Below are 288,358 nucleotides of genomic sequence, written 5' to 3' on the forward strand. Positions count from 1 at the left end.
AGTGTTTGCCTAAATACCAGATCCTTTCAGAATATCCTGCCAGAAAACATAACATTTTAGTTTGGACCATGAATAACCTACCAAGAATATAAAGCAAGAAGGGAGCAGATTCCTCAAAGAATCATGAAAGGATCAAAGTAGGAGCCTTTTGATGGAGACTTCATAAAGGAGTATGGAGCCTGGAGGGAGAGACAAAAAAATCACGATTCATAAAAAGCTCATAAAAAGGTCTCATTTGTGGGGAGACTTTATATGATGTAGTATCAAAAACAGAAATTTCTGTAGCAGTTTTAGTCTTTTCCTAAATGGAAATGGAAATATCTATAGTGATGAAGAAAGTGCAGATATCTTTCTGAAATGAGCAGGATGGTGTATTTTTGTCCTGTAAGGATTACATGTATTGTCGTGATACATCTATAACTCTGGAAAGAGACAAAATGTTTATCCCTGATGGGTATTTGGGAATTATGGGTAGCTTGTTCCTCAGACTTTCATGCAAGTTGGTTAAGCAGCTTTGTGGTCTCTTGAGGAAACACTTTAATACTTTCATAAATCTTAAAATAATTGGTATACTCTGAAAGACTGGGGGAAAAAAAAAAAGCTACAAAAAAGCTACACTTGTGTTTATGCCAAACAACAGCAGGAAAATGGTAAAATGATTTAAAAGTTGTCACCAGTTCAGGCAAAAGACATTTCATAAAAAATTAAGGAATCAAGCTGTAGCTAATACTAGCATAACTAATGTTGTGGAAAATAGGTCTCCTCAGACAAACCTTCCTTTATTCTTACAGTTTGGTTGATAAATGTACCTACATGCAGACTTTAATAAAGCACTCAAACTATAAATTCTGAATAGAGTGCTGACTCTGAGGACTTGTGTAAGTACTAATGAAGCATGTTTCTGATCTACCTAAGAAGGTGTGCATGCTACCTGAGTTTCTTCTCTCTTTTATGTATTTTCTGATGCCTACTAAAATGTGAGCTCACATCAAAACTTTTTTTTTTTTCTTTGTCAAACCTTTCAAATAAAGTGTCTATCTTGCCACCAGGGAACCTGTTTCTACAAAACAGTAGGAGGTTAATAGTCTTTGAGCATTTCAACCCAGACAAAGTTAAAATTGGTTAAATATTCCAAAATTACTACATATTGTGGGCACAAAGGCAGAGAAACAACACAATGATTACAGAAGCTTTGTTTGCCAAAACCATGATAAAGAAAAACATAGTAATAAGGAAGCACATTTTGGTGAGTTTAAGAACAGACCAAATAAGAGCACCCATGGAGTTCCCATTCCTGAACGAGATACAAGATGGCAAATGGAGTCGTTATAATGATAACTCATAATAAATCTTTATAAACCAATGATTGATTTTTTCTTCAGATACTACTTTCAATTCTATGAATATGCTTGGTATGGTGGACTCTCTGGTATTAGCAATAGGAATAATTAGATATTACTGAAGATTCAACATGCTCATATTTCATGCACATGCAAGTATTCATGCATATTTTAAACTAAAAGGGGATAGGTTTAGACTGGACATTAGGAAGATATTCTTTACCCAGAAGGTGGTAAGACACTAGAACAGATTGCCCAGAGAAGTTGTGGATGCCCCACCCCTGGAAGTGTTTAAGGCCAGGGTGGATGGTTCTTTGACCTGATCTAGTGGGAGGTGTCCCTGCCCATAGCAGGGGCGTTGGAAGTGGATGATCTTTAAGGTCCCTCCAACTCAGACCATTCTAGGTTTCTATGTGGTATTGCTGTTTAAATCTGTGCCTGCATGTAAATACTTGCAGGATGAGTGTTTAGTTACCGAACAAGGTGAAGATAACAAATTCTCCTGAGGTTTGTTATGCTTTGATATGTGAAGGTGTTGATGATGTGGTTTCACATGCACATTGACTTCAAGAAGACAAGAGATTTTTGTTTTGTCACCTTTGGTCTTAGGGCCATTTTATTGATCACTGTGTTACAGAGGGTCTTGGGATATTCATCTTTACACTGCTATAGCTCTTCCAGAGGATTGCATTATCTACTTTGCCCAGATAAAATGAAAAGGTGTTAGGTTGTGATCTATTACTGAAAATGTGTAAAGCTTTCTGAAAAGAAATCTTTTAAAGACTGATTCTGTCACTGAAATTGTACTTCAAGACCCTGTGAAACAAACACAAGTTTTGATACACATATAAATATAAAATATATGTGTACGTTTATCCTTTACCAATCTTCTTTTCATGTCTGTGACATCATTATACATCATGCTGCCAAAAAGAATATCTGTGACATGCTTTTTCATGTGGTAAAAGCTCAGTGTAGTTTTGTATAGGGTTAACATATCTGTCTTTCTTGAGGCTCCTGTTTTCTGGTTTGAATTATCTAAGTTTTCTGAATAACTTGAAAGAAACACAGGGCTCTAATTTACATGGGATTACCTGTTCAAACTCATGTTGTCAGCCAGAAATATCTAGGATTCAAAGTTTGTGCTTTCTTACCCTGCTAAACTCTTCATGCTCTATGACACAAAGTAAGAGGAAGAATATGGTTTGATCCTGCTGCTTAGAGAATTCTCTTTTTGTTATCTAATGAAGTCAGCAAAGCCAACTTTCTCTCTATTTTGTGTTATTTCAGCTTTAAAGCAGATGAATCAGGGAGAAGACAGCATTTGGTCCACTGTCTTCTGGATCTCTCCATACTGTGTGTTTTTTAAGCAGATGGCTCCTAGATATATTTTATTAGTGGGCAGTAGTGCTCTGAAGAACCTGTGTGTATCCAGTCTGTAAAGTACAGCTGCTAATCAGGAGTTAATGTAGTATTGCAGTCATGGTCCCAGCTGGTTCTTTCATGATTGTCACTAATGACAGTCATTCCTACACCAAGCACACATGTTGGAATGTATTATGCCTGTTACTGGAAAAATGCTTTGTGTATAATAAACCTTGTTTTCCCCACTGCAGGTTGAGAGAAAGGTATTTAGTATTCAAAATAAAATACATGTTAGTGATATTTCAACTTTATTAACTATGCTGTGCAAAAAGGAAGAGAAATACTTAATACTTTGCTATATAGAATTTCCCTTCTTACATTTTCTTCCTCTATTCTTTCCATAACCACTTTTCTGAGTGTTTTTGAGTGGATAAGTATTGTCAATGTCTTCTTGGCTTGCGCTGTCACAATAGATTAGGAATGTAAGTGAACTTGACTGGTTGTTTTTTTCCTTCTACTGAAGCATATGCTGAATACAAGGATGCAAGACCTGTATCCTGGGGAAATAGGTAGGACATTGAAGAACTGAGCTTTGCTAGATGATTCTGCATGTTGGACTGCGTCAAGTATACTTCCAAACTGAGAGAAAAATGCCACATAGTTTCTCCAAACATTGAGAGTCATACAAAGAATCAGAAAACTGGGAAATCAGATGAGGTGCAGTAGAGAGTCTGTCTTTAATTACAGGGGAATTGTGCGGCAGTAAAAGTTGCCAGTAAGTGACCCTTCAGCAAAAATTTTTATCTAGACAGTTACCACAGAAATTGTCTGAGATTTTGTTCTAGCCAATGTCTGCAACTTTTGTGTGGTTTATGTACGGCGTCATGTGTTTACTAGCAAAACATCTCATACTTCTTAAAAGCCCATCCCTAAAAGGAAACCTCAGAGCTAAACTTCCTCAGACCTTCCCTTCAACTTCTTTTCCTCTCTTTCCCAAAGAATAGCAAGGATTTCTCTCAGTGTTTTGACAGTCCATCCTAACCCCACTTTCAAAATGAATCATCCTTTTTTTTTTTTAATTATTATTATTTTTTATTTCATTGTTTTTTGGTAACTATTTCTTTCTTCATTGATATTTTAACCTGTAAGTAAAGTGCTTCCCTGACTTTTCCTTTTATCATTTTTTTCTAACTCTCTAAAGATACTATGAGCAAGACTGAGATCTCCTATCCCATCTCAATCCCATCTCATATATCTCTTGTCACTGATTTTGTGCAGGGGAACATTACTGTCCTGTTGGCTCTTGTCAAAAACACATTCTTCATACTGTGAAGCTTGCAGTTCAGGCACACTTCTCCATATTTTACGTGTGATAGACTGTCATCTTATATATTATGTTTCTGAAGAAATGAGGATGATATGTTATCTTCACTATGAAATTAGATTAAAACCTTTCCTGGTAGTTTTCTTTATTGTTAAAGCTATCTTTAAGTGAAAAATACCAAAAACAAACAAACAAAAACATAAGGATGTAGAGAAAATCAACAGCACAACTTCTGCTGCTCTCTTCCTCTCTCTCTCTTTCTCTCTCTCCTGAAATGGCAAGTGCACTGCCTCCTAAAGTCATGGAAGTTCCCAAAGGAACTACCTGGAGGGTTAGGAAATGAAATACTCTTCAGCTTATATCAGACTGAAGGAAAAAAAAAAAAAAAAAAGGCAGGGGGGAGAGAGGGGAGGGAGGAGCCACTATGAATTTGCTGTTGAAGGCGGCCATCAATTTCCAGAAGAGAACATTTTCAAGTGACCTTGTGATTTTCTGATCATCCATTTTAAAGGTCAGTTATATTTTACTGGTCTCTCCCAACCTGACAGTCAACTCCACATCACCATATGAAGTGGTGTAGCTCCATCTCATTAGGGCCACCACCAACACCTGTAGCTATGTCAGCAGGCTGTTAACTGAAATCTTGAGCAGAGCTATCTGTTGTTGCTTCAGTCTGTGTATAAATATTCCAGAAACAGAACAAGATGTGTATCCCTGCTCCAATGAAATAGGCTGGGCAAAATGGGCACCTTTGTAAGATGCAAAAGTTGCAGTTTTTATGAATGAAAACAAAGAGAAATGAGGACAGCAGTTGTGACATCCAAATCTATATTGTAATAAATTGGCTCTCCCTTGATATCAGTTACTCATTTTAAAGATCAATTTGCTTGATTTCATACAAGATAAACTATTGTAAGGATCATAACATTTGGAATGTATTTCACTTTTATTCACTCACTTTAGCAACTATAAGGGAGAGGCTGTGCCAGATTTTTTCTGCATGGATATGTGCCAGCCAGTGAAAATGTATGAATTATGTATACATGTTAGTAAGTTAAAAAGGTCATTGCTATATAATTTTTACTGTATGCGCTGTAACCCCAGGAGCTGCAGCTTGGAAAGTTACTTTCAGTACTATGGGCAAGTTAGTCTGTTGATTTTCTTCCGGTAGGAAATCTTACTGCTGATTGTAATATTCCTTCTTTCTCAAACATGTTCAGGTTTAGCACATTTCAGTTTCAGGTTAGATAACATCTCATTTGTCAGTTTTGCTATGTGCTAATATATTAGCCAGTTAAGTGTTTGTTTGTTTGTTTGTTTTTCTGGTTTGGCTTTACCTTCTTAAGGGAAGTTTCTAAGGAAGAGAGTCTGAGTACAGAACTGTGGTAATCTTGGCAGATGGCAGAAGTCTGTTGAACTTCAGCAAGAACAACAGAACACTCCTGAGGAGGCAGACCTTCAGAACACCATCAAAGAACTTCATTCTTCCTTCACCAGCCAGGAAGGAGGTTGTGTGTAGGGGAGGAAGGAAAGGGAGATGGAAGAAAAAATGGTTTGCTGAATGATGTTGATCTTAAAAGACATCATAAGTAGAGGGGGAGAAGACTTTTAGAGGGGAATATAAGCTTTTCTTTTTGTTGTCTTTGCCAACAGACATGGAGATGAAAGCTGTCAGTCTTTCATATTTTGATAAATTCACATAGAAAAATCCAATCAATATGTCAGCTCATAATTATATAATGCATCCAGTTACAGGGGAAAAAAAAGGTATAATGAAAATGTTTTGCCAAAGGAAAAAAGCTGCTGTTCTGAAGGCAGACTGTTTTATTGTCTGAAGTCTTGGAGATGAACCAAAATAATAGACATGGACACATACCTGTTGATAATTTTCATGTAGTTATGTGTATGTATACACACAAAAGATAATAAAACAAACAAAAAAGAACCATCTCCTTACTGCAGGTAGTAAATATCAATGAATGCATTTTAAGAGTTGTCATTATGTAACAGTCAAATAAGTGGCCAAGGATTAATAGACTTATTTTTTTTCTGCCTTTTGCTGGAGAGCTCATAGTACATTTGTGAAAGCAGAGAGTAAAAGGAGTAAAGGTAGCATAAATCATATAAATCATAAAGCTATTAAATCATATCTCAAATATAATGATAATTATTTTAAGTTTCAAATTATTTTAAGTATCAAATATAAACATAGTTTCAAGATTGTTGCTTCTGGCAAAGGTATGGGTACGTATGAATTAATAGAAATAGAATGGGATTTTGCAAGCTATGAAAGTGAGATTGAACTAGATGAAAGCTGAGATGTGGGGGTTACAGTCTGTTGCAGCAGTATGAAATTATGTTTTTATGTTGCAGAAATAGAATGAAAGTTTAGGCAGTGGCCAGCCACTTCCTGTGGAATCAAAGATTAAATTAAATACTCCTGTCCCTATATCCAAAACTTAAATTTAAGTTAATTATTTCCTCGATATAGATTAAAGAAAGACTTTCTCTCTGTCAAGTGACTTGAGGGATAGGATTGCAAGGTTACTTTTATTCACAGGTTTTCCAACATTTACCAGGTTCTAGGGGGAATGTCACTCCACCTCACAATGTCTTAGTTTATTTATATTAGGAAAGGATTTGTTTACTTTTCAAAACACTATATTCTTGTAAGAATCTTTTTTTTTTCTTTTTTTTTTTTTTTTCTTCCCAGTTTGTCCCCATCTTCTTAAGGGGAGTTTCTAAGGAAGAATGTCCAAGTGCAAAATCATGGCAATTATAAGGATAAGAAATTATTCAATCATAAGTATAAGGTGCAAAGAAGTAGTATTAATAGTGTTTCTAAAAACTGCTGCACTTTTTAAAGTTTCCTGTATGCCCTCCTCTTTCTTCAGTGCTTGAAAAAATCATGTTCTATAAATCTCTTTCTTCAGTCATGTTGCAATCAACTGTAATGAAACTAGACCTTGCTAGAAAAATTGCTAGAAAATATTAACAGTGTTAAGTTTGTATGGTAAAAGTCACTCTTGCTTGCTTAGTCATTCTAGCCCATGTTCTGAATCAATTTTACCTTTGGTACTTCACTCAAACATCACAGGTATGGAAAAAAAGAAAGGTAGATCAACTGAAATATCTTTCCCTTTAGTTCAAAAAAACAGTATCCTAACTAAACATCCTAAAGTGTGTATGACCTAAGCCTGCTGTAACCTATTGCACACATTCTTTATGTTCTTGCTTTTCATTATATGTGACAAGACTTACAGACCCTGCCTGCTTCCATTAGGCTTTGGAGCACTGTTTTACTAGCTATAACACAAATAGCATGTTTTATGCTTATTTTTTTTATTTTTATTTTTTTCCCCCTTCATAGTCTATTACTTTGTGGCAACACATTTTGCAAAGGAAAGTAAATATATATGCTTGGGGCCCCACCCAGTCTCCACTATCTGCAATTCAATGAAAACTCAGTGCACTCGATTATGATTTATAACTGCTAACTTCCATCTTTTTCTTTTCTCTTTTTTTTTTTTTTGAAAAGAAATGTCTTTTTGAAAAAAATGTCTTTTAAGGCAGTTGCCTTAAATAATAAAGTTTCTGATTGTGCTTTAGTACTTGGAAAACTTAAAATAATTATCATTAATAGGTTAACTTCTTTTAGCAAATACGACCAAATCTTTCTGAATATTACTCAGACCTTTCCTGTTTGTTTTCTGTATTTATTACCTCTGTAATTTCAATGTTTCCTATTCTTTTGAAGTCCAAACCTAGTAATTTTTAAAAGAATGATGCATACCTTCATGACTGTGAGATATCAATTGGTTACACCTATTTCTATGACAGTGGTGCCTTCACACCTGCAATACAGATGGCATGCTGTAGGAAGAAGCAAGAAAAAGCACCAATATACATCAGCTGTTAGCAAATGATGATTGGGCATATCAAGTAGCCTTTGAGAGTGATTTTTATTTTTTTTTGCTTCAGTCCGCAAGTGAACCTTTAGTCCAAGGCAAGCTGCCTGTCTTTTTCTTGAGCTGGTGAGAAAAGTTTGTTGGAAGTTTCTGTTTATAAGTTAAAGAAGAAGATCCTGATATGAGGTTTCTGAGTGAACAGGAAAGGCAATTCAGTCAGCCATAACAACTCAGCTCCTTGATTTTGACCAGGTTACCCTCTTGCAACAGAAATGAAGTTAGTGTGAAGGTAATAGAGCAACTAAAAGGCTAGATTTTTTTTTTTCCTGAAGTTGTGAAGAGAAAACCCAAGGTATTTGCTGTGACAACAAGCAGAATTTTTAAAGTAAGTCTTTACTTATATCTTTGCAGGAAATGCAAATGGCATGTCTGGGAATTTGGCACAAAAGAGACCTTTTTCTCCCTGTTCCTTTGAATACCACCATTTAGGGTTCAGCAGTCATGCCTCAGTGTTGCTCTTAGTCTAGCTAAAGTGTATTTTAGTTTAAAATAAATAAATAAATGTCATGAAAAGACTTTCAGTGATGGGGCTTTTTGAAGAAGTTTGGTTCTGTGTATATATACAAACAGTTCCAAAAGCCAGAGTATGTGCCCTGCTGGGCTAAAGTAAAGAGCATGATGAAATGTTGCATCTGTGATCAAGAAGTGCAAACATTCTGTTGTGTATAGAACACTAACACATGGCACAAATAACATCCTCCAGTCAGTCTATACAATTTTTTGTACTATAGTAAAGCTCCTTTCTCTTCCTTTTCCTTTTTTTTTTTTTTTTTTGTGTGTCTTTAGAATCATCTCTCACAATTATATCCAGTGAGTTTGTTTATCGTGGGTATTTCCTCTGACGCATACTAAGGAACTTCCAATTATAGAACTATAGAAACTTTCCATTTTCAATGTAAAAACAAATGAAAAATCCAGTTAATTAAATTTATAGGCTGAAAGTCAGCAGTTGCCTATCTTTGATTCTTGTTCAATGACTTCACAAATTTTTGAGAAGTTCAACACTCACTTTTCTTTTTTTGTTTAAAATTGTTGTGTTTTCTGCAGTACTTTTTTCCTCCTTCACTTTCAAATCAATTCTTTTCCCAACTGAGAGCGTTTTTCCAATGATTTCCAATTGTTAATTGTGCTTTTTGTATCTTCCAAAACTTCTTAGACTGCACATGTACACTCTGAAATGTTGAAACCTTTTGGTTATCTTCTTATCAATCTTCCTTCTGTTCCAGATTAATTTGAGAAGGTATCAGCCTGAAAGTTTCTGATCCAAAGCTGTTATACTGAAATCACTGAATCAAACCATTGAACAGATTTCTAAAGATCATGTTCTTCCCAGGGCTTGATTTTTTTTCAGCTTCATTAAAGTTCAAATTTTATATAAATTCTGCGTGTACTAAAATATTCAGGATTGTTGCCCACCTGTGTTTTAAACTGTGTTGATTTATGGTTTGTTAGTACTGTAAAACTTGACATTGAGAAAAGCTGTTTGTTTGTTTTTGTTTTGTTTTGTTTTATTTTGTAGCTTGTTGATGAAGTTGCCTGTTGCTCAAAGGATGAGGACCTTGCACTTCTCTCTTGTGGTGCCTGGAGCACCTCCTGCCCTCCTTCTGCACTGAGTTTGGTGTCTGCGGGATTGTTTCCTCACTCCTTTATCTCCCATCTGCTGTTGCACAGCTTTTTTCCTTTCTTAAGTCTGCTGTCCTAGAGGCCCAACTAGCGTTGCTCACTGGCTCAGCTGGCCAGCAGTAGGTCCCTCTTGGAGCCAGCTGGAGCTGGCTCTCATCTGAAATGAGGACGTTTCTGGACTCTTCTCACAGACCAAGCCCTTGCCATGTAAAACTGATACACTATAACAAGAAGCATTTTTTTCATGTATATTATTCTGTGTAAAGTTGGCAGACCAACAGATATAAACCTCGGAGGTGGGAAGTTATGCGCAGCTGTAGATGACAAATTCAGTGGATTCCTGCAAGACAAGTGTGTCAGCACAGCTATTGCTGTCCCCATGGTTATTGAACTAGTGCTGAAAGTCCTTCAGCCCAAATGCTACTGAAATGTTAATCTTAAATGGAAGAGCTAACCTTTAAGATAAAAAAAAAAAAAGAAGTGCTTTTAACCGCATATCAGTTATGTCAACAAGGAAGGATCTTTCTCTTGCAAAATAATACAGATTAACTAGATATTTAAAAAAAAAAAAAAGTTATATGGGTTAGGGATAAATGTTGAGGAGATAAGCAATATTAGAATATATTCCAAATAACTTTTAACTGGCTGTATAGATTAGGCTTGGTGAAAACTGAACAGGAATAAAGAGATTAAAAAAAAAATAAAAATAAAATCAGACCACTTTCAGTTAGCTTGAATTTTGCTTATATGGACTTTAAAATATTAACTTTGGGAATTCATCATGCTGCTTAAGTACCAAGTGCACTGCTATCTATGTAAGTTGCTGCACTTCTTCCTTTATGTTTATTAACCATTTGCAGTTAGCTGAAAAACAGTATTTTGAGATGAAGCGTAACCTAACATAGTGATATGAGCAAGAAAGCTATATGCAACTCCTAACTCAGCCATTACTTTTTCCACTATCTTGTGGTGGTGTCGTTAGTCTGTACAGTAGTTTGTCAAGACAACGTTTCCCCAATAGAAGTTGAGTGGTCATCTATGTAGTCTTCCAAGACACTATTCATGTGAACAAGTAAAAGTATGCTAGTTGAAAATATGTGGTTAAATAAGTTGGTAATAAGATCAAATTTGAGGGTTAAAGAAAGAGGAAAAAAAAAAAAAAAGCCAGTGACCACAGAATCACAGAATTGTAGGGGTTGGAAGGGACCTCGAAAGATCATTGGGTCCAATCCCCCTGCCAAAGCAGGTCGCCTAGAGCAGGTTGCCCAGGTAGGCATCCAGACGGGTCTTGAATATTTCCATAGAAGGAGACTCCCCAACCTCCCCGGGCAGCCCATTCCAGTGCTCTGTCACCCTTACCATGAAGAAGTTCTTTTGCATGTTGGTGCGGAACTTTCTGTGCTGCATTTTGTGGTCATTGCCCCTTGTCCTGTCCCCACAAACCACTGAAAAGAGGTTGGACAAATCCCTCTGTGTCCCACACTTAAGGTATTTATAAACATTAATAATATCCCCCCTCAGTCTTCTTTTCTCAAGGCTGAACAAATCCAGGTCTCTCAGCCTTTCCTCATTGGGGAGAAATTCGATTTGCTATGTGGTGGGTAGTTTGCATGTCATGCTCACCAAGACAGAGGGAGCATTTATCTAGCAAGTAATGTGACAGAATTATAGCTTGTACTGGAAGGAAAGTGATGATATCATAGAATTATATAATCATAGAATATTCCAAGTTGGAAGGGATCCACAAAAATGATCCTGAACCCAAAATCAAACCATATATCTGAAAGCATTGTCCAAATACTTTTTGAATTCTGACAGACTTGGTGCTGTGACCACTTCCCTGGGGAGCCTGTTCCAGTGCCCCTCCATCCCTCTCAGTGAAGAACCTTTTCCTAACATTCAGTCTGAACCTCCCGCGATGCAGCTTCATGCTGTTCTCTTAGGTCTTATCACTGTACGCAAGAGAGAATAGATCAGAGCCTTCCCTTCCACTGCCCCTCATGAGCAAGCTGTAGACCATGATGAGGTCTCCCTTTGTCTCTCCTCTTCTCTAGGCTGAACAAACCAAGTGACCACAGCCAATCCACATACATGCCTTCTAGACCCTTCACCATATTTGTAGCCCTCCTTTGGATATTTTGTATAACACAGCTGATATTCTTCAGTTCACTTGTTAAGGACCATGTAAGAAATTGCTGAGATGGAGAATTTTATTTTATTTTATTTTTGTCAGTAAAAGAATCAGAAAACTGACTTTGGATCTTGTATTTATTATCCCCTGTATCTTCCATGGTCTCCTTTGGTACTCTGTTTTTTTGACTACAAACTCTTCAGTAAGGGGATTTTTGTGTAATTTAGTTTTACAGAATTTTTCACAACTATATTTTAAACCTGCTTATAGTATTATTTTGAGTATTATTACAGTACAGGTAATTCCTCCTAAATAGTAATAACTGCAGTAATGACATAGTTTAATGCTAACATTTTATACAATAAATAAACAACATTCTAAGTATTTTTTTTTCCCAAGATTGACAATGTAAAGTTAATTATTGCTGAATTTGGTACTTCACATAATTTCTAAGAGGCTTCAACTTTTTGTCATTCTTTTATTTCATTATTTGAAGATGCTGAAGCAAAAGGTTCACTACCTTGAACTACTTGCTTATTCCCATGAGTCCTATATGTATTTTAAATAGATAGCCATCAGAACATCTTAATGTGGATCATGGAAAGGACTATACACTTCCACCTGCCTTAGAAAATCTACAAATGAACACACAAATTAGCGTAAGAAACAAAATAGCCAAGTGGAAGTTTAATGGGCCATTAAAATAAGCCTTTAGGCCCAAAACACAGTTACAAGAAACAGATGCACATTTCAGTGATTCACAAATGATAAGCACGATGCCACTTAGCAACCACATCAAATATAAATAAGGTTGTTCCTCTAACAAAAGTTCCTGACAGACTATTCTAACTCTCTGCAGGAGACAGCAATGACACCAGAACAATTGGAAAAACCGAAAAGAAAAGAAAAAAAAAAGTGTTTTGCTTCATTTATTGACGTGTTATGTCTTTGTGATTGAAAACAGTTTTTTAGTTGCTGTCTAAGGCAACATTAGGAGTTGGGTGTCCAGGAGATGGAGTCACCCAAAAAGGTAAAGGAAATGCTCCACAACTCAGATTTTCTATTCTTGTCTCAGGAAAAAAAATATATTTTACAGTTAATCTAGCTAGATGAAGTTTACAAATACAAGAAATAAGGAAGACTTCTAATACTGAACACTGCTTTTGGATGAGTAGAAAAAGAAGACTTCTTGGATCAGCCTACTTGACCCAGTGTTTCTACACACATTTTACGCTTCTCTCTGCAGCATTCTACCATGATGCCATATCCCAGGTATGCCCGTTGTTTTTCTTACCCTTAGATGCAGGGTACTGAATTTAATCTTATTTTGTCTTTGCTAATTAGAATTATTAGCTGTATCTTGACTGCAGTCTCCCAGGAGTATGGCATGCATTCTCACTTAAACCCTGACTATACTGTGGGATGGAAACTGTTTAAGGACTAAAAGTGATTAAGCTGATCTAATCAAATTATGTTACAAAGGCAGTGAATAAAAGGCATTGTAGGTTTTGATTCCAATTATCTCTAAACTTGAGTTTAACCTATTAACTCAAAGTACAGTCAAGTTCCTCATCTCAACTGCAGTTTTAACCAAGTGTATCTAAATGAAGATCTAGCTTTTTTTTTTTTTAAATGACTGTAGTAGAATACCTCTAACCTACATTGTAGGTGTTCAAGCTCTTAAATATTTATGAAAATAATACCAGCTGAACTGCTTTGTATTATGACAGACATAATAACTTGTACTCATTACCATAAATGTATGCATAATATTCCTTGTTAAAAAGAAAGAAAAAGAAAAAAATTCCCCTTCAAGATAAATGGGTCTTGAAAATCCATTCAAAAGCTAAGCTGATCTATGTCAAATACTGAATTTTTAGAAGGGTACTGTGTGTGTAATTGAAATACTATATAAGTGAGAAGAAACATGGTATGTAAAAGGGTGTGTGAAGGGTTTCACTGAAGTCACAAGGACACAGTAATATGAGACACAAACAAGGATTCTACTGAACCAAAACAAATGCCATTCAGATACTGTGGCTGAAGAGTATCTTATGCTGTTCACATTTCATTTCTTTTAATTGTTTTATTAATTTAATCATATAAATGATTGAAGATGAAAACAAATTTTTCAAATCAGTGAATTCCATAAGTTACAATATATTTTAAAAGAGGAAAAAAAATACTTTGCGCAAAATGCAAAGGCTATAAAATCATATCATTGCACATGATAACTTTTGAAAATCATGCTATGAAATCATTTCCAGACAGAATATTTCAAAGTTTGTGAAGAAGGTCACCTGGGAATGCAGTCACTTCTTTTATTTCTCCACTTTTGCACACAAATTTTCACACTCTGGGTCAGATCCCATGAGTGATCTAGGCAACCAACTAAGAATTTGAACAAAAATTACAGTCCTCAAATCTTGTATCAAACTGCTGCATAATTCTGGAGTGCCAAGATAACATTTTGCTGTGGTTTAACCCAGCAAGCAGGTAAGTACGACACTGCTGCTTGCTCATTTTCCCATGTGGGATGGGGGACATAAACAGAAAGGTAAATGTGTGAGAACACATGGGCTGAGAAAGACAGTTTACCAGGTAAAATAAAAGGTAAAAAAGGTAAAATAAAAGCTTCGCGCACAAAGAAAGTAAAACAAGGAACTTATTCACTTAGTCATCACGCGGCACTTGCAGGGCAACCAGGCGATCAGGCCCAGTCAGCATGGGTTTATGAAAGGTAGGTCCTGCTTGACGAACCTGATCTCCTTCTATGACAAAATGACACATTTAGTGGATGAGGGAAAGGCTGTGGATGTGGTCTACCTTGACTTCAGTAAGGCTTTTGACACCGTTTCCCACAACATTCTCCTCAAGAAACTGGCTGCTCGTGGCTCGGACTGGCGTACGCTTTGTTGGGTTAAAAACTGGCTGGATGGCTGGGCCCAAAGAGTTGTGGAGAATGGAGCCAAATCCAGTTGGAGGCCAGTTAATAGTGAAGTCCCCCAGGGCTCAGTGCTGGGGCCAGTCCTCTTTAATATCTTTATCGATGACCTGGATGAGGGGATCGAGTGCACCCTCAGTAAGTTTGCAGATGACACCAAGTTAGGTGCATGTGTTGATCTGCTCGAGGGAAGGAAGGCTCTGCAGGAGGATCTGGATAGGCTGGACCGATGGGCTGAGGTCAACTGCATGAAGTTCAACAAGGCCAAGTGCCGGGTCCTGCATCTGGGGCGTAACAACCCCAAGCAGAGCTACAGGCTGGGAGATGAGTGGTTGGAAAGCTGCCTGGCAGAGAAGGACCTGGGAGTACTGGTTGATAGGCAACTGAATATGAGCCAGCAGTGTGCTCAGGTGGCCAAGAAGGCCAACAGCATCCTGGCTTGCATAAGAAGCAGTGTGGCCAGCAGGTCTAAGGAGGTGATTGTCCCCCTGTACTCAGCTCTGGTGAGGCCACACCTCGAGTACTGTGTTCTGTTTTGGGCCCCTCACTACAAGAAGGACATGGAGGTGCTCGAGAGAGTCCAGAGAAGGGCAACGAGGCTGGTGAGGGGTCTGGAGAACAAGTCTTACGAGGAGCGGCTGAGGGAGCTGGGGTTGTTCAGTCTGGAAAAGAGGACGCTCAGGGGAGACCTCATCACTCTCTATAGGTACCTTAAAGGAGGCTGTAGCGAGGTGGGGGTTGGTCTATTCTCCCATGTGCCTGGTGACAGGACGAGGGGGAATGCACTAAAGTTGCGCCAGGGGAGGTTTAGGTTGGATATTAGGAAGAACTTCTTTACTGAAAGGGTTGTTAGGTATTGGAATGGGCTGCCCAGGGAAGTGGTTGAGTCACCATCCCTGGAGGTCTTTAAAAGATGTTTAGATGGAGAGCTTAGTGATATGGTTTAGTGTAGGACTTGTTAGTGTTAGGTCAGAGGTTGGACTAGATGATCTTGGAGGTCTCTTCCAACCTAGACAATTCTGTGATTCTGTGATTCAATACTTCCCATTGGCAGGCAGTTCAGCTACTTCCAGGAAAGCTGGACTTATCATGCATAATGAATTCTTGGGAAGATGAACACCATTGGTCGAAACATCTCCCCTCTTTTCTTCTTTATCCCAGCTTTTATTGCTGAACATGATATCATATAGTATGAAATATGTCTTTGGTCAGTCTGAGCCAGCTGTCCTGGCTGTATCCCCTCCCAGCTTCTTGTGCATCCCCAGCCTCCTCACTGCCAGGGCAGCACAAGTAGAAAAGTTCTTGACTCTGTGTAAGCACTACTCTGCAACAAGTAAAACCATTGGTGTGTTATCACCACTATTTTCATCAAAAATCTGAAACAACATTATAGAAGCCTCTACAAAGAAAATTGACTCTATCCCAGCCAAAACCATGACACATTTCCATGCTTTTTTTTTCTTTTTCTTTTTTTTTTTTTTTTCAGTGTATTTTCTAGGGACCTGAGGTTCTCACTAGTTTTCTCAGCACTACCCCAGTTTTGACAGAGTTGGGAATTTTTCCCTGTCACCCAAGTTGTTTGTGTGCCCAGGTAGCACGTCTTAAGTAATTGTTCCTTCAACTGTTCTGCAACTCCATCAAAAGCATGTAATATCGCTAATCCCTACAGGCTCAAATGTATTATAAACTGCAGCTAAAACTTCATAATTTGGAGTCATTAGACACATTTCTTAGGGCAGATCTTGTATTGCCCAACCCGCTTTTTCTTTGTCAACCAAATTTTTTTGAACAAAACAAAAAAGGCAACATAGCATAGGAAATGGAGGAGACAGTTCCTGCACATAAGATAGCATGTCACACGAAATGGGGTTGCACTAGAGTAGTTTGCAGTGCTTTTCCACTCAGATATATCAAGGATGGTGTTTGAGCTTCCTGCATCCTAAGAAAGAGATCTCATCTTTTTTTGGATTATTGCTGCCACCTCTTCCTATGGGGTCCTCAAAGAAAGTCATCTCCGGATCCTGAGGAAGGAAAATAATAATGGCTGCCTACAGGTGAGTATTTTGGGTGCTTAGTCAGCAGGCCATTTGTTTTTAAGTATTCAGTAGCTGGTGTTCAAGTATAAACACATTGCACGCACTGATCTCAGGAAGCACTTTGCTGACTGCAGGTGCTGATGAGAATCTCTCTCAAGAGGTACATCAGTCACATGCATATCTAGAATGTGAAGGTCCAAAAGTTACAAGCCAGACATAAAACCCCAGTAAAGCCATCAGACAATATCCAGTCAACTTCCCTTCTCCCTGAACTCAGCCCAGTAGGAATAGTTTGTACTGAAATCAGGGGCCCTTTTTTCAGCAGTGCAATGATCAGAGTTGACCTTTTTGAGACAAGATTCGTCATTGGGTGTCATGGAGCAATATGTGGAGCTAAAGGGTGTAGAAGGTCCCCTGGATTTTGGTGAGTTTGGTGTAGGGCCAAAAGAACATCTCAGTGCTGGACAAAGATACAAAACCTACTTGCAAAAATGGACACAGGTGGCATCACTATGATGGTCGTTGAATATTCCTACAGATTTTTTATTTAAATGTTAGTGTTGCCTTTCCTTCCCTAACATCTTTTGTATATCCTTTAGGCAGTCCTTTAGGAAAATGCATTCATCCTCTAGCATCACCTGGTACCTTTGTAGCAATCTTGCAGTGACCTTTCTCCCACTTAACTGGAATATTTAAACTTCCCAGACTACTGCAGTTGTCAGCCTAAACAGGATTAGGGGAAGAAAAATAGCACTTAACCTTGTTTAAAGAAGTGAGATATATTTCAGACTAGTGGATAAGACCTAATCTATAATAGATGTAGTCAGGCTTGTATATACTCAGTCTGGAGTTAAAAACAACAGTAAGCTCTCCTTAGAGTAATGTGCCTCTGTGCCATGAAGTGGTATCAGTGCTGAGGAGAGGAAGCATTCTCAAGGATTAACTGCTAAGGTGTTATAAAAATAGCTGTTCCAAATATACAATTATTTTTTAGGCATGTGGACCTATATTTAAGCTACTGTATTTCTGATTTTTGAAAACAAAATTTGTGAGAAAAAAAATACATATTTTTAAATAAAATCTGAGCATGATTTTTAATGTTTTAAAAAATTTGATTTTCAATTTCACCTGTAGTTGTAATTTCTAAGGAAACAACCTAATTTTCAAATATAAACTTGACTGAAAAGCAAACAGGTTTTTGAGCAAGCAAATGAAAACATGAACACACACATTGAAAAAGAAAAAAAAAAAGAGAAAAAAAAGAAAAAAAAAGGAAGATTGTGCATGAAAGATATGAGGTGTAATATTACCACCTGACTGCATAGCTCTCAACTTCTGTCACATAAAGAAAAATGTAAAATATTTCCCTCTCTTGTTTTTAAAAATAAAATTAAAAAAAAAAAAGAGTTTCTTTCTCTAAATTTGCAAAAGTGCACATGCAAACACACAAATACACACATATATTTACAGGAAAACCTGTAATATTAGGGGGTGCTCTTAAGGCTACTACTTTGGCATCAACTCAGAAGATTTTTTTTTCCACTAAATAACACTTCTTTCTTAAAATTTTTTTGAGTATACAATCTCTCTTTCACGTCTTCATGCACACAAACACATGCATAGAGTGTAAGCAAGAAGAAAGAATGAGACAAGAAAAGAATTAAGTTGCTTTTCTAAGCCGAATTTCCAGTTCATCCATTTATAGTAACAGTAGAGCATAAGCTAAGTAGCATTATGCAGGTTTATGTAAATTGTTTAGGATGAAGGGGGAGTACAAGTGACAAGAAAATAAATATAACATTGAAGGCCACTGTAAATATGTCTTAATGTTGAATGTGACTAAAAAAATAGTAAACACAGCACATCATAAAGTTGTCTTTTTACTTTTAACATCCAACATTCGTAACCATAAAGAGGAGTGTAGCTCCATCTTGGGGGGTTAAATTCAAAATAGATCCAGTAACATCTGTGCTGTTAATTTGACCTAATTAGTTGTTACTACTTGCAGGACTTACGTGAAGAATCTCATTACACAGATAAGATATAAAATAGATGGAGCTTGGGCCTCAGTAGTGATCAAGTGGAACACAGTCTAATATCTGAAACATCCTGTTTCTGGGTGCTCTGCAGTTTGCAAGGGGGTGTTGGAGGAGGTGAATCTCTAGTAAGTGTCTCCTCTGACTTAGTCTTTAACAAGATTATCTTTCTATTTGAAAAGCATCACTAGGATTTTTATTTAAATGTCCTACTATATTTGGGGATTGTTTCCTTGGTGTTTTTCTTTTCTTAAAAAAAAAAAAAAAAAAGCAAAGGACTGTTTTTGTTTACAGTTCAGTGATGAAATACAAGTAGTAATTAGTAGGGAACATACTGTTTTTCTGTAGCATACTATGTGTTGAAAGTATTACCAGTTTTGTAGATATCAACAAAAAACACTAAAATTAGTAGAAAAAAAGCATTTTTTCCCCTCCAGTGTGAACTGACTACAATTATTTTGCTTTTGTTGTTGTTGCTAAATTCACTGTCAGTGTACTTTTCCCTCTTTGACAGAAGGCATTGCAAATGAAAGTATGCAGACTTTTATAGTCCTTACTCAAGAAAAACCACCAAATGAAATCGATATGGAGTTCTGCCCAAATCAGAAGTCCAGAAAGAAGCCTCAGGTCTGATACCTGAAGGAGCTATTTACAGAACTGCTAATGAGTGCACTGTGATGGAAAGTCATAGCAGAGCACTCTGTGAATAACACCAAGGGTGAAAACCTGACATAAGGAGAACATAGACAGGTTAAAAAATAAAATAATAATAATAAAACCGTTAAGCAAACAATAACACTCATTTAAAAAATGAAGAATTAAAAAGAAAAAAAAAACAGTTTGCTAAACTACCAGTTCATAAATAATAATACCATGCTTTAGTGTCACTTACCCAATAATACATACGGAGTATAAATTAGAGATGAGTAAAATGGGAGGAGACTAAATCTGGTAAATATGAATTACTTTTTTTTTTTATAGAAAGAGATGCATGAAAATAGAGCTAGCAATGAACTGCAGAATTCAGCTATAATTCTTGTCTTTGTTTTTGCTTACATCTTGTCTTTTCCTTTTAAAGATTCAAAGGGTTACACCAAGAAAAATGCTTGTCCTTACACACTTACAGCTGCAGTGTCACAACTTCCCTTGATTTTATGGAACAGAATCAGAGACATATAATATTGTCACACACTGCCAGAATCCTGATGTTAGCCATTTGCAGAACTCCTAAAAGAGAATGGAATGCCTAACATGAAAACAAGGAGAATTAAAAATACTTTATCCTGGGTGGAATTAATTTTAATGGGTATGATTTCACCTCTCAGGGATTTTTAAGGATGTATTGATTGACAAGATTACCTCCATGATAGAAACTGTTTCCAGTTCTGCTATCTAGCTGGGAAAATCTTCATTGTTCTATTGCATGGACAAGTACTAAGTCATTAGGTGAGGAGGGTTGAGTTAGCCTCTCCTCTCTTCTGCGTACTGGTCTTGGATGAAAATCAGGTTCTGAAGATACCAGTGTGTTGAAATATCTGCCTTACTGAAAGGAAAGTAGGGAAAAAGTCACCGGCTGTTGCAGGATAGTGTGATATTTCTAGTTTCCAGACTGCAGTTCAAAGATCCCAACTCAGCCCTGAATAAGCTGTCTTCAGACCTGGTTACTGCACAACTGCACTAATATAGTATGAACCTTTAGCTGGTAAGCTCTGACACAAATGCAAGGCAAAGTAACAGGCAGCTGCATGGTTTTCAGTAATTTATCTGGCACCTCTGCATAGAGTTGCATTGGACCACAGAGGTGTACCAGAATATACATAGCCAACTGAGAGTAGCTTCATCATACCCTCTTGCTTTCTGTTCTCCACTGAAAAAGACTAAGGTCTAACTTACACATATAAAATGAAATGATGAAAGGATGTGGTGTGTGTGCTGTGTAGATCTTGCAAGATGCTTTATGATTTCTCATTTTACTCTTAGCATTTTTTAATCAGTATATATCACTGTTGTATACATCTCAGCAGAGTATGCAGCAACTGTTTTGAAGAAGCCTTGAAACCTTTCCTATGTTATTTCCGTGCTGTTGCCATCCAGATGTTCATGAAGTAAAAATCCCAAAATTTCCCTGAGGTAACAGGGAGGATGCAGTGGGGAGCAGCAAGACAGAAGCATGGCCAGATGGAGTGTGGTATTTGGAGAAGCTCGTAAGAACTGTGGTTTACTAGATACCATGAAAGAAACTGTCAAGGAATTCCTCATCAAAATGCACCAACCCTCGTTCCTGATTTTTTTGCTATATAATAGTCTTTGGGTGGCTCTAATTTTAGATGAAGAATAGATAAATCAGAGTTGATGCAGTACAGACAGAGGAAATGAATGAGTTGTCACAAGATGGAAAGATCCAGCTGACCTGCTATAAATCCATGCTGGCTGAAAAGCATGTTGCTTGCTCACTGGAAAGAATCATTAGTATTAATATAGAAGTTCAGTAGGTCACAGAAGTCTCATGCATCCTGGAAGGCCTAGAATAGAAGAGAGAGGTAAAGGACTCAAATGGTCTTAATGCCTGTACTCTCTGCTCAGCAGAGGACTGCAGAAAACTCATCCCCATTTTCTGCTGGTAAATTAGCCACTTTAACCCTATTATTTTCAGCTAAATCACCTAATTATTTCACCAGCAGTCCTATCTGACAAATGACTTGAGATCAAGCCCTTAGTGTAATTCTCTTCTCATCTGATTTTATTTATTTATTTATTTTTGTTTCCAATAGACAATTAGAATTTTGGAAAAATTCCAAAATTTGGAAAATTGGAACAATTAACTAGACTTCAGATAAAATTGTGAATAAAATAGTTTGAGTGCAAAAACCCTGGCTGGTCCAAAGGAAATCGAGTGAGCAAAGGTGCTGATTTTAGACCTGGGCAGAAGCTAAGATACAAGTTTGTCCTTGAGAGATTAGTGTTATACCCTAAATTTATCCTTGAATGTAATTGTTTGTCTCTTAAAATGAATTCTTTTATAAAGAAGCACAGAATGAAACATTTAAAACAGTAATTTATTTGGAGTACGCTGTTCGGGTCGAGCACTGTTTCCTAAATGCGAAACATGTAGGCATTTTAAGTTTTTCACTTATTGTCACTGGGGAAAGTATATTTCAACTCTATGGTAGAAACACTCTATTGATATAAATTCAAACTTGCAGCTCAAGTTGTGTATCTGTAGAAGTGGTGTGTATCTGTAGAAGTGGTATGTATCAGAAATACCTGGTTCATTTGTTTTCCATCAGAATGCATAAAAAGGAAATCAAACTTTAAAATCATAAAAAAAAAAAGGAATAGTTATTATGATGCTCATGAAATCCATTCAAACAGTATTTCAGTAGCCATATGGAAATCTAGTCTATATTTCTTGAATTTGGAATGAGAGTGGGGATGCTGATTCAAAAAAAAAAAATCTCTTAATGATTTGGAAAAATAAACTTTCACTTGTTTTTTCCCAAACTTTCCTCAAAATCTAGAAAGAGCAATCAATATATTTCAAAAATCCATGAGAGGAGGAAAAAACTATGTTGAATCTCCACATTTAAGCCTGGCCTTTCCTACCATTTTCTGCAGGACCTCTTCTGTCCTGCCCATATCACTGCTTTTCTCTTGCTAGGCACATCTCTCTGTTTTTGTGGTGGCATTAACAAGCTGTGCCTGCTAGAATGAGTCTGCAGAAATTTCTCTATAGCTTTATGCAGAGTCCTTACTTTTACTGTCAGAGGGGATGAGAAAGAAAATATATATATATGTATATATCCCTGCCTTAGATGATAGATCATGCCATTCTATTACAAGTAGGCAGTACTAACTGTGGATAAAAGATGAAGATCTTTGCAATCCTTATACAGACAAAAATTAACACAAGACAAAAATTCTAATGATGCTAAACATTGACCTTAATTCTAAACTTGCCATGAATCTGAAAAGCTCTAGGTCTATAAAAAATATTGCTTCCAAAGATGACCTCCAGCCAATGCATCAAGCAGTGACTGCCTGAAACTGTGGGATGTGAGAAGAAAAAAAAAAAAAAAAAAGAAAAAAAAAGAAAAAAAAAAGCACAAGGTTTAATAAAGTAAAACAGAATAGACAGTGAAAAAAAAATCATTATTAAATGGATAAGCTACATGTACAAAATAAATAAAAATAGACATTCTGAAATTCTGAGCAGCCCTTTAATTCAAGACTGCTCCTAAGCTCCAGCGAAACATAGAGACTTCTGCTCAGTCTGATCTAGATCCATTCACTGCCCAATCTCCATGAAGAAAAGATTTCTACTTCCATTGACTCAAATAACCAAGTCAGCTTGCTTCTCAGGAAAAAGCTGAACAGATAGGTTTTGCAATGCAAGAGGTGATAAATCTGGGCTTTAATCACCCTTTCCTGTCAATACTACATTGTGGTCTCTGGTTACAAATACAAGGATGTTCAACAGGAAGAGCTGGCTTGGATCTGGCCAATATCCTGAACTTTGAGGGCATTATGTATCAAAACCAACTACATATCATCCTTAGAAATGAACTAGAAGTGCAGTATAGCCCAAAAAGTGTTGTTCATAGTTCACAAAACCTGAACCAGGCTACTGTTATCTGCAGCAGATAAGTTTAGTTGGAAAACGTAGCACTGTGTCAAGTGCACTCCAGCAGTTTTATAGGTGGTTATTTGCTGTAATTATATTCTTGTTTCAGACACAGGTTCCAAGGTTCCTTCTTTATATTTGTGCCATAAGGTGGTAAAAAAAAAATGGTTCTTCACTATGCAGGGTAAGGTGAAGTATTTGCCCTGTGATGTGAAACATCGTATAAAGGATGAAAGAGTTTAATTAATCACTGTGTGACATTTCCATATTCCTGCAATATCTAAGGTAGACAAATCTTCAACAGTTCACTGCTTCCCCCTGACCTAATAAGAATGGAGATATGTATATCTCATACATATGAGCCTTCTCTTCTTGATGTATGTACTAACTAACCCAATCTGAGGTTGTAATAAGCACGAAACTAATCTAAATCACATTGTGCCTTGTAGGGAATTACTCCTTTTTTCTGTTTTCCCAACAGCAAGCTGAGAACCAGAAGAAAGCATGGCAACTCTTTCAGTTCCTTGGGCTGGGCAGCTAGGTGCCACCTCTAATGCAGTGTAAGATGTAAAATACCATTTATCCCTTGGGATACATGAGTTCAGAAGGAACTAGAGGACAGGTGAAAAGATAACAGTATCTGCCTAATAATACATGTGTGACTGAAGTGAATTTATGCATCAAAATGAAGAAAGAAATATATTTTAGTAACTTTCCAAACGCACTGGAGACACTGCAAAACAAAGAAAGCTTTATTTTTTACATTTCATTTCAGTTAAACATCTCTTCCTGTCTCCAGCATTTAGGCCAGGAAACCCGGTCCCTTTACTTTCTTCTTGAAGTGAGTTACAGAAATATAAATACTAGCATTTTTTTTTCCCCTGTTCTGCAGAGCTTAAGGGAATAATTCACAGTGTGAAACTATCTTGAGCAGTGTTGCATGAGCACAAAATGACAATCACTGCCCCAAACGTGAAATATTTTTAATCTGTAACACATGAACTCCAGCAATGTTGATTTGTCCCCTTTTCCTGGTGAGGTCTATACAGTTTCAAAAGAACAACTGAATACTGAGTCTGGAAGGCTCAGACTAACACAAAATACTAAAATAATAGTGTAAAAACTATTTTAATTTATCTCATGTATCAGAGATATTATTTAATGTTACTTTACTTTCCAGAAATAAAATATCATCAACCTTCATAGCTGTAACAAATCTTAAAGAAATCTGTATACTGTTGATCTTAAGGCTCTTTGGCTTAAATCAGGAACCAGAATATGACACTACTGACACAGACCCAGCAATTAGAACTTCAACGTATCTGTGATGGTAGGATTCTGCTTCGGTTCTAGAAAGTATTCCTACAGTACCTTGGAAAAGCCATATGTTAATCATCTATAGAAATTTTCAATTTTGATGTTTTCCTTACCCTGTTTCTTAGAAATGCTTAATCCAAAGCCAACACAAACATTGGAATCCTTTCTCCAGTCTTTGATGACCATGGAGTCAGCCTCTTGATCCCCAAATTAGATGCAATGATATTCTTTGCTGGCAATTTGCTAACAGTGATATATGGTAGTGGTGTTATAGGCAGCACTGAAGGTTTTTTTCAAAACAACATACAGATTCACAGCTCAAGTTCTTGATGAAGCACAGAGTGCAATTCTGTGCAGGATGATAATTAACTCCTGTCACAAGAGTAGCCCTCAACAACCACTGACTGATTTGTACTTCCAGACAGGCAAAAGTGCTCACAGAAATGTGCTTTCTTGAAAATTTTATTATTCACTGCACTTTTCCAAGTATTTCAGAGTCTAGGAGGCAAAAATCATAAAATCAGCATGTTTATTCAGGCAGATAAGTATTCATTTCTCACAGGAAGAAGGACTCACCCATCTTTTTATCTAGTATATTTATATCCAATATATTTATATATTTATATCTAATATATTTTTATATATTCGTGCATATTTCTATTTTTGTCGATCGATTTTCTATATTTGCACGTATTTCAGTAGATGTGAAGGTGGGCGGGAAACACGAGGCCGTAAGACAGCAAGCCGCAGCTCCAAGGCTCAGCGCCCCGCGGGTGCGGGTGCTCGGCGCTGCGCAGGGCGCGGGCGGTCCCTCCGCAGCTTCCCTGCCGCGGGTGCCCGGCGGGGACCGTGCCCGGCTTCCCAGGCGAGCGGCGCGCAGGCGCCTCTCGCTCCCCAGCTCCTGTGAGATGCTCTCGGACGTGCGAAGGGGATCGCCCTGCCTTTCCCTCCTGCCTTCTGCTTTCTCTCCGGCACCGCTGCCCCACTTTTCCAGCGTTTAGCCCGGTCTACAAGGCTGGGCTTCATTTTTAATCCGCATTTTTTTTTTTTTTTTTTTTAGTGTTGCCCACCCCCGGGAGCCCGTTTAGCACCCACTCTCCGCAGCTCTTGCTCCTCCACGTAGCTGTATCTAAAGGGAGACCCGCCTGTTGATTATTCCACGCACCCTCTGCCCTTCCCCCCCTCTGCCACCCCTCCCCCTGCTTGATTTCAAACCTTTGGATGGTATTTTTGTGTCATTAGGAGATTAACATCCCTGGAACACCAGGGGAGGAAAGAGGAGGTGGTGGATGAGGAGGAGGGTGGAGGGGGAGAGAGAGAGAGAGAGACAGCAGGCAGGAAGGTTGTCGTATTGACACGAGTGAGGCTCTCCTCCCGCCGTCCCAGCCACCCTCGGCTTCTCGGTGGCAGCGGAGGGGGGCGTTTGCAGGCGCCGCCGGTTGCGGACGGCGGCAGGCAGGCGGGCTGTGCCCGGTGCCCGGTGCCCGCGTCCGCGAAGCTGCGGCGGCGGGGGCCGCCGGCGGGCGTGCGGCCGCGGCTCTTGCTCGCGGCCCCCCTCTCTTTTATGAGCAGCGAGGCGGAGGAGCGGCAGCCAGGGACGCCAGGAGGAGCATTTTTCACGGGTGTTTATGAATGGCACTGATATGGAGGAAATACCGTTTCAGAAAGTCAAGACCAAGAGGAAGAAGTGCTGCCACTGCTGCTGCTCCCCGCCTGCTGCCGCGGCGGCGGGAGCGGGAGCCGGGCTGGGGGACCCCCCTCCCTTGCTGCTGCTGGATGCCATCGCCTGCGAGGACGAGTTCGACTGCAAGGAGCTGGAGGCTCTCTTCCAGAGCTATAACCTGAAGCTGGAGCAGACGTCTACCCTCAAGGCGCTGGCCGTCCTCATCGTGCTCACGGCCAGCCTGGCCCTTGTGGAGCTGCTCTCCGGACCCAGCCTGACCATCTCCAAAGGCTCGCACCCGGTGCACTGCATCATCTTCCTCTCCCTCTTCATCGTCACCAATGTCAAGTACCTGCAGGTCACCCAGCTGCAGCAGATCGTCAAACTCACCTTGCTCTTCAGCTTCACCTTCTCCTTCCTCTGCTGCCCCTTCTCACTCGGCGCCTATGGCATGGAGCCCCCCAGCGCCCCCGAGCAGGGCATGTGGCAGCTCATGCTGGTCACCTTCGTCTCGTACTCCCTGCTACCCGTCCGGACCCTGCTGGCTATCGTCTTCGGGCTGGTGGTATCCGTCTCCCACCTCATCGTCACCGCCACCTCCGTCAGCACCAAGAGGCAGCGGCTCTGGAGGACGGTGAGAGAGGCCGGGCCGGGCCGGGCACTGCAGCACAGCCCAGCCGCGTGGTGCGTGCCCGGCGGGCGGGAGGGGAGGCGCGGAGCAGCACGGTGACCTCCGCGGTGCCCTCCCGGCACGGCCAGCCGGGGCGGCGGCAGCGCCCGGCGTGTCCCTGGCGGGGAAGGGGGGCGTACGCAGCTCGGCATCGGCGGTGCCTGTAGTTCCCAAAAGTTTCCGGGAGGCCGGGGGGATAGGGTGACTCCCGGGGGAACAGGACTCTCGGCTTTGTCGCTTGAAGGTAAACGGGAGCCTTAAGGAAGGGGAGCCATCCAAGCGTTTCCACGCTGGGGAAGGTCCAGGGGCACCGGATGCACAGTCAGTGCAAATCCAGCACGTATAAAACCGCTTGACTCAGTACGAATTTGGCATAGACAATAAGCTGCGTGTACTAACAATGCTTTGTGTTGATTCGTATTCTTGCTGTCTGTCTCAGCCTTGGACCCTTCATGCCCATAGCCCATCTCAGGAAGGCTCTGCAGAAAAACTCAAAGGGGAAGCCCACCTCGTTGCTCTCCCAGGGAGCAGGGCATTCCCACGTAAGTTTCCCCATGGCATTTGCTGCCCCCTCTCCACAGGCATTACCTAGTATGCCAGTGAACTTCCTAGCAGTTCCTTTTCCTCTCTGCATTAATCCAGCAAAACCTCCCTCTGCAGCAAGCATCGTTGGAAACGTGCTGCTGCACTCCTCCCCCTCCCCCAAATAGCTATTTATAGCCCTGCAGGGCTTTCTCCGGCTCTCAAGGCCTGATGGGCCACACTGGCAGAAGGAGGAGGATGAGGGGATGAGTGTATGGGAAACACTAGGGCTGGGAGTCAGGATTTGCTGCTTCAGGCTCCATTATATAGTGCCTGTAAACCACTGGGAAAGAGGAATATAGAATTTTTGTGTCCGCCCTGGTATCGCATCAATCGTGTTTGCCCTCAGGGGAAGCACATGGGTTCTGGGGTCTAAACTGGTGTTAACTAACAATTTAATGAATAATTTAAGTACTTAGTACATTGCTTCTGATGAATTCTGGCATTTTTCTCCATGGCCTTGTAAGGCTGTGCTGTGATGCGAAGACACACAGTTGGTGCAGGCATAAACATAAGCAGACTTGTACACCTTTGTGCCCAGAAGTGTAAATTTCTTCTCCCTCCTTACATGCACACATGCCCCATAGTGACATACATACGCATACTGGACATATATAAGGACAATTAAAAGACTGGGATACTGAGACATACAAGATTATTCATGGCTTCATGCTGCTGAGCTGGTAGACAAAATAAATTGTATATTTTGAAGGGGAAGAGAGAGATAAGCTGAGCTTTATGATTTACCCAGATAATCTGATGGTCTATTTTTAAATGCGTGATTTAGAGTTTCCACGAAAGGGAGAGCTGGTGAAATGCAGAACACTAAGAGGAGCCTTCTCTAAAAGCATCCAAAAGGATACTAAAAATGTTAGAATATCTCTCTTCAGGTAGGGCTGGAGATAGCTCTTTTTGCTAGAGTACCAATTAGTTCTTGTGGGATTCCAGGCTGTCCTGTCTGCCGTGACACAGAGACATATTTTACTTGATGCCAAGTAAAGCTCAGTGTGGCTGTTCTAGATGAACAATGTAAAGAAGCTGACAATAATGTCACTAAGATATCTGACCAAGGGCTTGAAGATGAACAATTTTAAGGAGAGGAAATTTGCTGTCTTTCTTCACACTAGTTTAATTCAGTTATTCAACAGGCAAGTCACTGGCTTAGAAATACATAGAATCATTTGACTAGCAGCTGATGTAACGCATGTACATTTCTTCTTCAGCATCCTCTCCCCCCGGCCAAAGTAATTTCAGTAATTTGTGTGCGGTTCCCTGAACAAGTATGCTTTGCTGATAACAGGAGGCAAAAACCTGCTCTGAGTCAAGGGAAATAACTGGTCTGTGAACTTCCATTGCACAGAAATGTATGTTGATATGTTGCATGTTTGCAAGCAAAATGTCTTCTGATTTGAAGACTAACCCTGTGTGTAGAAGGGACCCTTCTCTTATATAAAAGTTGTTCTTTCTTTTCCAAAGAACAATTTTAAAATTGAGAAAAATAAAGCCTTGTAAAAGCCACATCATCTGAATTTTATTTCCCCAGTCTGACTGTAGCCTAGTCTATTTTGTGAAGGGTAGAATGGATGCTGTCTCTCAGTCTGAATCTTCTTACTATCATTGGATTTTATCCTGAACATCCTGGTGCACAAAGACACTGCATGCAGTCAGCCTGTCAAGGAGACAGGATTGCTCTACGCAGAGCTGCACCAGTGTGAATCTATGTGCTTTTTCTCCCAGCCCCCAAACTTAAATGAAAGGGTGAATTTCAATTGTTGAATTGGAATGAACTGTATCCAAAGGGCGGAAGGACCAGCACCAGCCACTGAGACCAGTTTTCTCTTAAAGGAGTCAGAGAATCATGGAACATCCTGCGTTGGAAGGGACCCACAAGGTTCATTGAGTCCAACTCCTGGCACGGCACAGGTCTACTCAAAATTCGGACCATATGACTAAGAACATAGTCCAAACCCTTCTTAAACTCTGACAGGCTTGGTGCCGTGGCCAAGGAGCTTTTGATTTTTGGATAGTTCAGGCAGGGAATGAATTTAAATGTCATTTAACCTGAGGTTTGAAAAATGCAGATCTAGTAACATCCATTGAAGCTTAACTGGCAAATTGTTAGCAAGACCAGGTGCTTCATGGTGTTTCAAGCTATTAAAAAATGGACATACATTATATTCTGAAGCAGGTTTTGGGATGAGTCTCTATATGCAAATCTTTGAATTCCAAAAGCCTCACTGACTTCAGTAGTGCTGAATCAGACCCTGAGTGGGTCCCATGGCATGCTTAAAATTTGCATTCATATAAATGTACAAACACTTCAGCATATTATAATCAATAGCTCAGCTCATTGCAGGAGTAGTTTGTTATGAGGTCTACACCATAAAGCACATTTACTTCAAGTGTGATAGTTTTCTGACAGCGTAGTGTTGTCTCCTGATGGTCTGTGTAGATCACAGGCTCATTTCTTCTAGCACTTGCCACCATGTCACATCAGAGCTGAGACACAGGAATGTGGAGAAGTGAGAGGAGAGGAGCAACACAAGTGTAGGAAGGCAAAGGAAGTTGGAGGGGCAACATGGCAGAGCCCGAGCTTCATCTTTCCAGTCAGTGGCTGGATTTTACCCAAATTGAAGATTCCAGTCTGCCAATCTGTCCTTCTGATTACCTAAGGGAAATGTAATAATGGATAACATATATATATATATGCATATATATATATATAAAAGTAGAATATTAATCACATATGAAGTATTACGGGCAACCTTGACCACATTCATGGCAAAAGGCATGCTGACTTCACAGCTGGTTTTATATATATTGTTTGACATTGTGATAAGGATTTAAATAGCGTATATGAATGATAGCATTTTGATTATGTTAGTTGGACTCTTTCACTTGCTTTGGAGTCATGGAACAAGATTATTCATGCCATATCTTGTCTTGAAGAAAAATGTGAGGAAGCATCCATAGGAGGCTGAACCTAGAGATGAAGGTTTAATGACTTGTCACCTAGTTTTTTTTTCGGTTGATTTTTTTTTTCCCCTGCAGCTGGCAGATGTACATTAGGTGCCTCAGAGCAGTTAGAGAAATACAAAACCCTGCACCAAGGAGTTTAGTCCATTTTTTGTTGTGATACAGTGAGTGGGTGTTAGAGAGATTAAGGGCAGATAGGGTGAGGAAGGCAGAGGCTGCTCACAGAAACTACTCAGCTGTGGCATGTGCACAGTTTCATGACTTATTGTTAAATAACTGCTTTTTATTACTAAATATTTTGTTCCTTCCTCTTTAAAAATAAAACCTATGCTTGTTTCCAGAAAATTCAGAAGCAAATCATATACCAACAAAGTGCCCTCACACATCACCATATTCATGAAAGAGCAAATCTTTTGAGAAAACCAAAGTTGCAACTTAAGTAATAAAGAGCAGAAGAAAGAAAAGTGCTATCATAAATTAGTGAAATTATATTGTTTTCAGCAGTGTGGAGAAATCAAAGTTGTAGTATTTTTGTCTGTATTTAAAACTGGTTTCATGCTTTCATTTATCTATTTTTATGATTAGAGATTTTATTGATTTCAGCAAGTAACAAATTAATAATGGGGAATGGACAAACTATGAAAAGTGTGAAGGAAACTGGGAGCTGTTATTTAAAATAATTAAAATACTGAAAATTTCATTTGGTATCTTAACTCTTTGCAGGTTGGTGTGATAGTAATGTGGAATATCATGAGGAATTATCATTATCTTATCACTGTATAGTTAATCATTTTAGATAGTATTTAAAATGTAATTAAGGAACACATAACTGACAGAACCGTTAATCTCCACACCTCTGTTTCTCACACAGAAGGCTGAGGCTCGCAGCCTAATAAAAAGGGCTGCAAATCTAAGACAGCTCAGCTCTATTTCATTGCCTTTGTTATTCTGTGCAAAGCTCAGGTTTTCTGCTGCATGCATAAGAAGTGTTGCTGAGGCACTGTATGAGTTCATTGTATGGTGCTTTCCGAATATGAGTATCAAGACTATCTCTAATTTTGCAAATATATCTATGCACTAGTAATCTGTTTAAAGTCACTGTTTTCCTGTCTTTCCAAAGATTCGGACCACTGTTCTCAGAGACTGTTAAAAGGACTTAATCTGTCCTGTCAGTTTGTGAGTCTACACTCATGAAGTTTAGCCCTAAATCTCCATTTGCAAAAGCCGTATTCTCTGGCACAATCATATACTGAAGAATTGAGCTTGGTTACTGTTAATGATGATTTTTCCTTCTCTTGCGCAAAAGGTATCATACCTAAGCTAGGGAGAAATTGTCCTTCTCACAAAATGTTTTACATGCCCCTGAAGTTGTCTTTTGAAGTTGACTTAGTGTCACTGATCCTCTGTAAATGTAACATTACTTACAGTTCTCAAAGAAATTCTTATCATAGGAAAATATCATGTGCTCTCCTGCTTTTTTGTTTGTTTTTTCCCTTGTGTATGATAGTTGCTGCCATTCCACTTGTAAAAAATTTCAAACACTAAAAAATTATAGTTACAACTACTTTGTACAAGACAGTTGTAAACCCTTTTTTGTAGGGTTTTGAATTAAAAAAAATCTAAACCTGATATATAATGCACTACTGTGTTACAGTAAACTTACTGTAGGACTGTTCCTAAATGAAATTATTTTATTGAATTATTACAAACCTAGAAACATATAAGGATATATTTTTTGTTATTGTAGCTAAGGGGTTCAAGAATGAAGCTGAAGCTGTATGAGGGAAAGGCCTTTTCTTCTTTAGAGTCATAGTTCAAATGTAGGTTGTAAAAGTTCAAGTTTCTTTACCGTTTGAAAGCATTTTGATGGCCTAACAGAGCGCATAATACAGATTGATTACAATAGTCCGGTTTCTGAGGTGTAACCATGAAGTTTTTTTTATATAACATCACTGTTGGTAACACATAACTCAGTAGCAAACTTAAAAGTTTTTCTCGTAGTTTGTGGGCAAACACAAGTGCTGTATTAAGATTGCTTATAAGGTAACGTGTATGACTTTTGTGGAATTATAATGAAAGTTCATAGGGCCTCTGCATCAATGGTATTAACATGTATAACAACAGAATGGGAGGAAAACCTACATCGAGAGTATGACACAGTTTGCTGCCATGTTTGAATTTCAACATGATGGGTAAGTACTGTGATTTATGCTGCGGCAAAAATCACACTGAGCTTAAATCAGTCCCAAGGGAGAAAAAAGGACTTTGACTTGTTGGCAAAAGACAGCAGTGCTACATATAAGTAGACACTGGCAATAGTATAATTTCATTCTGTGCATATTGCAATGAATGCAAAGTATTTTGAGGGTCTTTCTTTCTTTAGTAAAAGGGGGGTAAGTCTTCTGGAAACTGCTGTGTTTGGTGGTTTAAAAGCTGACATGCAGCAACCTATCTTGGAGTAGCTGAAGAAGAGAAAGCCCTAGTAGTCAACTTATTTTTTCTCAGCAGAAATATATCTCCCTTTAATATCTGGAGATCTCACTGTTGTTTTCAGGATCAGTTAAACAATCTTGTTATGGAAAATTTCTTGGGATCAGTGTAGATATCAAGGTCAATCTGTGGCTTTGGCATATCGCTGTGATGTTGTTTGGTATTACCAGAGTTTAGACTGAGCAGTTTTTGAGTTTACTTCTTTTGAAGACTTTCATGTGGCAAAGGAATACCATATGAAAAATCGTCTCTAGTTAACTTCATCTAATTCATTAATCTAATCTAAATCATTAATCTATTCTTCATCTTCATTCAGAAGATACACTGCTTCATGTCAATGCATCATCTCTTCAATGGTGAATTTCTGGACTGGCACATGATTCCCTGAGCACGGTGAAGAATGTAGAAATGCTTTTTAAAGGCTACATTACTGAGATGATAAATAATCAGATGCTAGACTTCCTTTTAACAAGGAAAGAACCAAAGGATTGGTTCCACCTTCTACTTTATGGATTAATTTAGTTCATATTAAACTGTCAGAAACATATGACTGTCAGTGTCAGTCAAACATAATTCTAAACACAGGAAGAAAGAGCATACTCTTTGCACCAACCTGTTGATGTCCTTGGGGTCTGAAGCACATTGTTACTGCGTGGGGTGCTTCATGTACAAGTGCTACATCATGTTTCTGCCACAAGTATAACGTGTGCAAACATAGCAGGAAATCGAGCTAGCACATTTTCTCCTCTGACTCAGGGAAACTAACACAAGGCTTTGCATACAGAAGAGGAGATCCTCGAAGGTGACAAGCTTTGGTGTACCATGTTCTGGTACATTCGCTTTGTGTACTATGGAGTCACTCCCTCCATTTTAGATTAATTGTGCCTGTGCCATTAGTAAAGGTGTGTAGCTCTGTACTGTCCCATCTGAGGCATGCTTTTGGGAATCTGTTGATCAAGCTTAGTTGCCTAAGTGTGCAAACTCTATCAAGTAGCCAGGATCATTTTAGCAATACAGCCTTTTACCTTCTCTGTTGTAATCTCATTTTTGGGTGGATCATACAGTGACAAGAGACATAGATCTGCACTGCAGCTGAGAAAGACTGGGAGATGTTTTGGCAACCAAAACACCAGGCAGAGGTCTGGTGGAACCTGGTTTAGGAGACCATCTCACTGGCAGCTTCAAAAGCCAAAACCAGAAATTGAGCCTCATAGCCATCTTCAGTTCTTTCCTTTGAGGAAAGACTGTATCAGGAATCCAGGAAAACAGCAGGAAAGACTGCACAAGGCTTATCTGTTTCCTGGAAAGTAATCCTCGAAGGAAAATTTGGATAAGTTTCTCTATTTAGTTTTTCTTAAATGCAATGTCATTGTGTAAAGCAATCTTATCTAAGGACAGATAACAGAGAGTTAGCAAAGCCTGGTGATAACTGGTAATTTATCATAACATCTGCCATCTATGTCCAGAATAGTAAACCTGGAAAACATTAGCAGACATGATGATGTGTGATGATATGTGGTGCTTGAGTAAAGCCCTCTGAACAGGAATCAGAAATCTCTAGTGTTCAAGGGCAGATATACAGAATCTAGTAGGAAAACAGGCTCCTAGGTGAGTGATTAAGGTTAAACAAATAATCATAAGTCCAGCTATTTATTTCTGGATTTCTAAAGTAGCAATCAATGGTCCAGTTTTACTCTCAGGTCATAGTTTAAGTTAGCATTACCACTGAAAATGTAGTCTGTTGACATGGATACACATCCCTGTTCACCCATTTTCAACACACAAACACTGCTGAAACCCTGCACTGAACGGATCAGGGAGCTAATGCAGATTAGAATGAGCCTAGCAACGTGGGCTCTCATCCTGTTTGTGCATGTATGGTTTTTTTTGCAGGCACAAATAGGCTGGGATCAGGAACAAGAAACCAGTGAAACAGAGAAGACAGAACATTTTTTTTTTTGAGTGGTCTGTCAGTTTATGTCCTTTTCACTATTGTAACAACAGCTGTATGGACTTCACTGATATATGAACTTAAGTGGGAATAGTGTTAGCCCTAATAACATCTTTTGTAAAATGCAGTCTAACTTTACACTTTATAGTTAGTCACATTTGCATTAATTTAAATAAGGAAGTCTGGAAAATAAGTAAATCAGATGATATAATTAAAGGTTGGTTTGGTTTGGTATATCTGCTAAAAAAACTGATCCTGGAAAATCTTTCAACATGGGTGCCAAACATTTGTAACCAGTTCGCAAACAGAAATTATTGTTAAGGAACAACAAGTATATTTTCTTATGTTGCAAAGACCCCTTAAAAGTAATCCAAGGATCCCCACTTTAACCATTAATATAGAGGATCTAGTTCTTCACATGGTACCAAAAGAAGGAATTGACTTTTAAATGTGGCGAGTAGCAAATACAATTTGTTTAAAGATTTTGAATTTGTGAAGATTTTGAATACCATTTGAGGCACCTTGAAATGGCCCAAAACTTTAAAAACTGCTTCAGCTTGCATAAAGATATTTTATGTTAATATCCGCTATGGTGGACTGAAAAGAGTGAATCACTAGAACCCGTTATTTCTGCAGTAGTTAGAGACAATGGTGTCACTGATACCTGTTATAGAAGACGCTGTATTTTTGAGACTGAAATTCAATAGGTTTTGAATGTTATTGTGGATATGTTATTTGAATAAGTTATTTCTTTCAGAATGGACAGAAGCTAGTTCTTCTTCATACAGAATAGTCAGTTTCTACCTTGTGCTATTACTTTGGCTATATTTGGCTTTAAATACCTAAGTTACAAGGCAGATGCTCAAATATATATATATTTTGATATCAAAATTGGTATCCTGCAATAATCTGTGGATCTCAGTGCTGACGCATCCAGTCATGGTCAAGAGCAGAAGTAGACATACAATATATTTAAATACATCTTGCAATATCTTTAAGGTCTTGAATAATTCTGAAGTTGCATGCATTCAAACAAAAATGTCATGCAGAAAATTCTGGAAGACAACAGACAGCTTTCTGAAAATTAATGATTCAGTGCTTTAAAATGCATTACCTGTATATCCTGAAATCAGTTTCTTTTTTCTGTAATGTCTTAGGAAAGCTCTGTCTGCTTAAGATAAATGTTTAATACTTTTTTTTTTTTCTCATTGCAACTGAAAAAAATATTAACACAGTGCAAACAAGGGATTGCTCAAGAACCTTACACATCAAATTATAGACTGAAATTCAGCTTGTCTTATTCTTATTTACCACTGATGTTAAGGAAATGCCTAAAGTGTCAACTTTTATTAGCTTCTCAACTTATTGCTTGCTGTACCAGTGCACAAATAACAGGCAGTCCTTTGTCATCTGCTAGATGTGCAAAAGAAAAGGAAAAAAGACTAGAGAAGAGAACCAAGATAATTTTTCAAAACTGAGAGGTCAGTCAGAATAGATTGCAAACCTGACTCCAGCTGCAGTTGTGTGGGACAAGAATTTCATAAAGACAAGACTTCATCCTAAGCATCAGAAATCCCCAGGGAATAGTTTAAAATGTTTCCATTTGCTCTAGGCTAAGCCATACTGCTATGTTTTCTTCTTTTCAACTACTCTGAGATGAGACTTTCCTCTGGTCTCTCTGAGTTGGAGAAGGATGTTCATAAAAGAGTGAGGTGTTTCATGTTAGAGTTAAACGGAGCATGTTTATGAGCCACTTAAACTTTTTTTCAATGTATTTGCCTCAGTAACTTTGTTATTAGCTGCATAAGATGTAGATGAAAGGTAAATTTTGTCTACCCAAAGCAATGGAATGAATTTACAGAATAAAGCTGTTCACCTATACATTTTCCAATATCAGTTGGAATTGTTTCACTTCTTCATGGGCAAAATGAAGCTACAATTTTGTTTTTGAGTAATTTTCCATCACTTTATAGAAGAAACCATCTATAGTTTATACATTTTAATAGCTATTTATTATAATTATATATCCCAGATATATTGCTGAGATACGTATGAATGGACTTATGCCAGAGCATATTGTATTTTAATTCTGATATTGCCAAGTAGATGTAACACTGAGCAATGTGAAATCTGGAAAGAAAAAAAAAGAGAGAGAAAAAAAGAAAAAAGAAAAAAAAAAGGCGTGGTCCCTAAACGCTGTTTTCTAAAACAGTTATCTTAATTTCTGTTTGACATTTTAAAAGAAATATTCACAGGCTTTTTAGAGGCAATACACTGGTTTACTTGCAGAGGGTTTTTGCTTATTTTTGCTGCATGACGTGAAAGAGATATAAGATTTCTGTACCTGGACAGGTTGAGAGAGAGCTTGAGTGAGTCAGTAATTATTTAAAACAAAAAGAAGAGGGGAAGCTGTCCTTTAACCCCATGTTAACTGATGGTAATTTTGAGGAGCTGCTTTACAGAATTCTGAGTTAGAGGAATCTTACACGTTACAGCCTTTACCTGTAGCTTTATGTTTGGCAGCACATGCTTGAAGCATACCTTAAAAGAACAAATTAAAATAATGAAAGAATAGACAAAAAAAAAGAGTGAGGAATTTGAGTATTTTTTTTTATATAAAATACCATGCAAAATTACCATTTCCCTTCTCTTATCTGCTGTCATTTGTGAAACTTCCACTGTGCTTGTTTTTGCTATTTGAATATTGCAAATGCTAATGTAAAAGATACAAGTGCCTACACAAAGATAGAACAGATTTATTCTGAAAGTTATTGAAAGAAGTATGCTGCCTATTTTCTATTTTTTCTCTTTCCTCATTCAGTTTTTCCCTCCCAAAGGAAATGGGTCAGAGGCCTCTTCTGCATTCTGTCTGTCTCCTTTCCTCATTAGTGTTCTTGCACAGACTTCTCACAGATTTCACCTCTACTTATCTCTAGGTGTCTCCCTGACTAGAGGAATGTCTCTTTTTGACATCTTTTCTGGATTAGTTTATTACATAGAGCATAAATATTTCTGCATCTTGTCTGCAACTCCTGCTTGTGCAAGACTCTCAAAAGAGGAATTCATTTTGGTGCAGCTTTTATTCCTTATGCTTTTCAAGAGTAGAAATTAATGAAGAAATGAGAAAAACCAGAGTGTTCTGCTTTATCCTGGAATAAGCACTTCACCTAGTGACTTCAGGTGTGGGTTTGCTTGTGAATGAACTTCAAGATTCTTCTTTAGACCATTTTGCAGTATCTGAGTCCAGAAAAGAGTAGGAAGTAAAATGACTGTTTCTGCACAGTGTTTTGTACAACTGAAATTTATGAAATAGTAGCTAAAGGTTTGGTTTTCAGTGTTGAAAGATTTTTTCTAAAAATAAAGCTAACTGTGCTCCTAACATTATGAGCATTTTGTCAGTTAAGTATTAGAACTAAGTTCAAGTTTTTCTGCCTTCTTAACTTTATCTTTATGAACTTCATGCTTTTTGTAAGGTGGTCTCTCTCTCTCTCTCTCTCCCTCTTATTTTTTTTTTTTTTTTTAAGATTACACTGTAAGCCCTAAGCTCACTGAGGTTTATGGATGCAGCCTTAGGGTCATTATTGAACAGTACTAAATGGATATGTTGACAGTACTTAAACAGCTAGTGTTCCTTTTATTTCTTTTACTATTTAGTTGGAAGTTCTTGAAGCAATCCTGATGAAGAAATGTAACATCATAAATATGCTGCTCTTGACTTTCTGTAAACACATCACAGATGTATAACTTTACAGTTCTTTTGATTGATTGTTTGTTTTGCTTCTTGAAAGATCATTTATCCTTAGCGAAGGGAAACACATGCACAAAAGGAGCAAACAAACAAACAAACAAACAAACAAACAAAAAATCCCACACCACTCAACCTCCTTAAAGTGAAGTTTTTTGTTTGTTTGTCTTTTGTTTTTGTGAATATATACTGGCAGTTCTCATCTTCTGGAGCTTTGATGCAAATCTTAAAAGCCTCTGGAACAATATAAAATGAGGCCCTTTACAAATATAGTTTCCAGGGCAACTAAAGGGCCTGCAGTTTCATAAACACTGTGTTCTCAAGGAGAAATGTTTGTCTGTCTGTTGGAAGATTATTTTACATTTAAGTACATTCATTTCAAAATCATATCTCCTCATGAAAAAATACCTCTAGCATACTAATTCAGGTCTGGATTATTTGGAAGTAAAGCAAGGAGATATACTGTACAACTGCACTTGTAAGTGAGGGCTGCAAATAGTGTGATATAGGAAGGCTGTCAGATTCCTCGGATCCTGTATCTATTCTCTAAAGCCCAACACGGGAATGACATGCAGCCCCTTCTCAGTGCCCCCTCTCTGTTGAAAGATCACTGTTAAATCACAAGTGATGTTTTTATTGCTGTTAATTTGTAAAAAGGTATATTTTTCATGTTAACAGAATATATTGGGTTGGTAGCTGTACTACAAAAAAGTTTATACTTTGATATGATATCAATGTGTACCTTCCATTTGAAAAAAGTGATTGTGTTTATGAGTTTGGTTCAGAAACTCTGTATGCACTCACGTAACACTTGAATAACATACTTTTTTAACAGTTTAATCATTTTCTGTGACCAATGACATTTCTGACCTTTAGGCTTTAAATAAAATTCTTTGTTCTGCTCTGTGATGATCTACTTCTCCACATGATCACAGAATTACAAGTTTTCTTCTTCCATATCCTCTTTAAGTATTAAAGCAGGACCAGGAGAGAGCATATACACCCTACCCTTCTTATATGATGTAATCAATGTAGTATCTGAACAGTTAATTAAATGATTTGGCTGGACTTAAATGACTTGTCAGTAGATTGAAAGCCAAGTCCAAATCAAAGATGCAGAAAATGGTTTGAATATCTTTATAACTGTGCCTGGGGTGATGTATTTTCAGTATATGCACTGTAATTAGTCTTGGTGAGATTTAGAGAACAGAGTAAATACAGTGGTAGTATTATTTGGTTTTCTTGTGCAGCTGAAGAGGTGTTTTTAGGTACAGTAATCTTGGAAAATGAACCAGATCTTTTGCTCAGCTTTGCATAATTCTTCCTGATTTATGCACCAAATGCGTTCATGCATATTTGAGTGCTATACAAAACAATGACCTAGATTACAAGCTTAATTATGTGTACTCAATTTAATACATTTTGAAGAGTTACTCCAGATTTTCACTAATTTTAAGTAACATGACAACTTGTGCTTTTTTTGCTAGACAACTGTATCCAGTGAAGTTAGTTCACACAGGATTAGAGGCTCTGTTATTTCCTATTTTTTAATCTATTTGTTTGACCATATATCCATTCCTCTTTCTTTCTTTCCTTGCTCCCCTCCTCCCTTCCTGTCTCTTTTTCTCTCTCTTTCTAACATGTTGGGGAAATAAAACAAACACTATGTTGTGTTTTGTTTGTTTGTTTGTTTGTTTGTTTTAGTTCATTTATTTTCTTCCCTCATATACAAATGTTGACTTCACTCTGTTCGTGAGGGCTTCTCAGATGATGAGTAACACAAGACTAACACACTGGAAAATCTGTAAAGAACTGTACAGGGATGGAACGTGTGACTTTCTGTAGGAATGTGTTCTACGTCTGACTTCACTGGGGATTTTGAATAGAAATGCTAAAGGAAAAGTAAAGTACAGATTTCAAGATTTGCTCTTCTGCAGGGTTTTGTGGATTAAAGTATTTTAACTTCTGAGACTTGAAGCAAATATATATTTTTTCCCACAGAAATTTGTGTTTTTATTTATTTATTTGTTTATTTACGTATTTATTATTTTCACAGAGAAGCAGTGACCTACTCAGGTCTCATCAGCAAACTGTTCAGTAAATGTAACAATATTTAGGTAAAGATATGTAAAGGTATCTTCTGTTCCCTCTTCCCTTTAGAAATAATTTAAGACATGGTGATGACTATATTATTTATTGAAAATTACATTGTCCATATATTCAATCAGACTGGAACTGTGAAGCACAGGTTCTTACAAGTATTTATGTCTCTGAGCACATAGGTTGGGTTTAGAGACAATAAGGCATCTACATACGTGCGTGGATCTACTCCTAATTCAACCCATGGATAGGCTGTTTTCAGCTGCTTCATAGGATTCTGCATGACCAGGGTTTTACTAGAAGACACCTTGAAAACCTTGGATACCAGCGGAAGCTCTGGTTCACACAGAAGCAAGTTCTAAAAATAGGCAGGAAATCATATTTTGTCTGTTTATTTGTTTGGTTTTTAACCAGTAGGGCTTAGTTTGATGAACATCAACTCACAAATTGCTTACTATTTGTCAGACCTCAAATCAGGAGGGCCACATACAACCTGTGAAGTACAAACACATGTAGATGGAAATGGTTCAGTGCGTCCCTGTTGCCTTGGACGTTTACTGGGTACAGCAAAGCAAAGATGATAAAACTTTGAGAAACTGCTTTAACTACTTTTCCTCTGCACTTGTTTCTAGGGAGACCTGACTCTCCCTGTTCCTTGATGGAGGACCTTGGGCTTCTAGCTTGGGCCTGAAGTGGAAGACTTAATGATTCTGTGCTGTAGAGGCTGTCTTAGGATAATGCTTCAGCTGTGCCAGGTGTACTTGTCTGAACACCTCTGAGGACTGCATACAACCTATTCTAGAAATGTCTTAGACATCAAATTCAGTTTGGACTGAAACATCTGAATGGTACCTAGTCATGCAACTCTCCATGATCCCAGCAGAACTAATCCTCTGAGACTAGGTGTTCTTGCAATGCTGAACAGACAAATGCAGAAAGAACTTTTAAAGCCAGAACTTTTGTATTGTGTAGGAAGGTTGTGGAAGCCTCACAGGATTGAGTTCCTGCCACATAGCCATTTGAGTGAGGACCACAGGCTGGTGATTCCCTAAATGTGTATGTGAACACTGTGCATCTGTTAATTATTAGCAAGATTTTGTGTTTCAAAGGTCAATATAAGAATCACTGGTACCAAACAATCAAAAGTGCATACTGAAATGGTACCAGTGTAATTGTGCAATTACTTGCTCAGACATGGTAGTAAAAACTTATTGATAGGTGCTTCATTAATTATGGGAGCCTATCCAAACAAGAGAGGTTTATTTATAAATTCAACAATTAAGAATTGAACTTTTTCCTGTTCCAGAATATAATTACCACCATAGCTCTAGTGACTTATATAAACTTAAATTCTACTGTGTACTGTTTTTCACTTTGTTAATACTGTCTGGTTATAAGTATTTATTTAATAACCCCAGAATACATTTACCATCATTGAATTAGTACTGAATCAGTACTGAAAATATTAAATAAGAGACTTTCCTTGTGGCCATATGTTCAGAAACAGGAGTAATATAGCTTGCTATGCTGAGATCTTACCCAGAAGAGGAAGAAAGATATGATCAGACAGAAGCACACAGATAAGTGCTATTTGTGTTACCAGGAGGGATCATGGCTGGGCTATCATGTGGTTGTAACTGTACAGCCTTATGTTTTTGTTCTTAATTACATTGATGAGCACAAACAATACAGCAATGGCACTGGGGATTTCCAAAGCATTAGTAATCACTGAAGACAGAGCATATGAGAAGAACATGCTAAGTTTTCATGCTAAGAAGTCTACTGAATATGTAGGTGTGGCTGAATTAAACTGGTATGAAGATGTCTTAAAGAATAAAAGTTTTTTTAGAATTTTCTTTGGCTGTGCTGAAAAGTAACATTAAGCCCCTTGTACACGTGAAAGGGTAAGGTTTCTCAAGCTGTGATACAGGAAAGACGCAATGGTCTGTAGTTTCTCTTAAAATAGAGGCTGTTCCTTATTTGCCTCCTACTCAACTGACAGAGTATATAACACCACCCCTCATATTAATAACCCTTACAAAATTTAATGTCAAGAAGAGAAATATAAGGAGAAGTAAGGGACAAGCAGAGTTTAATCGGAGAAGCAAATCAACCCTGAAAAGACTTCTACTTGCCTCTCCCTAATACCTTTTTAGCACTTTGGCCCAGAAAAGTAAATTTTAAACAAAAGAAAACAAAGCAGAACTGAAACAAAACAAAACAAAACAAAAACAAACAAACAAGCAAACAACAACAACAACAACAAACAGCAAAGACGTGGCCAGGGATTTTACTGATCTGGGCAGTCTGTTAGTGAAGAAGAGAAAGGTGGTCTCTGCCTCCTTCCAAATAAATCTTTTATTTTTCTGCTTGATAGTAAACAGTAAATATTAAGACTGCTGTATAACAGTAATCAATGATAGTAATCATATCATTAATACATTCACATTGCCTTAAGGTATATGTCTGTACCTTTAGAAAAAAGTTGATTTCAGGGAAAGTAAGGAACTGTCGCTTCTGTTTGAAAGCTTTCTGTATCTTCTTATATAATATAAGAAATAATTCTTACTGTCTTTACTGCCAGTCATTGTGATACCATGTCCTTTTACCTACATTTGAAGGTATGCTTCTGGTCAGCTGGTACTGAGCTCTTCTGCAGAGCACTTACAGTTGTCTTGAATAGTTTGCTATGTGTATGTGTCTCAGGCACTGATTTTTTTCAAGAAAAGGGTTTCTCATCATAGCTTAAGGAATGGTCACAGCTACCTGTAATAAATAGAGGTTTATACAGCAGAAAGTGATGCCAAATGAAAGACTGTAGTGGAGAGAAGGAAAGGTGAGCTCAAACTGAGAGCAGTGTAAGGGAAGCACCCAAGAAGCCTGCTGAATGTTAGAGGATTGTAGCGCTCTGCTGTTTTTCTGTTTGGGATGAAGTGAGCCTCATCTCAGTTATTTGCTGTGTGTACAATGGTTGTAGGAGATATCTACTCATCTTTTAGAGAAGGGGAATCTGTCTGTGCTTTGTCTGTGTGACTATGGAGTTACTTACTGTGTCTGTGTCTGAATATCTAGACTTTTATATCTTGTTTACCTTCATGGAGATTATGATCAAGAACATGATATTTTCAATTATCAAATAAAGTTTTTATTTTATGACCTATTACCTACTTATAATTTTATGTTTCCTCCACTATGCTCAGGGCCTGGGGCATGTTCAGTGATGCAGTTAGAACAGTTGTTTTTTTGTAGAGATTTTACTGGTGCCTATGCTGTAGGCAGCAGGCTTTGGAAATTGCCCCTTACTCTCTCATCTCTCTGTTTTCCTTTTCTCTATATCAGAGTTGGATGATCTCTAAGTAACGTTAACTCAGCTCCTTGAATTATGTTAGGCTGTGGGAAACCATGCTCTGTGATCTACAAAGGTAACACAAATTCCAAAGAATTATCAAACTTGCACAAAACTATGAGTCAGCTAAAAGCCAACTCAAATATTTCGTGTCCATAATCAATTCTAGTATGAAAAATATTTTCCAGGGAACCATTCCATACGCTTAATCAGCATCAGTTGTAAAAAATCCTGAATAGTAAAAAAGGCAACATCTAAAAGGCAAAGCATAGTAGTAATAGATAAAAATCAAAAGCACACCCAGAGGAAGGAATGTTCTTCATGTTCTTTTTTTTTTTCTTTTTTTTTTTTAAATAATTATACCTGGTGTCACAAATTGCATAAGGCTGAGTAACAGTAGATTCTAAATTATTTTACAGGACATACTTAATGTTTCATTATATTTTCTACTTTCCTTATTTACCCCATTACTCACGTTTACACAAGGAAAATCTCAAAAAAATGGGAAGTGGTGTAGGAACTCTTCAATATTTACACCTCGTAACCTTCCTCTCTGTCTGTTACACCTGCTCACAGCCAGCACACACAGTGTTGCATGCTGGCTTCCCTTGTTTCTCATTCTGAGGCTTATGTGAAGGTAAGGATGGAGAAAGAAGAAAACATTGCAAAGTGCAAAGAGGTATATAAACTCAGAAAATGAGAACATTCATAGACATTTTTCTGGTTCTCACTGACACTTTCCTGATATGCATTGATTATCTCTTTTCCCCAACTTGTTCTCTGCCTTCTCACAGTCTCTAAGGACCATTCACACCCTGATTTCTTCCCCTCACTTCCTCTTTTGTTCCCCCGTCAGTCACCTTCTTTCCCTTTAATGCATGTTGAGATATAGCATCCCATTTACCCCTATTCTTCCTTCCCCTCCAAAAAGAAAAGAAAAGGCCTGGAAAAATCATGCTATTTACTACTTTTACATGATTTGCTTTGTTAATGTATTATATTTCCTCCCCTATTCTGTATTTGTGCTGAGTAGATTAAAAGACAAACAACTGTATCTTGATCAGTCATTCTATATTAGTTGGTCCATTGGGGTTGAAATTTGCTCTGGCTTAGATGCAGTTATAATTCTGCATAACTAATAAGAACAAATGACTGGTTTAGAGTTAATCTTGTCCATAATCGCCACACAGTTACCACTTAGAAGGATATGAAACTACTGTAGCTTGTCCAAAGGTGGGCAACAAAGATGGTGAAGTGTCTAGAGGGAAAGCTGTATGAAGAGCAGCTGAGGTCACTTGGTTTGTTCAGCCTAGTGAAGAGGAGACTAAGGGGTGATCTCATGGCATCCTACAGCTTCCTCATGAGGGGCAGTGAAGGGGAAGGCACTGATCTCTTCTCTGGTGAACAGTGATAAGACACAAGGGAACAGCCTGAAACTGCATCCGGGGAGGTTCAGGTTCAATATCAGGAAGGGGTTTTTCACTGAGGAGGTTGGAGAGATAGTGGAACAGGCTCCCCAGGGAAGTGGTCATGGCATCAAGCATGCCAGAGTTCAAGAAGCATTTGGATAACACTCAAACTAATGGTTTGAATTTTGGGTAGTCCTGTGTGGAACCAGGAGTTGTACTTGATGATCCTTGTGGGTCCCTTTCAACACAAGTTATTCTACAATTCACAGAATTACTGCTGGCCATTCAGTCCAATAACTAAAATGGTGTTCCCTTTGCAGTCTGGCCACACTAGTGCTCATACCAGTAAGATACATGGGGCAGTGTGACTATCAGACCTGCAATGCCAGGTTGCTTGCCATGGTTGTTGCTGCCTGTCAGATGGATGTTTATGGTGGGAATGATACCGTCCACATCCTGTGGTGACTGAACTTCAAGGAAAACCAAACCAACTCGTACCTTTTGATGTGCCATGAACTTCACTCTTCTACACTGTGATTTGTATTCTGTTCAAATTCACAACCAATAATTAGAAGGGCTAACACCTAGAGCAACAAACTTAAAGCCAAGTATTCACAGATGACATTGTAATGCTGATGTCTTCACCCTTAGTAGAAATCCTCTGGGTTCCAATATTAGAAGCAAGGGTAGACATTAGTGTCATGGTTTATTTGAGTGTGTGGACAGTCACTGTACAAAAATTGGACCTTTTTAATGATAAGTACATAGTTAATCATTTGGCAATGGGTTTATGGGTTTACCTTTGAGTAACTGTTTAAAGCAGAGTTGCATGAAAACTGGAAATTCACAATTTTTACAGATCACAGTAAATATTGCTTCTGAATTTAGTTTGTCAAACACTGTCCTTATTCCACTTTTTTTTTTTTTTTAATTAACACTTACCGAAGAAGCATGTTGATCAAAATATTAAATCTTGATTGTAAACATTTAGGTCCTCTCTGATAATTAGTACCATCTGCATTTGGGAGGTTGCATGTGTGTTTCCAGGAAGCTGGGAGTCATTTGCAGGAGTGGAGAAGCGTTATGTACATTTACACAGAGTTACATGAGTGGGAAGGCTGAGTACTTAATTTAAAAACAAATAAAGCACGTCAAAGGCTATTTTGTATTGCATGACATCAGAGTGTTAGTATCTCTCGCTTACTTGTAAAACTGTGAAAAACTGGCCACATGAAGTGAAAGTGGTTATTATGGCATGGCAGTATGAAAATTCAGTTTGAGTTGTAATTTGAAGTAATCAAGGACTGATGCAACCATGTTTTACATTTTGTATGTTTTGATTTTACAGTAATATTAGAGGTTAAATATATATATAGATAACACAAATATATCTATTTGTATCTTTTCGCAATGGATAATTTTGGAAATAAGTTTATGTTTAAACTTCTTTAAGTAGGCTAAGATATTCCAGTTATCTGATAATTGAAATGCAGTCAGTGACCTACATTCATGAGGAAACAATTTTTTTTAATTGAAAATTCTGTTCTAACTTTAAAAGAATCATTAATGGAACATATCTGGCAGTCCAATTTACATTTTAGATAACTCAGAATTATTAATTATCATGTTATGCCCAGGCAGACTCCTAATTTCTGCAGAGAAGTATCTAGGCCTTCCCAGCTTGAAAGGAGAAGCCAAAAAAAAAAAAAAAAAAAAAAAAGCCTCCCCAAAAGCCTTTGCAGCCAAAAACAACTATGGATAACAACTAGGGATAACTATATGGTCTGAAAGGGATTTACTCTCCTATGGATTTCCTACTGTGTTCTTTTGAAACTCTTGACTGGTTTACAGGGCTAGCTTCATTTCCTCCAGATCTATTTTTAGTCTTGGAGCTTTGCCATGTTGCATCTCACTGTGGAGTTTCTGGTATATTGGTATACATATATCCGCAATGAAAACATCAGGTTGGCTAGACAAAATGCTGTGAAACCAAATCTGTTTTTCTGTGGTTTTATTTTATTTTATCTTATTTATTTATTTTTTTCCTCAGAGCTAGAGCATCACACCTCTTTATTGCCGTGCTGTGTGCCTGGTGTGCATCAGCCTCATCTCGTGCCACAAGATCAGACAAGTTGCAGGCACATTTCCCCTGACAGGAGCATGTAGCCCCAGTACTGGCCAACCACTTCCTCAGGTCCAAGTATTGCAATTTGGCAACTGAAACCAGTATTTGGCAGGAAAGAAGAATTCACATTCAAAGGCAATGTGACACCTTCAGCCTTGATAATTGTCTGCAGTGCAGTCTGAAAGAGTGTTTCCCTTAACTAGAGCAAGTCCTGCCTGCCTGCATTCCCATTCATCAGTGCAGGGTGGCACTGGGGTCCTGGGTTTGGTCCTCGAAACAGTTACAGATACTTTGGAGCACAGCTGAACGCAGTGGCACTGAATATTTAGCCTCTGCTCCTCTCCACCAAATCCTTCAGTAGAAAAAATAATAATAATAACAATTATAAAAAAACCAACACAGCAGAAAAGCTAATTCCATGGTACTATCACCACTTCTAGAGCAAGTTTGGATGTTCCTTTGCCATGTCTGATTGCTCTGTGAATAGCGTCCCTTTTAGGTCATGAAAAGAGAAGAGAACCTGTATTTTTCCACAAATTGTTCTTCCAGCTGTATTATTATGTAGAATCACTGTGAGAACCTGGCTGTTTGGCCTAGTCTGTCCCACTGGTAGTTTGATTTGGTTTGATTTTTCATACCTAAAAAAATTGCCAAGCAGGAACAACAGTGCAACAGAGCAAACCAAAGGGGATGACCTATTGTTTAAGTTGCTAGATCTATTTAGTTGTTTTTGTCATCACTGCTGTGATGACTGTCTCTCTCTTGGAGACCATTATGCAGAAACTTTCTCACCGCATTGGAATTCAAATCCATAATTTGTGTTTTGGATCAAGGCAAAGCTACAAAGTTCTTGCATGTATTCCTGGTCATATTTTGTCATAGGCTCCATTAATGATTTTTTAACTGGGCAGTACAAAACAATACCTTGTGAAGTAACTTTAATGCCACAGCTAGTCAGCTTTGCATTAACTTTCTTTAGTGGTTCCAAGCTGAACTCTGTCTCACAGCACAACTTTATTCCTTGCCATGTTTTCCAGAGTGCCACTGCAGGGTAAAAATTTCCAGAACAAACAAAGTATTGTTTGACAAAGAAAAACAGGGGTGCTTAAGAAGATTTGTTTGCTTGTGTGTTTGTTTGTTGTTGTTTTAAGTAAAAGGATTTGTGCAACAGTTGTATTCAATATTGCTGAATCAGAACTGTATAACTCATCCTTGCAAGAAAGGTTAGATTTGTACTCATTTTCTGGGGTGCCTACTTAAATAAATAAAAAAAAAGGTTATCAAAATACTTGCATGATACACAGTAACCTTGAGCAATTGCTGAAAACATTATTTTTGAGCTTTAAGTTTTTATTTATTTATTTATTTGTTTTTCTGAAGATATATTTCTTCTGGGTACTGCGGGTTTAGCTGTTTCACTTTCTAACTCTTCATGTGATTTCTGTGTTCATTGGGCATCTCTTCACTATGTAGTGCAGTAAGCTGGTTAGTTACTTCTGACCAGTTCTGGTAGTCCTAGGAAAGGATGGCTCACTTGTTTTTATTTTTTTTTCTTATCTGGCTGTACAAATATCTCTTCCACCACGAACATTGGATGGTTGATTTGTTGTTTTTAGTTTTTGGATACTTGAATGGATTTTTCCAGTGAACACTGTCAGTATTAGTCTCTCCTATCTGGCTTTCTGTCTTTAGGGCCTTAAAGCTGACCTGAGCATTTCTTTGTTTGTAACTGTTTCTTTTAAATTTTTTTATTATTTTATTATTATTGTTTTACTTACAGCTTGAAGGTAGTTGCTGTAGCTTTCCAACACTTGTCTCCACAATGTATGCACCTTCAATATTTTGTCTCACTGTACCTGGAAAAATTCTGAATTTTATCATTTGGCCCACATTCTTTTATCAGAATGGAACTTCATGCACATATACTTTATAATAATGGTGTGAAATATATATATATATATATTACCTTTTAGCTTTGTTTCTATCCTAGACCCAGTTGTATTGACCCTTATAATCTATCCAGTGCTTTCATCTGGAGGGGAAAAAGCAGTTTGAAACCTAACATCCTCTTACTGATTTTTTTTTCCCTGAAACATCTACAACTTTAATGGAAATGTTTTTCAGGTTTTTCTCCCTTGTGCTCCAATTTTGTGCAGTTTCCCAAAGCACTCTGCTGTAGCCTTTGGCACTTTCAGGATTCACCTCTGCTTGCCTAAGTAGTTGTCAACTATGATACAAACTGTTCTTTCTCTTTATAGTGAACTATTTTACTGCATATTTAATATCTTTCAGAAGAGCCTTTAGCAGCTCTCAGAACCACCAAGAACAGAGGATCTCTAATGCAGAGGATCCCAAACTTTCCCTATCCACAGACAAGACTGGTAGTGGGCAAGTGTTGCATTTGGTCCATAGTTGGCCTCAGTTTGGGGTTTGGAGGTATTTCCCCCACACACCTCTTTCTACATGGGCACCTGGGATGAGCGTTGTGTGGCTGGGGGACCAGATCTCTAAGGGATTGCTGTAGAGTTCAAAATACAGGTATTACTATTAATCCAAAAAAGAACCTGGACTATTCTCCTGAAGTGGATGTTCTTGTCAGAGCTGATGCTTAGTAATGAATATTGGTTTCATCTTGCTGTTTCGTACCCATGGTGTTAAATAGCCTTGATATTTGAAATCCCTTTCCATGTTCTTCTGTCATTGTGACAAAGCCCTTTGTACCTTCAAAGTCAACACCTTTATACTTGTTGCCAACTTCCCAGTCAAAATAACCATGGCCAACATTTTATGACATTACAAATGTTTTTCGTATCTTGCTTTATTAATTTTAGTTGGCTGGAACAGGTTTCTACACGGTGGCAATTCTCACGTTGCTTCCTGTTGAAAAAAATTGTGATTTCTCAAAGGCACAGTTCTGAAAGAAAAAATATTATTTTATATATTAAATAATAACATTATTTGTAAAGGTGTGCCATTTTTGGCCAGGTGAGTTCCCAGAGCCAGTTCAATGTGTGACTGCCCTGCTCATCAGCTATTGCAGTAGAGCAGGAAGAATCAGCAGAAGGGAAAGCATGGCCAGAGCAGTCTCTGCTTCAGCTGGCTCAAGCTACCTTACTAACAAAGAGTGCAGAGTTTACAGAATCTATTTAAGTGATGAAAACAGAAGCAACATGGCCACAACAGCCCAGCACTGCACCTGGAAGGATAAACTCTTTTTAAGGGACTGTTTCAAGTCTCTCATGCACAGAGACTGTACTGTTGTGGTGTACTGGGTCTGGCTGAGATGTTAACTTTCCCTGCAGCAGCCCATACAGTGCTGTGCTCTGCACTTGTAGCTAGAACAGCAGTGGTATCACACCAGTGTTGTGTCTGCTGCTGAGCAGTGCTGTCACAGCATCAGGACTCTCTCTAACTCTCCTAGGGGGTGGGCAAAAAAGCGAGAAAGAAACATCACCAGGGCAGCTGACCTAAACCAACCAAAGGGATATTCCATACCATATGATGTCACACTCAGTAATAAAAGGTGGAAAAAGGAAGAAGAGGGGAGGAGTGGGCTCTCGTTGCAAAAACGTCTGTCCTCCTGAACACCAGCTACGTGTGTTGAGGCCCTGCTTCTAGGACATGGTCAAGCATCGCTCATTTGTGGGAAGTAGAGAGTAATTTCTTTCCTCTGCACTTCCACATAGCCTTTACTTATTTTGTTGTTGTTGTTGTTGTTGTTGTTTTGTTTTTCCTTTCCCCCCTCTTTCCCCTTTCCCTTTTTTCCCTTTAGTTAAATTGTTTGATTAATAATAATCTTTCCTTAATAATATATTTTTTTCTTTAATTAAATTATCCTTATCTCAACCTGTGAGTTGTTCTTTCCTTTACTTCTTCCCCTCCTCATTTAAGGAGGGGGAGTGAGAGAGCAGTTGTGGTGTTCAGCTGCCTAGCACGGTAAAACCACCACATGTGGATACACAGTTTACAGAGTTCTGTTGGTAAAGAGCTAAAACGACCCAGAGAACCACTGGTGTTCCTTACCAGTAACTCAAAGGACTGCACTGCTGAGTTTTAACACAGAGTTGTTGCTGCATAGTGTATTAGTGGAGACAGCAACAGATACGTTTCATTAATTGAGCAATTATACAGATAAGTTATATTTTACCTATATTGGTCATTTCAAAAGCATAGTGAGACTTTATAGACTTAGAGGAACTATTTTGTCTGCTACATTGTTGAAAAGCCACAACCTGAGGTAAAACACAGTAGCAGCTTAACAGCTGGCAGATTCCTATAATCATCTGAACCTACAGAGTCTTTAAGGTAGGCAAAAATATAATTATTTTGTATATTTTCTACACTGAACTAATTATGCAGTGCCTTACACTGGAAAAATAGTCTCATTTGGCATCCCTATTAACATAAGTCTCTAAGGGTAGAACGGTATATAATTTCTGTAATCGCAACACAATTACAAACATATATTAGCGTGTATAAAGTTATTTAGATTTCTTTCTAAAACTTTAATCTCAGTCCTTGCCTCAGTTCTTGTACTTTGGTAATTCTGTCTGTAAAAACAGACCCTTTAGTTTTTCAATATGAAAATCTTTTTTATTTTTTATTTATTTATTTTTTTTTCCCAAGATGCCAAAGCAAGGCAATATAGCATATGCAACAGAACTCAACAGAGATGTTAAAATCAATTTCAAAATATTAGAGGTTGGATTAGGCTGGCAAAAGTGACATAACTGCAATAACTAAGACTTTAAACTATTAAGGCAGAAAGCATTCTAACAGTCTGACTTTCATGGAGATACTTAAATCAAACAGATTGTGTGAAAGTGACTGCTGGCAGTGTTTAGGTCACAGACTGTAGACTGACTACGCATTTGAGATTTTAGAGGTAATCAAAATAATTGCACTGGGTCAATCATTGTTTCATTGTAAAGAGTAGGATAGCCTCTCTTCAAAGTTTCAGAACTTTGGATGATGGTCCTGGATTTGATCTCTTGCTAGTGTTTTAGTTGGCATTTGGACCTGCTGAGAAATACTGTTAAAGTTGCCGGAGACCCCTAAAAAAGAATGGAAGTAGTGTTCTTGTGGTCAGTGCTTGTGTTAGTTCAAATTAATTTTCAAATAGCAATGACATACGGAGATAGACTGCAAGTTCACAGACTTAGGAGGCATGGCTTTCTTCTAAATGCACTATATTTACTTTTCCCTGACTATGCCATGTGTCTGTTTTCTACAGATTCTGTTGTTTTTCATAGTTTTGACCACTTTGTCCAACATAAAATCAATAGCTCAGTAGCGTCATCCTGGAGTTTTGTAGGAATTGCTGGCCAAAGATGGGCTGTTTCTGGCAATCTGGTTCCCTTTATTTGGGGATTCAGTTTAAAACCTCTTTTACAGATAATTCAGCCTAAGACAGATTGTGTGGTATGTTCCTTGTAAAAAACAATAGTTTTTCCTTCTGAAATTAAACAGTACCATAGGGTTTGTCTCTCTTTATCTCTCTCTTTTTATTTTTTTATTTTTTCTCCTTTTTCTTGCTCTTTAAGTGCTTTGTGCTTCCGTGTATTTGGATAATTACATTTTGAACCAGGTACTAGAAAAGAGCTCAAAAAGACAGTCAGGAGTGCTTCTTTTCCTCTTAGTTTCCTGGTAGGCTGCTTCAAGAAACAGTCATTTATGGAATTTAAAATTTGCCTTAGTTTCGTATCCCTGTGTAATAGTTACTGAGTCTGCATGTGAGTGACAGGAGCTTCCTTTTGGTGTGTATTCTGCAAGGACAGCCTCTTTGAAATCTCAGATGCACCATCCCCCCTCTATCCATCCTCCTCAGTCTGTGACAGTATAGTACCATTAATATACTTTTCCCACATCAGTATCACGTTTTAACCAATGGAAATTCTGCTTCAACTTAATACAGCTAACTTATTCAGCTTATGCACAGCACCACTCATGTGGCCTTACCTCTTGCAGGTTGCACCTTGAAAATGCAGTGTCCCACTAATTATTTTCATTTTAGTATACTTCTGAGATGATATTGCTATGTTCTAATTCAGTATACAGAATTAGAAATAGTTCATGAATCTTAGTTCATTCCAGTTCCCTTTTCTTACATTTGCACAGAAACACATATCCATTTGGTCCATCTGCCTACTTTCTACACTCTGTTTAGATGGGATTTGATTGATGCAAGCTGTTCTTCATCGTTTCTCCCTACAGCTGTCCTTAGTCCTTTTTATTACTTTACCTGAAAAGGATATGTGCTTTTGAACTGTGTCATCCTCCACCTTGTTAAAACCTTCCCAGTTCTTAGTTTGACCCATTTTTTGGATTTATATGAAGTTCATTCTGCATACATAAGCTCATCCTATTTAAATAGTCTCTGCAGTTGCTACTAATTCAACACCTCCATTTTTAAGGGTCTTTGTTAAACTTCTGCTACCAGCTGAACTTTCAAGTACCCCATGACACGGTGTTCGAAGCCATGTTCTTTTAAGTTAGTATTTCAGATGACTTCACTGAGGGAATTAGGATCAGATCAATGATATTTAGTTCTGAAGGCAGAAGAACTATCCCTAATGAATCTGTTTGTGTAGCTTGGGATTTCTTAAAAAGGGTTTGTGAACAGATGGTGTGGATATTTTATCAAAGGATTTGGGGCAGTCACCCAAGATATACTCAGTGCCTCAGAATCTGGCCAAGAATATTTTTGAAAGATTTGATGTAAAAGATTTTCTTTAGTCATTGTTCATATCAGAAACTTAATCAGAAAAGAGTGTTAATAACAATAACAGTAAAGCAGACTTAACTAGTATAATCTTATATGTACAATTTTGTTTTTTAGTCTTAAAGATAACAAGAATTATGCTGTTGTTGCAAGAATGTTTCACATCTAATTTTTCTTTCTTTCTTTCTTTCTTTCTTTCTTTCTTTCTTTCTTTCTTTCTTTCTTTTCTTTTCTTTTCTTTTCTTTTCTTTTCTTTTCTTTTCTCTTCTTTTTTTTATTTTTCCTAAGCACAGAGAGGTGGAAAGAAAGGAGAAAATGGGAAAGTTGTAGTATACTATGATGTTATATTTTGATCCTTACATTTTTGATCTAGGCATGTTAAATCCTAACTATCTGCACACTTATTATGAAACTTTAATCCAATACCACATATTCTCATTTTTAAATCCCCTTTTACAGACTTGTAATTTCCATGATTGTTTCTGGCAACATCTTATAATGACTGAGGAAATATTTAGTTACTTTTTTCTAGACCATTCAGGAGATAGTAGAAAAGTATTTAAACAACTGAAAAATCACTGAATAAATTGGTCATTAATACTTCAATCTTTCTGTATGTAGCAAAGCTTTTCCCTGGGATAGTAAGGATGTTACAGATTTTGTCTCATATACATATAGCATAATCAACAGTGCAATATTCATTTTTACTATAAACCCCTTTTTTCCCCAAGTATGTTTATAGTTAGCATAATTCAGCATGTTTTGGTCATGTAGGTGCTTACTTTTCCCTTACCTGTGCAGTCGTTGTGATACAAGTCCTTTGAGACTGAAGGAATAGTGGATCCTTTCAAAAAAGGTAATCTCTATTTTTTGCTGTACTAAAGAAAAAAAAAACAGGTCTTCTTATCTGTTCTGATAAGGCATCTTTTGTCTTTACGAACAGAAACCTCAGTGGAAAGTGGGCTAACTGGTGTGCAGTACAGAAGAACAAACTAGAGCTAACTTTACCCCAAATGCACATGGTGTGGCGTAGGCTCCTCAGCAGCACCTCTTTCTGGCTGCAAGATCACACCTGTTGGGTACTTTTCTTGCTGCTGTAAGCAGAGCCAAATTGCGTCTTTGACTTTCCTTGTGTCTTCAGATTCAGACAATGAACACATGGAACCCACACCCGGAGAAAGCAAAAATAAAGCAGTGCTAGAGAGTACACGTCCTGTTCTATTCCTTAGTTTCTCTGAGCACAAAAAGTATGGTTAGCAAATCCTTGAGGGGATTTGTGAATAGTTAAGAAAGATTTAGCAGGGCTTATTGATAAGGTTTTAAACTAGATTTGAAGGGGGAAAGGGATAAAACCAGGCTTGACAGAGACAAGCCTGGGGTTGGTATGACAGTAGTTAAAGTCATAGTAACCATAACTAGCGAGGTGCTAGCAAGGTTCACTGCAGAGCCACGCGGCAGCAAATGTACTAGGGACACTGACAGGTTAAAAATCACCAAAGTGCCTGGGAATGGTCATGCAGGCTTAAGGGCTTCTACACCAAAAAGGTAATGCGATTGCTAGCCCTTGTTCTCATGAGAGATTTCAGCTTTCCAGATGTCTGCTGGAAATACAGCACAGCAGAGAGGAAATAGTCTAGGAAGTTTCTAGAGTGTGTGGAAGATAAATTCCTGACACAGCTGGTGAGTGAGCAACTAGGGACGGCACCCTGTTGGACCTTTGTTTGTGAACAGACAAGGACTTGTGGGTGATGTGAAAGTTAGAGGCTGTTTTGGGCATAGTGATCATGAATTAACAGAGTTTTCAATTCTTGGAAAAGTAAGGAGGGGGGTTAGCAGAACTGCTACCCTGGACTTCCAGAGGGCAGACTTTGGCCTATTAAGGAGATGAGTTGGCAGATTCCCTTGGGATGCAGTCCTGAAGGACAAAGGAGTCCAAGAAGGGTGGACACTCTTCAAGAAAGAAATACTAAAGGCAGCAGCAGGCCATCCCCACGTGCCTAAAGACGAGCCGGCATGGAAGAAGACCAGCCTAGCTGAACAGAGAGCTATAGCTAGAGGAAGAAAAAGAGGGTTTATGACCTTTGGAAGAAGGTGCAGGCCACTCAGGAAGACTATAAATATACCATGAGGCTGTGCAGGGAGAAAAATAGAAGGGCCAAAGCCCAGCTTGAGCTCAATCTGTCTACTGCTGTTAAAGACATTAAAAATATTTTCATAAATACATAAACAAGAAAAGGAGGACTAAGGAGAATCTCCATCCTTTATTGGATGTATGGGGAAACATAGTGACAAGAGATGAGGAAGAGGCTGAGGTACTTAATGCCTTCTTTGTCTCAGTCTTTAGTAGCAAGACCAGTTGTTCTCTGGGTATGCAGTCCCCTAAGCTGGTAGATAGGGACGGGGAGCAGAATGAAGCCCTCATAATCCAAGAGGAAATGGTTAGCAACCTGCTAAACCACTTAGCTGTATGCAAATCTATGGGGCCAGATGGGATCCACCAGAGGGTGCTGAGGGAGCTGGCCAAAGGGCTCACCAAACCCTTTTCCTTCATTTACCAGCAGTCCTGGCTATCAGGGGAGGTCCCAGTCAACTGGCAGCTAGCAAATGTGACAACCATCTACAAGAAAGACTGGACGGAGGATCCAGAAAACTACAGGCCTATCAGTCTGACCTCAGTGCTGGGGAAGCTCATGGAGCAGATTATTTTGAGTACCACCACGTGGCACTTACAGGACAACCAGGTGATCAGGCCCAGTCAGCATGGGTTTATGAAAGGCAGGTCCTGCTTGACAAACCTGATCTCCTTCTATGGCAAGGTGTATCTCATTTGTAGTCAGAGTAACAGTCCTTGTTCCTTACCTGTCATTCTCATCGATTAAAAAAAAAAAAAAGAAGTCTGAAACAATATGCTATTTTTTTCTCTGAATTTGGCATCATATCAGTAATTCTGAGCACCATATTATTCTTTAGCTTGTTTCCTGAGCTGAGAAGTCGTGTTTCAGCTCCACTGTTTAGAATTATTTTCCTACTTTCCTGTTTTATTTCTCCTTTTACCCCCATTTATTCCTCCTCTTCTAAAAACATATTTGCTTTACTTCTTGTTTTCTTTTATCATCCTTCATTTTTTTAAAAAAATATTATTTCAAGATTTTATTTATTTCTGCAGTTCACCTTAGTGTTTTTAAGTGTTTGGCATTCATAATATTGTGAATTTTTGCAAAAAAAAAAAATATATATATATATTTACATTCAAATGATGTTGCATTAAAATAGAACCAAACTTACACAGGCCAAAAGATCATATAACCCAAGAAATTATTTATCATGTTCTCTCATGATATTTCTTCTAAAATATCCTGTTGCTCACAAATTATTCATATTGTTCTTTCTCTAAGGTCCTGATCCTGCAATGAAGTGTGTATGAATCATTTAGGAATGACTCCCAACCATAGAATCACACCTGCATTTTTTGGTGCACTCAGATTATTTTTAGTCATACATCATAGGGATTTTCTAACAATAAATTTGATTTTTTCAGGAATGTTAACTGAAAATCAGGATAGTTTGGTTCTTTAGAATTCCTTTGACTTGAAATCATTGACTGATCAATTCAATTCTTAAGTAGAAGAACAGCCTCTTATTTTCCTAGTAAGTTTATCAAGTGCAGATGGAACTGGAAATATGTATATATTTTAAATCTTCAATCAACTTATTGATTATAGATGACATAGTGTATTGCTGGTTTCTCTTTGCAAAAATATACTTTCATAGTTGAACAAGAAAATGGCTAACTTTCTCTGTATTTTCTGCTTAAATTGCTGTTTTTCAACTTTGTGAGTATTAAAGCTCTCAAGTGCCAACACTGAGAGAAGATACCATAGATTAAACGACCATGCAGAGTGGAAATCTCATTATCTGAAGAGACAGCTTTTTGTAAAGCTTGCCTTGCAAGTTGTAAAGCGTAACAGGAGAAAAGTAAACAGGCTCAGTGTAGTAGTTTCCTCAAGGCAAACACTTTCATCTTTTCAGGACATTTGACCAGAAGTGACATCATTCACCAGCTGCTTCAAATATCTGCATGAAGAGGAAAAAAAAAAAAGCAGAGACACAAGAGGACATTTGTCAGGTCTAGCAGGCAATCTATCTGGCAGAAAGGGAAGCTGATTGAGATCAGTTTCATCTTAATGAAGTTATGTTTTCACTTAGCACTACACAGGCAGCCAGATCAACAGCATATGCACTTTATCCTCTCTTTATCTCTGTCTGCCTTCATTTATCAGGAAAAGGACCAGGTGTTTCTGCAGTAAGAACCAAGGCTTCACAGTATAGTAAATCATTTAATTTGCAGGTGAGTTGTTAGAAGACTTCTGTATACTTCTAGACATTTTTGAGGTGAATATTTTTAGTGACAAAAATAAATGTGAGACCCATTGCTTAATATGAAAAATGTGTACCTGACAGTGCCTGAGTCACAAAAAATGACTCAGATTTGCTCGACAGGTCCATTAATAACCCATTTCAATGTCATTTCCCAATAATAGATTAATTACAGTGTAATATTTGGACAGCTGCTTGAATTTACTCTGTGATGATTTTTCTCAGCCTGTAATCATACCTAACTGATTTATTACTGACTTCGGAACCTGGTTGTAGCCATGGCCCTCTCCCAGATACTCAGTGAAATCTTGAGAAAGCCCTGAAGCTAAATTAAAATAACAACAATAACAACAACAACAAAACAGCAACAGCAAAACAAGAACAACAACAAGAACAAGAACAACAAAAAACACTTTGAGGTTTTAATGCTGGGTGTTACATTTCCCAGGTTTTATGCATCTGACTTTCCAGGAGAAAAAATAAATCCCTCTTTGGAAGTATCCTGTGTACAGCACAGGAGAACACCATTGCAGTACCAAACAGATGGTGTTTGTGCAGCATTTGTAATATGCCCTGGGATAGTATTTCATCCCCAGTGGCACAGCTTCTAGGCTTGACAAGAATGAATGTGAACTACTGGAGAGCAGGGCTGGGACATGGAAGATCCATGTTTTGTAATCAGCTCTGTCACTGGCCGGCAGAATTACTCCCCCTTTCTGACTAAGGTTCAGTTTCCCAGCACTGTATATTGGCAAGGCTTTGTAGAGCACGTCTGAGTGCCCCTTGAAAACTAAACTAAAGCTAACTAATGAAAGATCCTGAGTGAAAAGCTGGAAATGCGCATCAGCTGCCAGAGCATGCAGAAGCCTGATGAGTACTTATCAATATTCAGTAAACCAGATTCTGTTAGAGGGACACTATGGAGTATATTTTACAGATAGTAAGATAACCAAATCATGCCATTGGAACATAAGACTGTGCTGAGTTCACTTTGCCAATGACACAAACATTCAGCTGTGAAATGATCGTGGCAGGGAGACTCAGAAGGAGGCTGTTGCACTCTTCCTTCTGGGTTGTTACTAAAGCAATCTGAAAACATAGTGCTCTTTGCTGAACTGAAGTCATGGCCTTGTTTTATGCCTTTAACAGCTATACACTAGATAAGAAATGTGTCCTATCTACAGCAGCCAGGTGCCAGAATGAAGCTGCTACGTACCATTTCTCAGCCATTCACAGGACTCCAATGAAGAAAAATTGCATTTAAGATCTGAAGGTCCAGTCACCTAGCAACTCTAGTTCCAAAGAACGTCTCAAACTAGCTTGGACTGTATAGTCCCACAAGTCATTATTTTTGTGTATAGTTATTACAACTTTTAAAGAAAATCATATATATTAAGATGTTCAGATGAATCTTTGCACGGGAACAAGTCTTGAAAAGGAACCAGATATTGCATATAACAAATACAAACAAATGTTGGACAATAGTTTTCTGTACTATGCTGTAATTCCATAACATAACATTGTACTGACAAATGCAGAAAGGGGAGAAAGCTGTAGATTTTTGTTTGATGCAGAACAACTTCAGGGACTGATCTCCTGGCCTTTGTCAAACAAGTGCAAATTACATGCTCAAGTTAATAAAAATATGCAGAATGTAATTTCTACAGAAATTATTTCAAACAGCTTTGGCAATGTATTCTTTTGTGATAGCTAACAGCTATTTACAATGCTTGAGAACAATTGCATTATCAAAACAACAACAACAACAACCACCACCCACAAAACCAACCGTAACAAACCACCCCGAAGCACTAAGCCTTATTTGTTCTATGGTGATTTACCAGTTACTATAGAAGAGTGTAAGGGCAAACTCAGGAAAGAAGCATAGGAAACACATGCATCTCTTCTCTCAGCACAGAGAAATTTGTGGAATATGACATAGTCCAGTTTGCAAGAATATTTTTACTTTTTTTGTGGGCAGCTCATCGTGTCAGATTTTCTCAGATGGAAGTGACTGAGACCATATAATTAGATTTAAGTTATATGAACCTGCAGTGGACCTGATGCATACTCTAGACTTCAATACCATAATATAACAGCAAGAGAAAGCTACGCTGTGATATCATCATATCATATCTGACAGCCTTTCATAGCCTCTCTCATAGTGAAAAACCATGGAGATCATCCAGTTCTCGTGTGCACCTATGCTTGACAGATCTGTCTGGATGAGTGGGAAATTGTTTTGGCTTCATATATAATATTCTTCAGATATTCTTTTCTGTCCCCAGTAGCCCCAGTAGTTATGTTGGCTTTGGAGAGAATTTGTTGATGTGCGTACATGTAACCTGCAATTATTTATCTGCAAGATCTGCATTGATATATGAAAATATTGCTAATTTAACTGGATTTAAAGATAGAAACATGAAACCAAGAGAAATAAATTAAATTAAAAATGTTCTTCACATGCTGTCAGGAATCAACTCACAAAAGAATATTAATATTCACATGTTGTGTATAACAACAGAGACAAATCAGATCATTTTCTTGTTGTTTTTTGAAATTTCTGAAATGCAACAGCTTAGTGCTATATACTTGGCAAGCTTCAGATGTTAAAGCTATAAATAGTTGGGCCAACCATTTCTAAAAGAGTATTTTTGTGTTTAGAACTTTTTTTTCTGGACTCAGTTTGCCCTTCAGTGCTAGCCCTGACATGCACACACTAGACAGTTATGATGCAGAACAATTTTCACCCATCATTGGATGATTGGTAACTTCCATGTTTGCTGCTGCATGCTCATCTATAAAACAGGGTTTGACCACACGAATGAGAAAACTAATGGCTAGGAAGGCTGAGGCTGATGCTTGTCCAGGCTTACTTGTCACTAATCCCCTCTTAGCGTATGCTATAGATTCTGGAGGGGGTGCAAATTAAGAGGTGAACCATGGAGAATAGCACAGCAGAACACGTTTTCTTAGTATGTTATATAAAGAAACTAGGACAAAAACTAATAGAAGTAAGAGAGGACTGTTTATTCAGAAAGGGAATACATTTGTTTAATCTGGAGATTTGTTTGGCTGACTTCTTTGGTACCAGGGCATAGTTTCTGGGACACAGCAAGAGCTAAGGAGCAATTCTCTGCTCCTGTGATATGCCACTTCAGCAAAAGGAGGAAGCAGAAGTAGTAACTAAGTGTTCTCAAAAGGTTGCAAAGTGAGTTAAGTAAATGATTTAACAAAGCCATGTCAAGACCAAGAAGCAATTGCACTTTCTCTTCTACGCATTCTTGTTCTGTAAATAAAACACTGCTGTAATTTTCCATAACTGGAAAAAGAGAAATTATTTTTATTTAAACTTTTGAAGGGTCTTGTTCACGATATCAACAATTTCAATGAACAACACAGTATTGCTTTGCTCTTCAACCATTGTAATGGACGAAGCACTGACTCATTTTGGTAATCTTTTTATGATCTTTTTATGACTCCTTAGAGGCATGCCTCACAATAGACATTTATATCTTAGAATAACTCATTTCATTGCTATGTCTAAGTGTTTTGACAGAATGAGTAAATGTTACATTATCTGCATAATAGAAACAACTGTGGCACAGAAATTACTTGTAGTTGAACTCAATCAACACAAAGAACTGGAAGTAGAATTCAGGCCCTCCATACCTTTATTTTTTTTCAGATCTCTGAGGGTTAAGACATGTAAGAATCATCTTGATCTTCTGTTTTTTCAGCAGATTTCAGCCTTCACCTGGAGCAGCTCTCCACGTATACTACCTATTCCAGTCTCCTTTATTTTTTGGGACACTATGTTAAACCATGATGCTGATAAATTAAATATTGATTTTAGCTACTGAGTTATGATTTGGGAGTGGTTACTATAGAAATTCATTTTCAGTCCCACTCAAATCACAAACCCAGAAAGCAGAATGAAGTTCCTTAAGTTTTCTTCTCTAATAATTTATACTTCTCATTTAGTCTACTTCAGTTGGGTATTTTAATATCCATTCATATGAATGTCACCTTGTAAAAAAGTATTCAGATGATCCAGAAGCCATTTACACCTTAGTGAAGTAGCCTTATTTTTCTGTGAGGCAATTTTGTGAGACAAACAGAAAGCAACTCCATAGTGGAAACCAGCCTCAGGTTTGAACTGTCTACTATGCTACTGTTCATCTCATAGCAAAATTAGACTGTTGAGAAAACAGAGTCTTCTTAAAAGGTAATTAATAGGTCATTTGCAGACAGAGTTCTCAACGTTTAAGAGAGAGAAAGAACATGAATGAACATACACATAAGTTCGTTGCTTTGAAGGAAAAAAAAAGTGGAGATAGAATATATCTAGAGTAGCAGAGAGAGAGAAAAAAATTTTGAGAGACACTTTGAAGAGTCTCTCAGCTAAACCCAAGGGACATTCAAGAAGTGGGAGATGACTATGAAAATAATGATAATTATTAATAATAATAATAATAATAGCAGCTTATTAACTGAACTCTTTGATCCCTGTGCATGTGTATGTGTATCTCCAGAATTACTTGCCCACTCCTTGATGGGAATTGCTCCACTGCATATTCGGAATTCCCTACCAAATTCCTTACTAAAACTAACTTTAGACCCAAGTAAGTCAATGAAGAAAATACAGGAAGAATAGAAATTAGGTTAAAGTATCTGCTGGAGCTGTCAGTCCCTCTTCAGTGACTAGACAGCTTATAAGAACTACCTTTCCGTGTCAGAAGTGTCAGAAGTCTGCCTTTGATAACAACCACTAGAGTGAGCACAAGGAACCATGGCAGACAGTCTATCCAGAGATGGAGGTAGTACCCTGCTAAGATATAGAGAAGCTTAAAGCTCAAGGTGCTCAGTGCTGCTAAGTGCAGCATACTTCTTGCAGAGGATAAGACAGCAATCAAAACTGGAAATTGTCTTTCATGTCTCTGAAGCATTTTTGTTATTCTGGCTGGCCAATTATCGCAGTATGGGTAACAGTTTGAAAGAAGTCGTAGAATAAAAATATCTTTAAATTACTGTGTGTTACATTAAGTAAATTATTCCTTCTGTAGTTATGTAAATAGGAGATGGTGGTGAAATCTGAAGAGCACTCTTTTTGATACTAAGCAGCAATATAATGAATAATGTAGAAAGGTTTTAAAATGAAACTCCTTGATATTTCAGCAGTTTCAGATGCTTCAATAAATCTTAAAATCGATTTGTGTTAAAAGTATGTCTCTCGGTCTTTCCTTGATTTATGTCAGATAATGTGTGTAAGTTATGTTTATATAGAGAGCAATATACGTGCTTACATATTGAAATGAAAGGGACTATGGGAGTGACATATATTTGAGAAACCTACAGAGAAGAATGTATGTAGTTTGCAATTGAGGAAAAAGTAGTAAATACGCAGAAAGATTGTGGAGGGGAAGAACTCCTACCTCAGGAGACAATCTGCCCTACTTTCTTTTCTCACATTTTGAAATCTATGAATCTTTTACTTGCTTTATCACTTTTCATGATTCCCCACAGGCCAGAACTGACAGCTAAGCTGTTTTATCTTAAAGTATCCAAAGCATGTTGGAAAATTTCTGACCCTGCTGAGTCTGAAAGTGGTTGCATGATTGCAGGAATCCACCTATTGGTTACCTCAAGTCCAGGTGATCATCATTGCTTGAGTGAAATCATAATAGCAATCACAGAACATCTGATAGGTTGTTAAAATATATTTTACTGCTTTCAGTTGAAGACCAGAAACCAAGTTGACACTTTTTTTTTTTCTGAAAATAATTATTTATGTTTTAAGTCACTCCAATATCAGTACCTAAAGATAGTATTAATTTTGCAGCATTATTAACAGCTATTTTCTATATATACAGGGTCAAGCAGTTGCTTTGCCTGTAACACTTGATTGTTTATTTTTTTTATCTCTGTCTACTGCCTCCAAATATGGCCTTTACAAATCCTTTCTGTTTTTATTCCACTGAGCTTCTAAGAATTAGCTTTACAGCGTACTGTTGTCGTTACATTCAAGCATGACAAAATGCAGGGGTAAGGTGAGTATAGCAGCATTGGTGTGTCTAAAAATAGGGTTATACTGGAATTTCTACAGAAATTTTAATTTACTGGTACTTAATTTCTGCTGAAAACTGTTATATCTCAAACAGGCTTGTGTGATGAAGCAAAATAAAGCATGATAGGAACTGCTGACTATGCTCATCTCTTTCATGAAATAATGTTTGTGTGCTGCTTTTCATCTTCAAAATTTTACATTTCTATTACTACTTATAAGAATTGGCATACAAGTAACCAGTACATGAGATTATTAGATTGAATTTCATCTGACTGATAACATTTGAATCCACATTTTGCACTTCTCAAGAGGAAGCCACAACACCATTCTTTAATCATATTATCTCTTGGGAGATAAGTGTTTCTTTTTGGATATCTGAGGAGAAAGGAAACACTAATGCTAGGGACAGATCCCTTTTGTTGTTGCAGGTTATCATTTGATTTTGTGCTAGTGAGAATTTTTGAAGGAAAATGGTTGGTGTTGTCCTCTTAGTTCATCACAACCAGATATTAAGGAAAAAAGTTGGAGGAATTATGAATCCATGAAGGTCTGGAAAACCCACCAAATGGATCTTTCAGTTCACCCTATTATACTGAGATCACAGGAGATGTAGATGTATTATTACCATCATTTACACATGAGAAACATATTTCTTATTTTTGTGAGATAAAACGTTTTCCAAGGGCTCTCAAAAGTCAGCAGGAAGTTTCTGGATATCATTCTGAATCTTTGCTTACCCTATTGGCTGAGTTCTAGCTTTCAGCCCTACACCCATGAAAGCTGGTAAGCATTCTCTACAATGCACCATTTTTTTCCACTAGTTTTATTATTTATTTTTTTAATTTGATTGTGTTGTTGGCACAGCTGGCCTCACCATGCAGTGCAAACGTGGGCAGTGGGCTTCTCTTTGGTTTACAGTAGCACAGCATGCAACATTAGAGATGTACTAGCTAGAAATATATACCGTGAAATGAGAAATAAACATCAGTTATATGGTCTTTACGAACAATTTTAGATGCATAGGAATTTTACATGATTCATGTTATTTACTGTAATGTCTTTCTTTGTTCTTGTTGTAACCCATCTTGGCAAATTTAACTGCCAACTGAAATTTTGGAATTCCTGAGTTCCATGAATCCTCATCAAGACTTTTTGGTAATTAAGGTTAATATGAAGAATGAGACTCAAAAGGTAGTAGGTAAATAGGACTCTTTGCCTTCTTTCTAAACAAACATTGCATTGCAAAATTTACTATCTAAAGACACTTAGATAATGCAAGTTTTCATTAACATCCTTACTCTGTAACTGTATCATGGCTTCAGATATCAGAGATGCAGTGAGAAACTTGGATGAACTTGGATTGGGTTGTTTTGGGTAGGGAAGTGGTATGCAAGCCAGTGTTGAGTTACTTACATTAGTTTAATTAACTTTACTCACATATCATAAAAAGAAATAAAAATAATCAGAAGGTCAGTTGGATCTTTTATGTGTTGTTCATCAAAGCACCATTCATGGAAGTAATTCCAAGGTAATTCATTGCTCCTGCTATTAGCATTTCCATGTGTCTTGGCTTGTGTAGATGGTACAAGCATTTTGTGCACCATTTGAAAGCCCTTGGCATCTTCTGGCAGGTACACTGAATAATTGCATCAACAATATTTTGGGGAGACTTCTCAAAAAAAAAAAAAAAGCTCAGTAACAATATGGATGTGGGGAGAGATTTTCCAAGTGCAAACTTAACAATGTGAAAGCTTGGGGTACCAAGCAATAAGTTTTGATTTAGCATTACCAAGTAATACATTTTATATTTCATTGTTTTACTAAGTAATACATTTTGATTTAGTTACAGATTTTGACAGTGCCTCACTTCTCAACTGAAAAAAAAGGAACAATAATTTTCCTAAATTACTGGGGTATAGGATACAATTTCTGTCTTATGAGCATCATGCAATTAATTAAATGCTGAAGGTACTAGTCTCCTTACTAGATAGATAGATCTTCCAATGAACTGATGAAAGAACTGGTGCTGCATGAAAGTGATAAGCTATAGATCATCATAGGAGAAATTCACTTCAGCAGATGTAAAGTTCTGTATCATGCAATATTGCCTGCTTGGATTTGTGGTAGCTGCTATTATTGTTTCTCTACAATTGGGCTACGAGAAAGGGTTTCAGTGACATGACTAGCAAGGCAGAATGTTTTGAAGAACATGCTTTTCTTTTCAATTTATTTTGCTGAGCAGAAATGTAAAATAAAATAACTGAATAAAAAAAAAAAACACAACAACTGTATTTTAAAATATTCATTTATTTTTCTTTCTTCCTTACAGCTTGTGGCCAATGCAATCCTTTTTGTCAGTGTAAATTTGTATGGGGTCTTTGTGAGGATTTTGACAGAAAGGGCTCAGAGGAAGGCATTCCTTCAGGCCAGGAACTGCATAGAGGACAGGCTGAGGCTGGAGGATGAAAATGAAAAACAGGTCAGTTTCTAAGACTTTTTTCTTTTTCTCTGTTTCTTCTGAGATCATTATAGTTACATGAACTGGAGGTCAGGACATTGCTGCTGAGTGTATGGTAGGAAGTGTGTGCATTTCTACCGTGAAGGAAGAATGCTTCCTCCCCCGCCTGCCTTAGTTCTTTCTTCTCAATGCATGCAAGTGTTTCACGCTTCATCATACATAAAAGGTACAGTCTTACCACACAGCTACCATAAGCTCCAACACCAGAGTGAATGTTTTTTAGTGCTGAGGAAAAACTAACAGACTACTGCATACTACTATATATGTATGTATATTTCCCCCCCCCCCCCCCCACGGTTAATATTGGGTAGGTGTTAGATATGCTGTAAAAATTTCTCTCCTGTGTGCTATATCCTGTTTACATTCATGACACATAAGAACAAAAGATGTCCTTACATTTTGGGGAGAAGGAACTACATTGATATATATATGGATAAGAATCATAACATTCTATTCCTTTTCTTAAAGCCACATTAATTAATCTGATGTTTTATTTCACACAGTTGAATCAGTCTTCCGAGTAGTTTTGGAAATGATGAGAAAAACTGCTATATTGCAGAGCTTTCTGTTCAGATAATACTCAGAGGTTTGAATCTTAAACCCACTAACAGATGTTGATTCTGTAAACTTTGAATCAGTCTGATTTTTTCTGTCTACGTGATAATAGAGGTACATGCTTTGCAGCTCTGAAGCTCTTTAGCTTCATTGACTTCTGTGGAATTATGGTAACTTATGCCAATAGAGGAGTTAAGTGGTATTCAACTATAGAAGATGTTGGTGTTCTCAAAGCATGAGTGCTTCACACACTTCGCTTCCAATTTCCTATATTGAAATAATGTAGGTGCTTAAGAACTGTCCTGATATGGATTTAGTGAATACATTTTTATGACCTAAACGTACATAAGTAGATGTCTTCTTTGAACAAGTTTATGTCTTTGGTGGCCACGTAAGAATGGCATTAACATTAAAGACTTTAGGTTTGATTCTGGGCTTTTGTAATCTCAAGCTGAGGATTTTCAAAGGCATAAATGTGCCAGAAGTGAAATTTCATGGGGTTTAGGCAACTGTTTGCCATTTATGCATCTGAAAACCTGCTTCTGGGATCCAACATGAAAATCATACTTGACTTCTTTGTTTCTGTATTTAGAACGTTAACATTATATCTTATTTTATATTTTATCCATGCATATATAAACATAAGAAAGGAAAAAAAGCCTTATACATAACTACCATTATTGTTTATATTATAACCCAAGAATCCTGTAAATCACTTTCCAATGCAGTGTAAAGGTCAATGAAGAGAATTCACTTTTCTCCTATGTGTGTGAAACTAACTTTATGCAATATGCATAAAACTCAATGCAGTTGTGAAATAGGCTAACGAGATGACAAAGTATCATTGAAATACTTTCTATGGCTGCTTTTACACTACACTAGAATACTTCTAAAATCAAGGTAAGATTTATCTGATTTCAAGCTACAACCTCAATCCATAGTTTCTGTGGAATAACATAGCCCAAGTTTCCAGTTACTTGCAAATATTCAAGGTTTTTTTGAGGATAAAAAGACTTTCTGACCTAGTTCAATAGTTGTGATCATCCGTGTGCTTTTGTTTTCTGAGCTACAAACAATAAAATTTAAAAAGGATTAAAATTTATTATCAGACTTTCTTGTCTCATTTAAATGCTCTGACCTAAATAGCATAGCCCTTCTACATTGAGAATTGTAATCAAAACCACTAAAACCTTTCCCTGGTATTTCTGTGCAAGTCTCTAATGGGAAAAGAAAGAACAAACTCTCGGCTTTTGATCATAAAGGGCATTTTGGAGTTAAAGTGTTGAGTGTGTGAGACAGATACTACAGCTGCATCTGTAAATGAGATTTCTTCCTTTGTGTCCTACTTACAGTGATTCTCTTCATATGGAATGCATTTGTAGTAATAGTACCATGTGATAATTTTGCTAAATCTATTTTTAGGAGCAAGAGATCATCACGTATACCTCATGTTGTAGTGTTTTTAGAGTCATTGTGAAGGAGTTTGTAGAAAGGCTTTGAAAGAGGAGTGTTGCTGGGGAGAAGGAAGCAGACTAACTCTTTGTTGTGTGTGTTTTTTTATGTTTGTTTTTGTTTTTAATTCAGTTTAATGTTCATTATGTTATCTGTTCTCCATGGTCATGAAAAATAACTGCCCTCCATTGTGGAATCATCCATTTGTTATGTTGATAAATGATAGTTTGCAAGTCAAGAGTAAGACCTGAAGCCAATGCCATAGACCAAGTAAGCTTTAGAACATGAGTGACTAATTATAATCATTCTGCTGAAATAGTTGTCTTCTCTTGTTTTCTATAAATTTCAGCAGCAACACTATTCCCTGCAGAGCAGGCAGTTGAATAAATATTGTGAGGTAGGTCCTTTTCCCTCTAACTGGAACTGTGTTTCATTGTTCCTATTCAATTAGAGCACCTGGGTACTTCCCTTTTATTCCCACTGCACTGTATCTTTGTGTTCACTTCTTAATTTAAGATAACCCCTTAACTATATGCTAAGCAAGGTGTTATCACCCTGCTCCCTTGAAGACTCTGTGTAAACATCCAATATATATACCAATCCTGAAAGCAGTTTCCACACACTGCTTCATCTTTTTTTAAGTGAGCAATCAGGAATGGAGAATGGGTGAAATGTTCAGCATAGAGAGAGTAGTGATCTGCTACTGATGTGGGGTGCTTGCTGCTTCATTCAGAGGGGAAAACAGAAAGGAAGCTGCAACTCATCATGTCACACTCATTCCCAGTGTGGTGGCTCCACAGTGTGCCATAACTCCAAGCAAGTGATAATACTGTAATTCTGAAGGCCCTTTTAAACTGAAGTGCAACTTGACCACTGTATTTAAAGGATGGTAGCATGCCCATTTTCCATTTTTCTAGTGTCTCTTTCAGTGTATTGAAAGAGAGTTTTGTCATCCACAAGAATTTAGACCTGAAAAGACCAGAGTAATACCTGAAAATGCAAAGACAGTTTTGTCCTCTACACAATTTTGTGATAGTGAACTTCACTCTAATTCTGCATTGTGAAACAGAACTTAATTTTATTTGCTAGAGGCTAGTTATCTAATGACTTGTACTCTGGGTACTTCTCCACTCTTCTTTTGTGATAAATTATGAGTAGTCATTCTATAATAACCTTCTGTGTGACTGTCATGGTACTGTAGACTCCTCTCATAGCCCTGCTCATCTCTCTTTCCAAGCTGAACTGTAGCCTGTTTAGTCTCTCCAGGTATGAAAGTTATTTCCTACTCCTAACCTAGCTGATTTTTTAAAGAATATTGCTCTTTTTTTTGTTTGCTTGTTTTCCCTGATAATAAGAATATTTTTATGCATATTCATCCACTGGATTTGGGGAAAAAGCATATAATTTCCATCAGTTAAATGCACTTGCTGCAGCACAGGCTGATGTGAAAAGTTCTTGTTGTTTCCATATGAGGAATACTGAAAAAAAAAATAAAAATTTGAGTTTACGCAAACCTCCCAACCCCACAAAATAGCTTTGATGTCTTTGCTGATTTGGTACTGCAGAAGTACATGTAAATATGTTTAGAAAAGAAGGCCATTTTTCAAGCAACTTGTGCAGATCATTTGTTTTATTTTCCATCCTAAAACTTACTTTTGTGTTTGCTCCTAATCAGAATGTGATGATGGGGGAAAAAAATGAAGGGGAAAAAATGAAGGGGAAAAAAAATCATCTTGTCATGAAATAGTTCTATACTCCACTACAATGCATGAAACAAATTTATTTCAGCCTCTAGCATAAGAAGCTGAAAAAAGGACCAAACCCCAAGTGCAAGGTCCTGTACCTGGGTCAGGGCAATCCCAAGCATGAATACAGGCTGGGTGGAGAATGTAATAAGAGCAGCTCTGAGGAGAAGGACTCAAGGGTTTTGTTTGACAAGAAGCTGAAAATGAGCCAGCAATGTTCACTTGCAGTCCATAAAGCCAACAGTATCCTGGGCTGTTTCAAAAGAAGCATGATCAGCAGGGCGAGGGAGGTGATTGTCCCCCTCTACTCTGCTCTCACAAGACCCTGCCAGGAGTACTGCATTCAGTTGTGGGGCCCCCAGCACAAGAAGGACATGGACGTATTAGAATCATAGAATCATAGAATATCCCAAGTTGGAAGGGACCCATAAGGATCATCAAGTCCAACTCCTGGCACCGCACAGGTCTGCCCAAAAAGAGCAAGTCCAGTATTGGAGCAAGTCCAAGTATTAGAGCAAGTCCAGAGGAGGGCCACAAAGATGATCACAGGGCTGGAGCACCACTCCTACAAAGACAGGCTGAGGGAGTTGGCGTCGTTCAGCCTGGAGAAGAGAAGACTCCAGGGAGACCTTATAGCGGCCTTCCAGTACCAAAAAGAGGTCCTACAAGAAAGCAGGAGAGGCACCGTTTATCAGTGAGTATAGTGATAGGATGAGTTTTGGTTTTAAACCAAAAGAGGGTAAATTTAAACTAGACATAAGAAAGAAATTCTTTACTCAGAGTTTGATGAGGCATTGGATCAGATTGCCCATAGAAGTTGTGGATGCCCCATCTCCGGAATTGTTCAAGGCCAGGCTGGATGGAGCTTTGAGCAACCTGGTCTAGTGGAAAGGTGTTCCTGCCAATGGAAGGGGGGTTAGAAAAAAGTGATCTTCAGAGATTCTTCCAACCCAAAGCACTCTATGACTCTAAACTACAGGGAGTTAGGATGCACCGGGCAGACACAGCCAGTTGTGTTTTACCCTCAGGGACAGAAGCATAGCACTCCAGCTAGTCTATTTAATTTTGCTGAGCGGTAGGGCTGTTTGCTTTGTTAGTATAACACCGCAGTACTTCCTAGTACTTGAACAGTGCTAGTTCTGGGAGACAGACTAGCATCTCTGTGTTGCTCTGCAGTGCTGTGTACATTTACAAGATCATTTGAAGCTAGCTAGCTAAATTCTCTTTATGCAATGCTGAATTGTGCATACAAATGTCTGTGAATGAAAGTGTATGTTTTAAAGTGTCTGCTGCATTTTAGAGCAATATGTTTAGCATTCCATATAGTAACTGGGACACCACTAAGTCACAGATCTGATCAGTAACTATTCATAGAAAATGAAACTGTGTTGAAAAAAACACAATGAGTCTCATTGCAGCATACTTTGAGTTGCTGTTTAGGGCATTTTGGATTTAAAATCCCTGCTGGGTTCAGATCCCCCCTTCAAAATAACTTGATCTAGATCTTCCACATTTTGTATGTTTCTACTGCCTCCTGTATCTCTGGATAAAAGTATGAAACCCATAGCAACCCTCCAGTCATTTTGTCTGTTATATTTAATTTCAAACATTTATGAAAAAAAAAGAAATAAAATACATTGTTTGAACAAAGCATGCTGTGTTGGACTTTCATTTTGGTGACAGATATCAGGTTGCTGTTTGTGTGTGCGTGTGGTTTTTCTTTTGTTTTTCTCAGGTCAGCAAAAGGAACTGAAAAAAAAATATATTTGCACAGCTTCAGACAGAATTAATTTCTAGGGTACATGACAGCGTGCTTGTCGATGCATAATCAGGTTCTTCTTGTTTCCCACCTTTTTGTTCTCAGAATCTTGCAACTTTCTGCACAGCAGTTCAGAACAAAATATGAAATTTATCATTAAAATACAGGCCCTGTTTCCATAATCATTCATATTGGCTCTGCACGTTATCTGTAGGTTCGTGCCCAGTGCGCCCTGCCAGTAAGAACATAGAGTCAGAATTAAGTTCCCCAGCTTAAGACCACACATATCAGCAAATCTTCCTGCTGCAAAAATTTGGAACATGTGTGGGCACAAAAACATGTTCTTGTTAAATTATCCAATATGCGACAGGGAGGTGATACTGGTGTTACACAAATTGCAGGGCAAGATGATATCTGATCCTCTGTGAAAGCTAGCCAATGCAATCTCTGAAAAATGTGGGTGGATTAACTAATTTTAGCTGACAAGTGAGCCTGTACTACATTAACACTGTTGTGTTCTATGCTATGAGGAGGCTTAAAATTGATTTTTTTTTTGTGTCACCAAACTACAACCTTACAAACGGTAATCCACTTTTAAAAATCTATTTGTCCTGTTCTAGGATGAGGGCAAAGAGAAAACGAGTGTTACCATTTCAGATTCTAAATGTGAAGTGGTGGGCTTCAGGCCCACTTGTACAGGCTGGTCAGCAATGCCTCTTAGCCAAATAGCAGTAGCAGCAGAGATGCAGACTCCCAGCCTCTGCTTTGTTCATTGCCTTTGGCTACTTAGATGCTTATGCGGAACTGAGTCAGACTGTTGTCTACCTTTACTTTGTTGGGTGGTAATCCTGGCCCATCTCCCACCTTTCTCAGATGGATGGAGTTGCAAAGAGGCACATCACTCTCTCCCACACAACAGTAAAAAGAAAAAATTGCTCAGAAGCTTTCCACTGACTAACATCTGATAGTCTCTAGTCCTGTAGTAGTCATATACGTACCTATCCTTAATACAGCAAATAATAAAACTGAGGGCTACTCAGGCTACAAGCAAACATTCAGGTGGAAGGTTTCAACTTCAACCTGAAGCTATTATGAACTGCTTGGTACCCCTTGCAAGGCAGAATATAACAACCAAATAAATGTGTATCAATTTTTCAGCTCTATTGCACTTGTGTTTATGCAGATTAAACCTCTCATCGGAATGCACATAGTGCGAGAAGCTGCATTGTTTGGCATACCATTAGAATTCTTACCTAACTTTGGCCAAGTAAAAGTGAGGTTTGTAACCTGACCTTCTAATCTATAAACAGTAATCCTTGGTAGTAATAGACACATGTGAGGGCACTTCATCCCTTCTATTCTGAACACCTTGCTGCTGAGGTTTTCCCAGGGAGTGGTTATAGGAGGACACCTAAGCTTAGGGCTACATGGCTGTATAGCAAGAGACAGACATTCCTTGCAACTAGAAAATCAATAACACGCAAGAAAGAACATACAGCTGTAAATCATACAAAGTACATATATTTTAATTACATCGTAATTATATTACTCCATCCACATGCCTTTAATTTGCAAAATGTAACATATGGTATCATATGAAAAACTATGAAAGCCTTTAAAAAGCCACACTTATAGCAGCAGGTCACACCAGTACTGTAACTGGGCGCAGCTTTAATTCATCTCCTGAAAGCTTCCTTATGTTAGCAAGTATGTAAATTAAAGCAGTTATCAGCCATTTAATTTTTGATACTGGGTACCAACTAAACAGATTTCTAAAGCCTGAAAATTTGGCATATGAACTTAACTTTTTGCTATAAGTCTATATACTCACTGTTACTCAGTCTAACAGGGGGATGAGTCAGATTGCTGTTTGTTGAGGCTTGTTTTTCCTCATAGATATATAGACATATAGTCATGCAACTACATTAAGCTTTTACATGTTGTAATGAATGCTGGCTTACAATGAGTACAATAGACAAATGTAAATAGAGAAATTAAAAAATACTAGTTGTATCATTCTAAAACCTATTGATACTTTGGTTGTTAGGAGTTTTGAAAGAAATACTGGGAAATTTTGAATATGTTCTGCTTCAAACAATAGTCAATTAAATATGTTGGAGGAGTTTGGCTCTTCGTGAATTGTTTTCAATTTCTTTTTCCAGTTGCTCCTTGTGTTTTCCATTAAAGAGAACAGAGGATGAGAGACAAATAAGAACACACAAAACTGTAATTGAATTATTAAAATTACAGTACCATACAATTTTCAATAGATAACATCATGAATATGATTGAAAACAATTATAGATAATAACCCTAGATATAGTACATCAGATCTTTAGTTAAATACTAAAACAAGTACTTCAAAAGTACTTTCTTATGAATGATTTCTAAATGTCAGTATTCATAACAGCAGTGCTGTGTGGACACTCATTCAAAGATGCACACAGAATCTTCTCAACATTTGTGCAAGATGTAATGTTTCTCCTGCTGCAGTTTCTATCCTGGGAAGGGGAGGACCAGGTGAAAGACACCAAGCTAAAATGAAGAGTGCAGCAGAGCTCAGCTTTATTGTTCTGCTAGAGTGAGAGGGAGAGTGATAGAGACGGGTGGCAGCATTTTCTCTGGGAAAGATGAAATGTGCCTTGCACCACCTTCAGTAGCTGTCATTCAGTCTTTTCTTTATTAGCAGCCTCTGATATGGAGAAGGATGACAAGAGCCATGGCTGCTTTTCTGTCCTCAGGAGTCTGCTCCTCCTTGGGTACAGCCTACTTGTACTTACACCTAGCCTTATGTACAGTATATACTACAAGTGCATTGCAGAATGGAAATACAGGAAGACATTTTCAAATCAACTAAATGTTTTATGTCTTCTAGTAGGATGGCACAGTATAAAGTAATGCAAGCTCATGAATAACTTGTTTTTCTTCCCTCAGCAACAGGAATTCATAAGGAGCTTTAAAATGTCATTAGAAAAGTTGTTACATGTGTTTTTATTGTTTCCCACAGAATTGTTTTCACTTCTAGAACTGTATCAACTGTTTTGAAAGCTAGCTAACACTTTAACAGAAGCTTAGCATAATTTTCCTATGCTACTTCTCAGATTGAAGGTGGTTATATCACAGACTAGTAGGTCTGCCACAGACATGTTGCACATTACACCTAGTGGCACGTGCAGTTTTAAAATACTACACAAGTTATTGTGTTACTCCTTAATCACAGATTATCTCCATGAAAAGGATACTGAACAGGGCTTTTGTGTGTGTGTGTGTGTGTGTGTTTGGTTGTTGTTATTGTTGTGTTTTTGGTTTGGTTTGGTTTGTTTGTTGTTGTTCTGGCTTGTTTTGCTTTTTGTTTGTTTGTTTTTGTCGTCCAAACTTCTTTTTGTAGAGTGAAGAGCTTCTGTTTGTCATATAATTTAATCTCTTTCCAAGGTTTCTGGTCCATATTACCTCCTTGATACAAACTGATGTAGGATTTTACTTCTTTTCAAGCACATCTGGCTAGGAATTTCCCAGTTTGACAAGGTAATTGTGGGTTAAACCTGAGTACAATTTAGCTCCATGACGTTTGTTTTATGAGGAATGCATGCATGTCTATCCCAAAAACTCATTATTATGTGGTGGAACAATCCAGACATGGCTGTGGACTGGAAAGAAGGAAAATCTGTAATTGCAGAGGAAATGGCACACCAGTGGTTAGCCAGTGAAGTGCTCTCTGCTCTTCAATTTAACCTAGAAGGGAGCAGTATCAATGAAGATGATCCTGTTTGTGACGCCACCTTCCTAACATCTTCAAAAGAAAGGAACTTGGTGAAACAACAAGATGACAAGGACTGGATCTGGTGGAAACTTCTTGCAGTGGTGTGTTTTGATTTTCCTGTTCTCTGTAAACTTTGTTTAGGCAGGGTTAGCTCCTGAAGGAGAGGGGAAGCAGCCTTTGCTCACAGTGAGCCTTTCTTGCTGTGAAATTAAAAAACTGGCACTAGCAGCTAGCCAGGAAAGAACCTCTTGCTTAGTTTACCAAAATGCTATCTAATCTTCCTACTTTTTCTCTCCTTTCCTTTCAGTGTTCACTGCAGAAAGGCGAAGAGTTTTTCTGTTTGTTTTTTTTTTTCTCCCTCCACCCTCACCCCCCGCCTTATTTTGTTTTCCTCCATCTGTTTCTGCTTTCTGCAGAAAAGAAAATCAGTGCTGAAATGCGTATCATCTTTTTTCCTGTAATGTTCACTGTAATGCTTATATGGAGACAATGCTTATATGTAGACATTGAATTTTGCATTAGGTTTCAGAGAAAGTGAATATTAAGGATATGCGGTGAAAGTATAAAGATTATTGATATGCCGATGCTGGTCACATATTCATTGCCAGTTTATACTGTGTATTAATCCTTACTGTTATATTTCTAGACAATTCTGATTTAATAGATATGAAGGCAACCAGGAAAACAGACTATGCTTTCTAGTCTTCTTGTTTCATTGCTTGTCCTCGTAGCCCTTCTCTGCTTTCATTCCTGTTCAAAAATGATTCATGGAGCTGATCTAAATGTTACCCTACTAGCAGTCTTTCAGTCCATCCTAGCATCACACTTACCTTTATAGGGTATTATCTCATAAAGACTTCATAGTCATTCAATGGTCAGTGGTATCTGGGGCTTTTTCCTTTGCAGAGGTTTCCAAATCATCCTATCTCATGTGTTTTTGTGGATTGTGCTATTGAAGTTTACTCATTCTTCTCATTCTACTTCTCATATGCTGTCCTGTACCTTCAAACAGGTGTATGGTATCTTTATATACCTATCTATATACATCTATCTATCTGTATCTATATACAATGTTATATACTTTATATACTGCCATCACGGAAACGTGGTGGAACCACTCTCATGACTGGAGTGCTGGAATGTCTGGCTATAGGCTCTTCAGAAGGGACAGGCAGCACAGAAGGGGTGGTGGTGTGGCTCTCTATATTAGAGAGTGTTTTGATGTTGTGGAACTTGAGGCTGGGAATGACAAGGTTGAGTCCCTGTGGGTTAGGATCAGCGGGAAGGCCAATGAGGCAAGCATCCTGGTGGGGGTCTGTTATAGACCACCAAACCAGGATGAGGAGACGGATAAGGAGTTCTACAGGCAGCTGGCAGAAGTTGTGAAATCATCCGCGCTTGTTCTCATGGGGGACTTCAACTTCCCAGACATATCCTGGAAGCACAACACAGCCCAGAGAAAGCAGTCTAGGAGGTTTCTGGAGAGCGTGGGATATAGCTTCCTTACACAGCTGGTTAGTGAGCCTACCAGGGGAGGTGCCCCGCTAGACCTTCTGTTCATAAACACTGACGGACTGGTGGGAGATGTGGTGGTCGGGAGCTGTCTTGGGCAGAGTGACCACGAAATAGTAGAGTTTTCTGTTCTCGGCAAAGTCAGGAAGGGGATCAGTAAAACCACTGTCTTGGACTTCCAGAGGGCTGACTGAGCTGTTCAGGACACTGGTTGGCAGAGTCCCTTGGGAGGTGGTTCTGAAGGGCAGAGGAGTCCAGGAAGGCTGGGCACTCTTCAAGAAGGAAATCTTAATGGCTCAGGAATGGTTTGTCCCCACATGCCCAAAGACAAGCTGGCGCGGAAGAAGACCGGCCTGGCTGAACAAGAGAGTTGTGGCTCGAGCTTAGGAGAAAAAAAGAGGGTTTAAAATCTTTGGAAAAGAGGGCGGACCACTCAGGAGGACTATAAGGACATTGCAAGGCTGTGCAGGGACAAAATTAGAAAGGCCAAAGCTCATCTGGAGCTCAATCTGGCTACTGCCGTTAAAGATAACAAAAAATGTTTTTATAAATACATCAACACAAAAAGGAGGACTAAGGAGAATCTCCATCCTTTACTAGATGTGGGGGGAAACTTAGTTACAAGGGATGAGGAAAAGGCTGAGGTGCTTAATGCCTTCTTTGCCTCAGTCTTTAGCGGCAAAACCAGTTGTTCTCTGGATACCCAGTGCCCTGAGCTGGTGGAAGGGGATGGGGAGCAGAATGAAGCCCTCATAATCCATGAGGAAATGGTTGGCGACCTGCTACAGCACTTGGATGTACACAAGTCGATGGGGCCGGATGGGATCCACCCAAGGGTACTGAGAGAACTGGCGGAGGAGCTGGCCAAGCCACTTTCCATCATTTATCAGCAGTCCTGGCTATCAGGGGAGGTCCCAGTCGACTGGCAGCTAGCAAATGTGACGCCCATCTACAAGAAGGGCCAGAGGGTAGACCCGGGGAACTACAGGCCTATTAGTTTGACCTCAGTGCCAGGGAATCTCATGGAGCAGATTATCTTGAGTGTCATCACGTGGCACTTGCAGGGCAACCAGGCGATCAGGCCCAGTCAGCATGGGTTTATGAAAGGTAGGTCCTGCTTGACGAACCTGATCTCCTTCTATGACAAAATGACACATTTAGTGGATGAGGGAAAGGCTGTGGATGTGGTCTACCTTGATTTCACTAAGGCTTCTGACACCGTTTCCCACAACATTCTCCTCAAGAAACTGGCTGCTCATGGCTTGGACTGGCGTACGCTTCGTTGAGTTAAAAACTGGCTGGATAACTGGGCCCAAAGAGTTGTGGAGAATGGAGCCAAATCCAGTTGGAGGCCAGTTAATAGTGAAGTCCCCCAGGGCTCAGTGCTGGGGCCAGTCCTCTTTAATATCTTTATCGATGACCTGGATGAGGGGATCGAGTGCACCCTCAGTAAGTTTGCAGATGACACCAAGTTAGGTGCATGTGTTGATCTGCTCGAGGGAAGGAAGGCTCTGCAGGAGGATCTGGATAGGCTGGACCGATGGGCTGAGGTCAACTGCATGAAGTTCAACAAGGCCAAGTGCCGGGTCCTGCACCTGGGGCACAACAACCCCAAGCAGAGCTACAGGCTGGGAGATGAGTGGTTGGAAAGCTGCCTGGCAGAGAAGGACCTGGGAGTATTGATTGATAGTCGGCTGAATATGAGCCAGCAGTGTGCTCAGGTGGCCAAGAAGGCCAACAGCATCCTGGCTTGTATAAGAAGCAGTGTGGCCAGCAGGGCTAGGGAAGTGATTGTCCCCCTGTACTCAGCTCTGGTGAGGCCACACCTCGAGTACTGTGTTCTGTTTTGGGCCCCTCACTACAAGAAGGACATGGAGGTGCTCGAGAGAGTCCAGAGAAGGGCAACGAAGCTGGTGAGGGGTCTGGAGAACAAGTCTTATGAGGAGCGGCTGAGGGAGCTGGGGTTGTTTAGCCTGGAGAAGAGGAGGCTCAGGGGCGACCTCATCGCTCTCTATAGGTACCTTAAAGGAGGCTGTAGCGAGGTGGGGGTTGGTCTATTCTCCCACGTGCCTGGTGACAGGATGAGGGGGAATGGACTAAAGTTGCGCCAGGGGAGGTTTAGGTTGGATATTAGGAAGAACTTCTTTACTGAAAGGGTTGTTAGGCATTGGAAAGGGCTGCCCGGGGAAGTGGTTGAGTCACCATCCCTGGAGGTCTTTAAAAGACGTTTAGAGGTAGAGCTTAGTGATATGGTTTAGTGAAGGACTTGTTAGTGTTAGGTCAGAGGTTGGACTAGGTGTTCTTGGAGGTCTCTTCCAACCTAGACGATTCTGTGATTCTGTGATTCTGTGATACTCTCCAGCCCAGTACTTCTACAGTCAATGCTGTGCATTGCTCTCTATTTTAGCCAAGATTTCACTCTCCCTTATTTCCTTCAGTAAGTCTTACCTTCTTCGTTTTATTCTTGTAAATAGTCATCTTCCATGCGGAGTCTATCAATACCTTATTAAACACTATGCTGATGACATATCGGCCTTCCACTTGTTTAAACAAAAACAAATAGGTTAACCATAGCCATCTTGCATTGTGTGATCATGTGCCATAATAGTATGCTGTTAGCCATCCTCTTACCATTTCAAAATTAGTGCACTAGACTGCAATTTTATGGAAGGTCTGTTTTGTTTATGATTGTAACAAGGATTTACCGATAGAAATTTTCAAGTAATCTCATGAATGTTCTGAAACATTGCCACCTTGTGGCTTCCAAAAAATCACCATCTTTAACGGTGCTTTTTTTTTCATACTTAGTTGGAAGACAAAGCAGTCCATTTTTCAAAGTATAGTTTAATTTAAAATAATGTATGAAGGAAATATACTGCCTTCATTTTCCAGCTTACAGGTAGTATAAAAGAATCCCAGTAGTTTTACACAAAGTTGTTCTTCAGTGCACTAGGCTTCTTTTCCCTCTCTCTTTTTTCTTTTCTTTTCTTTTCTTTTCTTTTCTTTTTTTTTTTTTCTTACAGTTTCTGTAAGGAAACTGTAAAATGAATATACAGTTTAATATAGGTATGACAGAGACCATAAACACACTAAGCAATATCTTTTAAAATTATGCAAGAGTAATCAATCTATCAAGGTATAATTAGGTAGCAGGAGGTAATATTTAGGATGTACTTTGTAGTCTCTGATGACAAAGTAGAAGCCAAATCTCAAAATTACATACATGAGCTGACTTTGAAACAGTCTCTAGAACATTTTTTATGAGTGCCTGAAGCTTGTCTTCTCCAGAAAAATAAATAAATAAATAAATATGGTGGCACTTCCCATTTAAGAATTGTAATAGTAGAAGATCTTTTGTTGACTGCATAATCTAGTAGATTAGATTTCATTTTTGTATTATAATAATCCTTTTAAGTGTAGATGATCAAAATGTTTTTTTTAAGTGAGCTCCTTTTCCGTGTTTGCCATTGTAACTGGACAGTCACTATATAAAATAATAATAATAATAAATAAATAAATAAATCACATCAGTCAGAAAGCAAAGGTGCTAAACATGTTACATGCTTCTTTTTTTATTTTTGTTTTTGCTTGTTTTTAAAGTCCTTATGAAAATGTAGAAAGCAACAGACCATGGGTATGCAATCTTTCCTAAGTAATATGGGTTAGTACCAGGGGTCAGGGAGTGTGAGGGTGGACCATCCAGAGCTACTGCTTTCCCCAGCACAAGCTTGGAAACCACTGAGTCCCATTTTGAGTAATCTCTCTTCCAAGCCAGACATTGGGCCTGAATCCCCTGGTGGATGAAGGCAGCAGGATCAGCAGTTTGGCTGTAAGCAGAAGTTCAGAAGAAACATGACAAAGATGGATAAGATGGACTGGCTTGCATCCATTACAGGCCCATTCTCATGGGGTTGCAAGACATAATGAGCAAAAATTTTCTTCATGGCCCCTCAGCAGGTCCAGACTGTAACTTAGTTCTCAGAATGAATTCTACTAGACATGCATATACAGTGACATGAGTGAACAGGGCTCTTGCAAGCAATAAGGTTCAACAAACCAAGGAAACACAAGAAGCCACAGCTCCACTTCCTCTGGTTGCTTTTCTCCTGTATCTCAGAAACAGTGGAGACTACTGTTTCCTTCAATGAAATGATTTACACTGACTGTAAGGAAGATTTCCATTTTGTTTTCTATTTATCTCATGTGATAATCTACAAGAAAAATAATTCAGCATGGAAAAGCCCAGCAAGTACATCTAGTTCATGGGCCACCCAACTACACAGCAGGCAATGAGGAAGATAAGAGAAGATGCTGGCTGTGAACATTAAGACATTTTACTGTACTGAAGCCTGTTTTTCTGACGAAGGGAGAATGGGTTTGTAAATGATTTACAGCTTTTTAAAGGGTTTTGAAAAATCTATCAGTCATTTCCCATACAGATGTCAAAATAAATCATTTTGTGCAATAGGAATGGAATGTGGTATTAGGCTGGGTAGTATTGTTTGTGAAGCTGAATAAAATGATTATAAATCCAGATGAAATTTTCAAAAGGACATTAAGAAAGTCACAAGTGTTTGGAAGAAACAGTAAAATAAGAATGGTGATGGTTTTCAAAATAGGCAGGATGTTCTTCATTTGGAGAAAGGGGAAAAAAAATATATTAAGAACACATGCTGGGGGATCCAGTAAAAGTAGAGCCAGAGTGTGGGTGGGAGAAACCATCCAGTACAGTGACAGGGATGGGAGAGGGAACTGTGCTGAGAGGCATGTCTTGGCTTCGCTGTATTGGAGAAAGTTGAAGAAAGTGTTTGGACAGAATAGAGCCTGCAGATGATGGAAACTGTTCCTTCAGCATTCTCCCTGCTGTCTGCTTGCTTCTTTCCACTTGCCCTCTCAGGGAAGAGAAATCACAGGAAGGCAGTACTGCAGTACACAGCCCTCCTCTCTCCCTCCCTCCCTCCTTTCTTCTCTCCTTCCCTCCTTTATAAAGGGCTTTTAAACAACTCCAAACTTGTGTGGGATTTGCTGCTCCAGCTGGATGCATATGTCTGTGGGGGCTGATAGGATTCATCCCAGGGTGCTCAAAAAGCTGGCTGATGCAAGACCTCTCTCAATTAATTTTCAACAGGTTTGGGAACCTGGAGAGGTCCCAGTTGGCTGGAAACTGCCAAACATTGTTCCAATTTCCAAGAAGGGCAAGAAAGAAGACCCTAATAATTATAGGCCTTTCAATCTCACTTAAGAACCTGGTAAAATTATGGAGAAGATTATTCTGGGAGTTACTCAAAAACACCTGGAGGACAACACAGTCATTGGTCACCGCCAACATGAGTTCATGAGGGGAAGGTCTTGTTTAACAAACTTAATATCCTTTTATGATAAGGTTACTTACCTACTTGACCAAGGAAATCCAGTTGATATGATTTTTTGGGGGATTTCAGCAAGGCTCTTGATATTGTTTCTCACAGTTTCTTACAGTATCTGTCTGGACAAAATGTCCAGCATACTACTAGTTAAAAATATAATATGAGGGGTGAACAATTGGCTGACGAGTTGGACACAAACAGTTGTAGTAAATGGGGTTGCATCAGGTTGGCAGCCCATCACTAGTGGCATTTTGCAAGTCCCCATTTTAGGGCCATTTCTCTTTAATGTTTTAATAAATGGTTTGGATGCAGGACTTGAATGTAAGTTTGCAGATGACATTAAATTAGGAGGAGCTGTTGAATGCCCTGATGGTAGAGAGGCCTAGCAAATTAGAGGGCTGGGTGCTCACCTATCATGTGAAGTTCAACAAGAGTAAGTGTTGGATTCTGTACCTGGGATGGGGCAACCCTGGATTTATGTACCAACTCAAGGAGAAGAGGCTAGAGAGCAGCCCCGTGGAAAGGGATCTGGGGGTTCTGGCTGATGGAAAGTTGTATATGACTCAACAGTGTTCCCTGGCAGTCAAAAAGGCCAACTGTATCCTGGGTTGCATCAGGCACACCATTGCTAGCTGATTGAGGGGAGTGATTGCCCCACTCTGCTCTGCACTGGTGCAGCTTCACCTCAAGTGCAGTTCTGTGTGCCACCATATAAGAAGGGTATAAAACCACTACAGAGTGTCCAAAGGAGGGCTGCAAAGATGGTGAAGGGTCTAGAGGGGAAGACATTTGAGGAGTGGCTGAGGTCACTTGATTTGTTCTGATTAGAAAAGAGACTAAAGGTGCTGATCTCTCTCATGACCAGCAACAGGGGAACAGTGTGAAACTGAATCAGGAGAGGTTCAGATTGGATATTAGAAAAAGGTTCTTCATTGAGATGCTCATTGGGCACTGGAAGAGGCTCCCCAGGGAAGTGGTCACAGCACCAACCAGAGTTCAAGAAGCATTTGACAGCGCTCTTAGATGTATAGTTTGATTTTTGGGTGGTCTTGTGTGTAGCCATGAGTGGGACTCAATGATCCTTGTGGGTGTCTTCTAACTCAGGATATTCTTTACTTGTTGAATTGTGCCAAGGTATCACTGAGCAATTCCTGATTGGTTTAGTATGCACATTTTGACTTGACTTGAAGTCAGAGGAATGGATTTATTCCTTCTTATTTTCAACAATGCTTTATTGCTGTGGAAGAATGAAATTTTTTAAGTTGTGTTCTATTCAAATTTAACTAAGTCTTCATTAGTGGTACATAAATTCTCATTAATAGGGATAGGACAATTGGCAGAGGCAGACCAGTTTGGCATTACAAATCCCAGGCTACATCTGACAGTTTAAAATAAAAATTTAATGAAAAACACAGTGAATGAAGGGGTTGTAGGTCCTAATCTGTTAGTGTCTTTTCTTAGTGGGATTTCTGCAGGGAACGCAAAATCATTTTCAGATAATTACAATCTCATAAAAGATTTTTTTTTTTTGTGATTTCACCTTAGATCATATTAATGCTGAGTGAAGATTTATATCAGGAAGAGAGAGTACAAATTCCTAAGATAGCAGATGTTGTTCACAGTGTCAAGATTTAATTTTCTGATTAGAAACTAGCTGTTGAAAGCTTAAGCTGTATTGTAGATCAATGAGAAAGATGAAAATGTGGAAACATTTTTCTCTCTACTAGCCCCTGTATTTTGGAATATGCCACATGTTGAGGCTTCCACAATACAACTTCAGTTGTCACTAAAAAGAAGTTCTGCCACATGAGTGTTGGTTTATTCTAGTCAAAGCTGTTGCTAATTGATTAGTGATCCCTGTCTGACTCTTGCTTTTTTTTTCTGTCACCACCCATCTCCATCAGAGGTGACAGCCACCCAGGCATGAATGTCACTACAAGTGTAACTGGCCTTGCTTCAGTACTGTCACTTGTTCCATTCAATTCACTATGCAGCCATGCACATCTAGTTTTCCTTTTGGTCTGGTGTTCAGATTATTTTTTCAATCAGATCAGCCATATAGGAGCAAATGAAAAATCAGTCAATGATGGTAGGACTTGCTGAACAGAGATCCAGACAAGAGCAATTTCCCAAGCCTTCCAACAGCAGTATTTGGTATTCACAAAGTCAGTTTTACATTTCCAAACCTCTGAGATCTAATCATCCCTTATGGTGACCTGGAAGACAATGCCACTTTGCTTGACAGATGAGATATTGCCCAAAATAAAAGAGTTTTGTTTGTTTGTTTGTTTTTTTTAAATAAAATTAGATGTTGTCTTTCATTTATATTCAGTGCTTTGATACTTTCCAGTCTGGGTTTCTTTCTTATCTTTTCCAGTCTGTTCTGTAGTGACTATTCTTTAGAGCCACACTGCTGATTCCTTTCTTGGCCTGAAAGGACAGCAGTAGCTGTCCTTTCAAAATGCCATGGCTGAGTCTTTCCTTGCTTGTTGAGTTTGAGGCTGCTAACCCTCTTTGTAAAGACTCTACAATTATTCCACAGTAAAGATTCCACAAGTCTTCCTCAGTAATTCATTACTTTTTTTCTTTTCCTTCTATAATGAAAAAAAAAAAAAAAGCAAATCATCACAATTTCATGTTTAGGATTTTTGTAAAGCTCCCTTCAGGTATTGTAATATTCAAACCAAAATGTATAGGAACCACCATTTTTGTAGCCTTCCTTAGCAGGTCTGGCAGCAACAGGTTTCAAAGGTGTGAAGTGCTTCATCCTGCAGCGCTGCAGTGCTGCCTTAACAGCAATGATTATTACTTCCTTGTCTTGTGTTGTTCGCCATGTACTGCAGAAGTTATCTGTGATTTTTTATTCATCTCCTGTACTGTAATTGTGTTGACAGGCCGTAGAAGTGCTATTCAGTGAGCATTAGTCGCTAAGGGTCTGTCAATATAATTTTTGTTTGTTGCTTTGTTTTAGTGTGACTTAGGAAACAGAAATTGAAACCCCACGTTTTCTATAACAGTTCAGGAATTTACGTAGCCATTTCAAGATCTTATTTAAGACCCTCACTTAAAAAGAAGCTGCAGTGAATAAATTGTCCTTTTCAGACATCAGAAAATTGGCACCCAGGATAATATTTCTGAGATTCCAGTATCCTTTGGAGTTTCTACTATGTCAAGCACCACAGAATTTGTCAGTCCAAATGTCTTTCTTTTGTGGATTCTCTATTTTCTAATAAGCCATCAGCTTATTTTACAGCGACAGTATAATTCAGTTAAAACAGTAAATATGTGAGCAACAGAACCTCGTAAGATCTACTTCTGACCATTTTGCTGTTGTTGTTTTGGATTTTAACCTGCATTATATAATTCTTCTGCAGAGGTGTAAGAATATTTAATTAAATTAACATAAAAATTGTAGTAATTTATCATTTCTTACCAAGATCTATTGGTAAGACTATTTGGTTAACTTGAAATTCACAAATATTTAATTTCAACATATTCTGCAATATTCGTTATATATGAGTGAAAACAATAGGAAATAGGCTTAATTAGTGATCTCTAGCCTCAAGTCTATATGCACTGCCACAAATACAGGAAGGATCATTAGTCTAAAATAAGAACTGTGGCAGTTCTGCAAAGTTTATCTTATCCCTTAGTGACATAAATAATCAATTTGTCATCTTTCAGATGAAACTGTAAAATTAAAAACCCTTTGTGTATTATTTGGAGTTTCTATCTGGTAAATGTGTGCATGTGAGCAATATAGCATATTTGCCTGTGCAGATACCCTCTTCTGAGTGTTAATTATTGCTCCTTACTTAATGTGATTCAAATAACAGGATGATGTAATTCAAACAAGTTCTACACTTATGTGATGTGATATCTCACTGTTGCCATTCCTGTGGCTTCTGATCATCAGATAAGATACAGTTATGTGAATTCCTTCAGTATGTTTCCAGAACTGAAGCTAGCAGGTCTGATGCGTACACTTGTAACTACTCACTGCAAAACAAAAACAAAACAAAAAAAAAAAAACAGGTCTATTGCATTTTGAATTGTGTTTTCTGTGTGAATAGAAAAATTCAACAGGTATCTAAGTACACCTTACAACACCTAAGAACACCTGCTGCAGGTTCTACAGGTCCCTGTGACAGGGCCAGAATATTTGGAATAACTACATAGGCCTTTATATTCAATACTGATGAGATCCAAAATATAGAGATCCTTTCTATGCAGGTCAGTGACACATGCTAAAATATCTATGCAGATACAGCAAGCAGAGATGTGTTTTAACAGGGGTTTGTACCAATGTGTTCTGTTAACAAGATGGCTGTAACAGACATTGCCATACTCAATAAGATGCCATTAAAACTGTGCCTTTATTACGGTTATGCTGATTCATACTGTGTGGATAGTTCTGTCATCCGTTCTCTCTGCTTAATAACCAGCTGTCATAGTCCTTGTAATGTAACATTTTCATTAGATTCAGAAGTAGGACACACAAAAGGATAAGCAAATGATCCTGGAAATTCTTTCTCAGATAGATAAAAGCTACTAGAGATAAAGAAAGTTGCTACTACTAACATTGTGACGTTAATGAAAATTTTGGAAAATTATCTATTTTTGAAGCTGCCTCTTCCATTTCTGTGTAGCTTGTTTATTTATTTATTTATTTATTTTGTGCAGAATATTTAAAAAGAATTCGCAGGCTGCAGAAGTCTGAAAAAAATGGTTTATACTATTTATGCAGAGAACGTTTTCAGGAAGCAGACTAGAGTAGGAAAAGGTTGTCTAGTTTACTAGTTTAAAACAGTTGAATAATAGACAACATACTATAGCACAAAACTGATGTTGTTTACATTTTTTTCAGGAACGTCTCTTGATGAGTCTTTTGCCCAGGAATGTTGCAATGGAAATGAAGGAAGATTTCCTGAAGCCTCCTGAAAGGATTTTCCACAAGATTTACATTCAAAGGCATGATAATGTTAGGTAGGATTGATATAGTCCATGAAATAATTTAAAGCAGAGAATGTTTAGTAAATATACAGCGACATGCAGTTGTGATCAGGTCTTGGAACATAATAAACAATCAGTATAGTAAAGATTTGTCATTTATGGGAAAGGGGAGAATGGGGCTGCTAGGAAGACTTAATAGTCTCAGGAGAAAATGATGACTTAATAAATGGCTTTCAATAGTAATGCTGGGAGGCAGGAAACTTTTCAAATGAGTAGTCATTCTTTTTGTACCATCTTTCATTTTGGGTGAATAGAATTGTTTATTTTGCATGGTAACAATAACTCATTTGTATTTATTTTCCTGATAGTAAGGTGAACTACTTTTAGTACTATAGTTTTTCTGAGTAACACCACGGAAAGTGTGAGGTAAACTTAAGAAAATATGTTTGTCCCCATCACACAAACATTCCTCTTCAGAAGATGTTATTGACTGAGGCCCAGTTTGACTTCTTGTTCTTGTTCAGTAACAGACTACTGTGCAAGTGGCCTCATTCATGATGGTTGTTGTCGAAGTGCATTATAATTTTCTATTCTCTTTGCCATTCCAAACAAATTCCCTAAAGGATTTGTCTGAATGGTGTTGTTTTACGATAATTCCTCTAGTTACATTTTCTCCGAGTGCCTCCACACTGAAAACAGTTTCAAAGAGGTAACTTCCTTGCACTAAGCAAGGTGCAACTCCAATAGGAGATGTCATAGAACTGTCTTCTCATATGATTTTCACTGTCTGCTCATGTGGCAAAGGAGTAAACTCCATAAACTCCCCTCTCACCTATCCAGAAGTAGTAACCTCCTCTTGGGGTTCAGCCTGTCTCCCATTGAGCTGGCTGTAATATTTGCAAAGACCACTTCCTAGTGACTAAGCTGCTGCAACTAAAATTATCTATGTCAGGGAATCACAGATTACTATAAAGGGATTATTTAGAAGACTCACAAATCAGGTCAGATTTGTAAACTGTAAAATAAGCATTATTGAATTTATTCATTAAAAACACATTTTTTTTCAGTGATTAAATCTTACATTATATTATTCATCATCACTACATATAAAAATCTCTTGGTCTTTAACCATCAACTTAAAGTTAGCTGTAAGTGTACAATACCCCAGAGATGATGCTGCACAGTTGGCATAGTTGGTTATGGGCTTTGGTAGTTCTCAGTTGCCAAAGTCAAGGTTATCAGGCTTGTGAATTCAAGACCAGAAAGTGAGCTGTCTTCTTTTCATCTATTTTTCCTTGTTTATGTCTCATGCTTTCATACTACTGTCACCCCACCAACACTATTTGTCTCTTTTTCTATTTCTTGCCGATCTTCTTTCTTTGGTTTGCAATGGCCTGCCTATTTGCAGTAACTTGTGCTAATCTTGTCTGCTCTCTGCCAGGTTTTTGTTGCTCAGGTGCCTCCTACTGCCTTTGTTTGTCTCTTTGGTGATCAGATTGCTCATATACCTATAAAAAATTGTGTCTGGTTATGCCATCACAGTGTTACAAAATATGTTCATACCACTGTTTGTTGCATTTATATTCAGGCTTAATGCAAGCCAATGTTGTCCTGGTTAGTACATTTATAATTTACATGCATAATAGGTCCTTACATTGACTACAGTGTGGATAGTCTTCTTGAACTCCATTATTTTGCAACTGAACTGCTTGATTATAATGCTTCTGAGTTCCTTGTTGTGCTGAAGTCTGTTTTGAAACATAACCTCAGGAGTTGTCCTTTTCTGCATGACATGGTATTTCACATAACCTGTAAAGCTGCTGTGGCTCACATACTGCTTCTATGTAGAGTTCATCAGACTTTGAACTTGAATACTTCCTCTAGGGAGATGAATTCATTCTCTGGCATTAGAAAGACATTTTTGAGGGAAATGGAGAAAAAGTGATATGGTCTCATTTTAATGTGAAAGATCCTTGGGGAAGAGACCTGAAAACAGGAAATCTCTCATCAAGTATACAGTAAGAAACTATATAACTGTCCTGGTTTCAGTTAGGATAGAGTTAATTTTCCTCCTAGTAGCTAGTAGGGTGCTATGTTTTGGATTAGGATGAGAAGAGGGTTGATAGCATGCTGATGTTTTAATTGTTGCAAAGCAGTGCTTATACTAAGCCAAGGACTTTCCTGCTTCTCTCTCTGTCCTGACAGCAGGCAGGCTAGGGGTGCAGCAGGAGCTGGGAGGGGACAGACCCAGGACAGCTGACCCAAACTGTCCAAAGGGGTATTCCATACCATCTGACGTCATGCTAAACAATATATAGGGGTGGCTAGCCGGGGTGGGGGGCCGGCTGCTCAGGGATAGGCTGGGCATCGGTCAGTGGGTGGTGAGCAATTGCATTGTGCATCACTTGTTCCGTACACATTATTATTAGTAGTACTATTATCATTATTATTATTATTTTCCTGTCTTAATAAACTGTCTTTATCCCAACCCACAGGCTTCACTTTCCCGTTTCTCTCCGCCATCCCAGAGAGGGAGGGGGGAGGGTGAGCGAACGGCTGTGTGGTGTTCAGCTGCTGGCCAGGTTAAACCACAACAATAACTTATGTTTGTAATGCAACTATTGAATTCAAAAAAAAGATAAAGGGGGGAATACTGCCCTAGTAAATACTTAGCAAGCCGTTGCTAGCATGTCCCAATATACCAGTTTCGCCCTCAGAGCTGTGTGACTCCACAGATTAGAACAAGGAAGGGGAACTCTCTGCACATTTCACCCTGACACCAGTGTATAGGACAGTCCTACAGAATCCCTTCAGGAAGTGCAACTGGGGATCAGTGCCAACAATAAGATGTGGACCTTACCTTTTTAAGGAGACGAAAGCAACTTTTCTTCTTAGTAGTGGCAGTTCAGTCCTGTACTGGGCACATCTAAGACACCATCCCTGTATTCTCATAACTTGCCCTTTCCACACCAGGCATTCTATATTTCTAAATTCCTGGAGTTTCAAACCCCAAGGCTAGGCAGTAGAAAAGAGAAAGTATGCTGTATATTTATGCTTTTTTATTGCAACCCTTTTTTTTTTTTTCCTGGCAAATATCTGGGATTGTCAGAGCGTCATCTTCCAGAATGGATAGACTGAAGGATATAGGAATGAAATGAGTAAACTGCATGATTTTTCCACTCTGCATCTATTAAAAAGGAGAAGGAGAAGGAGAAGGAGAAGGAGAAGGAGAAGGAGAAGGAGAAGGAGAAGGAGAAGGAGAAGGAGAAGGAGAAGGAGAAGGAGAAGGAGAAGGAGAAGGAGAAGGAGAAGGAGAAGGAGAAGGAGAAGGAGAAGGAGAAGGAGAAGGAGAAGGAGAAGGAGAAGGAGAAGGAGAAGGAGAAGGAGGAGGAGAAGGAGGAGGAGAAGGAGAAGGAGAAGGAGAAGGAGAAGGAGAAGGAGAAGGAGGAGGAGGAAAAAAGGAAAAGGAAAAAAAGGAAAAGGAGAAAAAGGAAAAGGAGAAGAAAGGAGAAAGGAGAAAGGAGAAAGGAGAAAGGAGAAAGGAGAAAGGAGAAAGGAATCATGACCAACAAAAACTATTTACCTGAAAAAAAAAAAATGAGGATTCATCTAGGGTTTTATTTTTCTTTCTGCAGTAGAAACATTAAAATCCTTTAACATCAATTGAAGATTTCTGTGTAGAGAGGGAGCCTTACGTACTTTATATTTCCATTTGAGATGGTTCTAAGGTAATCAGTGAATACAGCCCATAAAAAAGCACTAAATATATGGCTCTATATATGGATGACAGTGTCATCAAAAGAACTTGGAAGGGCCATAGGAACAGTAGTAGTTTGTGGGAAAAATTCTTTTCTTCTCTAAATCACACACATTTTGATAATGAAAAATACCTGCTGGGGAAGATACGTATAAACTCATAACCCGAGGAATGTCTGTTACTGAAAGTGCCAGAAGTGAAGAGGGTGAAAACTTGAACCCTCCATGCTCCTCCAGTTCCAATGCTTGAACTTTCACAATTTAGTTCTAATACAAGCAGATCCTTGTTTGCACTGTGTTCACACTTACTGCTTGAGCTTTGCAGAAAGACATACTGATGGCCCACAATCTAAAATGTCATTTGACCACTTGAGATATTTATTTTCTTACACTGTAATTGTTTATTTTTCTTCAAGATTTTTCATTTTTAAAAGAATTGCTCCAATCTTAGAATTTTGTTTAAATGAACTCGATAACTTTTACTTGTATATTTTCCCTTCCTGACATTTGGTTTCTCATATGAAGTTTGTGGTAGTTTTGTCATGTTTTTCTTTATTTGTAAATTAAGTACAACATACAGAAAAAAAATATATTTTTTTTCCCTCTCTCACAATCCATTAACTTTGGAAGAGCATGGAAGCTCTCTGTTCAGCAGCAGTTTCATGTCAAAAGAGAAAGATCAGTAGGCCCAAATTTACATCTGGAAGCAAGACAATGGCACAAGAAAAAGTTTTTATTCGTATCAATGTGTGTGTGTGTGCAGAAAGGAACAAGAAATATTTCCCAGATAAGCTAATCCCCCATGTTCACTTTTTAAAGGGTAGGGCTTAAATCAGAAACTATGTATCTATGGAACCCTCCCAAAGAAGAGGTCAAAAAGAACTGTGATAATCTGGTGAAAATCAGTCCTTTCCCAACACATTCTTCACTTTACATACATCTCTGTTTCTTCTACTTTTTGTGTGGAATACCTGAACATTATTCAACAATCTTGAAGATGTGATGTTTTTTCTGTCAGCCAAAGAGGAAGAAGTGAGGCTTTTGTACATCTGTTACCTTGTAAAGTTTTTGGACAGAATCGTTATACAGTAGGAAATTAATGCATATTCTTTAAATGGAAAAAAAAGGAAAAAAAAACTGTAATGTAAAATGAAACATAAATACACTTTCAGAATTATAGTGTGAACCACAAGAGAACATTAGATTCAAGCCTTAGGATGGAAAAATAATCACAATCAAAATAACTTCTGATCCTCGTAAGAAAAAAAAAAAAGAAAAAGAAAAAAAAGTAGTTCATATGCAGTTGAAGAGCCATTTCAGCATAGCACAAGTACTATCTTACAGGGGTAACCCAAGCCAAGGTCACCATGAAGGATGTGAGGACCATATGTCAGCTTACATGTGAAGACTCCCCAATATACCTGCTCTTCTGTGATACTCAGGAATAAACATAAAAAGATACATCTCTTCTTTAAAATCAGGTTAAGTAACATAGGGTTTATATTTCCTTTTAATACCCCTTCTCTGGCCCTATAGGGCTGAGGAGTTTAGAGATATATATACATATATATATATATATATATATATATGCACAGTGGCTACTGTAAAAGCACCCTAGTTCTGACTGAATCTTTCCATGTAGCTATAATTCAACTAAATAATTTCAAGTAGTGGTTCAGCTCAAATAGATGCCCTGTGTAGAGTCCCCAAAATGTTTTATTGTTTTCGTATTTTGAAAAGGACTTTTCCCACTCCATTAGATATTAATAGAACCATTTCAACACATGCATGGATGACATCGTATCTGAACAGACAATTCACTCTGCTCTGTAATTAATAGTTCAAGAAAGAAACAAAGTGAGCATTGATCTGTTAGTGATTTCTTGGGCCTTTGGTACAGCAAATTCATTTAACCTAATTTTTACAAGTGAGAAATAGAACTGTCTCAGTGCAACAAGAATAATTTCAGGCAATGCACTGTTTCAAAGCTACCAGTAAAATTATTCCTTGTAGCCATTTAGATGTGGTTGTGACCCAGTATGAGGCCAGAGGACAGTCTACAGCTACTTACATGCAAATATTTCTGATCTGTGCTGTATTCTAGAAAGCATCAAAACACAGAAGAAAATTTAATTTGAATTATCCATTCCAATGCTAAAAAGCTGTGATCATGAAGACTATAGACAGGGTTTTATATATATATATAAAAATATAAAAATATATAAATATAAAAATATATAAATATATAAATATATATATATAGCTTGTAAGGCTTCACAGTGAATTTTTTTACATAAAAACAAATCCCCCTCCCCTTTTCTTCTTTTTTAGCTTTAATAATCCTCTGTTGTTGTGTTTTGTTTTTTTTTTTTTTTTTTTGGGGGGGGAGCACTTGTTTCTTAATCATTGCAGTGAATTACAGATAAAATTTTCTAATAATTTTCACTTATGATTGATTTTCAGGGGAAAATATAGGAAAAAAAATCCTACAGATGCTTTCTGATGCAACATGTGCCATTAAAATATCACTCTTACTTTAATATGTATTCTAATTAAATAAAAGACACAAGCAGAAAATAAAAACAAACCATCAAAAAAACCCAAGCCATATCACTTCTCCCTATTTCACTGAGTTTATACAAGTGGCTCCAGTGAAGCCAGCAGGACTGTTCAAGCACAAAGGGCACATTAAAGAGCACCGTTAACAATGAACATTTACCACCTACAAGCTCTTAAATCTATTCTGGAACTTGGCAGGATTTCTTTTTTGGTACATGCCATAAGGAGACACAGAAAAGTATTGCTCCGTCAGTAATCTCAGTGGGAAAGTGGCTTAAATCTCTTACACCAAGACACAGGCTTTCAATGCTCCATTTTAGCAAGGTGCAGCATCTTCTCGGAGTGCCGCAGTAGGGCTGCCAGGTCACTGTGCTGGCTACACATGCTCATGGAGATCAGGGGAGCAGATGAGAGAAAGCAGGAACACATAAGGTTCTGGTGGAATTACTCAGCGCTTATTGACACAGAGATGCTCCAGATAGTCACAGAGCATGAGAAAATGATGTGAACAAGCTCAGCTCCTTGTTTGTGATAGAGAGATGAGAAATGACTGTTCATAGTGATTCTTTAATTCCTGAAGTTGCTCAGTGCAGTGTTGCCTTGCTTTTATTCAGGTTTTCTATAGAAGAAGAAGTTAGAAATTAATAGTTGTGGGGGAAGGGAGAGCTGTTTATCAATCAAATTCACCAGGAAACTTTTTTTAAAAGTCCTTAGGATACCTCTACTAAAAAGTCGGAGTAAAAAACTAGATCGTAAAAACCAGAAAACTGCTAGTAAAGAACTAGCAGTTTGAAAAAAAAAAAATCTTCACTGATTACAAATTTGTTCCACAAATTACACATAAAGATACAGTTATCTATCATCTAGGCTTTGTTGTGGTATTGCATGGGATTTGTAGTTTTATGGTAAATTTATGTGAGTATTAGGGATTACGAGTGTTGTCTGTGTGTCTACTAGAAACTGTTCATAAGTAAATGTAGATTCAGCTACTTTACACAGTAATTGGAGAAGGAAGTTATCTTTTCAGAAAGGTGAGTTTCATTAAGAAAGAAGGAAATATTCTAAGATCAGAAGGAAAGAGGCGAATCATAGCATCTATAGTGGTGGGAAATGAGACAAACTCTTGAAGAACTTTGTTTGCAAAGTTGGTAACTGAAAGAAACCATTTATGTATAAAAAGTATTAATGAAAAATCAGGTATCTTTCTGTTGGAAAAAAAAAAAAAAAAAAGCTAATTTTCCTATCAAAAGTTACAAAGATAGCCAGTGTTTTCACTGGGGAGTATTTAGGCTCTATCTATTAATACATTAAAAAATCTTAAAACTAATATATTATTATAGGGGAAAAAAAAAAAAAAAGTTAATTTTAGGCTCATTTTACAAAGTGTAATCAAGATGGGTGGAAAGTTTCAGGAAATAGCCACAGAAAATCTACAGTCAAAACTACAAATGCTTCAAGAACAAAGGAAATACTAACCCAATTCCAACTGTACCAACAAGTGGTAATTAGTTATGAGCAGAAGGTGTTAATGGAATGATGAGGGTTTTAAGTCATTGAAAGGGTAGCCACAGCTGTTACTTTGAGATAGACAACCGGTAATAAAAGTATGCCTTGCATCTCAAATAAAACCATCAGAAGAAAATATTTTAAACTTCTCTCCTGCTGCTTCTGTCTTGCACTTTAGTAGTACTCAGTATATGCTCCTCTGATCTTTTGTAAACAAGCAGACAGTGTTAGGATTAAGCAAACCTCCAACCCCGAACAGCACTGCTCCTTCAACACATCAGCATCACGCAGACATTAAAATCAAGAGCAGGGCAAAAGTTTGAGAAAGCACTGCTCAAAAATTGATTATTTCCCATATAAGATTTAAGTAGAATTTATGATGCTAATAACTCGTCTTTCTAAAATCCAAAACAATTTAAGATTTTACTGGAATAGCCAGTCTTCCTGACTGATCCTTTGAATTTAGTGGTAAAAACTTGGTATGACAGAAAACTACAGGACAAATAATAAGCACCTGGGATATGGGATTGCAGAGGTTTTGGTACAGTCCACAAGCAAAAGAGAATGATAGCTCCTCAGGGTCCATTCTCTCAGATGTGGGATGGAGGAATAAGAGCATTGCTTAGCCCCTGGGTAATGAGGCAACACCAGACTTAGCACTATAACTATTTAGCTTTGCTAACCATCAAAGTTACACCACTTGTAAAGGAGAACTGCACTTGACTCATGTGCAGGCCACCTCATTAGACAGTAAGAAGTAACTTTTATCTGTTGTTTTCACTTTCTTTCCACTTTCATTTCTCTTCTTTCTTTAATAGTCACAGTTTAATTGAGATTGTTTTGCTGATTTTTCACCAGAGTGTCCTAATGCCATTGTTAAGTTTTCTGTGGAATTAAGGCAGGGAGAGTCATATCCCTGAATGGTTGTTAAGAGAAGTTATTGCTAACATGTAGCTTCTCGTTTCTTGTTTCTATATATGTTAACACTTTTTTAAAACAAAGAAACAAAAAACAATTATTTGGCAATCGCTATGGAGCATCTCTTTGTATTAGCATAACATTATATGTATTCTTATATGCATAAATAAGGTAGACATAGGTCACTCTATTTTAATCCTCACTGAGAATGTGAAACTCCATGGTGATTAACAATTAAATTACAGTGAACCAAGACTGCTTTACTCTTGAATGAGAGCATCTACAGGAATAATTAACGTGCCTTAACATTGATGTCACTCCTGCAGTTGATTTGTCTTTTCTTAGTATATCAATGTTAGGCATGGCCTCCATTTAAGACTCACATTATTTTCATGTGAATAATATATCCAAATCAAAGGAAAGGTAATTTCATTGTTACTTTGTCTTCTGCTAAGAAATAGAAATTTAAATATATTTGAAAATATGGTTTTGCTATGGAAACACTTCAGGCATATCACTGTAACTCTGGCACTGTATATCTTATCATTTCTCTCTGTAGTACCCTTATGTGTTCCATGACCATAAAAAGCATTATAATTTTTCTTCTGTTCTTGCTCCCTGTGTAAGATCTTCCCACACCTCAATAAATGCCTTCCATGTTCTTTGTGTTCTAAATACCTGAGCAGGATATAACAGGAAGAAAAAATAAAAATAAAAATAAAATAAAATAAAATAAAATAAATAAAATAAATAAAATAAAATAAAATAAATAAAATAAAATAAAATAAAATAAAATAAAATAAAATAAAATAAAATAAAATGCATCAGATAGGTATTTACTTCCAAAGTCAAAACCCCATGTTACAAACCAAGATACCCTGTTCCATTTTTTAGGCATTGTACAATAAAGGGTAAGTGTTGGTACTGCCCCAGAACACTTGTAGTCCAAGTAGTAAGGGAAGAAGCAATCGATGGACACAAACTGGTGAAGAAATGCAAGAGATAATGGTCAGCATGCTAGCTAAAATAAAATAAGCCAACTAATAAATCTGAATTCCAGTTTTAAACTATCAGGGCTCCATGTGTTTGTCAGGGGTTCACTCTTCCCAGCACTGCCACTCCTGATTGGCAACAGACCATGGAAGCAGCAGGTTCACAGTCACAGTTGCACTTTGGCTCTGTAAAACCTCTGCTCAGCAACTGTTTCCTACTACCCCTGCTGAAAAATGAGGGTTGATCATGTGTATTTCTGCTTCCATTAAAAAGAAATGCAGCAGTTGCTATGGTTGTAACATTTCATGGCAGAATTTGCTCTAAAAAAGGGCAGGGCTTGTACTCACACTCTTGCCTCCACCCACTGTACCTTGTCCAGACACAGGAAACATATTTTACATTTTTAAATAATATTATATTAAAGCAGTGACACAAGTTTTTTTTTTTTAAAAAAAGTTACATATTTTAAAACCCTTATGCCAAAAATGTTTAACAGTAATCGTATAACTGAGCCTATTACATTACCTTCAAAATGTATGTATGTAGTTAACTGCAGTATTAATTAGTTCACAACCATAACTGAACTATGACTATGTGTCTTAGTAAACAATAATTCCGTATTTTATCTTAGCTTGCATATAATATGTTCTTTACGTATTGTGGGTTATTTCATTGGACTTCACTTTTGTGTAGAATTACCAGTGTTTTAAATCAAATATTGATTGAGAAGGATTAATAAATAATCTTTTAAATGTTTAAAAGATTATCAAGAAACCCATACTGAATTATTAAGGTAGTTGTATGTAAAACAACCTTCCTCTTAACTGAAAAATGATGCATGAATGTACTGTCAGTGCTGAATGATTAAAAAGTTGAGCTTTTGATGTAATTGTACATGCCAAGAGTGTAATGGTTGCTCTGTTACCTGTTCGCACACAATTATCAGTACCAACTTGTGTATAGTTCTCTGCTTCAGATCATTGCTGGCTTTATTCTAAGTAGCATTTTTGATAGCATTTCATGGTTTGCTTGAGTCTGTGCTTTGGGTCCCTATCATGCTATAAAAGAGGAAAATGAGAACGTGAGGATGTCTTCTGTACTGATATCTCTGCGTCTTCTTCCTTTTTTACAGCATTTTGTTTGCAGACATTGTGGGGTTCACTAGTTTGGCATCACAGTGTACTGCCCAAGAGCTGGTGAAGCTGCTGAATGAGCTCTTTGGCAAATTTGATGAGTTAGCTACAGTAAGTACAACATTCTTCTTTCAATGTACTTGAAATTCCTTTCTGAATAACAATACATGAGTTAAATATGTTAGAAATCTGTAATAGATGGGTTTAGCCCTGTGTGTTATGAGTTTCTAAAGCTTACATTTTTAAATTAATATTCTGGAGAAAAAATAGCCTATACTAACTGTTTAGGAAAGGAGTTAAAATTGCTTTATTTAAATATATTTTTCTTGTGCTACTTTGGAGGCCATTGGTGTTCTTCATTGGTCATGTTTACACAAAATGAGGAGAATATTTCAGTATTTAAATGTCTATCCTGCATGTAAAAAAACAGATTAATGGAAAATATGCATTTTTTGAGGTACAATATAAAACTACTTTCTGTGATGATAAGAAGCTAGAGAATCAAATTCACAGACAACACTCGTGACAGAAATGATGGTAACTTTTCAGAGGTTGTTGTAGGCATAAAGAGATTTATATCATTACCAATACGTGTGATTTGGTCATTGCACTAACTTTATGCAGATTCCCCAAGGAAAAAGAGAAAGAAAGGTCCCTTGCCTGTACCTCCTAGCACTCTAGTAGTACTACAAGCATTTGACAAGAAATGAGAGGCATGGACATTCCTAAAAAAGTTCACACAGCTGGTTTCAAATTACACTTAACAATATGCTAAAAATGTGTTTTCTCCATGAACAAAGCAAAACTTCATCAAATCTCTCTTGTTTGCTAACCTTGTCCTCAGAGCCTTCGTTGTTGAGAAGTATCACCTCTACATAAGTGATGCTTCTCCACTGTATGCAGCAGCCTAGAAGAACATATTTATTCAGGTCCCCAACATAAATAGCATCTGAGTCCAAACTCACTTTTTCTCAATATAGTCTTCTACATAAGAGATCTGAAGTCTATGGACAATCTGTGGCTCTGTCTTGATAAAAGGCTCTCAGGGACACCAAGTAGAAAGATGCTTTCTGCTTCATAAGATACTGGGGTTGAGGAAGACCTATTCTCTCCCATAGTTAAGTGGGGTATCTTTTGAAAAAGTGCTGTGTCCTGATTTGCACTCTGTTCAAGTCAGAACAGAAAGGAACTAATGTTATTTTTTTTTTTACAAGAAAAATGTGTCCTTTTTACAAGAAAAACAGAAGACTAACAGAAGATTAATTTAGATGCTGAGTAGAGAAGCAATTAATGTGGATTTTTATTGGGGGGGAGGGGAGGTGTATGAATTTGTAACATACTCATTTGGCAATGCCTCATGGGGAGCACAGGTTTCCTGCCCAGAGTACTTCAGAGACATATAGATTTGAAATAAAAGGGACTTCCATGTAGCTGACCATCGTCAGGAGCTTAAATGTCTTAAATAGCTGTTTAAATAGCTGCTCTCCCTACTTTCATTTCATTACTGAATTTCTCCTCTATATGGCAACAAGACATCTAATAAGGTCTTTAAAATTTACAGTGCTGTCATTTGTAGAGTCATCCTAGCCATGAAACACAAGGCAGTGTAATAACACATCAGTATTGTGACGTAACAAATGTGCACATAAAAACGCCCATGCCTGTTATGTGTTATGACAGTGAAGCAAGGGATTGCTTCATTCTTGCTCCTTTAGTTCTGGCCAGGTACAGACAACTGGAGGTGTTAGTGACACCTGAAGCAAGGATAACAAGCAGATACTGGCTCATGGTGTGAGGTCAGTTGTTTCGTGGGGAAGAAGCAGATCAGAGACAGCAGAGAAGCTAAAAAACTTCACTTTTCTGTTCAGCCTGCATACGTTCTCTTTCCAAATCTGAAAATAAATTTATCTTCTTTCAGCTATGTGGGGAAGAATTGTTGTTTACATGTCCTTCTAGTTCTTACTGTACTGCATCGGGTTGTGATTAAGGACGTAATGTTTTCCTGTTTCTCTGTTGCCTCCTGATGTGGTAAAGGGAGACTTGTTGTCCCCTGAAGTCAGAAGAAATGTGCTGAGAACCATATTTTTTCAGAATGATTCTAATTTCCCAGTTAAAGCAACTTCTAGATATTATTTTTTTGGTGTAATGAGAGTACTATGTTTATTTTAAAACAGTGCCGTGGTGTATTCAGAATGATGAGGGAGGAAACTGCAGGGAACCTCAAGAAAAGTGTAATGGTGATAGGTATGATCCCTGAGACTTCTAATGTGTGATCTGTGAGCATGCACACCATGTGCTGCTCCTTCTTAGGAAGCAGTGATGACTCGAAGGACTGTTTGTGACAACCCTTTGTACAGCAATTGTCCTGTCTTACAACTGTAATGCTTTAAAAATTGCTGTCACCATTGTGGGAAGTCAACAGAAGTCAGAAAGTGTAACACTGCATGTATTTGCTGAAAGTCTCATGAAGACTCTTGTCACTTTGGACACATTGTAAGAACAGTGAGTCTTTGCTTTTTTGACAACATTGTTCTGAAGCTGGCTGGTACCAGGTGTTTCAGAGAAACATTAAAAACAAAAACAAAAACAAAAACAAAACAAAAAAAAACCACCCAACTTGTTGAGAGTTCTGGGACAATTTAATCCTAAAGTTTATCCTTCCAGTGTTTAGAAGCTAATTTGTGGATTGTGGCATTAGATTCTTCCGTCTTCCTGTATGCTGTTTGTTATTATTTTGTAAGGTGATTAGTTTTGCTCTTTTTGAAATGCAGCTATAACTATTCTATTTATTTATTTATTTTTTGAATCATATTAGCTTCAACTCTAGTTACAGCTTGTGACAGGGAGTTCTGAAGGCAAACCTTAGATTTCAATTTATTGTCTTTCAACTCATTTGAAAGTTTGCTTGTACATTCTGTTAATAGAGAGGGAAGAGAATTCCTAATCTTCTTCACCGTAGAAATTATTTTGTGTACTTTTATCATGTAATTTCTTTTTGGTTTATTCAGGCAATCATCTTGTACAGGCTATTTTACCTTGTAAATCATTCAGTCTTTGAACTCTGTCAGAAGAAAAAGAAAAATAAGAAAAAACTCACTGTAATTGACTTGCGGAAAATGGACTCCACAATCAGTAAGATTGTAAAGTAGGTATGTTTATTCAGCGCTTGGCAGCACGGGGTGTAGTCCCGCCAAAGTCATGCGCGCCTGACGCGGCAACTTGCCTTGATTATATGCAGTAAAGAGTTACATATGCATGAAGTTTCATAATACACCTATACATGTTCATAACCTGTCCCCGCTTCGTATTAAAATTAGTTCCAAGGAGTCATTTCCATAAACTCCTCCCATCTGCGCTTGCGCAGTGTATTCTGGTGGTGGTCATCGGGGGTCGTGGGGATGAAGATTGATGACTCTTCCTCGTCACCGCTAGTTGACCTCTTGTCTTTGCACAGACTCAGTTGCTCCTTGGCTCTTGTCCATCTGCAGGACCAGTTTCTACCAGTTTCTTAAGATAGGCTCACTCTCTTATTAGGAGATTGACCTTGGTAAGGGGCCCAAGGCTTCTTGCTTCAGTTAATTTGCACAATGCACCATAGTTAGCAAAGACACTAAGTAGCATCCTAGTTTAATGCCATCAGCGCTCTATCTCTACTTGATAAGATTCTCCTAACTCCCTCTTTCATAATGATGGCACATTTTATGTTTTCACAATAGCATTGTTGAATGAATGCCTCTGGATTCACTGATATGTCTGGTTACTGAAATACTTGTAATGTCACAGTCTCTAGGCACCTTGATTTTAAAATCATAAGACAGCACAGGTTGGATGGGACCAGAAACATCAGGTCTGACGTTTCATTGGAAAATGGAACCTAGAAAATATTAGCCAGTACACTGTCCAAACGCTTCTTGAAAACTTCCAGTGATGGGGATTCTACCATGTCTCTGGGGAGGTTGTTCCAATAATTGTTTGTTTTAACTGTAAAAAAAAATTCTTATATCAAGATGAAGCTTCTCCCAGTGCAGCGTATACCCATTTCCCCTTGAATTTTCCATGTGGCTCCTTGTGAAGAGAGAGCGTCCATACTCTTTGTAGTTGCACTTTAAGTACCAGAATACTGTTATGAGATCCACCCTGTGCCTTCTATTCTCCAGGGTGAAAAAAGCTAATTCCTTCAGTCTTTCCTTGCAGGACAGGTTCTCTAGATATTGGATCATCTTCATAGCCCTCCTTTGGACCCTCTCCAGTCTGTCTGCATCTTTTAGAATTGTGGGGACCAGAACTGGACAACCTGACAAGCACTAAGTAACATGGGATGATCATATCTCTGTTTCTTTTAGTTATGTCCCTGTGAGTGGAGCTCAGGATTTGATTTTCCTTCATTGCTGGAGTGATGCACTGCTGACTCGTGTTCAGCTTGTTGTCCACTGAGAAAACAGGTCCCTTTTAGCAACTGTGGTGGTTTTATTCAGGTGAGCAGCTGAGCTCCACCACAACCACTCTCACACTCCCCCTCCTCAAAGGGAAAGGGCGAGAAAATACCATGCAAAGGCCTCAAGGGTTGAGATAAGGACGGGAAGATCACTCAACAATTATTGTGACAGGCAAAACAGACTCAGAGTAGGGAGATTAGTAAAATGTATTGCCTACAAACTAGAGAAGTGAGAAACAAAGGAAAGAAACCAAAAAACTCTTCCCCCCGTCCACCCTCTTCCACCTCCTCCCCCTGAGCAGCATGGGGGAACTGGGGAATGGGAGTTGCGGTCAGTCCATAACACTTCGTCTCCACCACTCCTTCTCAGTCACTCTATTCCCCTGCTCCATGTGGGGTCCCTCCCACGGGATGCCATCCTTCCCGAACTGATCCTGTGGGAGCTGCCCACAGGCAGCAGCTCTTCAAGAACTGCTCCAAATATGGGTCTATACCATGGGGTCCATCTGTCAAGAGCAAACTGCTCCAGCATGGATCCCCCATGGGCAGCAGATCCTGCCAGGTCACCTGCTCCTGTGTGGGCTCCTCTCCACAGGCTGCAGCCTCCTTCAGGGGAACTTCTGCTCCAGTGCCTGAAGCACCTCCTCCCCCTCCTTCCTCACTGACCTTGGTGTCTGCAAGGCTGTTTTTCCCTCCTCACTCTCCCAGCTGTTGTTGTTCAGCAGGTTTTTTTGTTTGTTTGTTTGTTTGTTTTCCCCTTTCTTAAATCTGCTTTCACAGAGGTGCAAACAACATCGCTTATTGGCTCAGCTCTGGGCAGTGGCGGGTCTCTTTGGAGCCTGCTGAAACTGTCTTTTATCTAACATGGGGCAGCTTCTGGATTCTTCTCACAGAAGCCACCCCTGCAGCTCCCTGCTACCAAACCTTGCCACATAAACCCACTACAGCAAGTCTGCTCCCCAGCCACACAGATCCTAGCCTGTAGTGGGCTCTTTGGCTATACTGTCCCAGGTGCAGAACTGCATTTCTCTCTGATATGCTTGCTCGCTCTTCCATCCTGTCCAGGTCTCTCTAAGATGGCTCTCCCTTCTGACATGTCTACCTCACCACCCAGTTTAGTGTCATCTGCAAACTTGGTGAGAGTGCTTTCAATACCATCATCTAGATCATTTATGATGTTGAACAGCAAAGGGCCTGGTACTGATCCCTGGGGGACCCCACGTGTGACAGGCTGCCAGCCTCAGTAAAATCTCCTGTAACCATTTTGGATAAGTTTGCCCAATCTGCAGAGGTTTCCTTGGGACCATACACAACAATAGGAAGTCATCTTTCTGAATGTATGCAGTTAGTTAAGGTTCTCATAAGGCTTATGAGTAGGTCAAATAGTGTACAATAGAAAAACTGATTTTGCATTAGTTTCTGTTGGATTTTATATGCTGTTCAGGCTTAGTTTATTTAGCTCAGGCTGCTGCTTCTGAAGTTTCTCAGTTTCTTCCAATTTTGGCTAACCAGAGTAGCTTTGTGCAATCTCAGATTTTGCCTTAGTGATGGTCATTCTGTGTTACAAATTATCAATAATTGCTTTAAGCAACTGATCTTTGCATGAGGTCTTCAGATGTTTTGTAACAATGCTTCAACAGTATGGCTAAAGACAATGATGGGTAGTGGGCATTCATTTTCTGTGCTTTGTGCCATACTTCTCTCATAGGAAGGTTGAGAGCCTTCTGTTTGAGACTTTTCAGAAAGGTGTCTTAAAAGGCCAAATAGTTTATAACAAACACATATGCCTTTGTTTATTGTCTCTATTGAAGTTTTAAAGAATGTACATAGGTAAATGAAGCTTGGATTTTTCTTGTTAAAAATGTGTTTGAATAAATCTGTTTATATCTTAGGAACATTTTAATTTTAATTAGAACTTCAATGGTGTTTCTGTGCAAGGAAGAAACATATAGTTATGTGTAGATTCTAGATTACTCTTAGGTCCCAATGAATAGCTCACAGTTTGTCATTCATCTGTTTAGTTGTTTGTGGTTTTTTTTTTAGTAATTTTAATAAGAGATGCAATCATTTCATTTTGTTGGTTTTACTTTCCCAAGGAACTCTTGGATATGACCGCTAGGCTGGGTGACTTGCTGCTTTAATACACTGCTGCTTTATATATTTCAGTGCATTTTCTCTTGGTGGTTTAGTTGTGGCATGGATTTGATATGAATGAGCTAGGCTTTCAAGGCTTCAGTTTCCCATTTGGCTTCATTTAGAGTTACACATGCTCCTGCAAGGCTATTGTCATGCTCACAGCTTGTATCTCTTGTACTTTGTGATATAAGAGATAAGATACATTTCAAGTATTTTCATCATGTCATCTTATTAATAAAGAGGAAGCATTTCTTTAGCATCCTGTGTGATAAAGAAGCATATTTGCTTTCAGGTAGCTGAAGAGAGCAATAAGGTCTCCCCTGATCCTCCTCTTCTCCAGACTAAACAACCCCGGTCCCCTTAGCTGCTCCTCACAGGACTTGTGTTCCAGGCACTTCAGCAGCTTCGTAGCCCTTCTCTGGACATGTTCCAGGGACTCAATTTCTTTCGTGTGGTGAGGGGCCCAAAACTGAACACAGTACTCGAGGTGTGGCCTCACCGGAGCAGAGTACAAGAGGACAATCACCTCCCTGGTCCTGCTGGCTATACTATTCTTGATATAAGCGAGGATTCCGTTGGCCTTTTTGGCCACCTGGGCATACTGCTGGCACACATTCAGGCAAGTGTTAACCAACACCCCCAGGTCCTTTTCCTCTGCACAGCTTTCCAGCCATTTTGACCCAAGCCTGTAGTGTTGCATGGGGTTGTTTTGGCCAAAGTGCAGGACCCAGCACTTAGCCATGTTGAACCTCATCCCATTGGCCTATGCCCATTGATCCAACCTGTCCAGGTCCCTCTGCAGGGCCTTCCTACTCTCCGGCAGATCGACACTTCCCCCCAACTTGGTGTCGTCTGCAAACTTACTGAGGGTGCACTCAATTCCCTCATCCAAATCATCAATAAAGATATGAAAGAGGATGAGCCCCAACACCGACCCCTGGAGGACACTACTGGTGACCGGTCGCCAGCTGGATTTCACTCCATTCACCATCACGCTCTGGGCCCCATCATCAAGACAGTTTTTAACCCAGCTAAGAGTGTACCGGTCCAAGCCATGGGCTGCCATCTTCTCCAGGCAAATACGATGGGAGACCATGTCAAAGGCCTTGCTAACATCTAAGCAGACTACATCAACACCCTTTCCCTCATCCACCACGTGGGTTATCTGGTCACCACCAGGTGGGTTACCTGGTCATAGAAGGAGATGAGGTTGGTCAGACAGGAGTTGCCTTTCATGAACCCTTGCTGGCTGGGCCTGATCCCCTTGTTGTCCCACACATGCTGTGCATTCAAGATGTCCTTTTCCATCACCTTTCCTGGCACCGAGGCCAGGCTTCCCCAGATCCTCCTTATGACCGTTCTTACAGACGGGCATCACATTAGCAATTCTCCAGTCACGTGACCTCTCTGGTTGACCATGACCACTGAGAGATGATGGAAAGTGGCTCAGCAATCACACAGTTCAGGTGGAGTAGCAGGTCTCTAACTGTTTCCACCTGAATTGTGAGGGGTTTCTTCTGCTCCTCGTCCCAGACTTCCAGGTTGGGAGGCTGAGTACCCTGAGGATAAGTGGTCTGAAAAAAATAGGCATTAAGAACCTCAGCCTTTTCCTTCTCATCAGTAGTCATGTTCCCCCCTGTGTTCAGTAAAGGATGGAGATTCTTCAGTAATTTCCCTTTCAACTTCTGTCTTACTGCACCTCAGACTTCTAAGAATTTCCTTTTACAAAGAGATAAGGATAGAAGAAATTTGTCCCTTTCAGGATATCAATATTCTGAATGAAAGAATTTATTTGTTCTTGCCACTTATGGCATCTCATCTGTTAGCCAGATGGACACACTGAAGTTTTCTTTGTTCTTTGCTTTTGCAGTTATGTATGCCATCAGACTTTGCCAATATTTGTAGGTTAAATCTATTTCTTTCCATTTTAATTTACTATATTTTCCTGATTACCTTCTTTGCTTCTAAGGATCTTTACTTTCCAAATTTCAGTGTTGTTGTACCTGTTCACCTTCAAAGATGAACCTAAGGAAGTTGCTGCTGAGCCTTAAGCAAAGGGCCAGTAAGTTACTTTTTTGATCAGATTGTGTGTGGGTATTTTTTTGGAATTGTGTCTAGAACTGTCAGTCCTTCTCTGTGCTTTAGAGACAGCTAGTCCTAGAAACAATCACTTTAAAAAGTTGATTCTACTGAATCTATAGAATGTTTTTAGTTTATATAACTATGTTATATTTTAAACAAATAAAAATATATAAAGTTTTGTGGGCTGGTGTAGATGGGAACGTTAGTGTTGGAAAGCATAGGTATGAACATACAGGATGTGACCTTGTTTGTGGAAATTGGTAAGTGTGCACTAGGGGGGGATATTTGCAAAGGATAAGTTTAAGGAGATTTGTCTCCCAAAGTTCCCTTAAGAGTCAATGCAGAGACAGAAGCCCACTGAGGCAGATTGTGCTTGGAAGCTTGAATCCTCCTCTTAACTACCATTTGGAGAGTCTCCTTGAGAGACCTAAGAAAGCTTCCCTAGACTGAAGTTGTGTTAATGAATATGCTTTTGACTATATAGGATCTGGGATTAATGATGTGTATGATGTTAAGCTGAAGTAAGTGTCTGTGGGACAATTTTCCAGGGAGGAAGCTAACATCACACACTTAGTAGGAACATACAAATGGGCAGGTACTACAGAAGAGGTACCTCCTCTGACCTCCTTAGTACTTTTTAGGTGTGCTTCCTATGTCAGTTCTATGTCATATCTCTTGTCATGATTTGTATGCTTGTTATGAATTATCAATTTCTTCCTGAGCTTGTATTCCGCAAATCTGAGATTTGCTTCTTTGCATTGGACCATGATGGATTTTTCTGATCAGTTCCAGATGCCTGCAGTGTGTGGGCATTTGTACTGAAACTCCTGCAGCCAGCATGGAGAAAGGTATTTCTGGAGTTCAACAGGTGTCATCCAAATGTGATGCCTAATTGCAATCCAAAAATGCCAATTTAATTTCATTATTAGAAGGGCAGTTTGGTTGATAACCCAGGTGCACACTTTAGTTGTCTAATGCACCCTGCATACACACACTCCTATATGGAGTCTTTTGTGACTAGAGGGGCTGTGTCTCCTGTGCTGGAGGCCAGCAGCACTATCCTCACAGCAGTCAGCTTTGCTCATCTTAAAACTGACTTTTTATCTCCTTGAAATTTCTCTCTGGAAACTACTTTCTTTATAGCCAGGTGAATACACTGTCTTGCTAGTTCTTTTCATGCAATCATTTTTCAGTAATTCTTGCAGGCCAAGGGAAATGGACATTTCCAGTGATTAGGTCTTGAATATTTTCCATGAATTTTTGTTTAGAGCATGACTTAATTTCATGTTTTGGTTGGTGCACAAAAATGACAGCTTTTTTAATCCTCTCTATTGTGGTAGAAGAAACCAGAAAAAATATCAGTTTCCTGAAATTTAGAGCTTAGTTTTTCAACTTTTTGTAGTACATTTGTTTCAGACTTGTTTCTCCTTGGATGCTGATTAGAAAACAACATCTTACAGGATTCTTAATGAAAGTGAAGCAGGAGACAAACATGCATATCTGTCATGATGATTGTGTAAAATATTCTTGTTAATATCTTTTTTCATTTCCAAGTATGCAAATTAATATATATGACTGTTAAATGGGTTCTCACTCTCAAGGACTGAAACAATATAAGTATTGTTAAATAAGTTTCCATTCAAAGTAGGGAGGAGCTTTACAGTAAGAATGGAAATTTGTGTATGAGGTGGGCCAAGAGATGTAGGTTATTGCAGGTCAACATATATAATTGCCCATAAAACTGAGAGAAAGCACTTGAAGCAAAATGTCTTCCTTTTTATTTTTATCCTGAATAATTCTACATATTTCACATACATATTGATATGGCTCCTGTGACGGTAGATAAAGTGTCATGACTTCACAAATACATTATTAAATTACAAGCTTACATATGCTTATCTGGAGATGTTTCCTCCCAGTTTTCCTCAATCAGAACCTAACAACCACTTGCCATGGTGCTTCCAACACTGAAACCAGATTTGTTTTCTTTTCCTACTGTTTTTGTCACTCTGTAGAAGCTCTTCTTGTTCAGCCTATACTCACTGTTATAGCTCTGAATATGTCCCCATTATGCTGCCAAATCAAACATGATGGAGTGTTGCGGTTAAGTTAGCTCATTCTCAATTTTTTTTTCTTTGTTTGTTTGTTTTATGCTGAAACAAATAGATGTGTGAGAACTTGTCACTTTTACCTACAGGTTGACAAAGTTACTGTATATTTGCAGGCATTATTCCATTAAAAGGTTATCAGAATGATTATATGATATTTTAAATCCACAGATCAAATGTAGTTGAAAGAAATATTAAAATATGCATGCAGTAATTGAGAGGATTCATAGAATCATAGAATGGCCTGAGTTGGAAGGGACCTCAAGGATTGTCTAGTTCCAAATACCCTGTCATAGGCAGGGATGTCACCCACTAGATCAGGTTGCCCAGGGCCTCACCTAACCTGGTCTCGAACACTTCCAGGGATGGGGCATCCACAACCTCTCTGGGCAACCTGTTCCAGTGCCTCACCACCCTCTGAGTGAAGAATTTCCTTCTAACCTCTAATTTAAATCTCCTCTCTTTTAGTTTGAAACCTTTCCCCCTTTTCCTATTGTTACTTACCCGAGTAAAGAGTCCTTCTCCATCCTTTTTATAAGACCCCTTTAAGTACAGAAAGGCTGTGATGAGGTCACCCCAGAGCCTTCTCTTCTGTAGGCTGAACAGCCCCAGCTCTCTCAGCCTATCTTCATAGGAAAGGTGCTTCATCCCCTTAGATTCAGTGAAATTTTGTAACTGGTGGAACAGTTTTCAAAAATGCATTACCACTATTAGCACACTGAAGTGTAATGGAGCTGGTGGTAATTTTCATGTCACTTCACTACACTTAGGATGTGACTACAAACTTTACCTGATAAAACAGATTCAATTCTCTCTCCCATAGGGTGGCTCACATCCAACACAATTATTAAAATAGATTTGAATACTACACAGAGAAAGCATGTTGGTAAATCTTTCTATTTTACTGAAGAAAAACAAAAAGTAAAAAAAGGATATGTGACATTACTGTTTACTGTTAATGAAAGCATGAGTAAACTGCAGGATTTTCACGTCTTTAGCTATAAGGAGTTAGATGAAGTAGGCTTGCATTTTATTTTTTTTATTTTTTTTTTGACAGAGAAAGAGTGCCCTTTCAAAGGGGATTCAAAGAAGGGTTCTGAGGACTGTTTCACATTTGAATCTAAAACTATTTCTTCATCATTTTATGAATTTACCTACCTGCATTTTTTGTGAATACTGCTGCACTGTAAGAGATTTTCACTGGGTTGTCCTTCCCATGGAATGTTTTGGGCCTTGTTTTTCTCTAACGTCTTTTGATACACAGAACAGAGTTATTGAGCTGGGAGGGGGGACAAGATCAATGTCTCATTCTCACCATTAACTGAAATTAATAACTTGGTATGATATTGTTCAGTTGCACCCTAAAGCCTTCTGACTAACCCTAACCAATTCACTGCCTTTTCTTCTAAGTTCCTGAAGGAGGGTGGCCATTTCTTTAACAGCATAACACTGTACATGCCCTTCCGAAGGCACTTGGAACAGTAAGTCATTTACTATGCCTCTGTGCAAAGGAAGGAGTAGACTATCAATGAAGGGAACAGGTATCAACACCCAGATATCTTCTCCCAGGCTAGGCTCAAATGCCTTGAAAGAGAGGACTCAAAACTTACATCTTGCCCAACTGGACTTTCAGGTTGAACCACATTTATTAGTATATTAAGAGTTCACAAGATCAATATTCTAATTTGCATTATTGCATATGTTGTGTGTATGCTTGGGATAGTATAGGTAAATTTTTAATCTGTGGGTCTATGAATGTATACATGCATATATGTACAAATGCCTATATTTGTGCTGCATGGTATATATGTCCAGCATGTTAACTGAAATATTGTGGGTTTTTTTTCCTACTTTTGTTCCAATCTAATAAAAAAGTAAAATAAAATTGAATAGAGACTTGAAAATACTAATCTTTCTGCAAGTCTCTCTAGTGTCTTTATACACATCTGTAATATAGATAAATTTATGTTAATTTCTAGAGTGATTCAAAGCTTCCTAAGACAAATTTCTATTGAGATTAACAGCACTTTGGCCTAGAGTGCTATACATTTTAAATATGCTGTATGTATAAATACACTGAAAATAAGTTACAGTGCTAACAGTGGTTACTTCTGTCTTGTTCTTACTCAAATTTCTGTATGTTTCTTTGATCTCTTTGAAAGCAGAATGAAGTTCTAGGTTTGTGAAGAGAGATAAATACTAAATGCAATTTATTGCCACTTTACATCTTTAGGGAGTTTTAGAGGTGTGTTTTTTTGTTTTTCCCTCCTCCCCCAATAGTCATTTCATACTGTATTCACTAAGAAAGGGCGGTAACTGTGATACATTTGGCCTGTGTCATTGAATTAGGCTTCGGTCCCTGAGGATTAGAGGGACAGCTGGTGTAAATTAATGCAGTTCCCCTGAAACACATGATACCATGCTCATTAATATGAACTGAAAATTTGATGCCTTTTGTCTACCTGATACAAATGGTGACATCAATCTTTCTGCAAAACACATTTAAAACAAAACAAACAAACAACAACAACAAACACCTAAAACAACAACAAAACCCTCTTCTTTGTAATGGACAGATAGAATAAACTGTTGTATGTCAGTACTTGTCTAAAAGAAAGCTCTTAGCAACTTTGAAGGATCCTTTGCCTTCCATGCTGGGCTTCTACTTCACTCTGACAAACGCTGTGAATGTTGGTTATGCCAGAGGGAATTCTGCAGATCTGCTCAGGAATACCTTGGTAAGGAACAACAGGTGGGCAAGCTGCCTGGATAATGCTGTGCTAGTAATCTCTGGTGCTTTTTGTCATGTTCATAAAACCAAATTATCAGCTGTTTCTAACAGGCATTGCTTGTATCATCTGTAACTAGAATTTATACCTATCACACTTGAATTTGTCACTGTTGCAAATGTGAAAAATATTGTTGAGTCAAGGGCTTTTTTTGGAAGGTGCTGAGGAAACAAAACAAGGAGAGGAAAAGAGTTTGTTTTGATAATTTGCATATCAATGCTTATAATGAATGCTCTTATAAAGCTGCTCTGCATCTCCTTCCTGGAATTTTGTCTCACATAGAGAGAAAAAGAAAACAAGTGATTTTGCTAGAGATTACTGTATACTAATTGATGATTATAAATAAGAAAAGTGGAGATAATATCTGATAAGGAACAGAGTGGTGTTTTCAGAAACACCAGTTGATTTAGCCATATGTCTTCCATCAAAATTAATATGTCTCTAGAAAATGCTGTAGTTTTATTTTCTTTTATTTTTCATTTGCATGAGTAATGAACCGACATGGGAAAGTGGAAATGGATCGAGCTCTGTGCTGTCTTTTCCTTTCTCAAACTATCTACCAGTCTGCTAGACTGTGCTGTGCCAGTCTGATAGAGTAATTTCGTGTATCCCACTATAAAATGTGAAATACTGGTCTATAGCACAGTAAACTCTCTAAGAAAAACAAGTAATTTGAAATGAGCCATTTTGGACATAGACACTGAAGCAGAGAGAACACTGATCAATTAACACATACGTATTATCCAGCCCAGATTACTGAAATGGCTTTTCTGAATATCTTTTGGTTGGGTCAAATAGTCACTGACTGTCCACAGACCACGCATACCAAATTTGAAGATGAAAAGAGCTTTATGGAGAACTGTAAGCTGTGGGCCAAAACTGCATTTATTTTGGAAAGACAGTGTCAGCCTGAACTATTGAGTACCCTCTACTCCTTCAAGATTTGCCCACAATTTTTAAAAAATGGCTTATTTTGGCAGTATAATTTAGTGGTTTCTACTTAAAATGAGTGGTTTCTATTAAAAAACTTAGTGGTTTCTGTCCAAAAACCTTGAGTTGGAAGGTGTGTTTTGTGTCAGGATGGATTTTGAGGTTTGCATATTACTTTGTATCAATAATTCTTTTACTTTTATAATACCAGTTAGCCAGGGATCTCAAAATACCCTATTAAAACTTCAAGTAAAATTCATGAGACATTTTGTGGCTAGAGGGTACAAGGATACTTTAAGGTCCCAGTGACAATGCTTCCAGAATAATTATGCTCACATTCATTAAAATATATACGAGGAATGATAAATAACAGTATATTTTAAATTCTGTTGTACAGCAGAAGCCATTTTAAGTAGCCTCTCTTAGAAAAGCTTTTTCTACTAGTTAGGCATACCCAAAAACATGACTTGCTTCTTTGACTGAAGATATGAATTTACTTCTAAATTAATATGCACATAAAAAGAAGTAGGCAAACCAATATTCCCGAAGTGTTAACGTGCCTTCTTCTATGCCTGAACTGAGGTAAATCTTAATGTATAATACTTGCTCAATATTCAGAAACATATACAGGCTTGGGAATGACAGCAGCTGGAAGAGTGTGTAATAATAAGCCCTGAATACTACGTATGACATGTTAGACAGGACAGGATCACTGTAGGTATAACCATCACTTCTGAGCTGGAATATGGCTAGTGAAATGGAGGCTGTGGTCAAATAAGGAAGGCTACAATTCTTGTAGGCAGAAGATTGAATGAGGATATGTGCTGTTTGAAAAGCTAAACCAGTATAAATAGGCCATTTTTTCCAGTTTTATATTACCACCAATCCCCGCACCCCCCCACCCCCCGCCTTTTGTCACTAAAGACAGAAGTGTAAATTGGATTTCTTTAGTCAGATTATTTACTTTTTTGTGCCATATCCTAAACAGTTAGAAGTTGCCATGGTCCAGCTGGAAGGTATACCATCATCTCCTCATGTTTCTTCATACTTTATTAGTTAAAGTCATGGCTTTTTTAAAAGGTACTTTGTTATGCATTCTCTGTTCAGGAATGAACTTTCTGCTCAGAGTGATGTAGTAATTATCATATCCTATCATCGCTTTTTCAAAATGGAAGAGGCTTAGCCTGATTTCTATGGTTGTAGAACTTGCGTTGTATGCAAGCAGTAGATAAATTCAATGGCAATGAAAAGTGACTGTATCTTCTGATGTGCAGGTACGTCATGTTTATGCTGAGAGTGCTATACTTTAAGTTGTGATTTATGTATTGGTAATGCACAGGTGTGCGTACATTTACAAATAAATGCATTGTCTTTCCTAGTAACTGGAACTGGATTTGAACAAAAGCTACTCAAAATACATTTTTTTTCTAACATTCAGTAGCTCTTTGACTTCAGTCCTTTCATTTGGATTCATAAAGAATGAAGTGTCCTTGCAAATCTTGAATTCAAATTGACCTAACATGAGGGTAAGGGAATAACTTTTGTTCAGAACTATAATGTTAAACAATGCTATCCTATGTGTGTTAAGCAATATGGGGCTGACTGCTATTTTAAACGTATATATTTATAAATAAATAAATAAATAAATGTGCATACGTCAGCTGTACTGTACAGGGAACCCAGATTTCATGAACTGTGACTTATTTCACATGAACACAAAAGGTTTCCCTGATTGACTGCATATTGTTGGAGAATATTTTCTCATTTAAATATTACAATATCTATATAAACAGTAAAGCTTTTCCAATTCTGTTTTTATTAAAGGAAAACCACTGCAGAAGAATAAAAATCCTAGGTGACTGTTATTACTGTGTATCAGGATTGACCCAGCCCAAAACGGATCATGCCCATTGCTGTGTTGAAATGGGACTGGACATGATTGACACTATCACGTAAGTATTGCATGTGGTATACCTGGACAGGAGTGCTGCAGCAGCTTCTGTGTGGCATTCATAAGAGGTATTTTCAGAGGAACAGTGCCTGCTACCATTCATACCATCACAGAATCATAGCATCATAAAATGGCCTGAGTTGTAAGGGACCTCAAGGATTGTCTAGTTCCAAGCCCCCTGCCATAGGCAGGGATGTCACCCACTAGATCAAGTTGCCCAGGGCCTCATCCAACCTGGTCTCAAACACCTCCAGGGATGGGGCATCCACAACCTCTCTGGGCAACCTGTTCCAGTGCCTCACCACCCTCTGAGTGAAGAATTTCCTTCTAACCTCTAATTTAAATCTCCTCTCTTTTAGTTTGAAACCTTTCCCCCTTTTCCTATTGTTACTTACCCGAGTAAAGAGTCCTTCTCCATCCTTTTTATAAGACCCCTTTAAGTACAGAAAGGCTGTGATGAGGTCACCCCAGAGCCTTCTCTTCTGTAGGCTGAACAGCCCCAGCTCTCTTAGCCTATCTTCATAGGAAAGGTGTTCCAGCCCTCGAACTGCTGGCCATGCCTCTGGTGATGCAGCCCAGGATGCAGTTGGCCTTCTGGGCTGCAAACACACACTGTTGGCTCATGTCAAGCTTTTCATCCATCAAAACCCCCAAGTCCTTCTCTGCAGGGCTGGTCTCAATGAGTTCTTCTCCCAGTGTGTACTCATGTCCCAGATTGCCCCAACCCAGGTGAAGCACCCTGCACTTGGACTTGTTGAACCTCATTAGGTTCACATAGGCCCACTTCTCAAGCTTGTCCAGGTCCCTTTGGATGGCATCCCTTCCTTCTGGTGTATTGACTGCACCACTCAGCTTGGTGTCATCTGCAGACTTGCTGAGGGTGTACTTGGTCCCACTGTCTATGTCACTTATGAAGATATTAAACAGCACTGGTCTGAGGACTGACCCCTGAGGTACACCACTTATCACCGGCCTCCACGTGGACATAGATCCATTGATCACCACTCGTTGGTTGTGACTTTCAAGCCAATTCCTTACCCACTGAATGGTCCACTCACCAAATCTACCTCTTGCCCATCTGGAGATCAGGATGTCGTGTGGGACTGTGTCAAAGGCCTTGCAGAAGTCCAGGTAGATGACATTGATCAGTCTTCCTTTGTCAAAAGATGCAGTCGTTCCATCGTAGAAAGCCACCAGGTTGGTCAGGCACGATTTGCCCTTGGTGAAGCCATGCTAATTGTCTGGGATCACATCCTTGTCTTGCATGTGCCTCGACATTGCTTCCAGGAGGACCTTTTCCATAATTTATCCAGGCACAGAGGTGCCTGGTGCTCACCAGTCTGTAGTTCCCCGTGTCTTCCTTTCTACTCTTTATAAAAAGAGGAATGATATTTCCCTTTTCCCAGTCACCAGGGACTTCACCTGACTGCCAGACCTTTTCAGATGTGATGGAGAGAGGCTTGGCAACTACATCAGCCAATTCCTTCAGGACCCTGGGGTGCATGTCATCAGGCCCCATAGACTTGTACATATTTATTTTCATCAGGTGGTCTCGAACCTGATCTTTGCTTACAGTGGGTGGGACTTTGTTCGCCTAGCCTCCATCTACAGGTTCAGGGAAATGAAAGACTTGGGAAGCCTGACTATCAGTGAAGACTGAGGCAAAAAAGTTGTTGAGTACCTCAGCCTTCTCCATGTCTGTTGTTAACAGTTCACCCTTCTCATCCATCAGAGGCGGGACACTCTCCTTGGCCTTTCTTTTCTGAGCAACGTACCTATAGAATTCCTTCCTGTTATTCTTTAGCATTCCTTGCCAAGCTCAGTTCCATCTGTGCTTTGGCTTTCTTTATCCCATCCCTGCACATCTGGACCGCAACCCTGTACACTTCCCAGGCTAAAAGTCCCTACTTCCAGTGCCCGTGCATTTCCTTCTTGCACTTCAGTTTGACCAGCAGGTCCTTGCTCAGCCATCCCGGTTGTCTGCCCTCCCTGCCTGCTTTTTTATGCAGGGGGATGGAGAGTTCTTGCGCTCTAAGGAAAACATCCTTAAAGTGTCTCCAACTCTGCTCACCTCCTTTGTCCCTGAGGATAGTGTTCCAGGGGATCTCAGCTACTAGGTCTTTAAATAGCTTGAATTTTGCTCTTCAGAAGTTCAGGGTCCTGACTTTGCTCTTTGCCAGGCCCGTATTCCTCAAGATCTCAAACTCAACCAGGACATGGTTACTGCAACCCAGACTGCCTCCAATCTTGACCTCTTTAATGAGCTCTTCCATGCTGGTGAGCACCAGATCAAGTAATGCTTCTCCTCTGGTTGGTTTGCCTAATACCTGGACCAGGAAATTATCCTCAGTGCACTCTAGAAATCTTATGGATTGCTTACAGACTGCTGTATAGTTTTCCCAACAGACATCCAGGTGGTTGAAGTCCCCCATCAGGATGAGAGCGTGCGAGTGTGACACTTCTTGTAGTTGAAGCAAGACTGCCTCACCCACAGGCTCCCCTTGCTCAGGCGGCCTGTAGTAGACTCCAACCACAAGGCGTCATTTATTGTTGCGGTCTTTAACTCTGACTCGTAAGCTCTCAACTTGTCCGCGGCTGTTTCTCAAAGCTAACTCATCACAATCAATTCCTTCCCTAATGCAGAGGTCAATACCACCTCCCTTCCTTCCCTGGCTATCTCTTCTGAAGAGTTTGTAGCCCCCTATTCTGATATTCCAGTTATGTGATCCATCCCACCACATTTCCATGATAGCAATCAGGTCATATTTGTCTCATTGCACCATGGTTTCTAATTCTTCTTGCTTGTTTCCCATGCTGTGTGCATTGGTGTAGAGGCATTTCAGTTGGGCAATCAGTCATACTGCATTTCTAGAGCCCTTCCTGATTGCATTGGTACAGTTCGAAAGTATTTCCCTGCCATTACTTAGAGTGATAGTGTTCTCAGGCATGCTTTCTTCACTCAGAAGTGCATCCCCTTCCCCCACCACGTCTTCCCCCCTAACAATTAGTACTGTTGCATTCAGGTCACAGGTATAAAAATCAGATATACTGATTTTTAGGAAGGGTAATTCTAGACAACAATTTTCCACTACATTTAATCACTGTGACAAAAAAGTGCACAAGTACAAGTATGTACTTATACTTATACATACATGTACTTATTAGAAGTTGGAAAGATCATGGGAAATCATGAAATATTCCAGTTGTTATTTTCCACAAAGAAAGAAATCTGAATTATTGTTTTTAAACTGCTCATTTCACCCACCAGTATGCAAACTTAAAACCAGTCTTGATATATGCCGGTTGTGTGTTTCTATTCCCAAAATGATAGCTTTAAGATTTCTCATTTCCATATGTCATGTTTAAACCTTCAATTTAGACTACCTTTCAGAAATGTAATGTGAAATTTACTTTGCTGATAAGAAAGATTTTTTGATGTTCGAGAGCTCTGCATGGATTGTTGTTTTACCAAGAAGAAAAATGTGAATGTGAGAGAACTGTGAATGAGCTTTTAGCAAGAGCTGGAGATCTATTTCATTACACAGGAGGGAAGGGAAAAAGGGATTGAGATTTCTTCACTATTACCTTATTCTATATCTATGTGAGTACATGTACTTTTGTTTTATAGAGATGCTATAGGAGGGAGTGCACACCTGTATTAACTCTATATCTAAATAAATAATGGTCATCGCATCTGGGATGAGATTGCTGTTCCAGTATATCATGTGCGACGGGCACTGTAAAAGTGTGTCACACCAGACAGAGCCTTCACCTTTTCTGAAATGGAGAGTGTTTGGTCACTGTATCCAATAGTCAGTTATTCCTTTTCTCTGGTGTTAGCTGGGCTGCTGGAAATACGGAGCTGATTCAAGGTTCTGCTTCCCCTCATTTAATCCCCAAGTTTTTTTGTTGCACAAAAAGAAGACCTACCTTCTCTGCAAAGGTGAATAGACCACAGGGTAATCTCATTTTAAAAATAGTTAACTATTAAATACAGAATATATATATCTATATAACAAACATAAGCCTTTTGAATTAAAATTATGTGTTTTACAATTCCAGTTACTCCTCAGTTATACTTCAATGCTGTATTAAACAAAAAATCTATTAAATCCATACGATGATGCTGGCTGCTATATGTTTCTTTATTTCAGTCTGTCTTCCAGTCTTTACCTTATGTATGTTCATGTGATGTCACAGAATCATATTCTAAAGCCAATTTGACAAAAGAATCACATGATTCATTCTTCCCATCAGTCTCTTTCCCAGGGACTTCTCCAAATATTTCTAATTTTTGAGCAGATTTTTAAAGCAGAATTTTAAAGTCATTTTTACCTGTTTGTGGCAACAGAAATACTTTCTCTTCAACTCAGAGATGAAATTTTCAGCTCCCTACCCAATTTATTCAATAAGTATAAATATTATTTATTGAATATTCATTATTCCTCAGGTAATTGGAATAACAAGTTGAGGAATTTGGTCAATCGGAAAGAGACTTAAAAGAAAATTTGTCACAAATTTCCGTGCCTGGCATTTGGAACATTCTACCTTCTTTATTATTTCTAATAAATCTTTGACCACTTCATATTTTTCATGTCAGCCATTTGTATGTGAGGATGAATATGCACATATATACAGGTGAACACACGATGCAATTGTTTTTCCAAATTTAGATCATGCTTCTTTGTGCAAAGGCTTGATTTTGTAGGAGAGTGTATTATGATCCTCTCACTAAGTTCACTGTATGCTTTTCTCAAGAGAGTTGGTTTGTCTCAATGGAACTAATGGCTGGTTCTTCAAACCCTGTTAATGACTTAGGGGAACATGGGCATTACCACACATGCTGTTCTTTCATACCAACCTGAACTTTTTATATGAACTTTTATATGAACTTTTTCATTGATATTTCTTTGCAGAAGACTTTAAAGAACTAAAAATAGGAGAGAAGTATGTAAAACACATGAAGGCTGATTCCCATTTCTAGTTTAGTCCATGTGATTTATTGTAATATTAATTTATAAAATCTCTCACAATGTTAAGGGTTGGGTAAATGAGTCCATATTCTCCCTCTGGTTCAAAACATGAATACTTAAATACTTCCTGTTATCTTTGTAAAAGTTGTAAAACTGACAAAAGACTTTGTAATCTATGATAATATATGATCATCTGTGTTAACATAAAATCCTAAAAGAATCACTGTATGGTACTTTTCTTCCCTACAAACACACTGGAAGGGAGTACTTAACAACATAGCGCACAAAGGAACAATCCTGAAATATAAAAGAGATCCAAAAGTTATTTATATGTGTGTTCTTCCATACTATGTTTATAAGGAAGCATTGGGCTTTAGAAGACACATAGTTAAATATACAAGCCTTTTACACATTTTCAAAAGTCTATTTTTTTATTTTTTTTATTTTTTAAACCCTGGAAAACGGTACCTATTGCTCTGATCTCTTTTAAGCCCAGTGTTAATCATTATTTCATTAGTTATGCTATCTTTCATGTATACAAATAATAATAATGATATAACTGTCTTAACTTTTCTTTTTTGAATTCTCAATTTGACCAATATTATAAATTAATTATTTTCCCTTTGTATGTTATTATTTATTGGCTGCTGTCACAACAATGTAAATTTGAAAAAGGAATTGAATTAAAAGGGTAGTGTGTTCTGGGACTGTTCAGCCTGGAGAAGAAAAGACTCAGGGAGATCTTACCAGTGCATACAAATACCTGATGGGAGGGTGCAAAAAGGATGAAACCAAACTTTTCTCAGTGGTATCTAGTGATAGGACAAGAGGCAATAGGCAAAAACTGAAATACAAGAATTCCCATTTAAACATAAGAGAAAAACCTTTTGCCATGGAGGTGTTCAAATACTGGAGAGTTTGCAGAAGGAGGCAGTGAAGTCTGCATCTTTAGAGATATTAAAAACATATCTGGGCACAGTTCTAGGCTACCTGCTGTATCCGAACCTGCTTAGAGATGGGAGGTTTATCCACATGATTTCCAGAGACCCCTTTTAGCTTCAGTGATTCTGTGATTCTAAGCAGATGGGCAGATTCTAAGCAGTGTGTTATCTAGAAACATCTAGTCAGAAATTGTAGTAGAATATAATTAAATGACAATTTCAACATTTTATTTTTAGCAGGATTTATAAATTTGGAAGACTTCAGAGTGTGTAGTCAGTAACCAGATAATGGGGAGAGAGGGCAAGATGGAGAAGAGGCAAGGTTATCCTTTTCCTTTGTATATATGCAAAATGAATTCTCTCTTTTTTTTTTTTTTTTTTTTTTTGAGGAATTAATGTGAGTAAGGATCCAAGCTCAGTGCATATTTCTTTTCTCAGTTAAATGAATGTGCCGGTTGTGCTTATGAGGAAAACCAGGAAAATTATTCATTCCATGAACTCTTGCCCTTGATGGCAGTATTATTATTTTTCTTTTACTTCAAGTGGAGCAGCATCTCCACTTGTTCAAATATTGTTGGGTTCCGGGTCCAGTTCTCTTGGTGACAGAAGCACATGGATAAGCAAAGTGCACAAATAGCTCCAAAGCAGGAAAACAGGTTCTTCTGAAGATTAGGAAAATGTCTTCAGTCTTTCCTAAAGACTGAAGCCAGAGTATAGCTTGCCCAGGCTAATTTGTTTGAAAATATGATGAGCAAATGAAAAGGAGAAGTGTAGAACTTATGACAGTAAAGTTGGAATGAAACATTTTATTTTTTAATGCTATGACTCCTAGCTGTAGCAGCTTATCAGTCCCATGAGAAGCAGTCATTTTTGTTTTTAAACTCCTGTTATCCAGTGTCAGAGCTGGATGCCAGCTGGTACTGTTCTAAATGTCTATTAACTTTGCTTTAGAAACCAGGCCCTGGCATTGTAAACTTATGTTTTGAAGACATTATGCCTTGTGACAGCTTTGTCATGTTACCTAGGATAAATAAATATATAAAAGCACGATAATACCATCCAGTAAAGATGGATCTGTCAAAAGTGCCTATCCCAGAGATATATACCACCACCATTTCCTTTTTCCAGGAAATCAAGGAATAGAAATTTCTAGTGGTTGTTTGAGAGATCTGTGATTTCACTGAGTTGAATGTTGAGTTCATGTAAATTGATACTTTCTGTTCTCTTAGTGCTCTCTGTAGCTCTTGTTTAGGTGTCCTAGAACATGGTGCTGCATGCAAGTATCATCAGAGAACGTTGCCTCATTACATTTAGATTGAGAGTTTCAAATAAAATTATAATTTTTCACAGAAAATCATAAAACAACAACAACAAACTTTAAATTGTCACAATTTCGTCTGCCTTCTACAAAGCAGTTTTTTCAAGGGCACAGTTAAAGTCAGACTAGAATCATGATGGAAGGTTCTTTTTCTCTTTTTCTTAAAACAAACAAACAAGGAAACAAAGCAGATAGTGTTATATTCTCATACTACTCCAAAGGAACCTGTGTTGTCAATGTGTTTTGTGTCAGTGCCTCGGTAGAAGCTAGCTGTTCTACTTCAGAGTCACTTAAGCCATCACAGCAATATTTAAGTGGGGGTTAAGTGTTGCATATGACCAGTGTTGCTTTCAAGTTTGGACTGTCAGATTTTCTTAGGAATATCATTTAAATGGCCATGTTCGTTAGCATCTCTAATGTGGAAGATACTGTCCTCACCTCAGTTTTGAAGTCAGTTAGGCCAAGTATGCTCTTCACCTTATTTAAACTGCTACAATTGAATGTTCCAGTCTATTTGCTACAGTATTTTATTTTCTCAATAGATATTTACTAGCTATTCGCTGTGTGAAGTTTTGCTCAGCTAACCATGCTCTTCTCCCTCTTCCCCATATAATGACTAGATTTCTGATTTAAGATAGTGTGAGGCAGGGAAATTTTATACATTTTAAATAACAGTTTGCCCTTCCTTATGGAGCTCTTCATCAACTGATATAAATTGTATTAAACAATCCTTTGGCTCAATTAACAACTGTAACTCTTAGGATATAAAATGTGTGAGTTGTTTAAATGTGCTTACTTAATCCACAGGGCAAGAAGTGAACAATAATGTTTCTAATTGGAAATGAGGAGGGAATGTGTGAGCAGGATATTTATATTATAGCAGGATATATTATACTAGATTTGAGACAGGAACAGAATATTTGGGATAACATTCATAAACTTCTTAGAAGTGTAATGGGATCATGTAACCATTCATATTGTCACATAAATGGTACATTTTCACAATACTCCTTCCCTTGACATCTTACTGGGAGGCAATTTTAGTACTGACTCAGAGAAAATTGCAACACTGGCTGGATCAGTGGCTATGTCTACATTAGCAGGTAGCATGGAACAGTGGCAGCACATTTGTAGATCACAGCAGCTGGTCCTGAATACTTCACTTTAACCTATATGTATTATAGGGGAGGAGGGTTGGTTTTTTTTTTTTTTTTTTTTTTTTGTAACAGGACTTGTCTTGTCCTCTATATTGAATGTTCCTACTACATGTGGAGTTTGAAGAGGTCTGAAGGAAAGAATCCATGAACCCTTGCTTCTTGAAATCCAGGCACCTCAGTGGGGTCTAGCAGGAGATAAATCAACTTTTCTCTGTGTCGCATAGGTGAGTGTATCAGAAATGGATGACTCCACCTTATATGGATGACTCCATCAGTCATCCATGTAAAGCCTAACAGATGGAAGTTGGGCTTGTTTTCCACTTGCACGTTCTGTGGCTGTTTGTTTGGGCATTGTGGAGGCTGATGCTTGAACAGTCTCCTGCCTCTGGTCTTGGTCATTGGCTGAACTGTGGAAGGAAGGGGACAACAACGGCCCCTTTAAGAAAGCCCAAGTGAAATGGCTGGAGTCGTCCTGGAGTCTTCCTTTGTCTGAGGAAGAAGAGAGGCGCTATGTTACCTGGCGTAAACATTGCTGCTTCTTCAGAAGTCCTGGGCTCGGGAAAGTCTGGACAGGTGGGAGTGCATTCACCTTGAATTCTGGGAGAATCAGCAACAGGTGCATAAATTTTCAGATGAGGAAAAAGTTGTCTATCATGAGCTGACTTCACCATCATTGCTGAAATTTTTGTCAGCTTGTACTTCTGTCAAAGTGAACCTCTTGTTTCCTGAAGCAGTCAGTCCTTCACAGCCCAGGCTGTCTTGCTCCAGGTCTCTGTTGTCTTACTCCAGATGAACAACATACTGGGAAAGTATGTAGCTCTAGCCAATACTGTTTCTGAGACAAGGAAGGGGTGTGGAACATGCTCAGCAGCACAGATAGGTCCTGGAGCGTGGCTGTGGACTAGCAGAATTGACAGATTCCTGGTGGGTGGCCATGGTGGAGACAGGAGAAGCCTCCACAGCAACCAATGGCTCCCTCTGCAACTGTGCCATGTCCTCCCAGGCCGAATTAGGTGCCCCAAGAGAGGTATTGGGGACTGGGAATAAGCAGCATCCATCACTTGGTGTGGCAGTCCATCCTGGGCTCTGCTTACTTTTCTTTTTCCTCCTCTCTCATCCGAGCCCTTAGTCAGTGCCCAGGAGCATGGAGTAGGGACCCTGGGGAGAAGAACCCTGCAATCCTCCCAAGAATCCACTCCCCTACCTGGTGTCCCACGGGCACAAGGACAGCTGCTAGCTCTGTGCTGCATCTGGGATGATCCTGCTCATGGCCATTCCCAGTGCTAACTTTTTTTTCTCATTTCTCTGTACTGCCACCACCCTTCAGTGCTGCAGCCTCTCCTCCAAACTGCACACTGGGGACCTGTACTGCCTCCTGTCCACAGCTACGCAGGCACAACGTGTCCCTTGAGGGACTGACAGGGGGAAGGTCACTGTTGCCATCTTTGTATTTCTCTTTTCTTCAGAGAAACCTGTAGATAACAGAAAAGTGAGGCTGTGAGCTCCAAGCTGGTGCTAGGTCATGATAACAGGTAGGGTAAGGAAGAGCTTCTGCAATAGTGATGCTCCCTCATTTGGGTTTTCCCCTGAGGGCATGGAAATCCCTGTTTCCTTCTCCTGAGATGGTGTTTGGCAGTCCCACAGGCTTTTGCTGCAGGTCTGCTCCACACCATTTCTGTCTGTCCATCCTGATGGGTGGGCTGCAGGGTGGAGTAGGAACTGCAGAGAAGGTTGTGGGCTGCCCAGACCCAGGCCAGGATCTGACTGCCATTAAGGGTTGAAATACTATTTTCTTGGTATCTGAAATATTATTTCAGTGCTTTCAGGTGTCTGCCTTCCAAAGATGGGTGTGTAAGGTAATATCAATCTGCTCAATTGTTTATTTATTTTTTTTGTTTTGTTTTGTACCTTCTATGAGAACGTTCATTTTAAGTGTCCTCCTCCTCACGGCTTCTGTAGCAGTAACTAGCAAATTAGTTCAAATTTTTCCAATCTGAAGTTAGTTCACAGAAAGACATTCTTTGTTGTTAATATCCAAGAACTAACCAATTCCAAATTATGTTAAAGTGGAAATGACTCAGATATAGTTAGGGAGACATGCAAAATTCCTTGTGGTTAAAGGGCACTGTTATCTTAGAACTGTGCATACATAAAAATCAAACATATATAACTGAACCAACAATCTTGACTATGCCACCTTTAACCAGGAAACATCTATTTCTACGCAGGTATTTTTGGACCTCAGAAAGGATCTAAATAACTTAAAGGAAATTGGGTAGAGAGATTCTATTTTTTTTCCTCTGTTGCTTCAAATTCAGCATGGGTGTGGTATTTACTTCACAGAGCAATTCTGCAGATTATCTAAATGACTTTGACCATATGTAGCAGGATATGAAATATTTATAGCTAAGTAGAGAACTAAAATGTAGAGGATTAGTAGGAGACAAGCTGTCAGAGTAGATGAATATCTTCTAAGTGAATAGACTACATGCCTACAGCTTAATATATATATATACATATATATATATATTTATTCCCATTTTTTTCTGAACTTCCTTTTGTATTAACATTTGGAAAATTTTTGAGAACATTTTTTCCAAACCTAGGAAAAATAAGTTATAATGAATAATTTATTTGCTAAAATTCTTTTAGTTTGCCAGTTCATGGCTTGTCTATGAAGTACTGGTATTTTTGCAGAAATGTATTATTAATTTAAAATGTATCATTAGGTGTTCTTGTGATACTTTATTACAAAAAAGTTGATGCTGTTTGGAAATATGATTGTGGTACTTTTCTGATGATGAAGGGTCTAGAGGGCAAGACATATGTGGAGTGTCTGAGGTCACTTGGATTGTTCAGCCTAGAGAAGAGGAAACTGAGGGGAGACCTCATGATGGCCTGCAGCTTCCTCATGAAGGGGAGCAGAGTGGTAGGTGATGATCTTTGCTCTCTGGTGACCAGCAAAAGGACCCAAGGGAACAGCATGGTGCTGTGACAGGCGAGGTTCAGGCTGGACTTTAGGAAAAGGTTCTTCACTGAGAAGGTGGATGGGCACTGGAACAGCTTCCCCAGGGCAGTGGTCACAGCACCAAGCCTGACAGAGTTCAAGAAGCATTTGGACAATGATTTCAGACATATGGTTTGATTTTGGGGTGGTCCTGTGTGGAGCCAGAAGCTGAACCTGATAATCTTTGCGGGTCCCTTCCAACTCAGAATATTCTATGATTCTGATTTTATATTTGAAGCCTCTTCTTTACACATTACTTAATTCCTCATTTTTGATATTTCACTGGAGTATGTTCATGAAAATTAACTGCATAAGGGACACAGGGACACAGAGGTCTTCAAAGTAAATTCAAAAAGTTTAATAAACTGCCCATGAAGTTTTTTTTGTGTGTGTGTGTGTGATTTTGTTTTGTTTTGTTTTGTTTTGTTTTTCTGACTCAAATTTAATGATGAAAGCACCCCTGAAACATATTGTGGTTTCTTGGAAAAATGAGAAAAGTTGTTCTTGATTTAGATTTTTTACTAAGTGACTACTTCTGGAAATCTTTTGTGCAAAACCAAATATTTTCAGATTCTGCTTTATGGTTCATTGGTACACTATACAGTCCAGATTTTTTAACAAGGAATACAGTCATCCATGTTGTATTTCTTTGCTCATTTTTTTTTCATTTAATTTGTTATGATATTCAAATTTCTACAAGCAGATGAGTTTTACCCCTTTCTCCTGAGCCAGCTGAGACAAAGAAAAGCATACATTTGACATGGTTTTAAATACATTTGGTTTTAAATACTGTTTTAAATGAAAAGTTTTTTAACAGTAATGTACAAATAGAGAAATACACACTTACAGGTATGCTGATGAAGATATTTATACAGGTACGCAAGAGAACATAGATAGGCGAGCAAACCATAATCCTAAAGTACTTTGGCTTGCATGCTATCAGGTCTTGGTATAAAGTCAGTCATTTACTACACATGTACAGGTGAGGTTAAGTTATCATTAACAAAGGTTAAGTTATCATTAATTGGCTTATATTGTTAGCTCCTTTCATTTCCTCGGTGCTTTGTCAAGTTCGCAGCAAGCCCTATAAGAGTGGGATCCTTTTAGGACTCCTTGGAGTCATTTTTAAGGCTTGACTGGGAACAGATACTGAAAAAAAAAAAAAAAAAAAAAAGAATCAAAAGAATCCTAACTTGCAGTGATAGAAATAAGATAATAAGATAAGGAAGTACTTTCTTAGAAAGTGGTGCATAAGCCTTTCTCTGCTGTTGTATAAAATATGACTGAAAACTGTGGTAGGCCTGAATTCCCTGTGGGGACAAAACATCTCCACATTACTCACATTAGTGGTGGCTGACATGGTACATACTTTAGCACTTCATGGCTACGGAGCTCCTTGCTTAAATTGAGGCCAGGTATATTGTGCTGCTCACCCCACATCTTGTCCTATGCTGCATGTCCCATGCAGTGCTACAGGCTTAGGGGAGAGTGGCTAGAAAGCTGTGCAGAGGAAAAGGATCTGGGGGTGCTAATTGATGCTTGCCTGAACATGAGCCAGCACTGTGCCCCCGTGGTGGCCAAGAAGGCCAATGGCATTCTGGCTTACCAGGGAGGTGATTGTCCCCCTGCTCTGGTGAGGCCACACCTCTAGTACTGTGTTCATTTTTGGGCCCCTCACCACAAGAAAGACACTGAGGTGCTGGAATATGTCCAGAGAAGGGCTACAAAACTGGTGAAGGGTCTGGAACACAAGTCCTATGAGGAGTAGCTGAGGGGACTGGGGTTGTTTAGTCTGGAGAAGAGGAGGCTCAGGGGAGGCCTTATTGCACTCTACAACTAGCTGAAAGGAAGTTGTGGGGAGCTGGGTGTCAGCCTCTTCTCGCAAATAACTAGTGATAGGACTAGAGGGAATGGCCTCAAGTTGCACCAGGGGAGGTTTAGGTTGGAAACTGGGAGTCATTTCTTTTCAGAAAGAGTACTCAGGAATTGGAACAGGTTGCCCAGGGTGACAGTGGAGTCATCATCCCTGGGGGTGTTTAAGGAAATGTTGGACTTGGTACTTAGGGACATGGTTTAGTGGGTGACATTGGTAGTAGGGTAATGGTTGGACCAGATGATCTTGGAGTTCTTTTCCAACCTTAATGATTCTTTGATTCTATTTGCCCTTTCAATTAATTGTATTTTAAAAGTACAACAAGACAAAAATGCAATAGCTATTCCTGGAATAGCTAAAAAGTCCTTCTAAAGACCTCTCCAACAAATCCATGATGATATTTAAAAAAATACATAGGTTATTGAAAGCCGAAAGAAAATTGTAACCAGAGCATCATCCTTTTGGAAAGTTTAATTTGAAATCCTAAAGAAAATTAAATATTACACTGATTAGGTAGCTTTTTTATTCTCCCATTTTATATCTTTTTGGACTGCAACTTAACTGTGGAATGCCAGGTGCCACTGTAACGAGAAAAGCTGCAAAGATTTATGCATAGCATTTCCTCTGCATTACTGTGTAAGTTTATTAGCTTCAAGGTTCCTTTTCAATGTTCACAAGTCAGGGTAGGTTGAAAGTATACTCCATTCACAGAGATGAAGAATCCTTCCTCAAAAGTGGCATCAAAATTAAAAATGCTTTTAATAACGACTTCAACAATTAATTCCTCCTTTCCCAAGTATACAATGAAAATCTCTGAAGATTAGATTTAATTTATGGATTGAAGTCCATAGTTAGAGGTGATTTCTCTGCCACTCTTGCAGCAGCTTTGGAAAGATATTAGTATTTATAATTTCTCTTTATCTACTGTTCTTGCACTGATTTAGTGGTTTCACCATTTTCTTTGTCCTGCACTCCTATAAGAGAGTGGAGTCATTGCTTCATAGTACCTCCTCATACCCCTTCTCCTGCAGAAACAAGAATTTTTAAATATGTCTGTGGCCTTTCAGACTCACCATAGGAAGTTATGCTTAGTTAAGCATACCATAAAGGTAGAAGCACAGCACAAGTCTTTGTGATTACTGGTAGTTGCAACAGTTCCCTAGCAGTAGCAGAGGGATCAGATGAAAAATATGAATTATTAAATAAGTACCATCCAAGATGATTGACAATCTGAGACACTTGGAAAAAAAAAAAAAAGGTTAATTTTTAACTGAGTATATTTTCATCAAAGTGTAAATTTAATTAAAGGGCGAGTTTAGAGAACACCATAAATCAAAACTGTGGAGACATAACTAAGACAATAACATTTTAAAAATCTATTTTTCAACCTTTCACAGAGGAACTGGAGGGATCCATACCATCTCTTTATCCAGATTATGTTGTATTATTTTAATGACAAATTTAATGTTTCACACTATTACTTTGAAACCAACCCACCACAAAAAAAAAAAAAAAAAAAAAAAGGAATAAGGAAAAGAAAGTATTGTTCTTATATTGCAGATGTAGAACTGAAAACAGAGGATAAAATTACTTTGAGTGACAACAAATTGTGGTAAAAAAAGAGAAATTTAATGATTTAATGCAAGTTTTCTTGACTCAAGTGTATATTCTACTAGCAAGCAAAACGTTTTCCTTAGTGTTTAATATTAAACTCCTTCATGATGAAAGAGTTTGCCCATCTAGGATTAAGTATGATTTTTATATGAATGATGAGTGGGGAGTAAAAAAAGAATTAGAGACAAAACACTAACCAGTAAAGTGAGGCTTTAAAAAAAAAGCCAGGTATTGCATTTTAATACTGAGTTGAAAGTAGTCTGGAGTAGTGGTAGGATTGAAACATGTTTGTTCGTTTGCAAGTCAGGTTAAAATTAAGCCCAGTAAGATAGTTTCAACAATCTTCTTTTCATTCCAACAATCACCTTGTGTTTGCTTGTCATCCTGATGAAATAAGTACACATTGGGAAAAAGGAACATTTATGAGAGTAAAAAAAGAAGTAAGTAAATGTGAGATGCAAGATAAACAGGAAAGTGCAAGAGTTAAGCTGTCTTTGAGTTATTTGAGTTACAGCTAGAAAGTTCTTTGTTTCAGCAAAATCAGCAAAATACCTAAGCTTCTGTATAAGTGTGATAGCAAATACTGAAAATGAGACAATGAAACATAAAAGTTTTAGGGAAGTTTCATGACAAAACCATTTACTATGCTTTGCTTTTTTTTTTTTTTTCCTGTATTAAATGTAATGAAATGTAACCTTTACTGTGTTTCATTGAAATTTGGAAAATCAATTTCTTGTTCAAGAAATTTAGAAATACTGAGAAATTGATTCAAGACTAATTAAAATATGAGCAAGAGAATAATTCATTTACAATTACAATTGAGGCTTTGAAACTAGCCTAGGAGTGAAGGGAAAGAACAGTACCTGAATACATCATCTGAGATTTTGAAAAGTTCCTGCCTTTTCAGTTATGTACATATTTGTTAACTTTGGGGGAAGGAGTGAAAAAGAAAATCAAGAGCAATGCTATTGTCTAAAGACTAATATCATGATGCTATATATTCCAGATCTGTTGCAGAAGCCACAGAGGTTGATCTCAACATGAGAGTTGGATTACATACAGGAAGGGTACTTTGTGGGGTCCTGGGTCTACGAAAATGGCAATACGATGTCTGGTCAAATGATGTGACTTTAGCCAATGTAATGGAAGCTGGAGGGTTGCCTGGGTAAGTATGAGGAACAAAAAGCAAACAAACAAACAAACAAACAAAACATATAAAAAGAATCAGATACCTGTATAGGTGAGGAATTTATTTCCTTCTTTGCAGAATTTGCAATGTAATGGCTATTGATAAAAAGGATTAAGGGTTTTGTACAGTAGGAGTAATCATTGCATTATATGATGTCTCCTGTGGAAGTGTCCAAATGATCTTAAGATTCATGTTAGTAATAGATTAGATTAGAAGTAAAATGTTAAGAAGAAAAAGAAGAAGAAAAAAGGATTTTTCTTAAACATGCACATACACCTGCAGCCATTCCATGAAGCACATCTTAGAATTTGAAGTACTCCTTGGGTGTCCTTGGACTCAATTTAAATGGACACTGTTCATTTTCACAAATGTGCTTAGATGTGCTTCTGTATGCAACTTGCATTTGGACTGGGATCTACCAACTTCTGCTGGATATTTGTAAGATTATGATTTGCTGAACAGGAGGTCAATGGAACCTCTTAATTTTTTGGTTAAGTGAATTTCTATTTGCTGCATATGTCTCTCTAAGACAATTTTGGCAGTGTGTTTTTGTATGTTCTTTACCTTGAGGGTTCCCAATGGAAAAAAAAAAAAAATAAAATCTGAACATATTTAATAGAGAAGAGCAGTAATAGCTTTGCAGATATCTTCTGGGAAGGCATTTCAAATATAAGGGTTCCTTCAGGAGGAAATGTGAAGATAGTTTTGGGGATAAGCAAACTCAAAAATAGAATCACAGAATCATAGAATCATTAAAGTTGGAAAAGACCTCCAAGACCATCTGGTCCAACCATCTCCCTACCACCAATATCACCCACTAAACAATGTTCCTAATAGTGTCAAAGATGGCTGTGCCGCCAAAACAAAGTGGATTAGAAAGCTGCCTTAAAACAGAGTAAGTAAATGGAACATGTCAAAGCTGTGAAGAGAAACAGAAAGAGAAGAACAAGGAGTTTCTTCATGTACATGAGAGACTTGGAGTGTGGAGCCACAAGTTTCAAACAGCAGGCTGTTTTTCCAAGCAGGCAGTGAGATAAACACTTAAATCCATGCAATGTGAAAGATGATGCGCAGACTTCCACTTTCTACAAATCATTAAGTCTGCAAGGATTTGGACAATCTGCAGTTACTGTTTTGCTCATTCAGCTCATGTTTAGAAAAAGCATTTAACAGAAATATTTTTGTGATTTTTTTGGCTGCAAAGACAGAGCCCATTATGATCTTTTGCATGAGTCTATTACACTAGCGACTACCTGGTAATATACCTTAGCTTTGAAGAACAATGTCATTTTTCTCTCCAGGAAAGTTCACATTACAAAGACCACCTTAGAGTGCCTAAATGGGGACTACGAAGTAGAACCAGGATATGGACATGAAAGGAATAGTTTCCTGAAGAAGCATAATATTGAAACCTATTTCATTGTGCCATCCCATCGGAGGAAGGTAGGCTCCACAAATTCTAGCTTGTTTGTGGCATGTTTTTTGGTAGTTTAACAACTGTTCTATGATAGTCTGAAACAGAGGCAATACCAGTATTTATTGTTTCTAAAAGCTTTTAAACTCTTGTAATTAGATGTTTTGGTTTTGATTGAGCCAGGAATACGAAAAAAGCTAACCTTGTACATTACTTAGAAAAGATGATCACTATACTTTTGAAGTTTAAAATTAAAATAACTTTTCACTTAACCCACAAATAAAAGACAGCTTTTGGTTTATTCAGATTCTGTAATCATTGTATTAGAAATGATATCGTATGTTAGTCTAAAATGTAATTCATTCCTATCTTCCACCTCCATTCAAAAGGATATTTCTGAACATTAATGCTGGCAGCCTGGCTATTTTTTCTTGCTCTTTAACTCCCATATTTCCATGACATTTTACTCACACCCTCCTAACTCTTTCTACAACCGCTCGTGATAGTGATGACTCTTTTGTTAGGCCTTGAGGAGTCCCTACTGAATAGATGCAGAAAAAAAAAACTAGTATTTACAGACTTGTCATGCCCATAGCAGAAGAGACAGTGAAATGAATTCAGCAGTAACTGAATTAACATTCCCTGGAAGTCTGGAAGAGTTGCCATGTTGCCAAGCTGTACAACACAAGCCTTTTTATCTAGGTCAGGAGAAGAGGCTGGAGTCAGTCATCCTGCTTTCAAATGTATATATCAATCTACTGTAGATCAGATATTTATGCTCAAGCCGAGTAAATTTTCTAAGATTACTTCAACAAAGAATATATTCTCTGTCCAAAACAGACAAATCGCTGCAGTGTTTTCTCCTGCTAAGCTGAGCTGCTCATGACAAATTCAACATCATTTCCCTTCCTTGCTCTGCCACCTCAGACTCCCACGATGATTTTGGTGATCTCTTTCCTATCCTAGCTGCCCTTCCTCCCAGATTTTGTCAGGTTCCCCTCTCTTTTCAGTACATTCCTTTTGTCAGACACTCGGAGAAGTACTGGGAAAAGAGAAGTAAGTCAGTGATGTTGGAAGGGTCTGCTCTTTTCTTTCTTTTGGTGGAGAACAGAAAATGGAAAGTGTGGAAAGAGTAAGATTTTAGCTCATCTGAGCAGGAACTTCACTTCTTAGACGTTGCTCAGGATTTAGCCACGCCTGGTAGAGATGGATGTGACGCCTCATTCTAGCCAGATTTTCAGAATAAGGAGAGAGTCCCATCAGTGCAATGGTAATTTCTTGAGTCGCAGTGAAGTTGGTGATAGTGACCTTCAAGCAGGTTCATTCACAGTCACACCTTTCTTCCTCAACCAGTTACTGAGTGCACCTCAAAAGTAAATGCTGAAAAACTGTAAGTTTCATCCAATTGGTATGTCCCAACAAAAACAACTAATCAATGGTCCTATTTAGGACAATCTGTTTTTATACTACAAAATAACTTTTGTGACATCAGTAGGACTCTTGAAAGTCCCTAATCATAATTTAAGCATGTTCAGTTTGTTCCAAACTTCTCCATATCAAATGATGCTTATCTTAAAAGTTATCTGCCCTAACATATTTATTACTCTTTATCTCAGCCGGACAACTCAGAATACAGACTTTTGCACATATATTTTCCGAGACTCTGCCCAAATAAGTTTAATTCAGGGATTTGACCTTTAGAGAGAAATTTTAAAATACAAGTCTCAAAGTAAGTACAGAAACAAAAAAGATGAGGTTTTGAAGTGAATTCAAAGCTCCATGCTTGAGGATGTTAGCTAATTTTCCGTTAACATGTGTTTGACAAAAATGTAACCAGGGAAAAATAGATCATCTTGAATTCCGGGTCAGCAGTCAGGTTCCTGGTCTGAATTTGATGATCTGGGGAGTTTTTCTGGAAAGTCTGGGAGTCAAGTCACCAGAGAATTCTGATTCTGATGATGAAAGCTACTGCTGCTTTATACCAGAAGGGTTGCTGCAAGGGTGTTTTGTTATGTGCTTCCTCTAAAGCGTCTTGTTACTGGAGAGATAGAATATCCCTGACTGCTCTGATAATCACACGATCTCATGTTTTGTTCTTCTGCTGGTATATATGATTAGACTCCTTTTTGCATAGTATGAAATAAAATAGGTCGAAAATCAGTGGGCTAAATTCTGTTTCCATTTTCAGTAAGAGGTTTTTGTTGGCTTTCTTGAACCCAGAATTAGTTTCTAAATTAACCAATCTCTCCTACTGACAAAAAAAATAAAAAAAAAAGTATGTTGCTTATTGCTGCTACGTTTTTTGTCTTTTCTGCTGTTTTGACTCCTAGAGCATTATGTATCATTTCATAATACATAAAAAAGGGAGAAAAGGCAGTAAATGCATCTATTACATGTAGACACTGTATTCTCTCAACTGCACCGATTGAAGAATTTCTAAGAATAGAATCTTGACATTCACATATTAAAGTAAATGAAGCCAATGCATGTTTAATGAGCAAAGATGAGAGCTTACATGTGAGCACCCATTCCTTTTTGTTTGCAAGGCTGCAGAGAAACTGCTGGTGACTGCTGAGAAACAACTGATCGGTTTGTCATCAGCTACATTAACTGAATGCCATGTTACCCTGGGTGTCACTGATGGATTTGTAGAAGTGACAGATGCTGCAGTACAGCTTGGCTGACATCAGCTCTGGCGTTCATCAGTGCAGTGTCAGCCAAACTGGCAGAAAGAAATACTTCACGAATTTTACAGATACAGACAGTCTTCTCCACTGGACTCAGAACAATCAGTGCATCACTTTGCTGTTTGTCACAGTATACTACAGCCATCCCCAGTCTTTGTACACTTGCATTGAACCACTAGATACTAATAAGTACATTTGTAATAGACTATTTAGCTGTAAGATAAACACCTAACATATCCCCTCCTACCTTGATTCAGTCATTAAGCCTTCAGAGATGTACAATCAGAGGACTGGCCCTGAAGCACAGACAAGATCTAGTACCTGTAGGTGAATTCATGTATCTGATGGTTTAGTATTGTATTCCTTCCTCTGGAGCCTCATTAGCTGAAATGCAAAGACATTTTTCGTTCGTTATGCATCATCTCTGAGATTAATATGAACTGACTGTAGCAGGGATGATTCCAAGAAGAATTAAAATCAATATTATCAGCAACAGATGGCCAAGAATCTGTTGAACTTGAAAGATAAATAGACTTTTTTATTATTAATATTTATTTAGAAGACACATACCCCACATTTTCCCTTATTTGATGTGCCGGAAAGACAGATCAACTAAGCCAAGAACGAGAACAGTATATAAAGACTCATTCATGTACCAATTACATTTAAAATGTGAACAAATTATAAAATGTTCCCAATTATTTTAATCATTTATTCAGTCAACTGACAACCAAAATTTTGTGATCTGATATGATTACTAGAATGGTGTATAAGCTAAAACATGAGAGGGAACTTAGAAAAGACCACTGAGGGTATTCCTTTCTTTTTGTTGTATTCAAGTCTTTTATTTTGGTAGAGATTATATTAGTCTATTATTATTACTGTTATTTACTATTTGCTATTATTACTATTATTTATTGTTTATTTTTATTATTTAGCAACAATTATGCGTGTTTGACTGGATAACATTCAGCTTCTAAACTCACTTAGATAGTTTATCAGATTTCCAAAGACATAATTTTTTTTTCAGTGAAATTCAAACTTTTGGTCACCTTTATTTAAAATCTTACATAAATATGTTTTTTAAATATATACAAATGCAAAATTATATAACCCAACTAGAAACAAAGTTTCTAGTTCTGAAAAAGCTAACACATTTATTTTAAATGACGTCTATTATTTCTTTATATTATATATAGTTTCTAAGCCATATAGTGATATGACCAAAATATTGCACTGAGACAAGATTTGAAAAATTTGATTTAAGTAACTAGCCACAAGCCTCAACACATATATGAAAATCTTCATCTGATCTAGTTAGAAAAATTGATCTCTTTCTGATACATTAAATATTCACAAATATATACTCTATGCTTTAGATACATGGACATTCTTAGTATCATCAAATGTCCTAGCTTTCTGAAGTATAGTAAATATTACTCTGTATATGGATGTTATTAGAGGGGAAACAAAACAAAACAAAACAAAACAAAACAAAACAAAACAAAACAAAATGACTAGGCCAGATCCTGTCAATCTCAGAGCCCCTTCTGGGAACTTTATATTCCTGCTTAGACCCAGCTAAATAATTTTCACTGTTGATTCCTCAGTAATCTCTCTCACTAATCCTGTTCCAGCTTTCAAATTGTGTGCTTGAAATTCAGTTTAAATTTCTTTTAACAGAACGGGTCTGTTTTTCAATAGAATTCTTTCTTTTTCATTGGCAGCACCAGCATTAGGCAAAGTATCTTTGCACCAGTTTTATTGCTGGCATAGTAGGCTCACAGATGCTCAGCTCAGTAGCAAGCTTAACCTAATCTACTTCACTAGAACTATTATTTTCCTGCAGTGTAACACCTCTTAAGATTTGGCTATGTCTGCAGTGATAGCCAGGTGGATTTTTCTTGGGCTTACTTACTTATATTTTCTACATTAATTCACTCTCTACCTGTGTCTCTCCAATTTGGAGAAAGCACATTATTTCCACTAGATGAGAAACCAGCCCAGCCCAGACAATTAAGCACATTTTCTGAGGTATTTCTCTGGATAGCCAAGCAGTGGTAAGAAATTACGAAGTTTTTCTAAGGAGAAAGATTTCTCAGAATGTGTAATTGTTTCCATTTACAGAAGTGGGCCTGCCATGACTGTTAGTCATTGCCAGCTTAAGGGAACCTGCTTCACTTGAATAACTTTGCCAGGTCAATATGACCTTTGCCAGGTCATATTTGCAAATACAAATAATGCCACAGACCATTAATGGTAGGCAATAGAGATGTTTCCAAAAAAAAAAAAAAAAAGGGGGACTATAAAAATTATGAAAATCATAGATAAAGTCTATAGATACATTTTATAAATGATTCCTATATATTCATAAATGTATCATGGATTCTACAGCATACCTTGACTGTAATGACTAATTAGCTTGATAGGTTGCTAAACACCACCTGCAACATTTCTACTAATGTGTTAGTGAGTTATGCACCAACTAACTGTGTATTCAAATACATTTGTTATGTTTTATTTGTGGCAATGTAAATCACACATTGTCTGCATCTACTATCTGAATAGTGCATGTGATGGTTGTTCATGAAAAGTGAGTACAACATCTGTTCACATTTTGGAAACTAGCTGTACAATGAATGTAATGAAAAATAAGTTTGAAATATTAAAAGAGAGAGAGAGAGAGACATTATATTTACAACTTCTCTGTTCAAATATTTCTCTGAAGGGGCTGACATTTATCCTTCCTACCTTACCTTGTACATACAAAGACATGCCAGGCAGTCTCAGAAAATCCCTTCTTTAGCTTGGACAGCCATAACATATTATCTGAAGTCTCTGAGTAATGCTATGACCACTCTGAAAACCACAAGTAAAATGGTTCACAACCTTTCTGAATACTTGTCTAGTTATTCAGCTGGAAGTAGATGACAGAGAGGAAGGGTGTTCTGTCTCCCACCTATTTTGCTGCAGCGAATCTGCAGTAAAATGATCTAAAGACGGTGCTAAAATTTCTATTTTATTTTTGTCCAAAAAATAATTATGACCAAACCCAAATACCAGTAGTTTATTTGAAAAGAGAACTTAATGCAATAGTTGAAGAAGAGATCACTTTTGTCAGTCTTAAGATTTTAGGAAAACTTTACCGAAAACCTAAAAGTTAAAGAATCCTCTTAATAAGCAAACACGGCTCAGGAGAATTCTTTGGAAAGTACTGTTTAGAATGTAAAAATTCTTGTAAACATTAGAAATCTATAGTGCAGTTATCTACAGCACATACTTGTGGCATAATTTATTGTGAAATACAGATGGATTTGACAGCTCAAAGGTTGATCATTTAATTTCTTTGACTCATGATCTGCCTATTAAGGCAGAAACTCTTTCTGCACACCTGAGATTCATTCTGCATGACAACAGGTGCAAGAAAAGTGGCAAAGACTGTCATATCATTGTCATATCTACCATAAACAGATGTGATTTTACATTTCCTATATTGCAGTCCTCTCACCAAGGAGTGGCTGGAAAGTAAACAAATTTTCTATCACTTTGTTGCTTGAAAAGGCAGTATATTTGACTTGGAGCCCAACAGCTTCCTTTACTATTAATCAACATAACTTTGTTCCATGAAACAAATGATCTGCCTTCAATATTAAAATAAATCACTAGGCCCCATACTTTTCCACCACAAGCAACAGGTTTTGTCTGCTTATGTCTTTCTTCTAGCTGATTTGACATTTTTCCCCAGTCTTGAATTATTTTCATGTAATAGCACAGAGCAGACAAAACAGATTGCTTCATGATTGCTTTTGTGCTTTGTATAGATGAAATACTTAGTAACTACATGTGCTTACCTTCTGACTTAATCTGTAAATCACTTTCTTTCATGTATTAATAATATTTTCTTCTTAAGTGAAGTAGTTTGATGTGTATGATCGATGCATTACTACAGCATTTCACAGCAGGTTGTTAGACTTTGTCTGACTTGTTTTAAAAAGTTCATCTTAGCAAGGAAAGATTCTCAATAGCCTGTAAAGTAGATGCTGAAAATTTTCTAATCATCATCATGTGAACAATAAAAAAAAAAAAAAGCTAAAGGACTAAATTGAGTGAAATGATGGGTCTAAAATTACTGCATTTATTTATTTTTATTATTTTAATTCAAACTGAAGTTCCATTTATATTTGTAGGACATTTCCTTCTCTGTAAATTTGATTGAATAAGTCTGTTTAGGTCTACATGGACATGCCATAATTTTTCTTTTTTTTTTTTTTATTTTCCAACAGTATTATATTTGTGTTTTCCACAGAGCACTTATGGCCCAAGAAATCCATCCATATGTCTAGAAGTTCCCTTGGACTTTTTTGCATCTGTCTCTACTTAAAATGTCCTGTCCACATTGTCTCAAGAAAGTCTTTGTGATCATTATGCTTTGCCAGCTTTCTGAACTAATTCATTCTGAGGATATTTTGACATTAGTGGCATATGTTTACTATCCCTTTTGGAGTGCTAGAGTTTCGATTCCTGCTCTAAGTAGTAAAAGAATAAGAGATCTTTACAGCTAACGCAGGGCATGTGAAAACTCCAGCTACTCAAACTCTCTCCTTTGATAGCATACAACACGCGAAAATATGTTTGGCAAAAGTGGTCTAACTTTAAATGCACCTGAGTGCCCAATTTGGGGTACACACTAGGCACACATTGAGGATTTCTGTTTTCAAAGTGATGCTTGCCTGCAGCTGCCATTGCTGTCATGCCTAGGAGAGTCCAGCCTGGTCTGTACTTTGAATGGCTGACAACTCCTGCTGAGGAACTTAACTAAGAGATTTAAATGCCTAACTTGGACATTTTAAGTTTTAACACCCCAGTTATACCTTAGCAGAATTGTTTTAAAAGATAGACACAGCCTTTTGATGGAAGCTCTAGCTTATTTCTAGTTGTTGGAATATACACACCCCAACACTGGAAGTAGACAACATGTGCTACCACCCAGCAAACAGTGTGCTACTGTAGATCTTCAGGACTGTTCCTGCAGTTGCCATGAAGCTGCTACAGCATTTATGATTTCTGTGAATGTATTTTGAATGTCATTGGTATCTTTTTTCCAGTGCTGTTTAAGCACTGTAGCTGAATATAGTCAGGGGAACAGTGGTCTGCTGCTGTTTCTGAGAATCCCAGATAAGCACCAGTGAATCCCTTACTGGAGTATCACATGAGATTTAAACGCTGGGGTGTTTTCCCAGAATTTTAATCAGTAATTTTTTGTTTCCTGTGTACTTAAAAATGCTCACAAAGCTGTAGACAGTCAGGCTGCTTTCAGAGTGCTGTTAATCCCAGCTCTTAACCTTGTTTGCTGACTGCTTTGCAGCACATAACCAGCCTTTCTAAAATTATGAAGCAAAGAAACAGTGAACAAAACAAAAGATGATGCCAAGGGTTAAAAAAAGGAGTGTGAAAGTAAAATGCATTGACAACATGAGCTAGAACAAGAATGCTGCATTCCAACTTTCCTGTAATACTGTCCTGGAGCAAGTTCAAGGAAAAGGCAGAGTGAAAGATGTTTTGTTTGTTTGTTTCATTTTTATATGTTTTGTTTGCTTGTTTATCTTAAGTCTGTTTTAACAGACTGCACTGCATTTCTTGCCATTATCAGAGGCTTACAGCAGAAGGTGACCTTACTGAAATGCTCCACTCAAAAGTTCAGTGTAAAAAGTGTTGTTCTGCAGTAAAAAGAATAATAATTTAAAATAAGGGACAAGATTTGTGAGATGAAAGTGAGAGAGTTCCTTTGTTTGTGTTTTTTATGTTGCATATATAAGAGCAGAATGGAAAATCTCCAGGCCCAGTGCAGAATCCATAGGTCCTGCAACTACCAGACAAAAAAAAAAAAAAAAAAGTATAAAATTATCCATGATCTAGGAACTGCCATTGTACCCTTCTTGTGTGTATTGCAATGTCTTTTGCATGTTTAGGGTCTTGACTAGCCATGAAGAACAGAAGATATATGTGTTCCACACATTTTCATAGCATTGCACAGTACCTGGATTTGGAAGGGGCCTCTGGAAGTTGTGTGGTCAACCCCCCTGCTCAAATCAGGGTCACCTTCACAGCTAGATCCGCTTTTGAAATTACAACAGGTTGCTCAGGACAGAAGTATCCAAAAGATGCAGCAGTTTGTGCAGTAGTTCACTCAGAATGACATGAAGAAGGGGGCCCACAGTTGACTTCAGATGATTTTAACTGTCACAGATATGGTGGTGACACACCATAGAGATGTTTTGCCAGCAGTTTTTGGAGCGGCTATCCCTGCTAGAGTGGAGACTCTGAGGCAGACAAAGCTTCAGACGGCAAATGTAGTCTTCCACTCCCAGCTTGCAGAAAGTGCCTAAGGCTTCATTCTGATGCCATGAGAGATGCTCCTCTGTCCTGCAAATGTGCTGTGTTGGAGGAGCTGTGCCATCAAGCAGAAGGAGTTCCTGGAAGAAGTGAGCAGGTTGTACAACATCAGAGAAGATGAAAGGGGGATTGATGGGATCCTCTCTGTGATGCAACAACTTGAAGACTCTCAGACCCCAACTGCAGGAGAGAAGCTGGCAGTATCCATCCCCCACTGCTGAGGTACATGTAATCTCTATATGAAGGGAAGGATGGGAGCTGATTACCTGTGGTGCCAAGAGAAAGGCTCCTGCCCCACCTAAAGGCTTATATCTACAAAATAGGTTCACTGCCCTCAGTGTTGAAGAGGTCAGATATACCTACAAGCAAAGAATCTCGTTCCCCTAACCCATGCAAGATCACCAGGAAGAAATGGCAAGTCATTGTAATGGGTGACTCCCTATTGCAGGGGAGAGAGACACCCATTTGACTTATCAACTAGAGAGATTTGTTGCTTACCAGGAGTCCAGTTCCAGGATATTGTGGAGGTACTGCTGAATCTCACCTACCCCTCTGAATGCTACCCCTTCCTGTTATTCCATGTAAGCACAAATGATACTTCCAGGGGAAACCTCTGGCAGAGAGCTGGGGAAAGTAGTCAAGGGCATGGGGTCCAGGTGGTTTTCTCTTCAATCCTGCCAGTGACAGGAAAGGTTGTGAGGAGGAGGAAACTGATAGTACAAGTCAATAATTGACTATAGAACTGGTGTTGGTGACAGGGTTTGAGAGCATGGGACCCTGCTTGCAGATCAGCATCTGTTTGGGAGAGATGGGATCCAGCTCATGAACTGGGGCAAAGTTGTTTGTTTGTTTGTTTGTTTTTTCCAATAGGATGGCTAACCTCATAAGGAGGGCTTTAAACTAAGAATGAGAAGGGAGGGAGAAAGTAACCAGCCTGTGATGGACAGGGTTGTCAAGAAAAGGGCATGGGGTGATATGACCATGAGGGATCACAAAATCAACAAAATGGGGCTTAAGCAGGATCAGCTATAGCTTTGCATATAAGCAAGGAACTGACTACAAGGCACTAATATGGAGAAAAGCCCTAAACCCATTCTGGGATTCCAGCATTCCAGGGAGCCTCTCTGAAGTGCCTATGTACTAATGCAAGTACCATAGTGAATAAACATGATGAGTAAGAGATGTGTGAAGTTGCAGGGCTATGATCATGTTGGGATCACAGATATGTGGTGGATTGGGTCCCATGACTAGAGTGATACAATGGAGGGATACAGGCTCTTTAAGAAAGACAGGATGGGAAAATGAGGAGGGGATGTAGTCACTTATGTGAGAGAGAAGCTGGAATGCATGGAGCTCTGCATGAGGATAGATGAGGAGCCAACTGAGAGCTTATGTTAAGGTGAGGGTTAAGGGGAGGACAGGTAAAGGTGACATTATAATGGATGTCTGCTGCAGGCTACCTGACCAGGAAAAACAAGAAGATGAGGCCCTCAACAGACATACAGGAGCAGCCTCATGTTCACAGGCCATGATCTTCATGGGGAACTTTAACCACCCTGATATCTACTGGAGAAACAACACAGCAGGACAGAAACAATCCAAGAGGTTCCTGGAGTGTGTTGGCAATAACTTCCTCCGCCAAGTGATAGACAAGCCAACAAGGAGAGGTGATCTGCTGGACCTCATACTCACCAAAAATGAGGGCTTTGTTGGGAATGTGAAGGTCACAAGCAGCCTTGGCTGCAGTAACTCTAAGATGGTGGTTCAGGATCCTGAGGGCAAGGGAGGAGGGTGTGAGCAAACCCTGGACTTCAGGAGAGCAGACTTTGGCCTCCTCAAAGATCTGTTTGGAAGAATCACATAGGTTAAGGACCTGTAGGGAAGAGGGGCCTAAGAAGGCTGGTTAAAATTCAAGACTCACTTCCTCAAGAGTAGTCCATCCCAATGAATGAGAAGTCAGGCAAAAATGCCAGGAGGCTCAAACACATAAAGGAAACACACAGAGGATGGAAGAAAGGACAGGTAACCTGGGAGGCATACAGAGATGTTGTCCAAGCATCCAGGGATGAAGTTAGGAAAGCTAAAGACTAAATAGAATTGAATCTGGCCAGGGATATCAAAGACAGCAAGAAGGGTTTCTCTAACTACATCAGCAACAAAAGGAAAATTAGGGAAAATGTTGGCCCACTGCTGAATGACATGGGAGACCTGGTTACACATGAAATGGAAAAGGCTGAGGTACTGAATGCCTTCTTTGCCTCAGCTTTTACCAACAAAACTGTTCTTTGGGAATCCCAGGTCCCAGAAGCCAGGAGGAAAGACTAGAGCAAGGAAAATGTACCCTTAGTGGAAGAGGATCGTGTCCTCATGCAATACATAAGCAAACTGTGCATACGTAAGGCCCTGATGGGATGCATGCAAGAGTGCTGAGGTAACTGGCTGTCATTGTGAGGCCACTCCCAATAATCTTTGAATGATCTGGGCAACTGGAAGAGGTGACCAAGGACTGGAGGAAAGCAAATGTCACTCCTGACTTCAAGAAGGGCAAGAAGGAGGACCCAGGGAACTACAGGCTGGTCAGCCTCACCTCCTTCTCTGTGAAGTTGATGAACAGATTATCCTGGAAACCATTTCCAGACACATGAAGGACAAGAAAATCATCAGTAGTAGTCAACATGGATTCACCATGGGAAAGTCATGCTTGACAAACTTGATAACCTTCTAAAATGAAATGACTGGCCTGGTAGGTGAGCATAGAGCAGTGAATATTGTCTTCTGGACTTCAGTAAGGCCTTTGACACTGTCTCCCACAAGATCCTCATAGACAAGCTGTTGCTGGATAGGCAGCGAGGTATGAAGACTGGGTGAATGACCAAACCCAGAGGGTTGTGAGCAGTGTTGCAAAGTCTAGTTGGAGGATAGTAACTAGCAGTGTAGCCCAGGGGTCAATAGTTTTTCAGAACATTTTTGGGACAACTCTGGTTCTGCCTTCTCCCTAATTACTATATAGGTGGTTGAAGCCTTCTCTTCTTCCAGCTAAACAAAATGAATTTTCTCAAGCTCTTCTCATATGTCATATATGTTTTGACACTCTTACCATGTTTGTGAACCTTTACTGAACTTGCTCATTCCAGTTTGTCTTTCTTGTACAGGAGAGCCCAGAAGCAGAAACAGTACTCCAGTTTATTTAGTGACTTGTACAGAAAAACTTCCATTTGAATCAGAGAAGCTGGAAAACAGCTGTATTTTTCAACATCCCAAGATTGTATGCTATTGAATTACCTGCTGATAAGCTTCAGAAAGGAAAAAAAATGTAGTTGATGGTATGAGATAAAATGTTTGTTCTACCTACTTCTTTGAAGATATGATCATGAAAACAAATGTGTTTGAGGAAGTCACGTTGGTGGCACAGGCACACTGCCTCAGCTGAGTTTTCAAGCTTCACATTGTTCTTGGAAATGCCTACTGTAAGAGGTTTGCATTGGGGAAGGTTTAAATTCTGCTTTCTTCACAGGACTTCAGATTCTTATACATCCATGCCTTACATGTTTCTTTGTCGTGCCTTCTTGAATCTTTTTCTAGCAAGATGTTCTACCTATTCTTTACCCCTCTTGCATCTTTACTGAGGCATTTCCTTAATGAAGGCTTTCAGGCACCTCCTGTAGCTCTCTGTACTGACTCTCAGTCTTCTCTTCTCCAAGATAAACAGGCCCAGCTCCCTTAGCCTCTCCTTGTATGAGAGATGCTCCAGTCCCTTAATCATCTTTGTAGCACTCCGCTGGACTTGCTCCAGGAGCTCTCTCTTGTCCCGGGGAGCCCAGAACTGGACACAGTACCCCAGGTGTGGCCTCACCAGGGCTGAGTAGAGGGAGAAGATCACCTCCCTTGACCTGCTGGCAACACTGTTCCAAATGCAGCCCAGGATACCGTTGGCCCTCTCAGCGTAGATTCATTAAGGTTGGAAGAGACCTCTAAGACCATCAAGTCTAACCATTAACCTAGCACTGCTAAGTCTACCACTAGGTTATGTCTCTACTATGTCTCTAAACACCACATCTACATGTTTTCTGAAGACCTCCAGGGATGGTGACTCAGCTAGTTCCCTGGGCAGCCTGTCCCAATGCTTCACAAGCGTTTCAGTGAAGACATTTTTCCTAGTATCCAACCTAAACTGCCCCTAGTGCAATTTGAGGACATTTCACTTGTCTGATCACTTAGTGGTTGGGAGAAGAGAGTGATCCCCACATCACTATAGCCTCCTTTAGAGGCTAATTGTAGGCTCTATTGTAGGCTCTAATTGTAGGCTAATTTAGAGGTTAACTGTAGAGCATGACAAGGTCTCCCCTGAGCCTCCTTTTCTCAAGGCTAAATAACCCCAGTTCCCTCAGCTGCTCCTCATAACACTTGTTCTCTAGACCCTTCACCAGCTTCATTGCCCTTCTTTGGACATACTACAGCACCTCAGTTTTGGGGCTCAAAACTGAACACAGTATTTGAGGTGTGGCCTCACGAGAGCTGAGTATGGAGGGACAATCACTTCCCTAGTCCTGCTGGCCACACTATTTCTGATACAAGCCAGGAGGCTGTTGGCCTTCTTGGCCACCTGAGCACATTGCTGGCTCATATTCAACTGCCTTTCAACCAATATACCCAGGCCGTTTTCCGCCAGGTAGCTTCTCAGCCACTCTTCCCCAAGCCTGGAGCATTGTATGGGATTGTTGTGACCCAAGTGCAGGGCCCAGTACTTAGTCTTGTTGAACCTCATGCAGTTGGCCTCTGCCCATCAACACATCCTATCTAGATCCCTCTGTACAGCCTTTCTACCCTCAAGCAGATCAACACTCCCACACAACTTGGTGTCATCTGAAACTTACTGAGGGTAAACTCAATCCCCTCGTTCAGATCATTGATAAAGATACTGAAGAGAATACTGCTTGTGACTGGCTGCAAATTGCATTTAAATCCATTCACCACAACTCTTTGGGCCCAGCCACCCAGTCAGTTCTTTACCCAGCAAAGTGTATGGCCTGTCCAAGCCATGAGCAGCCAGTTTCTCCAAGAGAATGCTGTGGGAAACAATGTCAAAAACTTTACTAAAATCTAGGTAGATAACATCCACTGCCTTTCCCTCATCCACTAAATGCATCGCCTTGTCATAGAACGAGATCAGGTTAGTCAGGTGGGACCCACATTTCATAAATCAACTAGGACTGATCACCTGGTTGTCTTGTATGTGTCACAGGACGACACTCAAGATGATCTGCTCCATAACCTTCCCTGGCACCAAGGTCAGATTGACAAGGCCTGTAGTTCCCTGGGTCCTCCTTCCATGAGCCTCACAACATCTTCATAGTCCCTTTGAATGGCCTGCCCCTTCTTCTAAAGATAAGAAGCAAGATAAGAAAAGATAAGAAGCTCTCTCTCTTTTTTTTAGCCATAGCTCTCTGTTAAGCCAGGCCAGTCTTCTTCCTCACTGCCTTGTCTTTCAGCACATGTGGACGGCCTGCTCCTGCACCTTTAATATTTCCTTCTTGAAGAGTGTCGAGCCTTCCTGGACTCCTTTGCCCTTCAGGACTGCCTCCCAAGGTATTCAGCCAACAAGTCCCCTAAACAAGCCAAAGTCTGCCCTCTGGAAGTCTAGGGTGGCAATTCAGCTACTCCCCCCTCCCCCCTTACTTTTCCAAGAATCAAAAACTCTGTTATTTTGTGTTTGCTATGTCCAAGACTGTCTCCAACCTTCACATCACCCACAAGTCCTTCTCTGTTTGCAACCAAAAGGTCCACATGGATAACTTCCCTAGTTGGCCCAGTCACCAGCTGTGTTAGGAAGTTATCTTCCACACACTCCAGGAACATCCTAGACTGTTTCCTCTCTGCAGTATTGTATTTCCAACAGACATCTGGTACGTTCTAGTCCCTCATGAAAACAGGGGCCAATTGTTAGATTTCTCCCAGCTGCTTATAGAATATTTTCATCTGCCTGTTCACCCTGGTTGGGCATTCTATAACAGAATTCCACCATGATATCAGCCTTGTTGGCCTTCCCCCTGATTCTTACCCATAAACACTCAACCCTATCATCAACATCATTAAGCTCAAGACAATCAAAACACTCCCTTACATATAGGGCTACCCCACTGCCTCTCCTTCCTAGCCTAGTCCTTCTGAAGAGTTTGTATCCATCCATTCCAGCACTCCAGTTGTGTGAGTCATCCCACCATGTTTCTGTGATGGCAACTCTATCATAGTTTTTTCCAGCCTCAAAATGGCTTCCAGCTCCTCCTGTTGCCCATGCTGCATGCATTAGTTAGTGTAGGTGCACTTCAGCTGAGCTAGTGATTCTCTCACCTTTTTAGAGGCTGAAGCCCTAATTCCTGTGTGACCATTCTCTGGCACTTCTGTAATTTCTAACCCATCAATATCCCTAGTGTCATTGCTGTCACATGGCTCTCTATCCCCTACCTCCACTGGGATGGGAGAGCAAAGGAACCTTGTATGGTGGTCTTAGAAAGAAAAAAAAAAAAAAAAAAAAAAAAAGGCTGTGCAGAAGTAAAGACAGAGGGAAAAAATAAAAAATAAAAATTATTCTCTACTTCCCATCCATCAACGAGCAATGTTTGGCCCAAGCAGGGCCTCAATACACAAAGCAGTTGTTCAGAAGGGCAAACATCCGCATTACAAGAGCCCTCCCTATCTTTCTTCCCCTTTCCCAGCTCTTATTGCTGACACACTCACCCAGTACACCTACTAGCATACTGTACCAATAACATTGATGTGCCACTCCCAGGCTTATCTCTAGTGAACTTGGTTTTATCCCTTCCCCCTTTCAAATCTAGTTTAAATCTCTTTCAGTGAGTCTTGCTAACTCCTGTGCAAAAATCCTTTTTTCCCTTTGAGAGCGATGTAATGCATCTGTTGCTAGCATGCCTAGTGTAATGCAAAATGACCCATGGTCAAAAAAAAAAAAAAAAAAGTCCTGCCAGTGACACCAGGCTCGGAGACAGGTATTGATCTGCTGTTTCTTCCTGTTTCTCTCCTAACCATTCCCTGCAACCAAAGGGATAGAGGAAAACACTACTTGTGCTCCTGATATCTTAACCATTTGTCCGAAGGCCCTGAAGTGTCACTTGATTGCCTTTGGACTTCTTGTTGGAGCTTCATTGCTGCCTACATGAAAAATCAATAATGGATAACAATCTGAGGGTTGCACCAGGGTACAAAACTTTCTCTTCACATCTTTAACGTGGGCCCCAGGGAGGCAGCAGACTTCCTAAGAAGTGGGTCTGGTCTGTATACTGTGCCTTCTGTTGCATTCAGAAGGGAGATTCCAAACAAAATGACTCATATTTTTCTTAGTGGAAGCAGTTCTGATGCAGGGCATAGGCCAGCTTAACCCCAGTGACACCTTAAAGCTAGATGAACTGTCATCCTTATTATTATTTGGTTACGCTTGCAGAGCCTCATACCTATTACACAAGGACACCTGGGAAGTGGGGGGTAATCACTGCGGAGATGTGCCTGCTATGCCAGCCAGGAACTTGTTGCCATTGCCGTTTATCCTTTAAGTCACTGTGTTCAGCCAGGCGGAGAGAGGATAAGGAATCCTCAATATTCCACCAGAGCTCTGTCTGGGAAGCTGCATTAGTTGTGGTGGGTGCAGAGCTTAGAGAGGCAGTGGCCTTCTTGTGGGTGGATACCATCACTCCCTGGGTGAGCTGGCAAAACTTCAGCACCCTCCAATGCAAACTGATGAGTCCTGTTTGCCTGCCCTATTCGCTGCACTCCTGGTTACTTTCTCTCCCTAGGGGCTGCCTTTGTATGTGGCGGGTGGCTACTGCTACTCCTGGCCCTGCCCAAGCCTCTCCAGTCACTCTCACAAGGGCTGCCAGCTCCTGGCAGCTCTCTCTGGTCCCTGGAGTTTATTCAGTGCAAGAATTTCCCTTGAATGCTGCAGTCCTCTGCTCTGCTGCAGAACATGGCTGCACCAGAGCTAGTCATGTCAGCTACATTATTATTGCTACATTAGGAAAATTTGTAAATAGAGTGCCTGTCCAAAAAGTATGTTTTAGCTGTTGAGAATGTTAGCTCAACAGCTGATCACATCTGCCATACTCAAGTGTACCAATTATTTACTTGGTGTCCTGAGGAATACTTAGTGTCCTGAGGAATACCTAAATTATATTTACTATATGAACAACCTTGTAGATCATCTTCTGTGTGATCACTGCAACACAGCAGAGAGTCTTCTGGCAGGATGTCCTGAAAAGAGTTCATACTAGGAACCTCTTAACAGAGACTTATGTTAAACTATATTTGATCAAGTGACTCACTAGTTTTCTTCTAGATTGCAGTTGGTGACTGTGCACTACAGTGCTGGTAATACTAGCTGGTTTTAATCAGATTTTCAGTGTACAATAAAGTATATAGGCACACATAAGAACCTTTCCACATTTGAAACAGACCATATGTATCTATATATCCATGTATATATATAAACATGTATAACATATCCATCTGCTAATAAAAATGTGCAAGTATTTACACACAATTCATTTTTGTATTTCATGAACAGTGTAACTTACTAAACAGGGTATTGGTAGGCCAATAGGATATACTCTTGATTCTCTAGAAAGTGCAAGTGCTTAACTGTGTGTTAAACAGCATAGCAAAATAATATCTGAGATGCCATTCACAATATAAGCATAGCGTCATTTACTTCCATCTCTCTAAATTTAGATATCCTTGAAAATATGCATTAAACACATGCTTACAGTTTATATATCCTTCTTCATTCCTTGATAATTAAGTAATGATGTAAACTGTTCAGTAAATCATAACATTGTGAGGACCGGACAGCAAACCTGCAGTGTCATTTGTGAGGTTTAGAGCATTTAAATAAGACTTTTGTAGTATGATTTGCTCTGTCTTCTGTATTTAGGAGCGCTAGAGACCAAATCCTCTGCTACTTCTTTATTTTGCTGTTCCAGAATAGGTTAATCTTACAAGCTTAAATTCCCATTCTGTCGTGGCATGGGGTCTTTCCACATTTCCCACGAAGCTGCTTTACATATTCTACATGCCAGAAGCATGAATAACATTGGTATAAATGCTAAGGGCAGAATAAAGGATCACTCTTTTTCTATGTGTGAAAGCATCTGAATGCATACTAGAGGTTTACTAAAGTCAGCAAGAGTTAAATACATGCTGAAAAGTTAAGCAAGAAAATATTTGTCTTTGCTGAACTGTGAGCTCTGTTGTAAAATGGAAAAAAATATACCCAACCCTTTGAGAATAATTCTCTGTGGTATATAATCCTTCATACTTTGAAGAAATGAGTTTTAAGGTATTATTTCAGTGTGTCACAATCTCTTTCTGGGGCATGTATGTATCTTTTAAGCGCAAGCAATCCTTTTCTGATTTTAATGTTTACCAGTGTCTGAATTAACAAAATGAGGAAACAAGAATGAGACAATTATATTTTTAACATAATTTACTAAAAATGTTAATTTCCTCCAAATATTTCTTCTATTTCCAGATTTTTTTAAGTTTAAAGAAATAAAAATATAGCTTCTTTTATGAATTTGTCATTAATATTTTTAATGGTCTACATTTCTATGTAGAAAACTATTCCCAAAATGTTAACTGTGTTCAAATATTCTGTATAATAAATTTTATGTACCAGATTTAAAAAAAAAAAAAAGTAATAGTCTTCATATGTAAATATATAATGTTTATCAAAATTCATTGCTTCTTGATCAGATTACTGCTTTGTTCTAACCACTAGATGATATAGATATCTGCAGGTATGTATCGGAATGTTAATGACAGTTATAAATATTATTTTTTGATCAACAGATATTTCCTGGACTGATTCTGTCAGACATTAAGCCTGCTAAAAGAATGAAGTTCAAGACAGTCTGCTATCTGCTTGTTCAGCTCATGCACTGTCGTAAGATGTTCAAAGCAGAGATCCCTTTCTCCAATGTCATGACGTGTGAGGATGATGATAAGGTAATTCATGTGGGCTCTTTAAGTATCGGTTTCAGGGTCACATCAAGCAGACCTGCTCTGAATATTTGTGGGATGGCCTGGCCAGCTGCTTCATGTGTTCCTGCTGCGGCTAGAGCTATCTAATGCCCACAGTAATGGGAAATACATGCAGCCATCTCACACTAAAGACAAAGCTTAATTATACCACGTCTTACATTTGGAGCTCCTCTTGAATAAACCAGCACAGGTGTCTTACATTGTTTTTATTAAGGGTTTCTTTCAAAGGAATTAGAGATTCTGAGGATATTTATGCAATTACCAAGAGCTGCTCTTTTGCATCATGAGTCCACCACGGTCTGAAGCTGATAGCAGCAAATGCAAAATAAGAACAGGATTTTATATCTCTAGGTGGTTCTCTAAAAAGCAAAAGACAACTGCTTAGTAAACAAAAACCTTTTAAGTCCCTAATACAAATATCTAAGTCACTAATTATCAAATACAGTTTTCTTACTTTTGAATAGCTTTTAATGCTATAACTCATGATTGCTTTATATGCTAGTAGACCCTGGTTTACTTCCTTTTCTGTGTATGGCTCTACCCAGAAATTTATGGAGAAAAAACATTTGAAGACTTGCTCTTTCTATTTTCTTTGCCGGCAGGTGGCAATATTGTATATGCTGCTCTACCAGTGCTCCAAAGCAAGAAATGTGTGCATTGGAATCAGTAATTCATTTTGTATTTGACTGCTCCACTTCTTGTTTAAATTTTTTTTATTATTATTATTTGAATTATGTGCAGTTACTGAAGATTCAGTCTAAATCTTACTTAAAGAAAGAATTATAACTTTTCTAGTTTGTATTTTACATGTGCATGTGTTTCTTCTGAGGGAAAAAGAGAAAAAATTCTGTTAGTTCCTTTAAAACACAATTTCTGTGAAGAATTTCAGAAACTCCAGATTCACTTTTGAAACAGGCCAACACAGGGGCTTCAGTATGGCTTTTCAGTTGTAAATTAGTACTTTTCTTTGCGTATTTTAAAAAAGGCAACACACATAGTCTTTTAAACATATGCAGTTCTTTACAATGATTCTAATGTGTATATATGTATAAATACTGTAGTATACACAGAAAATCGAGATATGGTTTTGCCAGGGTTCTGATGTGTTGATCTTGTTGTATTTTTGTTTTGTTTTGTTTTGTTTGTTTGTTTGTTTGTTTCATGTGAGAACATATACAGTGAAGTTCTGAAATGCTTTCTTTATCTGAACCGGTTATTCCATATTCCAACCTTTTGTACCTGATACAGCACTTTTAACATGGAGTATGATACATGTTTTTAATATAAATGCACTGTGTTGCAATCCAGGGTTTCTTCAGAGATATCAATTCTCTAATCAGTTAAAGCAAGGTATGTCTATAAAGGCTTTGAAGTCAACACACTACTGCAGTATATATTTATTTAATTATTTCTGAGTAATATAAATAGAATCATAGAATCATAAAATATTCTGAGTTGGAAGGGACCCACAAGGTCCAACTCCTGGCTCCACCCAAAAATCAGACCATGTGTAGTGCTGTGACCATATCCTTGGGAAGACTGTTTGAGTGCCCAACCACCCTCTCAGCGAAGAACATTTTCCTGATATCCAACCTGAATTGTGAGAGAAGAGCAGCTCCGCTTGCATAAGAGGGCACAGCTGTGGTTACACAACCCCACGCCACGCACAAGGCATTCCCACCTACTCCCAGCCTGCCCCAGAGGCCTCCTCCACCATCTAAATAGGAGAAGACCAGGCAGTGTGCTCAGGCACTGTTGTCCGGACTGTTCACACTGCTGAAGTGCTAGCTTGCACCTTGCTCTGTTTTGAACTATCCTGTGTAGATGTCTCCAAGGCAGACTCATGGCCTGGTCCGTGGCTCTCTTTTATTTAGGATTTATAGATAAAAGTATTGTCATTAACAGCCTGGGCAAACATAGATACACACATACACACCAGCCCAGGAGACAGGATGATTCTTGATCATGGATAATACGTCATATTACTTTACTGTATGAAATAATAACAGAGGAAAAAATAAGAGACCTAGTGGAAGTAATTATCTGTGAGCAACACCTAATTTGACTTAGCACGGTAACTTTGACCCTATTTTAGAGTAATAGCTAACAGTGTTTATTTCATTGTCTACTCCCATTCCAGATTTTAAAGCAAAGAAGCATTTTTTAAATTATTTTTATTTTTTTAAAGAAAGTTGTTTTGCTCATCCCTATGTGCTCATCCCTGTGGTTTAAATTCAGATTATTAAAAATTCCAGAAGATATATTTTTTGCCTCACCTTAAGCAATGCATATGTTAACTTTTTACCTTCATGAACAGCAAAACTGTTAATTCCTGGCAATATTCCCTGACAGCACATAGTTTCCATATAAACTTGTGGGAGAGCTGGTAGATTTTGGCCTGTTTGAAAGGTCTTCTGCAACAGAACAAATTTATGGTTAGAAATATTTAGAATAGTTGTATGACTCTCAAATTAAGATTTCTATTACGGTTAACTAAAAGCAGAGGATTGGATTTGAATGCTCCAATCCACATATGTCCATAAGGTTATTTTTCATGATGAAATAGCTAGTTCTTACACCACATTCAATTTCACAAGTAATAAGATCTGATAGTTTGAAGAAAAATGTGTCAATTTGTTATTATATAAAATATTTTTCAATTTTCATAATTGTTTAATAAACTGCTCTCTACATACGAAGACAACAAAACAGGACTACAGCTGTAGTCCACTGTTTGTTCAATGATGAGGATCTTACAAGAACTACTTTTTGTGGAGTAAGACAAGAAAATGCCATTCCTACAGAATTACTTAAATAATGAGCACCACCTCTTTTTACCGTCTGGTTTAGAAGGATTTATTTTTGTAATATATCCTTTAAAGAGTGGGCTATTTAGTATTGACTGCTCTGAAGAGAGAAATTTATAATAGCTTGCTGACAGACCCAATTGATTATAAACTGAGCCAATGGAGTCCTTTTCCCTGAGCAGACTCATCATTTCCTAACGTGTTGAATAGTCTTCCTGAACTCTGCAGATGTTAGATAATACATATATATATAAATATTATATATTTATATATATAATGTAATATAATGTGTTATATTACATTATATATTATATATATATATTAATTGTATTTAAAAAGTTCAACTTTACTGAGCTGGGCTGTCAAAACCCATTTGGGAAGTGAGGCTTGACCCCTTTTAAGCTGAAAAGAATGTTCAATATCTTATTCTTCTTGTTCAACATGCTAATTGTTATATGACTGGGTTGTGGTTTTTTTTGTTTGTTTGTTTGTTTGTTTTGAAAGATTGGCCTACATCTTTATCACTCCATGTTAAAAAATGATGAAGTTACAAGTCTGTTTTGTGAAAGCCCTGATCCTTTCAGTGTGTGCTGACACATGGACAGTCATACTAGTGCAGATCTAACCATAGTGGTGTGAATTACAATGCCTTCAGCTGAAGGTTACCACCATTGTAGCTGAGATGCTGCTCACCATTTCTGTGAGTGTTCTAAACTCTCCCTGTGAGACACATTGTCTAAAATTCCTTTCAGATATGCTCTGCAATAAAGCTTTTGCACTGACAAGGACTTTGAGGGATCATCTTTCCTGTTGTGCTATGTCAGCCTTGAAGGTATTAACCCCAGTGAGGAGCAGTTTAGCTCTGATAATTTATTAGACTGCTCCATCCAGTTGTGCAAGTGGCCTAAAAGTGCGTACTAAAGAGATCTTAACAAGAGAGCACTTGGGTGAGTTAGAAATAGGAAAATCTGAGATTTCTGATCCTCTGAAGTCACATATGGTCATCATGCAAGAAGTAATGGAAAATTTTATTTCCAAATATATATTGACACCTGGATGGTCTGGGCCAGTAGGACTTTGCTTGTGTCATGAAGAGCATGGCTGACATGTCTTCAAGATGTGCAGGGCTCTGTGTCTTTCATTAAGATAAAACTTCTAATGATTTTGCTAGGTAAAGTGACTTTGGGATCAAACTGTTTATTTCTTCAGTAGAAAAGAAGTCTCAGGGGAGTATGTAAAGAACATTTCTCTGATGAGGATTGAAATCCTGGAACACAGTGGGAATTTTGTCATCAATTCTAAAGAGATCAGGATTTCACCTAAGGAGTTTTTAAAAGACGGTAATCATATTGAGAAAGATCTTTTGTAGTTGCTTTTCTTAATGAATTCCTCATACTGACTGTGACCTTGGGATAATATGAACACAATAAATGTCAATGTTAATAAAAGTCTGCACTTTTTTCTTAATTTCTGCTACAGAGGAGAGCTTTAAGGACAGCCTCTGAAAAACTCAGGAATCGTTCCTCTTTTTCTACCAATGTTGTATACAACACTCCTGGAACTCGAGTAAACAGATACATCAGCCGTTTGATAGAGGCCCGGCAAACTGAGTCTGAGATGGCTGATTTGAACTTCATTACCCTGAAATATAAACAAATTGAGCGTGAAAATAAAGTAAGGGTTTTTTAAATTATTTTTACTGATTTCACTGACTGTGAGCCATCTAGCATTGTTTTGGTGGTTTTTTTTAGACAATATTTAAATTCTACTCACTATCTTTAAATAATCTGATGGATTATCTTTTAGCTAAGAAGGCCAAATTATCTTCACCTGCTATGGAAGCACTTGGAAGGGATAAAAAGAAAGATCAGTATCTTTCTACTCATCAAGCTCCTTATGCTGTCTTATGGTGATGTGGCTGCTTACTGATTCAGTGGCTATGGGAAGGCATTAATGGAAGGCAGGATGCTTCCCTCTGCATATGTAGCCTGATGTGGATTGATCAAATCCATCCTATAAAACAAAGAAATGCTTAAATCTCTGGGCAAGGTTATGACCTCATACCAGTATAACTGTGCTGAAAGTGGTGGATTTCCTCCAGAAGCACATAAATACATATAGAGGAAGAGCTATCAAAGTAGAACTGTTTGTTCCTACCTTGTATTTTTTTATTATTATTATTATTATTATAGTTTTGTTTCAAAAAACAGAAACATTTGGTTTATTTGTTTAAAAAAAAAAAAGCAAAAGTAATACAGTTTTGGATTAGTTTGGTGGTAACATTTAATTCATTTTTCCACTGCAAGTCACATCATAGTCTAAGATACCTTGTGAGTAGTATTTCAAGACAGACGTCTGTGTGCCCCATTGGACCCATTTTTTATTTTTTTAATGTCTTGAGCTTTATCTTTGATTTCAGGTTCCCATAGTGCTTTGTTATTTGATTTTGTTTGCTTTTGAAGTAAGAATTTTATTTTGCATATGGCAGGTGAAGTTTACTGAAGGAAGGGAATGTTTCAATTCAACTGTATGGTATCTTTTGGGAATATTTAGAACTTTAAAATTATCTTGCATATGTTTAGCTTTGCTCTTGATTGTTTGTTTGTTTTTTCCTTTAAATTGCAACACAAGGTTTAAAAAATGCAAAACTTCCTGGAAGTGACTTTTTATTTGTTTGTCTGTATTTTGTTAAATGCAATTAATGTGTTTTTCCAGGCTGCTCTGTATTTCACACTTGTATATGTTTCAAATTAGACATGAGGATAACTAGTATGACAGTAATATGTATATTTTATAATCTTGAACTAAATGCTGTAAACTCTGTTCCCTGAGAAAATACTGTAGCTTGCAAGATGCAGTATATTATTCCTATACTAGCATTACAGGGTTAGAGTATGTGGAATCTTGGCTTTGATTTCCTTTGATTTGAACTGGCATGTGTGTATCTCTACTGAACTGCTTGCTTTCTGAGGTTATAATCACATCCTAGTCAGGAGTGTTTTGGTGTAAATTTAGTGTTACTCTGTTTAACTGACAGAAGTGAATTCTAGCTTTTTATGGTGTATATAAGGTTGAAATTTTGATCTTTCTGACAAGACTTTTCTGTTGTAAGGAACTGTAGCTGGAATCAGGGACAATAATTGCTGAAAACTGAACTTAGTCTCCCAGTAGCACCTGCCTCCAGCCTACCCATCATTGTCCTATCCTGAGTGTTTGAGGTGACAATGTTCCTTGAAGGCAGCACCAATGAGTGGAGGAAGGATTTCCTCCTCCTGCTTCAAAATGACTGGCTCATTTTTGTACCAGAAAATAAACTTATGCTGGGTCTAATGCAGGTTTGACTAATTCCAGGTTGAAAACTAAACAGCTAGGCCAACAAACAACTGAAAGAAGGGTATCAAGCAAGATCTTGCGTAGACCTGCCTCATCCATTTTTTGTGAGAATTAAACAATGATTATTTGTATGTTTGCAAAGTGGGAAGAGACTTGTCCTATTTTAGGTTATAGCTCTTTCTTGCTGAGAATGGTTAAGTGTGGGTGGCAGAGTTTGTATAAAATGCTCACTGTCTTTGTTTCCTCCTTTTTCTAACAGTACCACCAGCTTCAGGATGAATACTTCACCAGTGCTGTAGTCCTCTCACTAATTCTAGCTGCCTTATTTGGCCTTGTCTACCTTTTAATAATACCACAGTAAGTTTCTGTCTTCTGCTATTATAATTCAAAGTTGAACATCTTCAAGCATCCTGCACAAAATCAAAACATTCATGTCTCTGGAAATGAAAATAAGCACCGAGGCCAGTAGCTTCTCAAACAGGAGATTGTCTGTTGGTCTTTCCTCAGACTAACTGTTATCTGTTTATCCAAATGATCCATGACATAGATTCATTGAATGGCTTGGGCTGGCAGGGACCTTGAAGTTCATCTAATTCCAGCCCCCCTGCCATGGGCAAGGACACCTACTGCTAGACCAGATTGCCCAGAGTCGGCCTTAAACTCTTCCTGGTATGGAGCATCCAAAATTTCAACGTCATTGCTATCTTATTTAAAACAATTTCTTCCCTGGTCTCTCTGCATTTTGATGTTTTATTTTATTTTGTTTTGTTTTCTTTGTTTGTGGAAAGATTTATTTGGAAGTTGAAAACACCAAAATCTGCTAAAGATTTTTTAATTTAAAGCATTTCTACACTGCAGACACAGATGTTACAGCAGCTTTTCTAAATTTGTGTTGGCTTTGAACTAGCTACTTCAAAATTTTTATGGAAACATTCTTACCTGAGTTGCAGTCTCGGCTGCACTAAGACAGATATAACCAAATATTGGGGGGGAGTTGGTAATTATTGTTAAGTGATATAATGTAATGATTAATTCAAGTTTTGCCAGTTCTACGTAAATGCTTATTAAAGAAAAAAATGATTAGATTTCATTTTCAAATCTACAAGTTATAAGTAGATGTAATTGTTTTCAAGTTATAAAAAATATTATTTTTATTTTTTTTCAGATGAGAATATCTAAACATTGAAAATAAGCTACACTCACTTTTACTAATTATTAGGATTTCAGTGGAAATAGAACTGGCCACAGAGTAATAGTTTTGAAAGTCCATTTTTAAATCCAATCTTTCCTTTTCACAAATCTCTAGTCAGAACAATACTTATACGGTTCTATTATTTCTAATTGAAAGTTTGAGAGTAATCTTTTTTACTTTGATAATAACCATCACCATATAATTTTTAATGTGATACCTGTCATCTGAAGAATTCAAAATCACTTACAAAAATCATGTAGTTTCCAGACTAACAACCTCTGTTGACTGACTGGAGCACAGCTGAAAACACTTTCACCTACTTCTGAAGTAAGGCCCAGCTGCATTACATAGCAATTTAAAGCAAAAATAGACAGAGCATTAGTGTCATTGAAAGTAGAATGAGTTTCCAAGAATCATGTGCTATGGTAGTTGCTAACATTTCCAAAAAGTAGGAATCACTTAAAAACAGATGGACAGATATTCAGCTTAAGCTCTCGTATAACAGATGCGGAAGCTCCAGACATAACTACTTGTGGTGGTTTTACTGTGCTAGGCAGCTGAACACCACAACTGCTCTCTCACTCCCCCTCCTTAGACGAGGAGGGGAAGAAGTAAAGGAAAGAACAACTCACAGGTTGAGATAAGGATAATTTAATTAAAGGGAAGGAAAAAAAATAATTATTAAGGAAAAATTATTATTAATTAAACAATTTAACTAAACAATTAACAATTTAACTAAAGGGGAAAAAAATAAAGGGGAAAAGGGAGGGGGAAAGGGAAAACTAAACAAAACAAGTAAAGGCTATGTGGAAGTGCAGAGGAAAGAAATTACTCTCTACTTCCCACAAATGAGCGATGCTTGACCACGTCCTAGAAGCAGGGCCTCAACGCACATAGCCGGTGTTCGGGAGGAGGACAGACGTTTTCACAACGAGAGCCCACCCCTCCCCTCTTCCTCCTTTTTCCACCTTTTATTGCTGAGTATGACATATGATATGGAATATCCCTTTGTTTGGTTTAGGTCAGCTGCCCTTGTGATGTTTCTTTTCTCACATTTTTGCCCACATTTCTGGGGGGTTAGAGAGAGTCCTGATGCTGTGCCAGCACTGCTCAGCAGCAGACACAACACTGGTGTGATACCATTGCTGTTTTAGCTACGAGTGCAGAGCACAGCACTGTATGGGCTGCTGCAGGGAAAGTTAACATCCCAGCCCAAGTCAGTACACTACTGCATGCCAGAAAAATGGACTGGTTCATCGCTGGACCAGTTAGAAAAGCCTCTTACTGAACAGTCTCAAATTCTCTCTTCCAGTGTGTCTGTGAGCAGTGGCTTTAGACAGCAGAACTACTAGTTTGGCCTGACTCTTTCCTTACTGTGACACTAATGCAACCATGAGCTAGACTAAAACTCTGGAAGTATCAGAAAATTTCTCCTCTCCACAAAACTTAGAACTCCAAGCTACTCAGTTGCCAAAAGTACTTGTAAATATGACTAGGAATGCAAAATCCAAGAGAAGACGTGTCGTGTGTTACTACAGTGGGATATGTGATAATAATGGTGTTTGACATGTATCACAGTATTCCAAGAAGGAAGTTCAAAATCTAAAGACAAGAAATTGTTGTAAGATAGTCGCTTGCTGCATAAAAACATAAATGCAATAGGCTTGACATTTTCACAATTTCTGTATTCATCTCAGCACAACAGCTAAGGACATAATTATATCCCCAGTTGGGGTTGGTGGAAGAAAGTCTATGTTTCTGTTGACTTAAGCTGTTCAGTTATGGATGCACACATACAGCATAACCACTAAAAGCCCTGATTATGAACCTTGTTGATATCTTATGCTGGGTTGAATTATAAACAAAAACAAAAGCAAAAACAGCAGTGTAACCCTTTCTTACTGGTGCCAATCCAAATATCTGTCAGGGTCCCACTCAGCACTTCTTGTCTGTTGCTGCCTTGAAAGACATTGTTGCAGTCCCCTGCATCTTCTTCTTGCATATTACATCCTAAATCCATCTTGCATGTTATATCCTAAATACAAGACAGTTATCTTAAAATGTAGGGGAGCCTGCTATCTATTAATACTTGCATTCAGAATCCACATTATGACAGCATCTAGAGTTCTTTCTTGGTTCTGGATAAACATACTATGCCACAGCATTTTCCCTGTTTGTGTATTGATAAATTCTTACATAAATTCTTATATGTATTTCAAATCAAAACCAAATGTTGAGATGTTTTACAACAGAATTGTGCTCTTTTTCTTCTACTGTTAGAAGAAAACAACGTAAATTTTTCATGGTCAAGGGCAACATACATGTTGTTTTCACAAGACTAGAAACGAAGGTATGAAGACCATGTTATGTTGCCGTCATATGGCCTTGTTCCATGGCTGGCATGGGGCCGAGCTGCACTTGAACATAAATCAAAGCACCAGCTCTGGTGGATTAATTTTTGCTAGGTTGATCACATCTATAAAGTACTGTTCCAATAACACTGGCTTGCTGGAGGATGGAAGCTCTTGGCCTGTATCCCTCTTCTCATGAAGAACACACCTATTTCGAAAGACCAGAAGAAGGAAGATTAAGAATTATAAGACTTACTACAGCATCTTTGCAAAAGCTGAAATTTTTCTTACCATTGGAGAAAAAAATCAAAAGAAGGGAGTTGCTCTGTGTCAATAGAAGAAGGGAGTGCTGTCCGTTCTGATTTTATTTGACTTGTCCGTTCTGATTTTATTTGACTTGATAAGTAACAGACTTGACTGGCCTCTCATTTCAGAATCTTTGAGAAGGAGAGATTAGAAGGGAAAAGCACCAGGTAGCTGTTACACAGCTGCCAAGGCCAAGTAATTGGGTTGCACTCTCCACTTTCCATGTCATCCTGCATTAGTCTAAAATTAGGAAGCGTCTCTCCTGACACCCTGTAAGGGTGAATTTTTTAGATGATTTGATCTCCTTGCTGTGGTCAGAGTGGGTACTATGTACAGAAATGTTTACTGATTTCTCATCCTTGAGAAAAGTGTATTTCACTGTGAGTTTTTCCCTGCAATGGTTAGCTTTACAGTAAGGGAGAGGGAAGAGATCCTCCAGCACTCATCCAACACCATTTCAGAAGGACGCCTGTGCTGTTTGTTCTCATATCTACTACTAAGTTGGGTTGATTTACTCTTACTGTATTTTGGTTTTAGGAGTACCATAGTCCTTGTCCTCCTGGTGTTCTGCATATGCTTCCTAGTCGCTTGTATAATGTACCTACATGTGACACGAGTACAAGTAAGTGATTTAAGAATATTTTATCATTCCTTCTTTTACTGGCTATGCTTTGTTTGTGTTTTGGACTATGAAGCCATCAACACACACTTGATAGCATCAGAGTCTGAAATCTATGTGCTTTTCAAGCTCTTTGCTAAGTAACATATTAGGCACTCCAAATCATACAAAATGTTTCACTTGAATGTGGACCTTTATCCATGAGTAACTGGTGAAGCAGTATAGCATTCATTACCATTAATGCTATTTTTTTTGGTTTTCTTCTTCTTTGCTGCATCTTCCCTGAGCTCCTATCACTGGCTGAATCATTCCAGTGCCCAGATGAACGGCTGCTATCATCTGGCATTTTCTCTTTTCAGACAATGAAGCATGCTATTTTACCTTCCATTGCAATTAGTATCTAAATATAAAGTGCTGCTAACTTCCCCTGTGTTTTCAAAAGTTTTCTTGTCAAAGCATCAACCATTTTGATAACATACAATGTTTAGCACATGCAACCTTTGGCTTTTTCAAAACCTTTAGAAATTATTAATTCTCCTGCATTACATTTTCACAACAGTAATAATGAAGAAGGACATTTAGCTGTTGTAGACAAGAATAAGATCAGCCAGATCAGAATAAGGCATCTATAGACTAATTTTCTGATGAAATAAAATTTTAGTGGTTTAAACCATTTTTTAATACATTAATTAGGAGAGAACATACAGTTAATCAGCAGTAATTAACACACGCTAATTTTTTAGTTGAAAATATGCCCTTTGGCAGGAGGAAGGAAATTGTTTTCATGGAAACATAAATAGTATATTAGCAGAGTATCTGGTACAGAGCAGATTTTTATTTATAAACCTACACAATTTTATGGGAGTAATTTTGATGATCTCTTTTGTTTCATAAAGGCACAGTAGTCTAACACATGTTGTTCTGTGTATGAACAGTAGATGCAGATGAGTTTGTAGGAAATTGCTCCTCTTTATGTCATTTCCCTGGAACCAGCACAAACTTAAGGTTAGTTCCAGCAGTCCACAGGATTTGAACTTACTCCTGGTTCCTCTAGAGATCCAGTATTTTACGGGACCAAATCCAGCATTAGAAAAATAAAAATATATAAAAATTCTGAATATAACAGTTTGAAATTTTGTGGAGAAGTTTTGTCTCATATAATGAATAAAAGTTAGCTAATATACTATGTATAATGAATATAGAATTATGAACTGGGCACTCTGTGTAAATTGGTGTTCTGGCATTTATTTGCTATTTTACATTGGACAAGTAACTCAACTTCCTCATGCTTCAGCATCTCACTCATAAAATCATTATAATAATGTTGAACTATACTGGTTACCTAGTATTTAGGAGACCTGACAGTACATCTTTAGTTAATAAAAATCCCACAAATAAAACAAAGAAAATGAAACCCAAAATGCTTTATTGTGATGAAAGAGCAAATATCAAAATGACCAAAAGTCAGAAATATAAAGCTTTTATGTGACAGTCAGAGCTTTCATTCAGACATCTTACACATTACCTTTTAAAGTTTTATTTTCCTTTTTAACCCAGTAGCCTATCATGTCAACAATTATATATAACACACACACAAAAAAAAAAGTCTATGCAATGGGTCAGGACCCACTGATTTTGAATCTGCGTTTTGCTTTGTCATTACTAACCGTGCAGCATTATCTTCAGACTATGGGAATTCCCAGCATTTTATTATTACTGTTTTGACCACTGTAAGTGATTCCATTGCAAACTGAATTAATGATATATATATTTATATATTTCTTTTATATGAAATCTTTATAAAGGTATTTTATTTGTGTGAATAAAAATACACTTCTTGCCTCAGGTATGCATAGATTTTGATTGAGATGGGTGGACAACTTGATGGGTAAACAGTCTGGATGATCAGATTCAGAGTAGTGGTTAACAGGTCACACTCTACCTCGAAAGCAGTAATAAGTGGAGTACCACAGTGGTCTATACTGGGACTTGTTCTGTTTAAAATTTTTATCAACAAGTTAGAGAAGGACATGGAGTATTCTCATGTTGAGTTTGAAGGTGACACCAAAGTGGACGGAACAGCCAAAACACAGGCAGGGCAACCATTAAGAGGTACCTGGATAGACTGTAGGAATGGGCTGACAGGAGGAACCTTATGAGATCCAGTGCGGACAAATGCAAAATCCAGCCGCCTTAGAAGGAAAAAATTCCTGCAATGAGACAGTCTGTTGACTGACCAGCTCTCTATAAATGGTCCTTGAATTCATGGCAGACAGCAAGCTGCCTATGAGCTAGCAGTACACCCTGGTAGTAAAGGCAGCCAACAGTACCCTCAGTTATATGAACAGTAGGTCATGCAAAGTGATTCTCTCTCCTCCTCAGCACTCAGTAGACCACTTCTAGAATACAGCATCCACATATGGGCCTCCTGAGGTCCCTTCCAACCTAAATTAGATGATAATAATGAATGAATGCAGAAATAGTCTATCTTTTCTTCCATCTTGTAATTTTTGACATTGCTATATCCCCTTGAGACCCAGCTTTTCAATGTGAGATTTTTACAGTTCAAGATTTTTGTTCTGCAATAAGATCATTATTTTATTAAAGGTGATATACCAGAATATTTTACTGATGCTGATTAAAACTGTATTAAGGTGTGACTAATTAACTCAACCCCATCCTATTCTTATACAAATTTACTATTTATATTACATCAAATGTTCCCCATTTATGCTTATGTGTGCTGAATCCACACCAAAGCCAACATGTACTCTCAGATCTCACAGGGTTTTTATTTTTTCTGTAATCATTGTATTCTCATGTTTTGCAGCCCAAATGAAGTTGATTCATCCATAACCGTATCAGACTTTGAATTCTGTGTTCACACATACAGAGGAAATATCTCTCCATACGTAAAAGGAAGGCAAAGCATTTCAATACATAATTTCTGTTGTGCCGAGGCCACAGAATCTCCTCTGTGGGTACTACAGTGCCTACTGGAAACTATGCTTTTGCTGTTGGTGATGAGTTGAACATCTTTAATTCAGGAACTGTGACTTTCATTCAAAAATTATGTTTTTGCTTGTTTCATTTGATCTTAAGCCAAATCCAGTCGCAGCCCACTCCTTTTAAGGGGCACAGAATTGTTCCCACTCTTTAAATTTGATTCTTTCATACAGTTGATTTTTACCCCTTGAAGTCATTGGAGGAGGTCCCATGGTCTGAAATAAGTATTGTGGATCCCCTAGATAATAGATGTCTCAAATGTTCTCAGTGCAAAGGGAAAAGAAGGAAAGCATCTTTTGCTGAAAACAAAGTGGATCTCTATATGTGGTGGTTTCACACTGAGGGCTATCCAAGCTCCACCACGCCAATCTTTCACTCCCTCTCCTCAAAAAAAAACAGGGTGAGAAAACATGATGAAAAAAAAGCTCAAGGGTTGAGATAAGGACAAGGAGATCCCTCACCAATTACCGTCACAGGCAAAACAGACTCAGTATGGGGAGAATAACATTATTTATTGCCTATTGCTAGTAAGAAACTAAAAGTAAACTGAAAACACCTTCCACTGCTATCCATACTCTTCTACTTCCTCCCCCTGAGCAGCACAGGTGAACAGGGAATGGGGGCTGTGGTCAGTCCATAATGCTTCATCATCTGCCACTCTCTACTGGTCAGTCTCTGCCTCTGTTCCAATGTGGGGTCCTTCCCATGGCATACAGTCCTTCCCAAACTGATCCTATATGGGCTTCTCACAGGCTGCAGTTCTTCAAGAACTGCTCCAATATGGGTCTATGCCACAGGGTGCAGTCCTTCAGGAATGGACTGCTTAGGGTCCCCATGGACTGCATCTCCTGCAAGACCACCTGCTCCTGCTCCTCCATGGGCTGCAGTTCTGGCCCAAAGTCTGCTCCTGAGTGGAATCTCCAGGGGCTGCAGCTTCCTTCAGGCTGTATCCACCTGCTCCAGCATGGGGTCCTCCACGGGCTGCAGCATGGAGATCTGCTCTGCTGTAGTACACCACAGGCAGCAGTTGGACAGCCTACTCCACCATGGGCTTCTGCAGGGTCTGCTGGGGAACTTGTACTCTGGCAACTGAAGCAACTCCTTACCTCCTTGTTCACTGACCTTGGTGTCTGCAGGGTTGTTTTTCACTCCTCTCTCCCATCTGCTGTTGCACAGCAGGTTGTTTTTTGTTTTTTGTTTTTTGTTTTTTTTTTTTCTCTTTCTTAAATCTGCTCTCACAGAGGTGCAACCAATGTCATGCATTGGCTCAGAGCTGGCCACAGCGGTAGGTCCCTTTCGGAGCTGGCTGGAACTGGCTCTTATCTAACGTGAGGCAGCTTCTGGACTCTTCTCACAGAGGCCACTACTCCTCCCCGCCCATCAAATACCTTGCCACATAAGCCCAATAGGGCTGGAACAAGCCTAAGTACTACACCCTAACAAACTTGTTGTTTCTCTCTCACTTTTTGTCACTCATTTCATGTATGCTCCACAGCAGTGAACACTTCATACTTCAGTGTTGGAATCGGGGTAAAAATGGAGATGAGCAAGAGATTCACAAGACGCCATTCCACTAGACATTTTTGTTCTCTACTGCTCTTTCTGCTCTGACAAATTCAGTATTTTAAATGTGTCCTTATAATTAAAACTACCCTGGCATTTAATGTGACTATTATAGTAGAAGACACAAATACCACTGAAAGATTCCATGCTACCACAGTATGTTCTCTTGAATCACTATTTGTAGCTGATAATTTACAAGGCAAAATGTGTTTTGGGTATATTCCCCATGGGAACAAAGTCAAATGCCATCATAGATTATTGTTTGCATTAGGAGCAGGCAGCCTACTAACCTTTCAAAGAGTTTTAATTATAATGAGAAATAATATATCGTAATAATAATTTCAAATGTATTACACCCAAATGCAATTATCATTAAAACACATATACACAATTATAACTGCATGCTTGTTTCATAATTTACGCTGCCGGAAAAATTCTCATACCACTTTGTTCACTGTAAAAAGTCTACTAAACAATAACAACCCCATGTTTTAATTTTTTTTTTTTAATGATTATCTATAAATCTTTTTTTCTCTTCCTTAGTGTTTTCCAGGGTGCCTGACAATACAAATTCGTACCATTTTGTGTATTTTTATTGTGATATTAATATACTCTGTGGCTCAAGGATGTGTGGTGAGTATTTAAATCAAATATTGCCTAATTTAATATTCTGTTTAAGAATAACCTGTTACAGATACCATTAAACACATACCATGTTACGGTGTGGTGGACTCCTACTTTTTTGATTATTCATGCACACAGAGCATGTTTCTTCAAAATTAAAGACCTTTGCCATAATTTGAACTCTGCTGATTATATGATCCACTGAAGCTTCTCCTGTATGATACAAATTTGCTCAATACTTCAGAAAATTGAGCTTCTTTTACAGCTAGTTCTACATGGTGGACTTGAATGTCAGATGGGATTTAAATTTACACCTAAGTATTTGGCATTTAGTTGCCTTGTTGAATTCCCAGCACTCAATTTTACCATTTTGGCTGCTAATGCTTGGGGGTACCCAAGCAAAAGAATCCACACAAAAATAGCATGCTAAACACAAATGGAAATGATGAGGAGGTAGATGTCTCAAATCCTTCCTCTCTCTGGGATTTAGGCAATGTGTTCTAAGCAGTAGGAAGACAGTGATTTCATAATTCACAGTACTGACTGAGATGTCACATCCCTTATTTTATATGTTTTTTTTTTGTTTGGTTGGTTTTTTTTTTCACTTTTCCCTGGACCTCCCCTGAGAAAATCTATCAGTTTGATCCCCAATGAACTGAATAGGCAGAGGATCCCTTGTTTTGATCCAATTTCGTGAGAGGTACCAAGATTTCCTGATGTTCAGACATTTCTGGGAATTCTAACATCAACTGTGTGAATAAAAGCACACAGACATTTATGAGACTCCTAATGTGCCTATAAGCCTGAAGAGATGTGCAGTGCCTGTAGGCTAGCTAGCATCTCAGCAAGACATCTGTATGTCTGACTTTTGGATTTAGAAGAATATTATATCAGCTGGAACCTTTGTAAATCAGCCCCAATACACCTGATACTTAGTTTGACCAAGTGAAACCATTGCCATTTTTACCGCTTACAGATGGTGAAAATGAAATGCAGAGCTCGTAACACCTAGAGCAGCCTCAAACATCAGTAGAGGAAGACAGATTAGAATTTAGTTCTGGCCTCCAAGAAGGGTCATCCAATTACAACTTACAAAAGGTCATGAATATAGCTTTATCCTTTATTGAAGCAGAAAGAGCCTGTAACCACTGAAATGCTTAGGAGAAGTGTTTAATGAGTAGAAACCATTAGTTCCTGCAAAATAATGCCTCCAGAATTCTCAGCTAGCAGAGAAGCTAGGTGTTGAGATTTCACTTAGTTATGGAGCACATAATGTTTTCCTGGAAGGATTGCACATCATGTACAAAGTCCTCATGCAAGTCTGTGTTTTCAGATGACTGTAGTAGCCTTTTCAAGAAGGTCATCAAACAAAATCACAGTGAATCGATTTTTCACCTCAGTCTCTATAATTTCATAATGTTAACCATTATGGGTTTAACTCACATTTTATCTGTTATGTCTCATCTTTCTGAATTACTACAACCCCCTGTAAAATATATTGCTTAGTAACTTTTCAGATTGTCAGTTATTTTACAACATGCTATAAAATTTCATTGTGAGTGGTCAGGATGAAATAAAAGGGTCTAATAACACACTTCAAAAGAGAAGCTTAAGTACAGGGCAAGGCAGTGACTGTTAAAATCAGTATCACACTACAGTCCCACTCTGCCTGTTTATGTTAACTCTAATCCTCTACCTTAGTAAGGGATGAATGTTGGAGTGCAGTTAAGTCTGGAGCTCTAGGTAGTTGCACTGTTTACCAGCAATCCCTCCCTTCCTTGTCTGAAAGAGATCTGTCTATGACATTGCCTTTGGAAGAATCTGATTAAACTTCCTCATGTTTACCATGGGAAATGCACCAAAACTTTTTTTTTTTTCCCCAGCCAAGAGAGGAAATAGAGCTCCTCAGATAACTGAAATGGTATGGATAAATAAAGACAAGATGTTGTATTTGAATCATATGTGATAGCAAAATTAGCTCGGAGGTGGAAAAAATATATTATTCATTCTTAGCTTTTCAATCAGAGATTAAAATATCTTTTATTTTATATTTGATTAATTTAGATTGATAAAGGTTACATAGTTTATAAACAAACACATTTATTTCTGGGTTGTGTGCAAGAGCATTTCTAACCCAAATAACCACATACAAGGTTTACTGAAGTTCATAAGCTTTTCAGGTATATGTTGGCTTGAGAATCTCTTGGTTTTGAGCACTGAGAGGGAAACTATTCAGCTAGTCCCTGACTTCAATTAGTTGGCCCTGCTGGCATCTAATGAACAAAGCATGTCTCCCACCTAAAACTGAATAAAGCGTTCAAGGAAAAGGAGGGAGATTTTATTATAGCATTGAGATGGCTGGGAACTCCATATCAATTTCTTCCCATTTATAAATGAACTACTGTCAGTCCCCACAGCAGCTGCATTTCTGTTTATTTCACATTTAACTTACTTTCTTCCTTTTCCCTTCTCCTATCTTTTCTAGGTTGGCTGCATGCCTTGGATTTGGAATACCAATTCCAGCAGTTCAATAGTTATAATTTCTCCTGGTGGAACAAATAAAACGATGAATGAACTTCCATGTGACACAGCCCACTATGCTTTCCTTTCCTGTGTAGTGGGGACTCTTACCTTGGCAATATTTCTACGTGTATCTTCCTTGCCAAAAATGATTCTCCTGCTTTTTGTTACAATTTTGTACATAGTTATTCTGGAACTCAGTGGTTACAGAAAAGCAGTGGGGTAGGTATCCTGCAAAGTTAAAGCAATGCACATTTCTGTATAGATAGTCATTACATTTACTATTCATTTGTGAATTGTGCTCTAGCATTCAATGCTGCTTAAGGCCTTATACTCTGTAGAACATGAGAAATATTTAAGCCATCCTTTCCCCAGCAACTGTAGGATCTAGTAATACTAATCATCAGTATATAAGCTGGGAACTAGCAATTGTTGCCCTATTATTCTGAAGTTTTATCCTACCATATCTCAGCTGATTATGCTGCTGTATAATTGTAGTATGAAACAGAAAAAAAAAAAACTCATAAAAACTTCACTTTCATATTTCAGCAGCCCTCAACCAATTCCACCTTCATTTAAGCTTTTGAATTTTGAGGGTTTTTGTATTTCCTAAATAAAATTATGCACACATATTACGATAATGTATATCATAAAGTCCTGAAGAAGTTGAATGTTGGTGTGATGCAGTCATAGTACTGTCATGTAGCACCCTGCCAGTATAAGCCTTTTCAGAAAAGGCTAGTGATTAGGCAATACCCACAGGTCCAAAACTAAAGATCTGATATTAAATATATAGATTATTTGCTATTAGAAAACCTGGAATAATCCATTTACTTTCCTTTTATTTTTAAGGGGTGGCTCCTTTTATATGCGTGGCTATGAACCAATACTAGCTATTTTGCTATTTTCTTGTGCTTTGGCACTGCATTCCAGACAGGTGGACTTGAAGCTACGTCTGGACTACCTCTGGGCTGTGCAGGTAAGTCATAGGATTTCTAGTACTCATGTACATGAAATTATGTCTGACTTTATGAAACTGCTTACAAGTACTTTCAGAAAAATTAATAGAACTAAGACACTCAAAATCTTTCATGTCTGTTGGGGTTTACAGAGAAAAGCTATTGCAACCTTCTTTCCAGAGTTGTATAAAATTCACTTGCTTTGGAGAAGTGATTTTTTGTTTGTAATTGTTCTAAAACAGCATATCATTAGTGAAGTAACGTAATTATATCTAAGGTACATTATGAATGCACGTTAGATTTCAAACATGGGAAATTTACTGTTACCAGTATAAACTTGAGATAAAGAAAATAAATCCTTGTTTACTTGTTTTTATTACTATTATCTAAATAAATTTATTTAGATACCCCTCTGGGGCTTTTTTTTTTTTTTTTTGAAAATACATTTCTTAACTATCATATTCACAGGAAAAACTATAGAAATTATATTAGCCGTAAGCAGGAGTGTCAGGAAAAGTCTACTTCCCCTCACTCCCCAGCACTCCTATGCCTACCTCCAACGTGTGTCACACTGATCCCTGAAGGAAAGAGGAAGTTGAAGAAGATGTAAGTTTGGTGCGATGGAATTTGGAAGTTGCCATTATGATAGATCTTACACTTTTACACTCCTGTATTTCATACAGGTTACAACCTGTTCACACCTACATGCTATTAACTATGTTAATTGTCATAGGTGACTCCCTTCTGAGAGGAACCGAGGACCCCATATGTCAGCCAGACCCTAACCATAAGGAAGTCTGCTGCCTCCCTGGGGCCTGGGTCAGGGCCATTACCAGGACACTTCCTGGCCTGGTTTTCTAGCCCTCCGATTATTATCCATTACTGATGATTCAGGGTGGCAGCAATGAAATCATTGAGAGAAGCCTGAAGGCTATCTAAAGGGACTTCAGGGGACTGGTGTGGTTAGTAGATGGAACAGGAGTACAGGTGGTGTTTTCCTCTATCCCTTCAGTGGCAAGGAGGGATACTGACAGGACCCAGCTGATAAATACATGGCTGAGAGGCTGGTGCCATCACAGGAATTTGTGGGTTTTTTTGACCATGGAATGGTTTACTCAGCACCTGGCCTGATGGCTGCAGATGGGTCCGACCTGTCTCAAAGAGGGAAATGTATCCTAGCCCAGGAGCTGGCAGGGCTCATTGAGAGGGCTTTAAACAAGGTATGAAGGGGGATGGGGATGAAATAAGGCTCAGTAGAGATGAGCATGGGGGAGCAGCGTGAAGGTTGTGGGTGAGGGCAATGGCGCAACTGAAGTGCATCTACACTAATGCTCACAGCAAGCGCAACAAACAGAAGGAGCTGGAAGCCATTGTGCGGCAGGGAAACTGCAACTTAGTTGCTGTCCCTGAAACATGGTGGGACTATTGCAACAATGGGATTGCTGCAATGGATGGCTATAAACTCTTCAGAAGGGACAGGCAACTGAGAGACAACACTAAGCTGGGGGGAAGTGTTGATCTGCCAGAGGGTAGGAAGGCCCTGCAGAGGGACCTGGACAGGCTGCATCAATGGGCAGAGGCCAGTGAGATGAGGTTCAACATGGCTAAGTGGCGGGTCCTGCACTTTGATCACAACAACCCCATGCAGCACTACAGACTTGGGGCAGAGTGGCTGGAAAGCTATGCAGAGGAAAAGGATCTAGGTGTGCTGGTTGACGCTTGCCTGAACATGAGCCAGCAGTGTGCCCAGGTGGCCAAAAAGGCCAACAGCATCCTGGCTTGCATCAGGAATAGCATAGCCAGCAGGACCAGGGAGGTGATCGTCCCCTTGTACTCTGCTCTGGTGAGGCCGCACCTCCAGTACTGTGTTCAGTTTTGGGCCCCTCACTACAGGAAAGACATTAAGACCCTGGAGTGTGTCCAGAGAAGGGCTGTGAAGCTGCTGAAGGGCCTGGAACACAAGTCCTATGAGGAGCGCCTGAGGGGACTGGGTTTGTTTAGTCTGGACAAGAGGAGGCTCAGAGGAAACCTTATTGCTCTCTACAACTAGCTGAAAGGAAGTTGTGGGGAGCTGGGGGTCAGCCTTTTCTCATAAATAACTAGCGAGAGGACGAGGGAATGGCCTCAAGTTGCATCGGGGAAGTTCAGGTTGGAAATTAGGAGAAATTTATTTTCAGAAAGAGTGGTCAGGTGTTGGAACAGGTTGCCCAGGGAGGCGTTGTAGTCACTCTCCCTGGGGGTGTTTAAGGAAAGGTTGGATGTGGTCCTTAGGAAGATATTTTATTGGGCAATATTGGTGGTAAGGGTATGGTTGGACCAGATGATCTTGCAGGTCTTTTCTAACCTTAATTATTCTATGATTCTACAATTCTGTGATTCTATGTTGTTAAGGGGACAGTCTAAATCATTAGAGTGCTTGCTTTTACATATAAGATCAAGACTGCAACACATGGGTTAAACACATCCATGGCATTACTGTGCTACTTAGAATGGAGAAATCAAGAATGATTTAGCTCTATTTTCTTCGTAAAGTTTTTCTACCTAGTGGTTAAGTTCTCGTAAAGTTTTTCTACCTAGTAGTTAAGTTCTGTTGGGAGTTTTTGTTTGTCTTAATGTCCAAGACCATGTCTACCTCTGTGTTTTACTTAAATATTTGAGTGGTTTTTATTTATCATTTATTTATCATTTGAGTAAGCTTTAAATTTATCATGTTCTATAATTGCTGAGGACTCCGTGCTGTTTAACTGAGTCAAGAATGCATGACCACTTCATTTTATTGTTTTTCTATGACCCCAGTATCTATATGTGCTGTGCCTGGCAGCCTCCAAAGTTTGTTTTGGACCAAATAGTCTGTGTTTGTTGTGGTGCCAAATATAATTTCCAAAAGGAAAAAAACATCCCCTGACTTTGACACTCAGAGCAGCACATGACTAGCTAGCTGGATAGCAGCCATCTTTATATACTTTGGCACATGGTGGAGGTGTGTGAGTGCCATATGATCCATGACTACAAGACCTACTGTATGTTACCCATGAAGTAAAATAGCAAGCAGGAAGATGCTGTTTTGCCATCCTGTGACCTTTCAGTATGTCAAGAGTGAGCTCTAGCATCTTAAATGCTGTTCATCATTCCAGCTACAGTGATTTGCATGGTGAATTGTGCATCCTTAAGGAAAGTACTGCTTAAAGGTTTAGTTTTAAATCGGCTTTTAATTAGGAAACCATTTTAAAAAATCAAGTACAAAAAAAGTATTGGGATGTTTGCTTGCTGAAAGAATAGAACTGGACAATAGGAAGGAAAGAAATAGTAACTTTTTCTGTTATCTTGGAGCCATGTTTTACAGAAATACCTAGTCATCTGCTGCAAGTTGTTAAAATGTTGCACATTTACTCCAAAGGAAAATAAGGAGAGTTAAGATTCTTATCAAATTTCAGTAATGTCCACCAGCATCTTCAGGTACCTAGAAAACTTCATTTCAAAAAGAAGACAAAATGCTATTTTCAGATCTTTCTAATTGCAAATCAAGTACTTAGGTGCTACCATCCTGTCTGTGGGATTTGCATGATATAATGAGAAAGAATAAAATCAGTGTAGGCAGGAAATTCAGAAATTAAGGATCATCATAACTGCCACACTTTTAAGTCAGTATGCTGGGAAAATGCTTGGCCTCTTTAGTGGTCAGGGCATATACCCTCATTCTCGGTTCTCCACGGAAGATCTATTTAATGTACAATAAATAATAATGTATATCATGTCTTAGTGAACGTTGGCCTGGTTTTCACTCAGTGTATTGGGTTGAAATGATGCTCAATCCAAGGGCTAGTTAACAACGTGCAGAGGTACCACTGTGATGGCTATTACAGAAGTGTTTATAGTGTTTACCTTTTCAAATGGGTGAGCAAAAAAAAATAAAAATATTATATTTGTACTTATTAGGCTCTTCAGCGTAATAAAAATCTGAGTATCAAAAGCTCTGGGCAGATTGTTGGTAGGAAACATTATGTGTTAAAATCGCCTTTGGATAATAGGCAGACTCCAAACTACTAATTGTTTAACAACCATTAAGAGGAGACAAGGGAAAAAAAACATCATCTTGAGTGACGGTTCTCCTCAGCTGCTAGACTGCAGGAGTTCTGTACATGGTTTAACAGCATTCTTGGTCGTGTTTCCCTGTGGCTGAAGTATTATTTTCCATCAAAATATTTGGCTTAACTTGGTTATCTTCTCAGTAGCAGAATTTTTAGAAAATTGTTCACATAAATGCGTATGATCTCCAGAGATTTTCTTCCATTTTACAGGGTGAGTGTAGTGGTTCATTGTGCAAACACTGAATTGCATGAACTACTAATAGAGCTGGAGATTCACATGTCCCAGTTGCCAGTCAGTGCAGTGTGAAAAATTTGAGATAACATAGTACAATATGGAGTTTAGGAAGTTCTGCTGGTGCTAGCTCATGACTGGAAGAACTTCAGACTCAAGGGCTATTCTGGAAGCACTTTGCATAGTTTTAGTAATCTAGTAATCAGTGCTAATCCTGTAAAGAAATTCTCAGATGAATAAAACAATTAGTGGTATACAGCTGCAATAGAAAGGATTTTGTCAATATTTTTTTTATTTACTTCATCATGAACCACAAAGAGACTAGTACTAACTAAACAATATTTTAAAAACTAAAAGTATCCTGCAAATAATGCCATTATTAAGAAGAATATATTGGTAGATTCCCAGTGATCTATGCTAATATTAGAGGAAAACACCAAACTGTTTTGAGAAAAAGCAGACAAGCAAAGCTGACTTTTAAAATTGCATTTCTGAGAAAAGGTAATATAATGCAAATGCATCTGTTACATAACAAGAACAGAAGTAATGCAGCAAGTTTTAGGTATACTATGTGAAAAACAAACAAACAAACATACAAAAACACCACATTTTCTAACTGATAATGAGTTGGTAAAACATTTATATTGTACTTACTGTTCACATGTCATTGGTCATACAGGTTCTTTTTGGTTTTGTTCACTTTTTTCTGTGTCAAATTTCACTTTTCTGAATATCACAGTATTTTCAGAAACTTTTTTTTTTTTTTAAACAGGCAATGGGAAGAGAATTTCAGTTTCTACATAACACCATTGAGAAACTTTATGTGCCTTATATGACAATAGCTGTAAAAAGCAAATATAGGAGCATTTCCCTTATTTATGGCTCTTAATCACTTTTTCATATGTAAATGAATCAACAAAACTAAAAAGAAAAAAAAGTTTATGAAGAAGCTAAAACTGACACAAATGTGGTTTTCTTATCCAGGATTTGTCACAAGAGGAAAGTAAAAATAATGCTATTATGTAACCGATTGTTGCATTCTTTAGGGAATACTAGAATATCAGTTACCTATCTTTTCTAACGTGTTACACCTGTAAGAAACATGTATTCTACGACTGGCAGCCAAGACTTGCCATGTGTACATACGCTTTGTGTCCAAAAATCCTGTCCTGCAGACAGTGTGATGGGTCTTTTCTCTGTGGTTTTAGTGCCACCTTCAGGTACAAGGATCATGTTTCTGGAGCACCAGTGCCCAATTTCTTTTTAGCTGTATGCTGAAAAAGTGGATTTCCATGTGATAACTAGTCAGTTGGTGGCATTACTACTGCATTTTTATGCCTATTAAATAGCCATCTGAGAGCTCAAGTGATAAAACAGTACAGACCACTTCCTGAACAGACATGTAACAAGTTGCCAGCAATGTAAATACTGTGGGTTGCTGTGTGACTGCATAAAATGTGATAACTGCTTATTATATTGATGTGAAATGCCATAGTACCAAAGAACATTCTAAATTTTGTCACCAGATGTGAAGAAAAAACAAAGCTTGCTTTTAAATACTGCATCTTTTCAAATACAGTTAAAGTCTGCAAAATGACCTGGGTGCCATGAATACCAAACAGGTACAATCAAAAAGTAGCATGTTAAAAATGATGTCGCTCATGCCTATGGATTTTTTTTCTTTTTTTTTATTGTCACAATAATCTATCTTGTTTTTTGAACCAGCAGCTACTGTGTGAATATCATGGTAGCAGCTTTCCTTAATGAGCCAACAGGAACAGGGACAAATAGATGAAGATTTGGTTGCTATTTAGCTGCCTGAATAATATTTCCACTAAGAATGTAAACACCTGTGATGTGTTATTTTATTCTTTCTGCAGCCTCAAGTTCTCCTCCCTTTGCAATGTCTGTTTTGCCTGGGAAAGGGTGATGCCTATACATCCTTTTATCTCAGCTGCTCAAAGAGTTGCTTTGAGCTCAGGAGTTCATGAGTCACAAGGAGAGAAGAAAATTTTCATTTGCATTTCCCTGAAAGGCAGAAAGCAGGAAGATCAAAAAAGGCCCAGAAAATATGTCATTGGTTTGCTTTCCTCCTCAGAGGGCTGTGTGATAGAAAGTGAAAATCAGAATGTAGGGCTCAAAGCCCCTCTCAGAACAAGGAGCAAATAATGTTGCAGAAGACTTTAAGAAGGATTAGGCTGGAATTTGCAGACCTAGGAGTTCCAAAAAGAGATTCCTATATATTTAGTATTTTTCAGATAAAGGATCTGATTTTTAGAATTGCTTCCTTATGTGTGTACCTCACTGGCTCCTGTGACCAGAGTCACTTAAAATAAGACACAAGAACCTTGAGTTAAGGACCTCAGCTGTGTTAACTCTTAGACACTTTCTTAATGCTGTCATTCTCATGAATTGTAGTTATCTCTGCTGTGTACAGGAATTGTGTATGTATTCATGACAAATACTGTTGTAATTAAAGACAGCTGTAGAAATAATTGTTTTTACATTGAAATATATATATGTTTTTAAATTGCTTATCGCTCTTGAGGATATTCAAATGTAAACCAGTTTTCTCTGTTAAAGCTGTTTTACCAGGTCAGTTTCTATTTTACTGCAAAATGTCATAGATTTGCTTTAAATACTGGTGATTCTCCAGGCTTCCCTTTTTTGAAAGGTGGATCAGATAGTGCTGTCAGTATTTCCACCTACCTAAAAAAGAAGTAATTCACCTCTAATGTCAATGTGACTTAAGGGCAATTATTAATAGCTTTTTAAGAGTGCCCATTTAAAGAGCAGAGGTCCGTGTGAGACACCAACACACAGTTGATCAAGCCCTGAAAGTAGTCATCAGCCTAGTGAATTTAGTTTGAATTACTAAGAACTTAAAGGTAAAAAGCCCCTAATGCTACTGTTCTCACTCTACTTCATAGATATTATTTTGCTCAGTTTAATTTCAAAGTATGTTTTTGATGGTTTCAGTTAATTTTTCTTGTTTACATTTTGGAAAAGTTTTTCTTTTCCTCTATCCCTAAAGGCAGAAGAAGAGAGAGATGATATGGAGAGAGTCAAACTGGATAATAAACGAATTCTCTTCAATCTGTTGCCAGCACATGTTGCACAGCACTTTCTTATGTCTAATCCAAGGAATATGGTAAACCAAGATAAGGTTTAAATATATGGTAATGTTGTATGGATGTGACCATTTGCAGCTTGGGTCAGCTTTCAACTGTATGCTTTCAAGAAAAGCTTGGATTTATAAAATTGCATTCAAATTAAAATAAATGGGTTTGCAAATACTTGTATGCATGAATTAGATCAGGATTATTTCTTTTTCTGTATTGTCCTCTTTCTTGGAAGAATTTTAAGAAAAAGCAGGATAAGGGAATTTTGTATTATTCAACATCAATGCAACTGAGTGCATGCAAATCAAAAATTTCTTTTTTCAATTAAATTAGCGGATTGGAATTTATCAGAGTATTTCATGAGCTCGGTTTGGTTCTGAGTGGTGAGGTGTGTGAATTGCTAGAAGCTTCCATTTGAACCACTCTAGTTCTGTAAATACACCATATTACCAAACTCAGCCTTTAAAGGTAAAAATGGAATTTTACACATCCAGAGAAGCTACAGTAGCTTTTAACCTCAAAGTCCACAGTGATGAAATGAACACTGGTTCAAGAAGACACTACCAGAATTTTTCTAGAGCAGCTGCAATAACTGCAGCAATTGTGGCCATAATGACCACAACACTGCTCTTCTAAATGATGAGTCTCTGTGCTTTGGAGTTTGGACCAATATATTTAAACTGCAGAAGAGCAATTATACTTTCTGTTAGCTCTCTGAATTCTTAAATAGGAGCCTTACCAGAACAAGATTATATTGTTAATGCTGAATACAGGACTCTGCAACTCAGGGAAAGAGATGAAAAAGCAAGGCTGGTTTTGTGCTGCAGGGTAAGACAGTTCTGTCTCCTATTTTAACTATAAAACAAAACTGAGAAAATGCAATGGTATTTCTCACACAATAAAAGTTCTAAAACTATTCAGACTTTCTATGATTTTTTCAGTCACTTCTTCCCTAAACAGGGAAAAGAGACTATGTTGTTGTTGTTGTTGTTATTTGTTTGTTTGTTTTAAATGGCTTTAATAGGTTAGGTTTTACTTTTATGTTGTGGATATTTTTGAGGGAAGAGATCTTGCATTTATTTATTTATATTCAATAGGACTGGCTTTCTCTCTACCAAAACTGATGGCTGTTGTCCTAGCTATCAAGGCAACTGCTCTTGCTGCTTAGCAGTAGAATAGGTATCATAATAGTGATGTCTGTTTTAGATTAAACTTTTTAAACAAAAATTATATCTGTTCATGTACTGCAGGACCTTTATTACCAGTCATATTCACAAGTGGGAGTGATGTTTGCTTCCATCCCAAATTTCAACGATTTCTACATTGAACTGGATGGCAATAATATGGGAGTGGAGTGTTTACGCCTGTTAAATGAAATTATTGCTGATTTTGATGAGGTAAGGTCTAAATGCTTTGTCTTTTGACCATATCAGTTCTACCAAACTTCTATCAACAGAGTTTTTTTGTAACAATTCAACGTATTTTGAACTGCTTAATAAAACAGTACTATATTGAGAATCCACTGAGCCTCTCTCCAAAGTGCCTGTTTTGTACATTTGAGGACATGAATCTGACTTCAAATTCCTTTACTGTAAGAAAACTATTAAAATGCAAGTCAGTGGTATTTTCTTGTTTGTTTGTTTGCTTGTTTTTCTTTAAATGACCACAAAGCGAGCAAGCCTCAACTTACCAAACATAATATGGTTTAATCAAGTTGCACATTATTTAACTGTGGTTGCTTGCCTAAAATATTATGTAATATTTAACAGTTTTATGTTTTAAACAAAGCTTATGGACAAAGAATATTATAAGGACATAGAAAAGATCAAGACAATTGGAAGTACATATATGGCAGCTGTGGGACTTGTACCTACTTCAGGAACTAAGGTAAGAAGATTTTATATGACGGTCAATGTGGTGGAACTGTTCTTCAGTTTCCAAAGGAACACCAGGAACACAACCAACTCAGTGTGATTACAGATAGCTTGTTTTATTTCTTTACAACAAATTGAATCTGAAATTCCAATAACAACATTAGCCTAAAAAGAAAAATTGCTATCCTAGCAACTTCTCATATGCCTGCATTTGTATTTGATTGTCTGCAGATCTGGATTATTTGTAAAGACTCTGTGTAAAAAGCTCCTAAGTCAGAATGGTAGTGTTTTAAACCCAGAATCTATTTACTGGATGTGTATGCAGCATCTGGAAAAACAGAGAATCCCCTGGCAGAATACCAAATATATTGTATTCAAATTAATAATTACATTTAAAAGACAATGTATTAATAAACTATTAATAAAATTAATTATACAAGCAATATAATGAACATAAGAAGGCAACCCATGCATTCAGATTTCCCAGAATTTCCTGAGACCTCTTCCGTATTCATAGAATCATAGTACCATAGAATGGTTTGGATTGGAAGGGACCTCAAAGATCATCTATTTCTACCCTCTTCTACTAGACCCAGTTGCTCAAAGCCCCATCCAACCTGGCCTTGAACACTCCCAGGGTTGGGGTATCCATGACTTCTCTGGGCAACCTGTTCCAGTACCTCACCATCTTCATCATGAAGAATTTCTGCCTTATATCTAAACCTGCCCTGTTTCAGTTTAAAACTGTTACCCATTGTCTGATCACTATACCGCTGATAGAGTTTCTCCTCATCTTTCCTGTAGGGCCCTGTGAGATCTCTCTGGAGCCTTCTCATTTCTAAATTAAATAACCCCAACTTTCTCAGCCTTTCTTCATAAGACAGGTTTTCCAGCCCTCTGATCATTTTCATGACCCTCTTCTGGACCCACTGTAACACGTCTATGTCTTATCATGTGGGCCCAGAGCTGAACACAGTACTCCAGGTGGGGTCTCATGAAAGCAGAATAGAGGGAGAGAATCAACTCCTTTGACCTGTTACCTACAATCTTTTTGATGCAGCCCAGGATACAGTTGGCTTTATGGGCTGCAAGCACACAGTGTGTCACCTGCAAACTTGTTGAAGGTACATTCAATCCCACTGCCCATGTTGCTAACAAAGATGTTAAATAGTACTGGTCCCAGTATAGACTCCTGAGGGACACCACTCATCACTAGTTCCCACTTGTACTTTGAGCCATTGACCTCAACTCTTCAGGTGGACCATCCATACAATTTCTTATTGATCAAGCAGTCCATACATCAAATCCATGTCTCTCCAATTTGGAGACAAGGATGTTGTGCAGGACACTGCCAAATGCTTTGCATGAGTACAGGTAGATATGCATGCCTGTTCTGATACACATGTACAAGTGTTGTAGAGATGCACTCATGCATATGGTTTAAAATTTAAAAGATAACACTGAATTAGAGGGTAAAAGCAAAATGAGGCAGAAGATGGCCTGTAAACTTTCTAAGAACAACCAACCTTGTTAAATAAATAAATAAATAATGCAACATTGAAATCAACTATTAGAATCACACTGGAGTGTATCACAACTTACTTTCTGGTCTGCAAGGTGCTTTATTTATTTATTTATTTATTTATTTATTTTAATTATCCGTAGAGTAGAAATCTGGACATTATAAGAAGACATTTTTAAATGTTGAGTTTATGCTGAAAATGTTTGACTCCTGGTTCCTGAGGAAGGCAGAAAATTCTTTGAATTTTGTTCCGTATGATCTCATACAAGCAGGCAAAGGCATACTTGTGTGTCTGCTATAAATGCTCTTTGAACTATAATCCTGAAAACACGTGTGTTATTGCTTAACTTCAGTAGCATATGTTCCAAAACCTAAACATGTTTATCTCTTGTATTTTGTAGTTGCTAACTGAAGGGTCAGCTGAGTTAGTCCAGTACTAAAGGTACTGCTCTGAGCTTATCATATTAATATATTTTAAATCACTGCAGATGGTCTTGTACAGGACCCTCGCTTTTCCTGAAATCTTGGGGCAAATTTTGATCTTTTCTGTACAGGTAGAATTTATTTAACATTCCAAACTCTCAAAAATTTAAAGATCTTTTGTGATCACAGATAATATTTTCATTTGTAACTTGGGTTTTCAGTTCTTCTGTGATATCTTCTGTGATGCAAGTGGGCAGGAATTGTTCATATCCTCTCGGCAATTTCCTGCTAGGTCTTCAGCATGCAGCCATTTATTAGAAGTATGATGATCCTGGGTAGCCTTCCATGTCCAGACAATCACTGCCAGATGTCCACACAGTCCCTGGACTGCCCTACAGAGCCAGATATGTCCATTGGAAGCCATACCAGACTCAAGTGCTCCTGGTCTCCCCTCTGCCAGGGGTATCCCAGCTTCATAAGAAAATCTGGTGCAGCCTCTAATTGTGTGCCATGGATTTTGTGCTAGGTTTAGGACCTGAGCACAAAGCTGTGTATGTGGTTAACTCTGCTCTTAACTGAAAATACTTACACACATAAGAACTCAGTATGCTGATAAAGTTAAATATTTTAATCCCATATTTTACAGGACTTTTTTCCTGCAGCTTGGCTTCAGCAGGTGCCTATAGCAAATTCACATTGCCTCTGTCAGGGTGGTTTTGCTGTGATGATTATGGCAGTCTTTCTATTAGCCTTTCTTCTGTTGTTTAAATAAATAATTCATTGCTAGTTACACCATCAGGGCAGCACACTTACCAGGTTCTTTGTAGATCTTCTGTGCAATATAAGTCCACCGCATGTTGGAGTCCTTGTAAACTACATCTGTGATTTCACTAGGATCCTGATTTTACTAGGGTCCTGACTTTGTTGTGTTTTTCAGTGCAAGTTCAAAAGAGTGTGGCAGTAATCCTTTTGAGAGATACATGCCATCTACAGTAAATCCTGTATTTGTGACCTGTCATCTCTCCTGTAACCGTGAGAGGCAATGCAGGAAATCAAAGCATGCATCAGGCAAGAATGCATTGGAAGGGAAAGGAATATAAAGATTAGAAATTTAATAAAACCATAGACTTCTCCTTGTTCCAGACATTTAATATTCTTCACCCTCTCTGTTAGAAGTGTAGCCACCACCTCTTTTAACTTTAAACTTAATTCCTATTCTTACTTTTTCTTGGTGAGGCTGGAAAAGAGTGGAACTAGCTGACATTGCAAGAAACATGTAAAGAAAACTATCCTTCCAAAAAACTGGGACTTGCCCAAGTTTTTCATTTTATTCATTTTTTGTTAGCATTTTCTCTATTATTTTTTTTAATTTCCCAGACACATGGAGGACCACTTTCAAATTAAGCTGAGAAAAGCAAATAGCAGCCTGTTTCTCAGGTTTCTCAGCCACAGTCAATTTATAAAATCTCACTATCACATCAAAAATCCAGTAATCTCTCATCTCGTGCCAGCTACCACAGCCATGTTGTGAAACACCATACTGAATCTAGACAGCCAATGACCCTGTATTTCTTTCACCATATCCTACCTTTAGCCGACTTTCACTTTGTAAATCTGTTCAAGAATTCATATTTATTATTCAAATAAAAGTACAACATGAGAGCAACAATACTGAGTCAGGTCAAAGGTCCACCCTGGTAACCTATCTTTAATGAGCCAACAGTAGATACTGGGGGAACGGCATGAGTTACAGAGCAAACATGTAAATCTCTGTTTTCCACTTTCTAATGATATGCTGTTTAAGAAATTCTAGATCTACAGTTAATATCTATTTACCAGTTCATAGCAAATATTTCTTCCATTAATTTGTATAATTATGTTTGAATCTAGCTAAACTTTTGGAATCTACAGTGTTCTCTGAAAATGAGTTCCACAGTTTAATTAGACTGTAGGTGTAAAAAGTACTTCCTTATGTTTTGTTTTGGGGAGTTCCTTGTTTTTTTCTTTTTTTCTTTTTTTCTTTTTTTCTTTTCTTTTTTTCTTTTTTCTTTTTTTCTTTTTTCTTTTTTTCTTTTTTTCTTTTTTTTCTTTTCCTTTTTCTTTTTTCTTTTCCATTTTCTCTTTTCCTTTTCCTTCTCCTTCTCCTTCTCCTTCTCCTTCTCCTTCTCCTTCTCCTTCTCCTTCTCCTTCTCCTTTTCCTTCTCCTTCTCCTTCTCCTTTTCCTTCTCCTTCTCCTTTTCCTTTTCCTTCTCCTTTTTCTTTTCCTTTTCCTTTTCCTTTTCCTTTTCCTTTTCCTTTTCCTTTTCCTTTTCCTTTTCCTTTTCCTTTTCCTTTTCCTTTTTCTTTTTCTTTTTCTTTTTCTTTTTCTTTTTCTTTTTCTTTTTCTTTTTTTTCCTTTTTTTTTTCCTTTTCTTCATCTTATCTTATCTTGATACTTCATTATTTTATTTGATCCTTTCTGGTTCTTTTGCTGTAGTTCATTTAGGTATGTTTTATAACAAATCACTTCAGCTTTCCTGGAAAGGAAAGAAAATAGAGCTGTTCTGTATCTTGCAGGATTAAACATAACAGGAATTTTGTCAATGGGAACAACATGGACCCATGGAGCTGGGATCTAGCAAAATCCCCAAAGGGAGAAAAGGGCAGAAACTGTAGCTATTAATAATCATCAGGCAAAGTAGTTTTGTAAGAAACCAGGTTATATTCTGTGCAATGCTCACAACAAACATCTGCAGTTCTCTAGCAACAGAACAACTTAACCATGGGAACTGTGCTTTCCATTCTTCCCAGAAATCAGAAAAAGAGAGGAGGGAAAAAGGAAAAAAGAGGGAAGGGAAGGGAAGGGAAGGGAAGGGAAGGGAAGGGAAGGGAAGGGAAGGGAAGGGAAGGGAAGGGAAGGGAAGGGAAGGGAAGGGAAGGGAAGGGAAGGGAAGGGAAGGGAAGGGAAGGGAAGGGAAGGGAAGGGAAGGGAAGGGAAGGGAAGGGAAGGGAAGGGAAGGGAAGGGAAGGGAAGGGAAGGGAAGGGAAGGGAAGGGAAGGGAAGGGAAGGGAAGGGAAGGGAAGGGAAGGGAAGGGAAGGGAAGGGAAGGGAAGAAACGAAAAAAATCAGTATTTGAGAAAACAGTGCATATGCTGTAATCACCATCAAAAGTTCCTTTCACAGACAGCAGAATAGGTTAAATTCCTTTCCTAAGCCACCCAACTTGGGCCTTTCGTTGTTTTTCATATTGGTATTTCAGCTGCTTCTCAGTACCAAACAAATCTAATGTTTAACACCATTTTGTTTCTAGGCTAAAAAATCAATTTTTTCCCATCTGAGTGCACTGGCAGATTTTGCAATAGAGATGTTTGACGTTCTTGATGAAATCAACTATCAGTCTTACAACGACTTCGTCCTACGAGTAGGTAAGTCACATTCTACAGTTATCACACAAGAGGAACACTGTTGTTTTTTAACTTTCCTTGTGCTGTCTGGAAGAGACTGCCTGCCCTGAATTCCTGAATAAAACTGAAAAGCCTTTTTGTAGAATGTGCACATCCATGTAGAAGATGAGCAGCATGAATGGTCATCATCAGTACTAAAGAATTAAACCTGTGTCCAATTCCAGTGTCTAAGTCTATGCACACCTAAAAGGAAACTGCACTAATATTTTTATACAATATTATTACTGTATCTAATATTGTGGCTTACATCACTTTGCATTGCTAAACAGGTGCAAACTAATTCCAGCTGTGTTTAACTGTTAGGTACTCCTGCATCTGCATAGACTTTGTTGGCATTCAAAGTGTGGTGGGAGCTTTTCATAAAAATCATAAAATATCCTGAGTTAGAAGAGATCCACAAGAATCATGAAGTCCAACTCTTGTCTCCACACAGTACCTCCCAGAAATAAAACCATATGTCTGAAAGTGTTGTCCAAATGCTCCTTGAACTCCAGCAGGCTTGATGCCGTGACCACTTCCCTGGGGAGCATGTTCGAGTGCCCTACCAACCTCTTGGTGAAGGCTCTTTTCCTAATATGCAATCTGAACCTCCTCTGATGCAGTTGCATGCTATTCCCTTGATGATTCTCCCACTTGATTCTCCCACTAATGAGAAGAGATCAGCACCTCCCCCTCCAAATCACCTGAAACAGTCCTTTCTGACAGGACACAGTTTGAACAAAAATTCTTAATTTATTTCATGGATGGAAGTTTTGAAAGAGAAACCTGACCACATGTATAGTCCAGGATTTATAGCAGTAATAGAGATTCAGTGGATGATCTATACATATTTGAATATATAGATATCTTGTGTATATATATATATTGATACATATTTAATTTTATTAAAATATACATCAAAACAACTTGCATCTTGAAAATTTTCAGTGCACAGGGGAGCTCTTCTCATGAATTCTATCTAGGCTTTGGTATACAGTTTCAGAAGTTCTACTTTTGCTTTTTTTTTATGCTGTTATTACACAAATTTTTTGCCAGTCTTCACACCTGTCTTGGTGAATGAGTGCTGTTTAATCCAACAAATAAAATTCCCTGGTCTTCACAGCACAGTCCTTCCCATGGAATCCTTTATATGCTATTTCAAGCATTATCTCTGTGAGTACTTTTCCCCAGCCTGCTTAAGGAGCAAGATTTTCTCTTCCCTTCCTCCCTCCTGTCTCACTGCTCTCCAATGAAAACCAGCTAGACAAGGGGAAAAGTGAGGCTGCTAACAGCAGGATAGTGAGAAAGACCAAAGACAACAAGGATGGCAGTGGCAGACTTATACATCTTTGCCCATCTGTATATCTTAATAATCAGAAGTCTGAAATTCTTTTTGAACCATGTTGCAACTGGTTTTCCCAGGTTCAGAAAGGGGTAGAAGACAAATGTCTAAACCCCATTCTGCTGTATAACTTGCCTGGGAAAGGCTTTGCTTAGAACATTATGGAGTATTTCACATTTATGGCTCCTAAAGTGCACTCAGAAGAAAGAACATCCCATTTTTTCTTTCAAACAAGGTGTCAAAATCTGTCAGAAATGTAGAAGAAAGCCCAGTGGTTTCCCGAAAAAGATGCTTGAGCTATTTTCACATACTGTCCTCTTCTTACAACCTGTTCTGAGCTGTCCTGAGTTGTCTAGTAGTGATAACCACTATGACATGCTTCTCTTACCCCATTCCTTGTGTTTTCAAGGCCACTATTTCTGTTCAGCTTGGAAAATACCCCACTAGAAGGGCTTTATATGAACAACCACAGTGGAAGTCATAGCAAACAGTTAAAGATCTTTAAAAATTTTTCTTGAATTTTTCCACAGACAAATTGTGTAGTACCACTACTTCTCTTCTTTTCTTAAAAAATAATTTAAAAAAAATCAACAGATGGGCTAATTTTTTATATTGTTTATCATGTTGCATTTCCAATTAGATATCTATGTATATGTCTTTGGTTTGTATCTAAAACTCTTCCAAATTCGAAAGTCCAGTTGGTGTTAACATACATTGTATCCTATGACCAAAAGAATTCCAGGGCACTTTTGTTAAGTCTGTTTTATAAGATTTATGTTTTCCTTCAATAATATGCTGTAGTGTTTGAAACAACTGAAAAAACAAACTCATTATTGTTCTGATTTTAGGTATTAATGTTGGGCCTGTAGTGGCCGGAGTCATTGGAGCCAGAAGACCACAGTACGATATCTGGGGAAACACTGTAAATGTTGCCAGCCGGATGGATAGTACTGGAGTGCAAGGGAAAATTCAGGTGACTGCGTCCTAAGATAATTTTACAAACTTTATATAATTGCTGTTTTATATGTGGTTACATTTTCAAGACTCCTTAAAAAATGCAGCCTCACTTGATTTTGTGGGTTTTTTTGTTTGTTGTTTTTTTGTTTTGTTTTGTTTTTGTTTTTGCTTTTGTTTTCTGAATAAAGCAAAATTCTCCAGATGAATCAGGCATCAGATATGTAGGTGTTTTCCATGATATGCTTCACTACTTCATGAAATCCAGATAAATTGTTTCCCATCAGAAGAAACAGGGTTCTCTGCTGCATTGCACTCAGCTGGAGGCAAGCCTGGGAATGCCAACACTGCATGGGGCTGCATGGGGCAGCCAGTGTGCTGTAGGAATTTTGCCTGAATAAGGACTACAAGGAAGGGATCTGTGTCCATTTGCATCCTGCTGCATTTTATATGGCTTTAAAAATTCCTCGATTCCTTTGGATTGGAGACGCTACATAGGCAGAATATTGTTTTTCTACTAGAGCTTGGCTAGAAGCAATGCTGCGCCTCTCAAAATCTCAATGAACTCTTTATCCAAAATACTTGTTTAGTCTCCAGGGATCAAAAGGCCTTTTGGAGTCACTTACCATCAGTAGAATTGATCCAGCTTAGAAAAGTGGAGAATTTGGCTACATACTTCTGATAGACAGAGCTTAATTTGGCTGTGTAATTATTCATCTTGAGACCAGAGTTTCTGCTTCTGAGATTCCAATTTGGTCAGTGATTTTAAATTCCTTAAGAAAACTTTTAGTGAGCTCAAGAGCAGCAGTAGGTGTTAATTCATTCTGCTTATGTGTACTTCACAACAGATAAGTAAAATAGGGAGGGGTTGGCAGTTTTAGGATTGACTTTACAGTCAATCAGAACAGAGAAAAAACTAATAAAAAACTAATAGTTTTTTTCCTTTTTTTTTTTTTTCTTTTCCCTGTCTTCAGGTTACAGAAGAAGTTCAGCGGATATTAAAGAGGTGCAGTTATGAATTTGTGTGCAGGGGTAAAGTCAGTGTAAAGGGAAAAGGTGAAATGTTGACCTATTTCCTGGAAGGAAAGGCCGATGGAAATAATCCACAAACACGATCTTTAAACTTAGAGCGGAAAATATACCCTTATGGAAAAGCAAACATTCAAACAAAACTGGGTACCAGCTGTCCATCAGTGTCCTCAGTTGCTAGCTTTACCGTAAATGCTGGGCTTGGAGCAGTTCAAGCATCTGCCACTCATACAAATCAAACACTGCATTATCTTCCCTCTGTGCCGGCTGTGAAGGAGGCGTAGAGCAAAGGAGATTTGGTTGTGCCATTTGCAGTGAACTTGGAGAGCAGTGGTTCCCTGAATTTTTACCAAGAGATCAGAGGTCATATAGGCCATGGCATTAACCAAGGACCACTACAACCCAACCAAAGAGAACTTGGGAACTGTGTAATGAACTCTTGGGATGGAATATATAAGGGCTAGCAATTCTGTTAGAAAAGTCAAAACCTGATTTTCTGGAAATAAGGAATATTTTCTTGACATTTTTAATGGGTAAATGGAAAAAAAATGAGATAAACGTGCAAGCAATTACTTATGAGTGTGTGTGTATATATATGTTTTAATTTATATATGCACATATACAAACACTCCTATGTAGAATTAATATAGTTATATATATATATATAAAAAAAACATTAAAATATGTATTTATTTACACATCCACCTGCAATGACATAGCAAAGAGATTTCTCTTTCTGTCATAGCCAGCTTTGTTGGGTCTGGGATTAGAAAAGCTGCTTTTAATTGTGGAGTGTGGGGCAGATGAAGGTTCTCTTGGGCTACAGCAAGAGTTAGAAAAGCCGTGCTCCCAGTGCATGAGTTAAAGCAATGAGAAAAGTGTTCATTGCACTGTCAGCAGCAGATTAATGAAGGCTGGATTCAGGTAATTGCTAAACTTTATGTATTTTTCAAGTTCTACTTGCATGCTCCAAAACTTTGAAGAAATTCCAAGTCAAAAAATAACACTAGGTTTATAAAATAGATAAACAACAGAACTTTAATTTTGGCAGAAGAGCAATATGTTTTCTGTTTATATTGGAAAAAAAATCCATCGGAGAAAAAAAAAAAAAAGGTGTTAGAGTTTTGTTTTAAAAGTTGCTAATTCCTCAGAGGTCATTAGATTCTGTGTGAGACAGAGGAGCCACCCCCCAAATACAGCAATACACTTCAGCAATATAGAAACATTCCTTTCTGTACATTGCTGATTTTATCGAAGAGCAGAAGGATGGTATTATAAATTGGATGGCTTTTATAAACAGCATAGGTCATGCAACTCGGTTCCAGTACTTTGCTATACCTTTCTAAGCCACTCAAAGAATATTCCTGTACTTCAGACAAACATGCTGTTGCTAGTTTTGTGCTATTTGTATATTTGCTAGGTCTTATGTCTTAATTGATTTCTAAATTGATGCCATAGTTGTTGTTTTTTTATATCTTGATTCTATCCAGGCTCACTCCTCAAAGCTGTACATTTATAGAAAGCTATAATTCTGAGAAACAAGTACAGTCAAACTTTGCCTAACTGAGGAGCACACTGGTAAACATGCCATGAAAGTGAGGGCTGCTCTTAGCCTGCATAAAATGGAATATGTTGTGACTTCTTTTTCCTTTAATAGAGCCCACATCCTATCATAAATGGTTTCATTTTGAAACACCAGTCTAGATGTGAAATGCATTGCGTAGCTCTGTATTCAAGGAGGGAGTTACCCGGCTGTGGATGACTGGTGACATGCTCCATGGACAGCTGCCATAATGGGGATGCACAATCTAACCAGACTCACTGCTTTCCAAAAGAGAAGCAAAGCTTTAAATTGTCAAAAAACATGCAAAGCTTCATTTTAGTTCAAAAAAAAAAAAAAAAGACTGCAGAAGTTGTCAAGGTTGTACATTAGGAAACTTATATATACTAGATTCCACATTTCCTATCTTGTTACTGATTTCGGTGGAAAGAGGATACTGAATGTGGTTCTTCTGCAATCAGCATATGGACAAATTTTGTGTAGACGTACAAATAGTTAAAGAAAATCTGCAGGAGTTTCTGTTCCCCGTGTAGCTGTGGGACTCCACAGGTTTTCAGCAAGGTTTTACCTAGTTTTTATGTATCCTGTCAGCTAGATGCTTGATTACAAAGATAGCACAAATAGTGTTGTGATTAAAACAACTATAAAAAATGTAAATTGTTTCCTAACTATTGGGTGTATGCACTCTGACCTGTGAAAAGTCGCTGTATTTCTTTATATCCCTAACAGCTATCCAGTTCACAGGTATTATTCTAGAATTATTTAATTCTGTTTTGGCGCCTTTCAAAGCCATTTAAATAAATACACATAGAGAACACAAACTGAAAAGAACAAATATTTACAAAATTAAACTGAGTAAAAGGTATCCATGCAAAGTGCACTGCATATTTTAGGTTTTCTAATAGGTTTATAAGAATTAAATCATAATGCAATTAAGTTACATATTTAACCTAAATGGAAACTATTACATCCAATAGCATTAATCACTCAGTTTCACTCCCAAAGAGACCAAGTCACACAATATTTGTATCAGTGGACTTGATATAATTTCACTGATAATAATAAAACTTTTTTGACATGTACTGTTATTACAAAGCCTCTTCAGATATTAGTGTAGTACATGACCACATAGACCAAATATAGACATTGATCCACCTTAAAATCTTAAAATGGAAGTATTTCTTTCTTATTCTTTTTTTTTTTTTTTTAAACAGGTCCAAAATATAATTACATTGCCATTGTTTCTTTTGTCATTAAATTAACAGTGAGCAGAAATGAATTGCTCCCTGTGCTAATATTCTGGGGACTGTTCTCATTCCCAGACTCTTTACCAGCCTAGTCATGTAGTAATGTCAGTGGAAGATCATGTAGCAAAGTTCATGTAGCAAAAGGTTCTTTACCTTGGGCAAAGGTTTTCTAAGCCTGATCCTCTTCTCCAACAAATGAATGAGGCAAGTGTCTTTTGTAAGAATATTTTTCATGTCGAATGGAAAGGACCAGATAGGTGCTCTCCATTGGCTAGCTACCTGTGGGATCCTTTTGCCTCCGGATCAAGGTGAGTGCACCAGGATGTCTTCTGGCACTACAGCTAGTCCAGTTTGCGTGTGCTATCTTAAGCTATCAGTGATGGTGTATTTGAAGTCAGTTTCCAGACTTTCTCCTCCTCCTAACATTAATGTTTTTGTTGTGGTTGTTGTTGATTTTTTTTTAATGGGAAAAGCTGTATTTTTCCTACTTCTGCGTAGTCTTGCATCAAGTACTACTCATGAAAAAAGTTCAGCCAAGTCACAAATGAGTAAAAAGCCATATGAAAATGATAGGCAGTATTAATCAGCCATTCCAGCAGGGTAGTCTAAACATACATTTAAATCATGATATAATGAAGCTGTGCTCTTACCTTTATGCTTTCCCTCTTTATTCATATAATTTTCCCCCTTTTCCTTTTCTTGTGTACATTTGTTTTATTTCAGATCTTGTATAACAGCTTTAAATGATAGCTATAATCTCTCTGCTCTTTTCTAGTAGTACGATTTCTGATAACCCCACAAATGGATATTTTCTGCCAAAATAGAGAAGTCTGTCGTAACTTCTTTTATTGGCTGAAGATCACATGCGGCCAACTCCAATAGCTTTACAAATAGTTCTGAGGGATTTGATTTGGACTTACTTCAACAGGTGCAATTGTGTTTCCTGTCTTGCATTTATTAATTTCCTGGTCAAGTTTTGAAACTGTTGACTAGGTGACCTTGCTGTAGCCCCAGCAAGGAGTCAGTTCTGCTGCACAGTACCCAAAAGTCCCTAACTTTTAACTGAGGGTAGCTACATGGTGTATTGTAGGTAGAATAGCATCCTGCACTTCTGCAGCTCTTAGCTTGAAATAATTAACAGATATGAGCCCTACAACAATGTGATGCCATTTTGGCATGTTAATGTGTGTCAATAGCAAGCACAATTTTTCACATCAGTTTGCACGTTTTCTCTTTAAGATAATAGTAATAGTTGAAGTTTTGTTCTTTATAAAAGGAAATAAGTATCAGAGATGTTCAAACTTACTTCACTGTTTTGGGAGCTAATTTCAAAGTGTTCCTGTGCTACCTTTATCTTTAAATGATTTCTTAATTATTATTCTCTGCTGAGATTACAAATTAGCATTCAGATGAATTCCTGGCTAGATATTTCCAAACATTTTCCATTCACATTGAGTAGAAACCTGTTTTATCCAGCCTGTAAAATGCATTGTTATTTGTAGATGCTTCCAAATGTAACTAGTTGCACTCTTGTTTTCACTAAAACACATACAAATTATCCCTTGCTTTCTCTAGGTGAGACTGAGAGCAAAAAGCTTCAGCTCACAGGGCTGAATCTGCATCCCTTATGGACCCACAAGGCCTGCAGAAATCACCAGGGATTTAGCATGATTACAAAGGTCAGGAGATGAACTTCTGTAAGCCAAGTTCTGCTTTGGGTTACAGTGATGTCTCACTCTGGTATTGAACTGAAGGCACTATTTTACAGCACTGTAACAGAGTAGATTATAAAAGTCTCTTTCATATTTTTGCCCATAATTTGTCTGTAAGGCAAAAGAAAGTTCTTGGGAGTCACTGTTTGAAAGAAAACAGTATATGACCTGTGCCATTTCAGTGTTTTGAGAAATCCAAATACAATAGTAACTAGCTTGAATCATTTTCATGTGTTGAATAAATACCTGCTTGTAGCAGAATCAAAGTATTTTCTCTACATCAGCAAGTCCAGATTCTGTATGTGTTCTGCCCAGGCAGGATGACTATTTAGCCATAATGTTCTTTCAAGTTAGAGTTTTGTATTACAGTGAAAACCAACATTTTTTTAATTTGTGATAAACCTGTATTATAATGCCTTATTTATTTTTAATCTTGTACAGTGTTACAAAACAACAGAAAACATTGGCCTTTCATGTACTATTCACTTTAAAAGATGTATTGTGTGAAATTTTGTAAATAATTTTAGCTTTGACAGGTAATTGCATGTACACTTGTATAAAAAGAGGCAAAAATGCACACTTTTAACAAATTTTTGTAACAGACATTTTACATGTGCATGGAGATTATAAATCCTTTGGAAATTGATGTCCTTTTGGTTTTCCTTGCAATATACTGCATGCCACTCATGCCTGACTTCAGTAAAAAAAAAAAAAAAAAAGTACAAAAAAAAGTACAAAACAGTACGTTTTACTAAATATTTTTGACATATCACTTCTGGCACAAAGTTAAATCCACTAGTTGCATGTGTGTTCAGCAAAGCAAAATCAAAATGCAAACAGCAAAATAAGAAGAAAAATAATTTAATGATTGTGATCTGCCAACCTCAGTGTTCCAAGTTCCATAATACAGTATATGAAATGTGTTATCAACATCTATCTATGCTGTTTTTATGAGGTACCTTCTGGTCATTAGAAGCAATAAACTCTACTTACTGTAATACAAAAACCAAGCAGATATTCTAGTTCATAATGATGTAATATCTGACATTCAGTGGGTACTCTGTGATACTGCATTTGATGTAGTATTGTCATCATGCAGGACCAAGTGTCAAATACATTATTGCTGTATGCAGGTGCAACACTATGGAAGGTAAAGGGGGTGAATTGGCCCATTGATGTTACCCAGAGTAAATTTCTAATGTAGTATTAAGTTATTGTATCTGGAAAGTACACAATGTGAATAGAGTATTTTACTAGATACATACATATGTATATATATATGTATGTATATATATAAATTCATTTTGTTGCCTTATTTTTGTTAAAAATGTTTTTAGCCATTTTCCAAAAATCTTCTATTGCTAAGCATAAAATATTGAACAGAACTATTAGGAGAAGGTTCACTGGGTATTCTGGCTTTGAGCTGCCTGGGTTCTCCTGTGCTGATGCAACTCCTGCTCCTACTGAAGCCATGCTTACAGGGATGCACCCCTTAGATATTACTGCCTGACTCACAGTTTGAGCCCCTTGTCTGGTAGTGGCATAAGATCAATAAATCAGTATCCAGTCGTCTTAACTGATTTTTCCATATTGCTGCTAAACCAAACTTTAAATTTTGGAAATATTTCGCATGCACCATTTTTAAAGTTGTTATATCTATGGTACTACAGTTAGGGACTACTTGAATTACTTACAAAAGCGCTGTATGATAAATCAGAAGTATTGTAGGAGCATAACACTGAGGTTGGTGGCAGAGAAAAAGGGGGGTGGACTGTGAATACTTTCCATTATGGATTAACAAGGACTTCTTGTATTTTACAGATTGGAGCTAGTTTTATAACAGGACTTAGGAATCTCTCGGTTTGTTTGATTAATCAGGTGATTGTGGGGTTAACTAAGCAGTACACTTTCTGCAAGCAATTCTGCCATCAGATTGTAGATTCATACATCATATCCCAGTTTGCATGTAAGAACAACTACCTTGTATTGGTGATTGGTTTCATACAGCAGTTAACGGTTTCTAACAGTCATAAACTAACTCATCTCAAATTCAGTGGATTTTACATCTCAGTGTAGCAAAGTTGTTGTGACTAATGACAATCTGGACTCTGCTTCTCTACCCCAACCCTGTTTATGATTGGCTTTTTCCATAACTCCGTATAGGCTTTTATTTATTTATTTATTTATTTATTTATTTATTCCTCTTCATTCTTTTTAATGCCATCTCTCACAGAGTTTTCAGGCCACTCACTACTGAGCAAAATTAAATAATGAATAAATAAGTAAATCTAAATAAATGGAAAAACAAGTAAAGGCTAGGTGGGGCCTGCCTGTCACTCTTTAATTATACTTCAAAATGTCAAACTGCTTGGGCGGCCTGGGGTGATCTGTAATCTGACAAATGCAAGGGCATAAAGAAGAAAAGAAAAAAAAGCAAAGAGTTAACAGCTGTCTGTTCACATTCACAAGAGTGTTCAAGATCTCTTGTTGAACTGCTTTAAAAATTCCAGACAAAATCATTAGAAATAGTTGGTTGTTACCTTTTATGCCTATTTTCTAATCATGAGGAAGCACTTTGAAATCTGAATTAGCATTGGTTAATATCCATAGCCAATGTGCTGAAGGGACTAGTTTTTACTTGTGCCTTACTGCATGCTAGAAGATCTGCTTCTTTATACTGGAATTCCCTGTTTTATGCCTTTTGTGGCATCAGACGTGTCACACCAGCATAAGACTGCAGGAACAAACAGTGCTGTGCATCACTGTGAACCTTTTTTATTACTTTCTTTCCTACTTTGGTTTACTACCAGCACAGCTATGCCAGTGCAAGGAGTGATCCAAGTGTTTATAAATGAAGGCCATAGACAGGTATATGTGGGTCCAAATTAAATAAAGAAAAGATTTTCTAGAAAGCTCAGTGTACACACTGAGCTGAGTTTTGCAGAATATCTGGCCAGATAGCTTGGAGCTCCTTTGGAAAAGCTGGCTGCCCTCCTCTTCAGAACACGCTTGCACAACATGCTGATTAAATATATCCAGTACACTTACCTACAGCTTGTAACTGCACTGCCACATTTGCTATAGTTTAACAGTCCTCATTGCAGGCAAGGCTGAGGTGTATTTTAATTACCAAGATTCTGTACACTATTGTGTCTTACTGTTCAAGTGCCTGATCTGCTACTTTGATTCCAGACCTGTCAATGATGACCTCAGTTATGACAATTTTGAGTTGGCACATTGAAGTCCTTTAGGTGATTTCTCACTTCTTTTACTCTTTAGCGTGCATGAGTGCAACGGTTGTCTATTCTTACATTTCAAATGCCACTCAAGTGATATATCAAGCATTTTCAATGAAATGTAGATGAAAATGAACTACTCGTGCCATCACAACATTGTTTAATGATAATTGCATTTCTAAAGAATTACAACATATATCCTTTCTCCTTTTATTTTATAGTGATATTACTGTAGTTCAATTAAGAAAAAAGAAGTAAAGTGCTTATGTTAATTGCTCCATCTACATTTGCATATTAGTGTTCAAATTTGGACTTACACAAAGCAAGTTTCTGTTTTGTGTTCAAGCACCTGATTATTACACAGAGGTAGATTTGGACAATGTTATGGAATACGTTAAAAACTAAAGTAAGGCTTTAAGACTTTCCACTCAGAAAAGCAGAGTCCAAGAGCAGTTACTGTTTCTGGAGTAATTTAACCCAATTCAGAGAATTCTAGAACTTCATAATTTCAGCAGTTTCAGCTAAATTTGACCCATCTCTCAAAATCCCTGCCACTAAAACCCTTACTGCAATTTACAACATCTGTCCGGATTTCATCTTATTGGTTAGTCCTTATACTCTGCTATCAAGAGGTGAATTTTAGCAATTCTGGTATATGTCCGTAGTTTCTGCTTGGAAATGAGATGTTAAGTATTTTTCTGATCTGTTAATTGAAAATATTAACAAGTGTATGTTTCCTTCTTTTTATAATTAAATGTCCAGCAGCCTAAGTTAGGAAGCAAAAACAGACATGAAGCATGTATTCTACGATCAATATTGGTCTGCCTACACATGAAGACACAGTGTCCATTGTAGGCTTATCCATAATTTTAGGCATCCTAGAAATACTTAAACAGAATAAATGCCATAGCAATAAGAGAAAAAGGAGTTAGGCAAGCCTGCCTGCCTAACACCACACAGTTCTTAGTTCTTTGGAAGTAAAAAAAAAAATGACTTCCAGCTCATAAACACTGCACCACTTGTTAAGAAATCAGTATGACCCTCCTGCACTTAACTCACCCTCAGTTGTTCACCTCCCTCACATTTTTATTGCAGTTGGTTACTGCTTTTTTTCTTTCTCTGTATGTCCTCTATCACATAGTTGCCAACCTTCTTCTTTTTTAAAAAAGAAGTGTTTTCAAATATTAGGTGTTAAAGGGAATTGAAATAGCTTTGACAAAATATTGTTAGGAAGTGGCTGCATGTGACCATAAACCCAAGAGGGTGGATAAATGAACCCTGTGGTGGCAATGCAGACTCCAGCAGCTGGCAACACTCTGAAAAGTAAGGCTGAATTCTGCCAGCTGCAGAGAGACAGTTAAACAGGAGTGTTGTAGCCTGATTCATGATGTCATGTTTAAAAAATAAGTGCAAACCCATTTCAAGGGTGGTCGTGTAGTCTGTGTCTGGAGTTATTACTCTATTAAAAAAATAAGAGTAAAGCAAGATACAGTTTTGGGGGTTTATGAGGTTGGTTGAATTTAGGTATTCAGTAAGAAAACCATGCTAGAGGAATCTTACCCGCTGCTTTAGCTGTATATATTAGCAGCAAATTCTGCATTGTTTGCAAACTAACTTGAATATTCTGCTTAGACTTTGGGGGGCAGGGGGGAGGGGGGAGGGAAGTTATTTGCATCAGGTAGAGATTTTCCATTCCTCAAAGGGAGAAATGTACTCTTCTCTTTATTTGATGTACTCTTCTCTTTATTTGATTGGCATACAAGGTTTCACATCATCTTTTAGTCTGATTTACAGCCCGGTACAGTTAATGCTTATATTAACTTCAATGATTGTTGAATTGCTAGATCAGGCCTTACTTTAAGGTCTGTTCCTCTCCCACTGATGTCAAATGTGTTGTTGCCAGTGACTTCAAAGGGACCAGGAGGAGGCCTTTTGTATCATAATAGAAATATCTACATAGATAAATAAAATGAACAGTCCTAGCTTTAAGAAATGAATTCGTAAGTCAAGATGACATTTTTCCAACTATTTTAGCCCACTGACACCTATACATAATTTTTGTAACTATATAACTATACACTATATATATATATATGTATGTATATACGTAGTACAATACAATAACTTAACACTGGGTAACTTCTAATGATAGATTTGCATTAATAATACGGGTCTTTTTATGTAAATAGAATATTGTAGAGTATCTTCCAGTCTTTTTCAGGATTGCTAAATTCAGAAAAGCAATTGAATATTTGTCCTATTTTTATGTTAAAAAGTGAATGGACTGAAATGTTAAATGTGAATGTAAATTTCTTATTGCAACTTTTATACTGAGTGTTTGCACTATTATAATTTCTGAAATCCAATTCAAAATAAAGGAAAAAAATCTGCTTGAATAAACAACTGTTTGGGATTGCTATTTGACTGTTTTCGTGTAGTTGCATTCTTTTTTTCTATAAGAAGCTGCCCTTCAAAAGGTCCAAAAGACTGCTTCTCAGTTTTCAAGCTAAGAACATACATCCAGCAATCCTTTAATTTTACTTTCACAGTTGCCTTGTGCTAAAGAACGTTATGGGACGAATTCAGCTCCATTGCAATCATGTTGACTTTCTGCATTTATCACAGTGAAAGCTAGCTTGAACCAATTGCTCCATCCATTGTACAAGCAGAGCAAAGTAAACATGCACAAATACTGGCAAAATATTGGCCATAGAGATCAGAAGAAGGGGAGGGGAAGCTCATCTCTCTCTCTCCCTTTCCACAAGCCAGCAAATATTCACCAATTTGGGCCAATTATGTGGATGCAGTAGGTCATGTAGGTGGTTTATATTGAGAAAACTGTGCAAGATACAGAACCAGCCTAAGTGCAGAATTGTATATGCTAACTTAAGATTGATTTGAAAACTGATAAAGTTGCATCAGATAACATGTCTCTCAAGAGACTCTGTAGGCTTGGGCACAGAACCAAAGTAATTTGATTGTACTACTGCCAAATCACAGCTGATTGCCATCTGGCCAGCTAAGAGCAAAAGCAGAGGTGCTCAGGTCTATCGTGCCTGTCTATGCAGATATGCTCTGAGATAACTTGAAAATGTAGAATCCCTTGCGATGAAAAACAGCCTGGGCTCAGATGTAAGATTTTTTTTGTTGTTGTTGTTGTTTTTTCCAAATGCTAGACTAAGGCTCCCCAGCCACTTCCCTTGCAGGTTAGAGAGCTCAGTACGAGTTGTACAGAATTATCATGATGACAGTGAGTGTGCTGAAACAGTTTTTGGTCTGCCCTTACACTAATAAAAGGAATTGTCTGAGGCCTTACATAGCTATTTCTTATTTTACTCTTCCTCTATGAAAGAGAGCAAACCATATCTTCGTAAGTTTCAATCAGAATAGCTCTAAAGTCAAAAGGATCCAGGTAAACTGAAAATCTGGCATTCACCTTTAAGTGGAGCTATTTTGCCGCACTGGTATTTTATGTATTTTTCTTAATATTAAAAAGTTTGACTCTCACTGTGTTGTTTTGGGGGTGTTATACATATAACGCATATATAGATATTGTACATAAAATATGTACACACACACATATGTTAATGCAATAGTTAACACACATTCTGGATTAATGACCCAGGTCAGGTACATTGAAATATTTTTTCTGTCATGACCATTACAGCTGAATCACTTCAGAGACATAATCACACAGTGTGAGAATTTGCATTGCTTCAGTAATGAGGTAGTATCAGCAGTGGTTTGCTTATACCCTCTGGTAACATTTTTGGACAAGAACACCAGTTCTAGTCCTGGGTGGTTTATTTTACAGAAATGCAGTCTCTTTGGAATTTCTTGTTCAGGATCTGCATTTCTACAGCATAAACCACTCAGGACTAGAACTGGTGTTCTTGTCCAAAAACGTTACCAGAGGATATTGTCAATTTAAAACAGAGGGAAGGGAAGAACAGAAAATGAGAACACAGTGTACATCATCCAGGCATTATTGGTGCATTGCCATTATATCTATGTCAAAGCATTCCAGTTTTCCAGCCATTCCCTAGGTCAGCAGGTCACCTAATGCACTGTTCCTGCTGGCAGAACACGATGTCCTGTTGCCCATGAGAATGAAATAATTATACAGGTACCAATCATGAACCATATTTCTTGTTTGGATTATTCTTATGGAAAAAAAAAGGCCATAACTGGAAAGCAATCCACGTAGTGGAAATTGTCTGTTACAATTCTGGCTCTCATTAAACCCACTGAACTGTGGAGAGAACATTTGAGGATGGGGATCTTGAGGTATAGCCAGGCTATCTAGGAGTCCTAATCCAATCCTAAACATCCAGTCCTGTGTAGATTATTCCTGCTATCAATTACAGTAATAGTTTGCGTAGGCTTTCAGGTTCAGGGCTCAAAGGATAGAAACTGGCATTTAATTTTGTGTTAATATTAACCTCTGAGATTTGTGCTGTTTCTATACTTAAAACCAGACATTACTCCACTATTATTAGATTTAGCCATAGCAAGTTAGTGATGAATAAGTAGAAAAAGCTAGTGATGAAGAAGTAGTCATGATTATTATGAATGTTTACCTTCCAGTTTACTAGGCCTAGTCTGAAGATGCCAATGAGGGCTTTCATAAACAACCTGACATATCAATTACTATGTCACCACAGACAAAGTGAATGAGCTTCCCTATCACAAATCCTCTGCTTCACTAAATCAGTAGGACTCTGATGACTTCATTAGCATTCCCTCATCTCAGATCACCTGGGAATTTGTCTGTGGGATTCTAATACGATAAGAAAGAGCCATTGATAATCATCTGCCCTGACCTCCTGCAAAGGGCTATACTCAGTCTGACCATGCTACTGCACTTCACAAACACAGCATTTTTTGTTTATTATTAGATGTAATAAAGTAGAGCAAATCCATCATTTTCTAGTCTCTGAGAAATTTGAAGTTAGACATTTGTTTGGCATAGACCAAACTGTGCTTATGCTGTTGCCAAAGGTCATGAAAGCATCACCGACTGTTTTCCCCCAAACTCTATAGTTACTCTGTGTGTTTATTGAACTTTGGCAATAGTATTTTGTTCTCCTCAGCAGCATTGCCAACATAATTAGAAAGGAGCAGTCATATCAGATAACACACAGCAAGTCACTGAGGAAAGATCCCAGTTGAATATTAACTCAATGGACTTCTGGAGTGTAGAAACACGTAGAAAGTGTATAGGACACTGTCTAGTGAACAAACAACATGCAGATAGAACACATTGTGGCACTCTGGTAAGACTGAAGTGGATAAGCATATAATGAAGAGGAGTCATTGACGTAATTACAAAGGCAGGTGGTGGCACATTGATTTTATGAAGGTTATTGACCTCTCCTGCTATGAAAGTGTACCCAGTTTCTTACCACTTAGGTAATTTGACTTTTTAAAGTCAAATATTAATCATCCAGACCTTTAGATAAAAAGATATTTTTCTCAGTTTGTCATTCTCTACAATGTTTTAGAATGGCTACTTGTATTTTATAAGCTTGTTTAACCAAGAGAAGCAACAATTTTTAATGCCTTAGAGTTTTATAATTGATTATAAGATAGCAGCTTCTTTAAATATTTACAGTCTAATCCTCCTCTCACATAGACACCAAGCACTGTATCTGAGGGTAGAGCTGGGCCCTGCTGTAGGAGGATGTGGCAATGAACTTGCCTATGAGTTCTGATACAAAACAAAGGGATAAAGGTCTGCTCCTTAAGGCTTTTGTTTACTCAGTCCTATGTTAAAGCAGGGAAAAAAAAAAAAAAAAAGTAGAATATTACTTTCAATTCCCTGCAATTTTTGGACCTAGATGGAAATTTTCTGTTTTTAACATTTAAATTAAAAGCATGTAATAACATTTGCAGTTATTTGGTTTTAAAGAAATCTCATTATTCCTTACACTCTCACTGAAATTAATCATATGGAAGGAGATTTAGATGTTTAAACAAAGGTTTGACTTTCTGAGTAGCTGCAAATCTCAGTCAGCATACAAATTGCTGCTTTGAGTGTGCAAAATCAGATTTGCTGTCCAGATGAACAGACCCAGTAATGGCAGAGGTACACTACCTAAGATCTAAAACATATTTCATGACTCAGTGTATTGCTAGCACTGAGCTGTCTAGGATTCCCTAAAGCCTCAAGCTGCTTATAAGATGCTTCTATGACAGCAGTTAGAGTGGAAATTGTACCACATTTATTTCTATCCCTGGACAATGTAGCCAAAGACATTGACCTTGCCACTGGCCAGAAAATAGATCGTTGCTACATAGGATTTCCAACAGCTCTAAAAGTACATTTCCACATGCTATATGTAATCTCTCTCTCTTTTTTTTTCTTTTTCTTTTTTTTTTCTCCAGTGATCATATCTTAATTCTGCATTCTACTGCCAATGAGAAAAGTCTTCCAAAAGGCCAAAACCGATAGAGAGCAGATTCATAAATGTGTATAGCTTGTTTAACAGACCACAAAAGATTATAATCCTTGGTTTCTGAAGATTTAATCAAAGTTCCTTCAAAACGTATGTATTAAATGGCTTTCCCCATAGTATACCCTATCAAAAATCTCAGGATATTCAATAGTGCCCAGGCATGTAATTCCTACTGAAATAAATGGAAATAAGGTGCTTAATGCACTTTTGAAAAGTCCCTTCATGCAGCTTTATATACCTAAAAAAGCTACATCCCCAAGAGTTTTGTACTGCTTCCATTTCAACATTTGTGGCTGCCAGAAGCCTACAACTCACTGAGACAAAGGCTCTGCTACTTTTCATATCCCACTGTATCATAACACTGGAAAGACAAAGGAAGGCGCTAGAGCTGTAGAGGTTAGTTCATGATGAGGTTCCCTGCTGGTTTCAGCCTTCGTGTTGATAAATGAGATGTGCCACTCCTATTTTCACTGGGAAGTTCAGTCTGATTGGCAGTCTTAGAACATTCCAATTTGTCTTGACTATATCACAAAATTCAGAAAGAGGAAGAAAAGGTTATGAGAATTTGAATTAGATTTGCATTTTCATGGATTTCTTCTGTAAACAAGTAAAAATCTGGGCCTAAATCTTCTAAATATTTTAGGAAATATAGTATAATTTCTTTTCTTTTTTATTATTCCTTTCCATTCTTTTATTATTTCCTCTAATTTATTCTTCTGGTATGGCTGTAAATTTAGGAAAGCATTTTCATCTTTGTATCCCTATCTGCATTTTTTCTTCTTTTTACGTACCCCTCTCCCCCCTCCCCCCCCCCCTTATTCCTCCCCACCATCCCTTGTTTTCTTCCTCTGGCTCTTCCTCCTTCCTTCCATTTATCCAAACATGTATCATCCCGCTATGAACAGTAGAGCGATGAGCTGTATTTACCATGCTCTTTTCTTACTGTCCATTATGTACTTTTTGTGGAACCACCCTCTTCACCAAAAACCATCAGGCTGACCCCAGAGCAGGGAGAAGGCCTGATACTCTTCTTGCCAGGAAAGACTGCACCAACCTACTAACTGCTTAGACACTTATGCAAGTTTTATGACTTCACAATCTAGAATTACACAACCAATTCAACATAATATGTTACAGAAGCATAGGAGCTGAGGTCTAGTTCAACACCCAAGATCCCTTCAGGAGAACTGGTTGATAACATCATCAGAGTGGAAAAGGAAGAACTGAACACAGCAACAATTGAAGACGGGCAGTCTCTCAGATTAGGCCAGAGCACTAAGGAAAAAAGATGTCCTATGGCAATACATATTATTCCTTGGTAAACTGAAAAATAATTCCAGGTTTATTTTCTTCCCAATGAGGTCATCTCAAACTCCCATATCTCTGAAGTGAATGCATGCATTTGAACTGGAATAAAAGGGTTGAAATGTGAACAAAACATTGTTTTGGTTTTGTTTTTCCCACTTACGTTGGTTTTGGAACTGAAAACTTTAAGAATGAATGTTTCCCACAAAGGAATACAGTAGAGACATTTAAACCATTTTCTGTATGAGTTTTGAACCATTTTAGAAAGGTAGATGAATTTATGTCCTAAAATTAGACCAACAGAAGAATCTTTTAAGCTATTAATGTAGTCACAGGAGGTTTAATATAAAATGTATGGAGACTGCATAATAATAATGCTGGAATTGTGTTCCACCTTGTATGATACAGCAGAAGAAAGGAACATATGTAATCATAGATCAAACAGCTTGATACAGATATAAGGAGTTATTGCTCCATATATGAGGTAGAAAATGTGAAGAGAAGGATGATCATACCAACGACCATAGTTTTAGTGAAGGAATGGCACATAATGAATGGGAGTGAGGACAGGACATAAAACGTGTCCTCTGAAAGCATCAAGAAGTCTGAAAGATGACAGTCATGCCTGACCTTACATGTTTCATGTCCAGGCTACAGATACACCAAGGCTATAGTAATATCATCACTATAGCTAGATTGCTGAGTTCAGCATGCTCACATTTGCTTTGGGCTCTTTTCTCTCTTATCTCTGCATAGTTACTTCCCTTCTGTTCTCTGTAACACCTTACCATCACTTCATAAAAAGCTAAATCTCTAGCACAAAAGAGAAACTATGGCTAATAGTGAGAAAAATTTGCAAATATCCTAATTTGTATCTTAAGAATACTTGAAAAAGAACTAGAGAAATAAGTAATTACTTTAGAGGAGACAGAGAAATGTTATTTTTAAGAATTATGTAGGAAAGGTCCATGGAAGGTAGGCATAAAAATCATGCAGCTACAGACATCAGTGGTGGACTGTGAGAAGCCCCGAAAAGGATATGCTACAAAGTGAGAGCAAACACGAAGGGGAGGACAAAGAATGAACTACATTCTGGAAGGTGTGGCCAGGAGCTTTTGAAATTATGTCAATTTTGTGCAGATCCACAAAAAAATATTGTGCAGGTCCATGCTACACAGCATTGTTTGCATCACAGCCTTACTGGGAGAGGCAGTAGTATGTCCCACTGTCACAGCAGGACAGTGCAAACATTGCAACACTATGTCAAGCCATCACTCTCTGCTCTGTGCTATATAAGGAACTGGATTGCCGAGCTCTACAAGGTACAGTATGGATGACCTGGTGGGTTTGTTCTTGAAACCACAAGGCCACTAGTTTGAAAACTAGCTACTAATATTCAAAATGAGGTAAAGGCTGGTCTAGCCTCTTCTATGTTTATAAAGGACTGAGAATTTTTTCTTTCGCCCAGCCACAAATAACTCAAAATAATTTCTGTTTAGTTCTCAAAATATTCCTGTAAGAACCTCCCCGGGGATTTTAGGAAATAAATAGCTTAACCTGGACAGACTATTTATTTCCAGGATGTTTACTTATGCAATCCATGTGATTGTAAAGTGCCTCCATTTCTCAAGCTTTCTTTCTGTTCCTTAGGGGCACATAATTTAAACCTAGCAACTTACCCCATATACTGACAGACTGTTATTCCTAAATATTGAACTGGTAGCTCCAATTCTCTATTCATAGTACAATTATTCATACAGCAAAAGTGGGTGGTTTATGATTAAGTTTGAAATGCTCAGACTCCCTGGAACCACAGTTCAACTCCTGGCAAGATCAACCCTTTGGCCTTCTGTGCTAGGTGCACTCTACAACCTCAGGTCACCCATGTAAAGCCATGAAATTAGGTCTGTCTGATCAACTTAGATTGTAAAAGTCCACAAGTCATGCTTTGTCGAATGGAGCTACCCCAAAATCTGTGTATGCACTCCTCCACTTCTGTACTTGCTCTACAGTGTTGTGAGAACAGCTGCTTACTGCCATCCACCACAAAGCTGACTTGCAAATCAGTGGGCCTGGTTCAGTCCAAATGCATTTCTCTGTCAACATAAATTATGGTTCTCCACCAAAACCTTACAATTTCAGACCAGTACAATTCTCATCTAAAAGCTGATGTTTTGAAACCACTTACTTCAATATAAAATACTGACAGTTATTAGTTGCAAACACCATGAAATTCAGACTGCAGCAAAATAATCTTCAGTTAGTTTTCACTACCCATTTTTCTCAAAAGAGCTTGTTCACTGCAGATTTGGCATTTATTCTCTCATTATTTTTTCAGGTAATAGAAACAAAAACCAAAATCTGTGTGGCAGACATAAGTCCATCAACATACATAAGTCCATCAACAAACATCCATTTTGCAGCAGATCCTCAATATGCCTTAAACAGTTATGTGAAGACAATAAATCACTAGATTAATCATGTGATTGAAATAGGCCACATGCAGCATCTAAATAACAATAAATGTAGCACATTGATAAGTTGTCTAGCCCATTTTCCTGTGACTATTTTATCCCAGATTTCTATTTATCTTTTAGTATTATTATTGTTATTCAGCAGTACTGGTGAAACTCCTAAAAAATGCTAAATATGTGATTTAGGGAGTGTCTGCCGCAAAGTATGCTGGGAAGTTGTTAGGGCTATAAGAACTGAAGCAGCAAGTTAACTTAGATCACCTGAGAAGCAGAGGAGTAGTGGAGGGCGTCAGATGGGATCTGATAGCACTGGTAGGGTTATTGTCTTTTGCTAAAGGTTTGTTCTCCCACTGTGGACTCTGACATTGTTAAATGGTTTATATTTCTCTTTTGATTTTTAAATCCCTCCCCCTTTAATAATGGTGCTATTAATTCAACTAGGTGAAAAAATGTTGCTTGTATATAGATATATTTGAAGTAACGAGAAGTGTGAAAAAAATCACAGCATTTTGTTGTTCTCAGAAGCTTTGTTTGGAAACACTCCTGTAAACTTCTTTTAAAAGTAGAAAACAAAAAGCAGCTTTTAATTGTAAACTATTATTTAATGAATATGGGGAAAGCATCAAAATGTGTAGCTGAATAGCGTTTGGGGGAATTGCAAACTCCTTATACTGATTCCCAAGTTTATTCAAAGAAGCTTACTATGAGTAAGCTTCTATAATAAACACTAAGGGAAGTCAGTGTGGCTGGATATGGAAGGAAAAAAACAGTAACTGTAGGCTGCTTATGGTATATCACACAAACTAGCACTGCTAAGGTGTGAGTGGAGAAGCGGTTATCTAAATAAAATTGATACAGATAGTCTCTTCCCCAGCCCTTTTCAAAGGGGAGGGGAGGGGAAAAACAAACCAAAAAATCCAAGCCACATATATCTTGAAGAGGTTTAATTCTTTTTCCCTCTGGCCATGTGGTCTTCTAGAAACATGAAGTGGGGGTGACGTTCTACCAAATTAATGGACCTTACACAGGTGCAAAATATTTCCTATTAGTAGAGAACAGCTGCATATGACATCAGCAAAATTCCTCTGTGTGCTGCTTCACCCTACACCCCTGTGATATCTTTGATAACTTTTTTTGAGGGGGGGGGGGGAAAGTTGTTTTTCCCCTTGATTATCTTTATGCAATCAACTTGTATGAAGCTTATGAATTTCCTCATACAACCACATTGTTCAACAGTTATTAGAAATGCTTACACTTATCTAATATATAGAGAGATCTCTAATATGTCCACTTCAAGATATATTTATCTTGGGCTTCTCTACATGTAAGACAAGTTCCTTTTTGGTCTTGGTGCAGGGGTAGAAGTGGGAAATCTTACCAATAAGAGTAACTTTGTCATTATTATAAACTCAGTTGTACAAAACAGTTGTTTTAGGATCAGAGTTCAGGGCTAGAAGTAATACAGATAGTAAGTGAAAGGGAATAAGATGTTTGTGAGCCCCCTTTTAAGGAAGATAAGAGACAAAACGGTAGTTGGAGTAAAAGATTCTTCCTTGAATCCAGAATGTCTCCATGCTTCTCCAGTGTGCTCTCATTTTTGCTACCATATTTTAATCCTTTTAGCATGCAGTAATTACAAGGGTCTTACTCAGCATTAGCAACTGCGAACCAAAAGCATATTATCTGCTTTTGCTGAAGGAGAAACTACTGTCTTAATGAAGTTGGAGTTAATGAGATAAGCTAGAACTTAATCCACATGGAGCTTCATATGTGGAGGGCTTGGACAGGAGTAAATGTTGTAAGTGACAAGATGCTTTATTTCTTAAGCCCTTTAAGAACACTAATGTGTACAACAGATATATTCCATGTAGAGATAGAATGCAAACAAGGAAACTGGAGCACCTTGGATTTTTTTTTGCAACTGAACACCTTACATGGCATCTAACTATATGAACAGTGACACTTTTTTTTTTTCCTCAAGACGGCAAACTTGACTTCCAGATGTCAGAGGAAGAAGATTCTTTCCTAAATGTCAAAAGATCTCTGAAAAAGCGACTGGTGAAACACAGCACTCCAGTGGACTCAATGCTCTCCAGAACAATGCCGTCTCTTACAGATCTGACTTATCAGTCAATCAAGGATCAAGATGGCAGTAAGAGAGTTAACGTATCCCCAGTGCAAAAATCAGCTCTAAGCAGATCATTAGCTCAAGTGTCGCTAGCAAGTATTGAAGCATACATCCCTCATAAGTCTCCAAAAAGGCTTTCAACAGTGTTTGACTTGCAAGATTCAAACAAGGAGATAAACAAAAGTTCTCGGGTTGTATTTTCTAGAAGAAGACTTTCCACTGTGTTGGCCTCTAATGAGTCAAATGAAGAACCAAGTGAAAAGGCTATCTCAAGTGTGGAAACTCAAGCTCCAACAAATGCATCTGAGAAGGTTGCAGTAACTCCCAGGAGTGGACCTTCATGGCTGGTTACTGGAATACCAGGGATAAAAGATGTCCAAATAGTAAAAAAGAAAAAGAAGAAAATTGATAAATCTATTGTGGTAACTATATTGTCCATGTGCTATGAAATAGTACACAGTTTTCTACTAATGCTGAGTATATACAAATTTTTCTAGGAGTATGGAAATATTTTGGTAACAGAGCATCTTCACAACTTTACCAGTAGGAATGAATATGTATGAATTGGGTCGAAATCTGAGATATCATCCCTAATTAGATGGGATGCAGTTTTCCAATCTGGTATTTATTTTATCCTCTGAGCTTGCATGACAATTTGTGAACACTAGTAGCATATATATATATATATATTCTTTAGGAGAAGCTTAAGCATGGGAACAAATTAATGGTTAAACTTGAAAAATTCTCAAATATATTAATATTGGCAACTTACCTAAAAATGGAGAAAGAAGCAATCTACAGATAAACCTGCCCACTCTGAGAGTAGAAGTTTTTTAGCTTAAAATGAAATCTACAGCCAAAAAAAACAGTTGGATTGATTTATGATGCATTTGTGTTTTCTTTTTAAAGAAAGTGAAGTCTAAATGAATCAGATTGACTAAATAGTTCTATTTTTCTATAACAGAGAAAGAAACAAAGAGAATGGGTGCTTCGTCAACTCAAAAACATTGAGGAAGCAGCTGAGCATGAGCTGACAATTGAAGAAATGTGACCAAATATCTTTGGAATTAATGCTGTTGCATGGTACTTGTGTGAATAACTGGTTCCAATAAATCACATGCCTGGATAATCTGTAGTGCTTCCTGGACTATCTATTCCCTTCTGAAGGCTTTTTATTATTATCATTATTTTTTGGTTGATTTGTCTTTGAGTTTTGTGATTCTTCTTGCCTCTTAGGTATAGCAGGTGTCAAGTAAAACTCAAATACAGCCTCTGCATAAGAGACAATGTTAGTGTGCAGTAGGTGAAGGTTTGGAATAAACAAGGGGGAGAAAGATTTTATGTAAGAATTATTTTTCATCCTGCCATTGAGCACTATTTTTTGTATAACATTCAAATCTCTTAGGGTTGCTGATGTTACCAAAGTGGCAAAGTCCTAGTGGGCCACACGAGTGTAACCCTGGTTAGCCAGAGGAGAATCTCCTCATTTAAAGTGTAATCAAAACTGATGCAATCAGGAGTGTTTCTTTGCTGCTAGCTGGGGAGATGAGGAAATAGTGAGAGGCACCAAGGAGGGAGGCCAGCCTCTGGAGATTACTAATTAACGATGGATTGTGTTGAAGGTTTGGCTCTAAATGAGTTTGTTCCAGCCCTGTATTTGCAAATGTGCTACACAGTCATATCAGAGATACTTACTGCTCCACTGGCTGCTTTAAGGGGCTGCTGATTTTCTATTCCTCTCTGGAGCTGTTGGAGGGGGATGGGAGAGGGTGTTTCCTTGGAGGCTTTGTTGTCAAAATGGAAGTTCAGTTTAAACAGTTGTTTGTGAAGCACCTGTCAAGAAGTAGTGCAAAAAGCGTAATGCTCAAGTTAGTTCCCACTGCTGTATGTTACTTAATATTTAGGCAGAGTTTAAAACCTGTAAGTGATCAATGGGGTGTCAGCAACAGTGACCCAAAACAGATTACCTCCCTTCTAGTACGTGTGTTTTCCTGACTGTTCTGGTTTTGAAACCAGCAAACGGGATTTCCCACGGGATTCCCCTAATTGCTCCAAAAATGTGAGGTCGTCTTCAAAAGAAGCTCCAAATTCTGGACAGAGACAGGGGAAGCCTTTGCTTTTCCTTCTTACACACCAAAACTTGTAATGTCTCTTGCTCAAGACTGCATAGAAGCGGAAGTGTGATCTGCCAACATTACAAGACACGCTCATCCATAGCAGCTGTGTTATGCTCAAAAATGCAGGAGTGGAGCTGTGGCTTTACAGCCTCTCTTGGTATTTAAGAGGAAGTAGGATGTTTTTAGTAATGATTTCTGAAATGGAGCTCTCCAGAGTTACTCAGGACAGCAGTGTCCTGAGACCCAACTGTCTGTGGTAGCCAGGCAGTGAGGTGATATTGCCCCTCAGGTTCAAGATATACTCACTTGGTTTGATGTTTAGTGTTCTGGTGTTTGTTTGTGTTACCCAAGCTGCTTGTCTGGCCTCCGCAGGTTCCTCTGGTAACTGAGCTCCTGGCTGGTGTAGATCCCAAGCTGTTCTTGAGTTAAAATAGAGTTGCAGATGTTCTGTTATTCCCCTTGGGCTTGTAGGCATTTCATCTGCATCTATGATTTGTGCCAGGGTCTGAACTAAGATCAGGCAAGTGCAAGGCTAGTGTAAAAACCCTCTTCTACCCCTGGTCACATTATCCAATCACTTTAGTCTTGGTTCTGCCTCTTGTTTATTTGTACCTTCCCATAATAGCTACGTGCACTTGTTCCTTTGTCAGGCTTCTCATCCTGGTCTCAGAAGGTCTTGATCTTGCTTCTGCTTTTTTTTCCTCCAAGTCATCCTTCAGATTGACCTTTGGCTCTTGGCTGAATCATAGAACCATAGAATATCCCGAGTTGGAAGGGACCCATAAGGATCATCCAGTCCAACTCCTGGTACCACACAGGTCTACCCAAAATTTTAGACCCTGTGAATAAGTGCACAGTCCAAACACTTCTTAAATTCAGATAGGCTTGGTGAAGTAAATACTTCACTGGGAAGCCTCTTCCAGTGTGCAGTGACCCTCTTGGTGAAGAACCTCTTCCTATGTCTAGCCTAAGCCTCCTCTGCCTCAGCTTGACACTATTCCTGCCAGTCCTATCACTGGTGATTAAGGAGAATAGGCTGGTTCCTGCCCCTCCACTCCCCCTCTCAAGGAAGTTGTAGACTGTGATGAGGTCTCCCCTCAGCCTCCTGTTTTCCAGACTGAACAGGCCAAATGACCTCAGCCGCTCCTCATATGTCTTCCCCTGTAGGCCCTTCACCATCTTTGTAGCCCTTCTCTGGACACTCTCCACCAGTTTTACACCCTTTTTGTACTGTGGTGCCCAGAACTGCACACAGTACTTGAGGTGAGGCTGCACCAGCACAGATTAGAATGGGACAATCTCTTCCCTTGACCAACTAGTGATGCCGTGCTTGATGCACCCCAGGATATGGTTGGCCCTTCTGGCTGCCAGTGCACACTGCTGGCTCATATTCAACTTGCTGTCAACCGCAGCCCCCAGATCCCTCTCTGCAGGGCTGCTCTCCAGCATCCAATGAAGATATGAACCCATTCATATCTTCAAATGTCTCCATTTAATGTCTTCTCCAGTCTGTCCTCTAGTGACTTCTTCCTTATGAGCACAGTCTTTTGTCTTCTATGCCTGATTTTCACTGCTGGATTCCTTGCCCCTCTTCAAAATCCACTCTCATAGCTGTTGTCAGTCTTCTGCCAAAGCTCAGGCTCAGCTGTTATGCCCTGAAGTGACTTTTTAGGTTGACAAATCCACAATGCTAGACTAAGTGGAAGTCATTAAAGGCTTCTTGGACCAAGACTCAGTCCTTAGCAGGCCAGGCATGCAATTGCTGGGAAGGTCTTGCTCAGGCCATAGTCCAGGCTAGATTAAATACAAGAGGAATCCAGAGACTACGGCTGCTAAAAAGTATTTGGGTTTATGCCAAGCACAATGTGAAACATTCTAAGATTCAGGACACTGTAAATGCTAGGAAAGTTTTCTAGGGAACAAGGCTGCCCCCTGCTAAGTTTATGGAACTAATTGGTGCTGATAAAATCCCAGAGACTTTCATCAGTGGAGGGAAAATAGTTGTCCAGAGTGGTAACATGGGATTGACTTTGGTTCTTTACAAATCCTGAAGCTGTATCAAATAGATGCACAAAAATGAGGGCTTTCAAGTTTTTGGAAACTACTATTTTCTCTCTGTGGAATGTTTAACAAGAAACACAAATGGCTGTATAGCATTTATATCACAGTAATTCAGGTCCTCATGAATTTGGAAAAAATCACAATGTTGCTCTAATAGCTTTTCATGGGGAAATGTACAGAATTAGTTGACATTTCAGGGGCTGCTGAAACATGTCTGATACTTTATCTACACCAACAGTATTATTGTTAATTATAGTTTACAATACTAAGGGATTTCAACCAGAACTATATAATATGAAATTATACATTATCCCTATAGTGATTGGTGTTCCCAAAGAAAGACTTGTCTCAAATTTTTAAAATCCAAAATGTTAGGGAATATGAAACTATATATAGCTACTCTTATTATACTGCACATATAAGTACATCCTTTGGGGGAAAATGAATTAAAAAAAAAAAACACTTGTTTACAGGATTTGCACTTTCATTTGTTTCTCCAGCACACTGCTAATTAGTTTAATCATACAGTTAGTTTTCTGTTGTAGTATACACATATACTTTGAAAAGAATACGAATTGAGAGAGGCACTACTACTGTGCCATTTCAATGTTATGTTCATCCTCTAGCAGCAACAATTAGCAACCAAACAATTACTGTTTGGTTGGTGACTCTCATCACGTGCAAAGTTCCTTTATGCATATTTATGTTGCAATATCAGCCCAGTGTACAAAAAGCTTTAGCAGGAGCTGTAGAATTCAACACCTCCACAAAATAGGCCTTTTTATTAGCAACACCAAGTATGGATTGTGGGTGGTGAGACTGGAAAAGATTTGGGGCTATAGACATGAGAATGATGAGAAGATAACCCTCAAGACATCATGTTTCAAAAACATGTTGTAACAAACAAACAAAAAAACATACCACACAACTTCTGCATGGATGAAAGTAAATCAGAGTTGAAATGGTTTCTTAAGCTTTGCGCTTATCCTGGTTTTCAGTATAACACTGAACATGTTTGCGTGTTCAGAACAGCCTCCCCCGAGGGTACTCCTTTAGGCCAGTATTTTTCCTTTAGGAGCTAAGCTGTGACCTTGATCTAGGGAATTGTTTTTACTACGCTTATTTCTGAACGGATATTACACAATCTACCTGCTGATGGTGACTAAGCGTGATGTTGGATGGAGAAGAACAAAAACACTACCGAGAACAGAGGGAAGGGACAGAAATGTTTTCAGCCTGGATCTATGAGCTCAACCTTGTTCCCACCGAAGCAACGGTAACATTTCTGTTGACAGAGCTGGGAGTGCTCTGCCCAGCTGGAGTGATGTTGTAGCAGGGCAGGTTGAAGAAAAATGTAAATACTAGAGAACTGGTAACCAAGTTAATTCTTCACTGATCATAGCAGAACAATTTTAGGATAAATAGGAAAAGTGGGAAACAATTTTATTTTATTATTATTTTCGTCAATGCACAACGTGCTACAGTAAAAAATAACTGAGTAATAAATAATACAGCAGCATCACTGACTTGTATTCCAGTGTGTTTTGTTCTATAAGACATACAAGCACAAAATTTTCCTAGTCTTCCTCTGTCAATGCAAGCTCAACATTTTTGACTACAAAAGACATAAACAAACATACTGAAGTTTCAGCTGAGCTTAGCAGAACCTTAGAACAGCTCGAACAATTGAAGGTACTTGGTAACATTTTCAAATGTAATCAACAACTATAGGTAGGTAGGCACAGATCCTAGGACCCCACCTAAGATGTAAGCTTCTCCCCAGATTTGGTGCTGAGGTGTTGTATTGCTATGTGCATAATGTGTTGGGTTTTTTTGTTTGTTTACTTGTTTTGTTTTGTTTTGATAATGCAGCCAGTCCCAACAGACTTGCAAACCCCATAGTACTTGACAACAGCCCCTGGTTGTCAGTCTCCTGGCACTGCTTATATATGCGATCTCACAGAACTTTAGCTACACAAATAGGTATATCTGCCTTTAGTTTCAGCAAACTGCAGGGTAAAACTCTAGGAAATGACAGAATGCATTTCAAATCCCCTTATCCTTTGACACCGGATTTTGAAACCAAGTGTCCTAGGTTGCAAGGCGGTCATCACCATCTTAGACTTAATTTGTAGTCAGGGCTTTTAAGTGTCACCTGTCAAAGCTATTCTACTTTGCGTAAGTATTTATTAGAAAAGAAGGTTGAACTTCCATCATAGGTTAATGACTTATTGTCTTTGCTTTTGTTTTTGCTTTGTTGTAATTCATTTTTCTTGAAAAATGGAAAGAGGAATGGAGAAAAACAACCTCCATTGCAGGAAGGAAGGGAGGAAAAATGGAAGTAAGTAAGTAAGGAAGGAAAAATGGAAGTAAGGAAGGAAGGATTTTCTGCTTCTTACCATTGCTGCCATTTTATCACTTCTGTTGTCCTCCATCTCATCTTTTTTTTTTTCTTTCCTAGCTCTACATGTCCTCTTCTGGCTGCCTTTTGCTTTCAGCTCCTCATCTCATTGCAAGTTTGTCTACTGAAGTGACCATCTTCTACTGGCAGATATTGTAAGCTGATAAACCTTACATCTTACAACTTCTCCTAAAGAGGACATGCCAGCAATGAAAGGGAAAAAAATATCTCTTACCTCTCAGATAGAAAAACAGAGAGGTTTTTGTTTTTTTTTTTTCCTAGAAACAGAATATTCCAGCTTTCTAATATGGAAAGAAGATGTGGATTCAGATAGAGGGAAAAAAAGTATGGGCAGCACTGCTGATAAATTTACTGGGAGAGGAACTGGATCAAAAAAAATGCCTAGGTAAAACAGCTTTCAAAGTATACTTCTCTGACAAGAGAGCACCATACAGTATACAACTGAATCAAGCTGGTGCTGGGTGATGGTGTTCATACAAAATAGACTGGTGTTTTTGCAGTTGCTGGTCTTCTCTAAGAAAAACAAACAGAAACAAACAACTCACACACAAATCCACTGCACACACTATATAAGCTTTTTAATCACATTGTAATTGTAATCATGCCAGAGGAAAGAAAGAAAGGGTGAAACTGGGATGGTGGAGAAAGGAGAAAGAAGTGCTGTTTGGCAACCTGAATAGCCCTGAGTAGCTGAAAAAAAAGATCACTAAGCGAGTAGGACTGGAAATAATACTACAAAGGTTATGATGCAAGCATACAAATCAATAGTGTATCCTGACCTTGACTAGTACATCCAGTAGCAGGTGGGGTGTTTTTTTTTTTTTCTTTTTTTTTTGTCCACAACTGGGTGATGAAAAAAAGTGTATTAGAACACAGAGAAAAATCCTTACATGAGACTGGCAAAATGATAAGGTTGTCATGACTATGTTTGCAGAAGAGTTGAATGGGTTGTTCTGTATTATTTTAAAAGGTGTGCTTTTTTGCATATCCTTAAGGAGTCTGTGGAATGTATTTTCACTAGGTACCTTTGACACTGAGAAAGCTATTAAATCGGGATAAAAAGTAATGTTATATATAAAAAAGTAGTAAATTACATTAATAAGGAAGTTGTGTTGGGGGGATTGTTGGGTTTTGGGAACAAACGTCATAGTCTCTCAGTCACTAATCATAACAACAACAGCAAAACCAAAATTCAAAATAAAACCTTAAATTTAATATTACATAGTTAGACATTTCTACAACAGCTCAATTAGATTTCATGAAACAAATCTTTTGAGACATCAAATAATTCTTCTCTGTGACTATCTTAATTTTTATGACTGAAACATCATTAATGAGCTGTGGGTCACTAGAAATTTTATGCTTTTCTACATGGTTTTGCTACAGAAGGCAAAATTTATTGAATATTTATTAAATGTGGTCAAGTTTCTGTTTGTAAAGAGAGGCACTGCTTTCATCTGTAACAAAGTGCCTTGGAAATCTAATCTTGGCTTTTTACTTTGTTTCATTATACATTAATTTTATTGATTTTTTTTTTAATCCAGTAACTCTGTGTGATCTGTGTTTGATGGCAGAGATTATTTGTACACTAGGTCAGACAAATATTCGTGTAATATTCAGTCTTATCTCCAGTGTGATTTTGATATAATCACAGGTTGGATTAACTGCTTCAGGTCTCTATTTGCAAAATGTGCACCTCTTCAAGGAGCCTATGCAGTTTTAAGTGTTCAGCTGACAAGCCAAGTTAGCAGCTTCAGTTTTCTCTGAAGTGCTTGCTGAAGTGTATTTGCCCAAAAGTATGTGCCACATAGCGTGACCTTCCTGAACAAGAATGTTGTGTCCCACAGTTATTTCGTCTTCATCCTGTTCTACCTCTTCCCCCAGAAAGCAAATCTTGGTCCCCTCAGTGAAAGGTTCAGGGGTCCCAAGCAAAGGCCACAATCTTTGGCATCTTTTTTTCCTATGGACAGTATGAACTTGCCTAAATTTCACTGTGGGTCCCCTAGAAACAGCTAGAAACTGTAAATACACATAGATTTAGGTTGCACTGAGCATCAAAATATTTCACTGTTGCTAACTATCAGATACTAATTCAATGGTAGTTATGTTTGAATAGCTAAGGCAACCCTGAATTCCAGTAGAAGGCTTCCTGGTTTCACTTCTGTTCAAGCCTTGACATCTCTAGAATTGACTGAAACCCTGAAGTCCTGTCCCTCATGCCCTGGGGAAACAATTAGAAGCTCTGAAACTTGAAAAGTACTCTTGGTACTCCTAGCGACTCTACGGATGATAATAATAACTAAGTGGTATTGCTGAAATCAGAAATACCCCAGGACATAAAGCAGGGACAGATTTTTTCACAAAAGCAGCTGGGTGAACTGTTTTATTTCTGCAAAAACCAGTGCAGGGGTGAACAGCCTAAATGTAGAAGACAACTGTAAATAATTCAGGGAAATATAATCTCCTGTTTTAACAGCTTGTCATTTTGGTGTATGGAGCAGCTCTCTTACCCTCTTGCTGAGACTTTCAGGCTGCAGTCTTCAGCTTAGCCCCTCTTCCTGTAGTAGGCATAGTTCAGGCATGTTTGTACCCAAGTTTTGGTTTTCCACTTCACAGGATACCCAAGAAAATGGACCTCTTGGCTTACTGTGGTCTGGGTCTTGTGACTTAGTCCTACTTTTATTAACATTACAGAAAAGATAAAAAGAGGAAAGAACAGTACCTTTAGTTTCTAGCACTAACAGGCAAAGATTGTCATGGAGGAGAAAAGCCTCCTGCACATCAGAAGATCAGGAATTTGAACCTATCCTAAACCTTAGTGGCACCCATGGCACTGAATTTTTGGGTTACCAGTAGACTTCTTTAGAAACACAGCCTCTTTAGTGTGAAAAGGAACATCCAACACTGCATCTGATGATGTATAAACCAGTATAAATGAATTATTATTGGCTGTTTTTCCACAGCCACTTTTCTCCATAGCTGTGTAACTGGCTATAGTAAGTGATGCCCCCAGCATGATTAAACTGCTTTTTATCCTTTCTTGCCAGCAGAGATCACTATTTTTGAAAATAATTATCTGATTGCTCTGTGGACACACAACTTTGTAAACAAGACATTTTATTCAATGCACAAATGCTTCAGGCACCACCACTGAAATGAATGACTCCTCCTCTTCTCCCCCCTTTTAACTAGATTACCCATGGTTTGACACAGGGAGGCTTCCTTAGCTAGACTTACCATGAGACATACCTCACTTTTCTCACTGGAGCTTCTGCACCAAAATCACCTAATTATTTCTAAAATATTTTTATAACAACAACAACAAAAAAAAAACTAATTGCTGGGAGAAAATGCCAAAAGTCAGTCTGCAAAAGTTAGAAAATATCAGTGCAAAACAAATGTGGAACATGTCCTTATCTGCATCCAGAATCTAAAAGTTGTGTTTATCCAATCAGAATAAAAAAATAATACCAAAAGACATGTCATTGTTGCAAAGTGAAAATTATGAAAAAAAGCAATCAATAAACACTCAAATTATTCATCAGTAACCTCAGTATTGTGAATTACTTGGATAAAAAAAAAATAAAATCCTAATAATCCAAAGAGCTGTCACAAAGTATCTTTGACAGGGGACAAATGAGAGAGAGTAGGTTTTTCATGTCTCTATAGCTGTTTCTCTTCATATGCTAGATGCCATATATGTATACGTGTACTTGTATGTACGTACATCACATAGTAATTTTAGATATTAAACTTACAATTCAGGATCAGTTTCTTACCAAAGGTAAAATTATAAGGATATTCCATTGTTTGTTTGGGGTATTTTAAACATTCCAGTGAAGCAGTCCCATTAGGAAATTATTTGGCAAGCCAGTTGAATTTTTGGTGATTAGAGGATAAAGATCACTTGTACATAAACATATAAAACTTTAAGTTTTATGAGTCATTTCATGCAGCTTTAAAGAAAAAAAAAACATGAAATATGAGGTCATTGGTTAAGAATTGTTGAGAAATCAATGGGAACAGTCTTGTAGTAAAGTAACCCTTGCTTAGGATTCATGTAGTGTCTCTTGATTAGTGGTTCAAATTAGAGGATGCCAGTTGGAACATCTAAAAATTACCACCAAAAGTCTTCAGTAAACATAGTTTTACATTATGGATGTTTTTAACCTCCTGACTCTTATCTGTTTGTGTTCTTTAAGGCAATGTTAGGGTCAGAGATGAAGATTGGTAGGTGAGTTGTAGTATTACATCAGACAGAGTCTATATAAACATATACACTACTTTCACTTCACTGATGTCTTACAACCTATACGAATACACTGCTTTGTTGATTGATACTGTCCTACGTTATTATAACCTGTCCTGAAGTATGTTCTTTACATTTCTGTAAATGAAAGATGAAGGGATAGATTTTAAGTGTCTATCTTCTGTGCGGGTCAGCAATTGCTTACCAATTTTGCTTTAGGAAAATGAGGTTTCCTCACTTTGATTGTACAAAGGACAGCAAATTAAAACAAACAAACTAAACAAACAAACAAACAAAACAAAACAAAAAACCAAGGTTAACCCATCATTTAGAGTTGAACTGCAATCATAAAGGAAACAAAATAAACACACCTTCAAAATATTTTGTAATTGGAGTGGGTGCATGGGGGGTTGTTTATCATTACAGGGTAAGTTGGAGAAAATCTGTCTTCTAGAAGGCTGCCAATTGTTAGGAATTTCCTGGGTAGTTCAGATACTGCCAGCTGCCCCCCAGCAATGACAAGTATGCCAAAGACCTGGAAACAGGATTATGGTTTGGAAGAACCTCCATTCAAACCAATGGAAGTTTTGTGACATAGGCCTGCATATCAGACAAAGACAACAGTCTTGCACTAAGCTCCTCTTTGTCCAGTCAATTAAAAATGATGGTGATGAGTTAAAAAACTTTTTACAGATTTGTCTCAAATGTATCATTAAAAGAAATTTCTTCTCAGTTCATGTTCCCTTTCTTAAAGCAAAGGAAGAAAAACTGCAGTCAGGACCATAGCAGTCACTCTAGAGTACAGTCATTTCATAGGCAAGAAGCTTATGATAGCAGTCAATAGAATTATGATACTCAATTCTGTTGCTACAAAGCATTCTAGCAGAGACTCTAACTATCTAGAGATAGGTAAGTGAATGAATACATCCATGCACGTATACAAATGTATATGAGATCTTTGGGTCTTTGTCATTTTACAACTGGGTCTACTAGGTTATTTATATTTTTTTTTTCTTCATGTTTCTTCACAAAACAGATTTTGTTTTGCATTGCTTTCTTTTACAGAAGAGAAGGAGGGAGGGAAGAAGGTATACTTTTATATATTCTTCACTTCACATTGAGTGATAGGTGGAGCATCATTTCCCATGGCAGATGTACATGAAGAAAATATAGATGAAAGGGGAAAATAAGCATTACAGCTTGAAAAGTCTAATTGCTGTGGTTTTGTGCAGAAATTGTTATACCACAGTTTTTCAGCCAGAATCTTCTCCCAGTCATAGACATATGAATTCTACAGAATTATTTTTTAAAAAGTTTTGTTCAATATCCTTAAAAATGAAAGTGAGTTTGAAGGGCTGCTATCTTTTGCATATTCAGCTGAATATCCTGAGCTTTTGAAGATTATTTTTTTCTTTTTTTACATTCCATTAAAAGGCTGAAAATTGGAAAAATAAAACTGTTAAATGAAGTAGTAAGGTGAAAAATCTCTTCAAGTTGTAAAAATCTGTAACTAATAAGAATACTTCAAGAACTGACTTAAGGATACAAGGAGTTAAAAAGGCAACAAAAACTACATTATAAATAAAAAACTTTGGTGTCAGTACCACAGAAACAGAAGTGAAAAATAAAATATGAAAGAATGTTCTACAGTTCTGCTTCACTTTCTTTCACACGAATGACACATTTGCAACAGAGAACTAAGAACTAAATGCAAAAACAAAACAAAAACAAATAAACAAAAGTCATGTTACTTTAGATTACTTGACAGTGGAATTTGCTATTTCAAGCTCAGTACATACTGCAAATACCAGGATAAAATTATCTGCTCAGGACAGTGAAGTTTGAATGCTTTTGCTTTTATTATAGTGACAACCACTGCATGCAAAGGAGAAAATAAAATAATAATAATAAAAAAAAAAGGTGAAATATGAGTAGATGGAGAGGGTAACAGGACAGAGAGAAAAGCAGAATTATTTCATTTCTCTCTGGTTTGTTTGACCAACATTATTTTACCCCAAGTGCATGTTTTGAGGACTGATACTCCTCATCCCAGCAGCAGCAGCAGAGGCAGAAGACCCCTTTAGTTTCAGCTGTGCAGCCCCTCTGGCAGGTTAATGCAAGGAGTCTCGTGTCCATGTGTACAGTGGTTACAGGATCCCGATGGCTTTATTACCCTTGGGGCCCCCTCTTTGGTATGTCAGTGTCCTCCTAACCTGCAGGCACATGATGAAAATTCAACAAGGGTTTGTTGCATTTGTTGCTGTGGAAATATGAAGTCAGCTGCTTCAGTTTCAATGGGATTTCCCTCCTCCTCTCTCTCCCCCTCCTCTTTTTTAAACATTTACATTGTTATCAAATGTCAAGAACAAGAGACATTTGTGACAGGGAAAAGGGGAGGGGATGCCCCCCACTCATCCATTCCCCTCTGCCCGTTTCCCCTCCACCCCCACCGCATTTTTTCCTGTTAACTATGCTAGGGCAGAGGTGGGGTGAGGGAATAAAAGCATTCCTGAATGTCTGGAGGAAAGAAAAAAAGATAAAGGGGGAAAGTGAAAGGGGAGGGGAAGAGTGGTCAGGGATTTGAACCGCCAGTGAAATTATGTTTCTCTAGCTCTCTTGTCCAGATAATAGTTAACTCGGGGTTAAAGATTAATAGCCAAGCAAAGCATTGTATAAATGGCTCGGCCGAGCTGAATATATGTAAACTGCTTCCTGCTCCCCAGCCTGCCGAGCTGCCCTCTCTGCCGTCCCTCCTCATCAGCGACATGAGCAGCCTGCGGGCTCTGCTGCGCCGCTGCTGGCTGCCGTCCCTGCTGCTGCCGGCGCTCCTGGGCCCTCGCCTCGCCGCCGGCGTGGCCCTGCAGCCCGTGCACTGCGCCCCGTGCACCCAGGAGAAGCTCGCCCTCTGCCCGCCCGTCGCGCCCGGCTGCCCGGAGGCTGCTCGGCAGCCCGGCTGCGGCTGCTGCCAGACCTGCGCCCTCGGGCCGGGACAGCCGTGCGGGGTGTACACAGCCCGCTGCCGCCAAGGGCTCCGCTGCCACGTCCCTGCGGGTGAGCCCCGGCCCCTCTCCGCCCTCATCCGGGGGCACGGGACGTGCCTGCCCGCCAGCGAGGCCGGAGGGATGCGCGCGGCGGAGCTGCCAGGTACGGCGCGGTCGCGGCCCCGCTCCGTGCCGGGGAGCTCCTGCGCCCCGCTCCTCCCCGGCCGGGCGGGGGAACGAGGTCTTTCCAGGAGGGATGTGCTTTGTGCCAGGGGAAAGGCTGCAGGCGCTGGAAGTCACAAGCCTGGGAAAAAAAAGTGTACAAAGTTAGGCACTTGCTGCAGAAACAGGGAAGGCAGGCAGCGTTTTCAAGGCGAACACGCTCAGATCAGTGCGAGGCAGGCAAAGCAGGCTTTTATGCCACAGACAAGAAGATGAAGTGTTGCAATGGGACGATGCAGGCTAATCAGACTGAGGTTTCTGGGACTCTAGAGATTGTTCTGCTTTAATAGTAAATAGCAACTAGAGTGCTACAAATGTTTTCTAGATAGGCATTGCATTTGGGTTCATTTTCAGAATGAAAAGTATATTAAATAGTGCATTGCTAACCAAATTTCTTTGAGCAAAAAGCTGTATCAAGCATCTTATGCCAAATGATAATGACCAGAAACTTTTTCAGTGTTTATTATTATTTTTCAGTGTTTATTATTATTTTCACTGTTTATTAAAATTCTTACCATCATTGCTGCTATGTTCATGCAGCGGTGATGAAGGTAACTCAGTAGGCATTACAGAAATAATCATGGTTGACTCAAAATAACAATGGCCACTGGTGGTAGTAAATTGAGTTTCTCTTGTACTTGCGAAGGTGAGGAGTGGAGAGAACAGCAACTAAACTGAGTGTTTAAACCTCCATCAGTTAAAAAGCTATAATATTTGTTTTTATTAATTCTTTGCTTTTATTCTTTTTTTTTCTATTCCCTCCTCAATCTTTCTCTTCCATTTTTTTTTCCCATTGGATGATTATTTACAGCTTTGACCCAGCAAGTTATTTACACATGTCAAACTTTTAGCCCATGATGAGTTCCTGCTAAGAGAAGGAACTTTTGCTTCCAGTGGAAGAGTTCACACACTAAGTTAGGCATGGGCACGTGGGCCATGCTCAGGGAGATCCAAACAGCTTCTTCCACTCCCTAGCTATTTGTTCCACTGCAGGCCACCATGAGCTTCTGCCATATCTTGTGAATTTCTAGCCCTCTGTGAGGCAAGCCACAGAACAAAGTACAGGATGTCATGGATCAGGTCTGGATTAATTCATCTCCTAAATAAGAACTGAAACACATCATGCTGTTAAGACTCTAAATCCATTACAACTTTCACTCCAGTCTTTACTCATTTAGCAAAGTGACTACAACCCACTGTGGTCAATAAAAATTTTTAATTTTTAACAAACTAGCTGGAGCTTTATCTTTGGTATTAGTGTGATTCCAAATGTTCATAAAATAATCAGCTTGTTAGAGAACAGTTCACGTGTCCTATATGAATTTACAACAAAATGTTTAATGTAAATTAATACTCCTTCAAGAGCTAGTGAAGTGGATCTGTCTTAGACATTATATGTTTTGGTTGGTGGTTTTGATTTTTCTTCTTTTTCCTTATCTCACTTAAATATCATTCATTTCCAGACTCTATCGAACCTGAGGATATACCTTTAGAAAGCACTGAAATGACACAGGATCAGATGCTGAACTATCAGATGATGTTTCCCATAGGCCAGGACAAATCCATTCCCTGGAATGCCATCACTGCATATGAAAACATGAAAGCAAAGAGAATATCTGAACTCAAGAAATGGAAAGAGCAGGTAGAGTTTTTTGTTGTTGTTGTTTTCGTTGATTTTGTTTTTGTTTGCAAGCTTTTTATAGACCACTTCAGTAGAAGTTACTGATTCTGAATACAAAATGAAAATGTGCATGAAACTCCAACAGCAATACCAAAATGTTGGCATTTTGGATAGCTAGCAAACAGGCTTCTTTTGGAATGCCTTCATCAGATACCTGAGGAACAGGCAAAATGGCAGGAGCAATAAAAACAGGTGTGCGTCAGATCTGTCCAATACAGAGTCCTTGTAGAGTCTGAATCTTGCTCTGCAATTAATATCAGTTTACTACATGGTTCCTTAATTTCCAGAAACCCATATTACAATCTTGGAATTCTTTCTTGTTTTAATCCAAAAAAAAAAAAAAAAAAGATATTTGTGCCTGGTCCAGTGTTCAGTGAAGTAAAAAGGAATACTTACATACAAACATTGATGAGACACCAATGCAAACCAAAATATTTATTTCTTTCACAAGAAATGCACATAAAAGACAGAAAGCTCAGCAATTAAACTTCACTTTTACCTTCAGCACTGCAAAATTGCAGTGCTTAGTGGGCATGTGGGATGTGAGCACGTAGGTTCTGGTGCCACTCGAGGGCACCAAAGAACCACCGTTAGAGTAGTCCCGGGCAGGCCGGTGTAAACCCGCGCCCTGGCGGCATGAAACTGAATTAGGATTGTGCACGACGGAAAGCCTGCTTTCATAATGTTCTCTCTCTCTCTCTTGCACGGACGCATCCCTCAGCCTCCCCCCCCCCCCCCCCAAAAAAAAATACACAACCCCCACTTCCCATCCCCAAAACGTAGGAAGCCTCACTCCACACCCAGAGCAGAATTTAAGCACCGATTTAGTTTGGACTATGCTTATTAAGTGCTGTTAGCTCCAATTCTGATTTTTAGGCTTCTGTCTTTCTGACCTAGAACTACAGATAAACCCATTGACTTGAATAGGACTGCTTATGTGAAGGGAGGTTTTGCAAAAGCAGAGGATGAGATTATTTTCGCTCCCAAATAAAAATATTTGTTCAGTCTTCTCCTCCCCTTTCATTCATTTTAACATGTTAGGCACTATTAATGAAGTAGTAGTTGTGACTTGAAAAAGCTGGAAAAGAGAGACATGCAAACAGTTTTTCATTCCCAGTTCCAGGTACTTTGAGTCTGGGTCTCGGAGCCACAGCAGTGCTCTCCACTCTGCTTTGGTGACGGCCATGTCCTGTACAAAAGATAACAAACGTTCAGATGTTTGCTCTTGTACTGTCTATATATGTCTTGCACCTATTCTCCATACATCAACAGAACAACCCAGACCATGGCAACCCAGAAAACGTGGCCAGCCTCACGTACACCAGCCTCCTAACATGCACCTCCCCATAATAGGAGATATTGTACCCTCTGAGCAGTAATGTGTTTACTCAGTACAGGTTAAATTTCCTTGTGTGGCAATTTAAGGACTTAAATCCTCATGTTTCTGAGGACAGAAAATACTTCAAAGAATAAAAACAAAGGCCTAAATGGAACATCAGAGTTTTCTGGCTGTGCTCCTATTGAAACATGTAGAAACTACATGCAAAGCAGCCTGGTGCAGACTGTATGACTAATAATTATTTTCAGCTTTTTTCTACTTCTATACTGATCACCTTTTTTTTTTTTTTTTGGTTGGCTTCTCTTTCTGACTTCATTACTGACAATTTTTGAATGATATTCCTGCAGGGACCTTGTCAGAAGGAGCTCTACAGAGCCCTGTATAAATTGGCAAAGGCTCAGCAGAGAAGAGAAGGGGACCTTTACAAATTCTATTTGCCCAACTGCAACAAGAATGGATTTTACAACAGTAAACAGGTACGTGCTTTTTTCCTGTCTGCTCACAGCAGTGCTGCGAGTAGTCTGACATAGCCCTTTCATAGCCCCCTTCTCTCGAGCTCACAAGTTTGCAGCTGCTGGAAAATGTCGTGAAAACAGGGATACTTTGTAGTAGGAACAGATGGTTTGTCTTTCTCTTAAAAGCGAGCCGCATGCTCTGGACTGATAAAAATGGAGGCAGGAGTCTTCTCTGTTCACAGAACAGGTGTATGCAAAGCCTTCTCTAAGATCTTTTAACTCTGTCTGTTCCCAGGCCAAGTCAAGCTCCATGTAACTAATTTGTTAGCATATTCACAGTTGATGTTAATGCATAATATCCACCACATTGCCTGCGTTGTTCATTGTATATGTAAAAATCACTATGGAAATAGGAGGTTCTCAGCTCCCACAGTAAAATACATTTGCAGTGACAAAACTCTCTGGAGCAACATTAGCCTTCTAAAAGTACAAAAAATAACCACAGGTCATGCACACAAGTTTAGTAGGTCTGCATAAAGCTGTGTCACTGAGATTCCTTGTTTTAGAGCATGGCGCTATCGTGACTCACTGTGACCTGGGATCTAACCAGGCATGAACAGAAATCTAACTCCCCCTATCCCAAGAAAGAATCCTATTTCCTTCTGTGCATGAAGCATCAGGCCATCAAGCCATTGCTTTCATCTCTCTAGCTTGTATATTCTGCTTTCCTTCAGTTTTTTACACTAGAAGTCAGGGCTGTTTTATACTACTGTTTATCAAGGAGTGGGCAAATTGTTTTGCATTTGTTGTTGCTCTATGGTAGCTGAGCTTGGATCGAGGCTCCCTAATCAAGTGTGCTGGTTAGGGGCTGGGTCAGAGCAAGCATCACTACGTTCTAAACGAGTCCATGTGTGGCATTTCCTGAGTTTCCAGTCCTAGTTCTACAGCTCTACTTGTAGCATCCTGTAGTGAGTTTTCTCAATTACTTATTCTGTGTTTATTTATTTATTTATTTATTTATTCCTAATAATCCTAGTGTGAGACTTCACTAGATGGAGACTCTGCTGTGTGCTGGTGTGTCTATCCAAAAACTGGAAGAAAAATTCCTGGATCTCCAGAAGTGAAAGGAGACCCTGAATGCCAACAGTATCTCAGCTCACAAGAATAAAACTACACACGTTCATTCACACCAGGTTTTCTGTGGAGCTTGTTCTCATCAGGAACCATTTCAGTCAGGATCCATTCCAGTAAGCTAGTTATGGGCACCTGATTTTCAGCATACAGGTAGCCACATAAAGTAGCTTTTTTACTGTGCTGGCATTACTCTGATGCTCAAGTGACAGATATGAGCAACTGCAAGATCAAGTCCTACAGTCTTGTATATTACGTTTGTATAATATTATAGATACCCTCATATGTAAAGCTGTTGAATTATTTATTTTATAGTGAGTGTATTTTTGTCAGTGTCTTGTTACTAATTTATATTCCCAAACACTTCATAACTTTATGTGTAAATACTTACTTTATTGCTCTTAAATGCATGTGGCATGTTGGAGCATGTTCCTACTTAAAACTTCAAGTGGCATAAATCTTTTGGGGAAAAATGGCTTGTAAACTTGCATTTTTGTACTATGTATTTATAGATGTAAAAGTGATTTTTAAAAAATAGCTTTCAGTAGAGAACACGGTTAGGAACTTATTTAAAACTTATTTTGTTTATATATCATTGCTCTGTTTCAATGTCAAACTGTTTCTTAAAAAAGAAAGTCTAAACCTTGATTATATACTGAAGCTCATGATGTGACAGTATTTGTTTCTTTTTCCACACATATGCACAGGACATATAGCAGAACAACAGGATATTCTATGCCATAGGTGTAAATTGTTCACATGTTGACATTGTCATGTTATTTAAAATAAGCTATTAAATAATTTCTTCTACACACTCCCAGTCTCTGTTTCTGCAGCACAGCATACTTAAGTACCAGCTCTCTGGAGAGAGCAGACAGGGAACAGTGGACAGCAGGCAGGACAGTGTAGCAGGGGGTGGGAGAGTAGAGGGAAACACAGCCCTTCTAAATCTGCCTCCTGAGCTCCCAGCTCCATCTTTCCTCAATACGTTTTCTTCTTTTGCTCTTCCTGTCCCCATTCCCTTTCTCCTGTCCTTTCCAATACTGGCTGTGCTTTGCAAGCCTTTGTTTTGGGCAAAGAGCAGCCCCTAAGCAAATTTATTAAAAGGTTTGCTGGATAGGAAAGCTGTATGACTTTTTCAACTTGAAAGCCCAACACAGCAATATTAGTGTGTTTAAAAGATAACAGAGAGATTGGAAAGAACAATTTCTTGCACAGAAAGTCAGAGGTTGTAAAAAGGTGGCTGGGGAAAAGCCCAGCCTTACTCCTTTTGCTGAAAGCAGAGAAGAGAGTCCCTTGTGCTTAGGATGCAGTCCCTCTCCCAGATTTTTCTTCTGTTTATTTAGTGGCTGCAGGGAAAAAGAGGGAAGCAAGTGACTGCCTTGCCTGCTTCAAACTTTTTTTGTTGTTGTTGTTGTATTTCTTTTTTCCATGAAGAAACTGGTGTGGGAGTTAGCATGCCCCAAAGATGGAAAATGGCTGCACCAACCCTGCCTGAGAAAAGGGCCAGAGGGGCATTTTTAAAAGCTTGACTGGGAAGAAACTCAGAAAAAAAAAAAAAAAAGAAAAAAAAAAGAAAAAAAAAACCTCCAGCAGTTTCTTGGCATGAGCTTTGGTTTTAAAATGAGAGAGGGAAGTTGCTTGCAGAAACAGCAAAGCTAAAGCATGGAAATCTCTGCTCTGAGTATTACATTTCAGTAGCATCACACTGTAGTTATTGAATGTGTTGGCAGTATTTATATGTCAGTGTTGATCCTATTGGGGTCTAGTAAATACTCTTTAAACTGCCCCAGATTTGAAAGTATGGATATGCTACTGCATTGCTTTGTAGAGTATGTTGCGATCTTCCCAGGAAAACATTGCAAAAGCTGTTGATGGCTTTGACATTATAAATAATTACAAATGTAACCTCCCTGTAGTGAACTACAGTGAGACCTGGCTAAACTTCATTGTAAAACTCTATTCACTATGTCAAAATGTTTGGCAAGCACTGTATGAAAATAATGAAGAATCAACGAATTTGAGCAGAACCTGAGAATCCTTCTACAGAGCACACCCACAGCAATGAACAATGGTCATATGGCTTTGCTGGGGGAAAATGGTGAGGAAAGGAGGGAAAATTGTATACTCACAGCTGTAGCACACAAGAGCACTCTGTTCTGTTCTCTCCCCATCAACTTTGTGTAGTGTTGATCTCTAAACAGCAGAAATTGGTTCTTTATGTTGGGATTTTTATATATAGGGGAAATGTTTATCGTATTAATTAATATTAATAGTACGTTAATATATTTGCATACATTAGTATTTTTGCAGTATAGCAATCCAGTGGACAGCTACCTCTAATGTTCGCAGGGTGGCAGGTTCACATCCTAGCTGCAAGAAATCAGAGTTTTTAACAGGGAAAGGTTTTAGGAAACTGTTTCTGGAAACTGTAATGGGCTAAAGTTGCGCCAGGGGAGGTTTAGGTTGGATATTAGGAAGAACTTCTTTACCGAAAGGGTTGTTAGGCATTGGAATGGGCTGCCCAGGGAGGTGGTTGAGTCGCCATCCCTGGAGGTCTTTAAAAGACGTTTAGATGTAGCCCTTAGTGATATGGTTTAGTGGAGGACTTGTTAGTGTTAGGGCAGAGGTTGGACTAGAGGATCTTGGAGGTCTCTTCCAACCTAGACGATTCTGTGATTCTGTGATTCTGTTTCCTTTAAAGTTAAGCACCAGGAGTGAAAACTACCTTGTACAGCATTCAGGCATGACAGACCAGTTTCTTACGGGAGTTTAGTTCCTTTTATCACACTGAAAGCAACAGGGAATGGGTGTCTCCTTATCTGCAATCTGGCCTTGTGTGACATCTTGCCAGGACTCACCAGGACAGATTTCATTTGAGCTTCTCTAGGCTGGGCTGTCTGACTTGGGCCAGACTCTTCTGTATGCTGGGATTAGGACTAATGCAAGGAGGCAAAGAAGGTATATTATATCTCCCCTGTTAGAGTGCTGCCAGGAGCTTGACCTACATTTAGACCATAGGTGCATGCGTTGTGATTTGTCCCGATTTTTATGATCAGCTTCAGTAATAGGATGAAAAAAAAAATCAAAGGCCTGTAATTTCTATTTTTTTATTATTATTTGTTTACCTATTTATTATTTACCTTTTATTTTTTTTGTTTGTGTTTTGGCATGTGTCAGCTGGCAATCCTGCCTCCAGCATGAGCCCACTGCGCCAGTCACACCTGTGCTAGCAAGCTCAGCCTGGTGGGACTATGTGGGGAAACAGGGAAGGTGCTGCAGGATGTTCTGAGCAGTTCAGGTCACCTGGAGTGCAGCTGGATTTGCAAAGGGAATATACCACTCTTTGTAATTTCAGCTCCCTGCCTTCACACCTTCTTGCACTACTCCCACCCGACCTGAAATAAATTAACTGGTGGGAAGGTATAAGGTAAGCATCTGTGTGTTTGGTTCATGTTATCTGAGAACACTACGTAGTTTGTGCTTCCTGCTGCCAAAACCCTGCCAGGTTTGTTGCAGCAGGGTTTGTTCCAACCATGCCTCCTCCTGCCCCTGGCCTACTGCCAGCTGGAAAATGCTCATAGCAAAGAAATGAGGTCAGTGCTCTCTGCATTTTATTTTCTACCCTCTTTTTTGAAGACAACCTATCTGGTTTTGGGCTCTGCTCATACTGAGTCTGTTCTGCTCACTATTTTGGGGTGCAGTGGAGACACATCTGTGTTGGTTAGTACTGGGGGGGGGGGGGGTGGGGACAAAGACAGGTCCCAGACTTTTTATTTACCAACATTTTATATTTATACACTTCTTGGATGTTGCACTGAGAATCAGACAGGGACTCAGAATGCACAGGAAAGTGTGGTTTATGAACCTTATCCAACACTTAATTGTGTTTGGCACATTTGCCTTCTTGAAGATTTGTGTGGATGGTATAGAGTGAATAGCACAGTAGCAGGGTGGAGGTAAATAGAGGGATTCTCTTACTGATGTGTCACCACATATTATCAGGTCACATTTAAGTAAAGAGGTGGTGGGACAAAGAAGGGGAGGGTCTTACAGGAGTGCAGCTAGTTAGTTTTGTATTACCAGAAAGTACAGCAGGAGTCCAGACACAGCAGCACTTGCTTTCTGGTTAATGAAAATAGCTCTGATGATAGGTCTGTCAACAAACAAAGGCTTTATTTTATTTTCTCTCCTTTCCTCCTCCCTTGACCTGCCTCCTTTTGCACCAGGGTACAAAATCTATCTGCAAGTATGCTACTGCGAGGGCCCAGGGAAAGGAGCAACCTTCTGCAGGACTGATGCAGGAACAAGCTTGTTCATGGATGTAGAATTAAGGTCAAATGAACAAATCTAAATTTATCCCGTTCCAGATCTTGTGTGTTTTATTTTGCAAAATTTCTGCTCTCCATTTGATACTCAGTGGTAGATTATCACCTCTGAGTGGCAGTAGGGGTATCTCAGCAGAGGTGAGGGCACTCAGCAGAAGGCAAGGCTGTGCACATGCCTGGCTCCTTGCCGCTTTTTTATGAACCACGCTTCCCTGTAGGGAGGGTGCCTGGCCAGCAGGCACAGCTATTCTGGCAGAGCCCCCTGCTGCAGATGCCCAACACAGAACCTCCTGCTTTCTATCTCCTCCAACTGCTGTTAAGCTAACAAAGAACAGTCCATTTGTGCCTGCACTGAGATTTTAATTGCATAATTATGCTAGTGATGATGTGTGATTATTTTTTTTTTCTGTCACCGATGGTGCTTTGTAGTTTGATGGTATATAGCTGTTGAGGTTGCTTGGGAAAGCGTCTTGGTGAGGGACGTCTTTGGAGTCCTGGAGCAAATGCAAGCTATATCATCATCTTCTTCCATATTTTCTCATGTTTGCATCTTCTGTTTATTGCTGCTTCAGCAGCTGAGCTGTTACCATTTGGATCCAGCAAGGGACCAGAGAAAGAAGAGCAGTAGCATGTCACTGGTAGCAGCTGTGGAAATATATGGCAAGATCTGAGGGCTGAAGGTTGCATGTGGCACCCCTGTGATAAAGCAATAATCAACTTTTCAAGCTCTGTCAGTTAGGTCTTTTTTACTGGGTGCGAGTTATGTGATATGTAGCAGACACAGGAAACATGTCTTCACCTTGAATATTCTCTGTGTGGCATAAGCAGGCAAAAATAACCTCTGTTCTCCAATTGCAGGAAGTGGGGGAAATGTACTCTCAGCCTGGTACTCGTAACCAAACTTCTTCACTGCCCCACTTTTGGAAGGTCTTACTGCACATGGCTGTGTGAAGCAGTCCCCCTCAATGACATTTTCTTCAGCTTGACAGATTTTTCTAGTGGAAATCTCAGCTGCTCTCTGTAGCAATAACTTTGCTGCCTTTATTTTTTCCATCACCACTCATGGAGAAAGCAGTGGGGTGAAATTAGCTATGACAGAGAAAGGCTCTCAAGGAATTTGGATATGTCAGCAGAAGTGGAAAGCCAGGATACATACTACAGAAGGACAAGCATTCTGCAAGGATAAACTGAGATTTGCAACATTATCCTTTGCCTCTCCTAATACCTGGTCTCTGATTTTTTTTTCTTTTTTTTTTTTCCTCCCAGCAGTAACTTTCAACCTTGAAGTCATTTACATTTTTGAATATATGTATAGGGCAAAAGCAAAGGTTTATGTTTCTACAGCTGCAAAAGCTGAACTGGAAGAAATAATACAACATAAAATACAGAAAAACTTTTAAAACAAGAACTTCTGGTGAACAAGAAACTTGTGCTACTTACCATTTTACTGGGAAATTTTCTTTTTAGCAGAGGAAGATGTAGTATTTTCTCAACAGATGTATTATTTTCTCAACTGATGTATTGTGTAATTCAAACAATCTCATGTGCTAGAACTGCAGACACTATCCTACTGAAATATTGCTCTTCTAAAATCCTTAGACAGAATGAATTCTGCATACTCGCAGATGAAGATGTTACCAATACAGACCACAAAAAGCTTGCCCTTAGAATACACCAATACCCATTATTGGATCTTATTTTTGGACTGTGCAGGAGAAAAAAAAAAAAAAAAAAAGAGGTCCTTTCTAAAGACACAGCAGGGCCACATACGAAATAGCTACCCATATAAATATTTGATTTTGAACACTAATATACATTGACACCCACAAAAATTGCTAAGCACTTTTCATAATTTAATTTGTATTGCTAATATGTAAAATCTCTGTGGAGGCATCCTTGATTACCCAGTTTTAGAGAGTAACTACAGATACCAAAAAATGATTTCCTAAAAGATTTGTAAAACCGTTACTTTAATTTAGGGCTCAGTTCTATAAAGAATTATGCTCCTTTCCCCTGTGCACAAATATCTAACGTTATTCCCTGAAGAGTGTGCATGCCAAAAAGGTGGAAAAGAATATTCTGAGGTCAAAAGACTATAGCACAGTAGATCTACTAAAGGGAACTTTCTCAATCAGTTTGAAAGATAGAATTTCTGCCTGCAGGCAGCTTTAATTTGCATTCTTGTCAATTAGAGGGATTTATGCAACTACTACTCTGGTTAAAACAAATACCACATGAATATGGGCTACATAAGGCATCTATGTAGCATCTAGGGATGAAGTATTCTCAAAAAGAAATTAGCGAGTTTTTGCAGTACATACATTAAGCTTTTGTAGTGCCCTGCTGTGCAAATATTTAACATGTCAATAATGTCAACTAAGTTACAAGAATTTTTATGAGACTTCACAATGTTCACCTGGATTGCCTAAGATTCTTGAAAGAGCTTGTTAAGAAAAATGCTATCAAATGTTTACTTGAAAAAAACACCATCTGAGCTGAAGGCAGCAAAGGCACCAAAACAAGAGGTATTTTTCTAATACTTAGGTTCCATTTGTCACTAAAACCAAAGTCCTCCACTCACTGCAGCGCTTAACATGGAACGTTTCTAACCTGTGTGTGCAGAGAGAGATCTTCTGAACTGATACTGACCCATACATTTGCTTCATGCTGCACATATTCTGCTGCTTGAACTTAGCCCACAAATAATTTGTCTGAATTGCAGCTTGAATGCCATAGCCACGAAAAAAATCTTTGAGTAACATGCAGCTTGTCTGATGAATTGAGCCCTTGTCTTCATAGAAATAGGTATGTTAAAAAAAAAGAAAAAAAAAATCACTGCTGATCCTCTTAATTCTAATGTTTTTGTTTGTTTTTTACATGGGGAAATATAGTTATTTTGTATTTCATACCAAGAATGCCAGCTGCCAGGAACATCAGATGCACAAAGGAAGCATCCGTAACAGGGAGCTTCTGAATAAGGGGGAGCTTTAAATCACAGGTAAGAAACATTTGCTATTTTTAGATGTTTATTTTAAAGACATTTATTGAGAACAAGCTAGACAAACTAACATAAGTACCCATATCAGACAACACATCTTTCTTTATTTTTAATGATGGGGCAAAACAAAGAGCTATAATTTTAATGAAAAACACAAATCAGAAATGCTGCCATAGCCTGTTAAAACATTTCTTCATTTCCCAAATGTGGTTTGGAAGGCAGCTGTCCACCTTCTTGGTGAGAGGTCGTTTTCTTTTATGAGAAGGCTCATGAGATAGTGAAGAAAAAAAATGTGAAATACTCATAACCTACTTTTGTGACCCCAATGTTAATTTTTGTATATGATGTGCCCAAATATTGCTGTATATAGTTTTATTCCGCATGTGAAACTATTTGAAATAAACTGGTTTACAATTGAAAAAAAAAAAGTCAGCATTTATTTATTTTAATTTGCCAACAAATATTTGCAGGCATTACATTTGCATTAGCAGTAAAAATATTGCAATAAATCTTCAACTCACAAAGCTTTCTGTAACTATCTGTCAGGAAGTTTGTATCAACCTGAACTAAGCACCACCTCACATACACTTTTTCTTATTACTTTTAGGTTTAAAATTTCAGTTTTAACAATGCTGTGAACCTATTTCATTAGATATAAATTAGGAATATGCACAGAATACACATGGGGCTACATTTCAGGGTAAGGCATTAAACATTTGATTTATAGTGATCAACCACCTCAATCCTGCAAGCTGCATATCCAAATCTTTCCACAATAAAGTTTCAAGACATATGCCATTGCAGGAAACACAGGTGGCTGTAACTCACAGGGTGGGAGAGGAACAGGCTCCTTGACTCCATGGTCTCCCCTCCATCAGCACAACCACTGTTTCCAATGGCTGGAAAGCTGCATGAGAGTAGTGCTATCACTCTCCATCGAATTCCCAACCCAACAGGAAATTACAGTGTTGCTGGTTCTTTTTTCTACAGTGACATCAAACATTTATAGTGACACATATAAGAATATATTATATATTTATATAAATATATAAAATATTTATATAAAATATATAAATAAATACATATACAAAATATGGCATTACTTTCCAGAGAGATGTTACATTTCACAGGCCACCTTTACTTATCCAAATTTCACTGTCATACAGAATTTGTCATGAAGTTCAATAAACAATCAGCATAAAAGGAAAAATCCTGCCAAAGACTTCCTTATGTAACAGCATCACACTTATCTTCATATTAAAAGGACATATCATAGCAGACAATTTAAATACTTAAACCCTATGGATCTTATTCAATGCAGGCAAATAATTTCTACCAAAGTCAAAGGAAGCAACAATTGTGTGTAGCATAAATGAAGCACACAGGTCTCAACAATTGTGGAGGCCCACAATCCTCCCATCTTGTTCGCATTGTTTTAAACAAAAGATCCTCATACAGAATGCATACTTTGGCAGAGTATATGAAGACCACATAGAATAGAGAGAGCTTTTAAAAATAAATAAGCAAATAGAAAGGCTGGTACTGTAATGGAAATTTTTTGTCCATGAATATTCTATGTTAGCATGAAGGAAACAGAGGAAATTTAAGCTCTGTTGCACTAAATGAAGCAAAGGACAGACAGAAGAATGTTTTAGAGAGCTTCAGTGCAACTGTTATTCTTTCCAGTGGTATAATTCAGTGATGGGTACATTAAAAGTAAAATAATTAAAAAGAATTTAAATGATTATCAGAGTATTTGTACCTACATCAAATAATGAAACTTAATCTCTTCTGGAAACACCTCCTTCACTCCACAAATTCATTTCTGTTACTTAGAACAGGTCAGTGTTTATGCATATGGATCTATACATATTTGTAAAGCATCCCATACTTTTACTTTCTCTTTGCATACAGAAGTATACACTAGAATTATTGTGTAATATTTGGTATTCACATGTTACATTTAAATAAAGTTTATTTAAAAACAATTATATTACAGACTAACAGAATATTCATAATATATTTTACAGAAAAAATAGTCATGTATTTATTTTAGAAATATGTTTCTTAAAAAGTTCTTTGAGATTTTTATAAAACTTTTTACCCGTGAAGATTCCCATCAGACCTGTAAAAAAAGCTTAACCTTAGCCTTTAAAACCTTGTGGGTTGTTTTTTTTTTTTTTGTGTGTGTGTGCGCACGTGTGCCTTTGTTTTTGTTCTGCTTTAACAACTCTACAAGTTTGCAATCTATAAATTATTTAAAATAAAAAACAGAATCTTTTGGGATCAAATTGGTCACAGGCCATTCTTTAAAAAGTCAGTGGAGACTCCCTGAATCCATTCTGAAGTGCCTTGTGTTTTTCTTTCTCTCTGGGTATCAATAGTGCAGGTTGACAGGGGAATTCAGAGCTCCCTACACATTCTGTAGAAAGCCCAAAATGTTTTAGTGGCAGGGTGCAGCTGCAGAGTCCAGAGCTCTACTCCCCTAACCGCCACAGGAGGCAGTGCTCATAACTCCTTGCGCAATGCAGTACATGGTGTTTGCCCAGCCCCACGAAGGCCTCTGCTCGGTCCAGCTGCCACACACAGATGCCTGAAGAGCTGGCATCCAGCCCTCATTTGCTTTCCAAGTTATAGCAGTGGACGTCTCCTTTTCCCTTGCCATCATATCCAGGAAGCGGTTGTCCATATTTATCCACGCACCAGCAATAACCTCTTTTTCGACCTTTGGATGGACGACACTGAAACAGAATGGAGGACCCAATTAGCATAATTTTTGTTTTATTCCGCTCTTAGCATTATACAGAAGGGATTCCTGCACTACTATATCCTGGCCATATACAGAATCAAACAGAAGATTTGATAGAAGACATTGCTTGAATTAAATTGAAGATTTAACACCACTACGAAGTATTACAATAGAAGATGTAGTCTAATAGTCTGCCCATCAAACACTTTGGATCTAATTATTCCATAACAAAACTGCTCTGAGAATTAGCAGAAAACAGCATAATGAACTACTCCCTATTATATTAGGCAGCACAGTTTTTGTCTGTTGAATACCAGGACTACTTAAAACACCACGGACTGACGACTGAGATCCATCTTTGGAAAAGAAAGTCAACAGATTTGTTTTACACTAAAGCACAGGTCAAAGACAGCTCTTGCAGCAATAAACACCCTTGGTTTGCATCTGTTTGCTGGAAGAATTTCAATACTGTCATTGACATTTATTAACATACACATAATCCCTCTCTAATGGAGTTACCACTTCCAACAACTGCTAGGTGTACTAGAACTTTACATGTCTATTTTGCTATAAATGACTTTGCTTGTATGTTAGTCTATGACCTACACCAATGTTAGAAATCAGCTGCTTATTGGAATTTGTTAACAAAACCGACCAACCTGAAACTATCATTAAGCAAGCAAAGATGATGAACTTCTTTAGAAATAGTAATGCAGTAAAAGTAGATTTAAAAAGTCTGTCATGTACTAAGTAATGGTCTCTCCAAGAAAGTTTATGCTGGGTACCAGCTGTGGCTTTGCCAACGGTTAGTTAAACTTTGCTACTTATCACTCCATTGCATTGTTCTCCAGTTTCATACCTCTCACTGTCCCACGTCAATGGCCCACAAAGCTAAATGTCTTTCCCAAGCACGGGTAAATGAGGAAACATCAAGTAAATGTTAGGCTTTACACTTTGCACAAAGTGTCTGACCCTTTGATGCCTAGTTTAGGACCTCAGGTGAAAGGGTGATATGTCAGAAAGAAGTGTGAATATGGGCCACTCCTGGGACTGCCTGCAGCAGCAGGTTGGTCCCTGAGCCAATTAATTTGTGGCAGCAGCGATTAGTGTAGACAGTTCTCACCAGGAAGCTGTGAAAGAGAGATGAGAGCAGATCACACATTAGACACCAATCACTGAACATACCGTCTTGGCAGAAACCCAAGTTTCCAGCCTGCTTATTTTATTTGTAAATAAATAAAAAAATGAAGTAACATTAATCACCATAACTGAAAATTAATCTAGCCTTGTGATATATTTTTGAGTAGGAAGTCTAATGCAGAAATAATACAATGCCTTCTCTTCTCTGAATGTGCAGTCCTTATGCATTAGCTGTATGCAAATGAATGGCAATCCTGCCAGTGGGATGATAAAATTAACTTAAAGAATATATCAGCTTTTATAGGGGAGGGTGAAGAATTTCAAGCCTACTGAGAGGACAGCTACATTAATAATTTGCTAAACTACATGATTAGCTTGTGTTTGAATTCTAGTCACTCGCTCAGTTGTTTCCCTGCATCAAATCTTTAAATATAAAAACAATGTAAATTTTAGAATCCTTTATTGTTTCAAAAGCCAGACTAGTACTTGTGTGTGCTCTTCATGATTTCAGCAAATGGCTGTTCTAAGTTCACCAACACCACGAGGATGTTTTTCTTAATTTTTGGTGGCAAGTGGACTGGACTCTACCTTAAGTGGTATTCATGTTTAGCACACTAAATCCTTCATGCTCAGTTTTGAGTAATTCATAAACAATTGCTTTTGCGTGACTTACATTTTACAGATAAGGAAAATGAGGCAGCAGTTAATGGAGTTGTTATTCCCAAGAGTAGAGGCACAGATGGGGCCTGAATTAGAGCATGGGGTTTCTGGCTGTTGGCCTGGTTTTCCGGTCACGAAACTACACTTCTACTAATAATAGTAACACAGCCTCCCCTTTTAGAAGTACTATATGAAGTATGTTACACAACTCTGACTGATTCATATGCTTGCATCACTGTCAAAACAAATGATCAATTAAAGTTACCGCGTGTTGTTGGAGGTTTTGATTGCATTTTACAGCTGCATAATCAATTTTTGGAATTAACTATAGCACAAAGTTAGTCTGCAGAAACTAATGGTTACTTTTTCCCAAACAGGTTGTCTAGAAGAAATAAAAAATGAAACCCTTAGATTATTTGGGCTAGAGCTTTACAGCTAAAATGTCACTCTGTGAAGGAACGAGAAAAATTACCTTTTGCAGTCTGTTATTTTGTACTACCTGATCATCTATATTGTCAATAGTAAAGTGCTTCTGATTCAAAAGTGATGTTTTTTACCCTGAAACAGCTAGCTTGCATTCCATACTGAAATAGTGGACAACTCATATGGAAAAAGTTTAGATAAAAGTATTCGCTCTTCTGAATTTTGCACTGCACACAAATTTCAAGGCTTTTCTGTATGACTTCAGAAGTCCAAAAAGCTGGAAAACTGCCCAAGCAGTGCAGTCAATAATTACTTCTGATAGAAGTACCAGCTGCCAGCCTCATGCCACCTGCCCCTCTCCCCTCCACAAAGAAGTGCCACAGAGGCATTTGTGGGGCACAGCAAAGCATATGGTATCCCATTGAATTCCTGATCAGCCCAGAGGTCTCCATGGAGCTACAACCATGGTCTCCTGAAGCAGAGTGCAGACAGCCTTGACATACACCTCAGGCCATGCTGGCTCCTGCCAAGCCCAGTTGTTTTCAGTGGAACAATGCCAGCTCACATTTAGGAATATCTGGTTCTGGTATACAAATATGGGGCAATAATTATAATTTCATCAAAACTTTCTTTGCATGCCTGAGGCAAAACCACACCTGTATTAACCTAGTTCATGTAAATATACCTATATATACACCATACTTGAATAGTGTAAGCTAATGTGTGTGATTTATTAAGATAAAGAAATCTAAATTTTAGTACGTTTGATTTTAACAAAGTTTATATATAAACACAAGGTCTGAAGTTATTTTCATGTTATACCTTGACAGATGAATATAAGTTCTTGAAATTGTTGCACATAGGCAAATTACTCCCTATGGTTACTTCTGAAAAGTCTCTCTCTAGATGTCCACAAATATCAAGAAAAATAATTGCTTTCAACTCGACTGCAAGAGCAGGTGACCAGGAAGGCAGACTATACTAAAACACAAAGTACCTCCTGAATGAGTTTTCATGGTTTCCAGAGCAATCATAATTTATCAGATTCCTACCATCATACCTCTACATATATGAACATCTTAGGCAGTGCTTTTAGCATTCATTTCCAGAATTAAAAGTGCTCAAAATGCTTCTTTTTTTTCAATGGATTTACTGTTTCCTAACAATTTTTTTTTCCCAAATTTTGTTGTCATGACAAAATTGAATTACAGATTGAATGCTGCTAATAATAGCAATGAAGGAAATTAATAAAATAGCCTAGCATTCTGTTAATCAGATTAGAGACACCTGCTCAAAGTTCCCAAAATCAGGCCTACATTTTGATCCTCCAAAAAGAAAAACAAACAAATGATATTGCTGTCCTGTCTTGCAGAGAGTGGATTAAATCTGACCAGGACTCATTCACTTATAAAATGGATGCTTTTTTTCTAGGAGTTAATTATACAAAGGTAACTCAAATACATTATTTTTGTTTTACATTTTCTAAGTGTGAGAAGCAGCCTCTCTCTGTAAGCCCTATCTGTGAAGGCTTCTGCCAGGGGTTAAGATTCATTTAGAGGAAGAGCACTCAAACTACATTACACATATAATATTTACTGATATGGACTCAATTTGCAGGCATCTCTTACGAGATCCTGAGCTGTCCCAAACTATCATGAAACTACTGCGAGCTGTGCAAATTGGCACAGTACTTGCCAAGACTGGCCAAGTATGAAAGTGCTCCTTCAACATCTATGTTTGCTGACCAGAGGGGCTGTTGCACATAGCACATCAACCTTTTCTAATGCAGCTTGAAAGTTTCCAGATAACATGGAGACTACATGCTGTGCAGAAGCTTGTCTTTGCTCTGTACCAACACCTTACTTTAGTAAATGAACTTCTAGGAATGAAGACTAGAAAAGAGTATCCATATTTTTTCCCCCCTCCATATTAAATTTTTCTGCCTCAGTTAGAGAACCATGACTGCACAGTGAGGCACTTTAACATGTGCTCACTGTGGATCTGATTTACCATATATACACACTAGGGACAGTGTGCAAACCACCGCATTTTTGCTGACAAAGCTAAAACTTTGAAGTCTAAAGACAGATGAGAGGAACATCTACTGAACAAAGTAAATACCAATCTGTGGTCTTCTGTAATACCTAGAGGAGGGTAAGTACTACAAGATGCTTGCATATCTTCAGTGCAGTTACATGACATGCTGTTCTGATGTAGCTAAGCAAATACTTCTATGGCACAGCCACAAAACAGTCCTAGCCTTGCTCCACAGAGTAGTTCACACAGCAGTCTGTGGCATTTCCTGAATGAATGCAGACTGGGATTTGAGCCCTGCTGTCTGCTAATTTACATGCAGTGAGACATGAATTGACAGTGGGTTCTCAAAACTAAAGAAAAAGAAACTCACCCTGCTTGGGAGTTACCACCACCTGCCTGGGAAAAGCTTGGGAGTAAAACAAATTCAGCAATGTGCAGCCAAGGTCAAACAACAGAGTCAATTGCTGGACTGATGGCAGAAGGGAACACTGGAAACCTCATCCCTATTTCAAAGAGCCCACCTGACACTGCCAGCTCATTGCAGAGCTCCAGGGAATACCTGAAAGGTTAAGACTGTTTCTAAGAAAGCTGGAAGCCAAACAATGGGGAGATACCACTCTTAAAATAAGGTTGCCTCCTCTGAGGTTGGTCTCTCACTTCTAACTAACAAGCTATTATGCAGTAACACACTGAGTCAGCCACTCTTGGTTACTAGACATAGGGGCTGACTTCTATAAACCCAAATGTGAAAAACAAGATAGTCCACAAACAAAATCTGTCCTTACGGAGGTTTGCCTTGAAAAAAATCTGAAAGACTCTTCTGAATTCTGGAAATTTTGGAATTATACCAAGAAATACATTTGGAGACAGGTCACTATCTAAACAACGGTATTAGATAAAATGTGCATACAAAGCAAAGAATGTTATGTCTTGCAATTCTGCAAGTTCTTGAATAAGCTTCAAGGGTAGTGCCAAATGGAGAATGCTGCTTCAGAGCATGAATGTATTGCATATATACCTTCCACTTAGGTCTGCATTTGCAAAGAGAAAAAAAAAAATTAAAAAAAGGAGGAAAACCAGAGTGGGCTGAGGAGCCAACCTTGCTATACAATAACTACTAGATGTATAACTTCCATGATAATATGACCTGGATTTTGGAAATGATCTGTGTAGTGCATAAAGGACAGACACATGCCTTTCTCAAATTTCTTTTTGTAATATAAACCAACACAGTTCTTCTAGGAACTTTCAAGCAGCTATTTACAATTCAAAGCATTGATCTATTGCAGTCATATGGCAACTGCAACATTTAGCTCTGTGGGTTATTACAGAGGCATTGCTTTTTTTAAACTGAAGGGCATTAGTATCTAGGACACTGGCCAACCTGTGTGTGATTAGGTATGAAGTTTCTCAAATTAATCTGCTGTCATAACCAACAGAAAATAAAAACACTACCCACATTTGACAAAGTTCAACAGTATCAGATCAGGACCTAAAATTGGGATTAAACTAGCTTCTTTTTAAAGTGATGTATAAAATGATATATAATGCACTTTGCTGGCAAGATCCTTCAACAGCAACACAGAATAAGTGAAGCGTATTCACTGAAATGCTCAAGACACTGTACTTACTTGCTTTTTCTTGTAGAACCCCTTCTTGTCACAATTTGGAATATGGAAACCCCTGGGACTCAAGACATTCAGGATCTTTAGGTGATTTAAAGTGTCTTCCATTTCTCTACGACAAGGACCCTGTTAGTGAGCACATTTGAAAAAAACATATATGAAACTTCATTTACAAATCCTGTTTTTCACAGAAAAGTTATTAAATTTTCAAAGGGTATGAATCACAAAAACAAATCTATTAAAAGAAATGTCAAAAAGCAAAACAATCATAGATGAAATTCTGACATTATTCAGGACAAAACTGATTTCTAAGCACTGAAGGCCCTATGCCATGCTCGCAATCAGACTAGCATTTCCAGCTGAAATCACAGCTGCAAGGAAGACTTGACCATTACGTAAATCAGTCATATATAATATATATTGTGAAAAGCTGATCTTCAGCAAGTGGGAAAAGAAAGCAGACAATTGAGAACAAACTGCTTTGTAAATCTTCACTAATGTAATTTTATTTCTGTGATTCTGATGGATTTAAAGGCTTGAATGCAATGGATTAAATTGAAAACATGTAGTTTGGCATACTGTATATGCCTTTATAAATATACTGCAACTTCTGGGCAACAATTCCAAATTTCAGCTGGACCAAATGTATGCACTCATGCAAATGAATGGTTGCACACATTTTCAGTAGGTAAGTATGTAACTTTTTGCACCAGTTTCTCCATATGCAAAAGGAAGACAATGGTGTAGTGTGGATTAGCTCTAAGACAATGACATAAAAACTTCCAGAACCACTTCTAAAAGCATGTCTCAAACTCCAAACTAACTGTTTCTCACTGCAGGCCTTTAGGGTACGGTATAAAACGTTACCAGACCAATTTTACAGCCAGAAATCCAGGAGTAGAAGAGTTCAAATTTTGCCAGAGGCCAAGAAGGCAGCCAATATCAGCAGAAGGATCAGAATTCAAGAATCACAGCCTACATACTCTGTGTTTAGCTACATGCTGCTCTGAGCACATTACTGACTCAATCCACCAGCCTGATTCTTTTCAAAGAAAAAAATTTCTTCTCAAAAAATTCTTTTTCACAGTTGCAGGGGTTTAAAATGTTTAAGTTGTTCTATCAACACAAAGACCCACTAGTACAATTCTTAATTAGTGAAGTAATGATATTACTACTTGCAAGCATAAATGTTAAGTTTGCTGATATAAAGTGCCTTTCATGTGAGTGTCTGAAAGCATACAGACTCCACAGTTCTGCTGAAGTTTAAAATTGATTTTTTGGTAAGCAAAAATCTTCCTTGCTGCTTTCATACATTTTTGTTCAGTATCAATCTCACAAGCTCTAAACAAGCTATTTAAATTGGTGCTCTTATTGGCAACTCCTTAAATAAATGAAACTGTTCAGACACCAACTACAAATAACACACTCAAAGATTTGGTTTTGAGTTAGGCCTACAAAAAGAGCAACAGCCTTCTTTAACTATCATCTTGAAACAGGTTTCAAAGGTAAAAGGGATGAGTATCAAAAGCTATGACACAGACATAGGCAGAAGGGCATTTGCTTGCAAAGGTACCTGCCTCAAGTGGACCTGGTTCTGGTTCCTACAGATATGAGCAGTTTTAGTAAATCAATGTGCCTTCACACACAGGGCCTGATTACCATGAAATGAAACATTTATCCTAGTTAAGGCCAGAACCCTATTTCCTCAGAGCTACCAAAGCTCATTCTTTTACTGGAAGAGGTTTATTTCAAGTTTTTGGGAAGAAGGCATGCTAAAACTTGGATACTTAAGTGTTTTTACTAGACAGCTGGACATCAATGACAAACTGAACAAACAACTGTGTTAACTTGGAGGCCACACACTCTTCAGACACAGCTTTCCACCTCACACAGGTTTCAAAACCTTCTCTTGCAGGTGGGAAGCCTTGTCTGGTTTCACCACAACTGTTTTGATGAGATGCCAAAATACATCCATCCATATTTTTAAGTCAGCTGGCATAGGCACAAGGATAACCACCATGACAGCAGCCAAGAAATGCACAAACAGGAATTATTGCCCTATCAGATTCACCACATTCTGGCTGCCCTGCAAATACCCTTTCTACTGGGCACAGTAGGCTGGAAGCAATAGCAGCTTGTGTGCTGTGAGCCATTACATTTATGCAGTCGCATTAAACGACTACTGCAAGTGGAGGTGGTCTTCAGCACGTCATAGAAATAATGACTCGAGACTTAGCTTCAACTGAAGCTGTCTTCTCCCTTGATTTGCTTCATGGGGTATGAACACAATGCCACCACACTGAATGTCAAATGTCTTCCTTTTTTCCATTGTTTTGCAACCCAATAATGCTGTTTGCAACCAAGTTTACCAAATAATGACACTACTAAACAAGTCACAGAAAACACTCATAGAAACATGTGGGAACAAGATTTTTTGCCAAGAGCTGACATAGTGAAAATTATATTAAAATCAATGTAAACACCAGTGCATTAGGCCTCTGTGTCTTCTGAACATGATCTGTTTTGTCAGCTGCTTATCTGCATTTGCAGATCCAACAGTTGTATTGGCCAAACAGCCAGAATACCCTAAATAGGTACAACAATAACCATTTTTATTTATCTTGTCAATTGCACAACATGCACATACACACACAGGCACATACTCACATGCAGGGAAATGTCTTAGCTTTTACAAAAGCACTTACATATTCAGTTTCTTGTTTGGATTCGGAAGAGAAATTCAGTGTATCTGTACTCTGTGAATCATATTCCACTTTATAGCGCTGTGTATTTTTGGCTTGCTCTTTCCTGATGATATCTATTTTGATGTGTGGTGGATGCAATTTCAAATCTGGCACCCTGTGGGAGTTTGGGATGGCCTGATTTTCTATGCTACTGGTACTCCTGTCTTCTTCTGAATCACTGGAATTTCCTAATGAAAAGAACAAATTCAGTGAAGAAACAAAGTTAGTCAACTGCCAGCTGAGTCTGGAAGGGCAACAGACCACTAGACTACTCTGCATCTTTAGTTTTTCTGTACAAAAATGATATATAAAAATATGAGCAATTCAGTATTCTGCATGCATCAGTATCTCCATAAGCTAAGCGTAAAGAACCGCAGTGAATTTTCTAACTGAAAAATCTCTTCAGTCCTAGTGAGTCTTTCAAGTATACCATTCCACCACCTGTGCTAGGTCCCTCTGTATGTACATCCTGCCTTGCTAATCACTTGAAAAGTATTTACGTTCACTTCATTTCAAACTATTTGCAAACCACTACCGCCCAAGTTTCTCACTCCTCGTTTTTTTGCTGGTTTCCCTTCCCGGCAGGAGGATGCAGGTCTGCCAGGTGTGGAGCCCTGCCAGCACCTGGCCCTGAGTCAGAGCTCTGTTAGCAGCCTGACCAACATGGGTCGTGCAGAGCATTCAAATCATGTACTTCTGACCCAGAACAGATTTAAACAACTTTAATTTAATACAGCTAACATGAGTAAGTTATTGGACGGAGAGCAACTCTTCATCTTCCCCAAGAGAGTAAATTAAAAAAAAAAAGTGTTAATAAAAAATTCTACCATGCTGAGTTTGATGGTTCTAATTAACTATTTTTAACACTGTTTTTCTCTCTTAGTTTTATTCCACATACATAACAGGAAAGAAAAATAGCACATTTTCATTCCCCTACTATTAAATTCAAAAATATTTCTAGTTGTATAAAATATATTTTGGGGTAATGGATAAAAAAATTGCCATTCATTCTGTAGTGGTGTCACAGGACAAACATCTACTTTCATTATGAGCTTCAAAAATATTTTTCCCTTAAATTATCATCTACAAAACTACAGGAGAAACCTACAGGAAACTACAGGATTATTTTTCCAAAATACTGCATAAGCCCAGCATTCCTGTACCTTCTGAGGTATTTGTCTACACAGCATTTCTCTCTCTTAGAAGACTCTTGCAATGTAACTGTAACTGGCTGCATTTCCTCCATGGAATTTTTGAAGTCTGGATACTCCTGCTACTGTCAGCTAAGTCCCACTAGTTGCTGCATTTCAGTGCCTTGGCTGCTGGCCACTTTTTTTCTCTCTTTTTTTTTTTTCTTTAAGGAAATCACATTGTGAGCACACAATGATAACTGATGTGCAAGAAACATCCCGAAAATCTGTATTGAAATTATACTTGACGGCTCACTGGAAAACCGCAAAAGCCAACAAATTTAGTGCTAAAACTGAAAGCCCATGTTCACATAGCTCATTTGAGTCTCGTTATTTCAACACATACAGTATCCTGGCACTGGCCATACACAGGAACCGAGGAGGAAAACAAGGAGGAGGCGGCAGGATCAGAGTTAACATCTTGGTACTGGTGGTTTTAGTGTAGCCACTGCTGGCAATGAACATAATTGACCGGGAAAATCCAACTCCCAGTGCAAATGGATTAAGGAAGTTCAAGTCTTAAGTCTAAATTTCCTGGCTTTTGTGGGTTTAACTCAGACTCTCAGCAGTATTTGAACATATTTTTGGTGGTTTAATGTCCTGTTTTTAAACAGTGGTATTTTTTTTTCCACATTCTCAGTGAATTTTGCAATAAATGACACAATAAAATGTTATAAACCTAAATCTTCTAGATACAAATACTATGGCTACTGTGTTTTCTCTAGTCTGTCCAATTTTTTAGTTTACCTACTATAAAAAAAAGTGGAACGTATTCTTAATGTGCATTAACAAATCAACAGGCTGCTCATTTCCCAGTTTGTATAGACCGTCACATATTGACAGAATTTCTTACACTTGAATTCAGAATGGTCATAATGCCACACTTTAAACGGTAAAGCATATTCAATTAACTCAGTTCTACAAAAGCTGGTGACATGGTACCTCTACATTCTGTTGTAATGGAAACAAAATTGCTCCAAAAGTTGTTTGCTCTCTTTCAAAAAGAGATTAGAAGGTTTGTATATGAACAGTAAAATTATGACTTTTGTGCCCCAAAACCTGAACTGTAAAGTCAGTGGCCTACTTTAGTTGGCATGAAGAAGTTCCTGCAATACACACCATCCATACTGATTTCTAGCAATTTCTAGTAAAGACCAAAAGCGTAGCACATAATGCAGGACGATGCTACATGAAAGGGAGGTGTGATCCTGGTCAGGGAGGGAGGGCGCCATGCCACAACCTTAGTTCCCAAGCACTGGATTTAGAGCTGAAACTGGAGCAGCACCCATGAGGAGGCAGGTACTATGTGTACACACAGGTTCGTCATAATACTTCTTTTTTGCACCCTGAATTTTCAACCTTCATGCTTTGAATGTAAACTGTAGAGACCTACTTCGCACTTTTTAAGCGATCAAAGCTCCTACTGACTTCAAAACAGGAATTCTCCCTGCGCCAAGAATGCAAAAACAGGAACTCCGCATTCTGACTATTTAGCCTGAAAATGGAAATATTTTCATCAGGGAACCAACATTCAGCTCTGTCTTTCCCCTCCTCTAACAGTCATTGTTAAAAGCACTGCCCCTCCACAAAACACTGCCAAGTCTCATGTATCGAGGAGACTCCCTCTGTTTTCAATTCATTTGAAGGATGAATAGTCAAAGCCAAGTTCATGTGATGAAGGAAGCTGTTCCATGTTCCAATGAGATTTAAAACTTCAGTGAGTACCTCTGAACTCTCGCTCATTTAAAGCATGAACAGGCTGGGAACAGCACATAAATAATTATAATAAGGCATCTCTTAGTCTCATAGCAGCTAGTTAACTGGAACACTGGTGCCACTTCCTCAGCTAAGAAAGGCCAGCCAAAGAGTCCCTGTAACCTAGCAGAAAAACTCCTGGCTTTTTAAAAATGCAAACAGTGGAAAGCCTTTTGACACACTTTTCTATTAAATAAATGTTGACATACTTGCTGTTGGCTAACAAACAGTTTAATGAAATGTTTGCACAGGGCTGAGTTTTTTTGATCTGAATCCCAATTTTTCCGGCCTCTAAAGTTTCCAAATGTGCATGCTAACAGAACTTTTTCCAGCTGTCCCTTCCTCTTCAAACCAAACAGAACCTGCTCGGTGAATGTCTCATTTACAAGATATGTAAGAGGTACTGGAAAGCTTTCGTTTGTCTGAAGGTTTATTTGCAATGCAGGGAAAAACAACATCCTCTTAAACACTGCTGTGCAAATGCTTTGTTCTGAACAACCACCGTCAAGGGCCAAGAAAACTTTTTTTTTTTTTTTTAATTCCTGGGTTATCACTGCCTTGATGTAATCACGCTGCAGCACAAGAGCTAGCCCACACACTCTCTAGTTTTCTCACACCCTCTTTCCAGGAACACTAGGCACAAATCGCAAGGATTTCATCGTCTCCTCTTCAGGCCGGCAGCGTCAGGAACCCATGCGAGGAACATACAACTTCTTCCCTCCCCAAGATTGCTTTCAAAATCAGCAACTTCGCCTCTTTCGCGAAGGATTACTTCACAGCACCAGGGGTGAAGAAAATAAATAAATAACGATAGTAAGAGACACAAGAGGTTAACCTCCCTTTTCCTTAGGGGAAAAATAAATTAAAAAAAAAGAGCATCCCTCTTTCAAAAGCGACCCCAGCCCTGGCTGCGCGGCTGGCCGGAGAAGCTCGGGCAGGAGCCGGCCGCGGGCAGCCGGCGGACCACCAGTGCCCCCCCGCCCGACCTCCCCGGAGCGGGCGGTTACTTTTCAACTTCCAGAAGAAAGAATTAAGCAGCCGCTTACCTTCAGCCAGCGGCCCGGGCAGCACGAAGGCCCGCAGCTTGCCGTCCGCCGTGGCGTTGGTGCAGAGCCCGCGGCCCTCCAGCAGCGCCTGCAGCGGCCGCGCCTCCTCCCGCAGCGGCTGGCAGCTGAGGCCGGCGCCGCAGCGCTCCGTGTAGATCCCGCAGGGCTGCCCCAGGCGCAGGGCGCAGGTGAGGCAGCAGCCGCATCCCGGCTCTCGCACCCTCTCGGCGCAGTCGGGCTGCAGCGGCTTGCACTGCTGCAGCGCCCGCGCGTCGCAGGGCTCGCAGCGGACCACCGGCCCCGCCAGCGCCAGCGCGGCCGCCGTCCGACGGCCTAGCAGCGCCAGCGCCGCCGCCGCCACTGCCCACAGCACGCCGGGCCGCGGCACCATGGCAACCGGCTGCCGGGGCCGCCGGGAGGCGCCCCCGCGCCGCTCGGCCCGGGGGGAGCGCCCCGGGCTGCGCCGCTCACGGGACTCGGGGCGGCAGCGCCGGCCGCCTCTCCTCGCCCGGAGCAGGGCGGGCGCCGGAGGAGGGCGCCGCCGCCGAGCGCTGCGGGCAGGTAAAGTCACCAGCCTCTCGCAGCCCGGGCAGCGCGAGGGAAGAAGGCTGCGCGCCCAGCAGGCTCGCACCGACCCTCTCTTCAGCCGCTGGCCTTTGGTAACATAAAGGTAATAAAAGAGCTCGCTGACAACAAAGGCAACTTTTCCTGCCTCCCCCCCTCCTCCCTGCAGAGCGCCTCAACCACTTGGCTTAAAACTAACGTTGATGGCTTTTTTTTTTTCCACACACAACACTGAAAAAAAAATGCTTCCAAAAGTAAAAAAAAAAAAAGAAAAAAATAATAATAAAAAAGCCCAGACGATCTGAAGAAAACTTGTTTCAAAAATGCTTAGAAAAAAAAAAACAGCACGGTGGGGGGAAAGAAAAAAAAAAAGAAGAAAAATAAAAATAAAGCGAACACAGCTCCCTTCTTTTTTTTTTTTTTTTATTCTCTTTGTTGGCTGCTTCCCGCCTCCCCTCTCCGCCACTCTGCACCCATCTGTCCGGCGGCGTTTCCCGGCCCTGCCATATATCGGCACCGCCGCCCCCCGCGCCGCCCCGCCCCGCGCCGCCCCGCGCCGCCCCGCCAAGGCCGCGCAGCGCCCCGCGGCGGCAGTGCGGGGGCTCGGCGAGGCCCCGCGGCGGTCACTGGGGGCTGGGGGCTGGGGAGGGGCCAGCGGCGGCCCCTGGGGTGCGTGGGCGCTTCTTAGTGAGCGGTACGGCTCTGTGGAGAGGGGCGTTTCGTGTTTTTTTGTTGTTTAAGCGGTAAGCGCTGTGTATGTGCTTGTGTCCCCGTGGCACCGGGAGGGGATGTACGAGCAAAGCTCGCGGGCAGTGCCCTTTTTTGGGCTCCTCTCTAAATCTTGTCTGCTTCGGGGCTGAAAGCCTTTCCTCACACACACGCTTGCACAGATGTTGCTCTCGGGCACCCTGTGCTCTCTGGCACACAATCACTCAGTACACGTGGTGATCCAGGCCCGTGGATGCAGCTCACCCATCTTTCTAAGGCGTTCTCTGAGCTCTTTAAAACTTTTCCCTCTGTCCACGAGAAAATACTTTCCATTGCAACATCCTCATAAGTCTGTGGGGAGAAAAACAACAAACCCTACAGTCGATTTTGCACACTGCATGTGTTTGCTCTCTGTAGCCAGTGCAAACTCTTCCCCCACTCTGCTTGGCTTGTTTTGCTCTGTTACTTAGGTTAACTTCGATGGAGAAAATCTGAATTGTGAAAGCCAGAATTTGTGACCATCCTTTCTGCAGCACTCCTGAGACCTAACACAGCAGGATATGGTGAAGTATATACGTAGGCACATATATGGCCTTTCTGTCACAGGAGCCTGCTCCTCATACAAAGTAAAATGAATAATGCTTACAGATACTGGCATATACAAATACTGTCTGCCATGGAAATGATGAGCCAAACCATTGCTCTGTTTTTAACCCCTGTGTTATTAACATTGAAGTTCACCTTCCGGTAATTCATCAGCTGTTCACGTGTCTAAATTCAAGTGGAAAAGTGTAGTTTTCAAGTAGAGATGTTATCATTCAAGGTACTGCCCTGTGAATCTCAAAATCTGCTCTTTTTTTATAAATCAAATCTTTTTAGAACATTAAAATCAACTCTGGCTTGTTTTCTCTGTTCTTTGTTCAGACAGTACCTTCCAAAATACTGTCTTGAAAGAGACACTGTACATAAAAAGACCAAAAAAATCATATTTTATGCGTAAAGAATATGATGTAAGAGTTAATAGAGACTTTTCCTAGGGAAATAAAATGAATGAGGTGTTGGAAGAGAGATCAGATTCGCTTAATACCCCGATAGGCGACTGCACCAACGATTTTCAGCCTTTTGTCCTCTTGCTCATTTTGTTAATTGACCGAAAGAGGTCGCCGGTTGTCCAGTGTTGAATTTGAGACTCACTAAATCTGAGCGAACCCAGCGACATGGGGGGAATTAAAAAAGCACTTGTACACCGCATATTTTCCTTCCTTCCTTCCTTCCTTCCTTCCTTCCTTCCTTCCTTCCTTCCTTCCTTCCTTCCTTCCTTCCTTCCTTCCTTCCTTCCTTCCTTCCTTCCTTCCTTCCTTCCTTCCTTCCTTCCTTCCTTCCTTCCTTCCTTCCTTCCTCCCTTCCTCCCTTCCTCCCTTCCTCCCTTCCTCCCTTCCTCCCTTCCTCCCTTCCTCCCTTCCTCCCTTCCTCCCTTCCTCCCTTCCTTCCTTCCCTCATCCCTCTATCTTTCCCTCTCTCTTTCTCTCTTTCCCTCTTTCTCTCCTACTTTCTTTTGTCTTTGTTGTTGAAAACTATAGCAGGAAAGCTTATTTTATTTTGTTTTTAATAATTGTTTATAGTTGATTCATTCTGAAAATGTTAGGATCATCTTGCATTTTGTTTATGTAGAACTCAGATTAAGTTTAAAAGAAAGAAGAGGCATTCCTTTCTAGTCTGGTAGTAGCACAGTAGGGTAGCACTGTACATGAGATTTCCTCAGTATGTTCTTGCTTTTCAGCAGAATACTCAGATCTACAATGAAGTCAGTTCGTATAATGTGTACTTTAAACCAGTGAAAATAAAAATGCAAGGAGTTTCAGCTTGTGCACCCCCAGTCTGTGAAGACATGCTGTCACATTGCCAAAATACAGTACTCATTTAAATGATAGTTTCTAGGTCTCTGTTTTCACAAAGGCAAGAATGAATATCTCATAATTATTTGTCACCTGTCTATAATTATAATTTAATGAAAATTTCCTGCAAGACCTGCTCCAGGTTCAGGGGTATAATAGGAAAATAAATACTTAGAAATAAATCAGAAATAAACAGCCCAGGTGTTTTCCAGATCCCCCTCCTAAACCATGCATGAAGTAGAAAGCTGTACTGGATTCATTATAAATGCTATTGTTTGCTGTTTTTCTGAAGACAGTTTCTGAATTCAGCATGACAGAAGACAGAATAATTGAATTTGGAAGCAGATAGAATTAGGAAAACAAAGGAGAAATAAATCCTTTTGGGGATGTTAATGGAGACATTTTAGACATTAATGAAGCCTTTTCAGAATTTGTCCATCTGTTTGCTAACAGAGGCATACGTAATGAAAGGGCATATATTGGCAGTATTACAGAAACAGCTACCAAACACTCCCATTTACTATTGGAGACATCTTGTTAACCATAATAGCAGAAAGAAAAATAGCTGATAGGTTTAATATTACAATGCTCTTATACAGAGTTTATTCAAAGATGTATCCATCTCTCTTATATACTCATTAGACATTATGTAGCATATCATGACAATAAAAAAACTTACAGAATTTAAAGAGAAGAGATGAATTAGAGGGAGAAAGAAATGAAGAAAAACATCTAGCTCTCAAGATTCATCCTAAGAACAGCAGAGATTGTTCCTTGGTCAGATGTTCTCTATAACCCACATAACGGTCAGCAATCTGGATATTGTGCAACTTCCATAATGCGGGTGTTACCACAGAGATAACAGGAAAAATGCTGCTTCTTTACAAAGTCTGCTGGATCTACATTTACTAGAACACTTGGACTTCTGTCCACAGGTAATAAATAAACAAATAAATAAAATTCAGATCCTGTCTTGAAATTTCAGTGGAGTGTAAAGTGGAAAGATAAGTGAATTTGGATAGACTACAGCTGAGATTGGAGTACATGGAGAACAGAACTTCTTTCTGTGTATTTGATTTTGAATGAATGCATTAAGTGTTAGGTCATTCTATGAATTAGTGGGTCATGAACATACCTCATGCTAAGGTGCATTTACATGCAGTCAAGTTTGGAAGATAAAAAGTATAAGAAAAGATGTGAGAAATTAATAAACATTTTTGACATAAACTGTTTTTTTCTCTATTTACCAATCCCATCCCTTCTTTTCACTGTGTACAATAATATCTCACTATATTTGTCAAATATCATCTATATTGCACATATTATAGAAAAAAAAAGTAGTATTTTAATGCCTGCAAATCTAGATGCCTTGTTACCAAGTCACAAAGACATTTCTTAAAAACCTTTTAGGATCTCAGTTGAGCAAGAAAAACATCAAGTTCCAAAACTGTCTTAGACTGTTATTAGAACTAAAAGCATATGCTGTGAGTTCTCTTGAGAAGTTTCCCCTTACCTAAAACATGAAGTTTTCTGGGGCAACCTGTGTGCGAAAGAAGATGAGATAGTTGTAAGTCCATTGTCTCTTAACCACACAAATTAAAATTACACAGGTCTGAACCTTTTCCAGCAGAGTATGGCATCTCTAACACTGTATAATGCCCTAACCATTGAACTTCTGATTATAAATTGGCAATATTTATCATGCCTTCTCGATTTGCAACTCTACTTTTTTGTTTGTTTGTTTTGCTTTGTCTTGGATGTCAGACTATGCATCATAGTCCACTATTGGACATCAGTGGAATACCCAAAGCCTCTTTGTTCTCCAAACAGTTAAGGACCTTTCTTCTGTTGATGGCACTGGGCAGGCCCCAGGTCTTTATGAATGCCTACTGTTATGTACCTGAACCCTCTGGGTGCTAATGCTGAAGGAAGTGATGGGCTGCAGTCTTATAAGAAACAATTATTATACGGATCATTTTAACAGTAATTCAGGTCGAAAAACACAGATTTGGGGTTTGGAGTTATATGAACTTTAAGGCCCCTTCCAACCTGAGCCGTTCTATGCTTACCGTCATGTCCTACTCCGCAATATAACCACATACTTCAGTCTGGGAAACCATACCTAGGAAGAGAACAGAAATACTTATGATGTATTCAAGGGTGCATAGTTGGTATTCCATGCCATCTGGTGCTTCTTGTTCTATTTTTCAAAAATTACATCTCTCTGAGGGTTAATCAGAAAATTATTTAGACTTTTAAAAAAGATTGTGAATAGATTGGTTCCAAATTTCAGCACAGCTAACCTTGCACAAATGGGTACCTCTGAAATTCACAAGGGTGTTGTACATCTTGGTTTTGACTCTAAGTCACAAACTAACTCTGTCAGTTCTTTGGAGAATCTGGAAAGTTAAATTAAGGCATACAAACAAACATTCTAGTCCTTCTGTATACAGTAGTTTCTCAAAAGGATAAATGTCATAATTGGTGCTGGAAAGATATATACATCTCCTTGTTATATGTGTGTATGTGTGTATATATATGCGTGATCACATAAAAAGGCTGCTAAATTGAATTTTGTTCCTGCTGCTGGAATCATTGGCAATATTCCTGATGATACAGCAACATTCAGGTCTGAAATAATGAGTGTCCCTTCAATCCATGTGTAGAAGAGCCATCATGTCTAGAAGACTAGCCTGAAATACAGCTCTGCAGTGCACCCAGTGCACAAATGGGAGCTTCTGCACTCACTGTTTCACCTTATTGATCTGATGTCTCTGTGATTTGAAAATGTCAGCACTTGAAGCTCACCTATTAACATGTCTGAAGAGGTCATTCTGGAGCATGTCTATTACTCATGAACACTACTATCTGTTAGTTAAGCTGTCACACGGAGTTAGTTTTAGAAAGGCATATGTAATTTGTGGAATCTTTCACCTTGTTCTCTGACTCATTTAATTCTCCTTTCACAACATTTCTAAGAATGAAGAACAACTACACTGAAATTAATGGAGCTCAAAATGTGAAAAGTTGGCTGGAGGGGAAAGAGAATGAAGCCCTGCATACCTCATCTCACTTGGCAGTAGATTTGGGAAAATAACATTTCACAAGTAGGATAAGAGCATAAATACATCTCTCACCTCACTAGCTAGAAAATATAATGGACACTAGGCATTATTATTGCATGTTGGTATTCGTTTGTACAGCCTATTCAACAAACTGGTATGTATGGCATGGTGATCTTGAATCCAGAATTCAACTCTGAAGGAAGCTCTCCTAGAAAACTACTGAATGATTGATGAAAACTGACAGATCCCGATGTAACTTCACATATTGTCCAGCAGTTTCTCCCCTACAAAAAAGATCACTCTGCCCCTGTCCTTATTGGCTTCTATATAATAGTCTCCTCTTTAGACTATTTCTGCACTGAAAATCTTTGTTGAGTCTGGGCAGATTGGTCAGAAGTAAGATACCAATTTTTACTGAAATATGTACAGTTTTAAATACTCACATATAGCTTCGTTATCTCAGGAAGACTTGGAAACTGCTCTACTGACAGATGGAATAGTTATTTCTATGTAATTTCTATTTCTATATACTAGTTATTTCTACAGCTATGTTGCTACTATGTTCATTTTGTACTATGTACAATTGTTTCAGTCTACTAGAAGAGTAATTTCAAGCAGATGCTTCCTGAGCTTTCTGGGCCCATTCACATTCAAACTTTCCAGCAAGCATTTTTATCTCTCCAGATAGGAGCCACTGATAAGGGCAGTCTCTTTCAATGTTCCCTCTGAAAAGTTTACTTTTCATTTTAACCAACCTAATTAAATTGCTTCTTGTTCATAAACGTCTCACTAAGGAAAATATTAGCATGACAATTCTAGTCTCTTTCTTCAATGGACTATATATACAACTACACATTTTACCATTATTCATTTGAATAAATAATAGTTCCCAATGTGGTTTTGAAAGGAAAGAGCCATAGCTGCATTTTATAATTAATACAAATGATAACTTGGTCCACTGACAAATGAGGCTGCATCAGGACTTCTCAAACCCCAAATTAGGAGAAATATAAATTCAAGAAAAAAATCCCTGTTGCAACCTTGCTGCTGCCAATATATGCCAACTCCATAAGATTTTCACTAATGCTGCTAGTTTCATTAAATATATAACATTAAATATATACCCTCTGATAAAATCTTCATTGTTCCTTTATCTTCTTAGAACTAAAAACAATCAGTTATCTGAGTTATCTGAAGGTAATGCATGATTGTAAGCTATTTTTCTTCCAGTAATTGAAATTTTTGTTGTTGTTGTTGTTTGATTGATTGATTTGTTTATTATTATTATTATTATTATATTTTATTTTAAAGTTAAATCTGCCTAGGAACTGAATTGTCTTATAACAGTCTACACTAAGAATTTGCTGTGATGAGACTGGATTAATTTAAAGCCATTTCAGAGAGAGACATGATCAGGTTTTCTAAGCTAGGCAACCTCTATATTAATTTAAGGACCTGATCCCCAAGATATTTATTATTACAGGAACAACCTGTTTACATTCTTATACTCCATCTCCTAAAGAGCAGTAACTTAACATAAAGCTACACTCACTGCTGGCTATTCAAGGGAATGCAGTCTTAATTAATCAGATTTAATTTAGCTTAAATTCTCATCTTAAATAACACCTTCTTCAGCACACTGTTCCACTGAATTTGGTTAGAGTCCTTGAGTCAGATAAAATTTGTCGTAAAGATGACAGCCTTGCTGGTAATGCTGATGGTAATGCTAGCAGAATTGAAATATGGCTAAAATGGGGTAAGGCACAAATAGCTATTTGGATATATGTATGCAGATATAGACATATGCAGATATATTAAAACTTTCCACAAGAAAATGTGGGTCATACAGTCATACTCGCTTCCATATGTGTGACCAAAAGAAGAAACTCAGTGGAATGCTTATTAAAACAATTCCATAATTCTCAGTTAGATATTAAACAAAAAGTGAAAATAAGCCTAAACTCTACTGAGCCATTTTGCTTTAATAATCTAACCAGAGGTCCAAAACAGTCTTTGAGCAAAAAAGATGAATAATAGTCATCAGATTTTTTTCCAGACAACTGAACAGACTAACAGCTCAAAAATCTGGAAATTATTAAACATATAAATAATCCCACCCTCCTTTGGGATGTTAAAACTATTAAAAACAAAGAAGAATAATTTGAACTAAGTCATCTGCTGTCCTGTGTTGTGGGATCTGCAAGATGTGGCAATAACAGACGATATGAAAACACAAATTTCTTAGAAGAAATCTACATTTGGAATTAATTTGTTAAACTGTGAATTTTGCACTTTCAAAAGCACCAGCACCATGATTTTTAGCCATGTATTAAGACTGTAGTAGTAAGATGAAAGCAATATTTTACGTCTTCTGTGGACACTATAATTTCCATACAGTACAATACCTTTTATTTAATTATGATATACGCTAACACCGAATGCTATAGTAATTGTGCCTACTTTAATTGTGGTATTGCAGGCATCTAAATAACATACACTTTTACATCGCAAAAATCAGATCCCTGTTCATACAATGACATAGTTCTGTACAGGATAAAAAGAGACTTATAGTACTCCAATGCAAGCAAATGGGATCTGTTCTAAGCTTGGCATGTAATTTAATTCCGTTGTTAGAAAAGACCAGAGACATGCTGAAGCATAAGAAAGCAAATAACCATATTACTACTTGCAACAGAAATTACTGTTAACTCTGTATGAAACCTAACAGAAGATACTGGGTGCAGGAGTTCCCCTTCATTAGGGTCCATGTTAGGAGTAGTTAAAATTCCTTATGAATGCTATTGTTGAAGTAATAGGGAGCCACCGCCCAAAACACAGGCCACATGTATAGCCAGTCAGATGCTTAAATGTGTGGGTGGAGGGATTTCACTGGGAGCTGAACACAAACAGAGACTGGGCATTACTGGAGTAGGGTTGTGCATGCAGTATTTTAGAAGAGAAACAAACAGCCCAAACATCACAGACACAACAACAAAGTACCAGAGACAGCTAGGGGAAACACTCAATGTAAACGGGTTTAGCGTGACAATGAAAAAGGACACTTACGTCAATGAAAGGATGGAATCTTTCAAAACTATCTTTTCTGTTTCTTTTCACAACTGAATATAAAACACCACACTAATAAAAGAGGTTGTTCCATGGACCTTGGAAGTAAGAATCAGTAGCCAGACAACAAAAAAATCCTAATCCACAAATCCAGACAGTCTTCTGCCAAACAATCAGCTGTTCAAGAGTGGCTGATTTTCGTGTCTTAAAGACAACAAGCTTTTTTTTTTTTTTTTTTTTCTTCCCCTAGATTCAGGGCATTTTTAAGAACTCTCCACAAGAATACAACTACCTTTCGTCCATCTTTGATAATTAAGTATAATTTTTTAATAATTTATCCATTACTCTTCTGTTAAAGTTTTATGGAATCAGCCATCAGAAAGCATCAGTGCTTAAATATTTATGTGACAGAGGATCAGATTTGGCTAGGGCTAAGCTGTGTCTTTCCTTTTTCTGCTTAGCCAATGGAAGTAGTCGAGCCTATCATTGCATATCAAGACTTCTAGTTTGGTTTCTGAATATAGAATGTTATTGATAAGATTTCAGATCAAATCTGTACAGCTTTGAAATTCATGCATATTAGTGGGTTTAGATTAGCTGTTGACAGAAGAATATGTCACAAATTTAGGAGACTAGAAAATTTATGACCAAGATACATAATTATTTTTTGCCTTGAGTTGCCCAAGTAAGATCCAATCTTAAACAAATTTTCCATTGCCTAAACATATAAATAGCTGGCAAAATAGCAAATTACTTAGGAACTCTTAAACAATAATGCCACTTTTTCATGCATTTTAGATCTGATGATGACTGCTAGACTTTGGATATGATTGCAAGTGGAATTTCTGGAGAGAATGATAATCATATTTTTTAAGAGAAAAAAAATTGGGCTTCTAACTGTAAGTGCAGATGAAATCAATTGGTATCCCTCATCACCTACATTATGTTTGAAACTACTACTACACAACTAAAAAACAGTGAAAACCCAGCACTTACTTTTTGTACCAGAATATTTGTGATCAATGTAGTAAGGATGAAAGCATCACAGTTCCTTTGTCCGTGGATTATTTTCAATAGGATATATAAAATGGCATTTGCAAAATTATCTTATATGTGCTTCATCATTGCTGCCACCATGAGCTCCAGAGCTTCTGCCCACAAAAGTCATCAGAGAAAGACATCTCACTGCATAGGAAGAGTTTATACACCGCTTTGTTGTGGTATTTGTACTAGAACTTGGACCATCATGTCTTCTATTTTAAAATTACATAATCTAAGTGTGGAATTATTTTCACAAGAGTCTCTCATGACTTCCATACTGTAAGAGTAGTATCATTATTATTTCCGTAACAATAACTAAGAAAGTTCTGAAATAGATGAACAGCCTGGTTGTGTGGGTGGATGTACAAACATAAGACAAAAGATAATTCTTGCCATGGGGATCATACGGATAACATAAGAAAGACAGTCAAAGAGGTTGTACATGATACAGTATATTCTGATAAATCAGAGTCCCCTGATGTAGATTCCAAGTGCAGTTTCATGAAGGCTTTCTTCCCAGAGAAAGCCAATATAAAACACACACTTCTTCTATAGCAATGTCTAGTTGTTTCTATGCTTGCAGAATTCTTTGTCATCTGCTCAGAAGCAACTGTTCACACTGCAAAATGAATCAGTTAAATGATCTTGCTTAAATAGATAGGGAACATTAGACTGTTTAGTCACTCAGTGAAGTAGCTGTACAGACTGGGTGGTCTGCAGTTGCTTCTGGCAGCACAGATGCAAGGGCAGCAAACTGTGGTGCTTGGGGTCTGGGGTAGGAGCTTAATAAACAGGCTTTGCTGCCACAGGAACTGCAATGTTAAATGTATATATATACACATATGCATATACATATAAACAGAAAGAACAGAATTTTTCAACTAGTGTAATTACACCAGCTCTTTCCGTGACTTAACCTGAATTGACAAAAGCTGCCTTTTGTCAGCATGGCTGTGACCAGGATAGGGGTTCTCTTTAACTAAACTGTCAGCCACAATGTGTGAATTTTTTCTGTTAAACAAAAATACTGTCTTCTTATACTAACAGTGTCATAGGCAAACTTCTGTTTGCAGAGTCTTGCTTTGACAGGTATAAAACTATATTATTTGATGGCAGCATGGAGCCATATGGGAAATGGGTTGCTGGTCAACAAGGTTCAGTTTTTACTTGAGAAACATCTATGTAGTGAGAAGCTGACTGGCATCATTGTTGGCATATCATAACACTGAACAAACGTTGAATGCATAAAGTAAGGTTTTTTCTCACTCTTGAATCTTATGTTAAAGAGAAGGCTTGTTAGTAGAGCAGAGCTGCTGCCTTATGTTGCATCTGCCCTTTGACACCAGGTTTCCAGTTTCCTACAGAGTTCTTCCTGTATCACCCAGGCACAGGTGCTGTGATGGTCCCTCTCCTTTGGAATAACAACAGTCTCCACCAGCACTCTCAACCACCACAAGCTTTGAAGTAGGCCTACATGTTTTATTAACATATGTGCACTTCCTCAGCAGCAGAACTGAGTGATTGCATCTGTAACGGTATTAGCCAGGAAACCGCACAGAGTATGTCAATTGTAGGGTTATGGGGGTTGTAACATCTGAGAAGCTGAGGTGCTAGGCAAGAAGCAAAACGACAAGGAAGAGGATCAAAAGGGCAGAGTAAGGACATTACACTCCATTCCTGCACTTCAGTACTTAACAGGTAAGGTTTGTTATAGAAGTGAAGCAGTGATTCTTTGTCACTTTGTAGAATACAGAGGATTTACCTCTTCTATGAAGTGAAAACTCCTGGAACGCATGTAACACCTGTATTCTTTCAAAACTAAATATCCTGTTCCCGCCCCTAAGGCCATGAATCATAGAATCATAGAATCATTAAGGTTGGAAGAGACCTTCAAAATCATCTGGTCCACCTATTACCCTACTACCAATGTCACCCACTAAACCATGTCCCTAAACGCCAGGTCCAACCTTTCCTTGAACACCCCCAGGGATGGTGACTCCACCACTTCCCTGGGCAACCCGTTGCAATGCCTGACTACTCCTTCTGAGAGGAAATGTCTCCTAGTTTCTAACCTAAACCTCCCCTGGCGTAACTTGAGGCCATTCGCTCTAGTCGTATCACTAGTTACCTGTGATAAGAGGCAGACCCCCAGCTCCCCACACCTTCCCAGCAACTTTGTGTCACAAAAGATTATCCCCTAAAACTGCATAGCCACATCCAAGCAGCTGAATACATCTCCTTCAGGCCTCCAAGCAACCACAAAGCCTTTCTGGGATTACAGTTTCAAGAAGAGTCCCAGTGGACAACTGCCTTACTGCCCCAGAAAGGAGGGAGAGCAGTGAGTGTTTTGTGTGCCGATGCTTCAGACTGCCCAGGCTTTGTCTGAGAGAATGACAATTAGCTTGTGTCACAGCTTTTACTAACAATTAGCAATACTGAGCTCCTCAGGACAAGGCTTGTGCTTGTGAACTGTCTCTGTTTAGTTTAATAGAATAAACACAGACTTAGAGTCTTCTGCATGCAAAAGGGTTACGTGAGGTCAAGGGCAGATTGGACTAGTACTTGGAAGATTGGTCTACTGAGAGTTGTTAAATAGCCAAACCACATCAGCTATAGAAAATCCTCTAAACTAAAAACAGTCGGAGACTAGATTTGTCAGGAGGTATGTCATATATGGTTGTCCTGTTCTTATGCTTTTCTGGTAATCCACTCTGCGGACACTTTTAGAAACTGGATTTGATGGACCTGTGGTCCACACTGCTAAAGATATTCTCATGCCCTCAGGAGTCACAGAAGCACAGCAGCATTAAGCTCAGTTGCCCAAGACTTTCTCTTTATACCTACGCCGAGATGCATGACCGTGGTTTGTCTGACTTCTTTAATAAAAATTCTTCCTCCTCACTGAGGATACCACAATGTCGCTGGAAAGGGATGCTGTCACTGCAGCAGAGGTCTCAGAAGGAAATGGCCTCAGTTCCCAGAGCAGAGAACAGGAAACTTTGTACTCACCCACAGCCAAGTGTCCCAGATTTGAGTGTAACTGAGTTTCCTACACATTAATTATGTACAAAGTATGAACGAGAATGAGTATCCACTTGAAAAACTTAGCAAGTTTTATTTTATTTTAGCAAATTTTAGCAGTTTTATTTCATTTACGCATGTCAAAAGGTGATTCTTCCAGACATTTCCCAAAGAAAAATCCAATCAGTTAGATAAACTGACTATATATTAGCACATGATTTGAGCACCTTTCCCACTTTGGTACTGGGTATGAGGTTTTATAGAGTCTTTCTCCAGAGTCTCAGCCTTCCCTTTCTACTCTTATCTTGTGAGGTGCCTGGGAGAGGTGCCATCCACTTAGACCAGCCCTAGGTAAGGCTGGCCTTGTCTCCAAGGCTGCTGCTATTGCCAGCCTCTGCATACCATGCCCCACGTCCTGGCTAAATGCCACCACGCAGCCACTAACAGCCCAGGTCATGGAGGCCCTGAGCCTGCCTTGTGGGTGTTGCCATGGCCACCATGGGTCTGGTCTGGTCCAGTTCAGTTCGGTCAAGATGGAGGGGCACAGAGGGCAACAGGAACCCTGTCTGCTGAACCTTTCCTCTCCTATGAGGAAAAGCTGAGAGATCTAGGGCTGTTAGGCCTGGTGAAGAGATAGCTCAGGAGGGTATCTTGTCAGTGTGTATAAATGCCTTAAGGGAGAGTGCAAAGAAGACAGAGCCAGACTCTTTGCAGTAGTGCCCAGTGACAAGAAAAAAGCACAAACTGAAACACAGAATGTTCCCTCTGAACATGAGGAGACACGTTTTTATGTTGAGGGTAACTAAGCACTAGCACAGGTTGCCCAGAGAGGTTGTTGAGTTTCCCTCCTTGGAGATACTTAGAAACCATCTGGACATGGTCCTGGGGAAGTAGCTTTTGGTGGCCCTGCTTGAGCACAGGTGTTGGACCAGCTGACCTCCAGAGGTCCCTTCAAACTTCCTTAATCATTACGTTACTCTGTGTGACCCCTGTGGAGTTCCTGGTCAGTCTAGAGAAAATTTACTTCTGAAAATGAGATGTTTTCCATATGACCTGTTGGCCTTTGTAGTCTCTCTTTGAAAACAAAATCCTGACTGTTTTGTTTTTCATAGTTAATAATAGTCAGCAGCACCTTTTTTTTTTCTTCTGAACTTTTATTCTAAGACAAATGATCAACAGTTCTTTTTATTGTCCCTTCACACTTCCTTAAATCCCAGTGTCATCTTGTTAGCGTTCATGAAAACACATAATCCACAAAGTGATTATATGAAGGTGCTTTATTAGGCGCCGGAAGTTAGGGGCATGCCTGCCCAAATCTAACTTCGTCTGATTTGTTCTCTTAGTTCTCTTTTATCTCCTAAGATACTACATATGCATTAGGTTTCACAACTCATCTATGCATATTCATTTCCTAGCTCCGCCTAGCCTCGCTTCATATGCTAATTATCTTATCAGTCCTTCTGCGCTTGCGTACTACTCTCTGGTGGTCGTCCGGGTGGTCGTCGGGATGAAGTAAGATGTCTTCATCAGAGTTGAACTTTTTAACCTTTCCTTCTCACGCAAGCTCTCTGAGCCCTTGGTCTCAGTCCAAACCGCAAGGTTGGTTTGATCCAGTTCCCAGAGTCCAAGAAGCCCCAGTTATCTAGATGTCTTGCAAATTGAGCATTCTTTTAATCCTCCTTACTCCTCATCATGAATCGGTGCATTCTCTCATGCTACCCTTGCACATATATTTTGTATCTTCCAAGCGCAGCCTCGGAACAGCACATCGCAAATGTAACGTATTAAAAAATATTGTATTATTTCTTCTTCTATTACTAACAATCTGGACCAAAGCATTCACCTGGTCCATGCCTTATCCTGCTTAGAATGTTTCTGGTCTATGCACTAAAGGCTTTACTGTATTCCATACCTGTTTCTTTTGCTTCATATGATCTAACTAAATTTATTCCTACATATCTTCACCCCCTATGTGAAACTTTCATCAAAAATTAAGACTCCCAATTGCAAGAAACCATTCTCACTTGTCAGAAAGAACCAAACAAAGCATAGCACTTTAATAGTCCAGACAACTACTTAGTGACCACAGGAAACAGTAAATAGAAAAATACCTTTATTATTTTTTCTTGTGTTTAAAGGGGACTTATCAGAGTAAAACGTTTGCCTGTTTCAGAGCCCACATAAGGGCTTTCACTGAGACAGTTTCACAAAGTTCAAAGTATTTGTAGTCCATCATTTGCATGTTTCAGAGTTCTGCTAAGGACTGTCACTGAGACAGTTTCACAAAGTTGAACATATTTGTAGTCCAATGTTTGCCTGTTTCAGAGCCTTGACAAGGACTTTCTCTGAGACAGTTTCACAAAGTTGATTGCATTTAATAGTGTGACAGATATAACAGATTCAGAATTGCTATTGATAAATACACTTACTGCTATAGCTCTAATATATGATAATATAATAATAATATGATAATAACAAGTGGTGTTCCTTAGGGTTCAGTGGCAGTAGTGGTGCAGTTGATACAACAGAAACAAAGCTTGCCATCCAAAGGGACCTGATCAAGCTAGATAAGTGGGCCCATTTGAACCTAATGAGGTTCAACAAGTCTAAGTGAAAGGTGCTGCACCTGGGTCAGGGCAATCCTAGACAGGAGTACAGAATGGGAGAAGAACTGATTGAGAGCAGCCCTGCAGAGAAGGACTTGGAGGTTCTGGTGGATGAAAAGCTTTACATGAGCCAACAGTGTGTGCTTGCAGCCCAGAAGACCAACTGCATCCTGGGCTGCATAAAAAGAATTGTGGCAAGCAGGTCAAGGGAGCTGATTCTCCCCCTCTACTCTTTTATTGTGAGACCCCACTTAGAGTAGTGCATTCATGTCTGGGGCCTGCGGCACAAAAAGGGTGTGGAGTTAGAGTGGGTGCATAGGAGGGCCACAAAGATGACCAAAGGGCTGGAGCACCTCTCCTATGAGGACAGGCCAAGGCTTGTTCAGCCTAGAGAAGAGAAGGCTCAATGGAGACCTCATGGCAGCCTTCCAGTACCTACAGGGGGGCCTATAAGAAAGCAGGAGAGGGACTCATTACGAGGGCATGTAGTGATAGGACAAGTAGTAATGGTTTTGAACTAAGAGAGAGGAGATTTAGATCTTCTTCTTTCCTCACTCTTTTTTTTTTTTTTTCCCTAACACTAACTTTTCTTTTATATCCTAACCTTGTGTGTTCCCTTCATGCCATGACATTTAGCATTACTTGGTTAAAGTGTTGAGTACTATAGTCATATATGTTTAGCATGTACTTCATTAAGCTCATTATCATATTCAGGGATGTTAACTTTAATATTCTTTTTACAAATAATGAAGCAAAAGGTTTCACTCCAGGCGCTGTGGCCTTCAAGATTCTGTTCTGCTGCCAAAACAGGGCTGTCCTGCCACCTCAAGACTCTCTCCACCATCATACCAAGCTTGCAGACCTTGTATAAGAGATAAGCATGGGCAAGCTGCTCAACCCCCCTTTGCCCAAGGTTGGTGCTTATCAGTGATGCTAACAAGTCTGACTATTCTCCACAATTCTGAAGACAAGATGTTTCATGCATCTTTGACTCATAGCTGAGATTTCTGGTTTTCAAACATTAAATAAAAGAAAAATGTACAAAGCTTCAGAAGCTTCTTTACTCATTTCATGACAATAACTCAGAAGAGAAAGTGTAAACAGGTAAAATATGATTGATGCATCTTATCTTTGACAGCCCAGGAGCAATGCAAAACTGAAAATAACTGAAGAATACACCAAGATAATCTGACTGAAAATTGTATGCAAAAGTTGTATTTTTCTGTATTTAATCCTCATCTTGCCTTCTCTATGTGAAGGTATTGAACTGGATTGAATTGAATTTTGAATTAACTTGACATTTCCTGAAAGAGGAGGAATACTTCCATCTCTTTGAATGGTGTTATAGGGTGGGAAGAAAATTAATAGCTGGTAGAAGAATCTAAACTTACTGATTATAAGTGCAACAGAAAAGCGTTTTTCTTTAATCAGCTCCTTTAGTGACATTTCCAGTCCAACTGGTAGATAATACTGAGGCACTTACAATAAACAATCTAAATAAACTGCTAGTTCTTGGTTTTCTAATAGGTCTTTGATCATTAGCTGAAACATTACTATAGTGACAATAGACATATTAGCTATGTTCTGGTTTTGCACCATTTTTAATGGCAATAGCTCCATTAACTCAACTGACATATTAAGAGAGAGTAGATCAGAACTGTATATTGTAGAGAAAGAGATACTACATATGATCCCTCTTTGCTTCAGGAATACTTAATTTATGACACTAAATATGGTGCACATTTGCCTTTTTCTAAGTTCTGAACTAAAGGCATTTTTTAAACAATAAACTATGATTGTAAATGAACACTTAGGCTGTCAATAAGTGTCCTGTTCTGAATATAGCTTCTTACTGCAGGAGTTGCGTATCACTGAAAATGCTTCCTATTCCATTTGTTTGGGAAATTGCACATGATAGCAGTAGTTCACCTTAGTCAACATGAGCCAAAGCAAAGATGTATAACACACTGATTATTTGAATTAACCAGGTTTATTTTGGCACACATAAACTAAGGAGCACTTACATGGGAGCTCCTGTAGTGGCTAGGGAATCTACACAGAAGTGCCACTTACAAGCAGCTGCATGGAAATTACTGGAAGTAACCTCATCTACCAGTACTGTCATAGCACCTTGTATAGCTGCCCACAGTCTTAACTGAGACCTCCCAAAAGGGTCTAAATGAGCTGTCTACCCACCCATGAGCTGTCTACCTCTTCTGCAGCAATAACCACTCACCATGCTCAGCTTCACAGTGTGGCTGACAAATCGTCCCCTTCAAGCTAATGTGAGTAACATTTCTTCATGAAATCATACTGATAAGGGGTGAACAAAACAGAAATGTTTAACAACAGGCATGTTCTAAAGAAAGTTTAATTATAGCAGTAAATCTGAGGTATGACATTTTTTTTCACTTTTACTTGCTGTAGTCTTAATACTCCATTCATTTTGCCATGATTGTTTAAAGTGGGAAAAATCCATGTAACCATTACAAGCACTGTCTGTAGACAAGCCAGTAAGGCAGCTGTTACATAATATGACACTGCACAATAACTACACCCTAAACAAAAGCATACTCCCTCATAAGCATGTGTGTGTGAATATGCATGTATACTGGAACAGTATTTGAAAACGTAAGCTTAAGTTTAGGTATCTGAGGAAGAAGACACATTTTCAAAGGTGCCCAGCTCCAATTACTTGACAATTACAAAAATCAGGCTTTGAGATAATGTAATGAGCTGAGTTTGGAGTTCAGGGTCAGAATTTTTAATGTATTTGGGGATGTAAAAATGCAAATAAGTGGCTTGTGAATTTTTCCAGTGCACCTCAGCAATTTGGGATTAAGTTATTTCCTGCTTTCAGTAGAAAACAGTATTGTCTGAACACAAAAGATTTGTAAAAAAAATAACTGTGGATCATATTCACATGTCAGACTTACATTTAAATCCTGCACTTAATCAGTGGATGGAACAAGGTTCCTCTGGAGCAGAATGAAGACACATCACAGGTGGAATAGGAAGTCCTGCATACCAGTTTAGTAACAGTTTTCTAATGAGAGTGTTCAGGATGCAATATCATTTTACATTTTCATCCAAGATACAGGATTTCATGTTACTTTTCAAAGCTATAACTCTCTGATCGCATGTGTGCCAGATTATAAGAGCCAATGCAAAGGGATACATTGCTTCTACTCCTCAAAAAAAAAAAAAAAGAAAAAAAAAGACAGAAAATATGCTTAAGATGCTTACCCTTTTTGAGGGCTTTCAGTGATCAATACATAGTCAAAGCCCTAAACTGAGAGTCACAAAGAGCTAGCAAATAAGACAAATTGGGCACTGGTATTTTAATGGAATTTAAATTAATTAATATACTTATATTTAGATTTATATATCTTCCCTTGGCACCTACCATTTATCTACACAAGTTAGAACATTTTAGCACAATTGCATTTTCAGTTGGCAAGTATAAGTCATTTTTAGATATTGGTCTACCAGCTGAGATAATTCAGATGAGCTGGCCTAGAAATTTACATTAACAATCAGCAGTTTTCTTCCTAACTGTTTTCTTTGGAACACCAAACAGGAAAACAGGGAGGACTGGCCTTTTTTTCCTATGATTTTTGGGGGGCATAAAATCCTGCACAATATCCTTAAGGTTTTGACCATTTTTATTAGCAAGACTGAAGAACTTTGTAAGCAAAAACAATAAGATTTCTGTCAGCTTGGGATTTGTGTTCTCTAAAACTCTCTTCTTCCTCCAGATGTAGCAACAACACCACGATTATCATATCTGTTAAAAGATGGCTGTCATTTTTTAGATAGTCCTAAATTACTTGTGTTGATTACTCATGTTGGCTAGACAGGTCACATTGTTCACATATTCCTATTAATAGCTGCTGTCAAATACTGTGTCATACTGAATTTCCCTTTTTTCAGTGCAGACACCAAAGTGTGTAAGTGTGTAACTTAGTGTTTTTTTTGTTTGTTTGTTTTTTTGAGAGTTGCCCTACTTTCAAGAGGGGTTGAAAAGTTCCATTGGATGCAAAAATTATTTGAGGAAATTTGTCAGACAGATGAACGTGTGCCTTGAATCTCTGTCTAAAATAGCAATACCTTCTTCTCAATAGCTAATAAAAGCAGTAAACAAAGTAATAATCTGTTTTCCCTGATTTAACTGCAAACACAAGTGTCTTTTGTTTGCATAGTAAAAGGCCTTTACAAATGAGTAGGCCCATTCACAAAAAATAAAGAATGGATCTGATGATAGACTACTCTCTTGGTCCTCAGTGACAGTGTAGCCAAAAGTGGGTTGAGATGCTGTCTTTGTGTGAGTAAAGATCATTCATGTTAATATAAATTTACATTAATTTGTTAGTGGTACATTTTGTATATGATTTTCTCCAAACAGATACTTAGCATGCAGTATAAATATTTGAACGGAAAATGTGTTTTAACAGAAGAAAGGTCTGTTATTCATAGACCAATATTTGGCTGATACCAGGTTGCTCAGACTGTATCAGTTCTACTGTTCACAAACAAATGGAATACCCAATTTATTGATTTTACTCAATTAAAAGAAAATTCACTTCAGTTCTCTGTGGAAAGGTGCATGTTATGTATGCCAAACGTCAAGAGTTCTAGAACCTTGATTTGGATAATGTTACAATTGTCTCACAAAATGCGGAACCTAGATCAGGAACCAGGTTTTCGCCATTTTGAAGGTTAACCTGAGACAAGTGTCATTTATGCTGAAATGATATTTATTATGCATTTATATGAGCATAAACATTTTGTGAAAGAGAGATGAATTTCCTTTATTGAAAAAAATAAAAAGCTTTGCCTACACAGAGGTGGATACATTTAAATTGATGCTCTTTACCTTTCCTTTATGAGGTGTTGCCTTTAAAGAGAAACATGCATATCAGTGCCAACCCACAGAAGTAGTAAGTGAAATCACAGATGGGCAGAATACCTTCAGGGTTTGTAAACTCAAAACCAGCTCCTCCTCCCTTCCCATGGTCCCATCCCCTTTTAAATGTGCAGCTTTCCTGACAAGGTAGAATGGGAATGGGTGCCAAAGTGAGTTGTATTTACTCCTTTGCTTGTTACACTACTGGGGAATAAGGGCAATGGAGCTCCTTTTGCTTTCTGCATTCAATGTTCAGTTTGAAAATGTCAGAATGATCAAATTGATGGCACCAACTTTCGCATTTTGATCCAAAATCTCACAAGTACTTGATGCAGTATTTGAAAGTGTCTGCTTCTCTAGGGAACTGATTAAACAATAAAAAGAGAAAAAGTCTTTTTTTTTTTTTTAAATTAAAAGGAGGGGAAAGGCAGAAATAGATCTCTGTCTTTCATGGTTTGGTGTTATGTCCTGTAGGAATTCTAGAGGCTCTGAAACTAAAGGCAAACAACTCCAAAGCTCCTCTTATTTTCTTATCTTTTCGTAATCCCATAATGTATTTGAAAGGCTTGACTCACAAGTTTTCAACATTTAAAATAAACAATTTGGATAAATTGATTTATAATAAGTAATTTGGTTAAGCATTTGCACTGGACGTGGAGAACAGAGAGCAAAAAGGTAAATCAAAAGACAGACGAGATGTAATAATTATCAAGAGACTGTGACAGAAATGTCTTTGGGGACTTCTTCCACTGCAGCAGCTGCAGAAAGGCTCCCTGTAATGTGACTCAAACACAAAGGCAGGATCAAGGGCAGAAAACACATGCCCATTTTTCCCTCTGCTGAAAGATGGGGCTGGAGGAGATCTAAGACCTTTTGCTCTGCCCTGTCAAAAAGCAGGCAGAGACAACACAACTGAGACAAAGGGAGAAGAATGCCGCACATCTTTCAGATGTTCACAGAAATGTCCCTGGAGGCCCAAGGAAGAATTGTCATACCCAGGATGCAAAGATACTCAGGAAAGCAAGACAAATTAACAAAGGGTATGAAGTTGATATGCTTAAGGAGCAATGAAATCTAGTGGAGAATTAAATTGCCTCAGATTTAGAGCATTTGCCTTCTGAATTAAGAGTGTCTACACTGTGGTTGAAAAAAGATTCAGTGATGTACATTAACATAACAGTTCAAGCTGATAGTTTTTAGCTTTCCTGCGTGGCCCACTGAGGGTGTATACCGTCCAGGAATGGTGTGGTATGGATTCACCCAAGCTCACTCTGCTTGTCTCCCCAGACATGGAAGGGGGAAAGTATGTTGCAAAGATACTGACACTGGCTGAATGTGAGCCATTGTAGACCTAGATGCAGTTTAACTGTATTACCTTGGCACAATGCCTAAGTTCCCCAAAGTGCCATGACTTTTAATAATTTAGTGGTACCATTGCAAAAGGACAATATGTGTCTCTTATTCAAAGATAAAGCAATTTTACTTCTGTCTGCCATGAACTTAGCAGGAAACGATTAGTCTGACTGACCCAATTTCTGTCTCTAAATTCATCTTTTACTGTCATACAGAGCCCTTCAACAAGTTACTATAGTCTGTCCTAGACCATGTATGATTTCTCCTTTTTCACTCCTGATGCCTCAAAAAGGACTTAAATGTATTTCAGCTTTTAGTTTCCTATTTATTTACTTGTTCATACTTGAAAATGTTATTTAATTATTTACTTATTTGAAATAGCCCTATGCCAGGCTCAGCACACCAAACTTGTTTCGGTTTCTCCCTTAAGGTGGACTCTTCATTATCCATAGCATTCTCTTTTCTGTCTCCATTACAGTTTAAATATATTTATGTGAATATGAATAGAACTTTGTAAAATATTCTACCCTAGTTCTTACTAATGCCTTGCATACTGTAGATGGTGGCAGAACTTCACTGTATTCAGTGAAAATGATGTCTTATTTTTTTTATCTTTCTACAGACATGTCACACTGGAAAACTTGTCATCCTTCATTTGACTATTTTATCCTGCTTCCTATGCTCCTCTTTCACTTTCACCTGATAAAGATCAATTTTTTAACAAATTGTTTTGTCAGCAGTTACTAAGTGGTTGCCTCTGTGCTTTGTACTCTTCAACCCCATTGACATTGCTCCAGTTTTAGAGATTGTCATAATTTCTGTGTGATAAATTAGTCCTCAGCAGTATCTTAATTTTTCTGTCAGCCAGAATCTCATGAGGACACACCTTGTTCTCTCATTAATGACAACAGTGAGTATGATCCTTTCTCAGACTGTTGTGTATATGCAGTGCCACTGATGACAACTTCATCTTGGTAACTTGCTTTTCAATATATGCCTGCTGTAACCTTCTGCTCAGTTTTTGCCTTATCTATGTTCCAGTTCCTATACTAACACCCTTCCTGAACTTGTTAAACAATCATTTCCTATGTGGTAAAGTATAAAACGTTATACCAAAATCTACTCTCATAGAAACGCATTTACTCATATCTTACAAGAAAGTTATCTTGTCAATTGTAAATGATGGAAGACTAACCTACTATGCGCCTCTGATGAAGAAAACCACATTACAGTTTAGATCACTTTCCATTTGCTTCCACAAATCATCATTCTTAACTTAGAAAATCTGTTCTAAGGGCTTTTGTAGAGTTAGGCTACACTGATGAGAATGCAGCCACCTAGATCACTTAGCCTGTTCCTTTTTCCCAAATTTTTGTAATTAGACATGCTATCTCTAGTCAAAGACAAGTTCTCTCATCATAATACCACTCATTCTCAAACTGATAGTAATTAAAAACTTCTTCTACTGAACTTGCAATTTCATATGTCCTTCTTTCAGTATTCTGAGAGAGAAATCTCATCTGGTCCCTTTTTCCTACCCTCTTCTTCTTCCTTGAATTCACTACAGTTAGCAGCCCGAACTCTGCTATTGGAAATGAAATTACCATTCCTATTCTCATTCCCTGTTAGGTACCCTGTCATTACCCTCATAATCATCATTTCTACTGAAAATTGAAGTATTAATTTAGGATATGGGACACTCTCTTATTCATCTTTAATCCTCCTCCTCCTCTTTTCAGTGTATCCTGTGCATCTTTTCAGTGCAGCATTTCAGTGTATCTTTTCAGTGTATTCTGCTCCTGTTTTTTTTTTTTTTTTTCCTTGTTCTTCTCTTGTATAGTTGGTGAAGATATCATTACATTTGTTTTAATTTTCTTTCCAAGGTAAAGTTCAATTAGCCTTTTGACTAAATTTATTTATTTATTTTCTAACCTTCAAGAAAGCTCTGTTAGCTTATCATGCTCTTTTTCTGCTCTAATTATGTCCGTCCTTTTAACACCGTATCTGATGTAATCATTTACTTTGTTAGGTCTGCAGTCCATTATTATCAGGCTTTTTCTCCTTGCTTGAAACTCTGGATTTGTGTTGCATTGACACTTAGACTTGATGAGATTCTGGTTATACTCAAATCTATAAGATGCTTTTCCTAGTCAATCCCAGCAATTCATACCTAGTTTCTCAAAATTTCTTCCTGTAAAAAATTAAAATCTATTTTTTTATGTTATATGATTCAAAGTGACCTGATTCAATCTGTTCAGTCTAGTATTGTCTCCTATGACCATGTCTTCTATAAGATACTTGGTACTTTCAAAAATTAAATTCAGTATGAAGTTGTGTTAAATCATCGTGGTGGGTTGATCCTAGCCAGCAGCTAAGCACTCACCCAGTGGTTCACCTTATTCCTCAGTAGCAGGACAAGAGAGAGAATTAAAAGACAAAAAAAAAAACAGAAAACTTACAAGTCATATAAAGACAGTTCAATAAGTGAAGTAAAACTGTGTCTGCAACAAAAGCAAAGTAAGAAATCCATGCACTGTTCCCATCAGCAGGAAGATGTCCAGTGAATTCCTGGGATGCGGGCTCTCAATACATGTAATGGTTACTTGGGAAGACAAATGCCATAGCCATCAGTGTCTACTCTTCCTCCCCTTCTCCCTTAGCTTTTATTGCTGAACATAACATTACATAGTATGTAATACCTCTTATGTCTATTTGTGTCAGCTATCTTGGCTGTGCCCTCTCCCAGCCTCTTGCCCACACCAGTCTATTTGCTGGGAGGTGTAGAGTGGAAACAAGAAAACATTGATGCTCTTCAAGTACTTCTTAGAAACAGCCAAAACACCGGTTTGTTATCAAAACTGTTTTAGACACAAACCTAAAACACAACACTATGCAGGCTGCTATCAAAAAAGTTTAACTCCATCCAGAACCGTCACATTCATTAACAGAGAAATCAACTGTCTGTCACATTCAACATTTGTGATCCAGATTTTTTTTTTTTTTTGGAGTATCTGTATAACAAATCTGTCTGTTACATGATACCAGTGGGTTCTGTTTTTATAAATTATGTATTCTTTAGGGATGAAGAAGAAAAATATAGATACGTGAAACCATAAATGCCCCAAATACCAAGGCAAATGTGAAGAATGAATATCCCGAGAATTTTCAAAGCCCTCTCATTGTGTCGTGTGTACTTTTTGAATTTTATACATGTGGCATTGCCATATTGACCTTTGCATAAGGGTTAATTTCACTCCACATCATTTTATTTTCTTTTGTGGAAATTTCTGGGAGCACACTGCAATCTGTACAAGACTATTTTGTTGTACAGCAGCTTCCATCTTTATTTCCTCAAGTAGTGTAGGTATGGTAACATTGGACATAACTATGATCAAGGTGGCTACTGCTTTTCCACTAGTATGTGCTATGGAGAATGTACTTTGCAACACTGAGCAAAGAGTGGAAAGGATCTTTAAAATCTTCCATTTCCTCATCTAAGTATTTTAGGTTTCAGATCAATAAGTTGTTGGCAGTATTACTTCAGTAGTAAAAAGAATAAAGATATTTATAATGGCAAACTTGCTGGTGACAGCTGTGGTAAGAAACAACTCTTCTTCATAGCTCAGAAGGACAGAACATGCCACATCTTTTGCACCATAATTTAAAACTTAATTGTTCTTTTGATTTATATTTCTATAAAGAAGCATTGTTTATGCTGATCCATAGAAGTTTCATCTGTGCTAGAATATTTTATCTTATTCCCCTTTGTTATATATTATGTTGCAATTCTTTTATTGAGGACATTACTCACATCTCAAAGATCAAGGTTATCTGTGTTGCTCTAGGTGCTCAGAATTATCAGTAAATTTCAATTTTTTCCCTCCTGTTCAAAGCTCTGCTCATGCTCCTGAATCATGCAGGATCAGGAAAATGTGCTACAGCTTTTCAGTCTGAATCATTATTGCTATAGTTAAGGAGATGCCTTTGTGACACCATGTTAATTAACCAGGAACCTTTATGAACACAGTGATTAAATACTTTCATTATTTTTAATCTTAAAATCCTTAAGCAATTTTTAAGATATCACTGAAAATAATGTGGAAATTTTCCATATCTTCATGGCATTCCTCTTTCTGTGTCACATGCCCTCACACATTTGTACAGACTTAGTCAAGTTTCAAATATCCTTAGCAGCAATGAAACCGAATAGCAGTGACGCATACACTGTTTTGTTTAGCTGTTCCTGTGGAAGAAATAATACTGTATAGGCAGATATCAAAACAGGAAATGCAGATGGTGTAAAGGCAAATGGTATGGTGCTGCCATACATTTGTGGGAAATCAAAAAATACCAGTCTTAAGACATCTGACAGTGGGAGTTCTATGCTCTGTTGTCCTTAATTGCACTGAGTCTTAATAATGCTCATGTTCTTAATCAGATTTCTCCCACTTTAAATGACCCCACTGATTTCAACAAGACTACTTAGGGATTCATTGCTGTTCAGTATAAAGTGGAGTATTAAAATCTGGCCTTAATTTAGTAACAATTTAATTAAACGTATGCGTTTTTAATGATGGGTTATTAAATGGATCTCCTCTTCTAAGTTCAAAGTGATAATATTCATTTCATTTCAGTCATAATATTCAGTCAGGTAATGGATAATGTCCATAAGCAATACAATTTCTGCTGTGGAAGTAGTGGAAAAATAAAGATCATTTGAGTAAGTTATAAATTCTTGATATATAGTATTGACCCTGCTTACCTGTAATAATTCATTTACTCACTTTGACAATGTCTTGGCAACCAGTCAGAATCAAAATCTGAGTCTAGATACAAAGACGCTGATATTCTTATCTGCTGCCACAGAGATGACAAATTCTGTCCTCCTGCCTTGGTGTTTAATTAGAAATCTCCATGAAATATATTATATGAAATTCTGTTCCGTATATAAGAGAAGGAGATATTCTACATGACTCCATTACTGTGACCAATTATTTTCTTATCTCTGTCAGTCCTTTTAAAATTAAGAAAAGCAGTTGCTAGGTAACTCTAAGTTACCTTCATGGTAGTGCTGTGAATCTTTTGAGTCATTTTAGTTTTCTTTGTGGATTTCTTTTCCTGTTAATTTTTAAGAAATGGACTCCAGTCTTGTAAATGTAACTTGCCACTTGAAGTTTGTCTTTGAACTTCATGCCAGCACTGTTTGGCTTACAAAGGAACAATGAAAAGAAAGTATAATCCATCACAGATGACAGCCATTTGTTTTAAATCAAAGGTCTCTTTATTTTAACAATAAACCTGAATGTTGAAATAAGCAAACCCAACGATATTTTTGCTTAAAAGTGTTGAAGATACCACAAAGCTACCAATTTCACCAAAATTCCAGTCTCTGGAATATAGATTTTAAAGAGGGATGAGTCTAGATGACTTCACACAATTCTCAGAGAGAGAATATATTAAGGTCAAGACAAGTCTAAATATCACACTTGATCTGTGTGATACTGTGTGATCTGTGTGACTTGATCTGTCATGACTGTTCAGACGCTGAATTATGATGAGTGTACTGTTCTGTCTCCCACCAATTATATTCTCATTTTAGACCACATAGAAATGCAATAAAGGAGTAATAGACAATGTGTGCGATAAGTAACTCAACATGTTGCTTTGCATTTTGAAAAGAAGTTAAAACTCCTTTAGAGTTTCCTACCTATGATTTTGTGTTGTAATTTATTCGTACTTTGCTTCTAGGGTAAACCACATGCAAATGGAACAATAAACAAAGCATCTTCTAAACAACAGGAACATGTTTCAGTAAGTAGTGTTGTACTGCTATAGAAAACCACCTTGAGTGAACACTCCCTTCTCTCCTTTCCCTCCACCCTTCCACCCTTCCTTCTGACTTACCATATACCAGCTTACTCACAACATCACCATACATTTCCTAAACTATTCAAAATTATCACCTGTCTTCCCTTCTTTCAATCTGAGGAGAAGTTACAAAGTGTTATGCTTTAAAAAAAAAAAAAAGGTGGGGTGGGAGGGAGGGTGGGAGTTGCATTTTCCAGAAAGGCAAATTTTTCTGCTTTGGTTCTCTGAGAATTACCCACTAGTAACTTACTAGTTACTTAGTAGTACTTTCTAGTTAGTTTATGTACTCCTTTATTTTGCTTTTCTGTCAAAGTTTTTCCATATCCCAGAAGGCAGGAGAGTAAAGCAGATAGCATCTACTTTTGACTTAATAGCCAAATTGAAAGGCAGTGTATAAGTGGATGATCTGTATCAGCAAGTGGATGCAAGGCTTAGGGATTCTTATCAAGCCCAAGCAAGTTTAAGCTAGTTTAATTTAAATGTTGAGGGTGGCAGAAGAAGGTGCTATACCAGGTTAGATTCCCTGGGACTATCTGAGTTCTGATCCAAAATTCAAGGGAAGACTTAATGGCCTTTGAAGCAGATCTTGGGTTCTCCCCTGAATCTAATCATGTAGTTAGTGGCTATCAACTCGTATGCTGTTATTATTGGCTGGTAAGATGTGGCAAAGTTTGATTTCCAGAAGTGTTCAGTACTCATTGTCCCTAAAAAAGTCATTACTGTGTCTCTGTATAATATATATACTGTCTCTTCCAGCAGTTGTTGTTTAACAGGGCAGGCAGCTAAGTACCACACAGCTGTTTGTTCATTCCCCCCAGGTGCAAGTAAAAAAAAACAACCAACCAACCAAACAAACAAACAAAAAAGTAAAAAACATGGGTTGAGATAAAAACAGTTTAATAGGATAGAAAAGGAAGGGAAAAGAAGAAGGAGAAAAACGAAGAAGAAGAAAAAGGAGAAAAAGAAGAATCACAGAGTATCACAGATTTCTAGGTTGGAAGAGACCTCAAGATCATCGAGTCCAACCTCCGACCTAACACTAAGTACTCCACTAAACCATATCGCTAAGCTCTACATCTAAACATCTTTTAAAGACCTCCAGGGATGGTGACTCCACCACCTCCCTGGGCAGCCCGTTCCAATGCTTAATAACCCTTTCGGTAAAGAAGTACTTCCTAACATCCAACCGAAAACTCCCCTGTCGCAACTTTCGCCCATTCCCCCTCGTCCTGTCACCAGGCACGTGGGAGAACAGACCAACCCCCACCTCTTTACAGCCTCCTTTAAGGTACCTGTAGAGAGCGATAAGGTCGCCCCTGAGTCTCCTCTTCTCCAGGCTGAACAAGCCCAGCTCCCACAGCCGCTCCTCGTAAGACTTGTTCTCCAGACCCCTCACCAGCTTGGTCGCCCTTCTCTGGACTCGCTCGAGCACCTCCATGTCCTTCCTGTAGCGAGGGGCCCAAAACTGAACACAGTACTCAAGGTGCGGCCTCACCAGAGCTGAGTACAGGGGAACAATCACTTCCCTAGACCTGCTGGCCACACTGCTTCTTATACAGGCCAGGATGCTGTTGGCCTTCTTGGCCACCTGGGCACACTGCTGGCTCATATTCAGGCGACTATCAACCAATACTCCCAGGTCCTTCTCGGCCAGGCAGCTTTCCAGCCACTCATCTCCCAGCCTGTAGCTCTGCTTGGGGTTGTTGCGCCCCAGGTGCAGGACCCGGCACTTGGCCTTGTTGAACTTCATACAGTTGACCTCAGCCCATCGCTCCAGCCTATCCAGATCCTTCTGCAGAGCCTTCCTGCCCTCGAGCAGATCGACACACGCACTTAGCTTGGTGTCATCTGCAAACTTACTGAGGGTGCACTGGACGCCCTCATCCAGATCATCGATAAAGATATTAAAGAGGACCGGCCCCAGTACCGAGCCCTGGGGGACACCACTAGTGACCGGCCTCCAACCAGATTTGACTCCATTCACCACAACTCTCTGGGCCCGGCCATCCAGCCAGTTTCTAACCCAGCGAAGCGTACGCCAGTCCAAGCCCCGAGCAGCCAGTTTCTTGAGGAGAATGTTGTGGGGAACGGTGTCAAAAGCCTTACTGAGGTCAAGGTAAACCACATCCACGGCCTTTCCCTCATCCACCAAGCGCGTCACTTGGTCATAGAAGGAGATCAGGTTCGTCAAGCAGGACCTGCCTTTCATAAACCCATGCTGACTGGGCCTGATCGCCTGCTTGCCCTGCAAGTGCCGCGTGATGACCCTCAAGATAATCTGCTCCATGAGCTTTCCTGGCACTGAGGTCAAACTGACAGGCCTATAGTTCCCCGGGTCTGCCCTGCGGCCCTTCTTATAGATGGGCGTCACATTGGCTAGCTGCCAGTCAACTGGGACCTCCCCCGATAGCCAGGACTGCCGATAAATGATAGAAAGCAGGAGAAGGAGAAGAAGAACAGGATTATTATAATAATAGAATATTCACAAACAAGTGATGCGCAATGAAATTGCTCACCACTTGCCAAATGAAGCCCAGCCAGTCTTTGAGCAGGGGGGTTCCTGGCCTACTCCCCTCAGTTTTATTGCTGAGCATGACACCATAGGGTATGGGATATGGATGGGACCCAACTTTGCCCATTTTGGGTCAGCTGTCCTGGTTCTGTTCTCTCACAGCTTCTTGTGCACTCCCAGTCTCCTCACTGGTAGGGCAGTATGAGAAGCCAAAAGTCCTTGACTCTGTGCAAGCACTGCTCTGCAAAAGCTAAAACATTAGTGTGCTATCAACATTATTTTTCTTCTCAATCCAAAACACAGCACAATACCAGCCACTGTGAAGAAAATTAACCCTATCTCAGCCAAAACCAGGACTGAAGCTTAAAAATTTCATTCATTCTGTATGCTTTGTTCTACTAACACCAATAACGATCATTTATACGAATGAATTTTACTCTACATATAAGATTTATGCTCATAATAACTAATTGAAACCTTTTTCTCTTCTCTTTTCACCTTCTCCTCTCACTGATTCTAGAACAACTAGGAATTTATAAGGTTGACGATTTTTTGAATACAGGTTAAGACTAGCATGGATGAAACAGCACTGGCAACTTTCCACATTTCTCTGCCATGATATCACATCCTTGTGATAAGAGAACAGTCAAGTTTCTGTTTCCATGTTACCTGTACCCTTTGCTGAGATTGTCAGCAAGGTTGCCAATTATAAGCAACTGTGAAATTTTGCGACTTGCTGGCCTGGAGCTGCTGAAGCCACCAGCTCATTTCACAATATTTAAACAGTAAATTATCATACCTATCATTTTTGTCAACAAGCTGAGGGATTGATTGAATGGGTGTGTACATCCTGCATATTGGTTATTGTTAGACATAGCTCTTCAACCAGTAACAGTGTAAACGCCTCTTTTGATTTACAAGAATGTCAAGACACTCGCAGACAAATTGTTCAGTTAAGACTGTGTGTGCTTACTTCAAGTGATCCACATGTATTCTTTCAGACCTGTGTTCAATGAATAGTGATTAAAACACAGTCTGTGTGGAAAAAGGCATGACAGGAAAGGAACAGTGATAAAAAGAAGAAATGTGCTGGCCAGCTCAAAAGTGAGAAAGAAGCACTCTGAAAGCTGACATGCATTCTGCATGAAAAACATTCCTACCCTTTATTGTGCCTATGAAAATGTGAGGAGACAGAACAATTCTTGTCTACATGGAGAATATTTAGTGCTCAAGTCTCCTCACTGCACAGATAAGAGTATCAGAGTATAAGTCAGAGTAGAGCTTTCTCATATCCCTGGGTACTGAGTCTTCTTGCTACTGGTGGTGTACACACATAAAAGCCAGTCAATATGCTTCAGAGATTATATCAAGGATGCAGCAAAATAGAGTCTACCATACGGAGAGTTCTTTCTCAAACTTTATTTGCTTTGTGGCACAGTGTCAGAGGCCTGATCACTGAACAAAAATCATCATCCCTAAGGATATTTGCAATATTGACTGTTATGTCTCCTCAGTACACCCTGGTATGACTGGCAAGCACACACATTCATTCTTATTTTTTTCTTTTTTTTGTAAGTCATCAACTCATTCTCATTAAAGAGCCTATGTCTCACCCTAGTATTCTCTCTCTTTTCCTTTGTCTTGCTGCATAAGAAGACAAAAAATATAAAAATATATAAATTATTATAATTTTAAAGATATGATTTATTTTTATTAAATATATTTTTTATATTTATATCTATTTTATTATAGGTATAATTTATATTAAATTATAAAAATATAAAATTATTATTAAATAAAAATTATATTAATATAATTAATGCATAAAAAGAAGAACTTTTAAGAACTTTTTAATGCCTTTACTCTGAAAATACGCCGATCTTTCATCACTTGTTTGTAAAAATTTCTTGATTTTGCAATTCATATTTGAAAACATAATGCTATCTCTAGTTTCTTCCACTTTGTACTTTATTTCAATATCCTCTACTCTGTGCTCTTGCAACCTCACCTTGAGTATTGTGTGTAGCTTTGGGTACCTCAGTCTAAGAAGGATACACAGTTATTAGAGTCCGAATGAGGGCTACAAAGGTGGTGAAGGGTCTAGAGGGCAAGACATGAGGAGAAGCTGAATGACTTGGTTTGTTCAGCCTGAAGAAAATGAGACAAGGGTCACCACTTTGTGGTCTACAGGTTGTTCCTTACAACAGAGAGTAGAGTGGGAGATGCTGACCTCTTCTCTCAGGTGAACAGTGATAGAACCCAAGGGAAGAGCATGAAACTGCAACAGGGGAGGTTCAGATTGGATATTAGGAAAAGTTTCTTCACTGAGAGGGTGGTCAGGCACTGGAACAATCTCCCCAAGGAAGTGGTCATAGCACCAAGCCTGCTGGAGTTCAAGAAGCATTTGGATAATGCTTTTAGACATATGGTTTAATTTTTAAGTAATCCTATGTGGAGCCATGTATTGGACTTGATGATCTCTGTGGCTTCCTTCCAAGTTGGGATATTCTACGCTTCTATAAATTGCACAGCTTCTTCTACAATGAAAGGCCATCTTCCCTGCAGTATTCATACTTCATTCTCACTTTTCTGTTTTCTTGCTTGTTTGGTTGGTTGGTTTTTGTGTGTTTGTTTGTTTTCATGTCCTGTATGTTTGCCTACAGGGATTCACCACAGACACAACATCCTTCCACAGCAAACTGAGACAACAGCATTACACTTGAAACACTAGAGGTTGCTAAAGCCTTTGTTTGTTCATTGAGTTTTCTCAACTGAAACAACATGACATATCTTACTGAATAAAAGAGTCATGATGGGAAAATTCCTCCTACTCTAGACATACCTAAATTAGCACTAGACAGTGCATTCTCTGGATTCTCTTGCATGACTATTAACAAAATGTACAAGAAAAGGTCCTGTTATAGTGAGTAAAATGCATCTATGATAAATGCAAGATTAATGCAGAATTAAGGATTTAATGGTTAGGATCTATTTATTGATTGTCAAACATAAAAGGGACTAAGAATAGTTGGCAGCCTTGTTTTAAAATGTTTTTTAAGAATACTGCCTGAAAAAAAGAAAAAAGAAAAAAAAAAGCATATGTACATTTGAAAAAATAATGAAATAATGTTAGGTAAACTATCTATTTAATGTAAGACTATATACACACAATGTATACCTGAGATTGTGCCTCATGCGAGACAATATACCTACAAGATACTTCTCCAGATGGCTTTTAGAATCTTATATCATAGATTTCTCATTGGGTTGAAGAGTAACTCCTGTAAAAAAATAAGCTATTGAACAGTGGTTTATGTCTCCTACTCTTATATACACAAGTCTAACTAACAAAGGGTAACCAGTAGCTTTCTACTACAGTTGTTATAAGCAAAACTGGTACAATTTCTCTGGTAAGCCACTCCCTTCTTTTAGTAAGCTTTTTGCTTTAGTTGATTGCCTGACAAGGTGAGACTAATGAAGTGCTAGGTACAAGTTGTAGCTAGTAATCAATTGATGGTAATCAATTTTCACAGCTGTGTGATAATCCTAACTGGATTGATTTTTTTAAATTATTTTTTTTCCTGGCATCCCAGCCCCTGGAGTCAAGTTATCATGGAAGGAACTCATATTATGTTTTCTTGAAAAATAGATTGTCCAAAAAAGTTGGATAATGTGACACATACCTGCCTTGCCCCTCAAAAGAAAAAACAAATAGAAAGACACCCAGATGAGTTATTTGTAGTAACTGCATTGCTTCATAGGCTTAATTTATAAATAATGAACATTTGGGGCTGCCAATCTGTGAATACTTTTGGAGGACCTGCTTTGTCCAATCTCTCTTCCTGACAAGAATTTCTGTGAGGGAAGCAGGGATCATATAATGAACTCTCCCTGACATCTGGTCTGGGGGAAGCTGGCAGGCCTTCTCTCTTCCCAGCAATTCTAGTGGTTTCCACTGCACTCCAAATTCTCCAAAAATATTTTTTGTTTTGGGAAGGGAAAGCAAAGCCAGACAAGTGATCCTGCGGATGGTAGGAAAAGCTGGCCCCCGACTTCCAGAAGGATACACATGCCAGGAATGGCAGGGCCAGCTGTTTTGACAAGGCTCCCACTGTGGCAAGCAGAATGTCCCATGTGATGACATCAGACTGGAAAGTTGCCCAGCTTGCATGAGCCTGTAATGTAGCTTTTGAGCAATAGCATGAGTTATATTTAGAGAGGGAGAGTAGTAGATGAGACATACGGTGCCTAATTCTCCTTCAGCCTCAAGTCTAGTCATGTACATGAACAGATTTCCATTGATTTCAATGGCTAAGCCATATCAGCACCAGTAACTTGACTGACTCTACAATTGTAATGTAAGTGAAATTCAGCCTAAGGAAAAAAGCAGTTTTGTTCTGTGTGCAGGTGATGCTTTAAAAATAACAAGGGAGAGATCAGCTGTCTTAGCTTTAGCCTTCCTACAAGGGCCTGTTAACACATTGTAAGCCTTTTCTGCTTGACTTACTAAGATATCACTGAACTTCAACAAAATTTGTTTTATAAACAAACTCTGTTACTATGGCTGGAAAAACAGAGTTGAGTCTCTGATCAAAGATTAAAGCAAAGTCTTTTTGTCATTATTTGCACTTTAAACCTTCATTGTTGGAGAAAAAAATAGTTGAAAGTATCTTGGTGTGAGCCCAACTCACTGTCTTACAAGAGCTATGGTAAAGCAGTGCAAAATTATTTAAAGTGCAAATGAAAATCAATTTCTGCCCACTCCTGCGCCATTATGAGAAACAGACCTGCTTTGTAATGCTGGTGGATCTTTATATAGTCATAAAAACAAAGATTTTTTTGCTTCTTATCTCCAGCAATTAATGGCTACAGATGCCAGCTATGCTGAATGAGCATTCTGCACCTTCATAAGTTTTCTTCTTTTATCTGAGTTGCTGAGTTTGAAAGCTGCCCAACTATTGAAACTCCACTTGAAGTGCCTAAGATCAGAAACAAGCTCAGAGCAGCAACATGGTACAATACTGGAATTAAGAAAACAAACAAACAAACAAACAAACATTTTTTGTGTCGTTACCTATCTTGATCAGAAGCATTCAGAAGTGTTTTATGCTAAAATAAATAAATACATCTCTGAAGTTCACTGATTACTCCATATAGAGCAGACTTGACACTTCGTGTAACATTTGCCTCAACAGTACAGAAGCAGGCAGAGAGGTGCCCTGCAGGGGCAGCTGAGGAATTCCAGATAGGAGAATCCAGGCACAGCTATGCCTACTCCTACCACCTGCTCTCCCCACCTTCTCTGAAGAAAACGTGTCAGCACAGAGCAGAAATTGCAGCCTGAGGCTTCTTTGAATTACACAGAGGGCTAAGCAGTCCCTGGCTGGCCCATGATCACAGAAATGGACTAAAGCTGCTTAAAGCCACCTTTCTAACTGATGCTTTTCAGCTGTGCGGAGGGCAAAATAGGTTCAATTGGAGAAGCCATCCTTAAACACAGTTTGGGATTCATTCTGACTCTTCATGTCACAATATATCTTCTGTGACCTGGCTAACAAGGAAAGCCAGTGGTCTACAAGGTCTTAATAAGTCCCTTGCTAAGCCTTCAGATGTTCAGAAGAAAACATTGGATTAGGGTCAGTTCATGCCTCCTTGATTTGGAAGACACCCAGTATGGGCTACATACATTAGAAGCAAACAATGACAATCTGTTATCATCAAGTGTACCTACAACAAAGTGGTCTGGTTTATCTTGCAGTTCCCCATACTCACATGTTTTAAATACTGCAGCCTTGATGTGAACACTACAATTCAGTGATGGAGGACCAGTCCCTTTGAGACAAGAAATTAGCTTTCTAGATGTTGATTCCGAGGTTACGGTATAGAATGACAAATTCACTTGAAGTCCTTTGGGTGAGTACTAGCTGCAAAGCATTTCCAGCAGTGGCTGCAAGGAAAATGTAATAATGTTAGCAATTCATGATGGTTTCATGCACTTTAATACTGGTAAGTGGCTATGGTGAATTATTGGTGAGGAAATTGTGAGACATCTTTGTATTGAATTCAGTTGCATGTAATGTAAACAGAAAATGCAATATAGAGTGACAGCCATGTTTTGAAGTTACTTAAAAATTGCTACCTGGAGTTGAGCAGAATTTATTTCTGGATGATCATGATATTTCAGTATTATCCTGTGGGTGAATATTCATCTCAAGATTTTCAGGATGGTCTAGCCTTTTTACTCTTACTGCTCTGTAATGTACTGACATGGGACAATATATTTTCTGATTCCTCTGGTAAGTTACTGATCTTGGATCTTTCTGTCCCTGTATGCAGATCTCCACAATATCTAACAAATTGTTTCATCTACGTTAAACTACAGTATAACCTCACTGATCAGTCACAGGTGGCAATAACGTGATTTGTTTGTCTTTTTCTTCAGGAACTGTTTGTCATGGTCTCAACTGGTCTGCACAGAGGATCAGATTCTTGAGAAAGCATCCATGCAGCGGTCCTTATGAAAGTAAACACAAG

The 288,358-nt window shown here is 38.5% G+C and overlaps 4 protein-coding genes and 1 long non-coding RNA gene across 8 annotated transcripts in view; 4 read left to right on the forward strand and 1 right to left on the reverse strand.

Annotated features, from left to right (window-relative positions):
• The first annotated feature begins 24,000 nt into the window (after positions 1 to 24,000).
• ADCY1 (adenylate cyclase 1) lies at positions 24,001 to 199,889 on the forward strand. 2 transcript variants are annotated; one of them, XM_083823552.1, is made up of 20 exons: positions 24,001 to 27,002; positions 67,257 to 67,406; positions 88,462 to 88,580; positions 99,412 to 99,523; positions 115,717 to 115,844; positions 131,733 to 131,891; positions 133,217 to 133,358; positions 152,265 to 152,420; positions 156,743 to 156,937; positions 158,856 to 158,953; positions 162,983 to 163,067; positions 168,177 to 168,266; positions 170,743 to 170,999; positions 171,630 to 171,756; positions 179,091 to 179,207; positions 180,429 to 180,575; positions 180,967 to 181,065; positions 186,288 to 186,402; positions 188,611 to 188,735; positions 189,691 to 199,889. In XM_083823552.1, exons 1-20 carry the CDS (start codon positions 26,334 to 26,336, stop codon positions 190,027 to 190,029), a joined length of 3,429 nt encoding a protein of 1,142 aa, XP_083679678.1. In that variant the 5' UTR covers positions 24,001 to 26,333; the 3' UTR covers positions 190,030 to 199,889. The 2 variants fall into 2 exon arrangements, with proteins under 2 accessions (XP_083679678.1, XP_083679679.1); XM_083823553.1 differs by lacking the exon at positions 67,257 to 67,406.
• Positions 199,890 to 207,936: 8,047 nt separating this feature from the next.
• On the forward strand, positions 207,937 to 210,995 carry CCDC201 (coiled-coil domain containing 201). Of its 2 annotated transcripts, none has more exons than XM_083827588.1 (3): positions 207,937 to 208,050; positions 209,720 to 210,288; positions 210,831 to 210,995. In XM_083827588.1, the coding sequence occupies exons 1-3, from the start codon at positions 208,032 to 208,034 to the stop codon at positions 210,915 to 210,917; spliced, it is 675 nt and encodes a 224-aa protein (XP_083683714.1). In that variant the 5' UTR covers positions 207,937 to 208,031; the 3' UTR covers positions 210,918 to 210,995. The 2 variants fall into 2 exon arrangements, with proteins under 2 accessions (XP_083683714.1, XP_083683715.1); XM_083827589.1 differs by having other exon boundaries at positions 208,004 to 208,075.
• Positions 210,996 to 223,005: 12,010 nt separating this feature from the next.
• On the forward strand, positions 223,006 to 232,194 carry IGFBP1 (insulin like growth factor binding protein 1). Its single transcript, XM_083824961.1, has 4 exons — positions 223,006 to 223,859; positions 225,382 to 225,560; positions 227,286 to 227,414; positions 228,430 to 232,194. Exons 1-4 carry the CDS (start codon positions 223,481 to 223,483, stop codon positions 228,559 to 228,561), a joined length of 819 nt encoding a protein of 272 aa, XP_083681087.1. The 5' UTR covers positions 223,006 to 223,480; the 3' UTR covers positions 228,562 to 232,194.
• A 3,683-nt stretch (positions 232,195 to 235,877) lies between these two features.
• IGFBP3 (insulin like growth factor binding protein 3) lies at positions 235,878 to 251,941 on the reverse strand. The gene is made up of 4 exons (XM_083825358.1): positions 251,220 to 251,941; positions 247,190 to 247,416; positions 244,491 to 244,610; positions 235,878 to 238,591 (listed from the first exon to the last, which is right to left on the reverse strand). The coding sequence occupies exons 1-4, from the start codon at positions 251,608 to 251,610 to the stop codon at positions 238,466 to 238,468; spliced, it is 864 nt and encodes a 287-aa protein (XP_083681484.1). The 5' UTR covers positions 251,611 to 251,941; the 3' UTR covers positions 235,878 to 238,465.
• A 26,724-nt stretch (positions 251,942 to 278,665) lies between these two features.
• LOC310893755 overlaps positions 278,666 to 288,358 on the forward strand; it is a 10,788-nt gene continuing 1,095 nt past the window's right edge. Inside the window, exons 1-3 of one of the 2 annotated variants that reach the window (XR_014579270.1) lie at positions 284,932 to 287,460; positions 287,583 to 287,737; positions 288,267 to 288,358. The exon at positions 288,267 to 288,358 is cut by the window's right edge and continues 1,095 nt beyond it. This is a non-coding gene — a long non-coding RNA (uncharacterized lncRNA). Of the gene's footprint in view, positions 279,256 to 284,931; positions 287,461 to 287,582; positions 287,738 to 288,266 lie in introns of those variants that run through there. The other variant, XR_014579269.1, reaches the window with a different exon arrangement.

The sequence above is a fragment of the Anser anser genome, assembly GCF_964211835.1.
Source record: "Anser anser genome assembly, chromosome: 2".
Classification (NCBI taxonomy): Eukaryota; Metazoa; Chordata; class Aves; order Anseriformes; family Anatidae; genus Anser; species Anser anser.

What these genes read in the sequence shown, in the direction of transcription:
- ADCY1 (XM_083823552.1), top strand. Translation starts at nt 26,334, where the DNA reads ATGAATGGCACTGATATGGAGGAAATACCGTTTCAGAAAGTCAAGACC. An exon ending in GGCAGCGGCTCTGGAGGACG is followed by an intron (nt 27,003 to 67,256) that starts GTGAGAGAGGCC and finishes TCTTCCTTACAG; the next exon opens with CTTGTGGCCAATGCAATCCT. An exon ending in GAAGCTGGAGGGTTGCCTGG is followed by an intron (nt 131,892 to 133,216) that starts GTAAGTATGAGG and finishes TTTTCTCTCCAG; the next exon opens with GAAAGTTCACATTACAAAGA.
- CCDC201 (XM_083827588.1), top strand. An exon ending in AAATTGATAAATCTATTGTG is followed by an intron (nt 210,289 to 210,830) that starts GTAACTATATTG and finishes TTTCTATAACAG; the next exon opens with AGAAAGAAACAAAGAGAATG.
- IGFBP1 (XM_083824961.1), top strand. Translation starts at nt 223,481, where the DNA reads ATGAGCAGCCTGCGGGCTCTGCTGCGCCGCTGCTGGCTGCCGTCCCTG. An exon ending in GCGCGCGGCGGAGCTGCCAG is followed by an intron (nt 223,860 to 225,381) that starts GTACGGCGCGGT and finishes ATTCATTTCCAG; the next exon opens with ACTCTATCGAACCTGAGGAT. An exon ending in TCAAGAAATGGAAAGAGCAG is followed by an intron (nt 225,561 to 227,285) that starts GTAGAGTTTTTT and finishes ATATTCCTGCAG; the next exon opens with GGACCTTGTCAGAAGGAGCT.
- IGFBP3 (XM_083825358.1), bottom strand. Translation starts at nt 251,610, where the DNA reads ATGGTGCCGCGGCCCGGCGTGCTGTGGGCAGTGGCGGCGGCGGCGCTG. An exon ending in GCCCGGGCCGCTGGCTGAAG is followed by an intron (nt 247,417 to 251,219) that starts GTAAGCGGCTGC and finishes TCTTTTCATTAG; the next exon opens with GAAATTCCAGTGATTCAGAA. An exon ending in CCAAACAAGAAACTGAATAT is followed by an intron (nt 244,611 to 247,189) that starts GTAAGTGCTTTT and finishes GCTCACTAACAG; the next exon opens with GGTCCTTGTCGTAGAGAAAT.